Source organism: Gouania willdenowi, chromosome 19 (assembly GCF_900634775.1).
Source record: "Gouania willdenowi chromosome 19, fGouWil2.1, whole genome shotgun sequence".
Lineage (NCBI taxonomy): Eukaryota > Metazoa > Chordata > Actinopteri > Blenniiformes > Gobiesocidae > Gouania > Gouania willdenowi.
This window is the reverse complement of record NC_041062.1, coordinates 15057125-15298021: the sequence shown is the minus strand read 5'-3', so window position 1 is coordinate 15298021 and position 240897 is coordinate 15057125. Positions and strand designations below refer to the sequence as shown.

At 38.2% G+C, this 240897-nt stretch overlaps 16 protein-coding genes across 31 annotated transcripts in view; 9 read left to right on the top strand and 7 right to left on the bottom strand.

The window, feature by feature from the left end:
• The first annotated feature begins 19410 nt into the window (after positions 1-19410).
• On the top strand, positions 19411-56759 carry shisa8b (shisa family member 8b). The gene is made up of 4 exons (XM_028476806.1): positions 19411-20039; positions 35514-35638; positions 54347-54460; positions 56221-56759. The coding sequence occupies exons 1-4, from the start codon at positions 19411-19413 to the stop codon at positions 56757-56759; spliced, it is 1407 nt and encodes a 468-aa protein (XP_028332607.1).
• A 7398-nt stretch (positions 56760-64157) lies between these two features.
• Positions 64158-73455, top strand: xrcc6 (X-ray repair complementing defective repair in Chinese hamster cells 6). Of its 3 annotated transcripts, none has more exons than XM_028476141.1 (13): positions 64158-64221; positions 64524-64596; positions 66893-67005; positions 67352-67493; positions 68451-68702; positions 68835-68985; positions 69098-69284; positions 69371-69539; positions 70712-70873; positions 71011-71140; positions 71230-71330; positions 71416-71532; positions 72914-73455. In XM_028476141.1, exons 2-13 carry the CDS (start codon positions 64524-64526, stop codon positions 73111-73113), a joined length of 1797 nt encoding a protein of 598 aa, XP_028331942.1. In that variant the 5' UTR covers positions 64158-64221; the 3' UTR covers positions 73114-73455. The 3 variants fall into 3 exon arrangements, with proteins under 3 accessions (XP_028331942.1, XP_028331941.1, XP_028331940.1); XM_028476140.1 differs by having other exon boundaries at positions 68799-68985; XM_028476139.1 differs by having other exon boundaries at positions 64159-64221; positions 64508-64596; positions 68799-68985; positions 72914-73113.
• A 95-nt stretch (positions 73456-73550) lies between these two features.
• On the top strand, positions 73551-80623 carry LOC114481540 (immune-associated nucleotide-binding protein 7-like). The gene is made up of 8 exons (XM_028476465.1): positions 73551-73691; positions 73888-73971; positions 75538-75615; positions 77065-77115; positions 78297-78347; positions 78461-78511; positions 78632-78682; positions 79738-80623. The coding sequence occupies exons 2-8, from the start codon at positions 73926-73928 to the stop codon at positions 80424-80426; spliced, it is 1017 nt and encodes a 338-aa protein (XP_028332266.1). The 5' UTR covers positions 73551-73691; positions 73888-73925; the 3' UTR covers positions 80427-80623.
• A 2704-nt stretch (positions 80624-83327) lies between these two features.
• On the top strand, positions 83328-95543 carry josd1 (Josephin domain containing 1). Its single transcript, XM_028477186.1, has 5 exons — positions 83328-83516; positions 85996-86786; positions 88745-88873; positions 92432-92626; positions 93764-95543. The coding sequence occupies exons 2-5, from the start codon at positions 86419-86421 to the stop codon at positions 93906-93908; spliced, it is 837 nt and encodes a 278-aa protein (XP_028332987.1). The 5' UTR covers positions 83328-83516; positions 85996-86418; the 3' UTR covers positions 93909-95543.
• An 811-nt stretch (positions 95544-96354) lies between these two features.
• On the top strand, positions 96355-103727 carry cbx7b (chromobox homolog 7b). Of its 2 annotated transcripts, XM_028476587.1 has the most exons (7): positions 96355-96834; positions 99466-99509; positions 99639-99704; positions 100742-100808; positions 102552-102804; positions 102838-102945; positions 103057-103727. In XM_028476587.1, exons 1-7 carry the CDS (start codon positions 96766-96768, stop codon positions 103248-103250), a joined length of 801 nt encoding a protein of 266 aa, XP_028332388.1. In that variant the 5' UTR covers positions 96355-96765; the 3' UTR covers positions 103251-103727. The 2 variants fall into 2 exon arrangements, with proteins under 2 accessions (XP_028332388.1, XP_028332387.1); XM_028476586.1 differs by having other exon boundaries at positions 96357-96834; positions 102552-102945.
• A 339-nt stretch (positions 103728-104066) lies between these two features.
• Positions 104067-110855, bottom strand: LOC114481651 (histone acetyltransferase p300-like). 3 transcript variants are annotated; one of them, XR_003676260.1, is made up of 3 exons: positions 110567-110855; positions 105954-106268; positions 104067-104772 (listed from the first exon to the last, which is right to left on the bottom strand). XR_003676260.1 is itself a non-coding variant. In XM_028476629.1 (2 exons), the coding sequence occupies exons 1-2, from the start codon at positions 105756-105758 to the stop codon at positions 104371-104373; spliced, it is 513 nt and encodes a 170-aa protein (XP_028332430.1). In that variant the 5' UTR covers positions 105759-105792; the 3' UTR covers positions 104067-104370. The 3 variants fall into 3 exon arrangements, 2 of the variants coding, with proteins under 2 accessions (XP_028332430.1, XP_028332431.1); XM_028476629.1 differs by lacking the exons at positions 105954-106268; positions 110567-110855 and adding an exon at positions 105648-105792; XM_028476630.1 differs by lacking the exons at positions 105954-106268; positions 110567-110855 and adding an exon at positions 105648-105792 and having other exon boundaries at positions 104067-104769.
• LOC114481652 (histone acetyltransferase p300-like) lies at positions 108875-110567 on the bottom strand. Of its 2 annotated transcripts, none has more exons than XM_028476631.1 (2): positions 110253-110567; positions 108875-109584 (listed from the first exon to the last, which is right to left on the bottom strand). In XM_028476631.1, the coding sequence occupies exon 2, from the start codon at positions 109576-109578 to the stop codon at positions 109183-109185; it is 396 nt and encodes a 131-aa protein (XP_028332432.1). In that variant the 5' UTR covers positions 109579-109584; positions 110253-110567; the 3' UTR covers positions 108875-109182. The 2 variants fall into 2 exon arrangements, with proteins under 2 accessions (XP_028332432.1, XP_028332433.1); XM_028476632.1 differs by having other exon boundaries at positions 108875-109581.
• A 5166-nt stretch (positions 110856-116021) lies between the features above and the next one.
• On the bottom strand, positions 116022-120359 carry LOC114481551 (histone acetyltransferase p300-like). 3 transcript variants are annotated; one of them, XR_003676251.1, is made up of 3 exons: positions 119021-119614; positions 117337-117804; positions 116022-116341 (listed from the first exon to the last, which is right to left on the bottom strand). XR_003676251.1 is itself a non-coding variant. In XM_028476481.1 (2 exons), the coding sequence occupies exon 2, from the start codon at positions 117778-117780 to the stop codon at positions 117382-117384; it is 399 nt and encodes a 132-aa protein (XP_028332282.1). In that variant the 5' UTR covers positions 117781-117804; positions 120031-120359; the 3' UTR covers positions 116463-117381. The 3 variants fall into 3 exon arrangements, 2 of the variants coding, with proteins under 2 accessions (XP_028332282.1, XP_028332281.1); XM_028476481.1 differs by lacking the exons at positions 116022-116341; positions 119021-119614 and adding an exon at positions 120031-120359 and having other exon boundaries at positions 116463-117804; XM_028476480.1 differs by lacking the exon at positions 116022-116341 and having other exon boundaries at positions 116463-117804.
• Positions 120360-121785: 1426 nt separating this feature from the next.
• On the bottom strand, positions 121786-156570 carry ep300a (EP300 lysine acetyltransferase a). Of its 2 annotated transcripts, none has more exons than XM_028476201.1 (31): positions 155901-155994; positions 149701-150374; positions 148420-148599; positions 147899-148229; positions 147515-147634; positions 146153-146383; positions 145525-145630; positions 143740-143868; positions 143538-143655; positions 143240-143381; positions 141629-141703; positions 141030-141115; positions 140652-140804; positions 139207-139683; positions 136836-137238; positions 136616-136734; positions 136450-136513; positions 136078-136253; positions 132904-132992; positions 131899-131979; positions 131481-131537; positions 131328-131405; positions 131155-131222; positions 130147-130297; positions 129892-130038; positions 129695-129808; positions 129446-129611; positions 127736-127903; positions 127459-127620; positions 127087-127368; positions 121786-126407 (listed from the first exon to the last, which is right to left on the bottom strand). In XM_028476201.1, exons 1-31 carry the CDS (start codon positions 155992-155994, stop codon positions 123351-123353), a joined length of 8298 nt encoding a protein of 2765 aa, XP_028332002.1. In that variant the 3' UTR covers positions 121786-123350. The 2 variants fall into 2 exon arrangements, with proteins under 2 accessions (XP_028332002.1, XP_028332003.1); XM_028476202.1 differs by having other exon boundaries at positions 123351-126407; positions 147521-147634; positions 155901-156570.
• On the top strand, positions 154877-177595 carry l3mbtl2 (L3MBTL histone methyl-lysine binding protein 2). 3 transcript variants are annotated; one of them, XM_028476204.1, is made up of 18 exons: positions 155061-155195; positions 166088-166484; positions 166594-166693; positions 166807-166940; positions 168779-168854; positions 169304-169377; positions 169496-169613; positions 170482-170616; positions 170724-170812; positions 170897-171125; positions 173014-173081; positions 173722-173826; positions 173970-174117; positions 174198-174280; positions 175445-175679; positions 176610-176675; positions 176755-176904; positions 177000-177595. In XM_028476204.1, exons 2-18 carry the CDS (start codon positions 166134-166136, stop codon positions 177242-177244), a joined length of 2406 nt encoding a protein of 801 aa, XP_028332005.1. In that variant the 5' UTR covers positions 155061-155195; positions 166088-166133; the 3' UTR covers positions 177245-177595. The 3 variants fall into 3 exon arrangements, with proteins under 3 accessions (XP_028332006.1, XP_028332005.1, XP_028332004.1); XM_028476203.1 differs by lacking the exon at positions 155061-155195 and adding an exon at positions 164500-165614; XM_028476205.1 differs by lacking the exon at positions 166088-166484 and having other exon boundaries at positions 154877-155195.
• Positions 176149-184688, bottom strand: chadlb (chondroadherin-like b). Its single transcript, XM_028476206.1, has 11 exons — positions 184557-184688; positions 182230-182394; positions 181948-182142; positions 181696-181851; positions 181479-181624; positions 180490-180771; positions 180193-180412; positions 179446-179719; positions 178944-179356; positions 178244-178410; positions 176149-178123 (listed from the first exon to the last, which is right to left on the bottom strand). The coding sequence occupies exons 2-11, from the start codon at positions 182392-182394 to the stop codon at positions 177820-177822; spliced, it is 2322 nt and encodes a 773-aa protein (XP_028332007.1). The 5' UTR covers positions 184557-184688; the 3' UTR covers positions 176149-177819.
• On the bottom strand, positions 184586-198859 carry rangap1b (Ran GTPase activating protein 1b). 2 transcript variants are annotated; one of them, XM_028476209.1, is made up of 17 exons: positions 198781-198859; positions 196370-196487; positions 196173-196300; positions 194525-194584; positions 193802-193981; positions 193596-193730; positions 192277-192435; positions 191417-191530; positions 191226-191325; positions 190065-190149; positions 189847-189985; positions 189659-189742; positions 188070-188172; positions 187888-187976; positions 186800-186924; positions 186669-186726; positions 184586-184784 (listed from the first exon to the last, which is right to left on the bottom strand). In XM_028476209.1, exons 2-17 carry the CDS (start codon positions 196479-196481, stop codon positions 184746-184748), a joined length of 1710 nt encoding a protein of 569 aa, XP_028332010.1. In that variant the 5' UTR covers positions 196482-196487; positions 198781-198859; the 3' UTR covers positions 184586-184745. The 2 variants fall into 2 exon arrangements, with proteins under 2 accessions (XP_028332010.1, XP_028332011.1); XM_028476210.1 differs by lacking the exon at positions 184586-184784 and having other exon boundaries at positions 186018-186726.
• Positions 198860-199907: 1048 nt separating this feature from the next.
• On the top strand, positions 199908-215017 carry zc3h7bb (zinc finger CCCH-type containing 7Bb). Of its 2 annotated transcripts, none has more exons than XR_003676213.1 (21): positions 199908-200141; positions 201627-201687; positions 202933-202969; positions 203209-203406; positions 203577-203735; positions 204847-204987; positions 205076-205118; positions 205200-205441; positions 205742-206021; positions 206747-206805; positions 206933-207032; positions 207719-207880; positions 207948-208153; positions 208238-208338; positions 208424-208605; positions 208692-208771; positions 209281-209543; positions 209788-209893; positions 210058-210166; positions 210873-211043; positions 212136-215017. XR_003676213.1 is itself a non-coding variant. In XM_028475550.1 (21 exons), the coding sequence occupies exons 2-21, from the start codon at positions 201629-201631 to the stop codon at positions 212169-212171; spliced, it is 2697 nt and encodes an 898-aa protein (XP_028331351.1). In that variant the 5' UTR covers positions 199908-200141; positions 201627-201628; the 3' UTR covers positions 212172-215017. The 2 variants fall into 2 exon arrangements, 1 of the variants encoding a protein (XP_028331351.1); XM_028475550.1 differs by having other exon boundaries at positions 210910-211043.
• Positions 215018-216019: 1002 nt separating this feature from the next.
• tefa (TEF transcription factor, PAR bZIP family member a) lies at positions 216020-229717 on the top strand. Of its 3 annotated transcripts, none has more exons than XM_028475552.1 (5): positions 216020-216285; positions 222244-222633; positions 226396-226616; positions 227817-228028; positions 228297-229717. In XM_028475552.1, the coding sequence occupies exons 1-5, from the start codon at positions 216210-216212 to the stop codon at positions 228316-228318; spliced, it is 921 nt and encodes a 306-aa protein (XP_028331353.1). In that variant the 5' UTR covers positions 216020-216209; the 3' UTR covers positions 228319-229717. The 3 variants fall into 3 exon arrangements, with proteins under 3 accessions (XP_028331353.1, XP_028331354.1, XP_028331352.1); XM_028475551.1 differs by lacking the exon at positions 216020-216285 and adding an exon at positions 220466-220796; XM_028475553.1 differs by lacking the exon at positions 228297-229717 and having other exon boundaries at positions 227817-228274.
• A 963-nt stretch (positions 229718-230680) lies between these two features.
• Positions 230681-235049, bottom strand: phf5a (PHD finger protein 5A). The gene is made up of 4 exons (XM_028475554.1): positions 234918-235049; positions 234577-234600; positions 231723-231889; positions 230681-230874 (listed from the first exon to the last, which is right to left on the bottom strand). Exons 1-4 carry the CDS (start codon positions 234967-234969, stop codon positions 230785-230787), a joined length of 333 nt encoding a protein of 110 aa, XP_028331355.1. The 5' UTR covers positions 234970-235049; the 3' UTR covers positions 230681-230784.
• A 2471-nt stretch (positions 235050-237520) lies between these two features.
• Positions 237521-240897, top strand: part of aco2 (aconitase 2, mitochondrial) — a 9707-nt gene continuing 6330 nt past the window's right edge. The window contains exons 1-3 of the mRNA XM_028476645.1: positions 237521-237657; positions 239877-240019; positions 240571-240829. Of these exons, the coding sequence (XP_028332446.1) occupies positions 237622-237657; positions 239877-240019; positions 240571-240829 (438 nt within the window). The 5' untranslated portion in view covers positions 237521-237621. The remainder of the gene's footprint in view (positions 237658-239876; positions 240020-240570; positions 240830-240897) is intronic.

Sequence of the window (240897 nt, the reverse complement as noted above, 5' to 3'; positions counted from 1 at the left end):
ACCTAATATATATTTAGTAGTATTCCACTGTTTTGTTTGGTTTTGAAATTAAACCTTTTAGATGAATCCAAATGAAAAAAAAATGGACTAATATTATTTGACTCACATTGAGGATTTTTTTTTCTTTTAATTCCTTGAGGAATTTTCTAGAATAATGCGTAATTCTTCAGCTTTCTCCCTTATTGTTTATTTTCAGTCATACTGCTGCAACCCCTCTAGAGGGCGCTGTTCACACTTGCTTTCTCCAACTTAGTTGTGGAAGGTGAACCTGTGGCTCACGAGCCACATATGGCTCTTTATCCAGTTCTGTCAGGCTCCCACTGACTGGTAGCCAAAAAGTTTGAATATACTTTTTAATATTCTGATTCAGAGAGACATTTATTCACCTGATATAGAATAACTGTGGTTCGCCCCTAGTTGGGACGTGAGGCACAAGTTGAAAATAGAGCGCGTTGAGCACATTTAGGGGAGGGGCTTCTCTGTTGCTGGTGGTGTTCATACAATGGATGATATTGTGGCGATCAGTTACATTTATGTGTTTTTTTTTCTTCATTATTCTGAATTCGTCACGGTTGGCGAACGCTCCTGATTGGTCGACGCGCCGCGATATCCCCCAAAAGTTCAACAATCCCAATTCCAGCGTCGGACGCACGTCAAAAGCTTGAAATCTACCTACGGGTACTAATAAAGTCACCTACCTACCTACCGCTGTGCGTAAAGATTCAAAACGTGCGAGACCTCTCGACGCCCTTAGAATCACAGGTTAACGTAATTTAGGAATCATAAACATAAGAAATTATGAAAATAGATATTTTTGTCACACTTTATCCATAAGGCTGACGTGCTGTCATTATCTGTCACTAGCATGAATAAGGTGTCATGAAGGCTGTCATTAAGTGTCATTTGCTAAATTCTGACACCTTTGGAGCTATGTTGGCATTTTTTGGGTTTGGTGGAGGGAACTAGTAGGGTTAGGGCAACAAACGTCACTTAATGACAGCCTTCATGACACCGTATTCAAGCTAATGACTGGCGTCATGTCATAATAATGACAGCGTAATGTCAACCTTATGTATACAACTTGACGAAAAGTGTTACCAATATTTTATTATAATTAATATTGATATGTTATTTATATTTTGCCAAAGGGGAACGTTTTTATGCGTCAGATAACTCAGGAGGCAGGAATATGAGGAGAGACAAGTGAAAAAAATGTTTTTTAAGCAGCAAGTAAAAGTAATGTCTTCTCTTTTTAAGTATGGAGGTTGACTCAGACTGGAGTCAATCACAAGTTTATTATATATTATAGGTTCTCACACATTTTCTGTTTCGCTACCCTACCATCACAACGAATTTGGTAGAATATGCCACCTTTTTAGAAAAAGACAAATATTGTGACTTCTTCTTCAAAACTCTTAAAAACAACGTAAAACGTGCGACCGCATATTTTAGAACAATAATAATAATAAAGTGTTTTGTGCCTTTACCCACTTTAATGGGACACATAGTTCAAGTCTGTTAGAATTTCTGGCAGCATTTCTGCAGAGTCATGAAATACAGTATGTGTTCTCACTAAACACACATGCAGCTGTGAACCAAACCCATGTCTCATCCTTCTGTTGTGTCGATCCTGCTGTGGCTCTGGAGCCTTTGATGGCAGAAGATGTGAAGGATGACATTTTGCATGGTCAGGGGGAGATGGGGGACGAGAGAACAGCTCAGTGTTTGTTCCACACCTGCTTGTTTGGAAGAAACAACACGAAAGAAGACTTGTTGTGAATGTGCAGCAGCCGCCAGTGTTTAAAGCCTGTAAAGTTAGTGGTTATGACACGCTGCAGGGTTAAAAACAGATTTAAAGTAGGATTTGATAGTGGGAACATCTGGATACAACACAGAGGTTTAGATATTACTAGGTAGTGTTACCACATCTGTGAGGTCAGGAACTTCTTCCACAGGATATAATTGTCTTTTCCAAAGACAAAATATTAAAATATTTCCTTTTTTAAAGTAAATTCATTACATCACAGTAGGCAACTTTTATTATTACAGTGAGGACTGCAAAAATGTGATTGTGCAACTCGAGGGCCACAGAAAAAAAAAAGATCAATGTATTAATATTCGAAGCATTAATACAAGACTAAAGTTTTTTTATTTTTTTTTATATGTGTGTTTCCAATTTTTTGTATTGTCATTTTGTACATTTTTCACGTTATGTCGTTTATTGTGGTCTTTTTGTGCAATGTTGTTGTCATTTTTGTGTTTTTGGGCTTATTTTTGTGTTTTTCTTTCATTTTGTGTCTTATTGTCGTCAATATGTGTATTTTCTTATTTTGTTTATTTTCATTATTTTGTGTATTTTTTATTATTTTGTGTCATTTTGTGTATTTTTTTAATAAATATTTAATTTTGTGTATTTTAAATAATTTTCATATTTTTTGTCATTTGGTGTATTTTTCTGTAATATATGTATTTTTGGAGTCATTTTGTGTGTTTTTGGAGCCTTTTTGTATTTTTTTGTGCATTTCTGTTTTCATTTGTGTACTTTTTGTATAAATATGTTCAGTTTTTTTTTTGTTTTATGTCATTATATGTGTTTTTCTATCTTTCTATTGTCTTTTTGTATAATTATTGTGTTTTGTTGCCATTGTAGTGTGATTCTGGAGTCATTTTGTGTATTTTTGTATGTTTTTTAGTGTGTATTTTTTGTATAAACATTTAGTTTTGTGTATTTTGAGTCATTTTAATATTTTTGTTGTCGTTTGGAGTGTGTGTGTGGCTCACACACGCACATGCTTCAGCCGCGCACATGCACACACATCAGTGACTCACATCAGGCCCAATAAGTGAATCTTGAGAGCTTTGCTAGTTTATCAGTGTGAGCACAGCTGCTCCCTGATGCACAAACTCAGGGTTTATGGAAGCCGTGACAAAGTTTCGAGCAGGCACATCACACACAATAAATATCAAAATACTATAACTAAACTTTATCGGAGGTGGTGCACTAATCCTGTCTACTGTAACACACTTTTATTAAACATGATCAAAAACGAATTCTCGAAAGAAAAAAAAAACACATCAGACACGTGATATCAAAATGGGGTCACGACCCAAAAAAGGTTCGTAACCACTGGTTTACAAAGTCTTTCCGCTGAAGCAGATTTAAACACATCAGGTGGTAGATGATGATGAGTGATTGGGTGCAACTGGGAGTGGGAGGAGCCTCTACAGGGGCGCAAGATAAGGTAGGAAGAAAAACACAGTTCGGACAAAAATTTACTCTAACCCGCACTGTTTCATGACTACTTCAGTAGTTGTTTTGGACTTTCGAGAAAACTGAAGAAATCTGCATTTCTACTCTATCCAAGTCCAAGATCATAATTCTTTGCTCTAAAAAAGCTCAAAATCCATTGAAGCAGCTTAACAAAATCATCAAATAAATGTCATTTTTCTGTTGGGTTACTACTTTATGTGTACATCACAAAACAGCTGCAGGAAATTTAGTGATGATCAACTTTTTGGTTAAATGCTCTCCAACATCTACTAATTTGTATAAATCTGTTAAAAATAAGTAACTCAGACATGTGGGTGAGTGAGATATGCTGACATCAGGTCTGAGGTTGTTGTTCTGTCGTTTTACCTTTTGAACCTGATCATTGTGATGAACTCTGATCGACTTTTCATGCGAGGACCTTTTAATGAATCCCTATTACTGAAGATAAACCACACCGAGCTGGATCTGTGTGTGCGTGTGTGCGCGCGTGTGTGTGTGATGCTGAAGAGTGCAAAAAAAATAAAATAGAAAGAAACAAAGGTTTATTTTTGTATAATTCATGAAAATTAAACGTTGCAGAACGCTCTTGTGTGACTGGAAAATTCTTGGAAAAATGGAGCTTAAAATGGCTGTTGGTTTGTGTCTAATAGTGTAAATGTGTGAGCCCTGTGTGTTTGTGTTTTTAAGACAAAATGAGACAATTCTCACAATAACAAAATATTTAAATACAAACAGTCGTAGGAAACTATTTTAAAAGCGGTATTGTTGTTCTTTTACGGTATTTAGGTTACTGTGCATGTGAGCCAGCATTTTCCATGCATTTATTGTATCTTCTCCATTTTCAGTGAAGTGTGAATTCAACTGTAATTGACTTGAATGAGCAGTTTAATGGCGTGAACATTTGTGTTTTACGAACGATGACACTGAGTTATCAGAGGCCATTAGATGGATGATTAATGATGTTCCTCTGACTCTTCCAATGCACTCAGTCGCCCAATTAAAGCAAAGACAAAGAGGGCGATGGAGCCCTGGGGCCACAGATACATAGATACGACCCACAGCATTCCCACATCTGAGGTGTGAAGAGTACTGATATATTCTATTCAAAGTACTTTTATTTGATTGTACTTGAAATTGTACAAGTACAAGCGAGTCATACATAAAATACTCAAGTACAAGTAAAAAGTAGTTCAATTAACTAGTACTTAAAGTAAAAGTTGCTAGTTCATTTCACCCACCCTTATTTATTTTTGGTAATAAATCTTGCAACGGTTGCCATGCATACAGTAAACATCTCATGTATAAACTTAAAAAGGAAGAGACCAAATCTTGCACAACAATTGGAACTTAATTTAAGGATAAGAAAGTGTCTATTCATACGGTTGCCGTACGGACAACCCCCAATGCTATTTGTATGTTTACCGCAGTACGTAGCGTCTTAGGGCTAGGTTTAGGTTATAACCCTATATGGCAACAATTTTTAGGGTTAGGTTTGCGGTTAGGTTTAGTCTTAGTCACGTGACCTAAACTGGCCAACGAGAGTCGCTGCGTACGGATAGAATGTCGGTATATTGATACGGCAACAGTACGGATAGCCACTGCCTTTAAAATAAAAGGTTTGTCAAAATGTACAATTCTTTTTTTAAACAAAACAACGCCAATGAATTCAATTCAAAATAAATAATTTCTCGGGCTCTAAGTATAGCTACATTTATAAACTCTAAAACTGAGAAAATACCCAGGATTCAATGTTGTTTTGGTATGGTACGTTATACGTTTAATCTGATTGGTCGGCTATTTGATTGTTGTCTGGTCATTTCATTTTTTTTGGTAGTTTCACAATGTCTGTTGATTATTTTAAAACTAAAAAAATAATAATTTACTCAGTAACGGTTGGGTGTAGAAATGTAACTAATTACTTTAGGTCTTGTAAAACATACTTAAGTACAAGTAAAATTAGTGATTTAGAAATTTACTCAAAAAAGTACCCATAAAAGTAACTCAACTACAGTACTGTGAGTACTTGTAATCCACTACTTTCACCTCTGCTAAAGACTATTGTTGATTGCCAAGTTGCAACTGAAACTAAATACATTTTACATCTAAAGATTTAAGTTAAGACAAATTAAGATTTACAGTCATATTTAAAACACGTACTGGATCATTTCCCCCTTTTATTTGAGGACACCTGATTTTCTCTCTCTACGAGCTGAGAAATGAGATTTCGAAGTATTTTCTCCAGGAATGGTGGCGGTAATGGACGCAGCAGTGTCAAGGCTGATTATTATCTAGTGGGAAGAGCCCGAGGCCGGGGGCCGGGACCCTTCAGATTGCTAATCAAAGTTGGCCCTTCTAACTGACAACTATTCTCCCTGGGTGTCTGCACACCGAGCTCATTCACCTCTGTGAGACGCTGCTGCATGTGGAGTTCCAATAAACCCAAATTGAACGGGATATTTGCGTCTCCTGTGATCCTGTAAAGGTCACCACCGACACCGACAGTGATTCACACTGAGTCCCAAAGGGGAAAAGCAAAAAATACAGTTAGTTAATGCATCATCTTATTTTATCATCAGGCAACTTTCTATGCTGCCCCCATGTGGGGTCGCCAATAGTAGTTCTTCTGTTTCTTCAAGTTTTCATTTTTTTTTTTTTTTTTTCGCATTCTTTCTCAGTGTTTATTCGATTTAGTTCACAGCAACCATGAAATAAGGAACTGCCAGTAAACTAAATGAGTACGTCTCCGAAGACAAACACTTAATTCTTTAATCCTGTCTTAAAGGGCCCATGTTACGCTAAATCAACTTTTCTGTGCTTTAAACATCATAAAGTGCTATCAGGGCTTCATACACATGCCCAAAGTGTTTTTTTCATTGATTCCCTCAATCATTAGTTATAGGGTTAGAGGGGTTCCCACTTTGATGATGAATTTGACGCGGCACTGAGCTGGAGAAGCCGCGCCTCCAGGAAGCTCTCTGCCATGATTGACATTTAAACAGACACGCCCACAAAGGTGAGCATTTCAGCGTCCTTCACGCAGTGCTATGTATGTATTTTCTACAGTCTATGTATGTACCAGTGAATGCCCCGCCCCCACGCTCTGTCTCGTGTTTATAAAGCAGCATGAGCTCGGCTACGGAGTGGGTGGAAAGAGGGCGGGCCAGCCTCTGGCCCTACGTCACCGTGCGGGAAGGAGGAAGTCAGTGTCCCGTCTATAGACACGCCCACTCATGAATATGCATACGTAGGCCACAAATCAGCCCCTTATTGTAGAGTTACTCAGAAAGTGACTTATCAGAGGCAAAAACTCTGGAAAACAGGCGAGTTTGGGAAAATAAACCACTATGTTTTTAGAGTTCTTAGAACAAATGGAGATGGGTAAAAAGTAGGGATGTAACAATTCACTCAACTCCCGATACGATTCGATTCACAATACTGGGTTCACGATACAATTCTCTCATGATTTATTTTACAAAATGGGACTGTAGAAAAATGATGACTGAAAAATATTCCTTTTTTTTTGGAGTAAAAAACTATAGAAAAATAACTATACTGTTTTCCTTTTATTTTTCATTGTCAGAAGAATCCCTTGATAAACTATTCAAAATAATGCAATTTAACAAAAAAATAAATCTTGAATTAAATAAATAAAGGAATAATACAAATGAAGAGGAAGCCTATTAATTGAAATTCTGGTTCTATAGTAAACAATGCAAAACTGCATAATAGTTGTTTTTAAAAGTGCAACTGAAAATTTGCGCCTTCTGCTGGTTAAAAAATTACTGCGATTCAATTTTCACAGCATCGACGTGAACCTTGATACCTATGAATCGATTTTTAACTGCCTTTCGATTAATCGTTACGTCCCTAGTGAAAAGGATGAAAAATACCATAATATGGGACCTTTAACTATTAAGATGGTAAAGTTATTTATTATTGATAATGACAGGTTATATTTTCAGTTTTTCCTTCAGTGTCTTCTTCAGATTTTCCTTGAGATTTACGTGAAGTTCAGTTCTGTATTGGAGTTGACACAAGAGACACAAAATCAATTGATGAAGTGAAAGTAATTGATTTCTATTCAAGTCCAGACTCTACTGACATACAGCTGTTAAAGGTCAGAAATCAAGTTCACATTTACAATCAGCCAATACAAAAACAGCTCCAGCCCAGTGTGTGCGGCTTCTTTTCTTGTTGCGACGCAACTGGAGCTGCTGCATAAAGTTTAACATGTGAGGATGGTTTCTAACGCGTATTTCAAAATCCTGAACAAAATGTAATTCGCAGATGTTAAACGTAATCTTATCTCAGTCTTAAAGAGACATTTGGTCTGCTTGATTTTATCAAGTTGATACGAGCCTAATGGAAATGGAAATGTAAATAGATCTAATATAGACGTCAACTGGTGTGGTGCCAAAAACAAACACACACAATAAATTGCAGTGATGTAGTGTCATCCATTTTCTAAAGTCAGCGTTCTATCCATCACTGGTTATAAATTTAACATTTTCCCAAACGGTGAAACATTTTTTTTACCTTGAAATGCAAGCGTCACTTACAGTATTATTCAGAGTTTTCACTCTCAGAGCAGAGCGACAAGCGTTCACCGTTTGCTGGTGAGTGGCAGTCGCTGTAGTTGATTTTAATGGCGAGAGAGCAGCTATTTCACCAAGTCTTCTAGCAGATTCTTTTTCTGGAGTCAATCACAGTGAACGACAGGAAACAACGGCGCAGCCTCACTTCCTCTATTGGCTGAGCTTTTCTTTTTCTTCTGCTTTCGTTTCGATACAAAGATACAATACACTGTACATTTCTCTCTGCAGTCTGACTGTGACGTGGAATCTTCGCTCAAAATCTGACATGTTGTCACGTCAGTGTGTAGAGCAATCAATTTAAAAACAAACCAAAACACTTATGATATAATCAAGATGTGCTGGAATTCACGTTAGTTCTCATTGATGGGTGATCCAACGCTAAGTCTGCTTTTCTACAACATTTTCACAGAGCTCAGTTAGAACATTTGATTTTGGGTTAGCGTTATGGTTAAGTTGATAAATCCCATAGATTTCTATCGGTTTGCAATTTTGTGCCGGGCAACACAAAAAAAGTCCTTCCCTGCGGCACGATAAATATGAGGAAATCGTGTTGGCACTCGTGAAAGATTCCATCAAGTGTTTTTCGTGACATTTTCACAATCCTGGTGAGACTTGGTTGGAATAGAGCAGTTTTTCTCAAATGGGGGTACATGTATCCCTCGGGGTACGCAATGGCACTACAGGGGGTACTTGAGAGCGAGAGACAGTGGAAAATTAGCAAATGAAAGCATTACAAGTATGTGCTTTTATAATATTTATTTTTAGTTAAAAATTATATTCATATTAATGATGATGGGAATGATCTTGATTAGAACGTGAACTGAAAATACAAGGGGTGTGGTGGGAGATGACTGGAAATGCCAAAAACTATAGAAAGAAATCTGTTCAAGAGGCACTAAATGCTGTTTCATTCCACTTATTTACAAAATTAGTTTCTTTAAAATGTGTATTAACACTCATTCATTCCATCATTATGCTTTAAAGTTGTTTTTTTCACTATTTTGAGGCAAAAAAGTTTGAGAACCACTCAATGATTAATCCTCTTTGTTTATCCTACAGTTAAAGGTCCCATATTATGCTATTTTTCACCCATCTCCACTTGTTCTAAGAACCCCAAAAACATAATATTTGAGGTTTATTTTCCCAAACTCGCCTGTTTTCCAGAGTTTTAGCCTCTGAAAAGTCACTTTATGAACAACTCTACACAAACAGGCTGATTTGCGTCCTACTTATGCATATTCATGAGTGGGCGTGTCTATAGACGGGACACTGACTTCCTCCTCCCCGGACGGTGATGTAAGGCCAGAGGACGGCCCGCCCTCCTCCCACCCACTCCATAGCCGAGCTCATGCTGCTTTATAAACACGAGACAGAGCGTGGGGGCGGGGCGTTCACTGATACATACATAGACTGTAGAAAATACATACATAGCACTGCACGAAGGACGCTGAAATGCTCACCTTTGTGGGCGTGTCTGTTTACATGTCAATCACGGCAGAGAGCTTCCTGGAGGTGCAGCTTCTCCAGCTAAGTGCTGCATCAAATTTGTCATCAAAGTGGAAACGCGTCATCAAATTGGAGCGAGGTGTTTGGGCTCACCCTGTAGTAAGAAAGGAGCAAATCACCCTCTAACGAACGATTGAGGGAATCAATGAAAAAAACACTTTTATGATGTTTAAAGCACAGAAAAGTCTTTTTAGCTTAACATGGGCCCTTTAAATAAAAGCTTCTAATCAGTGCTGCGTACAGATTATGTTTCAGATCCTATACACTCACAGAGCGGTAGTAAATTATCATTCTTGTAGGAAACTGAACGTTGTTGCCATCATGATCAAATCCCACAGCAGGAAAACGAGATCGAAGAGTCTGACACCCCCTCAATGCTAATGAGGATCCATTGATTGGGAAATTGACACGTTGTCGGCCAACGTTGCACGACTTGACATTTGTAGTTCACTGTCAGGTCATTATTTTTGCTTTCCGTCTGAGGTTTTTCCTGCTACACCATTTATTTTACCATTTACACCATGACAGGGAAGTGATGGTTCATTGCATAACTCTATGGTTCAAGGTCACATAAAAAAAAAAAAAAAAAAAAAAAAAAACTGACCGAGATTGTGTAACAGTTTGTCAACAGTGGGTGGAGTCCCCACTTCTAAACAGTAGACTGATCAAACATAGTTTCACCTTCCTGAGGAATAATCTGAAGATCTATGTGAAATAAGGTTTGGATTTGATCAAAAAGGACAATTTCAATCAAAATGTTTGTGATCACAACTATGTTATAAAAACCACCAACAAGGAGAGAGTTAAAGGAAATGTCAAAGTTTTGACTTTGTGGTTGTGTTTTGGTTGAATTGTATGTTTTCGGTTGTGTTCAGGGTTTGGATGTTGAGGCGGAGGATTTTCAGCCCTTTTGTTTTCTCTGTCTCTGCAAGTTCAGGTTCCTTTCCTGGTCTATAGTATAGGTTTTACTCTTATCTCCACACTGGTGTGCCAAATTCCCTGATTACCTCCGTCCACTATTTAAGGCAGGGGGGTCAAACTCATTTTAGTTCAGGGGCCAAATAAGGAGCAGCTTGATCCCAAGTGGGTCACAGATTTTATGCAGAAAAATGAGTAATTTCAACTTTATTGTGCCCTACAGTTTGCATTTTTTACCTATACATGAAATACTAAATATGCACAGTAAGAATCTGACAATATCCAAGCAATAAGTGATAGATATCAGACCCAACAGGATCTTCACTGTAAATTTCCTAGATTCTGTGACTAGTTTCTATTTCATTAAGGGAAATATTATGTAATAATTTGAGGAAAATTGAAGGATTTAGTTTATTTCAACAGTATGAATAAAAATTGACTGCAGTCATGTGATATAAGCACAGGGAAAACTGTGAGACCATGCACATTTTGAGTTTAATTTACACAATGATGATTTACTTTCTCCTGCGGGCCAAATTGAAGCCTCTAAAGGGCCAGATTTGGCCCCCGGACCATGAAGTTGACACATGTGACTTAAGGAGTGTTGGCGTATTGTTTTCTAATGCATTTCTCTTTCAGTCGGTCCATCAAAGTGTGACACTGTAACATTAGAGAGAGATCACAAATTCATCTGCATTAATGTATTTCTGCATAACGTTCATAAAGTCCCATCACATTTCGTAGAAGCAGTTTTCTTTCCCTGTGGCACGTCTTCATTAGCATACACTTTATTACATCATTCAATGCATACGACATCTTTTAGTCAGGGGAGTCCCACAGGGTGCGCTACTGGTAACTGATTCAATTCTGCAGACACATGGACTCACTAATGCACTTCTGCTGCCATGATGCAATTGTCACGTCACTACACTACAAGTAAAGATCAATGGGCTGATGTGTGTGATCGATGTGCTTCCTGTTTCAGTGTTCGTTTCCCTTTATCCCATTAGGGATGATTTTAAACATGCCTTAAGTGCAAGTATGCTGGTAACTATTTGGAACTGAATGAACCCCAAAGAGACAACACAATGTGTAGGTAAAGGAATCATAACAATGAACAATGAAGAGAAAAATTAAATCAATGAGATCACTCACTTTCCTTCTTCACTTTAATAGCAAGAATGTATTCACTTACCATACCTTACCACCTTGATTTGGCTCGGCTTGTTCTCACAGTGCACATTTTGAATCACTCCAAAACGACAGGAAAACCCATTGGTTACAGAGCTGCTTGTGTTTGAGATACTCTAAACTCCCATCATACTATTGATTTGATTTTGACCAGTAAATATCATTATCTTCATAAACAAAAAAAAAAAAACATAAAGTGTGCTGTAGATTGTGTGTATTTTCTTTTCATCTTGATGTTCTCCCCTCGCGATACTGCTCGTACCCTCAACGATACCGCTGGTACCCTCGACAATATTGCTCGTACCCTCTACGATCTCGCTCGTACCCTCAAAGATACCGCTCGTACCCTTGACGATACCGCTTGTACCCTCGACGATACCGCTCATACCATCAAAGATACCGCTTGTACCCTTGACGATACCGTTTGTACCCTCAAAGATACCGCTTGTACCCTCGGTGATACCGCTCGTAGTCTCAAAGATACTGCTTGTACCCTTGACGATACCATTTGTGCAATCAAAGATACCGCTTGTACCCTTGACGATACCATTTGTGCAATCAAAGATACCGCTTGTACCCTTGATGATACCGTTTGTACCCTCAAAGATACTGCTTGTACCCTCGACGATACCGTTTGTGCAATCAAAGATACCGCTTGTACCCTTGATGATACCGTTTGTACCCTCAAAGATACCGCTTGTACCCTCCACGATACCGCTCATAGTCTCAAAGATACCGCTTGTACCCTTGACGATACCATTTGTGCAATCAAAGATACCGCTTGTACCCTTGACGATACCATTTGTGCAATCAAAGATACCGCTTGTACCCTTGACGATACCGTTTGTACCCTCAAAGATACCGCTTGTACCCTCGACGATACCGCTCATAGTCCCAAAGATACAGCTTGTACCCTTGGCGATCCCGCTCGTACCCTCAAAGATACCGCTTGTACCCTTGACGATACCATTTGTGCAATCAAAGATACCGCTTGTACCCTTGACGATACCATTTGTGCAATCAAAGATACCGCTTGTACCCTCGACGATACCGCTCGTAGTCTCAAAGATACCGCTTTTACCCTCGACGATACCGCTCGTAGTCTCAAAGATACCGCTCGTAGTCTCAAAGATACCGCTTGTACCCTTGACAATACCGCTCGTACCCTCAAAGATACCGCTTGTACCCTTGACGATACCATTTGTGCACTCAAAGATACCGCTTGTACCCTCGACGATACCGCTCGTAGTCTCAAAGATACCGCTTGTACTGCATGCAATCGGCAAGGCTTTAGTAAAAAAAAAATTCATTGACTCTGACCTATATATTCTCAAAGATGCAATGCTGGTATAACTCAAAATAAGCTTGTTGCTGGTTTATCTTTCTGCTTATTTAGGAATAGCCATGCAGTCTCTTTATGCTGAGCTGCTAAAAAACACTCAACAAAATGCTTGCAAGAATGAAATTACAAACCTCAAACAATAAAAATCCATTACACACACACACACACACACACACACACACACACACACACACACACACACACACACACACACACACACACACACACACACACACACACACAGTTCAACATCATTAGAGGAGAAGCATTTTAAGTCAGGCGATGTTTTAGGAATGGTGCTTAATGCACTTTTAGGATGATATACAAATAGAATAACATTTGTAACATTTTAATACAATGAACAGCATGAAATAAAACAAATTATGAAATCAAAACATTATTAAAATCAGATGTATGAATTAGAAAAAAACAGCTTTTTTGTGAAAGTTTTTCCTTTCTAACAGAGAAATGCATTAGAATTTTTCTCCTATATAAACCATGCACATGTTTTCTTAGATAATTGCCCAAAGAATGCGAGAGCTCATTCCAAATAAATCACAATGCTAAAGAATTTAAATTTAAATTTTCATTGATTTTCAAATGGAATTAGGTCAATGGTTCCCAACCTTTTTTGGATCGTGACCCCAATTGTAATATCACAAATTTCTGGCGACCCCAAAGACATTATTTTTACTTCTAGAATTAGTTATTGATCATGTTTGTTTGTGTTATACTGTGTTACAAACAAAGAGTTTCCAGGATTAGTTATTTTAAATTTTTAAAATATCTATAGATATTTTAAAAATTTGAAATAAATAAATAATAAATAAATAATATTAATATTATAAATATAATATAATATATATATATATTATATTATATTTATAATATTAATATTATTTATTTATTTATCAATTTGTGTGTTATTTATTTAGTATTTATTTGTTACATTATATTCATATTTGAGAAAGTGAAAATATAGAATACAGTTGTTTAAGATTGGGAGTCGTGTTTTAATTTAAAAAGAAAAATGAATCTGGGGCGGTGTTTAGCTCAGTGGGTAGAGCGCCCGCCCCATGTACAGAGGCCATAGTTCCTCACCTGCAGCGGGTCCAGGTTCGATTCCCGGCCTGGGACCCTTTCCTGCGTGTCATTCCCTGCTCTCTCTGACCCCCTTTCCTGTCAAGCAACTGTCATATAAAGGCCACTAGAGCCAAAAAAAAAAAAAAAAAAAAAAAGAAAAATGAATCTGTAACTTTATCAATTACTAGACATTTCAGACAACTCCATTTCATTTCCAGGCAACCTAACATGGGGTCACGACCCCAAGGTTGAATAACCCTGGATTAGGTTTTTCTTTAGCAGCTACTCACAGAGTGCAATCATGAATATCACTTTGTTTTTTTAATGTAATATAATCTCACTGAAAGTTGACACTTTTTTAAATTTTACATTGAGAATCACCTTTAATAGTTTATTGAATGCCTTTAAAATGAGTTTAAAACAGTTTTCAGGAGTCAAAAGTAGATGGTTCCTAAAAATCTGACCTTAACTCTCATGTATTGATATGTGTTTATTGGCTGTGGTGCAATGAGATCACACTCATCCTGTTTGTCGTTTTGTTCGCTATTGGCTTGGCGACCTTCTGCACATCATGGCCCAATCAATGCTCTCTACTCTCTCTTACGTAACGCACATCTGTGTGGAAGTATTCATTTAGCACCGCTGACAGTCAGCATTAATAAACCACGAGGAAGAAAACAAACGTTACTTTTTCACGTTCACCAACGTTCTCTCATCCCTCAGGTGGACTGTTCCTCATCTTCTCTCTCATCTTACCGACCTGTGATCCTCAACCTATTAACCCCTCCCTCCGCTCTCCTCTGCCAGAGGCTACACCTCACCTCCCCCTCTTCTCCTCTTCCTTCCTCCCTCTCTTTATTTCCTTCTACCATCAGCCTCCTCCTCCTCCTCCTCTCTGCCCTACATTAACTCTCTCATCTTTTCAATCTCCATCACACTTTCTCCCTTCTTTATCTTTCATCTTCCAATCCCCATACACCCACCCATACCCCCACCACCACCACCACACACACACACACACACACACACACTCGCTGTCATCGCCAACACACAATAGCACAACATATCAGAGAAAACGATGAAAGGGAGTTTTCTCTTCAATGACTAAACACAAAACTCTAGATTTTAAGGAGAAACCAAAAGGAACTTGTCACGATGACTAACTAATAAATCCTTTAACACGCACACATTTGGTCGTTTACTTCCATATAAGCTTTTATAATTACAGCTTCACATGAGTGTGTGTGTTTGTGTGTTTGCGTTTGGGAACGAGGGATTGTGTTCACTGAACGCTGCTGGATTTGGATTCTTCCCAGCAGGCTTAGGCTTGAACAAAACAATAGATGGAGCCTGTCTCTGTGGGTACCTGAATCCTTCTCAGAGGATTACCTGTAAACACACACACACACACACACACACACACACACACACACACACACACACACACAGACACCGAATGCACAAATGCTTCAAATTTGTTATAGAATGTTGTTATCAATGCCAAATCAAAATGAAAGACGCTTTAAAAGAAAAGTGAAGTGACTGATGGGAAGTTGCACTTGTATTTGTGTGTGTACATCCGTGTGTGTGTGTGTGTGTGTGTGTGTGTTGATGAGCCAGACGGAGCAGGGGTGAGTGATAAGTGAATGATGAGCAGGAGTGACCTCATCAGATGTTGACTGTCCTCTATGAACAGATTTGACTCGTAGCATCACAGAATGACTGAGTCTAGACTTTCAGAGACTTTTAAGGACACTAATCAGACTTATACTGGGTTTCACATGTGCCTAAACAACTGGTTTCACTGTGTGGTTTTTTTCACTGTGGCTACGTGCTCGGAGCATGTGGCAGCTAGTACTGTCCGAGTGTCTGTGCTAGCTGCAGCATGTTTAGCATTAAGGTGATAGCGTAGGCTGCAAAGCGCCAGTGATTGATAAACTCTTTCTTGCTCGATTTGCAGACAACTGGGCTTCTGTTTTCCATGATTTTTTAAAGGACCCATGTTACGCTAAATTCATTGCTTTAAACATCATAAAAATGCTATTTGGGCTTCAAACACATGCCCAGTGTTTAATTCCACTTTGATGACAAAATTGACACTGCACTGAGCTGGAGAAGCCACGCCTCCAGGAAGCTCTCTGCTGTGATTGACATGTAAACAGACACGCCCACTAAGGTGAGCATGTCAGCGTCCTTCGCTCAGTGCTATGTATGTACTTTCTACAGTCTATATATGTATCAGTGAACGCCCCGCCCCCACGCTCTGTCTCGTGTTTATAAAGCAGCATGAGCTCGGCTACGGAGTGGGTGGGAGGAGGGCGGGCCGTCCTCTGGCCCTACGGGGAGGAGGAAGTCAGTGTCCCGTCTATAGACACGCCCACTCATGAATATGCATAAGTAGGCCACAAATCAGCCTGTTTGTGTAGAGTTGCTCAGAAAGTGACTTTTCTGAGGCTAAAACTCTGGAAAACAGGCGAGTTTGGGAAAAACAACCTCAAATACTATGTTTTGGGGGTTCTTAGAACAAACGGTGAAAAATAGCATAATATATGACCTTTAAAAAAAGTGTCTATTTGTACAGTTGCTGTACGGACAACCCCCGGTGCTATTGGTATGGTTACCGAAGTACGTAGCATCTTAGGGTTAAGTTTAGGGTTAGGTTATAACCCAATATCGCAACAATTTTTAGGGTTAGGGTTAGGGTAAAGTTTAGTCTCAGTCATGCAACCCAAACTGGACAATGACCCACCTATCACATGATCTAAACTGGCCAAATAGGGGCGTTGCGTATGGATAGAATGTCGGTGTATTGATACTGCAACCGTACGGATAGCCACTGCTTTTTTTAAACAGTAAAATAAACGCCAACGAAGCACAGCAACGACTTCTCCTCTGAGTCTCCCGTCTTGTATTGTGGTCTGTGCATCAGTATTATGGGTATACCGGGAACTCTTGCAATGAGAAAGGTTCCGTACTGTTTGGAGAGCAAAGACAAAAAAAAAAAAAAAAAAAAAAAAATGAATGCGTTAAGTGCGTTATTTTTCTGTAATTAATTATTCAAAATCAAGGTGTTAAAGTCCCAGCCCTGCTCATAACATTCGCTCAGGGTTCGAGTTATGTTTTGGCGATAAACGCAATTGGCATTCATCGGTTTGCAGTTTTCTTCCCACCAGGCCAACATAAATGTGCAGCACGAAAGACCCAATTATTTGTGGTCACGTAGCAGAAGAACACTTTATGCCACGAAGTACGAAAAAAGTTGCTCCCAGAAGCACGAGAAATGAGGAAATCATGCTGCCGCGCACAAAAAAACACATAAAGTTCTTTTCGTGTCAGTTTCACAAACTCTGAGACGAGGCTGATTCAAAACACTGGTACTGTATCTCTTGGAGAAGAGATATTTAGACTGAACGGTAACAACACGTGCTAGAGAGAACATGCAAATAAAGACCTAGCTATAGCATTTATTATTTCACTATCATATTGTCTACAATTTCTAAAATATTAGGACGATTAAGGCAAGTTTGTGGGTTGATTTCTCCTTGTGATGTTATTCAGGACTTTATGAAGACTTCTAAGGATTCTCGATGCTAATAAACCAAAATTATTAACCTGTAACAACATTACACACATGTAGAAATGAAAAATACAGAAAACAAGTAAAAGGAAAATTATTGTAAAAAGTGAAAACTGCAAACGTTCCCTCCTCTTTTTAGTTTTCCACAACTCCCTCCTCCCACAGTTTTTCCCTCGGGGGACGATGGGAGATGCAGCTGGATAACCCCCCCCCCCACACACACACACACACACTCCCATGAACACACACAAACACACTCTCTCTCCATCACTCCCTCCCTCTCTCCTCTCTCTCTCCTATCCATCCCACACTAAAGAACAAATCTCATTTGGTTCCTGAACAGTTGTGCTGCACAGTGAATTCATCGCCACACTCACACACACACACACACACACACTTTCCTTTGCATCATGCAGTTTTTAAACGCTCACACACACATGCTGAGCACAGAATCATCTTGGCAGCAGTAGATCCTGACCATCCTGGATCGGACCCACTGCTGCCAGCTGTGAGCAGTGTGAGGAAAGCGAGGAGGAGAGGAAGAGGAAGAGGAAGAAAAGAGGAGAGGAAGTGCAGAGAGTCAGAGGAGTGTTGATCGAGACGCTTGGAGCTCGCAGCCGACGATGGAGAAAACATGAAGGAGAGGTAAGACTCAACAGGAACCATGTGCACGTGCAAAGTTAGTCAAACTTTTGTCCTTTTTGTCTGAGGGAAAGTTGTTGAGGATAAAGGTGAAGTTGGGAATGATCCACTGATTGGAATGGCATCAGAGTGGATGGAATATATACTACGACAAAAAAGTTACAATAATCTAACTTAAGTACATGGACAGTTTTATGCAGTGTTACAATTACATTTCATTACATCTTTAATTATTCATCTTCAGCTACAACTCAATTACAAATATGTTGACCTGTGTTTAATTATTATTATTAATTACAAATAAATTACACTGATTGTATTTCCCCCTGAGAGTAAATTAAAATTACATTCTCAATTACTAAATTTCAATCACAATTAATCACAGTTACTGAGCCTTTAATCAATTAGCTCATGAAAGTTAGCGTTAGCTTTCTGTTAGCTTCTCTTATGATAACAGGTCAGTTTTGACCCATGTCTTAAATCAGCTGTAAAATGCACACACAAAATATCATCTAATTTGTTTCTCATCTCTTTATTACCTTGTTAGGCTTCTTAATCAATGGAAATATTGGAAATAATACTTATGGTGTGGGCGTTAGATTTAATTACATTGTAAATGACAGGTTTTATAGAATTTCCATGCCAATTACAATTACAAGTCAAGTATATGAACTCAATTACAATTCAGTTACAATTACAACAGCAACTTGTTTTTTTTTTTTTTTCATATTTCTGTCATAATTGTAATTAATTACCAATTACTCAACTACAATTATAATTGACCCAAACCCTGGTTTTAAGCCTTATTCTCATTTAGATGACTTATAATTGAATGTACATGAGATGAACTTAAACACATTGGCATGTTTTTTCTGATTATACAGCCCTGATGGAATAAAGGCTTTTTAACAACGGTCCCTCTGAGTGCCTCACATCCTTTCAAAACTCTAGGTTGGATCCCCAAACTGAAGAGTTTTTCATGCAACTTTCAACTACAAGAAACCCATGCAGCACTCCATGCAACTGTGTTTTTTTTACATTCATAAACAGTTGAATGTCTGTGTGAAAAAGTCGAGCTGGCCTATTTAACGTCTCCTCTGACCTCTTTTCAATATTGACTTCATGAGCTTCCATGGTCAATATCCACATCGTGTGTTTGAACATGAGTGTGGTGTGAATCTGCTTCCATGAAGGCACTTAACATGAACGTATCTAATGCTTGTCCGTTTATCTTAAATGTGTTGTTTTGTGTTCTTAGCGTGCAGGTGGGACGTTGACAATAAGCATGGCGGCCACCAACTCTTCCTGCCACTATTGCCTCCTCTTCCTTCTGTTCCTTGTGACCCGGCTGGTCCTCACCCAGGACCCTTCAGCCAACACGCCCAGTGATGGTGACCCCTTGATAGTCCCCACCGCTCAGGCCAATCAGACAGCAACAGACTCTTTGGAGACCACTCAGAATCCTCCACCAGAGACAGGACTGTCCACCCCCATCAGCGGCGGGGACGCAGACGATGAGGATGGGCCTCCTGTTGGCGGGACCCGTTGTCAGGGTTACTACGATGTAATGGGCCAATGGGATCCTCCGTTCAACTGTAACGCTGGTGTCTTCCTTTACTGCTGTGGAACATGCTTCTACCGCTTCTGCTGCCAGTTCCGCCAGCAGCGACTGGACCAAAACATCTGCTCCAACTACGACACGCCCATATGGGCCAACACGGGCAAGCCCGTGGCCACCCTCACCGAGGACCAGGAAGACCAAGACCGGGACCGCACTCACCTCATCGTCTACATCATCTGCGGCGTGGTGGCCATCATGGTTCTGGTGGGCATCTTCACCAAGCTAGGCCTGGAGAAGAGCCGAGGAGGCAGCGGAGGAGGGGTGGGGACGGCTCAGGCTGACATCAACTCAAGGTGAGGATGTGTGTGTGTGTGTGTGCGTGTGTGTGTGTTTATGGAGAGAGTTCCCTTTCAAAATAGAATGTTAGAGCAAATGCACAGGAGTCTATTTAACTCTCTTTGTGAGGATTTTAATCACCAAACTCAGATTTTATCTTCAAGTAATCTTTGTCTCTACAGTCCTCACAAAGATCGTTTGAGAAAAACTTGTGCGTCTGTGAACATGTCCCCCTTAGTGTCGTTGTGAGACGTTGTGTGACGTGTCTAGAAGTGAATAAGCATGCACATCTGTAGGTGTTTGTGTGTGTTCTCATGCATTTCTGTAATGTTGGAAAGTTGGAAATTCTGACCTCCGCCAAGACGAAAAGGTCTCACAAAGTGTCCCTCACAAACACAGAAACACTTTCACGGTGCACATCTTCACACACAACCTGCCAGCGTGGAGTTTACAACTTCCAACTCTGTGTGTAGATCTTCTAACACGTGTGCATGTGTGTATGTTTGCTTGCAAATGTTCGGATGAATTTCAAATTAACCCAACGTAAAACTAAATGGCAGTGGTAAGCCAATGATCATAGATTAATCATAGATTTAAATACAATAAATGCTGAGTTAAGTCCATTTAAAAGGGAAAGAAGGATATATATAGAGAAAATATCAATAGTTATAGCGATTACATTAGGAAAGGTGATTAAAACACTGCAGTTTCATGCCATTGCTGTCTTTGCATGCAAACATAAATCTCTGGAAAACTCATTTGTCTACAATTCTATTCACTAGCCTTTATTTTTCTTCTGCTCATCATTTCAAAATATGTTTCTAATGTGACATTTTTTTCTGTTTTGGTTTGTGTCATTTTTTTTGTTTCTCCTTTTTTCTTGTTCTTAATCATATGTATTTAACCCTCTGTGTACCATCTGCTTTGCTTTGTAAGCATTACGTATATATGAAATAAAATGTGTAAACAAAACAACAAGCGATCTTTGCTGTAGTAAAGAGGGACATTATTGATCTTCTGTGTGAGAATTCTTTCTTTGTGCTTTTTTTAGACGATAGTTGATCTGTGACAGTCAGCACAGTGAGGTCTCTTTTTTTTAGTATATATATATATATATATATATATATATATATATAATTGGAATTCTGGGAGTTTTCTGATACACATGCAAGCATATGTACACACATGTAACACACACGTCTCCTACTTCAGGACAAATCAATGGTTCAGGGTGTGCATCAGGCAGCACACACATATTATTACCACATTTTACAGCTTTTACATCCGACGGCTAACCCCGGGACAGCCGACACTCCTGCTTCTGTTTGGATTCTACACTCACCTGCCAGAGCGCTTCTGCCCTTTATTCTTTGTATCAATTGTTCTGCTTTGAGTGTACCTCACACACTTTTTTTTTTTTTGTGTTCTTTGCTTTCTGTTTCCTCTTGTTTCGTTCCTCTAGAGCAGGGGTCTGCAACCTTTACTCTGAAAGGAGCCATTTTGTCTAATCTCACCTGGATTAAAATCCTTCTGGAGCCGAAAAAATACCTTCTCAATGAAGAAAATATAGTGTTTAAAATTCTAAACACTTAAAATAGTATAGAATAATGTTGTGAGTTAATGGATTGAAAGGGTTACAAAAAATAACTTGAATTTGATAACACATGATCATGTGATGTCACATGCCAATTGCTCATTTCTTGCAACATATCAAGCATGCATATTGGCAATTAAATAAATCTTTCCCCAAACAAATAAAATCTCTATTTTCTTCCAGAATAGTGTTTTTGTTAGTTTAGTTATCTTAAAATGTATGGTTAGCCACAGGTGCAGGAAAGTTGTTGGTTTGATGAAGTAGGAAGATGGCAGAGTTATTGCACAATGTGATTTATTTTTTAGCTAAACAAATTGTTTTATCATAATTGTATTTGAAGTTAATGTCATCAATCATCTATACCCTCTGTAAGAAAAATAACAATTAATTATTTTTTATTCTTTTAAAGCTATAGGGAGCCATTGCAAAAGAGTCAAAGAGCCACATGAGGCTCCAGAGCCGCAGTTTGCAGACCCCTGCTCTAGAGCAGTGTGTGTGTGTGTGTGTGTGTGTGTGTGTGTGTGTGTGTGTGTGTGTGTGTGTGTGTGTGTGTGTGTGTGTGTGTGTGTGTGTGTGTGTGTGTGTGTGTGTGTGTGTGTGTGTGTGTGTGTGTGTGTGTGTGTGTGCATGGACGCATTTGTCAAAAATTTTTCGAACATCCTGGGAAATCAATTAATAACCTATTTATCAATGCAAAATGATGTCATAACTCTTTGAAAACACATCAAAAGTTCAATATCAGAACAGCAGTCGTTTTTCTTTATTGAACTAGTTCAATAAAGAACCCCCAACCGCCACCTCAACAACATTTTTAACAAAATTGGTTCAAAATTCATTAAAAAGGTCAAAATTGCGATTCTTCTTCAAAACTCAAAACAATAACATAAATTGAGCAATCACATATTATTAAACAGTAATAATAAAGTTCTTTGACTGCAAATGTATTCATTTATGAATTAATTTATTTATGCCATGTCATCCCAAACAATGGGGCGCGCCCCCCAGTTTGGGAACCAATGGAACTGTCCTTTTACAACATATTCATATTCTGACAACCTAATTTTTTCATTTAAAAGTAACTACAATTTCTACAAGATGGGTAAACTTTTAAAATATCAATATGCAGCCTGCTCATCTGAACGTTAACTTTTAGTTTGGGGAAATACCAAGACAAGCAGCCTCAAAGTATCAGGACTTTTTACTAAGCAGCCAGTTAAGACCAACATTTCCATCAAACCCACACGCAAACACGCAGCCTTAAGGACGTTGACTATATAGAAATCTGCTGACTCATCACACAAAATAATGGGTAGAAACTCCTCTCGAGCGTGAAATTGCTGCCCAATAATGGAAGCACTCATTTTGTATGGATTTCAATACAAAATCCCAAATTAGGGTTCGATTTATTGTCAAAAATACAGACTGTGCTCCAGCAACAAGACAAATCATATCAGAAATATGGATCCCTCATGCTTGACTGCTTCGCGTCTCTTTTGCTTTGGGGAAAAAAAATTAAAATGGAAGTTTCCCCACAATTTCATCACCCCCAAATAAGATTTTGAGTTCTTTATCTAGTCAATCATTTAACAGGCAAGGCACTGACTTCCATCTGAAGTGTAGGGTTTTGGGAAGCAGACCGGTCTGGGATCTTAGAAGCCAAAAAGCTTTCGGCGTGTGTGCCTCAGTGAATCTCCTGATGTTCAGGGTTATGTACATTGCTGATAGCGATAGTCACAACATAGCAGAGTCTCCTCCTTTCTTACTACAGGGTGAGCCCAAACACCTCGCTCCAATTTGATGACGCGTTCCCACTTTGATGACGAATTTGACGCGGCACTGAGCTGGAGAAGCCGCGCCTCCATGAAGCTCTCTGCCATGATTGACATGTAAACAGACACGCCCACAAAGGTGAGCATTTCAGCGTCCTTCGCGCAGTGCTATGTATATATTTTCTACAGTCTATATATCAGTGAACGCCCCGCCCCCACGCTCTGTCTCGTGTTTATAAAGCAGCATGAGCTCGGCTATGGAGTGGGTGGGAGGAGGGTGGGCCGTCCCCTAGCCCTACGTCACCGTGCGGGGCGGAGGAAGTCAGTGTCCCGTCTATAGACACGCCCACTCATGAATATGCATGAGTAGGCCACAAATCAGCCTGTTTGTGTAGAGTTGTTCATAAAGTGACTTTTCAGAGGCTAAAACTCTGGAAAACAGCCGAGTTTGGGAAAATAAACCTCAAATACTATGTTTTTGGGGTTCTTAGAACAAGTGGAGATGGGTGAAAAACAACATGATATGAGACCTTTAATGCATCTACCCTCAGTTTGACCATTTCTCCTTCTTGCAATCAGTGGATTTTACGTCTCTCCCTTTAATCCTTTTTTATCTCCACGTGTTTCTTTGATGTTTTTCCTATGTCTTCCCTTCAAGCTTGTATTGAAATCCCACTAACCAGTCTGGATCTCCCATTAACCTAAGTTAGCAAAATAAAAACAACAACCCTCATGTCATACACACATGTCGTGCACACGCACACACACATAGCCAGGATTAATGCTCCCTTCAGGGTAACACCTCACTGAAATAGAAACTCTCTGGATGCATAAACATCTTCCCTCCGTGAGCTCATCTCAACAGATTACCACTCCCTCCTGGAGATTAAACAAATTTCACAGATGATTACAGCTTTAACGGTTCTGGTTGCTGTTAGCCTGCTGACATTAATCTCAGGTCCAATTGTGTATATGCATCTGGGACCTGCTATGAAGCACTAAAACATGCACCCAGATATCAAAACACCAATACCAGTTACCAATTATTTACTTTTTTTTTTTTTTTTTTATAACTTTTTCTCTCTTACTCTTTAGAAAGTGGTTTTACCTGTCAGGAATATCACCAGTTTTCTCAAATTGGTTCAAGTTCAAATCCCAAGTACTGTAATTCCCTTCTTACATACCATTTAACTCATCAGCCATAAATCCCAGTGCTCAGTAGCTCCAACCATGCCATGTCCGTGCCATGATCCCCAGCCAACAATAGGGAACACAGAGCACCGCCTCAGGTCACACACGTAGCCAGACAGGAGCTGGATCATCACTGAGAGAGTAAATAAACATCAGTGACCTTCAGGATTCAACACACATGCACACACTGGTTGTGATTTATAGCTCAATCATCATTAAGATGATGATGATGATGATGATGATATTTAGGTTCCATGAGAACGTTGATAGAACACAGCACTCACCTGACACAAAGTGTGAGAGACCAACAGGGTGGTAGCACAGGTCACAGGGTTTGAATTGTGAGTGAGTGACTAAGAAGTCTGTAAGTTATTAGCCATTAGCCAAAAAAATGTGTTACATCAATTACCCAAAATTATTTTGCAACATAGGAGCATCACTCGAGAAAATGTGTGGGTCGTGTAGGTGTAGTCTTCCACGTCACAAGGGGGCAGTAAAGTGAAATCAGTATATTTTCAATTATTTAAGGGCCCATGTTAAGCTAAATCAACTTTTCTGTGCTTTAAACATCATAAAGTGCTATTAGGGCTTCATACACATGCCCAAAGTGTTTTTTTCATTGATTCTCTCAATCATTAGTTAGAGGGTGATTTGCTCCTTTCTTACTACAGGGTGAGCCCAAACACCTCGCTCCAATTTGATGATGCGTTTCCACTTTGATGACAAATTTGATGCGGCACTGAGCTGGAGGAGCTGCGCCTCCAGGAAGCTCTCTGCCGTGACATGTAAACAGACACGCCCACGAAAGTGAGCATTTCAGCATTGTTCGCACAGCGCTATGTATGTATTTTCTAGTCTATATATGTATCAGTGAACGCCCCGCCCCCACGCTCTGTCTCGTGTTTATAAAGCAGCATGAGCTCGGCTATGGAGTGGGTGGGAGGAGGGCGGGCCGTACTCTTGCCCTACGTCACCGTGCGGGGAGGAGGAAGTCAGTGTCCTGTCTATAGACACGCCCACTCATGAATATGCATAAGTAGGCCACAAATCAGCCCGTTTGTGTAGAGTTGCTCAGAAAGTGACTTTTCTGAGGCTAAAACTCTGGAAAACAGGCGAGTTTGGGAAAAACAACCTCAAATACTCTGTTTTGGGGGTTCTTAGAACAAACGGTGAAAAATACCGTAATATATGACCTTTAAAAAAAGTGTCTATTTGTACAGTTGCTGTACGGACAACCCCCGGTGCTATTGGTATGGTTACCGAAGTACGTAGCATCTTAGGGTTAAGTTTAGGGTTAGGTTATAACCCAATATCGTGACAATTTTTAGGGTTAGGGTTAGGGTAAAGTTTAGTCTCAGTCATGCAACCCAAACTGGACAATGACATGAGTAAGTAGGCCACAAATCAGCCTGTTTGTGTAGAGTTGCTCAGAAAGTGACTTTTCAGAGGCTAAAACTCTGGAAAACAGGCGAGTTTGGGAAAATAAACCTCAAATATTCTGTTTTTGGGGTTCTTAGAATAAATGGAGATGGGTGAAAAATAACATGATATGAGACTTTTAAACATAGATTTAGTGCACAAATTTCTTCCAATTCACTGAATATCCTTTTTTAGATTGAATGAAAGTCAGAATCATATCAGATTGTATAGATGACATGCAGAGAGTTATGGGTTGTCCTACTTGGGTAAATTGATTTACAAAAAGAACCAATCAGCATCAACTGTCTGGACCTACAGGTATTAGCAGAAACATTGGGAAAATGTAGAAATCTGAGCAAATCCGTCATTAAAAAGCTTAATTTTAGCATTTTCATTGGTGGAAATACATCCATGAAATAAAGAAAAAAGTGTATGTGTTAAACTGGAATTAGCATCTGATCACACAGTGCATATATATCTATATATGAGTCCAGAACCTTCATGTTGTTTTCTTTCTTAATCCTATGTTAAGGTTTTTCTTTTATTCAGACAACTTTTTTTCAGGAAATTGACTTTGATGTTTCGACTGTCAGGAGATCATAAAACAACTTCAAAAAAAAGTTGTCTGAATAAAAGAAAGACCTCAACACAGACATATGAGACTACTAAAGTCAGACTGTGCACTGTCTATGGCTGATATATTTGTCTTTCCAATCAACACATACTGTATGGTTTTAGTCCTTATCCTGACCCGGACAGCACAGTGATCACGTCAATACTAATATGCCTCAATCAGCTGTGCATGCACTGTACATCACATGCTGACTACCTCAGCGTAGGATCCATATCTTTAATGTGTGTGTACGCTGCTCGAGCTCTTTCCACGCCTCATGTTATGTAATCAAGGACATTGTAACTTAAATGATTTGGCTTCTCGGGCCGGATTCAGAGCAGACAGATAGGCAATACTCAATAGAGCCTGAGCTAACATATGGACTGTCACCACACGCAACAAATGGGATCGCTCCATTTTACCTCCCTCTTCATTTTGTGCACGCAAAGAACCCAAACGGGTTGGGATTTTGGTCACGTTAGGATTTCAAAGGAATTTGTTGCATTCGTTTTAACTGGAGGCCATCACCGTTTAGAGAAGATGAAGAACAAAACACATGACTACTTCCGTGTAGACACTTAATACACCTAATATTGAGCATGTAACAACAAAGTAGAGAGAGACTGAATTAACCTGATTTTGTTCTCTTGCCACGTTGCGTGACATTTTAACACAAACTTTTCTTCTTCCTCTTGTTAAACTGCTAAAAACAAATGCTGTATTTGCATTGCAGATCTTTAGTTGACACACGATGCCTGTGACTCAATGACGTCATTTTGTGCACGCACAAAACCTTTGGCAGTAACCTTACCTTATATCATGTCTGCTGGAAACACTTGTGAAAAACTACTTCTTAACCAAAAAGTGGAAAATGTTAAAAAAAAAAATACAAAAAGTTGGATCCAGTTTTTATTCTCCCACTTCACTAGCTTTCAATCACTCACTAGCAGGGTTTCCATTACAGTTCTTTGTAAAATGAAAGCGATATTTCTAAATGTCAACAAATCATATTTGCGCTTTGAATGTGTTTCCGTTGAAGGTTGTTTTGGAGCGTCGTAACTCCAGTGAAATCTCATCCTGCGAGACTTCGCTGCAGGAAGATGGACTCCAAACCTCCTTATGACACTCCACATTCCTTTGTTGTTTGCTGTCTAATGTGGCAGTAATCATTTTTAGGTACAATACAAAGAAATGTCTCGGTTTCCTCTTCTGTCCACACGTACTGCGCCATGTGACCAGCTACGTCATGTCATGTGACGTGTAATTGCGGAAAAAGTGTTTCCATTGCGCTTTTGCGATAAATTTCAATATCAAAATGCATGAAAAACCTCATGAAAGAGTAAAAACTTTTTAGCAGTATTTCAGTGTTTTTTAAAAAAATCACTTTCTGGGCAGTTGCCTGGATGCGCGACCATGTTGGAGGTAAGCAGGTGTTGACACTACATGTTGGAGGCTCACAGAGGTGTACTCTGCGATCTTAGATTCCAGCGAATCAAATAGTTATAGTTCGTTAGATGCGACTACTCTGGACCTCGAGCCTTGGATTGCTACGTCGGCTACATCCAGCGGCCTAGGAAGCAGCGGAGCCTCGTACCAGTGGTGTCCGCCAGCGTAGGAGACGTAAGAGGTGTGATCGGGAACAGGAGCGGGGCTACCGACCAAGTTAAAAGCTAATCGTCAGAGAACGCTGCTTCCCATTCTGCGTTCTAATATCCGTTCCCTGGAGAAGAAACTGGACGACCTGAAGCTGGATTTAAATGCAAGACGGGAGATGAGGGGGGCGGTGTTTGCTTAAACGCCAATAACAACGGTGAGCTAGTCTCATAGTCACTGCTCTCCTGATGTAGAACTACTGACTATAAAATGCAGACATTGTTCTTCCTGATCTGTTATAACTTTTGGCCGTCTATAAAACTCCACGTTTTTCACGGTCTGACCAATTAGTACAGCCAAAAACACGGCAGTAGTTCACCATTTCCTCTCAAAATTTGGGATTTGCTCGTTTGTGTGCAGTTTGTAAACCTGCTGCTTATCTCCAAAATGGCGACTTCCGGGTTGGTGAGGCGGTTGATGACGAGCCGTGGAAACCCTCTATAGCGCTATTTAGATTTTGAGCGTTTCCAAGGGTAACGGAAACCCAGCAGCTTCTGTCACCTTCCACCAACGTGTACATGTAAGCTTGTGCATGTGTGTTGTGAACAAAGGTGTCAAGGTGACCGTGAGTGTGTGCGCTCGGTAATCCATCCCAAAGTCACAGTGCAGGGAAGCAAACAGAGCTGGCAACTTCCACCCTGCAGCCCCTTTTACCTGCCTGTGTGCAGACATGCACACACACGTACAATGTGGGTCATTGCCCACTGACTCCAGGCTTTGGCTGTTTAAAGCCCACTCTGTGCAGCGATGGCTGATCAGCTTTTGCAGCTTTTCAGCAACGACGTAGCGTGACAAAGACTCACAGCCCTCTGTCCGTCACAGTCATAATCATATCAGTCAGAAATAAAGTTCACAGGGCCAGCAGTCGCTCAGCTTTTTGTTCATCCTTCTTTCACAAACGTCTGTGGCTTCAAACTGCAGCGCAGCAATCGTCAAAACATACTGTAACTATACGCTTTGAAAAGTTTTCACTCAGCAGAGAACAGCTTTTCCTCCATTTCAAGGTGATTGAATAAATAAATATTGTTTGGCTGATTAGAGGGAGAGGAACGCTAGCGTGTTTATGAAAAAGAGCTACGAAAATACTGAGTCACCCAAGAGATAAAAAGTAACACCAGACTGTGTTTGCTACTCAAGAAGAAAAAAAAACTTTTTTTATCTTTAGAGGAAATTGAAAATTAGCACATGGAGTTTCCTGGACTGATGGGAAAACTGTAGAACACTTGTGTCAAACTCAAGAACTGGGGGCCAAATCCAACCCTTTAGACCATGAATTTGGCCCCTCAGGAGACAGTAAAAATGACAGAAAACATAAATTATTATGTAAAATACCAAATAATCCAGTTGTAGATATCTGAAATTCTACAATATGTTTTGTGGGCTTGCAGTTTTCCTTTGTTTACATCACATGAATGCAGTCATTTTTCATTGCAAATTGTAAAAATAACTCCCCAAATCTTGCAATTCCACAAAATATCTTTAAATTACACAAAAATTGGTTATAAAATCAATAATCTTTGAAGTGAAGATCAGGCAGGGACTGATTTTAAAAACTAGGGCACAATGACTTTTAAAATGTTTTTTTCCCCAACCAATAATTAAAACTGGTCCGTATTTGGCCCCTGAACTACAGTGAGTTTGACACCCCTGATATAAAAGGTAACAGAAGAAAAATAAATAAATAATAACTCTTTATTTAACAACCTTTAACACAAAACTGCATAATTTGTCATTCGTGACCAGTGAAGGGCAGTAGCGCATTACTGTAATCTGATTACTTTTCCCAATTAACGAGTAAAGTACGGGATTATAATTATTATTATATTATATTATTATTATTATTATTATTAAGTTATTTTCCCGCAAGCAGGCTGCATTACTGCGTTACTAAATGAAACAGTTTGATGGGATTAGATTCTTGATGGATGTTTTGTAGATAACTCTGACTTGAGGACTGTTTACTACGTTTCAGGTTGTCTAAAACCACCAAGTTGTTGTGTTCATGGATTGCAGTGAAAACACAAAAGTGCTACAAGTTTATCCTTTTGCCTTCAACAAACTATAAACCCTCAAAGTTGACCAAATATTTTTAATTTCTGCTGCATTTTCCAATGCTTGTAGTCCTCAATAGTTTGTGTTTCTCTCGTGTCGGCCGTTTTTCATGCAGGTCGTTTGGTTTCTATGAACCTTCGACCGGATCTAACAATGCACTTCATGGACGAGATGTCAAAATGTATCTATTCTGATGAAACAACAACTCACAAACTGGACTGTGAGTGATTGGAAACTGATTGGACGACCAATTAATGCAAAATGACAGGTTCACTCCCCACAAAACATTAATTTATAGATGGATTAGAAAAACAACTGACAACAGCAAACAGTCACTTTCAGTTAACCCTGCGATTTCATAAAAAGTTGAAAAAAATAAAATAAAATTTTACAAAACAATGGCATCAATGTTATCAGCCTTAAAATGTTAAACAGAAAACACACAAACATAGAACTAGTAACAAGCACATTATTAGCTCAATGACTTGTGTCCATACACATTAAAATCTATATTATAAATTAATTGTGTTCTTATGGGGTGCCAATTGTAAAGTTGTGTATGCTAAAATAAACAGTAACTTTTTGCAACAGATAGCTTTTAATGTTACTTTTGGCCAGATTTACAGCAATATTTGTGAAATGTGTGATATTTCTTTTCTCATAAATATATAATGTCAATGTTGAATCTAAATGTAAATGTTGAATCTAAATGTAAATGTTAAATCTAAATGTCAAATGTTAAATTTAAATGTCATGGGTGAAACTAAATATTTAGCTAATATGCTAAGTCACCGAAAGTACCAAAATAAAAGCTAATTTTAGTGTATTTGCATATTAGCTAAATATTTAGTTTCACCCGTGAAATTTAGATTTAAACTTTAGATTTAATATTTAAGATTTACATTTAACATTTAGATTTAAATTTAACATTTAGATTTAGATTTAACATTTATGATGTACATTTAACATTTAAATTTAACATTTAGGTATAGATTTAACATGTAGAATTTACGTTTGAAATTTAGATTTAACGTTTAGATTTAGATTTAACGTTTAGATTTAGATTTAACACTTACATTTAACATTGACTCTATATTTTTACGAGTAAAATAATATTATAAATTTCAGAAGTATTGCTGTAAATCTGGTCAAAAGAAACATTAAAAAATTTACATTTTTGTTGCAAAAAGTTGCAATAAGTTGCTGTTTATTTTAGCATGCGCAACTTTACAATCGGCGCCCCATACGTTCTTAAAAAAACCAAAGAATATATTAATCAATAGTTTTCATTGTTGTAGGACATTGAAGCAGGAGAATAACTACAATATGTTGGATTGAATTTTAGTCCAAATGTAGCCTTGGGCAACGGCAGGATCGATGACGTATCCATTTCTGGGAGGATGTACAGTGCACATGCTGCACTCTTCTTCCTGGGTTCACATTAAAGCGATTAGTGCAGTGCTGCTGTACGCGGCCAGCGTAGATCTCTGCGTAGGTATCGTCAGAGTTTGCTTTTTCTGTCCACTGCATGACGTATGAAGGTGATCAGTGCATAGTAATTGTTAGAGATCATTTGCAAAGTCTCATCTCAATGTAGCTCTAATGTGATGAGAAAGAAGAGAAGAACCAATGATGACAGTTACATAAGTATTTACTGTACTATTCATGGATTGGATTGTCTTTGGATCACTAATGAAATACAGTATATTATATGTTTGTACATTTAATTCAGGGAATATATGAGAAATGCCCCCCGAGAACTTTGTTCAGTTGAGCCTGATCCGACTTGAGATCAATGCATGAATTTTGGGTATGTATCTGTTATAATTACTATATATTTAGCAAGATGTTGTCGTCCAGTTTGATGACCAGTGGAGTTGTCTACTTAGGCAATAAATGCTGGATTCCAGCATCAGTAGACCTGGTGTGTTATTTATGCGCAAATGAACATTGGCAAGAAATGATAGAAGTGCATTTATTTATTGTTGTCCTTCTTACTTCACCTGCCTCTGGTGGTGTAAATTGGTACTGCATTGTGCAGAATCTAATGTTCTTTCGACAATGTGTTTTGCAGTTTACTTAATATTGTAAATAAGAGAGAACTAGACATACTGTTTTGTATTTATTGGTTAGTGGAAATGTATATAAAATAAAACTTTATTTAACGTTTATGTATTACCAGTTAAAAAATTTACTTTTTTTGCACGATTGTATGTCTTATTTATTGTTATACTCCTTTAAGGACATTTCTTTAAATAAAACTCTTTAAATTGACCACATGAATGTCTGTGATTAACTAACGATAAATATTGAATTTAACTTAAGACTTATTATATAGTAGTTTGACCAAAATGACATGTTACTCATTTGTGGTCTTGACTGATTTGGACTGCTACCCTTTTTGTTGTCTCATCATTCATAAAATTAAAAAAAGAAATATATATATATATATATATATATATATATATATGTATACTTTTTTATTACCAGTTTTAATAAACATTATGCTTTGTCTGTTTTTTTAACACGTCACAGAAAATGTGATCATGCACAAAGTATTTGTGGTCAAACTAACACAGAAAGTCATCCACAAGGTCACCAACGCAAAGAAACAGTAGCAGTACACATGGAAAACTAAGCACTTTGGACAGGAAGTGGGATTACGCAGTTGACGTCAAACCAGCCTCATGCTAGCCACATTATATGTGCAGGAGATGCTTTTTGTCATGTTGGACACACACGCACACACACACACACTGACACCTATGATATGTTATCAGAGAACCAGCCGGAGGGACTCGCCTTTTCTACAAGGTCTGTTGGGTGTGAACATGTTGCTCTTAGCTGGAGTTGTCAGGTGGTGGGTGTGTGTGTGCGACTAACTTTACCTAGAGTCAAAGTCCCCACATTGCAAAGCTACTAATAATCATTGATTCAAACACAAAGCGTACAACCACTGACAACTATTGTGTCCTCCCACATGAGGACAGGACGTACCACATGACCTTGTGTTTAAACCATATGCGGAGCTTGAGGTTCTGGCCAGGGGTGGGGGCAAAAGAAAAAATATAATTAAATATACAGATCGTCTCAAGAATTCAGCAACAGAAGAAGAACCAACCTAAAATCAGAAAAGTTTGGGACCATACTACTCACCTGAGGTAGAACTAACATCTGTGATATGAAACTAATAGCAATGGCGCTTGAAATATTTGTACATTATGTACGTTATATTAAACTCCGCATATGGTTTTAACGATAATTATCTATCTATAATGCAAGAAAGGTCTGTGTGTGTCTGTGGAGCGAATATCTCCCAGACGCAGTGTCTGATCGACCTGAAACTTTGTCGACGGCTTCCAAATGCCCCAAGTGTGTGCATCCGTAATTTTGGAGTCATTTGGTCATTCCAAAACCAATTTAAAACCAATTTGAAATGACTAATCCACACTGTGGAACTCCTGACAAACATTGTTTTAGATCACTGACGATGTCATCAACAGAGATGTCATCAGAGTTCCTCTCAGAATGTTCAAACCGATGATGTCATCATCAGTGACTTCATCATCAGTGTCATGCTAATGCTAAGCTAATGCAATGTGACTCAGTTTGTCTGTACACGATAACTTGCAAAGTTATGAACGGATTTTGATTACATTTTCAGGAAATGTTGATAATGGGTCAAGGAACAGCTGGTTATATTTTGGTAATGTTCTGGCTACCACAAAAAAAATATAGATATATGTATTTTATTTATTTTCCCATCCACACTGTGGAACTCCTGTTAATGTCAATATGAATACATACCGCTGACAAGCACTGTACTCATTTCTTTAATTTAAACATCCCTATGACTGATGTTTTGTGTGAATATTTCTGCCTTGTTCTTTGTGTTAATCCTAAATGAAAATAAAAAAAACACTGCTTCTGTTGCCCTGTGGAGTTCCATCAATAAGTGTACCCATAAAGAGAAATTGCATTGCAGAATCCGATGCGTCCATGTAGTTCATGGGGTGAAATTCAGGAAATAGAACCAAGAGCTCATGAATGAAACATACAGTCAGTCGATGGGGCTAAAAATTGTGAAAAAGCCAGAACAAACTTTACTGTAACATCAAGTCCTTTGCTGTCCCTGCTCTGCCTGAATGTAGTCAATAGCAATGCAAATAAGTGTTAAGTGTGTATCACTTATTTTGTCGTCATAATTCTGAGTCCCAGGAGAATCCTACACTGGACGCCTCCATATTTACTTCCGTAAAGACCGTACGTGCCTATGGGGTCATGTGTCACCTTAGGACCTCTTCTGCTCATATGGGTTTACGGCTACTTCAGGTTCGCATCCCGTTCATACTCCAAACTGATTGAAGACGCATTTAATGTGTAATAAGAACGACCACATGAAAAAATCTGATTTTTTGTATAAATCCGAATTGTGCATTAAGACCTGCAGTGTGTACTAGGGATGCACGATTATGGCCAAAATGATAATCACAATTATTTTGATCAATGTTGTAATCACTATTATAATCACAATTTATCATGTAAACGATGAAAAATCTGTATCTCTTTTGCACTACTTAAAAAAACAAAACAATATAAGAACAGTTTACAGTGCAAAATGAAGCACTGTAAACCAAAAAAGAGAAATTAACCCCAGAATTTCAAATATACCAAGGGTTAACTGAATAAATACACTATTACAGAGTGCTTTCATGAAATGCAACTCATTGGAAACAATTGCAGCTCACAGCTCCCATCATTCCACCAAATTACTCAAAGCTGCTGCTGACTAATGGTTGCAAAAGTGCCTGATTTGATATGCAGCAAAACCCACATTTTAAAGGTAAATATTGTCGCGATCAGGTTAATTTAATCGTGGCATCCAAATTCGTGATCGCGATTAAAATTTAATGAAGTGTTCAGCCCTAGTGAGAACGTAGTGACTGTGTTGTTTCATACAATCATGAAGTGTGAATGTAAATACGCTCAGCTTCAGTTTGCATGACATGCATGTGTAGATTAATATTTTCAGCCCAGCAATACTTATATGCATGCAATCCATCCCGTGCACACTTTTGGAGAACCTGCAAGCCTGAATTAGGATGTTTGACCCAGCACTAATCAGAATGCCAAATATATATTATGTGTGTGTGTGTGTGTATGAAGCCTATGGTATAATAGTGATTATTGTGGTCTGTAGGACACTGACGGAGCTGCTGAAGCAGCAGGGAGCCGAGGTGAGCTCAATGGAAACTGCTACGGCCAATTCTCCCAGTGGAGGAAGAGCTAACGGAGTCTCAGCCAGGATGCTGCGAAGCAAAAGTGGTGAGAGCACACACACACACACACACAGACACACACAAAGAGAGATAATCCAGTCTCTATTTAACTGACCTTTTCATTACTTGTTAATTTCTTAATTCCAAATTCCCTAAAACTTTTTTTGCAACCCTCCACCTTTTCCCCCTCAATTTACATTTTTGCTCTTTGTACCGATTTACTTTCTCTCCTAATAAATGAGACAATGTAGATTCTTCTAATGTGGCTGACTAAATTATTCAGAGTGGCCACACTAAAGAGCAATACATGAACCACATCAAATGCACTGATTTCCTCTAATACTGGATCATCAAAGAGGTTTTATTCCAGAAATCTGTTTGATGTGTATTTGAGACTAAATGTGCTGACTTTGATGTATTAAAACTTGATTCTAATTCTATTAAACAGTGATAATCCATACAACTTGGTGATTACTTGTACAGGACATGCAAAAACTGACAACAAATCAAACAGAGAGTGAATTTCCTTTTTGCAAAATAACAAATATATTGGCAAATACATAATTCAGCAACATAATTATGGAAGTTGACCCTCTGATCTTCATACGGGAGTAGACGAAAGAATCCCACAGAAATCCCACTAAATCGAGACAAAATGCTCCCTAATAAAACTCACAAAGCAAAAATATTTCAACTGGTATATTATTATTCTATTTTAATTAACTTATGGGAGTGCATAGATTTTTTTTATGAGTAAACAAACTGTAGAATAGATTTTATTGTGCAACATCATTGCTTTATGTTTGAAACTAAAATATAGCTCAGAGATAGGCAGCTTTTATCACAGTGGCTGCAAAAATCTAATCGTTTTGATCCCAGGGAATGTTATCAACAACATTCATGTTTGCATTTCGAATAATTACCAATTTAAGAATCATTACAGGAGAGAACAAAGAGTTTGTGTAAGTTTATGTTGTGTTTTTGGAGTCATTTTGTGTAATTCTGTTGTCATTTTGTACATTTATCTTTCATCACTCATTTTATGAGTCATTTTGTGTGTTATTGTTGTCTTTTTTTTATGTTTTTAGAGTCATTTTTGTGTAGTGTGGTAACTGTGGTTGTCATTTTGTATATTTTTCTGTTAATTCTATGTATATTTGTAGTCGTCTTGTTTGCGTTTTGAAATAGTTTTGTGTATTTTGTCGTCCCTTGTGTATTCTCATTCTAGGACTTTTTCTGTCATTTTTTTGTGTTTTGGGAATTCATTTAAGCATTTAATTTGGGCTCAACATTAAACCGAGGGCTGTACGTGGCTTATGTCTGACGTGAGATGTTTTTTAACGACTAAAGTATTTCACAGAGTGTTGAGTTAAAGATCAGATAAGGCAGATGTTGTCCCCTGCTTGTGTTTCTGTTCAAATCTCTCAAATTCTCCTGTTCAGTCACGGTGACATCACACAGTGCATCAGTGCTACAATAAGTTGTGTGTGTTTATTTGGGGGAAATGGATGCACAATAGAACATCTATGTCTGTGAGCAGAACACGTGCACTGTGCACAACTTTAGCGCGTGTTTGCAGCACGTACAGTACTTGTATAATGAGTATGTTAATGTAAGCAGGCTGGGCCCCTACAGGCAGCATGTGCCCCTTCCCTACATTGTCTTCCTACGTGCAGCCGGCCTGCATCAGATCCTGATTTAGAGCAGGTATGCCGCTCTCCGAGCCCAGTGGCTGTGTAGAAGCCCATCGTTTCTGGTAGAACACAACAGCAGCTGACCTTATACGTGTTTGTCCCTGCATGCATATGGATTAGTATGCGTTGGTGTGCGCCTGCATGTGATTAGGGCTGGAAGAGAGTTTGATGTGAACACCCCCCTGGAGCTTCTATCCCTCATCTTTCACCAACTAGAAATTCACACCCTGCTAATTACATGTTACTACATACAATATGAGCCATGCAGATCCATTGATCATGTACACTTGAAAAGGGCAACAAATGTACTAGCTGGAGTTAACCTTAAACAAGTGGATGGTGTTTGCTGGGCAGCAGAGCGCCTGCAGGGAAGTAGAAAAGTGCAACATGCAAATAGCAAGAAAGCAATGATAACACAAAGAACATGTCAAGCAGCATCCTTGGTGAGTTAAGCACAAGGTCAGATGTAATGAATGTGACTTTAGTTTCTTATATTTAGTCTTTGTTATATGCAGGGATAGGACGCACTGTGGTGCAGTGGTTAGCAGGGGTGGAAAGGGACGAATTACATTTACTCTCTTACTTTACTGTAATTGAGTAGCTTTTTTGTGTACTTCTACTTTTTAGAGTACTTTTTAAAATCTGTAAATTTACTTTTACTTACCGTATTTTTTGGACTATAAGGCACACCGGTTTGTTATTATTATTATTATTATTATTATTATTATTATTATTATTATTAAGGCTCATTAAGCGAAACAAAATAGTCAGATAAGTCAAACTTTTTTTCAACTCATTAACTATAATTCTCAACATTGTTCAGGTTTAATACATAAAATATAGAACGATACACTCACTTTTTCAGTTCAGTAAGGAGTCTGACTACGGTAGCCCTGAAGAGCCAAAAATCCATCAAGCAGTGCAGCTTCATAGTTTACCAAAGTTGTACTAAAACATGTTGACATATTAATTTCATACATAAGGCGCACCTGATTATAAGACGCACTGTCGATTTTTGAGAAAATTAAAGGATTTTAAGTGCGCCTTATAGTCCGAAAAATACGGTAAGTACATTTTGTTTCAAGTAACAGTACTTTGCTACATTTTAAATAGATTCTGTTACAGAGTAAAATAAATCCCGCACGCGGACCGGAGTCTGCTACATTTGAGCTATCGAACGTACCCTAGAGCTGTTGTTAGGATCAGTGTGTATATGTCTATGGCCTACTCTGTTCATTCACGTGTCGTCACTCACATTGCGACAAAGCGAGAGCGCAAAGTTCTGATGGAGAGCAGGAAACTTGAGAATCTGCCGTCTGAAATCATCAAAATGCCCATGTTTTGTGTAGTTTTACGGCTGCTCCAATCGTTCTAACCGAGAATAGGAAAAGAGATTTTATAGAGTACATAAGATTGTCGTTCACAAAGGTGAGAAATCTAAAAAGCTCACAGAACAACGCCGTAAAGAGTGGATTTTATACTTACGTCTGCGGTCGGGAGGAGCAGAGTCTGCTGCACTGTATATATATATATATATTTATATTTATCCTATTTATCCTTTATTCTCTATCTATCCTTTATTTATCCCTCATCCTTTATATTTATCATTATTATTATTATTATTATTGTTGCTGGGTTGTTCTTTGTTTTTTTTTATTTATTTATTTATTTATTTATTTATTTATTTTTTTTGTTGTTGTTTGTTTTGTGCACCAACTACCAAGATAAATTCCTTGTACTGTCCTTAAAACTGTACATGGCCATTAAAATCATTTCTGATTCTGATTCTGATTCTGATTGTGCGCCTCGTCTTCCAACCCTAACCCTAACGCTCGCCGCCCCAAAAAAAAAAACAAAAAGTAATTAAGTAACGTTTACTCTGAGTACATTTTAAGTGAGCTACTTTTTACTTTTACTGGAGTAGATTTTTACACCAGTAACTTTACTTTTACTTAAAGTAAAATGTATTCAAAGGAACAGTACTTTTACTTCAGTAGATTTTTTTCTGTACTCTTTCCACCCCTGGTGGTTAGCACATCAGCCTCACAGTAAGAAGGTTCTAGGTTTAAGCCCTGGGGTGGACACTCGGGTCCTTTCTGTGTGGAGTTTGCATGTTCTCCCTGTGCTTGTGTTTGTCGCTTCCTCCCACAATCCAAAAACATCACTGTTGGGTTGATCAGAGTTTCTAAATTGCTTGTAGGAGTGAATGGGATTGATTGTCTGTCTGTGTGTTGACCTGTGATGGACCGGCGCCCTTTTCAGGGTGTACCCCAACCTAACGCCTGATGAAAGCTGGAGATAATCAGAAAATGTGTGGATAAGCATGATTTTCCCTTCAATAGTACACCTCAAACACCATCCGACCCAACTCAATTTAGATCAAGACAAAAGTTCAAATCTTAAAATGATTTGAATCTAACAATGAAACAGTTTAATCTTGAACTAGAATCTTTCAGATATTAAGTGTTTAAAGATGAAGAAAAACTAAAATATCTACAGCTGATGGTGATGCTGAAGACATTGTCTCTCATTCTCAGTTGTATGTTTTTAAAGGGACCCACTGTTGTTGATAGTTTGACCAAAAAGCTTCTAAATGTGTTCATTAGAAGCCATAATATAATTATTTTATTCCCTTTTTAAAGATGAACCTTTTTTAAAATTAAAAAGCATCTCTCAAAGTTTTGACCACGTGTTCAGGCCCTGACTTAACGTATAAAATCTTGCCGATTGTTTTTCCATCTTTTTTCATCTCTGAGGAAATTATACTGTAATTTAGCTTTATTTGGGTTATTTAGCAGTAATCACTCTCTTTTTCCTCCTCTGATCAGAGCTCCTTTTAACTTCATCCACGATTTAGTTGAACATTTCGAATATATCACTGACTTTATCTACATTTCTAGCGTGATTATGAGCGTGTATGATCATAATCTGCCTTTTTCCAAAGCAATGCACGACTTTAACCCGTCGTCTCTGCTGTTTTATACACACATTACAGACTGATTTATTCTCCTTTTAAACATCTTTCTAACATCTCCTTTTATTGGGATTTTTACCTAGACTCACAGCCTTAAATGGTGTATTCATAACAACGGTTGTTCTCATGGGTCTAAGGCTGCTTGAAAGTAAACTACGGATATTTTTTTATAAATTATATATATTTAACTAAGACACCATAAGGACTTATTCCAGAGCCGTTGTTGGAGTGTTGAAGTACATTATTCCTCTGCATTTGGGGCCTTGACTACTATACACCCCTGATGTAATCACAGTCTAGTCTATCTATACCAATGAACTGTCGTTCAACTGCTTTTTACCTGCTTTTTATTTTTAGATAAAAATTTAATAACCTGTCCTTTCCAGTCCAATAAAAATCCAAAACTCGGATTTGCAAAAACATTCCCAAGCCCCGAGTTTCTCCCGATTGGATTTTCCCTAAATGAGAGTAACTCCAGGATGTATTGACCCTGCAGCTGTCAAATCATGAATATTAATTGGGATATATCAGCTGCTAATGTGAGATCAGCTTTCTGACAGTTGGATATCACAGAATTCTGAGCCATAATGAGCAGCTTGTTATCTGCTGAGAATTGTGATGAGCTGCACAGTGGGTTTGCGCCGCAGCTCACCTAAATAGAGGACGGCCAGTGCAAAAATGTGTTCGTACCGCAAATAGAATGCGTTAATTAGGGATGATTTTTTTTTTTTTTTCTCCAGATTTTTTGGATGTCAGAGAGATTTATAATGATATATAAATCCAAAAAGAAGGATGTGTGAGGGCGTCTGGATCCCAGCCAGCAGGGCTACAAACACATCTGTCATATAGGTTGTCTCTACAGATTCGTTATACATTTTTGATTGGCTTAGAAGATGCCCCAAATCCTACCAAAACTACAAAAACTAGGGATGTAACGATTAATCGTAAGGCAGTTAAAAATCCATTCAAAGGTATCACGGTTCATATCGATACTGTGAAAATTGAATCGCAATACTTTTTTAAAACAGCAGAGGGCGCTATATATATCCTTCTCTTGTCCAGAAGCGGACGCGGCGGGCGGAATCAGCTACTACTTTTCTGGCCGCCTTCTACTCTTAAACATGTTCATAAATGATTCCATACCCCTTTAGCACCGAAAGAATATCTGTAATATTACATGAATATCTGTAAAAGTCACGTTTTTCTATTAGCTCTGTCTGCTAGCATAGCATCTCTTCTTCACTGCAATATATCTGCATGCCAACAGACCACTGGGTTACCAGCGCCCTCTGCTGGTCCAAACAAATATCTGATGTAAATACAATACAATACATGACTGTTTTTTTTTAAAGTCCAATTGTTAAGGCACAAAATACATTTTAAGTTGCACTTTTAAAAAGAAAAAGAACTATTATGCAGTTTTGCATTGTTTACTATAGAACCAGAATTTAAATTAATAGGCTTCTTCTTCATTTGTATTATTCCTTTATTTATTTCATTCAAGATTTATTTTTAGTTAAATTGCATTGTTTTGATTAGTTTATCAAGGGATTCTTTTGACCATGAAAAATAAAAAGAAAATAGTACAGTACTTTCTAGATTTTTCCCCAAAAAATAAAGGAATATTTTATATTATATTGTTTGTCTACAGTTGTGAGAGAATCGTATCGGGAACCCAGTATCGTGAATCGAATCGTATCGGGAGTTAAGTGAATCGTTACATCCCTAACAAAAACCATAGTTAACAATACAGTGCACAGCTTTGTTATACATTATCGGAATCTTCCTTAATTTCCATCATATTTTTATGAAATATTTGTTTTGTTGTAAAGAACTAACCCAAAGTAATTCAATTTTTTTAATGATCCCATTCGATGCTAATTTTTCCTGAAGGTCTCTTCAGCCGTGTGTTATGTGAACATGTGACAAAAACCGAGAGGGAAACTCAGGACAGAGGAGATACTAAATGTAAATGACTGAAAACGTAAAATAGTTCACAGTCAGGTTTAAATTATAACCCAGGTACGTATCCATTAACAAGCAAACATCAAAATGTGAGCGGTCACGCAGACTCATGAAAACATCATCTAATTACAGTGAAGCGATATTGTTTATTTTCTTACAGAAGTCACTGTTTAAACTGCCGAAAGTCTCTAACGAGAAACACAAAAGGTGGCTTTTTAACTTTAGACCAAGTTTGCTTGTTTGGAGAGATGATTTGAATAATTGACATCAATACACAGTCGCCATCTGAAAATAATATTTATTCAAGATTGTAGAAACAAGTCAGAAGTTCGGTGCATTACAGACAAACACAGCGCAGATGCAAATCAAAATCTATTCATTTATTAGGAAATGAGCATGCTTCTGCACTGACTCTCAACACAGATACCATATTGATGCATTGTAATTAGGGGTGTCCTAATACAACTTTTTCACTTCAAATATTTAAAAACTGACCCATTTATTATTAACCAATGGGTTACATACATTTTAACCTTAATCATAAGAATATATATAGAAAACATTGAAAAATAACCTCAATTAAGCCAATAAAACAAAAACAAATCATTTTTCAGAGTGTAAAATAACCACCAGTTTAAGTTAAACATGTGCGTATTCTACAATATAATAGTACATTTAATAATGAAAGGTAAATTTTATGATAAAAAGTAAAAAAAAGATAATTACCTGCTAAAAAAAAATAAAGTGAATAAATCTGATAAAAAAACAAATCATATATGGGAGCGCCGAATTTATCAGAGATTTTAAATGCAGGACGATATAATCCGAGACGTTTTTCTTTTTTCTTCTTTTTTTTGCTGTAATAGGAAGCTATCTGATGTCAATATTCGATCGGGACACCCTCAAATGTAATCGGCTAAATGATAATCATAATTGAATCATAATGACAAACAACAGTGAGTCAGGTATACATTTTAGGACATCCTCGAGTCTCAGAGTGAGGTATCAGGTATCAGGAAAACCATTCTAAGACCAAATGGAGCAAAACCTCCGCCAAACAAAATGCCGTCCAATGACATGACCTCAGGCTTCAAAATAAAAGTCGTCAGACTCATAGGCCTCAGTCCGTTGTCATGTACTGAGTGCGCATCTTACTGGGATTGTATATGCTCATATATGCGCATGCACACACATGAATTAATAATAAATAAACAAAAAAGATTTTTTTGCTAAAAAAAAAAAAAAATTCATTTTTGTTTATTTTTGTTTTCAAAGTGAACGGACATGTGTTTTATTTGTTTATTGGATTATGTTAGGGTTAGTATGTGACACGGTAAAACACGACATGGCGTTTTATTTTGAAGGAACCGGAAGTTCACATGAAGAAGTACGTCAAAAATGTGGAAATGTATGTTTTTGGAGAATGCATGTTGTTAGAAAGGTGAAAAATCTAAGTGACAAGCGGGTCTTTGAGTTATTTGAAAAGAGTTTTATAAATCTGACGTGTTATATTAATATTTAGTTAAAAGTAACAAAGTTGATCTATTTAAGAAGCACGCCACAGCCTGACGTGCTGAGAACTAACCCAGTGTCTTTTGCATGACGAAAACAACAGCAGTTAATTTTGATGGATCTAGTTATTACTCTAATTCACTGTCTTTGGATGATATCTAAACATTTCCATTTGGTTCAGTGAATCCACCTCTTTCCCTCTGTCTCTTGTTTATTCCCCGATGTCGCCTCTAATGAAGAGTTTTCAGTCAATCCTACGGTTTATCGTTTCATCTTATCCACCGTCTCTGGCATATCTCGCCGTGGCTTTTGTCGTCGCCTTCAAAAACAAAAGATCAATCTCCATCAGTTTGTCAGTATGGAGGTGTTTTCAACATCCCATTGCTCATTAGCATCGGCTGCTGCTGGCAGTGAGCACCACCCCCTGCTAGAGATTCAAATAATATTGCAGCTGTTCCTGTTGAGCTCAACAAGCAGCACAACACTGAATAAACTTCAAGCTTGAAACTGAGATCATGTGAAAAGGTCTGTGGATGAGAGGAAATCCTGGCCTAAGATTATTCTGAGAAACTGCGGAATGTGAAGTGACAGCAGTGAAAGCAAAGCATTCTGGGAGGGGATGGTTTATTCAAGCACTTTTTCTTTCTTCACATTAAAAACCATCAAAAGGGTCATTTCTGGAGCATTTTAGGACAACGTTTACATTTCATTATCAATTTTCCACTTCTTATCAGTGTTTTCAATGCTGTGACATTTGGCCAATGCCTTGGTTTTGCTATTATACAACATATACCAGTCGCCTTGCACTGGTTTTGACTTCACATTAGTTGGTAAACTCCCTCCCCTTCTGCCCTCTACCTTTCAGGGGTGGGAACTATTGCATTAAAATGTAAAGTCATAATCAGGAGCCTCTCTGGCTCCTCCACCGCTGCTGATTATGAGCCCTGCTTTGGGATGACACAGCTGTCACTCTGCAGCCATGGCTGGGCGGGCGCCGTTCGAATTCTAGCGTAGCGCATTTATTTTTCATGGTTGTCACGTTGACGACATGCAGCAGTGAGAGTTTGCTGAGTGTTGTGTTGAAGCCCAGAAGGGGCATGTATAAATGCATATCAATAAGACCCCAAAGAGAACCACAGAGCAACTAAAGTCCAAGCTGTGGAATGAGGTGAGCGTAGAGAAATCCTCTGTCTCCTCTGGTGAGGATCAGACATTTGAAACAGATGAAAAGATGTAGATACAAGTTGTTGGAAGGTCCTATGTTCAAAAAAGAAATTGAAAGTGAAATTAGGTCAAAATCCAGGGAAACCAAGGAACCATGTTACACTTCTATGGCTTACACACATTTAGTTAACAATTATTCAAATGTGTTTCATCTGAAGTTTTTCTACTACCTGTGAGTGATTCTTCACATTCATACAGGTGGTAAGGGTTAGAAGGGTTAGGCGTTAGAATTAGGATATAATATAATTTATTTATATAGGGACGATGATATAAAGAGTAACAATACTGTACTGATGTTTTATTAAAAAAAAAAAAAAAGAAAGTATAGTTATTGCTAAATTCCATCTCTTGTCCCTATTTGAGCTTTTACATCATAATCAATGCACTAAAATGTAAATGAAAAGATGCTAAAACAATAACATACAAACACTACGCTACACCAAAATACATACTACATGAGATCATTAGTAAAGCACTTGTGGGCTGTTTTTGAGTGCTATATAAATAAAAGTTAGTACAATTGTAATTGAACTTTAGTAACTGAGAAAATACTTGTAATTGACATTCAGGAGGAAAATAATAAATCAAGTCAGAAAAAGTTATGGCCACAATCAAACTGTAATTGAATACGGATAATTGAAAACGTAATTGTAACTGAAAAATGTAATTTACTAAAACCCTGGTGTTAATTAACCAATTTCTGTTAAACCGTGCTATTCCAGCAAATTCATTTTGTATTCTTTTTTTAAATATATGTTACAGTTTTATTTATTCATGCAACTTCTTTTCAGGTAATTTGATCTCCTGACAACTGTCAACTGCCAGTCTTCCTCAGAGGTGATCGCTTTGATGTATCCCTACGAGTTCTTACACAAGGAAAACATCAAAGCATATTCTGATGGCTTTCATGTGTCCTTATGAGCTCTTTTTGGATACGCCCCTTGTCACCCGAGAAAATAGTTGTGAAATGTATGAACTTATGAAAGAACTCATAGGGATACAGCACATCAAAGCGATCACCTCTGAGGAAGACTGGGAGTTGACAGTCGAAACGTGTCAGGAGATCAAATTTCCTGAAAAAAAAGTTGTCTGAATAAACATAACCCTAACATATAACTCTAAAGATGCAATGACTCTATGTGTACGCCCACGCAATGCAAACTGATGTCTAACTGAACCATAGGACAAAGTGGAAAACTATGCATGGCCTGAGGAGAAAAACAGATGAACTCTATTGGTTTTTCCACTGTTGAAAAGATGGCAGACCGGCCTTTGGAAAAAGTAGTGCTCATTACATGCAGCGTGGTTAAACACATTTAAACTGATCAGTGTTTAAAAACACAAGTGCTGTTCTTTGTGGAGGAAGCCACTGGAATATGAGACATAACCACAAAAAGTCACCATGAATACTGAAAAACAATGGTTAACACATAACACAATATGAGTATGAGAAAATAAAATAAAAAATATATGAACAGTATATGAACAGTATATATTTGAATAGTAGGCCTATATATGTCCTTTAATGATTTTTGATCCCCAAAATATATTCTCCTTGTTTTAGTATTCAATACTTTTCTCATACAAATACAGTTATTTTTCTGCCCTAAATTACTGTAAAATCAACAGATGTTTTCAGGCAGACATCTTAACAGATCAGCTTGTCTGCATTACATTAATAACATATTTTTTTTACTAAGGTTTACTGACGTTAGCTTGGTCATGTAGCCTGTGCTGCTAAAACTATCAAAACACAGGGTGAATAAAACATTTCCCCCTAAAATCTGTCTACACTGCATTGTCAGACAAACTCTGAACCCAATCTGGCAACACAGCTAATGTTGACTTTAATTCCTGCACTTTGATGATTTTTTGTTTTTTTTTACATTTCCCACAGAGTCACGTCTTTTTTTACTCGAGATCTGTTTATTTATTCTTTACAGATTTATTTTATTCAGGCTCATTTATTTAATCATTATTTACAGTGTACATGTTAGCACTTTCAGCGCTAACACCCACATGGATGGAAGGAGCCAATATTTTCTATCAATTATTTTCTCTGGTTGGAGCATGATTTCATTCCAAAGCATGGATGCCCATGGCTGGCTGTTGTCATTTATATGATTTAAAGGTCCCATATCATGCTATTTTTCACCCATTTCCATTTGTTTTAATAACCTCAACATATTTGAGGTTTATGTCCCCAAACTCACCTGTTTTTCAGAGTCACTTTCTTCTCCTCCTTTCCTGTTCTAACTACAGGAATAGTGCATTTAGGGTGATAATCATTTGTTATTGTCCAACCGCTGCGTCGCATTGTGTCACAAACACATCAGATCAAGTCAAAGGCGATATAACGGATACCAAAAATGTGTCTGCTACCTGGCGCTACACCGTTTCTGCGGAGAGGACAAAATGAAATCCAGCCACTTCCTTCTTGTGTCTTCAGCAGCTGGAGATCGAAGCAAAGCCACATGCTGGTCTTTGCAACCTACAACAGAGCAAGTTCTGTATCCAGCGGAGGGGAGGGGATTTTCTTTCCCGAATCAACTTGTGACATCACAAACTGAGAAACATTGAAACGAAGCACTTTTCTCACTCAAGTTACCTCATATATGTTCAAAAACACTGCAAAAGTGGATTTTTTTCATAATATGTCCCCTTTAAGTTAAGCTTTTACTGGTTGGGCCCATTTGAGTTTAAAATAAGGTTCATTTGAAAATGCGTGGCTGATTTTTTTTTTTTTTTTACCTTTAAGGCTAGCTGAAAAAGAAAAGAAAAAAAGAGTTAACAGCACATTTTTATAAGCTTTCATTTTAAAATTATTTCATGACACTGTGTCCTCTATTTCATCCGAAAACTCTCAAGCAAACATTCGAGCGGTATTGCAGAGAGAAGACTCGAAGCTAAACGTGTTGACCTATTTATCAAAGATGAGTGCAGGAGTCATATCTGACGCAGCAACAAATCACTCTTCGACACAAATTTCACCTTTTCTTCCCCTCTTTGTGCTCCCAGATGTCAGAGGAGCTGCTTTGTGCGCCTCCTTATTGTTGCTTTTTAAATCTTAAAATTCTCTTATTGTTCAGACCTATAAATAAAAAGATGAGCCCAACTGCTGACTAAACACAAAACATGAAACAACAGCGCACGTTGTTGCTAATTTATTGATAACCGCATTATATGCCTGATTTCAGGAAAACATATCATTAATAAACCTCTTAAAAATTCACGTTAGACTCGATACTTTAAATAATTTAAAGCACGATGTAAAGCTGTGGCTAATTACACAAAATTAAAATTGTTGGGGCTTTTTTTACGGGCTTTTTGTGTCCAGAGTTTTCAGTTTTGGATCAAGGAATTTCTTAAAAACATCTAAAAATCACAAAATTAACACTATCTATTAAGTAAAATGATCAAGTTATTTGACTTTTTTGTTCCTTTGTGGTCTAAGTTTAAAGCTGCTGGGGACAATAACTAACTTTTTCTTAAATAAAAGATAAAGAAATAGTGTAGGCCTCATTGATAATTAATCAAAGGTGTTTTTTTCTTAAAAATCAACACAAAAAGGTTAACATTGCAGCTCGAAAGTTTGTTATTGACTCCACCATCAACAATGGTGTTGTCTAATGATTGTGTAACTTAAACCTTGGAAATGTTTTGCACAGATGGCGCAGAAGTGGAAAGGTTTCATTAAGAAGTTGTTCTACGTACTTCATTTTTATTGTTATTTCTTGTGTTTCTTTGCCAGAAACGACAGTAAATCTCTTGACATCATTTTTGTCCTGCTTTCTTTATCGTGTTCCCTGGGATGTGACGTCACCCCGATTTCAGACGAACTCAGGTGTGTCCGTGGAAACCACAAGATAAACATCCGCCATTGTTTCACTTTGGTTTTTAAGCCGCGAAAACATCGGAAATGTTATTTTGGCAAACACTGGCACCAGCAATGGATGGGAACAAATTTTGATCTTTAACTCTCTAACTCCTCTCTGTTTACGCTAAAGACTCTCATGTATAAACGTAAAAAGGAAGAGACAAAATATTGCACAATTGGAACTTCATTTAGTTTCCACAAAGGCATCTGCGACAAATAAAATGAGTTTTTTTTAGAATAAAATAACGCAAATTAATTTAATTAAAAATAAAACAATTCTCAGGCTCTAAATATAGCTACCTTTATGAACTAAGAAAATAACCTCCATTCAATGCTGTTTTGGCGCCGTGCATTACGTTTAATCTGATTGGTCGGCTTTGATGTGATGCATTTGATTGTTGTCTGGTGGACACTTCATTTTTTGCAGTTTCACACTGTCCGTTGATCATTTTACAACAAAAACAAAAAAACATTTACTCACTAACGGTTGGGTGTAGCAATGTAAAGAATTACTTCTTTTAAAACGTACTAAGTACAAGTAAAATTACTGATTTAGAAGTATACTCAAAAAAGTACAAGAAGTAGTAGTACAAGTACCCATAAAAGCAACTCAATTGCAGTAACGTGACGTACTCTATAATTCACTCTGTACCTACTTTTGCTTATGTTACTCTCGTACATCATTTTCAACATAATTTTTTAAAACCAAATGAACCAATTTTCCTCAGGTTAGATGTAGGTTTTCTTTGTCTTGTGTATATTTACCTGTGATCACACCCTCCTCCTTTGCCCAGCTGTCCCTTGTTGCTCATTAGCTCATTAGCTTGTTGCTCATTAGCCCATTAGCTTGTTGCTCAATAGACCATTAGCTTGTTGCTCATTAGCCCATTAGCTTGTTGCTCAATAGCCCATTAGCTTGTTGCTCATTAGCCCATTAGCTTGTTGCTCATTAGCCCATTAGCTTGTTGCTCATTAGCCTATTAGCTTGTTGCTCAATAGCCCATTAGCTTGTTGCTCATTAGCCTATTAGCTTGTTGCTCAATAGCCCATTAGCTTGTTGCTCATTAGCCTATTAGCTTGTTGCTCAATAGCCCATTAGCTTGTTGCTCATTAGCCTATTAGCTTGTTGCTCAATAGCCCATTAGCTTGTTGCTCATTAGCCCATTAGCTTGTTGCTCATTAACCCATTAGCTTGTTGGTCATTAGCCCATTAGCTTGTTGCTCATTTGCCCATTAGCTAATGTACTGTTGTGTGAGAGTGATTATTGGTCTGTTATATTGTAGTCAAGACACAAATGTTATTACAAGCAAACAGCAATGGATGCTGAGCCTCTAATGAATAGTTTGCAAATGGATGCAGTACTATGTGATTGTCACCCATCATCTACCATCATATTGACGGAGGGGCATTTTTTATACAAGGAATAAAATTACATTAACATAAATAAAACAGCTTATTTTCCTTCCTAAATTTTGTTTCTAATAATCAACACCTGCAATCAGAGATAAAGCAGCTGGGATTATTTTAGTAAACTTGAATATCACACCCTGGATCTTGCTTCTTGTTTACCACTGATGTGATCAAACTCTTGGGGACAAGATGTTAATCTACATATAAAGTTTGATTTTTTTTTTTATAACTTTATCTACTATTTCCTATTCCTGATATGTCAACGAAAGGCCACCTTTGCAGCATTTGTGTCTCAGCTCTAACAACCTGAATGTGTGTAGTATTTATAAGGATTTAACTGCCTTTATTTGTTCTCTGCTTGCAATTCTCAATGAGTGAGAACATTGTGGGGTTTGAAAAAAATCTATTCGGCGATATAAGGCGCGATTCTCGGATCAATTCAAAATGCATCCATATCAATTTTATATTTATTTATTTATTTTTACCTTTATTTAACCAGGAAAGTCTTTTCCACTGCAGGAGACATTGTAACTGCACAAAGAAGTGCTCTGAAACCTGGGCATGTTGACCAGCTTGTGTTTTTTTTCAATAAAATCTAAAAAGAAAGTACTAACTTTCTGCATTTTTTTGTTGTTCTTGGCATATACTTCCGTTAAGTTGCACTAAAGTTGGTCAAAGTTGGTTTAAAAGCCACAGACAGATTGTGTGTTTTTTTTTTATTTTAAGTTGTTGGCACATGGCATGTTAAAGCCAATGTTTTGAGTGTAAAATATGACAATAAAATATATTTCATACATAATGTGTACAAAATTACAGATTAGTTGTTTCTCGCAATAATCGCCTCGTACTTTAATACCGGGATATATCGTATCGTATTGTGACCTATGTATCGGGGTACGAATCGTATCGCCAGATGCCAGGCAATACACACCCCTAGAGAACATATTACATAAGTTATTAAGGAATGCGCTCCTTCCCGCTTGTTCTGCTCTTAAAAGATCCTGAGGCTAAACATTCTCTAAAGGAATTAATTCATGGAGCTCTGATAGCTTTGACGTCCTCACCTTCTCTAAACACCCAAATCTGGCTTTTATGTCTCCGGGTACCCACACACTCTTACACACTTTATTACACAAGCATCAAATCTGTGTTCCATCAGAATCAAACTCATTTTCAACCACACTGAAAAAGTTTGAGCATACATGGAGAGTTAGCTTTTTTTTTGGTGCATGTACTGTAGAATGTATTGCACTGTACAGTGTAACAGTCTTTTTGATCCTCAACACATTGCACACTCGCACAACAAAAGCAGGAAATCATCAGATATTTATTTCAACAAGTTTTGCAGTTAATGAAAGAAAAAAAAAAAAAAATGAGTGATGGAGTTCATAATTTGCAATAGATTTAAATTTGTAAGGGTTTCTTTTGTATTGGAAACACATTTTGGTGAAAGTTACAAATCTGTAGCACATAGGGTTGATTTGTAGTGAATTTTCAAAATGTTGAACTTTAGAGACTTTATTACACTGTATATATACAAACATGTTGATCTTTTGGTCATTGGCTACACTAAATGATAAATACAATAAGGGGGAAATTATGTGATATATTACATAATAAAAATAACTAACCCCATACTGTCACAGGTTCTCCAACCAAAGATGGCAACGGGTAAACAAGCAACGAGCAAGAGTTCTTGTAGCTTACAGGACAGTTCTTGTAATGTCCAAAAGCAGCCTCATCTATTGTTCCACTGCCTTCCTGTTAACAGTGAAGCTAGACGAAAATGGGTTCAGGCTATTCGGCGGGATGAAGGACCAACGTTTACGATTAAAAAGAGGAGTACAATGTCGGCAGCAGACACTTCACACCAGAATACTACGTCTTGGGGTTCATCGTTTGCCACTTGAAACCAGAGTTTGTTCCGAGCCTTTTACCAAAGCTATTTTTTGGCAAATCCGTGAGGGAAGTTGTGTAGACTCTCTGATCTCGGCTTTCTGCTGTGTTGACATTCTCCCGGAAGTCTGCATACACTACGATTGCGTATTTGCGGTTATTGTGAGGAAGGTCTATAGGAAACACCAGTGTCATTAAATACAGTACGCACTAAAGTGATCTTCAAAATGAAAGCTTTCCACTTCACACATCAAAAGGAATGCTTTGTTTTCCTTTATGACTATGCTGGTTATCTTTTTTAAAAACTGGAATGATCCATAGCTGGTATCTCACATGTATAGTAGTCTCTCCTTATTTTATGGTGCCCAGCTTGTAAGATGTTCCTCAACTGGGAACATCTTACACGCTAATCAGCTTACTCTGCAGCCCACAGCACGCTGATCATCTGTGTAAGCGTGTGTGTCCACGTGTGTGTATGTGTGTGCGTGCAGTGGTTATTAAGGTAGGGACTTTAAGCAGTAAGTGTAGATGTTGTTAACATAAAGACTAGCGCTTGACATTTCTCCACCCCTCTGGCTACAGCATAATTCCATAATTCCATAATTCATCTCACCAGAACATCCTGTGATCCTCAGTAGTGCTTTTCCCTGCCGCTCTCACTTTGTGGGTCTTTTTAATGTGCGTAATTAGTATTCAAAAGTTGTGCAATGTTCACTCACACTTTCCATACTATTGAAGTCACTGATTCTAGTGTCTTTGATTCATGCTAGTTTGTTTATGAAGTGTTACATGTTTTATTTTTCATGGACAGACACAAAAAAAGGCTGAAAACTTGTGAAAACAACCAACCTGAAAAGGAAAAACCTGAAAGTACTTTTGTGTTTCTCTTCCAAATGACCTCGCAGTCCTATGTTTGGATGTGTGTGTGTGTTCATGTGGACATTCGTGAGTAATGAATGTGTGTCCATCCAACCCTGCGGCTCACATCCAGTGCACTGGCTGCATCAGTGGACATTAATGCTAATAGCCGCGGCTCTTAGTGTGTTCCATTGTGCTCATTAACTGCACTTTAATTGGCTCAGGACTGGCTCTTTCACCCAAAACCCTCAGCCTAAAGGTCGAGGGACTGTTGAATCAGCTTCAACATTATATTAAAACCTGGGCTCATTTTATTATATTTTGGTGTGGTTCACTCCAGAGCTAGTCATTGATTACATGCAGTCTGAATCAAGTTACCAGGCACCCGACGTTTACTTTCGCACAGGTGTCCCACAGGGATGGTTTCAGGCACCATTACTTTTCTGACTATAAACATTATCTCCCTATTATATGTCACAAAAATAACATTTTGTTGTTTTTCACATTCCAAAAGCTGCAACTTAAAATAATATTCCAGGATAATACTTTGCCGTCATGTAGGACAAGTTTCAGATGTTCAGATGTTTACATTCCCCTCTCAGTTGTACAAAGTCGAGACTTGATCTGATCACAATCATCTTCTAATGGTTTTGCTGTTCTGACAAATCATTTGTCAATTCCCAACAATAACACTGATTTACCTGACCAAAACATGACCACAAAACATACAACAAAAGTAATGTACAGTAGTTCTTCTGTTCCCTAAACAAATAAATCAGATGAATATCAGATAAAGAAGAGCAACAACAAGCACTGTTGTATTTTCTTACGACTCATCTTTGTTATTTTGCAGATAGAGGATGATTTTAAAGTTCAATCTATACACCTCAGAGGATGGGAAACTTATCACAGCAAGGGCCTCCAAAAAATGTGATCATCTGATCTGAGAGCCACATTATCAACATTCATGTTAGCATTTAGAAAAATGACTAGTCTGAGCATTAATACAGAAAAGAACAAGAACTCATTTTGTTTTTTTTAAGTCATTGTAGTTGTTATTACAGGTTATTTTCGTCATCATTGTATTTGCAATTCCTTTATGTTATTGTTTTGTGAAGATTTATCATCCTATTGTATATTTTTGGAGTAATATTATGTATTTGTTTTGGGGCAACACCAAGTTAGACTAAGAGCCAACAGGCCATTTAACTTAAATTAAACTTTTTGGCTTTTTAGTAAATGGCTTGTATTGATTGTGTTGTGATGCCGTTTGACCATTTGTGAAAATCCTTTTGAAAAGATGGTATATTCTTCAATGGTCTTTTCTGTCTGTCTCTTACCAGAAATGTACCATCTGAATAACTCTGCGTATGGACCACTTCGACAAGGAATTCCACACCCGCAAAGCAACCCCAGCACAGTGGGACTGAACAAATACACTTCCCTTAAAGCTGTGGGTAAGTCACACACAAAATGATACCATCTCTGGCCGTGACATGCAGTAATATAGGTTAATATGTATACACGTAATTATTAAAGATAACAAAAATCGATGTTTACTATAATAATGTGACGTATTGGGGCAATACCCTTAATGTTTAGTAATCCCTAGTGACAGCAAGCATTCCCTCTACAGACACAACTTAAGTAGTGAGGGAGGATAATCAGCGTGATAGGCTTCACCTATGAGTTACAGGAAAGGGGAGGGGTCAGTTTATTCACATACAAAACTATATATAAAAAAAAAAATAATAATTAATTAATAAAATTAATTAATTAATTAATAAAATTAATTAAATAATTAATGATAATAAAACTAAGCAATAACCCACACCTACCACCTGACCGTGGCTCAGGTGGTAGTGGGTCATCTTCTGATCGAGAGGTTGGGGATTCGATCCCAGTACCTGACTATGTGTCGAAGTGTCCTTGGGCAAGACACTGAACCCTAAGTTGCTCCCAGTGGTCGACTAGCGCCTTGCATGGCAGTCCTGTCCCACTGGTGTGTGAATGTGAGAGTGATTGGGTGAATGCGCTGATATGTAAAGCGCTTTGAGACTGCTTCAGTGTGGTGATAAAGCGCTATATAAAATCAAGACCATTTACCATTTACCTTGACACCCTCAGCGTTTCCTTAAAGAGTTGGGCTGATCGTGGAATTTTTTTATGCAGTTTTTTTCACCTTTTACCAAGAAATTATGAACATTTTGTGACATTTTTTAAAAAAAAATGTAGATTTAATTTGATGCATGTTACAGTGTTCATATCCTGATTGAGATAGACAGAGATTGTACCAGAAATAAGAGGGAAAGATTGAAACAGACTTTTCTCCTGCTTTCTTGAGAATGGCTGAATGATCACACACACACACATATACAAGCTAATTATCAGTCCTCAATTGGTTGCTTTTTCCAAGGTTCTGGTCTATTACATTACATATAAAATGATGTTGCCAAATTATAAATACTTTGAATTGAGCTCCTCTCCACATGTTTGTTTGATTGTAAAGATTAGCTTTACAAAGGCAGCTTTTATTCCGATAATACCTGTTGTCGTATTATCAACATGAATTCCAGAGCAACATAATGAAAGAACACTCCTTCTATCTATCCATCCATTTATTTTCTGACCCATTTGCTCCTTTTTTAAGGGTTTCTTCTATCTACACTTTAAATAATTTTAAAAAATCTACCTTACGGTGCACTCTGTGCATGTTGCCCATAACAGAAGCCTATAACTTCATGATTGAAGTAGATCTAAAAACACTTTAATATAGTAATTAAATGTACCTTTTTGTGCTAAAATCATATATATCTCACACCAAGCAAAGCAATGTTTTGTTTCTTCAAAATGTGTTTTGCTTTAAAAGTGTTGAGAATTACTTGAGAGGTAAAAAAAAAAAGACTAATTCTATACATGGATTAAGTGTGAATCATGCATCAGCCTTCGTTTAGTGACTGAATGTGCGTGGACACTTCAGGGCTTCAGCCCAAACTTTCATCATGACATCAAACCTAAAAAAATGCAAATAGAGTCTGTTTTTACCTGATGTGTTGCCACAAAAGCCAATACTTAAATATTTTAAATTTGATGATTTGTTTATTTTGTTCATGTCCAATATACTTAATTTATAAAAAATTTTGATTTTTTATGGATTTAAAAGTTTGTTTCATGGTTAATCACAGACTGATTTTGACTGCCTTTCTTCTTCTTGCAGCTGACAGTGCATCTCGAAGCTACTACAAGAGTTTCCCTCTCATGGACTTCTCTCAGTACCAGCCCGTAGCCCCCCTTGCTGCCCCGCCAATGCCACCGAAAGAGAAATCCTACATACACCATCACCACACTCCACATCACGACATACATTCCCCCCTGTCCATCTCTATTCCCTCTGGCCACTTTGAACACTCACGAATCCCCAAGACGACCACAGATCCCTTTCTGGCCAGCTCGGCCTTCAAAGCGTGGGAACCAAATAACCGGCACGTTCAGAGGCAAACCTCCGCCCCGGGACAGACCTCGTCTTCAGTGCACGGCTCAAACCGGAGACACGGCTACTCCACCCGCAGGCAGCAGAGTATTGAGAATATTCCCGATCTCTTTCACCAACCCTATGGAGGGATGCATGGGGGAGCTGGAGGGGGCGTGGGGCAGGGCCACCACACCCAGGGGCATCTGAGGCCTCAACCCTCCTATTACCACCAGAGCAGGCAGAAGAGCTACACAACCCACAGTACAACAGAGGTGACGGTGTGAGTGCCATTATCACAGAGGGTCCAGTCACAGCTTTACCACACACTAACCAAAAACCTTTGATGTCCACCTAATGCCAGAGTTTTTGGACAGTTCCTTCATCGTCAGTAGCGCTTGATGGTATACTTTTCATTCAGAAAAGATGCAGTGTTTTCATAAAAACTGAGACATCCATGAGGTTTTACACTCAAGCCAAACTCATACATCGACACAATAGAATCTTCATGAAGGAATTGTTTTGAGAACATCAGTTCTCAGTCACATTATCTCCATATACTGTACGTTAAGGCTGCTACAGAAATGAGCAGATAGGTAAAGACACAGGTGGGCTTCAGCTATGGAACTATGGAGACCAGGGGTGGACTGGGACAAAAATTCACCCCTGGCATTTTCTGTCCAGACCAGCCCACTACATCATTAGCGGACATAGAAGCCGTTATTAAGTCAGTGATGCTCAACATGTGGCTTTTTATTTCTTAATTTGAATTATTATTCCCCCAGAAAACCTTAAACAGAGGATTTTTTTAACCCCTATTTCCTTTGGCCATTTTGCAACTTCCTGTGACCCATGTTTGCTACTTTCCAAAAAGTTCTGACGTGCACTTTTTTTCGGACTTTAGCTACCTTTTGCCAATAAATATCACTTTTTTTTTTTTTTCCCATTTTTTTGTCCAATTTTGCAAGTTATTTTTGACACTTGCATCCAATTAAAGTCCTTTCTTTAATTTTTTTTGGGGCACTTTTCTTCCAAATAAGCTCAATAAATACCATTTGTTTCCATTTGCCCCTACATTTTGCCTAATTTTGTTTCACATTTTTGCCCTTTTACACTATTTTTTTTCCACATTTTGCTCATTAAAACTACCCCTTGCCATTACATACCACCAAGTTCCTCTTTGTTTGCCCATTTTTTTGGCCACTCTTGACTGCTTTTGGCCTATTTTATTCACTTTACACTCTTTTCTTGCCACTCTCGGACCATTTTTGGCTACCTGTTACCATGTCTGCCTCCACTCGTTTGCCAAAAAAAAAAAATAGAACGTAGCGAAGCGGCCCACAGAGACGATGCCAGATGGTCAGTCCACCCTTGATGGAGACAGACAGAGATGGAGAAAATACACAATTTATTTAGGCTAAACTAGATATCTAACAAAGAAATACAGCTCAAAGAACGAACCTGTTAACCAAAACCAAAACAGACAGTGACTCAGCAAAAACAAACTGCGTCACCCACTGACACACCAAAGAAAAGACTCAAGTAAAACCCAACTAAACTTCACAACAATTCCAAAATATGTTTATTCTTTAAGAGCAACTGACCAAATGTTGTATCTTATAGTCCTTAGTATTAGTATTAAATAAGATGAGAATGATTATGATAGTTTAAAAGTTGCAAAAAACGAGCAAACCTCGCTGATGTCTTGGCAAAAATTGTATTGTAAGAATTCTTAACCCAATCAGGGCAAACGAAACAACAAAAGCAAAAAATAAATCTGTTTTAGAATTTTGGAAAAATATTTTTTTCATTTTATTTCATTTTATTTTTTATTTGGCACAGTTTATAATACGATAAAACATAACAATATCAACAGTGGACAGATATTAACAGAAATCAATACACTTTAGAGGCATACTAGGGAAACCCCCCCAATAAAACCTCAAGGGGCTTGAAGAAGAGGGCTCTCAATATAACATTCAAAATTTAACTAAAGAGAAAAAAATAAATAATAGCATAAAGACAATACGAAATAAAAGAACGTCAAGACAGGAAAACATTAAAATGGAGCAGCAGGAAAAAGAAAAATATTAACATCAAAATCAAAAGTCAAGCAAAAAAAACAACAAATAACAGAACAAAAACAACCATTGTTTGGTTATTCATCGAGAAGTAGTTTTGGTTGATCTTTGTGGTTTGACTCATTGACTTATGGGAGATCTTCATCCAACCCTTACATGATGATGGTGAAGTTCTGCTATCTGAGAGGACTTCAAAGTGGAGACACGCCTCCTGTGCCTAACAAAGAGTCAGATACCCAACTAATGTTTGATCTACGTGATGGTTTTACCAAAAGGTGCTCAGTCAGCTGTGTTCACATTACAAACATGCGAGAAATAAACCAACACCCTTTATTATCCTAAGATGAAGGACGTCTGTTTACATCTGACATGGGTTGGTTTGTGTTAGTAATAGAATTAAAGGTGTTGATGGAAAAAGGTTGATTTTCTTTAGCTGATATTAGGATAATCTGAAGTTTTCTAACCGTGGAAACAGGTTGTTTCTCATTGTGATCCTCGCAGCATTACGGACCAACTGCCAGTTGTTGTGACGAGTCCCAGTCTACCTCAGTGCACAGACATTTTCTCCTCACGCCTGCCATTCCCACCAATTTTGCACAATGTTGTACTTTGCACTCATTCGCCATCGGGCCGAGCATGCAGGGACAGCATCCCCCGGGGTTGCATTAAGTCTTTGGTGGGGACAATGCCACCGTCATGTCAGCTCCCATCAGCCTCCATCTAAACTAAGGAGGGAGAGAGAGAAAGCAGCAAATGAGCCGGAGGGTGAGGTTCTTTCGAAAAGGAGAGAGATGGAGAAAAAAGGAGAGAGGGAGAGAAACTTACGTTACTGTGTCTAAAAGGGGAGAACGGGGGGAAAAGCGCCACTGAAGATCTGAGATTTTCACTGTTCTAAGTGTTTTGGTCATTGAACATATAGTGTGCATGGTGCTTCCCTTGGGCTACATAGTGGGGGAATTCACTAAGGCGTTTCAGGCCTGGAGGCAGCAGGCGATTCTCATTTAATCTGCAGCTCGTGGACACAGTGCAGAGTCTGGGGACAGTTGTTCTGTACACGCAACAGTTTAATGTGGCACTTTCCCCTGACTTGTGCAGTGAAGGTTTATGCTTAATAAAAAAAATTAAAAAAAACACCCCTGAGGACCTGTGATGCAACAGGGAGGACTGTTAGGGGATGATTTGGACTCAATGATTGGTGATTATGCCGAGTTAGCTCAGGCAAATGCGCGAAGTTGAACTAAGAGTTGAGCAAAAAAAAGCCGGAAAAGCGGGTGAAGCTGACGCAAAGAAGCTTTTTTTTTTTTAAGGACAACACACAAAACAAAGTGACAGGAGTGCATTGATTAAGCATTTAAATAGTTAGTGAAAGTGAAAGAGAAAAGCTTTTTTCAAATCATTTTTTTTTTTTAGGTAGTCTTTTCTTCAAAATGAATATAAGAAATCACTATTATTAGTTATGTGACGTATGTAGAAGAGCCCGCTCAATACAGAATATACTTTGGGCCAATGATGATATTAGGGGTTCTAGAAATATATTGTCTGATATATGAAATTTAAAAAAAAAAAGATATACATAGTATATATACTGTACATGAAGATGAATTCTCATAATACTCAAAATTATTCAAAAAAAAGAAACAATCAGTCCGAACACAGCAACATAAATCTATTGCGATATTTCACCTTTAGTGGAATAAAAAAATATATACAGTTACTGAAAGATTAATGATTGAGAAGATTGGTAGAAATGTATATGAGCTGGTATTGAGTTGCAGTTCTTTGACACTCCCATAATAAGCTGATTATGGGCACTCTTCCCTGGAGAAATCTGACTTTTATCCTCTGGTGTATATTAAAACTCTGATTTACAGTAAAGCTTTAGAGTCTACATCAGCTTTTAAAGGGTTTGTTTGCCTGTTCTATTCTTGTAATAACCATAATATAAATCCCATTTGTTTCAGTTGGACAATTTATTAATAAGTTCTAAAATACACAAATAAAGTCTAACACTGAGATGCTTTTGACATGTGACTGTGTCGTATAAAACCAACATGGTCGTCAAGGAAACAAACTGGAATATATTTAAGGTTGAAATTACTGACAAAGTAGAAAAACAACGTCATAAAGTTTCTATAATCTCCTGTTCACGCATCGACTGAAGGTTATTCAGAGTATTTTAAACATCAATAAAGATGCTTTTAGTATTTGTGCATCCCAGACTCGTACCATATGTCAACATATTATTTCACTCCAAGAATATTACACATTAATCTTTAAGTTATCCTCTGACCCAAGCTGTTTAATGATTCTGACAATCAATAACCTTTGCACAAAATTTAAGGAAACTTTGTTTTATTTGGAGCTTTTCTTTAATATTATTTATTAATTATTTAATTGATTTTCGGGAGTTTCTGTGTTGGAAATCGGAGTGAAAGTGTGTGTGTTCATAACGTTTATCTCAGCCGTGAGATGGACTGGTGACCTGGCCAGGGTGTACCCACTGGTTATGTGGGATATAGTTTTTTTTTTTTTTTTTATTTATTTATTTTTTTATCACGAGTCATTAATTTCATTAATGTCTAATAGATTTTAAACCTATTTAACAACAGTAGAAAGCTTTGCTGCACTGATACGAGCTTTCTTCAGACAGCGATGACGCACTTTGATGTTATCATACATCTAAAAAATATTCAATAAAAGATTTAAAATTTTGTAAAAGACATTTAACTTTGTAAGGCAACGTGTATGAAGTACGAACGGTCAATCAAATATTTTTAAAATCATTTTTTTTTTTTGTAATTTCAAAAGCATTACTCTCCATTATATGTCCACATACACAGATGACTAACACATATACATACGTCTTTGACTTGTTTTAAAGCAGACTCTGTGTCTGCTGTGGGAGTAATGTTGATTAAATGTGACATAGCCCAGCTTTTTAAAGCAATAACTGTTTATTAATCTGCAGGTAAAGTTGTTATATTTAAAGAATTTCAATAAAACTGCCAGTTTGTCTATTAAACACGACACAAACCGCTCTGTTTATGAGAAATAACCGCAGAGTTTTATTCTGTCCTACAGTTTTCACGCTAACTGATACATGACCAAGCATTCCAGTTTATGAATAACACTGTATATATGTATGTAACATGTTTATTTATGTTTCCTATATGATGTATTCACAAAGGGCTGAATGAACTGCGACGTTTACTGACAGATTATGACAGTGCATTATATTTCATGTAGCAAAGCCTGTGTTCAATTGACTTTTACATTTTCCTCAGACTTCATCCAACCCTCCGGCACTCACTCAGGAGGGGGTTGGATTTCTATAGTGTAATTACACAATACCAAAAGATGTGCACACACCAGTAGAGATGAGAATGAACCTGTTATTCAGAGAGCACGTGTGTGAGCCTGAAGACGCTAATATGTCCATGATTTGTTTTTTTCTTTTTCTTTGCACTATAAGAATTCAGTGTTAGTCACGTTAAAAGCGCAGAACAGAGATATTATTGAAAACTGTGGAAAATATATAAAAATAAATATGATACCGGAGAAAAACATGATGTCTTTATGCGTGAAATTAAAGTATGTAGCAAATTATTTATATACAAAACCCTTCTCGAGTTGTTTCTTTGTAAATTGTTGTTTACGGTAGTAACTGGTGCCAATTTTGAACAAACAATATTAAAAGTTGTGATAAATAATCATCGAGTGGTTTGATTCATTACCTAAACTCAGGCTACATTTACTGTTTCTGGAGGTAAATCAGCTTTTTTTTTTTTTGGCAATTAGCTTTCATTTGATGAAAATATGTAACCTAGCATGAGAAAAGAGCATTGTGGGAATGGAAAGTTGTTATAACACCAACTTCTATGTCAAAAGCAGAAACGTGAAATGTAACTGTTGCTTCTTAAAAGCCAAGTTCCCACTGGAGAAAACCAAGTGCAGGGACTGGGTTGGTACCAGTGTACGGTGTACTTAGCTCTTAGCTACTCCTTAATCTGTGAAAATCCTATTTTCTAAAGGTGAAAGAGAATATTCATAGGTGATAATTAAGGAGGTCAAACCATTCAAATGGTCTATATATGCTGATACATGTTGGTAAGTGTTCCTTACAGATCTCAATCCAAACATGGAAGTTGCTTCAGCAGGCCAACCTCACCATGCACTTTCTTCTCCTGGATGAACCTGCATTTCAACATAAAAGACAGTAAGTAGTTTATGGTCAAGATATCTCACAAGCTTCATGGCAGTCAAGACTTAATGAGGACAATGACTATATTTGCGTCACTAAATGAAAGTGTGGTCCAGCAGGCCAGTCAGCCGAGAAAAAAATGATCAATTATTGATATTTCTGCCAGGGACTTTGTTTAAAGGAAATATCTCATTCATTATGAATAGAATTTTCCAAAGAAATGATGTAGAATGTTTAATCAGAAATCTATGTCATGCATGTTCTGAGAGTGATTAAACTTAAAAACTTACTTTTTTATATATTGACAAAAAATATGTATAGTAATAAATAGAAAATTTTAATTAAAAACTTACACTGGCCAGATCATCCAAAGAAGAGAACTCAAGGAAACAATGTTGCTCAACACATCAAACAAAACTTTTAAAAAAAAATAGTTTGGGTTTTTTAATGGTGCTGTACAGCCATCTAGTGGGAATTCTTGGTGATTTTCTTTTAACCACACTTAAAGTGCCAAGTCTACCATAATCTAAATGTATGGTAGATTGATTTTTATATGAATCAATCGACCATACATTTTGTACAGTAGAAGCAGGAGCACCAGAACAAACTACAGCAAGCACAAAGAAAACATTCAAGCCCTACACAGAAGATATCCAGTACTCATTAAAGAACACATTAATAGCAGAAATAATTTAATTTGGGGGTTTGCGTTCCCCTGTCTCATACGCCTGTCCAATAGGTGCCGGAGAAAGATATTATTAGATGATATTAGATTATATTTTTGACCCAAAAAATAGATTTGGAAAAAATAACCATGTTCTAGACATACTCACAATAGGCATGACCTTTTCACCTCAATGGCAATTTAAAATAATAATAATAATAATAATAATTATTATTATTATTATTATTATTATTATTATTATTATTATTATTATTATTTTTATGTGTTAGTGTTATATTTGCTCATGAGGGATTAAAAGGAAACAATCTACAAATGAGTTATTAATGCTTTTAAACAACAACCTTAAGTCTTGGTTGAGCGAAGAGGGAGACAAAGCCATACAAAGGAATGAAAATTAAGCAGAAGTGATGGGAGCAAGTTAAAGAAGCAAAAGCTAAATGCGAAATTCAAAAATATATCAATTAGACCACCAAAGAAAAAATTAGGAGTGATTAACTCATCATTAAAAGCCATAAAATAGATAGCACGGGGCTAAACTATAATTCATTTTAAAAAAAAAAAATGTCAAAAATACAGAACATTGAGATGAGTTATTTTCCATTGTAAGAAGTTTTCAAACGAATGGAAAGTGGCGCTATACATGTGAAGGTTGCGTGTAGCTACCAAAAATCAAGAGAAGAAGAAGTTTTTTCTTTTGTTTTGTTTTGTTTTAAGTAGAAGAAGAAGAATCCTACTTCCTGGTCGCGTGCGCTCGTCTGGACTTGTTTGAGAAACAACCAACGGTGAGTGAACATAAACACACAATTAATCTGAAATAATAGGTTTTAATGCAGTTCATAACATTTTTTTTTTTTTAATCAGGATTGTTATTATATCTCAGAACTGTGGCTGCACGGTAAGCTAATGATACAGCTTGGCTAAAGTTAAAACTGACAGACAGTAGTAATCAATCGTAGCATATTCGCCGTTTCATTCTCAAATGTTATCGGTATGAAATGATGAGCAGACATCTACAAATAGATAATATAATGGCTAGTGATTGAATGAATACATGGGCGGAAACTAAAGCAGACAAACGCTTCAGATGGCTGACTGGACCAGTTACTACAGGAATGAAGATGAGGAGGAAGAGCAAGAGGATGGAGAGCAATCTGCAGGTAGGAAGATGACGTTATTGTCAACTTTATTGTTTAGAATAGACATTAGAATAGTCTCGTTTTGTTAATGAGTGAATGAAACTAGGGATGTCCCGATACAACTTTTTTTTTTTTTTTTTAAATTTCCGATATGCTACCGATATTGCAGCCTTGACTATCGGCCGATACGATATTGATCCGATATCAGCATGAATCATGCATACTTTATTTTTTTATTTATTTTTATTTTAATATTTTCATTTTTTCTCTCTCTCTCTTTTCATAATAAAATAAATACTTACTGTATTTTGTTAGAAAAGGCTTGATCAAGTAATGTTACGCAAACAAAGAGCAATATTCAGCGACAATTATTTATTATATATTTAACCAATTGGTTACATCATTTTTAACCTTCAACATAATATCTACAGTATTCTACAATTAAATAAAATAAATAAAAAACGAATTAAAAGAAGAAAAAAAAAATCAGAAAACACGGAAATTTGAATCCGATATCCGATTTTTGTTTTTAGGCTAATATCAGACCGATATCTGATATCTATAACAGATCGGGACACCCCTAAATGAAAAAGTATGGAGAGCCTCCTGAATAGATTTATTTCTATAGTTTTTATCACTTATGGTCGTCTCCCTCCTGATGTGGAACCAACACTGACCTTTTTATTTTCAGTTCATGTTTTAATCAAATCATTTTTATCATTGTTTTGTGTCATTTTGTTGTTGTTTGTCTGTTCTTTTATTTCTCAATGTACACTTCCAGTCAAAAGTTTTAGAACACCCTAATTTTTCCAGTTCTTTATTGCAATTCAAGTTGTACAAGTCCAATTAATATCTTGAAATGGTATAAAGGTAAGTACTGAACAGACCCTCATGAGCATCAGGTGTTATTCATGGATTCCATCATTTCTTTTTCCACTCAAATTGCTTATTTGTTCTATGCTTTCATTTCAGAGTGCAATGACACAGTAAACTCAAAAATTTTCAGTAAAAAAAAAATGGAAAAGTGTGGTGTTCTAAACCTTTTGACCGGTAGTGTGCTTATGTTGTTGTGTGTTGTTGGTATTATTTAAATTAATGTCTCTCAGGGCCTATACTACGAAGATAGAAAATTATATCCTGGCTTTATCTCCATTAGCGGGCTTCACCTAACCAAACATTCCCTGTCAGAGAGAAGCCGTCCTACGAAGGTTGATAACAACACGCTGATTTAAGCCAAGTAATTTCAGCCTGCTACGTGCGCTCTCCCATAAAAGGGGTGGAGATTGCAGCATCTGACCAATCACTACAATGGGAAACCTGGCAGAGCCATTTTTTTTATAATGGAGGAACAGCTTATGATATTTCCTCCTTGTCACGCTGCCGTACGGTCACACCGGGATAAAGGATGAGGGTTACGGGGAACAGCTACCTTTGAAACTCGGAGGAGCCACTTGCGTTAGTTATTCTCTGGCGCCCCCATCTTTGTTTTGGTCGGACGACGCATCGGCGTGCATATTTTGCGTCGATATATTTTTTGCGTCAACGTCATTGATTACGTTGATGCGTCGTCTTGGCCCTAGAACCAAGAGATGATTAATCTGTAATAACGAGACTAAGTACTGCAAGACACAAGGTATTCACATTGCATTAGCAAGATCAAAGCATTCAGTCGAGTCCAAGGTACACAGAATTACAGTAATTACAACATGAAAGCTTCTAAACTTTAATTGACTTATTTCTACAAATAAATTAAACTTATTTGCACTTTATGTGCCAGATTATAATGTATTGGTGTGATAAAGCAGCCACCAACGTTACCTAAAGTTGTGAAATGATTTAAAGATTTGCAAGTAAATTCATGAGTCAAAAGGAGAAATAGTTAAACTTTTCATTTGGTCTCCTCTGGTTTAAACATTCTGGGTTTTTAGAACATAATAGGCTTTGACTTTTAATGTGTCTTTAGTCTCATTCTTAAATTAATTTGCAAAAAATACTCGTAAAAAATTGGTGCAAATGTACCTTTTTTCATATATATATATATATATATATATAATATATTTCATCATATGGCCTAAAATGTTATCATTTATGTTTATGTTCAACCTGATTTGTAATGGAATGGAAGGGTCATCACACATGACACCTTATTCATGCCATAACAATGACGTAAGCGTAATGGCAGCCTTATTTATACTCCTTAAAATAAAGTGTTAGCAAAAATTCTAAGTTTTAATTAATGCGTCTGGTTACAAAACACACACACACAAACATACATGAATCACCTGAAGTACACACTGTGTGTCTCTGTCATTAACAGGAGAAGAAAGACTCACAGGGAGGGATAGTTTGGTGTTTTTGGTGGACGCTTCAAAGGAAATGTTCATCAAAGGAGAAGACGGTGCACCCTCCAACTTTGACATGACAATGCAGGTAAGAGACGACAGTCGTTAAAATTTTTAATTTGTACTGACTAATTAATGACTGGTGTCATTGCTTGCCCAATGTACTTTGATTGTAACTCAGTTTAATGAAAATTTTTTTAGTTTTTTTGTTGTTGAATATAAATAATAATACATTGTTTTTGTTTTTTTGTTTTTTGATACCAAACCTCAAAGTGCTACAGGATTAAAACAATACAACACAACGTATATTAAAAGATTAAAAAGACTAAAAAGATGATATTTAAGTCTTTTCTTAAAAGTGTCCACCGTTTGCGGGTGATGCGAATATGATTCTACCATCATGATTATGATTATGATGATGTGTGTGCTCGTAGGTTGTGCGCACTGTGTACACGAGCAAGATCATCAGCAGCCACCGAGACCTGATAGCTCTGGTATTCTATGGCACTGAGCATAGCAAAAATCCAAACGACACATTCAAACACGTCTATGTCTACCACGACCTGGATGAACCTGGTGAGTACGCACACACACACACACAGACACACACACACGGAAATCAAGCTTCAAAAGAAAAATTTTAAAGCAGCACAAAATACAAACAGGCTAGGGTTGGGCATTGCCATGAATTTTTCAATACGATTCGTGTGTCACAATACGATATATCCCTATATATCGATATAGCACACTATCAATAATTACAAATTTCACCTTTACCAAGTACAAAATGGTATGAAATACAATTTATTTGTTTTTTTTAAACTTGCGAGAACAAATAGTATCTAACTGTAATTCAAATACAAATATCAAAAATAAGTGGTATGTTTATCAAACTGTCAAATTATATTTTATAACTTTTGCTTCTACAACAGATTCTGATTCTGTTAAGTTCTTAAATAAAAAAAAAGTCACCACATACAACTATCAAAGTGTCCAGTATGTTTTATGAAAATAAAGTGCTATTAACTTCCAGCTAAAATGCATCAAGGTTGATGTGTTTCACTTCATTTAAATTAAAAAAATATAGTTAGTAAGTCAAGTCAAGTTGTCAACATATCGACTGTAAACACACTGATCAATAAGAAGAAAAATTAACTGGTGTACTGCGTTTCTCTCAGTGTCCCCACAGTAAATAAATGATTATTATTTTAATAATAAAGACATTAGCTTTGTGAGCCTGGTATACCATGCGTGCGTGCATCAGCACTTGGAGAGAATGCTGCTGCATCTCAGAATCGCGGGAAAATCTTAGCGCTGCAACAGCAGCAGGTTACTTTTTTTTACCAGATGTTGATTAATCTGTGACATGCCACATCTCGCTCTAGTTTTTTTGTTGAAAAATGTGATGGAAAAAAAAAATCGATTTGGACATTTTTTTGTATCGATACATAATCGAGCGGTGAAATGTTGCGATACATCGCCGAATCATTTTTTCCTACACCCTTAATCCAGGCACTGTTTCTCCCTCCTCAGGTGCAAAGCGAGTCCAGGATGTGGATGCTCTGCGTGGGGAGAAAGGAGCCAAACTGGCTGCAGAGACTCTGGGGTGCGGGCCGTCGTCTCTGGGTGACGCTTTGTGGTGCTGCGCCAACCTCTACAGTGACATCAAACTACGCCTGTCGCACAAGCGGCTGATGATTTTCACATGCAGGGAGCAACCACACGGGGGAGACAACGTGAAAGACCGACAGGCTCGCACTAAGGCCAGTGACCTGAAAGAGACTGGTGAGCCTGACCTGCCAAACAAGAAAAAAAAAGAAGCATTTGTCATCATTTATTTAATAGTTTAATACGTCTTTGTGGATTGATTCTTCTTTATAGGGGTTGTCATTGATTTAATACACCTGATGAAACCAGGTGGCTTTGATGTATCGCTCTTTTTTCGTGATATTGTAAGTCCTCCAGAGGATGAGAGTGAGTTGGGGCTGCAGCTCGAGCCTTGTGAAAAACTGGATGACCTCCAAAAACGAGTGAGAGCTAAAGAGCAGAAGAAGAGAGCCACGGCCAGGTAGTTAAAGTTCACAAATGCTGTTGGTTTTTCATCATTTTCTCTTTTAATAAGTATTCTGTTTGATTTCCTTTTGTTGTTAAGTTCTGTGCCCGTGTTGTTTTGTCTTTAGGATAAACTTGTGTCTAGGCGATGGCCTGAACGTGGCTGTGGGACTGTATGCGACCGCCGTGACGGCTCGAAAACCACCGCCTGTCAAACTTTACAGAGAAAGCAACGAGGCCGTGCGCAGCAAAACACGCACCTTCCACACACAGACGGGCAGTCTGCTGCTGCCCAGTGAGATAAAGAAAGCTCAGGTAGGAGCAGTCGGCATGTATCAGCATTTTCTCTAACCAAAAACTAGATTTGACCCTTTGTATAATTGTTCTTATATGTGTTATAGACGTATGGGAAGAAACAGATTGAGATGGAGAAGGACGAGGTTGATTTTATAAAGAAGTTTGACGATCCAGGACTGGTTCTTATGGGATTCAAACCAATGGAGAAGCTCAAGCTGCATCACCACATCAAGCCTTCAGTGTTCCTTTACCCTGAGGAGGGGGAGATCAAAGGTGAGACCATGGGGGGAGATGCTGCATCAGATGATTGTTAGGACTGGGGCTTTATCGTGTTTATCACGAATAATTAATTACTGAAAAATAAGGCATTAAAAGGAAAAAAAGCAGTTATTCGATTTATTTTTTGCAATTCAAACAGCGCAGAACCTTTCTCATTTCATGAGTTCCTGGTACACCCATAATACTCATGCACAGACTACAATATAAGAGACTGGAGAACCTGAGAAGTCATTGCTGTGCTTCGTGGGTGTTGACTTAAGTTTTTAGCTTAAAAACAACAACGGATGGGAAACAGAAGCCCAGTTGTGTGCAAGGCTCCATTAGCACCTTAATGCTGAACATGTAGCAGCTAGCACGGACAGCGTTATGCTTCTGAGCAGGCAGTGTTGCCAGTCCACACTCAAGATGACATTGAATAAATCTATGACTGACAAATTAACCAAGTCACTGAATAAATGATCGTAGTTTACTATTGACCACCCTGTGGTAGAGGATGTGGGCGGGGCTAGAAGCGGTGCTACAAATAGCATTGTCTGACCCAATTTATAAACTTATGAAATGCTATGGAGAAAGAGTATTTCAAACTAAATTCCTCAGCGTTGCTCTGTATATTTTATGCCACAGATATTCTAATTATTTATCAATGTTCATTTTCCACTTCTCTGGAATGTTCTGTACAAACTGCTGTTTTTTATTTTGAATACACAAAAGCACATTTGATTTAGAAAGTTTACAAAAAATCCGGAAAAGCATGACTATAGCATACTTAAATTTAAGTTTGTGCACTCAGTGATGGAAATAATAAACAATTTTGTTGTTGACGCTCATTTATCATTTTCATTGATTCAGTCATATACCATAACCCTTTTAAATTGGGAAAATGTTGCTTCTCTTGTCAAATATTATAATAAAATAATAATAATGTTGTTCATCTACACACAGTAATTAAGGTTATTCTGTCTTTATAAATTAATGGCACATATGATCATTAAGGCCATGAAAACCATAAACAACTTTGTTGCTTGTAAGTAAGCTGTAAATATAATTTGTGGTAGTGCAACATCTTTCAAAGCTTCTGTAGTCATGGAGACCACAATATTGCCCTTGTTGCTCTGAGTTGCACGTAACCTGTGAGGAATCCATCATCTTCTGTTCTCTCTCCTCAGGCAGTGCTTGTCTGTTCTCTGCCCTGTTGAAGAAGTGCAGTGAGAAGAACGTGTACGCTCTGTGCCGCTGCATCGCCCGACGAAACAACCCGCCTCGGTTTGTCGCCCTGGTCCCTCAGAATGAGGAAGTGGACGACGCCAAGGTGCAGATTAACCCGCCAGGTAAATGAAAACTTGGCCTTTAAAATAGTTTTTTGGAGATGTCACAGTGTAAATGTGTGATAATAAGGGATTTGAAGCCTTGATTTCAGAATAAAAGTGTCTAAAAAGTGCTTAAAATGGTTCTCCTGCTGTATCAGGCTTCAACGTCATCTATCTGCCATACGCTGACGACGTGAGGACTCTTGATCTTCCTCGCTGCACGTCAGCTTCACAAGAACAAGTGGACAAGATGAAGGACATTGTTACCAAGCTTCGCTTCAAATACAAGTGTGGCTAGTAAAAACATTTCCTCTGAAGTTTTAAAACTCATTTTCAATTCAAACGTGGCAATTTCTTCTTCTGTCGTTTGAATCTAGGAGCGACGCTTTTGAAAACCCGGTCATCCAGAAGCATTACAGAAACCTGGAAGCCCTGGCTCTGGATATGATGGCTCCAGAAGAAGTAGAAGATCTTATCAGTAAGATTCAAACTGAAGCAGAGGTTGAGGTTCTATTTAGTGCTAATAGCATCCATTCCTCAGCGTCTCTCTCTTGTTGTCTCAGTGCCAAAGGTGGAGCAGATCGACCGCCGTCTCGGCTCTTTAGTAGATGAATTCAAAAACCTTGTGTATCCTGCTAACTACAATCCAGAGAGCAAACCTGCAGCAAAACGCAAAACAGGTCAGCACTCCATCCAAACACAGCCCCCATCTACTCTGTTTTATTTCTAAATATCTCCAAATAGCGTCATTTTCAGTCGACACAACTTAATCCCCCAAGGAAACATGAAAAAAGGTCAAATGTCTGCACTTCCACCAAAGTTTTAGTTGACCTTTCAGAGCATAGCCACTGGATCAACACAGGTTTTACATCACTATGCTCACTTAGCGTGTTTGTGTTTTTGTTGGACGACATTAACCAAAGGCTGACTGACTATGTTCAAAATGTCAAACTAACGTACTACTCATAGTCTGATGTAAAAATTAGTATGTGATGCGTTCACACCTTCCTGACAGGCAACACAGGCGGCCGCCTAGGATGCCATCTGTTGGAGGAGTGCCAAATTGCCCCCCCCCCCAGTTTATTTATTTATTTATTTATTTTTTAAAAATAGGAAAGTAGAAATGTCCTTGTACTGAAACTTTTGCTTTTTATTTTTACTTTTGATTGCTGTTTTTTTGCACCATTTTTGTTATTGTTCCCTGGAGACATTTGCACTATTCCAGTAGATGTTATATGGTATTATAGTGCATTATTTTAAAATATTTTTTTTTCAATGGTTTGTTGTTTCTTGATTTTTAAAATAAATAATAATGTGTACACACTGTGTATGTACTTGAATAAAAAACATATCTATTTTTATTCATTCATGGGGGAGGGGTCAAAGTCCACTCTTGCCTAAGGCACCGGATGACCTAAAGCCGGCCCTGCGTTCACATTAGATAGTATGGAAAAATTGTGTGCACGTTGGGCACACTAGTCATACTCAACCGCCCCATGATGCATCACGAGCAGAACATAAAATCGTTCTGTGACAGGCTTCAAGCTAAAAATCAAACACCTTTTCAAAACAAAAGCATCTTTTCTTGTCTTTCATTAGTTTTTGAATGCTTTTGTAGGTAGGACTCTTGTTTTGAAGTTAACCAGAACTTTTGTCAGTAGCACCATGGCAAGTCTCGGGAAATTTATTTTTCAGTGAGTTTTATGGATCAAATGACCACGTGTTGATATTCTTCATGACAGTATATACTCATTGAGTTTGTTGTGTGGCCACTTTTAAAACTATTTTTCTTCATTGTGATCCAGCCCAACAGCTCTGCCCGAACAGAGGAGATGATCTCCAGTTTAACTTTGCTCAGTAAATGATCTGCTGATGGACTTTTAGTTGTTGTGTTGTATCCCTCCAGTGTATGAACAAAAGGTTTTACAGTTTTGTACCTCTCTTGTCTTGTCACCTGCTCATTTTAATAGAGACCCGTCTAATTTTATGGTGGTGGGAATGTTTTCGGTTGTTCTGTGTCATTGCACCATTATAATAAGATATCTTTTGACTTACTTCCAGCTGATTCTGGAGGAGGAGCTGAGAAGAAGCCCAAAGTTGAGGTGTCTATGGATCAGATAAAGGTCCACGTGCAGAACGGCACTCTGGGAAAGCTGACTGTTCCAGTCCTGAAAGAAGCCTGCAAACAGTTCGGAGTTCGGACCACTGGGACTAAAAAACAGGAGCTGATCGATGCTCTGATGGACCAACTCAGTTCATGAAGAGACGGAATCGAGCATAGAGTCATCAGTAAGAGGCCGAAAGCCTCAATGTAGCTGTAGTTGTGCTTGTAAAAGAAATATCTGGCTTTTTTTTCTGATTATTCAATCAAAACAAATAAATACTTCATTCTAATCACTCAAACTTTAAAAAATGTATCATATTTACTGTAGAATTGTATAGTAGCATCTACACACTGGGCTTTATATGTAGGGTTAACAGTGTTGGAATGGTAAGAAACCAGTTTATTCTGTCTGAATTGACTGCTTCCTGTACGTTTGGCTGTATTTTGTTGCATTTTCTTTAATAAAACGTGCTGGATGCATTCACCCATCACACCTGAAGCTACATTTCCAGTTCTTCCTGTTGCCAACTTAAGAACAAGGCGTGTCCCTTCAAAGTAAGAGCTCAGGATTTACTGCATACTTGGACTTTCTCACTGCACTAAAGCCCCAGTGACGCTCCTGCTTAGGGCGAGCCAATCCTGAACAGATCACATGCAGCGCGGAGCTCATGAGTAATAATGTCACATTTTGACAGTGGTTACATTGTGTTGGAGGTTGATATCGGCGCTCGTCAGGTAAGGATTTAATGCATCATGCTACATTCTACCTACAGTGATGGTTTGAATTTCTATTCCTACTGCAGTAAAGTTTGATTTAATGCTGATAACACTGTTATTGAACTCTTTCCTTTCTTCTAAAGAACAGTTGCTTGATATAACACAAATGATTCCCAAAACAAACTAATTTATACCATTTTGTTTTAAATGTTAGTGAGCAGAACTGTCCTCGTACCCTCGACCTGCTGAAAGATGGAGTGTCAGTGTGACAGAGAGGCCTCCCAGGATGCTGCCTCAGGTGAGCGAGAACGCCGACTGTTTGAGTCGACTGGAATTATTTTTGATTCATTTTGAGATTTTCAGGATTAAAAATTAACCATCCTATACTGTATATGTCAGGGGTGCCCAATCCTGGTCCTCAAGGGCCTCTATCCAGCATCTTTTAGATGTTTCCCTCTTCCGACACACCTGATTCAAATGATTAACTCACTATCAAGCTCTGCAGAAGCCTGATAATGATCCTGGTCCTTTCAATCAGGTGTGTTGGAAGAGGGAAACAACTAAAACATGCTGGATAGGGATACGTTAAAAGTAATAAACAGATTTTGACTATTTTTCAACCCAAGAAAGACATTAGGCCTTGGAAGATTCCATTAGATTTTGGAGAGGATCCTCATCAATATACTGATTCTGGCTCAGTTTGAATCCCCATTTTTGGCTCGTTCTGGTTGGTTCTTCTGACGCCCTGCTGGTGACCTTTAAAACACGTGTCAAACTCAAGGCCCAGGGGCCAAATCTGGCCTTTTAAAACAAAGGTAGCAATGGGGTGTAAAAATATCTGGCCAATTTCCACGGGAACTTAAGCTCTGGTATTTTGGTAATATTAAAAAATATTGAAACTTTTCATGGGAATTATTTATTGAAATTAAACAAAGATTGGGAGCAATTTTTAATTACTGTGTCATATTCCAACATAAATATGGGCATTCATGCAAAATATTACACTTAAAAAAACATAACATTATAGCAGATTTATTTGGAAGTAGAACTTTACAATTACAGTATTCAAGTGGAGTTTCATTGAATTTGAATATTACAGTATTTGCAGGGGTTCACGGTTTTCCCACGCTTGTATAACACAATGGAAGTCATTTCTACTCTCAAATTGTTGATTAAAACCAATTTTTTTCCAAAATTCTGCTCAATCCTCAAATTATTTGACAAAATTTTCTGAAATTAAATAATTATTGTCACTACATATCACCTATTGCTTGGATATTTTCAGTGCTTGACATTCTCTACATACATACTTTTAGTTTATTTATACATGGAAATGCAAAGTGGCATTAATGTTGAAATTGTTCCCAACCTTTGCGGCCCACTTGAGATCAAATTTGTCCGTATTTGGCCCCCGACCAAAATGTGTTGTGCACCCTTGCTTTAAAGTGTCAATGATCATGGTCTGATTAGGATCATTGATCCAGATAAATGTGAATATCAGAGGAGGAGATTTGGTTCTCTTTTAGGATGTGTTGTGCTTTTGATAGGAATTCAATTTTAAACAGATTTAGCTAATTCTGACAGTTTACAGGTTATGTTTAGTCATGCGTTGATGTCCATGTTTCTATCTTATAAAACAGTGTAAAGTCCACCTTTTTTGTTAAAGAATTCTAAGTTTTAATTAATGTGTCTGGTTACTTAACACACACACACACACAGAGGCAGAGTTAGCTTTGGATTCCAGTTGTTTCACGCTGCATTACAAATTTGGGTGAAAGGTAAAACCCATGATTTACAAATCTGTAAACAACCTTAGCATTACTGACCAATGTCCCTCTTTCTCTCTCTCTCCATCTCCCTTCAGGCTGGTGGATGGGCACCAATAGCGTCCAGATGGGAGCCTTTACTGTGGTGGGCTACCTCCTCTACAGGTTCTCACAGAGTCAGTCCCTCAGCAACACTCTCACCCACTCGTCACAAACACAGAGTCACATGATCACTAGTGTCACTGTTACAGCACGTGTGAACAGCCGAGCTCAACCTTTTACGCTCGGTTGAAACCAAACCGCAACAATTAAAGTATAAAGTGTCTATTTATACGGGTGCCGTAGGGACAACCCCCGGTGCTAATGGTACGGTTACCGAAGTAAAAGTACGTAGCATCTTAGGGTTAGGGTTAGGTTTAAGTTATGAACCAATATTGCAACAATTTTTAGGGTTAGGTGAAGGATTATAATTAACTATCACATGACCTAAACTGGCCAATAACTGACTTATCACTTGACCTAAACTGGCCAATAACTGACCGATCACATGACCTAAACTGGCCAATGACTGACCTTTCACATGATCTAAACGGGCCAATAACTGACCCATCACGTGACCTCAACTGGCCAATGACTGACCTATCACATGACCTCAACTGGGCAATGACTGACCTATCACGTGACTTAAACTGACCAATAACTGACCTATCACATGACCTAAACTGGCCAATGACTGACCTATCACATGACCTAAACTGGCCAATAACTGACCTATCACGTGACCTCAATTGGCCAATAACTGACCTATCACGTGACTTAAACTGGCCAATGACTGACCTATCACATGACCTCAACTGGCCAATGACTGACCTATCACATGACCTAAACTGGCAAATAACTGACCTATCACGCGACCTCACCTGGCCAATAACTGACCTATCACGTGACCTCAACTGGCCAATGACTGACCTATCACATGACCTAAACTGGCCAATGACTGACCTATCACATGACCTAAACTGGCCAATGACTGACCTATCACATGACCTAAACTGGCCAATAACTGACCTATCACATGACCTAAACTGGCCAATGACTGACCTATCACGTGACTTAAACTGGCCAATAACTGACCTATCACGTGACCTCAACTGGCCAATAACTGACCTATCACGTGACTTAAACTGGCCAATGACTGACCTATCACATGACCTCAACTGGCCAATGACTGACCTATCACGTGACCTCAACTGGCCAATGACTGACCTATCACATGACCTAAACTGGCCAATGACTGACCTATCACGCGGCCTAAACTGGCCAATGACTGACCTATCACATGACCTAAACTGGCCAATAACTGACCTATCAAGTGACCTAAACTGGCCAAATAGGGGCACTGCGTACGGATAGAATGTCGGTATATTTTTACGGCAACTGTACGGATAGCCACTGCCTTTAAAGTTCACACTTTATTATTTTGATTCACCAAATTTTGCAACGCTGCAATATTATGGATTCAAGTCCACACAGGCCAGGATGTTTCTGAGTGGAGTTTACCTGTTCTTCCATGTCAGTTGATTTTATCATTCTCACACACTGACAGTAGTCTGTTCTCCCTTTAGCTCTCCCTGCTCTGATCCGCTGGCCCATTAGGATATTCTGCTCTTTAACTGGTGAGTTTATTCAAACTGTGGGCGTCTGAGGTAGAAGAAATCAAACTAATAGTCAGTGGTTTTCATCAGGGTTAGGGTAAATTATAATTGTAATTGGTAATTAATTATGGCGTAATTATAACTGAAATCGTATTTGAAAAAAAAGTTGCTATTGTAATCGTAATTGAATTGTAATTGTGTTTAGATAATTGATTTTGTAATTGTAATTGGCATGAACCAAAAGGAAACTGTCATTTGTAATGTCATTAAATGCAAAACATGGGGAACCATGTTGTAGTTTTATGGTTTACACATAGGCCTATTTAGTAAACCATTATTAAAATATGTTTCATTTCAAGTTTACCTGTTAGTTCTCTTTATGATCATTTTACCATTTAAAAAAAAAAGTAAAAAGTGTAAATATAGGGGTACTTTATACTGACAGAAGAAATGCTCAGACACCCACATCAAAAATATTAATATCAATATTTTCATCGATAAGGATGGATTTTTTTTTTTTGTATTTTACAGCTGATTTAAGACATGGGTCAAAACTGACGCCTTATCGTAAGAGATGCTAACAGAAAGCTAACACAAGAGGATGGTTACGTTTTATGGGCTCTGTTATGAAAGGCTCAGTAATTGTAATTAATAGTTTTTTAGACTTTAGTAATTGAGAATATAATTGTAATTGATTTCAGGGGGAAAATAATTTTTGTAATTTGAAAAAATGCTGGTCACCGTAAACTTGATTGAACATAAATAATTGAAGACTTAATTGTAATTTAAAAACTCATGTTATTGTTATTAAGTTGCTTTTTTCTCAGTTTTAGAGTTCAGAAATGTAGCTATACTTAGTCTGCCGAGTTTTCTTATCTTATTTTGAATTGACTTCATTGGTGTTAATTTATTTTTTAAAAAGGACTGTACATTTTGAAAAAAAACCTTATTTTTAATATTTTTAGTTTATACTCAAGATGTTTACTGTATGCAAGGGAACTGTGACAAGATTTATTACCAAATATAAACGTACTTTGAGTACTCTTTAATTAATCTACTTTTTACTTGTACTTGTAGTGTTTTATGTACGATTTACTTGTATTTGAGTAACAGTACTTCTACCTGAGTAGGATATATCAGTGCTCTTTACATCTTTTGCTAATATTTCTGCCTGGATGTGTCCATTACTCCGTCTGTTTCAGGTCTGACGGCTCTTTGGGGCTGGGTGAGCCGCCTCGTAGGAACCCTGCGTGGTACCAAACACATACTTCATGTCTGAGTGGACTTCTGTTCACTGTCTCGTGCTTTACCAGCAGAACAAACACTGACTGTTCGCTTTTTTTGTGTGTGTGTGTGTGTGTCAAAGGTATTCAGAGCTTGTGTAAATGGCTGTCTCGAGTTTGGCGGTTCATCGTAGGTGAGTCTCCTGTTAGCTGTTCACTGTGTTGCAAATAGACTTTTTAATGGGAGGTAAGATAATAGCGTAAAGATTGTAATTCAGTTTATCACACGACTTCATTCATTTGTGCTTTATTAGGATTTTGCTCCAAGTTCAAGTGGCTGTCTGCTGCCGTCAGAGCCATTACAGGTCAGTCTCCTTCAGTCTTACTTCACCTTTTTAACTCTTCTGAACCACCTCATCAATAATCAATAAAGGAGGTGTGTCCATAAGGCAGCTGTGATTCAGAGGATTAAGTTGTCTTGAGTTGTCCTTTCACAAGGTTAGCGTTTTGATTTCTCACCTGTCGGCGTGAGTCATTGGGTGTGACACGTTTACCTACATTGGTGTGTGAATGTCTAATTATCTTTTGATAAATAAGCGTGATTGATTTTGCTATTTGATGAGGCTACACTATTGCACTATGTAGTTGCATCAGAATCTTATTTTAAAATGTTAAAAGATGGATCACAATCAAATATTTACACGTTTTTTTGTCCGGATCATGTGAATGAAAAAGAAACCTGGAAGAAAAACCAAACAAATGTCTAAAAACAAGAACATTTAGAGAGTTTAAACCTCCAACAAGCTCCAAATATCCTCTGTGGCAGATATTTACAGTTATCTGGATCAGTGGTCCTGGTTTCATACAGTAATCATTCACACTTTAAAGGCTTTGAAGAAATATACAGTACAGTATATCCCCGTTAATGATGATACAGTAGGTCCAAATGTATGGGCTCCACCATTTTTTCCGAAATATCGTATATTGAATGCTCAATCTGGGGCTCAAATTTAGCCAATGATGAGACATGTAGGGATTTTTTAAACTGATCAAGAATCAGTAAATGTAATGGAATCTTCCATGGCGTAAGATCAATCTTTGGTTAAAATTTTGCTAAAAATCCATTATACAACAGTTAGTTTAGACCAAGTTATTTCACTGGACAACAGACATTCCAAGAGTGCTGATATAGAGTGCTTATGACATAATCCTGCTAACAGACAAACAAGTAAAAAAAAAAGAGCCAGATGAATATAAACTAAATCATTAGGTCATTTGCACTGATAATGAATGAGGAAATTATATTTGTTTTGCTAAATTGAGGCCAGTAACCAGAGTGAATGTGTTTTTCTATAAAATAATAATTTCATGGATGATCTCTTCGAAATTATTTTGAAAGAGCTTCTCTTGAACTCTTTAGGGTCCTCTGATGATGAGTCTTCAAAGTTGTCCACAGATCCCAGCAGCAGTGTGAGGCTGATCCTGCTGGGACCTTCAGATGGGGGGCGGACGTCCCTAGCACACGCTTTATTTGGCATCCATGAGATAAGGCCGCCCAAAGGTGGTCTGGTGGAGAGCACCGTTAGAAGGGCGGTGGTAGATGGTCGAGATCTAACTGTGGTCGACACCCCTGATCTTTTGGGGCCCTCGATGGGAAATGGCAAAAGAGCCAGAGAAGCCCTGAGGAGTCTCCAGCTCACTAGTCCAGGTCCACATGCCTTCATGTTGGTGATGCCAACTTCCAGCACTTTGACGGCTCAGCTAATGCAAGCTATAGTGGAGCTGTATGGAGATGGAGTCTTAGAGTACATCATCCCAGTGCTCACGCACGCTGAGCCTGCGGAGGGAGGGGGGCCCGATGTGGATGCAGGACCTGTCAAACAGGGCCTGTCTCTGTGCGGACAAAGGCCTGAGCTCGTAGAAAACCAGCCCGACCGTTCTCCAGAAACCCTACGAGTGTTACGCCAACGCCTGCTGGGGCGAGTGGTGGAGTTGAGGGAGACGAAGGATCTTTTCATCCACGAGATTCACAGAGAGGAGGAGCGGCTCAGGGAGGACCTGCTGAATGACATGGCTTCTTCACTGACCAAAAAACTAAAACACACATAGAAAACGTTCAGGGTCAACACTGTTTTTTAACCATGGAACATCTTTTCATTGAAAAAAATCCCAAGGCACACCACCAGCTGAAAATGTACCAAAATGGAAGTTTGTAGCCTTAACAATAAAAAAAATAAAAAGTGCAATTTATCAATATACAGTCATTCTTATCCAAGTGTCTTGAATAGGAGTCAAATCAAAACAAAGAAAAAAAATTTTATGATCTTTTACATTTATTCTTTCAAACAATAAAAAATCTGCAGTCATTCTTATAAGTATTTTAATAGGAATCAAATTAACAACAAAATCTATTTATTATATTTATTTTTTCGAATAAAAATTATAATTAACAATATCTAAGTGTCTTGAATACAAATATAAAACAAAACTTAAAATATGATTAGAACCACAGTTGACCTTTATTCTGTTAAATATTGTTTTTTTTTTTATAATGTATTTTTTATATTATATATTTTTTTTATTATATTCATATCACATATATTGAAACATTTCCTGCAGCACCATGGTTGAAAAACCCTGGTTTAACACACTTATCTCTGGGCTTTCTTAGTCAGATGAATGCATAATAAACCATTGCTCAGATGTACACACATTTAGTGTTTGTATGACTTGAAGTCATAATGTTTGTTATTATACTCTCCATTATCAGCCTTCCCTACTTTACATGTGCCACCATGTTTTGAATTTATTGAGGAGAAATCAAGGAAGTGAAAGATGGATCAGCAGTGCTGTTCATCTACCTTATATTATGCATACGCTGGTAAATGGTCATTAATAGTCTGCATTCACTATGGAGAGCACAAACCTCCGCCAAGCACCAAAATGTGCTGTTTGCTAGATATTTAGATTTTTTAATTTTTTTTTTTCCCAAATTAAGGAACCAATTCAACATTACTGAGTCAAATTCCATAAAGATTGGTCAATTAGGAACAAAGATATGATTTTTTTTTTTTAATTTTGTATCATGACAGATAGAGATTTTTCAGTTATTTAAACTGATCCTGAATCAGTTCATTGATCGGGAACCCCTCTAAAATTTAGTGGGATCTTCCACGGCGTAAAGTATATGGAGGTAGATTTGTGTCTTTATTGAATTAAAAAATAATAATAAATCACTTTAATTTAAAAAAAAAAATATTCAAGATCCAAAAAATTGCATTTTTCTTTAAATTTTTTTTCTTTTTCTGATTGAATAATAAAGACACAAATCTACCTACATAAAAGTTTATCTTTGGTTAGAATTTTGTCAAAATCTGTTCAGTACTTTTGACGTAATCCTGCTAACAGACAAATAAACTCCAGTCAAAAATTAATCATTTGGATTCTGGAACTGATTTTGAAATGATTAAAAACTAAAATAAATTTTTTTTTAAAAAGTTGATATTAAAAATTAGGAAGTCCTCAATTGTCAGATGTGTGAAAATACCAAACTTCTGCCAACATTTAATCAGAAAATTAAAAACTATTTGGTCAGTTGTTTAACAGGAATTTTACTATGCATGTATTTTGCAAGAGACACATTTTGTCCTTTTACAGTAAACAAAGACTAACAAATGCATGGAGACAAAAACAATGATAGGATTGACAAAAAAAAAAAAAAAATGCAAAAGACTGACACAAATCTGAACTAACCCTCTATAAAAGGGTGGTGTATGAGAAAATCAATATCAATACATAAACTCTGCACTCCATGTGTATTTAGTTAAAGGGGGGGAGACAATCACTAAAACATGTTGAAATAGTCCTTTTTATCTCTATGGAAATATATTATAAAATATATTATAAAAGTTACAGAGTCATGCTTTAATAATATAAAACAACATAATACTATAAATAAATAAAATAACTCAGGAAACATCTAGGTGTTTTATATTTAAAAGTGTTTTTTTTTTTTTTTACTTATTTCGTCACATATTTAGTAAACTGATATATTTAGTTTACTAGACTAAAAAGAAGGGAAAAAAAATCTTAAAATTGGTCTCAAGCTGAATTTATATTATTCAATGTACAAAGGTCTTAGTTGTTGCCAGAAAATGCATGTCCATATTTTAAATGTGGGCTGTGTAGACTGTTCTAGTTTGATGTGCTAAAAAAAAAAAAAGTGTTTGTTGTGCAAAGTTCATGCATAGATTTTTTTTTTTTTTTTTTTTTTCAAGAATTTCATGATGACATCGCTTTGTTGTTAGACTAGCATGAATTGGCAGTCTTGGGTTTGGGTTCTATTTGCAGTGTGTCACTTTTTAGACTTTAGATTAAAAAAAATTAAAAAATACTTATTTTATCATTATCATTATTATTATTATTGTTATTATTATTATTATTAGTAGTAGTAGTAGTATTAATAAAGGTTATACCAAGAGTAAACCTCGAGTTACCACCAAAAACTTGTTTTTCAAAACATTTTTGGGGGTTATATTATTATTATTATTATTATTATTATTCTTTTATTTATTTTTATTAGTAGTACAGTAGTAGTTTTTGTAGTAGTAGTAGTAGTAGTAGTAAACTTACTAAAAAGAATTAAAAAAAAACACTTATTTTATCATCATTATTATTATTATTAGTAGTAGTAGTATTAATAAAGGTTATACCAAGAGTAAACATACATGTAAGTATGCCCAGAGTTTATCTAATAAAAACTTGTTTTTCAAATTGCATTTTTTTGAGTGTGTTCTTTTCCCCTTTCCAAAAATATCGTCTCGTATCGTGAACTTTCTAGGCTATATCGTCACATCTCTAATTATGTGAAACAACTTTAAAATACTATGTGTATTTTATTTATATATTTTTTCCCCTTGGTTTATTTTTTGAGCGAGAAAGCGAGTATGAACGCGCGTGCGTGCGTGCGCGTGACGAAGGGCTTTTTTTTCTCTCTTCATTGACGCAACATGGATCCTGACGCTACTGCGCATGTCCGCGTCTGCACGGACGGACCAGAGATCCACAACAGGAAAAAGTGTCAGAGACAAAAGGAGCAGCTGTAGCGGCTGTATGCGGACAGGGAGCAGACGGCCCTAGCGAGGCTCTAACCCGGGTTACCGTCATCCAGCTGTGGCCCCACCGAGCTGCACCGAGCGGGTAAGAAGCTGCGGAGGAAGTTAGAAAGAAAACGGCTGTGCGTCGCTGTGTTGAACAGGCAGCTGCTGTCTATCAGTCACCAACGTGTTCATTACGTGTGTGTGTGTGTGTGTGTGTGTGTGTGTGTGTGTGTGTGTGTGTGTGTGTGTGTGTGTGTGTGTGTGTGTGTGTGTGTGTGTGTGTGTGTGTGTGTGTGTGTGTGTGTGTGTGTGTGTGTGTGTGTGTGTGTGTGTTATGCTAAAGCTCGCTTCCTACTGGTGTGTTTACCTTCCTCCCAGTTTGAGGCTCTGCTCACTGGGACTGGACTGGATGTGAATAACAGCCTCATGGACACAACTGTTTCTAATCTCCTGTAATGCAAACACACCTAACAGAGCATCCAAGCTAGTGGTTCTCAAACTGGGGTTTGGTTTCCATAGTAGGGCCCCCCCACTATGTGTTATTACTTTAAAGGAATCAATGTTTATCCTGCAAGCATGCGTTAATGATCAATGTAAGTGTGAGGTTGGCTTTGTGTTTGCATCTAAAATCTCTGATAAAAGCAGTTCATGGGTACTACGGCGTATTAGGGCCACATTAAAATTAAAATAATTTCCGTACGGACAACCCCCGGTGCTATCGGTATGGTTACCGAAGTACAAGTACGTAGCGTTTTAGGGTTAGGATTCGCAACAATTTTTAGGTTTAGGGTAAGGTTTAGTCTGAGTCACGTGACCTAAACTGGCCAAATAGGGGCGCTGGGTACGGATAGAATGTCGGTATATTGATACGGCAACCGTACGGATAGCAACTGCAAATAAAAACAAATCTGAGCACTATGAGATTAAAGTCGTAATTTTCTGAGCATAAAGCCGTATCCTAAAAAACTCGTAATGGTATAACGCTCAAAATTCCCTGTTGAAGTGAACGCAACCTACAGCAATAGCCCCTAAATCGACCACTTCCTGCCAGTTCCTCCTCCTCTAAAGTAGCTATTTTGCTCCAAATTAAACTGTTTTATTTATTTTTTTTAATTGCACTGTACTTTTGATGACAGTTGTCTGTGAAAATGACATTTTGTCTGTTAATTAATGCAATAAAGTGTTTATATATATATATATATATATATATATATATATATATATATATATATATAAATTGGATTAGGACTAGGGATGTCCCGATACAACTTTCTCACTTCCGATACGATACCAATAATGCAACCTTGCATATTGGCCGATACCGATCCGATACGTTTTCAGCACAAATCATACATACTTTAATTACTTATTTTGTAGTGTGGAATGCTAGAACAACTGAGGGCGGGGACAAAAACAACAAACTTATCGGAGCGCTTATATCACAGATTTTAGATGCAGTCTGATAAAATCCGATATTCGTTTTTTGGGTGATATTGGACAAATATCATTATTGGATTAGGACACCTGTAATTAGGACACCTCTAGTTATGTGTGAACATGTGGTTCCTTATAGGGATCCTCCACTGTTTTTACAAATGTGGCCTAAAACCTTTAAAATGTCCTTTATTAGAAGATCTATGCCAAACAAAACGTATTATTTTGCACCATATTCGTTTTATTAACTTTTAAAACTGGGACTACTTTACCCTGTGCGCCGCCATGTTGAAATGACATCATTGATGATGTAAATTGCCCCTTTTAGTTCATTGACTTCTTTAGCAGTGAAACATTCAGGATGATTTAGCAGCTTTTTCAGTCAAAATGACAATTTTTGTTGCTTTGGGTTGCTCTAAAAATCAGTAAAAGTTAAAAAAAAAAGTCGATGTAAACCTCTTTTGTTTACTGAAATTTGCTAAACAAAACTGTTTTTTAGACACCATGAAGATGAGAAAAAGAGCTCCGTGCATGTAAATACAGGCAACCAGGATCCATTGCTGCTCATTAATGCTGACCCAAGTAGATTCTGTCTGCTGCAAAGAACCAGTGTTCTGGTCAGAAATGGTTGAAGGTATGGTTTAATGGTTTATGTCTGCATTTTATGCTCTTCTTCTCTTCTTCATGCTGTCTACGAAACAGCAGAGTTGGAGCTGTCGCCCCCTGTGGTCACAGATTTTTTTCAGGTCGCAGATTTTGTTTATCAAATTTGGGTAAACAAAAGAGGTTTACATTGACTGTTTTTAACTTTTACTGATGGTTAGAGCAACCCAAAGCAGCACAAGTTGTCACTTTGACAGAAAAAGCTGCTAAATGATCCTGAATGCTTCACTGCTATAGAACTCAATGGACTAAAAGGGATGATTTACATCATCAGTGAAGTAATTTCAACATGGCGGCGCACAAGGTAAAATAGTCCCAGTTTTAAAAGTTAATGAAACAAATATGGTGCAAAATAATGTGTTTTGCTATGCGTAGAGCTTCTAATAAGGACATTTTAAAGGTTTTAGGCCACATTTATAAAAACAGTGGAGGATCCCTTTAAAAGTTCTTAAGAAACGTTCATCTCCAGTTCTCCATCTCAGTCCTTTCAGTGTTGAGGCGTCCCAGCTGAGTGGAAGTGACGGTGATGATGGAGAGACATGCAGTGCAGATGGAAGGAACCGTTGAGGATGAAGGAAGTGGAGTCGCGCAGAGAGTAATGGCTGCTTGATAGTGGTCAGCGCTGCAGCCTTTCGTTGGACCAGGGATCTGATATATTTGGAGTCACATTGTTCGTCTTTATATTTCCATCTCAGTGAGCCTTCATCACACAGAGCAGGTTGTCCTGTGGAGCAGCTACAGGTTTTGTTTACCTCTCAGACTCTACCTTCCCTCTAGACCAGCCACGCACACACATAAAAGCTCCTCTCCTCCAAGCGGCTGAGAGGTTGCCATGGCAATGGTTGTCATGATGCCCATGTAGTAATTGTGGAGGTTGTGGTGGACCAGGAGGTGGAGGAGGAGGGATGGGAAGCACACAGTATCCAGCCGGCGAGTGGAAGGGCAAGGGGCGTGGCCTGCAGGAGCTGGGCTGCATGCCCTGGAAGGTCAGCAAGCAGAAAGCGGGAGCGGGGGGAGGCGGAGGAGGAGAGGTGGTGTCGGGAGGCGAGGAGAGGAGGCGGAGCCGGGATCCTCTCAGAGACGCTCAGCAGCAGGATCTGTCATCGTCTTCTTCCTCCGTCGCCCCCCCAGCCCCACCCCAACCCTCTCTGACACCCCCGGCCATTTATCACGAGAAGCAGAGGAGGGAACTGTGTGCCCTGCACGCGCTCAACAACGTCTTCCAGGATGGGACGGCCTTCAGCCGGGACACGCTGCAGGAGATCTATCAGAGGTGAGAGCGCTGCTTACACTAAGAGGGGTGGAGCGAAATAAGACAGGGCGGAGCTAAATAAGACAGGGCCCTGATAATAAAACCCAACTGTACCATCTTTACATCTCTATCCTACCGAAGTGGATTAGGGCGAATTTTGATGGAGAAAATAGTTTTGGGCAAATCAAGAATAAAGTCAAAATGTCAAGAATGAAGTTGAAATATAATATTGAGATTAAAGTGAAAAAGACGAGGTTTAAGTTGCGTCCGCTGGTGCCATATTTTCCATGAAATGAACACTTTTATACACTGAAATTTTGTTTTTCACCTCGAGCGGGTGCAGCTTTGACTCCACCCCGGGGGGTGCACATATTCGGACTCTGGCGGAGGAGACCATTTCGCTGACACCTCATTTGGCCCAATCCGAGCACTTTTGGAAGCACTATCGACACTGGAGCCGCTTTCACACTGCTCTCTCCCATAGACACAGTACACGCCCCCAGCGTTTCAGAGCAGAGAGAAGTGCTTGTTTTAACATGATTTTGAGACCTAATTTTATATACTTGGTGATTTTTTTTTTTCCATCTTTCAAATTTGGCTCAGTGGTCAATGACACGTTTCTGTGGTGTGACAAACTTTTTGGATTATTTAGCTGTAGTCCTTGGACAGAATGTTTAATTGTCACCCTAAAAGAATACAAATTACAGGAAATATACCATAAATGACACAGTGAAAAATGCAGCGACATTAAAACATATCACACTTATCTGTTCAGAAGGAAAAAACTGTCAATTATGGAAGAGGTGGAGCATTCAGTCCGTCGGTGGCTATTAAAGAGCTATGCAAACAGAATACGAGACTGTTGTTGTATATGGATACTTGGCCCTAGTCAGCTTCTGTATTGTGTTTTGAGTTTATATTCCAAATTTTGACTTTAATCTCATGTTTTCAACTTTAATCTCAACTTTATTCTCAAAATTTCAACTTTAATCTTGACAGTTCGACTTCATAAATGATTTTCTCCATCATAATTAGCCCTAATCCACTTTCGTACTATCCGCAACTAGTATATCTCAAACAAATAGAGGTATCTTTTTTAAAGATGACTTTTTTTTTTCATTTTATTTGAAAGTTTTAAATTGAGCGATGATTGTTTGCACCCTAATGTGGGGTATCCCATGGTTTACCAAGAGCACAAACCTCCACCAAGCGCCAAATATCCTCTCAGAATCTGTAATCCTGATCATTCACACTTTAAAGGCTTTGAAGAAATTTATATCGTCATTTTTAATGATACAGTAGGTCCAAATTTATGCTCACCCTCATTTTTTTTTTTTTTTTGTAAAAATCTAATGAAATATGCAGTCTGGGTCCCATTTGGATAAAACTCTGAGGGGTGAATGAGGAACTAACCAGACAAAACTCAGTCAAATTTCATAAATATTGATCTGTTATGATCCAAAATGTGATTTTTATTTTTTTTAAATTTATTTTTTATTTTTCAAACTGTTCCAGAATCAGTGAGTTTTTCAACCTTGGGGTCGTGACCCCATGTGGGGTCGCCTGAATTGTCTAGTGATTGATTATAATTAATAAAAAAAAACAAGAAAAATACTGATTAAACATTTATTTTAAAATGTTTTAACACCCACCAAACACAATCTTAAACAACAGTATTCTATACTTTCACTTCCTCAAATATAAACCTCGTAAAATAAAATGCAGTATAAAAATATCTGAGCTGGTGCATATTGTCACTAATCCTGGCAACAACAAACATGATCAAAAGCTAATTCTAGAAGAAGAAAAAAATGTCTCTGAGCCCAAAACTTTGTGATATGAAAATGGGGTCACGACCCAAAAAATGTTGGGATCTCCTGGCGTACGGTTTATTTTTGGTGCTTTTGATCAGTTATTCAGATCTGAGCTATTTATGCAATAAGTGTTGTGAGTACTTTGTTTCCATCACTCTGCCGCAGGCTTTCTCCCAGCACTATGGTGACGCCCCACAAAAAGAGCATGCTGGGAAATGGGAATTACGACGTGAACGTCATCATGGCTGCTCTGCAGACGCGAGGGTTCGAGGCCGTGTGGTGGGATAAACGAAGGTACTGGAAACCAGTGCCGTAGCTCTCCTTTTGTTGTCTTGTGCCAAAATAACAGTTTTCTGTTGCAAATGTCTGCGTCTGCACTGAGAGACCCCAATAAATATGCTGCTGCATGTCTTCAAAGTTAGAAGTAGGATGTGGATGGACTGACCACTACAGACTGGTGACAGACTGGGAATATTATCAGTCAGTGAGACTCTAGAATCAGAACCTCTGATCACTTTTTGGGCCATTTTACAGAAAATGTGTTACTTTTTACAATTATTAGTAGGGATGTAACGATTAATCTTAAGGCAGTTAAAAATCGATTCATAGGTATAACGATTCACATCGATGCTGTGAAAATTGAATCGCAGTACTTTTTTAACCAGCAGAGGGCGCTACCCAGAAGTGTTGGCGGCGAGCGAAATCTGCTAATACTTTCTTTCTGGCCGCCTTCTACTCTTAAACATATTCATAAATGATTCATTACCCCTTTAGCACCAAAAGAATATCTGTAATATTACGTGAATATCTGTAAAAGTCACGTTTTTCTATTAGCTCTGTCTGCTAGCATAGCATCTCTTCTTCACTGCAAAATATCTGCATGCCAACCGACCACTGGGTTACCAGCGCCCTCTGCTGGTTCAAACAAATATCTGATGTAAATACAGTAAAATGACTGTTTTTTTTTTTTTGTTTTTTTTTTTAGTTCAATTGTTAAGGCACAAAATACATTTTCAGTTGCACTTTTAAAAAGAAAAATAACTATTATGCAGTTTTGTATTGTTTACTATAGAACCAGAATTTAAATAATAAGCTTCTTCTTCATTTGTATTATTCCTTTATTTATTTCGTTTAAGTTAAATTGCATTGTTTTGAATAGTTTATCAAGAGATTCTTTTGACAATGAAAAATAGTATAGTATTTTCCCCAAAAAAATAAAGGAATATTTTTCAGTCATTTATATACAGTCCCATTTTGTAAAATAAATCGCGAGAGAATCGTATCGTGAACTCAGTATCGTGAATCGAATCGTATCGGGAGTTGAATGAATCGTTACATCCCTAATTATTAGTGTATCTGCCAACTCGGGTTAACAGCTTGAAGCAGTTTTTTTTTTTCAACCTTGGGGTCGGGACCCCATGTGTGGTCGGCTGGAGTTTAAATGGGGTCGCCTGAAATGTCTAGTAATTGAGAAAAAAAATAATTAGAAACACATTTTAGTATTTTTAAAACGATTACACACCATCTTAAACAACTGTATTCTATACTTTCAGTTTGTAAAATATACATCTAGTTATTAATAATTGTTAATAGATATCTGAGCTGGCACAACTTGTTACTAATCCTGGCTACTCTGTGTTTCATCAATGACGTATAAGGATTTTACCGCATGATATTTCATAAAATAGGCATCATCGGGTCAGGTTTGCATTAATATTATGATGGAAATAAAAATAGAAATACTTTGAAATCTTATACAGGACTATAATAAAATAAGACATACAATACATTTGAATTGATTTAGACTCAGTTTTTTCAAGGCCAGACATTTGCACCACACGATATTTTGACACTTTGAATAACAGAATAAATTACAGACGTAATTTAGTAACTAACATGGTATGTTTTTATGCGTTTAAATCTTTTTTAACTAAATGAAATGCAGTTGGTCAGAATGTGTACAGTAGGTGTCTCACATACAGTATAACAAACATGATCAAGAAGTAATTCTGGAAAAAAAAAATGTCTTTAGGGTCACTAGAAATTCTCAAATGAATCAAAATGGGGTCACGATCCAAAATAGGATGGGAACCACTGCGTGCGTGCGTGCGTGCGTGTGTGTGCGTGCATGGAGAGGAAAATACAGTTCCATGGTTCCTATGATATGGTTCCTATGCTTCTGAATCAGAGTGGATGAAAAGCCAAAACAATAAACAAGTTATGCTGTGAGAAAAACTCCTTCCTGTCTCCACTGGGTTAGTGTTCGCTTCTTGTGGAGCAGCATTTTTTTTTTATTTTTCTGACTTTTCTCTCAGTTACTTCCTGAACCAACTTGAGGGCAGGGCTGGGTGATTTTGCCTTAAAAAATCTCAGTTTTTTTTAATGAAAAATTTGAATTTCGATTCGGTTTTGGATTTTTTTTTTTTTTTCCTCAATGCACTGCAGACGTCAGATATATTGTCAAAAGTGAAACTTTATTGTTGTGATTGTCCTCAAGAGTTAAAATGCATACAACAATCCCAAAATAAAAAGTAAATGAGTCTCTGTCATTCAGCTATTTCAAGCTTTAACCCAGGTTTAAGCAAAAGTGCAACAGCAACTTCATAGTAGCTTAAAATTTCTGATTAAGAAAAAAGATAACTACATATTTCATAACATTACACTTAAAAAAATAATAAACTCTTCCCTTAGCATCTCAGCATAGTGCGAATAAAAAAATTTAACATGCCTGTAGCACATATATAAGCTACTCAAAGAGGGGCTGGATCACATCGCGCTACGGTGACCCACAAGGACGGAACGCGAAAATGTCCAAAAAAACTGTGGTGGATTTTTATTCTTTGTTTTTTAATGAAAACAAAACTCGAAATTGCAAAAAAAAAATTTATCTACAGATTCATTAAATCAAATTTTTTGGCCAGCCCTACTTGATGGTTAGACAAGGTGAGTCTGAAATGATTCTTTCACTCGTCTTATCTCACTGAGTTCACTAAAGGACAGTGAATTTGTCCAGCCCTAGTTTTAGATTGTTAAACCCAATCAGCACGTCATCAGTGAAGCCTTAGGCTCATCAGCAGCTCCGTGTGTTGTTGACGTCAGTTTTATCAACTTTTCAGCTTCTTTTATCATTAGACTTGTTGACAGCACAAGTCAAAGGTCACACTTGTGGGGAAAAAAAATAGATTTCTGTTTCTCTAATTAGTAAACAAACAGTTTGGATTATAACATCTATTTATGTTGGTCTACCAACAACATTTTAAGATATTTCTCTGCACTAGGGCTGGGCAGTATATATCAAGTTTTTTATTTTGGCGATTTAGAAAAATATATTGAGATATGTCTCTTTTTTTTTTTTTTTTTTTTACTTGTTTCTATCATACAAGTAAAAGTTCATTATACAAGTATTTAATATTTTCATAGATTACAGTCAAACAGTGTCCTTTACCATTTTTTGACATTTCTGAGATATATATTTTATAGCTTATTTTGTATTAAAATACTTATTTTAAGGAGTCGCTGCTATTTAATTGACTATTTAAATGGATTACTGAGTGTGTTCTAACCCAGATCTTCCGCTAAACAAGCCACACTACAGAACTCACTCACACGTGCTGTCCCTTAGAGAAAAAAAAAAAACATCTAAAAGTGTCTCATTGTACAGCTGTTTGTTAATAAATGTGTCTGTGGTATTTTTCATTAGCAAATTTAACCCAGACTTGATGTGTCGGCATTTTGAGAAAAAATATCAAGATATGAGTTTTGGTCCATATCGTCCAGCCCTACTCTGCACATTAACAAAGTTTAAACTCGTACATCCAACAACACTAAACCACGCTGGCTTTCCTCCTGCAGGGACGTAGGCAGCATCGAGCTCTCTAACGTGGAAGGTTTCATCCTCAACGTACCGTCCAACCTGCGCTGGGGTCCTCTCCGGCTGCCGCTCAAACGCCAGCACTGGATTGGTGTCAGAGAGGTGGGCGGAGTCTACTACAACCTGGACTCGAAGCTACGCAGTCCTCAACCCATCGGCAACCCGGATGAGCTCAGGTGAGTGCGTCCTTGACAATGAGGATTATTAGCTGTACTAATTACTCATGTCTTGTGATGGGAGTTTTTGTTTGTGAGAATGTTGGGAAAGAATTCCTGATGCTATGATACGAATATAAATAGATGGTAAATAGACCAATGAAAAACAGTGTTAGCTCTTTCTATGCGTGTGTCCTGGGTCTGTAATATCAACAGTGTGTGACCTCAATGTAAACATAGAAATCAAGTATAATTAAATATATTTTGACAGGTTTCTTAAAGCTGCTACCCATATAAATGTTTTTATTCAATAAAATCTTAGTCTAGGCCTCATAAATCAATAAATCAAATCATTTACTCCAAAAAGAAAGAAAAAAGGGTAAAAAAAAATGTCGCTCGAAAGTTTGTTTCGGTCTCTACTGTAAACTCTCTCTTAAAGACATTGTCAAAGAAAAAGTGTTGCTCATTGCTTTGTCCCGTAGACAGATGCATAGAAGTGTTTTCATGTCATTCTCACTGTGATTTCTTGTGTTCGCCCCCTGGTGGTTGGCTGACTGCTAAGGTTGAGAAAGTGCCTGGTTTGATTAGCAGCAGAGTTCATTTTATAAGTAAAAATCACAGACGATCAGGTTCATTTAATCATTGAGGCCAAAATCATGATCACGATTAAAATTGGATTAATTGTGTAGCCTTACTATAATAACTATAATACTATAGCTATATTTGATCAAAAATAGGTTTTATTATGAACTGAGAACTAAAGTTTTGAAATTTCTTCAATGATGAAAAATAGGAATTTTTTCGATTTTAGAAACTGATCCAGAATCAGTGAATTGATCCAGATCCCCCTTCAATATTTCATGGTGTATGGTTCATCTTTGGTTAAAATTTATTCAGAATCTGTAAAGTACTTTTGACGTAATTCTGCTTATAGACAAACGAATAAACTAGAAAACACTCCACCACGCCATAGTCGTCCTAAATCACTTGTTCCTCATCCCATTTCAGATATTTCCCAAAAAAATCATCAAAATCTATCCTTTAGTGTTTGAGTTAGCGTGTTCACAGACTCATAACTGGACGCCGGTAGAACCATAACCTCCTTGACGGCGGTAATAACCATGGACATCATTTCTTATCTTTTCTCCTCAAATCCAGGAAGTTTCTCCGTCAGCAGCTGCGAGGGAAGAACTGTGAACTCCTGTTAGTCGTGTCCGAAGAAGTGGAAGCACACCAAACATGGCGGTCTGATGAGGGTAAAGTAGCCAATCAGTTCTCTGACCAAGCTGGACGGGCCAATTAAAGCACAGAGCAGGAAGTGGAAATAGCTTTGAACACAGCCAATCGGACCTGACGCACACTTTGTCATGTTTTTTTTTTTTTTTTAATCTTCTTTCTTGGGTTTTGTTTACACGGCCATTGCTGGACAATTGCAAAAAAAAAAAAAAAAAAAAGTGATGATGGAGACGATATTTGAATATTTTACAAAAAAAGAAAAAGCATCAAAGAATCACAATCGAATTTATTTGGAGCTACACCTGTGTTCTTTTCCTAACCGATAGAAACTGATACTAATCTCTTACTTGATTCTTTTCTTTCGTTCTCCAAAGTGTTGAAAGTGACGTTGATGTGCCTGCCTCGCACTGTGATGGTCCTTCATGTTTCACTCACCACTTTGTCGCGTCTCCGTCCGTCTTTTTCACCAAAGTTTTTCCACGTCACAGGCGAACGCCAGCGGTTTGTCACATTTGCCAAATTCTCTTTCACAGGTTAAACATTTCAGAGGCGATTGCAGAGCCTCTGCTGACTCCACACTTTTCTACGGCAACAAAGCAATGCAACGCCCGGGACAAACACTCCCTCTGCTGGATGTTTGCATTAGTATTCTCACTCGTTCTGTTGTTTTTCTTTCGAATCAATCACTTTGCCATGGTTATAAAGAAGAGAAAGAACGTATATACTGTATATATATATTTTGTACCACACATATAAGTAAAGAGAAGCTTTCAAATATTCTCTCTGATGAATTGGAAACATATCCATGGTGTACTGGAAGGTCAGATAGATGGATATTTGAGTAAAAGTACTAGCGTATGCTGAAACCTGTCATTAGTGGTCATTGTGGAGCTTTCAAAGATGGTCACACCATCATCTTCATCAAACTGGCAGAGAGAATTCACATACTGAAGTCCGTGCCAAATAATTTAGAGGTTAACAAAAAAAAACTATACAAAGATAATCTGATTATTACATGGTTAAATGTGATGCTGGACCCAAATGTTCTTCAGTTTGCTGGACCAAACACAAAAATGGATAAACTTGCACTTTTCTTCGGCAGTATCATATTATGTAATGTACATTGTGTTAAAAACACTCATTTGTGGTTGTTCAAAATTGTGTTTATTGCAGTTGTGTGTTCGACCCTGAATCGACCTAAGATGTTTGTACGTGTGAAATTGAACGCTGTACATCCATAACCATGAAGAAATATGACAACCATAAATTCTTATTTCCTAAAGGTCGATCTAAAAGTCGACCTGTGACCTAATGAGGAAAGAAGGACCTAAATCTGAAAAGCAAGAGCTCAAAATTCAACTGGATTTTCTCCCTTTAATGCCTTTCTTAAATAAATATGCCAATATATGTTTTTTTTTTTTTTTTTTTTTTAATTTACTTAACTTCCAAGGAAGAGTTCAACAATTATCATTTTAGTGCTGTTTTAATTTCATTTTCTCTAATTATAGCCCATGAAGCCTGAGTGGAAACCTCGTGGATTATTTGTTGGAAATGTGAAGGTTGCATCATGGGAAATGTCACACTTTTGCTTTTACGCCATGACAATCCACACATCATTAACACTTAAGCAATTCAGATTGTCGCTATTTTTATTTTTTATTTTTTTTTTGCATAGAAATAAAATGCTTATTATGGGACCTTATGTATATTGTTGGTGTGACTTTTATTTATTTTTATTCTATTCTAAATGCAATAATTCTATAGTTACTAAAAAAAAAAAAAGAAAAAAACCTGTTGATCACGTTGAAATACACCTGACTTAAAGCACTAAATAATTTCAGATTTAATTACCATGAAACACATGGTTTTGTTAATAAGTTTATGCATTTCTGAAGAACGCTGTAAACAAATTAAAGAATAAATAAATGATGGTTGTGCCTTTACTTAGGAAGAATTTAAAAAAAAGCCAAATTAAGAAAAGTCTGAATTAAATCAGTAGTTATGGTTGCTTTATTTGCCAATGTTAAAACAGCAAGCCATTAACATTTAATCTGATATGTGATTTTAACTAGGAAAGTCTCTTTTTGATATGTCATTCAATTCTGACTAGATATAAAAATAATTGCAAAAATCTAAAACAAAATTGTTACTTGTAAGAATTACATTTTAGATATCTAAAATTCAATTCCAGATATCTAAAATTACATTCTCACGAATTACAATCCCAAACTGGCATATCAGTAATTTAATCCCCACTAGTCAGAATTTAATTTCAGATATCTAGAATTTAATTTATATCTGAAATGTAGGAACAATTGTACATTTCTACAGTTAACATTATGATTAGTGAGAATTGAATGGTTGATATTTAAAATTAACATTGATACTAGTGGGAATATTAATTGTAGTTATCAACAATTAGTATCGGAGCTAGTCAAAATTATATTCTGGATATGTAGCCTTGGAATTGTAACGTGTCAAAATTGAAAAGTAGATATTTCAAGTAAATGGGACATTTCTACTGGTTGTAATGAATTTTCAGATATTTAAATACAATTAATAGTGTAACTAGTGAGAATATAATTATAGATAATATCAATAGATATGCAACTAGTCAGAATGACATTGTGGACATGGAATTAAAACAATTAGAAATTGAAGTATATATAAATATGTGTATATCTACTCATTAATTGTTAAAGCTGCTGTGCTACATGAGCCCAGCTAACGGAAGTGAGTCCTGTTATTGTTTCTGATCCAGAGGATGACAGGCACGCGGGGCCGCGCGCATCACCGGGAGCGCGCGCCTCGCGGAGCAGCGGAGCAGATGTGGCGCAGATTCCCGTCCGGCACGAGGGAGGAGAGGGAGCGGCTGCTGTGGATGGACGGACCGGGCCGGGCTCCGGTAGAACCGTGAGACGGTCATGGAGCTGTCCGCGATCGGGGAGCAGGTGTTTGCCGTGGAGTCTGTGGTGAGGAAAAGAGTTAGGAAGGTGAGTCGTGTGCACGTGTTTACCTGCGCAGCGTCCAGGTGGACCACGATGATGATGATGATGATGATGATCTACTGACAGGACTGTGATGTGAAGCTGCAGGTCAGGGGGGGATGTATTGACAACATGTGCATAAATAAGACTGTTAATTCTCAACAAACATGTGTGCAAACTAGTGTAAACAAACAAACAACAGCCCACCCTCAGCCTGCAAAGCATCATGGGGATGCCAAGTTATTGAAATCATCTACGCACACGTTTACTGAACACACTGTGTGACGTCATCCTTAAATCCATCTTCTTCCTGTGGAGCTTGAGTCTGAGTGAGTCTCTAACCTGACCTGAGTGCTTGGATGTTATCATCATGTGAGGATCCATATGTGGAGAAAACAGAAGCACTTTATCTATAGAAGATGGATGTCCCACTGTCAGTGTCAGGGCTTTGAATCACTTTCATTTAACCTGCACTAATCGGAGGTGCTGGACTCTGATTTCAGCCAATCAGAACGCAGAGCCCAAACTCTTTAGTTTCATCATTATAGAAGTCCAGCAGCAGTGTTAATTTTCACTGCAAACTTTGTTTCACTTCATCTTTTCACTAAAATGCAACTTGGATTTAGTCCAAATTTAGACATCAGGACTATTTCAGTTATATTCTAGTTTTAGTCAGAGGTTGTAAAGCTCAATCAAATATTATAGTTACTTTCACCCAGAACTAGGGCTGGGCAAAAAAAAATCAATTTAATCGATTAATCAAGTTTGTAGATAAAAACGATTTTTATTTTAAAAATTCGAGTTAAAAAAAAAATTAAATTAAAAAATTAAAAAAAAAAATATATATATATATATATATATATATATATATTTTTTTTTTTTTTTTTTTTCCCATCAGTTTTTTCGGACTTTTTCGCATTCCATCCCTGTTGGTTTCCGTTAAAAAATTTTATTCACGCTATGCTGAGATGCTAAGGGAAGAGTTTATTATTTTTTTAATTGTAATGTTATATGTTATACAATATGTAGTTTTCTGATTTCTTAATCAGAAAATTGAAGCTACTGTGAAGTCGCTGTTGCACTTTTGCTTAAACCTGGGTTAAAGCTTGAAATAGTTGAATGACAGAGACTCATTTACTTTTTATTTTGGGATTGTTCTATGCATTTTAACTCTTGGGGACAAACACAGCAATAAATTTGCACTTTTGACAATATTTTGATAATTTTTCTTTAAAAAATTGGAGATTTTTTTTAGAGAAAATCACCCAGCCCTACTGCAAACGTTTATTTTTGCCACGGTTCCCTTGCATACAGTAAACATCTCATATAACATAATAAACTTATTTTCCACAAAGACATCTGTATAAAATAAAAAGGTTTGTGAAAATGTACGATTCTTTTTTTAAACAGAATAACACCAATATATTGGTGAGTATTGGCAAGGATGTTGCAATACAATATGTATCGCGATGCTTGGGTCACGATGCAATATTATCGCGATATTCTACCCAGTTAATATCACAATTAAACGTAGAGATGAAAAATGAAGTTGCTGTATAAGTTCATCAGAAGATATTGATCATTCAGAGGACAAACTGAGTCAAAACTATTTACTTCCAAACATCCTATTTATTATTTATTATTAGTGTTTTTGCACATTTTCACTGAAAAAAAGAAAATGCAGTGCCATCATAAAATAAAGTGCAACAAGTTTCTTTTCGCTGAAACTACTGTGTAGAAGTCTCAAAGTAACCATGACAACATAATGACGGCATTGTAACAACTCTAAGTGAGAACATTAAGGATAAATCACCCTGAGTTACTGACAAAGCACAAAAATAAGAAAAAATTATAATTTATCCTATTTTGTCAGTTTAAACACTTATCTGAACAGATTATATAAAAATAAAACATGTGTGCACACAAATATTGCAGGCATTACACACTGCCATCATAAAATCAAGTGCATCAAATAACCATTGCAACACATTGAAAGCATTGTAACCACCACTGAAAAATTGCGCAAATACACAAAAATATTGATAAAATATAAAAAAAAAAAATTGGCACCCAAAATATTGCGATATATTGTGAATTTGATTTTTTTCACACCCCTAAACACCAATGAATTTAATTCAAAATTGAAAAAATCACCAGCATTCAATGCTGTTTTGGTGCCGTACATTACGTTTAGTCTGATTGGTCGGCTATGATGAGCTGCATTTATGATTGTTATCTGGTCATTTCATTTTTTGTAGTTTTACACTGTTCGTTGATCCTTTTATAATTTACTCAGTAACGTTTGGGTGTAGAAATCTAACATATTACTTTTTTTTAAACTTTTTTGAAACATTTAGCAACAAACCATGTTTAAAAGAAACGTATGACTTACTTTTGACCAGGTTAGTTTTTTTTTCTAGTAAAAATCAAAATGTTAAAGATTAAATCTAAATCTAAATATATATTGAAATGTTAAATCTAAAGATACATTTAAATGTTAATAAAAACTCAATAAAATGTCTGTTCCAATCCGTAGAAAACCTGGATGTATAAATATGTTAAATCTGTCTCTATGACTCTGGTGTATAATTACAAGGCTGCACAATATACAGCCTGATGGTGTTTCCATGTCGACAGGGAAACGTGGAGTACCTGTTAAAGTGGAAAGGATGGCCTCCAAAGTGAGTTTGTGGACTGGGAGACGTCATTACCAACACTTTATACAAAATTAGAACCATTTACAATACATAACACATATTTTGTGGCAATTGTCAGCTGATTAATGAGTAAATATGTTCCCTTTCTGTCAGGTACAGCACCTGGGAACCCGAGGAGCACATCCTGGACAAACGTTTGGTGCAGGCCTACGAGGAAAAGTAAATCCATGGCTGAATATTTGTGTCTGTTGTTGTGGAATGTTACAGGTCAGGTCAGGTTTGGTCAAAAGTCCACAAGTATCAAAATAACCGCTCCTCGGGAAGGCGTGATCTCATGTGCTGCTAGTGACGCAACAATCCACTGTGGCGCACACCTCTAGTGGAATTTTCCTCCTGGGAATCAGTATAATATCAACCAAATGTCCGTGTTACGCACAGCGACCAGCAGGGGGTGATATGAGAGAAAAGGTGGGAGGTAATGCTTCTAGTCACATTCAGCCTCCTGATGCCCATTGTTTGTATCTCAAGTAATAAAGTTGTTCAGAAAATTACTTTTATTGCTTTTTTTCAACAAAAAAGGAGACAGAGAGAAATATTTATTGGTAATAAATAAAACATGACTGATCTTATAAACTTGACTAGTACAGATTTCAGCACGATTATTTTTTTCTTCTTTTGGAATAGTATGTTAAGGTTTCATTTTCTCAAACAACGATTACTTAGGAAATCCATTTGATCTCCACATGTTTCTGGGGCATCTGTTAATCGCTTTGATGTTTCCTTTGAAGTTCATTTGACTTCTGCGTAGTAATTCCAGCAAAATTATTTTTTTCCTAACTCACAGTTGTCTGAATAAATGTGACCTTGACATAATATTCAAAAAGAATCTTGCTGGAATTACTACGCAGAAGTCAAGCTAACTTCAGAGGGAAACATCAAAGCGATCAACAGACGCCTCTGACGAAGACTACCAGTTGACAGTCAACATGTCAGGAGATCAAAGTGGATTACCTAAGTGAGAGCTGTCTGAATAAATGAAACATCAACATACTAGAACAGGTTTCATTTAATGAGATTATCATTAGATCCAGTTAGCACAGTTTACGTTAGAACTATAAATGAATACAGTTCATAGGTATGACTCAAAATATCTTTTTCTATTCCAAATATTTTAGATGATAGAGAGTTAGAGTTTTGGAATGTCATGTATACTAGATGTTTCAGTGGCAGGGTGCTAATATAGCTGTTTTCTCTAGGAAACAAAGAGAACAAGCTGTGGGTCACAAGAGGAAAAGATCCAGATCAAAAAGATTCTCTCTGCAGGTAACGACCAATCACAGTGTTGTATTCAAAGATACTGTGTGAGTAAGAGAGGGTGGTAAGAATATACATCTTCATTATTGACAGCATGTTTACATGAATATTCATGCAACTGAAACTATGATATTACGGACTTTCTGTGTAGTTGGAGGATCAAAGGCGTTGAAAGGAGGATAATCTCCCTTAATAAAGCTACATCTGCTTTTAAAATACTCGATGCCAGAGCAGAGCCAACGTTAACAAAAAAGATGTTAAAGCCATGAGCTATTTCTGTAGTATTTGTAAGAACTCACCATCACCACAGGTACTGGTGCTGCTGATTTTTTTTACGATTGAGCAAATGATTAATGAGGATCCAGGTAGACTTAATATCATTTCAAGCTTGGGTGAATTTGTCTGCATAGAACTTTTTTTGTTTGTTTTTCTTAGATCAGCTATAAATTAGTTTTTAAATTTTATATAAGTTTATATATTTAAAGGGGTGGGGTTTGCAGTAGTTCTATCGATTTTTTTTTTTTCTTTCAAATCTTCAATAATCCCATACCTTTAAAAGACTTATTCTTGTATTTAGAGCTGATTAAGGGAAAAAATGACTCTAAAGCGGAACTAATGTGGGCCAGAAAAAGGTGATAAGCTGCATCGACATGGTTTAGCCTAAGAATCTCATCCCAAGAGACATGACTAATAGCCGTCTTAAAAAATACCAAGTTGTTACTAGTGAAATTTCAAAATTTTGAGTTGTCCTTTTAGGTTTTGGAGGATTGAAGATGATCTGAGATATTGCATATGAGTAGCCCTGAAGTGGTTTCAAAGTCCAGAGAATTGAAAAGTATAGTATCAATTAATGAGGCACATGCATGATCTTGTAATCCGAGGTAGCTTTGTGATTAAGGGGTAGAAATGTATGGAATAGAGTATCTTCCAAAAGTCATTTATGGTCAAATTAATGTTGAAGTCTCTCAATAATATACATCATTTATGCTCCTTATTTATAGTTTGTGTAGTTGAGTACAAAGTGTCGTTAAATGTATTTATATCAGAGTCGGGTGGTCTATAAATACACCCGACTATAATGTTCTTTCTCTCTAATGTAATATCAATAAATATCTACACGTCATATTTATTTGGCACTCAAATCCTTTGTTTTTGTAAAATTATACAGGTTTGGAATGTATAATAAGACCTCCTCTTGCTCTGTTGTTTTTGCAGCAATGAATAGAATTATAATCAAATAACAGAAAAGGTCTGAGAGTATCATCATTTAACCACGTTTCAGAAAATGCTAAAACACAGATATAAAGATGGGTCCATAAATGGATATACACAAAAATGGTAGGATGGTCAAATGGATGGATGAATAAGTGAATGGATAGATGGATGAATTAATAAATAAATGGATGGATAGATGGATGGATATAAAGATGGCTCCATGGATGAATAGATGAATGGATGGATGGGTAAAAAAATGGAAGGATGGTCAAATGGATGGATGAATGAATAAATTAATGGATGGATGAATAAATAAATGGATGGATGGAAATAAAGATGGCTCCATGGATGGATAGATGAATGGATGGATAAATACATGAATGGATGGATGGATATAAAGATGGATGGATGGACAAATGGATAGATGGATGAATGAATAAATGAATGGATAGATGGATGGATGGATGAATAAATGGATGGATGCTCCTTGTGTATGTTGCAGTAGCACCATCAGTCTAACGCTGTGACTCTGTCCAGAACCCGGAGTACTCCATGGCGCTGCGTAGTGCTCACAGACCTCCAGAGAAAGCTGCTCCTCGCCTGCGTCTGTCCTTGATGCGTTCACTGTCCTCAGACCAACAGGAGGAGCCCTTTGATGTCTGTGGGCGGAGCCAGCAAGCAGTGGCGGATCAAAGGAGCAAAGACAGGAGCTCACTTTTCAGATGTTTTGACTCAAACCCTTCGAGTCCTGCACTGAAGGACTGGGACGGTAGCAGAGAAGAAGAAGAAGGAGAAGATGAAGAAGAAGAAGAAGAAGAAGAAGAAGGAGAAGATGAAGAAGAAGATGAGGACAGCATACTAGAGGATATAAACGAGGAAGAAGTACGTCTGAAGGCGACTCGCGCTAAGAAAAGCAAAAGCACTTTGAAAGGTATGTTTGTGCCTTCATTTAAAAGAAATTTGTATTTGACTCGTGAATAATCTGAACTATGCACAAATTGTAACAAAAACCACAACAAAGCAGTTCTTCACTCATTCCCAGGACAAACCAGGAAGGCGTTGTGGAGCAGCCATGATGGACCAGACCAGGACTCCTCAGCAGAGAGAGTCTGGACTCCTGTGGACCGGCCTGGAGAGGTGACGGTCACAGACGTCACACTCAACTCCTTCACTGCCACATTCCGGGAGTCACCAGTAGCAAAAGGCTTCTTCAGAAATGGAGGCCTGGATGTGTGAGGATAAGTGAATTTGTAAATGGCAGAAAAATTCTATAAAAATTTTTATTTACAATTGAATTAAAATGTAAAACTTGGAAACCATGTTACAGTTCTTTGGCTTACACTTATGTAGTTAACAACTGGATTTGAGAGAGTCTGAGTCTTTAATCATTTGTTTTCTGTATTTTGTTTTCATGTTTATCAAAGCTGAAAATGCTCTTACCTAAGTGGGATGCTCTTGTCACATTTGCACTTTTCCTTTCTTAATTAGATTGTTTCACTGTCACCACTAGAAGGTTGTCTTACAGAGGCCAATGTGTCATTTGGGGCAATGCATGGAGCCTCCTGATAATCTAGTTTCCAATGTTCTCATGCTGTTTTTATTTCTATTCATGTACAATTTGCGTACCCCTGGGGTTACCTGTACCCCACTTTGGTAACCTACGACCTAGATACATTGTGATGTCTAAATGCAAATAAAAAATTTAATAACAAAGTGTGGTGTTCAGTATTAGTGACTGCAAATAAAGTGATGTAATGATGAAACATATATGAAACACAGTAAAACATAAATAGAGTTAAGTGAATATATTATATATATATTTTTTTTTTTGGATAAAAAATTATCATCCTGAGCAACTTTAATATTTATTCATTCTCACTATATTTAATTCACCATTGTCCCTCTCGGTGAGCTGCTTCATTCCCATACAAGAGTTAATCATCATGACATCGCTCACCTGAAATATGGTCGGTTGGTTCTGGGACGTGAGACCCAGGCACCTGTAATATAGTTTAAAAAAAAAAAAAAAAAAACAGACCAGAACCATACGTCTTCTGTTATCCAATAAAATGTTTTATTTATTTTTTTCTGATATTTTTTAAATAACAATTACAGAAGTATTGCTAACTCTAATCATGTAACCATTTTAGGGAAGAGTCTCATTGTAGTCAGGGTTCTCAAGGGGTGCTAAACAAAGAACTCCAACTGGTTCTTGTTCAGTTCTTATATTCAGAAATAGGTGGAAACGTTACAAGTTTCCTGTTATATTATGGGATGTGTAACCACACATCAAGCAATGCTTGGTTGCTAATATGAACTGTGCAGTTGGAGGACCTGTGGAGGAGACTGATGAAGTCTACCCACGTTTGGCACGATGGTGCCTCTGTCGGGGCATCAGGGCCTGCTGCAGTTGCTGCAGTCGCTGCAGTCGCTGCTGGCGGAGCTTGTGCTTGATTTTCAGACAGAAAAATACAGGACAGACCCTCTCCTGACAGTGCTTGGCGTGATAACAGCACAACGCAATCAGCTCCTTGCACACCGGACAGCCGCCGTTCGTCTTTCTTTGGCATCCTTTCGTGTGCTGGACCACACGTTTCATCGTCTGACAGGACGGCAGAGAGCAGCTCGTATTGCGACACTGACAGGCGTGGACGAGGGACTGGATGCAGCGCTGCATGCTGAGTCGACGAGAGCTCTGATTGGTCGCTGCGTCTTGGTTGTTATTCAAACCAGGGGGTGCAGGATTCTCCATCTTCTGCTGTAAGAGAAGATGACACAACTACTGTTATTGTCCATTATTCATATATTATAAACAGCTATTAGACACTGTAACAAAAGCCACAATAACATTTAAGATGTTACTTCAGACTGAAAGCTGCACCCATAACCAAGAAGTCGCTTCCCCAGGAATGTGGCTTAAGAAAACTCAAGTAAGTGATCGTCCATCCATTTATCATCTTTCACATCTACTTTATCTATATAGGTTTATGAAAAAAACACTTTATTCAGATACAGGAATAATCCTTTGAACATCCCATAATAAGGACATTTACAGTGGCAAACTTACTGTCTGTACTTCAATAAATATGAATCTAACCATACAAGTATGAAATGTGTACTGATAACATAACAGGTAAAAAAAAAAAACATTTTAAAAATAAATACTCAATATTTATTGAAATTCAAAGATAATAATAATAATAATAATAAAACATATATACAACTTACTTACAAGTTACCTTCACTTTTGTATATTGTAGTCATCAATAAACTTTGGGTTACAATAATAATACATATATAGGATGGATATGAACATATACAGAAGTTACTTTCACTGTTGAAGCACAACACCAGACATCAGATTAGTTTGAACAAGTACAGACATTGTAGCATAGCCCCCCGAATGAAGGTTGAGACTTTACTGATGAAACAGGTTTATTGACAGGAAACCTCAAATTCACCGTAAGAGCTGAAATATATAAAAACAAAGTATAAGCTAAATGCTAAGCTCTTACATCTCTGCATAAAATCCTACACGTGCATAAGTTCAAACAAACATCACAGAACCCAACAAAAGTACAACTCTGGACACACCAAACATTGATGCAACATTATCAAACATTTTAAACGTACCTTGTGCCTCTTCAAGGGGGTAACTAAACATAAAAACACTTTTAAAACCGCTCCGTTTGTGTGGGAAAATCCGTCGTTTTCCCACACTTCTCTGTGTGTTTCCATCACCATCAAGCTACCTCAAGCATAAAACGGCAAACAGGAAGTGATGATTTCAAAATAAAAGCAATACATTTATAAGCCAGAAGTGAACTAAAACTAACTGCAAAAAAATGATGATAAGCACCAAAATAAAACACTTTAAACCTTGTTTATAAACAGAAATATACCTGTGGTTATTTACAGACATGATCCACTACTGCTCACCTTTGATACTCGTTTTGTTTCAGGTTCTTTATTTGCAGTCTCACCGTCGTTGTTTGTTCCTCAGATCATAGAAAAACAACTTCATATCAATGTTTGTTTCTCAGAGGAAGAAATGTGATCCTCAAGTTACGTCTTCTGCTGAATTCAACAGAGATTTCCATAAGTCTTGAAAAAATAAACACTTCCTGTTCCTCGAGGAGAGAAAGAGTGGGCGTGGCACGGTAGGAGGAGCCAGTATTATGGCAACAGGAAGAAAATGATGTCAAATGAGTTGAACTATGATTGACAGGCTATCAGTCTTTTATAGACCTTCACCTTGAGCACGTTTAGATAAAAATAAAACTAACTAACTAACTGCCTGAGAAAGCGGGCAGGCATGACTAATCGCTCTCTGCACACATGTCGATCAACCAATGGGAGAACAGTTCAACCAAAGCCACACTTAGGACCGCCCCTCATTTGCATTATATTTTAGCTGCATGTCTGCAGCAGAAACTAAATAATTGTGGGAGGAGATCACTTTCATTACATTTATTATGAAAGTCATAATTTTGAGAAACTATGTCATAATTATGACTTAAAGGTGCAGTCTGCAACTCTTATAAAAGTGACTTTTTGTCATATTTGCTAAAACTGTCACTATGTAAAGACAGCTTTACATGAAACTAATAGTTTGTGTGGAAATAAACAGGCTCATTGAGTCCCCTTGCTGCTCCTGCATCCTTTGGCAGATTGCCAGAATGCACCACGACCGAGCAGAACTATAATCTTACCTCTAATTTTGGGTGTTTGTCAGTTTTTTTTCAATTTCCAAATATTCTCATTTTTCACGCCTTTTTGCATATTCACCCCAGTTTAAGTATGCTCATCATATTTGCACTAGTTTTTATTGTCTTGTGATAGCCTTTAAAAAAAAATAAAAATTAAAAAAATTAAAAAATTCCAAAGATTTTCCATTTTTATGCCTTACAATAGCCTTACCTTTGATTTTGGGTTTGTCACTTTTTTTCTCATTTTTCATGACTTATTGCTTTGCACTAGTTTTTACGGTCTTGTGATTATTTCAGAAAAAAAGTTCCAAAATGTTTCCATTTTCATGCTTCACTATAGCCTTACCTCTGATTTTGGGAGTTTTGCAGTTTTTTCTTATTAACCAATTTTTCTCATTTTTCATGCCTTATTGCATATTCACCCCAATGTAAGTATGCTAATCATATTTGCACTAGTTTTTAGGGTCTTTGGATAGCCTTATCTCAGAAAAAACAAATTCAAAGATTTTCCACTTTTATGCCTTACTATAGCCTTACCTCTGATTTTGGGTGTTTGTCAGTTTTTTCTCATTTTTCATGCCTTATTGCTTTGCACTAGTTTATAGGGTCTTGTGATTATTTCAGAAAAAAATTCCAAATTTTTCTAATTTTTATTCGTTACTATAGCCTTACCTCTGATTTTGGGTGTTTGACAGTTTTTTCTCATTAACCAATGTTTCTCATTTTTCATGCCTTATTGCATATTCACCCCAGTTTAAGTATGCTCATCGTATTTGCACTAGTTTTAAGGGTCTTGTGATAGCCTTTAAAAAAATAAATAAATAAAAAAAATAAAAAAAATTCAAAGATTTTCCATTTTTATGCCTTACTATAGCCTTACCTCTGATTTTGGGTTTGTCACTTTTTTTCTCATTTTTCATGACTTATTGCTTTGCACTAGTTTTTACGGTCTTGTGATTATTTCAGAAAAAAAAATTCCAAAATGTTTCCATTTTCATGCTTCACTATAGCCTTACCTCTGATTTTGGGAGTTTTGCAGTTTTTTCTCGTTAACCAATGTTTCTCATTTTTCATGTCCTATTACATATTCACTCCTGTTTAAGTATGCTCATGATCATTGCACTTGTTTTTAGGGTCTTTGGATAGCCTTATCTCAGAAAAAAAATTCAATGATTTTCCACTTTTATGCCTTACTATAGCTTTACCTCTGATTGTGGTCGTTTGTACGTTTTTTCTCATTTTTCATGCCTTATTGCATATTCACCCCAGTTTAAGTATGCTCATCGTAATTGCACTAGTTTTTAGGGTCTTGTGATAGCCTTTTCTAAAAAAAAAAAAAAAAAGATTACTAAGTTTTTCCATTTTTATGCCTTACTACAGCCTTACCTCTGATTTTGGGTGTTTGACACTTTTTTTTCTCATTTTTCATGCTTTATTGCATATTCACCCCAGTTTAAGTATGCTCATCGTATTTGCACTAGTTTTAAGGGTCTTGTGATAGCCTTTCTCAAAATTTCAGTATGCTCATCAAATTGCACTAGTTTTTTGGGTCTTTGGACAGCCTTATCTCAGAAAAAAAAAATTCCAAGATTTTCCACTTTTATTCCTTAGTATAGACTTATCTCTGATTTTGGGTGTTTGTCAGTTTTTTCTCATTATCCAATTTTTCTCATTTTCATGCCTTATTGCATATTCACCCCAATTTAAGTATGCTCATCATATTTGCATTAGTTTTTAGGGTCTTGTGATAGCCTTTCTAAAAAAAAAATTACTAATTATCTCAGAAAAAACAAATTCAAAGATTTTCCATTATTATGCCTTACTATAGCCTTACCTCTGATTTACGATGGAGCACTGTAGTCAGTAAAAAAAAAAAAATCAATTTTCCAAATTAATATTTAATATTGTCAGACTGTATATTTGATGGTCTATTTCAATAACCTACCGCGACTACTTGAATGGACCCTTGGCATTTTCACTATATTTAATTCAGCACTCTCCCTCTCGGTGAGCTGCTTCATTCCCATACGAGAGTTAATCATCATGACATTCACTCACCTGAAATATGGTCGGTTGGTTCTGGGACGTGAGACCCAGGAACCTGTAATATATATTTAAAAAAAAAAAACAAATACAGACCAGAACCATACATCTTTTGCTATCCAATAAGTTTTTTTTTATTTTTTATTTTCTGATAGTTTTTGAATAACAATTACAGAAGTATTGCCAACTCTCATCTTATAACCATTTTAGGGAAGAGTCCTATTGTAGTCAGGGTTCTCAAGGGGTGCTCAACAAAGAACTCCAACTGGTTCTTGTTCAGTTCTTATATTCAGAAATAGGTGGAAATGTTACAAGTTTCCTGTTATATTATGGGATGTGTAACCACACATCAAGCAATGCTTGATTGCTAATATGAACTGTGCAGTTGGAGGACCTGTGGAGGAGACTGATGAAGTCTACCCACGTTTGGCACGATGGTGCCTCTGTCTGAGCATCAGGGCCTGCCGCAGTTGCTGCAGTCGCTGCAGTCGCAGCTGGAGGAGCTTCTGCTTGATGTTCAGACAGAAAGGTACAGGACAGACCCTCTCCTGACAGTGCTTGGCGTGATAACAGCACAACGCAATCAGCTGCTTGCACACCGGACAGCCGCCGTTCGTCTTTCTTTGGCATCCTTTCGTGTGCTGGACCACACGTTTCATCTTCTGACAGGACGGCAGAGAGCAGCTCATGTTGCGACACTGACAGGCGTGGACGAGGGCCTGGATGCAGCGCTGGATGCTGAGTCGACGAGAGCTCTGATTGGTCGCTGCGTCTTGGTTGTTATTCAAACCAGGGGGTGCAGGATTCTCCATCTTCTGCTGTAAGAGAAGATGACACAACTAGTTATTGTCCATTATTCATATATTATAAACAGCTATTAGACACTGTAACAAAAGCCACAATAACATTTAAGATGTTACTTCAGACTGAAAGCTGCACCCATAACCAGGAAGTCGCTTCCCCAGGAATGTGGCTTAAGAAAACTCAAGCAAGTGATTGTCCATCCATTTATCATCTTTCACATCTACTTTATCTATATAGGTTTATGAAAAAAACACTTTATTCAGATACAGGAATAATCCTTTGAACATCCCATAATAAGGACATTTACAGTGGCAAACTTACTGTCTGTACTTCAATAAATATGAATCTAACCATACAAGTATGAAATGTGTACTGATAACATAACAGGTTAAAAAAAAAACATTTTAAAAATAAATACTCAATATTTATTGAAATTCAAAGATAATAATAATAATAATAATAATAATAATAATAATAATAATAAAACATATATACAACTTACTTACAAGTTACCTTCACTTTTGTATATTGTAGTCATCAATAAACTTTGGGTTACAATAATAATACATATATAGGATGGATATGAACATATACAGAAGTTACTTTCACTTTGTATGTTGAAGCACACCACCAGACATCAGATTAGTTTGAACAAGTACAGACATGATCCACTACTGCTCACCTTTGATACTCGTTTTGTTTCAGGTTCTTTATTTGCAGTCTCACCGTCGTTGTTTGTTCCTCAGATCATAGAAAAACAACTTCATATCAATGTTTGTTTCTCAGAGGAAGAAATGTGATCCTCAAGTTACGTCTTCTGCTGAATTCAACAGAGATTTCCATAAGTCTTGAAAAAAAAACACTTCCTGTTCCTCGAGGAGAGAAAGAGTGGGCGTGGCACGGTAGGAGGAGCCAGTATTATGGCAACAGGAAGAAAATGATGTCAAATGAGTTGAACTATGATTGACAGGCTATCAGTCTTTTATAGACCTTCACCTTGAGCACGTTTAGCTAAAAATAAAACTAATAAAAAGATAAAAGGAAAAACTTTTTTAAAATGCTGTTAAAAGGGCCTTTTCTTCTGTCCTGATAAATTTTAGTTTCTCTTCTTCTACCTGAGAAAGCGGGCAGGCATGACTAATCGCTCTCTGCACACATGTCGATCATATTCACCCCAATTTCAGTATGCTCATCATATATGTACTAGTTTTTTTGGGTCTTTGGATAGCCTTATCTCAGAAAAAAAATTCAAAGATTTTCCATTTTTATGCCTTACTATAGCCTTACCTCTGATTTTGGGTGTTTGTCAGTTTTGTTTTTTTCATTTTCCAAATTTTCTTATTTTTCATGTCTTTTTGCATATTCACCCCAGTTTAATTATGCTCATCATATTTGTCTAGTTTTTAGGGTCTTGTGATAGCCTTTCTCAAAACAAAAAAAAAAAAATTCAAAGATTTTCCATTTTTATGCCTTACTATAGCCTTACCTCTGATTTTGGGTGTTTGACACTTTTTTTATGACTTATTGCACATTCACCCCCAATTTAAGTATGCTCATCATATTTGCACTAGTTTTTAGGGTCTCTGTATAGCCTTATCTCGAAAAAAAAAAAAATTCTGAGATTTTCCACTTTTATTCCCTACTATAGCCTTACCTCTGATTTTGGGTGTTTTTCAGTTGTTGTTTTTTTTTTTCATTTTCCAAGTTTTCTCATTTTTCATGTCTTTTTGCTTATTCACCCCAGTTTAAGTATGCTCATCATATTTGTACGAGTTTTTAGGGTCTTGTGATAGCCTTTCTCCAAAAAAAATTCAAAGATTTTCCATTTTTATGCCTTACTATAGCCTTACCTTTGACTTATTACATATTCAATCCCAATTTCAGTATGCTCATCATATTTTCACTAGTTTTTTGGGTCTTTGGATAACCTTATCTCAGAAAAAAAAGTCAAAGATTGTCCACTTTAATGCCTTACTATAGCCTTACCTCTGATTTTGAGTGTTTGACAGTTTTTTCTCATAAACCAATTTTTCTCATTTTTCATGTCTTATTGCATATTCACCCCAATTTCAGTATGCTCATGATATTTGCACTAGTTTTTAAGTTTTTAGTTAGCCTTATCTCAGAAAAAAAAATTCCAAGATTTTCCACTTTTATTCCTTACTATAGCCTTACCTCTGATTTTGGGTGTTTGGAAGTTTGGTTTTTTTCATTTTCCAAATTTTCTAATTTTGCACATCTTTTTGCATATTCACCCCAGTTCAAGTATGCTCATCATATTTGTACTAGTTTTTATTGTCTTGTGATAGCCTTTTTTTAAAAAAAAATAAAAATACCAAAGATTTTCCATTTTTATGCCTTACTATAGCCTTACCTTTGACTTATTACATATTCAATCCCAATTTCAGTATGCTCATCATATTTTCACTAGTTTTTTGGGTCTTTGGATAACCTTATCTCAGAAAAAAAAAGTCAAAGATTGTCCACTTTAATGCCTTACTATAGCCTTACCTCTGATTTTCGGTGTTTGACACTTTTTTTCTAAATTTCCAATTGTTCTCATTTTTCATGCCTTATTGCATATTCACCCCAGTTAAAGTATGCTCATCATATTTGCAGTAGTTTTTAGGGTCTTTGGATAGCCTTATATCAGAAAAAAAAATTCAAAGATTTTCCATTTTTATGCCTTACTATAGCTTTACCTCTGATTTTGGGTGTTTGTCAGTTTTGTTTTTTTTCATTTTCCAAGTTTTCTAATTTTTCATGTCTTTTTGCATATTCACCCCAGTTTAAGTATGCTTATCACATTTGTACTAGTTTTTAGGGTCTTGTGATAGCCTTCCTCCAAAAAAAAAAAAAAAAATTCAAAGATTTTCCATTTTTATGCCTTACTATAGCCTTACCTCTGATTTTGGGTGTTTGACAGTTTTTTCTCATAAACCAAATTTTCTAATTTTTCATGCCTTATTGCATATTCACCCCAATTTTAGTATGCTCATGATATTTGCACTAGTTTTTAAGTCTTTGGTTAGCCTTATCTCAGAAAAAAAAATTCCAAGATTTTCCACTTTTATTCCTTACTGTAGCCTTACCTCTGATTTTGGGTGTTTGGAAGATTTGTTTTTTTCATTTTCCAAATTTTCTAATTTTTCATATCTTTGTGCATATTCACCCCAGTTTAAGTATGCCCATCATATTTGTACTCGTTTTTAGGGTCTTGTGAAAGCCTTTCTCAAAAAAAAAAAAAAAAAAAACGTTTTTATGCCTTACTACAGCCTTACCTCTGATTTTGGGTGTCACTTTTTTTTCTCATTTTTCATGACTTATTGCATATTCACCCCCAATTTCAGTATGCTCATCATATATGTACTAGTTTTTTGGGTCTTTGGATAGCCTTATCTCAGAAAAAAAATTCAAAGATTTTCCATTTTTATGCCTTACTATAGCCTTACCTCTGATTTTGGGTGTTTGACAGTTTTGTTTTTTTCATTTTCCAAATTTTCTTATTTTTCATGTCTTTTTGCATATTCACCCCAGTTGAAGTATGCTCATCATATTTGTCTAGTTTTAAGGGTCTTGTGATAGCCTTTCTCAAAAAAAAAAAAAAAAAAAAAAAATTCAAAGATTTTCTGTTTTTATGCCTTACTATAGCCTTACCTCTGATTTTGGGTGTTTGACACTTTTCTCATTTTTTATGACTTATTGCATATTCACCCCCAATTTAAGTATGCTCATCATATTTGCACTAGTTTTTTGGGTCTATGTATAGCCTTATCTCGAAAAAAAAAAATTCTGAGATTTTCCACTTTTATTCCCTACTATAGCCTTACCTCTGATTTTGGGTGTTTTTCAGTTGTTGTTTTTTTTTTAATTTTCCAAGTTTTCTAATTTTTCATGTCTTTTTGCATATTCACCCCAGTTTAAGTATGCTCATCACATTTGTACTAGTTTTTAGGGTCTTGTGATAGCCTTTCTCAAAAACAAAAACAAAAAAAAAAAATTTCCAAAGATTTTCCATTTTTATGCTTCTGATTTTGGGTGTTTGTCACTTTTTTCTAATTTTTCATGCCTTATTGCATATTCACCCCAATTTAACTATGCTCATCATATTTGCACTAGTTTTTAGGGTCTTTTGATAGCCTTATTTCAGAAAAAACAAATTCAAAGATTTTCCACTTTTATGCTTTACCTCTGATTTACGATGGAGCATTGTAGTCAGTAAAAAACAAAATCAGATTTCCAAATTAATATTTAATATTGTCAGACTGTATATTTGATGGTCTATTTCAATAACCTACCGCGACTACTTGTATGGACCCTTGGCATTTTCACTATATTTAATTCAGCACTCTCCCTCTCGGTGAGCTGCTTCATTCCCATACGAGAGTTAATCATCATGACATTCACTCACCTGAAATATGGTCAGTTGGTTCTGGGACGTGAGACCCAGGAAACTGTAATATATATATTTTTAATTAAAAAAGAACAAATACAGACCAGAACCATACATCTTCTGTTATCCAATGAGGTTCTTTTTTTAAAATAACAATTACAGAAGTATTGCCAACTCTTATCATATAACCATTTTAGGGAAGAGTCTCATTGTAGTCAGGGTTCTCAAAGGGTGCTCAACAAAGAACTCCAACTGGTTCTTGTTCAGTTTTCATATTCACAAAATAAGTGGAAATGTTACAAGTTTCCTGTTATATTATGGGATGTGTGGTTTTGTGTTGCAATGTTTGATTGCTAATATGAACTGTGCAGTTGGAGGACCTGTGGAGGAGACTGATGAAGTCTACCCACGTTTGGCACGATGGTGCCTCTGTCGGGGATCAGGGCCTGCTGCAGTCGCTGCTTAATTAAAAAAAATGATCAGGCTCTTACTTTACTTCTTTTAAAATGTAATTTAGTATAACTAAAATGACTGATTTAGTAATGTACTTAAAAAAGTACAAGTACATATAAAAGCAACTCAACCGGTCACTTTTTGGCACCACACCAGTGTCATGTACTGAGCTTGTATATGCGCATGCGCACTTTTTTAAAAATCTTTTTTTTATTTTTGTTTTCAAAGTGAACGAAAACGTGTTTTATTTGTTTATTGGATTGGGTTAGGGGTTATAATCTCAGTACGGAGGTGAACTCAGTACGTGACACCGGGAGTCACCAGTAGCATAATGGAATATAAAAATTGTAATTCTATAATTAAAAAAAAAAAAAAGAAAAAAAAAAAGTCATATACAATTGAATTAAATGAAAAACAGGGGAACCATGTTACAGTTCTTTGGCTTACATTTATGCAGTTAAAAAATATTAAAATATGTTTCATATCAAGTTTTCCACTAACTGTTAATTCTCTTGAAAAACACCAAGAAAGACTGAACACAAAATATCCCCAAAAAGAAAATCCTATTTTGCAGATTACAGACTGCAGGTAATAAAATATGAAGCCTTTTCAGATTAAATATCTATTCTTGGTCTTGGGTTTTCTGTAATAAATAAGTGTCTAAATAAATACGACTTAGTTTTTTTTGTTTTACTGTTGCTACTTATTGTCTCTAAAATACACTGATAGTTTAGTGTGTAAGAGATTGTACGAGCCGCACAGTTGTGGTCATGATCATGAATTGAAAAAATATCCGTCTTTGTAAAGCAGATAAAAGCAAAGTGTAAAGTTTTAACAAACGTGATGAGCTATTAATGCACATATCCATGCTCTAGAAACAGGAAATACATGAACAGAGTTGTTTCACTATCCTCTTTGTTATACAGTGAAATAAAACTAAAATCCAAGGGGAAAGCCTTCGTGATTTTTTTTTTTTTCATTTTCTCTTTGTCCCCAGTTCTCCACATTAGCTTAAATGTGTATTTAAGTCAAAAGAGCTTTTATTTGGGAGTATTTTATCTGATGTCAATGACAAATGTTTTATCAGGAGTTTGTGTCAAATGATGTGATCACGTTTTATGTCTATGCATAAAGAAGACTGACACTTTGTTTTTTTCCTGCCGCACACAATACCTTAACGTGTAAAAAAAAAACGATTGGTACGTTCTTGGCAAATGCATGATTCCCTTTAAGTTTTACATCAAATGTAAAGTATCGGAGAACCTTTTGCATCTTAAATCAATGGTTAAGTAACGTGTCCTGTAGCACACCCTCTGCAGAATGAAACATTTTCAGGGCATTTCATTGAAAAAGGTGAAAAAATGACTCGCTCTTCAAAACATGTAGAAAAATAACATAAAATGTGCAACCACATATTTCAGAAGAGAAATAAAGGTTTTTAAGTGCAAAGAACTTCATTCTTATCGTGATTTCTTGTGTGTTTCCCCCCAAAAACTCAACCAAAGGGTCTTCCCCAAACATTTCTAGTGTTTTCAGACTGAACATTGTGGCCAAACCATGGACGATCATGGACGTCATCCAAGCAGCGAAGGAACAAAAAACAGGTTTAAAGTTTAAAAATAAGGTTTTTATTTTCCATAACAAGAAACTTGAACAAAGTTCAAAGCCGACAAAAACACAACCAAATTATTAAGTTCTAACATAACTCTATTACAAAGAGTAACAAACTATTGTGTTAACACAACTAACACACAAAGGGATACTATTGACACACCAGGAACACGCTGCCCAGGTAACTCAGGGACAAAGACAATCAGGTTTAACATAATGTAAATGTGTGTGTGCGCTTCACCTAGAGTAAAGGCACACGTGTCAAACTCAGGACCCAAGGACCAAATCCGGCCCTTTGGGGGATCCAATTCGGCCTGCAGGAGAAAGTGAAAATGACAGAGAAAACATGAATTGTGATGTAAACCACAGTTTTCCTGGTGATCATATCGCATGATGGCAGTCATTTTTAATGTTAAACAGTTGAAAAACTCAAAATTCTTACAAAATGTTTTATTTTTCTTTAGATTACATAACATTTTCTTTAATTAAATAGAATCTGGTTACAAATGTAGGACATTTAAAGTGAAGACCGTGTTGGGGCTGATAGCTGTCATTATTGCTTCAATATTGTCAGTTTCTTCCATATTTTGCATACGTAAAAGTGAAAACTAGGGCACAATATTGTTGAAACTATTAGTTTTCCCGCATAAAATCTGTGGCCCTCTTGAGATCAAACTGCTTCGTATTTGGCCCCTGAACTAAAATGTGTTCGACACCCCTGCTCTAAGGGATGCGTTTCAGTCTTTGAGCCTTGTCTATTTGGGATTCTAAGGGGCACTAGACAAGGAACTCCAACTGGTTCTTGTTCAGCTCTTATATTGAGAAATAGTCGTAAATGTTACATGTTTCCTGTTATTTTATGGAATGCGATGAATTGCGCAGATGGAGGAACTCTTAACACAAGGGTTCAATGGGTAAAAAGATATTTTACGTTTATGGTGTGGGTTTCTGAGCCTTTTTTGAGCGAGTACACCCCTCGATTTATTTATTTATTTATTTTTTTAAATCGTAAATAAAGAGAAAGCTTGATATGAAACATATTTTAACTACAATTCAAAAGTTGATTGATCCAAAAATCAATTACAATTACGACAGTTTTAAAATTAAAATTGTAAAATCTCATAAAAGACAAATTCGTACAAATAAAACTATTTAGCATTACTTAATGCAGGGGTGCTTATCATCCAAGGTTAGTAATTAATATACAAACAGATGTAACTTAGCAAGCAGACTGAGAATAACTTCATCTATAAATCACACGTGTGGCTCACACTTCCAGAGGAAACATGGTGTGTGTGTGTGTCGCTACCTGTAAATCTCTCCTCCGTGGGCTCACACACAATCACTCTTAAATCTACCCATGTTTGGCACGATGGTGCCTCCGTCTGCGCATCAAGGCTTGTCGCAGTCGCTGCTCCAGTTGCTGCACGCGAATCTTCTGCTTGATGTTCACACAGAAAGGTACCAGACAGACCCTCTCCTGACAGTCCTTGGCGTGGTAGCAGCACAACGCGATCAGCCGTTTGCACACCGGACAGTCGCCGTTCGTCTTTCTTTGGCATCCTTTCGTGTGCTGGACCACACGTTTCATCTTCTGACAGGACGGCAGAGAGCAGCTTTCGTTGTGACACTGACAGGCGTGGACGAGGGACTGGTTGCAGCGCTGGATGCTGAGTCGACGAGCCTCTTCAGAGCTCTGATTGGCCGCAGCGTCTTGGTTGTTATTCAAACCAGGAGGTGCAGGATTCTCCATCTTATGCTGTGAGAGGATACAGTCCTGTGACAGATGACAAAACTACTGTTATTGTCCATTATTCATATATTAACAGCTATTAGAGTAGAGCTATAAAGTTCTAATTATATAATAAGTGTAACTAGAAAATGATTATGTACATAACCATACAAGTATGACATGTTATGTACTGATAACATTTGAAAATAAATGTGTTTTTTTTTTTTTTTAAATAATAATATTTACTGATATTCAAAAAAATAAACTGAAAACAATATGGCTCAGATAAATATATTATATTTTTTGTGTGCTTACTATGAAAGAAGCACTGAATGATTACTTAGAATCACAATCAGAATAGTTTTTTATTTGCCAAGTACAGTTTAAAACAATACATGGAATGTGACTTAATGGATGGTGCGAAAAAATAAAACAATGAATGATCAAATCACTGTCACAAACACACATATTTAGCAACAAAAACTAGGGATGTGAATCTTTGGGTGTCTCACGATTCGATTCTTAGGGTCACGATTCGATTCAAAATCAATTCTCGTTTTAACCAATTCTCGATTCAAAAATTGAGACAATGCATAGTGCGTCAAGGCAAATGACGGCATCAAAAACAATAGTTTGTATAAGATAATTCTAAATAAACTGATTCCAATGATGTAATCACACAAAGTCAAACTTAAGTTAAGACACTAGGAAACATTTATTCAGCTAAACAAATACTTACTGTAAAGAAAATAACTTGCATAAAATTGTTTTGCCTAATTAAAATCTTAGGCCAGCTGCTTCTTTCTTCCAGAAGTAAGTCTCAACTCTCAATGACTACAAGAATTAAAAATAGGGCATAAGAAAAGGGGTACCATGGCCCCCTCGTGTCTGCTGGGTTGGGCTCCTCAGCCTCTTAGGGCGCTGGGGCTTTTGGCTGATTCAATTTAGATTTTTTTGTTATTATTTTATCTTATTTCATTATTAATATATTTTTTCCTCTTCATCCCATTGTTCTCTGGGTGCATGCTGTCAGGTTAGTTATCACATTGTTGTTTGTCCCTGTTTTTTTTTTTTTTTTTTTTATCTTGTATGTTGCAAAAAAAAAAAAAAAAAAAAAAAAAAAATCAATTTTTTAAGTTCATGAATTGATTCAGAATCGTGGATGATTAGAATCGCGATTCTTATGTGAATCGATTTCCCCCGCCCACCCTAATAAAAAACCTTGTAGTTGCAGGCAAAACAAAAACAAATAAAAATGTACCTGTTTTAGTAGCTCAGTGCGTAGTTCGCATGCACGTTTTTCCTGTGTGTTGGGTTCTGTTGTCTTTTTATTGAGCCGTAATGTCAGTAAATTTCCCCACTGGAGGATGAAAAAAGAATTCTTTATTCTAGATGAGAAGGCAAACGCTGTCCTAAGATGGCGTCGTCATCAACCGTCTGGTGGTCCAGGCCTAGTCTCCCGTGAGAGAGAAAAGATATATTCAAAGACACTCCTCAGCCAGTCTCTTAGCACTTCAGAGTTATGACCAATCTTCACATCCAGGCCGGAATGATGAAAAGTTGTTCCCGTCGCAAGCTAAGTTAGCTAAACCACTCCTCGCGTGCAGCACTTAGCCACTGAATGCTAAACGTCCGTGAGCTAAACCACTTCAAATGGTCACAAATACCTCACTGCAGGACAAAACCTCGAGCTGAAAATGTCCAGAGGTAATCCTCCAAGAAGCATTAAACGAGTGTTCATCACCGACCATTAAGTAAACGGTCAAGAAACTCATTTATTCCTTCAAACGCCGGCGCAAATCACAACTTTTGCACTGCGTCACTTGCAGTCAAGCTAGCGCATATCATTTCCGGTTTTCACTCGCAGAATTTGAAATCTAATAGAAAAAATGACAGCGGTTGTATACACAGCACTTCCTTTGAGCTTTTCTCAATAAAACAAAAATAAAATACACTAAAAGCATCTTATACTTTACATGTTTTAACGTATACTTGGGTACTTAAAACATAATTTTTTTTCCACCCATATTTGTATAAGATATTTAACTTATTTATTATTTTTGAACTTTGAAAACTTTATCAATGCATTAACATATTTTTCTGGGTTACAATGATAATGAATATATAAGGATGGACATGAACATATATAGAAGTTACTTACAAGTTATTTTCACTTTGCCGAGCAACATACCTAATGTTAAAGTGTGTGAAAGCACAGCTGCAGGCACATCAAATTAGTTTGAACAAGTACAGACAAGATCCACTGCTCACCTTATATACTCGTTTTGCTTCACGTTCTTTATTTGCAGTCTCACAGTCGTTGTAGTTTCAGTTTGTTCCACAGAAAAACAACTCAAATCAATGTTTGATTCTCAGAACAAGAAATGTGATCCTCAAGTTATGTCTTCTGCTGTATTAAACAGGGATTTCCAAGAAAAAAACACTTCCTGTTCCTCGAGGAGAGGAAGAACGGGCGTGGCACAGTAGGAGGAGCCAGTACTATGGAAACATAAAAATAAAATTGATAAGAAAACTTTTTAAAAATGCAGTTTAAAATGCCTTTTTTCTGTCCTGATAAACTTTAGTTTCTCTTCCTCTACCCGAGGCTGCGGGCAGGAATGACTAATCGATCTCTGCACTCACATGTCAATCAACCAATAGGATAACAGTTCAACCCAGGACACACTTAGGACCGCCCCCTCATTTGTATTATATTTTAGCGGCATATCTGGCTATAAGTGTCTGCAGCAATTTTATTCATTTATTATGGAAACCCATTCCTGCCAGGAAAAAAAAAAACAAACTGCAAAAAGTAAAATTAAAATAAAATAAAAAAAATCAAAGTCATAATTATGACTTAATATTTTTATTATTATTATTTTACTTTATCTAGCTTCTTTTTTTTTTTTTTTACTGGTGGGATGTGTTTTTTTCTTTCTTTCTCTCCTTTACTGGCGGGAATGGGCTTCCATAATTTATTGATATCAAATTAATTTTATGTATTAATTTTTTCACTTATTTCCACTTTCATTTAATTTTCTAATTTCAGTTTTACATTATTTATTGATGCATTTATAATTATGTACCGGTATTCAATTTTACATTTATTTATTGATGTATTTTATTTATTGATGTTTTTGTATTTCAACTTGTGTTGATTTGTATTTAATTTTCGCATTTTTATATTAATTTTTGTTTTTACTTTTATTTTAAAATGTATTTATTGATGTATTCATTTTTACATGCATTTATTTATTTCAACTTATATTTATTTTTATTTAATTTTCACACTTTTTATATTCATTTTTGTTTGTACTTTTATTTATTTTCAATTTAGGCAGGCATCTCATAACAGCTGACTGGGAGGTAAATACCTTCCAACTGGAGTGATATTATAGTGATATAAAACCCAACAAGCTGATGTTGTTGCTGCAGAAGCTCAATCAACTCCACATGAATAAAGTCGTCTATCTAGATGTAAGGTGTGATCCAGCTCAGAATAAGCAGGTATGGAAAATTAACCAAAGCAACTTATTTAAATAGAAGAATCAACAAACATGGTCCCAATGGTACAAACATATTTATTGTACAATTAACTTATTGGCAAAAAAAAAACAATCAGACCACTAAAATAACTTAAAAAGAAACCATTGAAAATGGAGCAACAATTATTTTTGCTTTCTCTTAGCAAGCACCGAAATTGTTAACAAGAGGAAGAAAAGAAGAGTGGTCAAAGATTAAAGTTTGAATACTAAACAAATATTTAAATAGTTTCATTTCCAGTCTCTTTTTAAGAAGTGATAAAAACAAAACTATTTGTTCAGTTGCCATCAGTTTGTACAGTGATTCAGTATTTTTTTACAACTATATTCATGTACAAGGAACATTTCTTCAAAACAAATGGTTCGACATACTCCACGGCCTCCTCTGGGCGCAAACTGACTGTCTGCAGTGTCTTTTTGCATTATCATAACATCTTTAATACAAAACAAAACATGTTTTTTTTAATCTAATAATTCCTGTTGCTTCAAGTTTTATTTCCAAAAAATAAAATTAAATAATATATCTATATATAAAAGACAGTATTCCTGGTTTTCTTTTTTTCTTTTCTTTTTTTTTTTTTTATAAAATAAGTCTCGAGATATATTGCCACCTGGTTCTTAGGCCACGCCCCCTCCCTTCCCCTAAACCCCGAACGCTCAACCTTTGGAGGAAAAATAGTGAGCGTAATTATTGTCTTCAGTCCTCTGTTAAAAAGCTCATCTAAACTCTCAGATTTCACCTTATGAGATCATTCAGATGCGAGGTGTTGCATTGACCCTTGACCCCTCCCCCTCCCCTAGTCACACTTAAACAGGAAAAAGGCGCATTGGTGCTTGTGACCTACGACACCCTACACTGTACATATTTAAAAAAAAAAAATCTCAACACTGTACAGTAGCTCAGGAAACTTATTTTTCTACACATACAGCAAATATGTCATTAAGGGAAAACAAGCAGCAGAAAATAAAGGTCTCTGCTGATGTCTTTTTGGAGATATTTACAATTTGTTTTTACAGCATAAACATTACAAAAACAGGAAAAAACTGTAAAGGTCTGACGTTTCTTTATTTGTACAGTGCTAGCAGTAAATTTAATCTGATGAAATTGCGACAGTGGTAAAGATGAATTAGAAAAATGGGGGGGATCCAATGGAAGTCCAATAAAGAGGCAGGATTTTTCTGTGGAAAAACATGACAAGAATTTTGTCATTTTTTTCTCTTTTTTTTTCTCGTTCACAGTTTATAAAGCGGGTTGTGATCATCATATGTACACTTAAAACCTTTAGACAGATAACGCCAAACGGGTTTAAAACCCACAGCAGGCGGATCAGCGTTGGCAGTTTCCTTCCCTTGTACTGCAGGTGATGAGGTGTGCACTGTGCTGTAGAGATAAAGGCTTCTCTTTGATTGAAGCAACACTGGAGTCAGTACCACAGAAAACACTGTTACACCTGCCACTAAAACCAACAGGATATGCATCAAATTCAAACTGCATTCAAACACTTTCTCAGAGTAATAGGCGTCTATATAGTCACTGTAAAATGTACAACTCTCGACGGTTCTGTTATGAAAGAACAGACTCCGTTAAGAGAAGATATGCTGTGTGACGACGATAAGCAACATAAAATAGGAATAAAATAAAATTACTCTCTGCAAAGTAGATACAATCATGGCTGGGTGTTAAGGGCAAATCATAATAAAAAACAAAAAAAAGAAACGTCACTTAATATTTTAGCCTTTTCAAAAATCCTAAAAATATTCATAAAAAGGCAAAACTCCCCAAAATATTGTCTTTTATGAAGGAAGAAATATCTTCAACCGGAAACTCTGCCCTTCCACCTGTTTGTACACAATTGGCAAAAATATATAGATATATATATATATTAACAGCAATAACTTATCATTGTTTAATTTATCTATTCACGTCTAAGATTGATGTTGCATCTCCCACAGGAAGGAAGCCTCAGTTCAAATTTGTACATAAAAATATTTAAATAAAAATAAAAATTTCTTAGAAGCCCCAAACCAAAGTCCAGCCTGGAGCCGAGGCTACATCAGGTTATGGTTCATGTTCGTCCCCAGCTCCTGGTTGTTGTTGTTGCTGCTGCCATTATTATTCCCACCCAGTAAGTCCGACTGAGCCCCCGGACCCCCGTGCATCCCACTCAGCTGGGACATGATGGAGTTCTGGTCTGAGCCGAACTGGGAAGGATCCACAGAACTGCCCGCTTGCTGCTGGGATTGCGGGGGCTGCGGCGGTGCCATACTGGGGTGATGCTGACTAAGGTGACCCGGGTGAGGTGAGCCTGTCTGAGTCTGTGGGGAGATGCGATGGGGGGAGGGTTGAGGCTGGGAGGAGGGCTGCATGCGGGGGGACGGACTGGAGTGCGGAGGCTGGGATTGTGGTCGTGGTGAGGGCTGAGGAGACCTGACCTGACTGCTGAGAGATCCTGCTTGACTCAGTCCTCCCTGTCCCTGGAGGTGGGGGGACTGGGCCATCTGCTGCTGGGGGCTCATGGGGCTGCTGTGCTGGGCTGGAGAGGCCCCGCCAAGATGTTGCTGCTGCTGCTGCCGCAGCCTCTGGTGGATGTTTTGATGCAGCATGCTTTGAGTTGTTTGTGAGATGGGCGGCCCACCTCCTCCTCCTCCTTGAGGTTGTTGTCCTGTTCCACCTTGACCAGGTTGAAGTGAAGGCCCCCCCACACTGGAACCTACATCTTGTCCTTGAAGACCTGCCATTGGATTCTGTTGCTGTTGCTGCATTTGCATCTGATGCTGAAGCCTCTGCTGAAGCGCTGCAGCTACTTGTGACATGGAGTTGGAGTAGCCCTGCTGCTGGCCCAGTGGTCCGGGTCCACCTGTGGAGCCTTGCTGTTGTTGTGGAGACACCCCAACACCTCCAGACCCCGGCTGGGCCTGAGAGGAGGGGGCCATCCCAGCCTGTCCCTGCTGCATGAAGGTTTGCTGCTGGAACTGTCCATGATTGCTCAACTGTTGTTGTTGCTGTTGTTGCTGTAGGTGTCTTCTCATCAACAGCTCTTTGAATTGTGGACTCATGTTGGCCATGTTGTTTTGTTGCCCTGCTTGCATTGCCCCCTGTTGTTGTTGTTGTTGTTGCTGTTGTAATGCAGCCATTTGCTGTTGCTGTAGATTGCCAGGCATCATGGGACGTTGCTGTTGTTGCTGTTGTTGCTGTTGTAACTGCTGAAGCTGAGCCATGTTGGCCATGTTGCCTCCACCTGCTCGACTCTGAGCTAAAGTCATCCCAGGCTGAGCTGATGGGTTAATATTAACCTGCTGTTGTCCCTCCATGCTTGTTAGTTGGTTTGCTCCAGTGACTCCAACACCAGGAAGCCCTCCAGCAGCTCCAGGAAACCTCACACCTCCAGGGCCTCCTTGTGGGGGACCCCCTGGAGCTCCAGGCCCCCCCTGCCCACCCTGATATCTTGCTGCTCTTTGCCGTATAAAAGCAGCCATGAGGGTGGGGTTGGAGCGGAGGATCTTGAGGACTTGCTGTTGCTGTAAAGGTGAGCTCGGGGACCGAAGCGTCCGCAGCAGCTCCTGCAGAGCAGCCTGAGGTAAGTTTGCAGATCCTGCTGCAGCTGCTAATGCTGCAGGGGTCCCAGCAGCTCCACCTGCCATGCCTGCAACCTGCATCAGCCCTCTGCTACCAGGCCTAGGCTGCTGCTGGGGATTCATCATCTGTTGCTGCTGCTGTTGGGGGACCCCTGGCTGTTGCTGTGGAGCCATGTGACCCATCATGCCTTGCCTCTGTTGTGGGTTTAGGGCTGGTCCTCCTGCCCCCCACTGAGGGTTGGGTGCCTGTAGCTGAGCACCACCTGCCTGCTGGACCTGCTGCAGCTGCTGTTGAACCTGAGGCGGTAACTGCGACTGGGGTCCACCCTGCTGCATACCACCAAGCATTCCCTGTTGTTGAGGGTCCAACATAGTTCTTCCAACGACTCCCTGAGCCTGGGGGGGCATGGCTTGTGCTCCAATGTGAGGCATTCCCATCTGGGCCTGGTTGTTCTGATGGTGAGGGTGTGGGGGCATCATGCCCCTGATCTGTGCTTGAGCCTGAGCCATTTGCCGTTGGGTCTCTGCCAGACGCTGGATTTTCAAAGCCGTCTCCACAGCAGCCAGAGGGGGGCCCTGCTGCTGGCCTTGCACGGGCATGGCCCCCTGGCCCTGGTTGGGCTGTTGTTGCTGTTGGGGTGGAGTGGCCGGGCCCAGTCCAGGTTTTCCCAGGGACTGGTGGAGAGGAGAAGCTCCGGGTGGTCTGGGATTATAAGGGGGCAACCCACCAGGATGTTGCTGCTGCTGCTGGACGTTTGGAGGCTGTTGTTGAAGCTGAGACACCATCTGGTGCTGAGGAGAACTCATCATCCCGCCTCCACCCACTGACTGGAACTGGTGCATATGGTGCTGAGGAGGAAGAGTCCCTCCAGGTGGCTGGCCTTGCTGTTGCTGGCCTGGATTCCCCATTCCCACCATTCCACCCATTCCGACACCTTGCTGCTGAGAGAGTGCAGACATGTTCCCCTGTGTGGGCGTCTGGGGGGTAGAGGGCTGTGTGCCAGCTGACGTCAGCGAACCAGGACCAGCTCCGTTGTTGGCTACTGGCGAAGGTAGACCAGCACCTCCAGGTTGGCCTTCTCTCTGCATGCTGGCCATTCTCCGTCTGAGCATCTGGGCCTGCTGCAGTCGGTGCTGCAGCTGCTGCTGGCGGAGCTTGTGCTTGATGTTCAGACAGAAAGGTACAGGACATTTGTTCTCCTGACAGTGCTTGGCGTGGTAGCAGCACAACGCAATCAGCTGCTTGCAGATCGGACAGCCGCCGTTCGTCTTTCTTTTGCATCCTTTTGTGTGCTGGACCACACGTTTCATCTTCTGACAGGACGGCAATGAGCAGTTAGCGTTGCGACACTGACAGGCGTGGACGAGGGACTGGATGCAGCGCTGGATGCTGAGTCGACGGGAGTCTCCAGGGCTTTGAGTGGTGGCTGCGGCCTGGTTGCTGCTTTCATCATCCAAGCCCAGGCCTAACTTCTCCATCTTGTGCTCGTGGCCCTTAGTGTTGTAACAAGTGATGCACAGATCATAATCCTGGAAGAAAAACATCAAAATCATTAATGGCAATGATTTCCACCATCATTCTAAATCGAGATGTAGGGCTGGGCGATATGGCCTAAAAAAAAAAATCCCAGGTTTTCTCACAAAACTTTTTTACCCAATTATTTAAAGAAAACAAAAATAACAAATGACAAAGATGTTTCAAAACAAGTTTTGATTGTATTTTATCAAACTTAACCCCTATTTACCTCCTGGAATTAAAGTGCCAGCTGTTATTTTGTTAAAAATATTATAATAATTTGTAGTTTGAAAGGAGACGATTGTTAACGTTCACATTTACAGCTACACCATTTCAAACACATTAACAAATCATTCATTCATTAATTTCATAAAATACTCCTGTAAACAAAAGTAATTGCACATTGTATGCAAATAAATATGAAATAAACTCTCAACACAGAGATTGATAAAGAGAAAACTTAAGACTTTTGTTAAACTTTGTTTTGAAAGATAAATAGTGCCACTTGCATTCCTGAATAAATGAACAAGCATCACATTTTAGTTGATGTGCAGAATATGAGGTAAAATTTTTAAAATCGTTTGTAACAAAAAAAACTTTAATTAATCTAAAAAAAATTGATAAATCGCCCAGGCCTATCGAGATTATTAAAAACAAAAGCTCAAAGGGAATGGGCTCTAATTTCCAACCCACCTCACAAACAGTGCAGTGGAAGCGAGTCTCCACATGGTGCTTGCACTCATTGCAAGTGTAAACAAAGCGATCTTGGCTTTGGTTATGCAGCTCCACCAACATGCACATAGAACTCCACATGGATCTCCTCAGTGAGCTGAACTCAAGGTGTTTGTCCCGAGCGATCGTCAGAAAGGCGTCACGGCCGTCCATGAGATCGCAGGCCATCAGGGAATCTCCATCTGAAATGGGGGGCAGGGCGTTTGCCATGGGGGCTGCTATGAGCCTGATCACAAAGAAAACCTTGGGAGAAAAACAGAATTAATGATTAATTTTTCTAATGGAAACACATGGTATGGCTATTAACAGGCAATAATTGAAGATGATTCAAACCTCTTTGTGCTTTTCCATTGTGGCGTAAAGTTTCTGGGAGAGGTCATTGGAGACGTTGGGCATCCCAGGCTTCTTCTTATTGGCTCGACTCAGGCTGCTCTTGTTCTTACTCGTCTTCTTGTTGTTCTTCTTCTTTGCATTTTTGCTGTCGCCTTTTGAATCCTAAAAACCAACGACAAGACTTCATCACCAAATGTAGAGGAACATCCCTGTGCTATATTAGGGGTAACTTTACTCTGCAGACCCATTGCTCTATTAAAAAAAGTGTTGTTCTTACATCAATGCTCTCATTGGAAGTGCTATTCTCCTCCCTTTTTCTCTCCTCCTCCTCCTGCTCCAACTCTTTGATGCTCTCCTCCAGAACATTGGGCCAGAAGTCACCTTCAAAGTAAGGCAGCTCCTTGGCGCTGGTTAGCCGATCCTCTGTGGCCTGCTTGAAGATGTCCTTTAGGAAAACAAGTCATTAAATGAAAATAAATTCCTTGGACTGATAATCACTGACAAAATTTGCTGGAAACCTCACATTCAACATATCAAATTGTCTCGCAGCAGCTCAGTCCTGGCTAAAGCAAAACCATGTTCTCAATCAGAAATTACTCAACATTCTGTATAATTCACTCATTCTGCCTTATTTAAATTACTGCACAGAGGCATGGAGAAGCACCTACAAAACCTCACTTAAACCGCTTTTTATTTTGTAGAAAGCAATCAGAATGGTTCATAATGTACACTTTTTCTTTATTAAATCCAAAATGTTTTAACTTGGTAGAGCATAAAACAGCACAAGTGTTACATAAAGCATGGAATTATCTGTTGTCAAAAAATATTCAGGAAATTCTACATGAAAGAGAGGGAGGATATAATTTCAGCGGGAAATTCAATCTAAAGCCGGATTTAAGGTTCTGCGTAAAATCCCCCCAACGTAGACGCACGTAGGCGTAGACCCCCTCCCCAGTAACCTTCTGTGTGCCTCCCAAAAATCCTGACAGTGCTGCCAGAGGAGCAGACATGACGTTATGTTTAAAGCGATCTTTACAGTGCTGTCCCGCTCCAACTCCCCGCTTCCTGGGGCTGTGGACACGGTTACTCGCTGCTCTCTCTCCGCTCTACGGCAGGGTCGGGGTCCCCTCACCCCCGGTGTGACTGTTGACCACATCAGTCGACAGCCCGCTCGATAAACTTTTATACTTTGTTTACAAGTTACCTATGTTTATATTGAAAAATAAAGTGTGTCCAACAAAACACACATGGTTAGGTACAGCAGGTCAGTAATAACCCAGAAATAAATTAAATTTTAAGATGCTTAAAAAACATAAAACATATTTTTCTGTGACCAGAAGATAAACAAGGACAAACAGCCACAACCCCCTAGCGGCAGGGCGTCCAATTGCATAGCGAGGCGTTCCCTCCACGCAAAAAAAAAAAAAAGGGGCCAACCTCTGCGTCACGTTGACGGCATGCCCCTGGCGTAAGTCCTGACGCTGAACCTTAAACCAGGCTTAGGGAATCACAGTGTTCGTACAACAATGAAAAGTTTCTGTATTACCATCTGTGGAGTTAAACTACGGAACAGTCTGAGTACTGAATTTAAAATAATCTCGAGCATAATTCTGTTTAAAAAGAAGCATAAAGAAATAATTCTTCAGAGGTATGCTGATAATTAATTACTACAAGGGACTCACTTTAAAGTAAAAAGTTGCAGGGTATGGTACATTATTTATAAAGGAGGTATGGATAGTGTAGAAAAAACTGAACAATTATTGCATCATGTATTATATTGCATTGATTGAAAACTATAATGTGACTAAACAAAGTGTAATTAAATTGAGATTTTGTTGACGTTTAACTTAAAAAATCTAGAAAAATTTAGAGGGGTAGCATTTGAAAAGTTTATAAGTAAATTAATCTAAATCAAATATTTATTGAATTCCTGTTTACTGGCACTGTTCGTACACTGACATTGTTGTAACGTATAACGCATGTCTACCTTGTAGTCATGCACGATCCGCTCAGCCACAGCTTTGTCCAGCATCTTCTTGTACCATTCTTGAAGACGTTTGGGCTTTGGGATCTTCTGATCAGCTGGGTGACAGTGGAAGATATAGTCGTCCCCCTCACTGGGTGGGCAGGCCCAGATGTGGCCAGTGGTGTACCTACGAAAATCACACAAATGACCAAAAGCAATGAAAATCTATGCTTTTAGAGCAAAAATGGAAATATTGCAAAAGTTGCTCACCCCAACTTCTTGACGTACTCCAAGTAGCCAATAAGGATTTCATGGTAAACTGCTGTTCGGAGAGCACGTGGGCGAAAGAAGTGAACGCTGTCCAGGTAGGAGATGTAAACTCGTCTAAATGAATGAAAAAGAAAGTGTTAATACTTCGATGCTTTAAAAAGTTGACTTTAAAGTTTTTTTTTAGGTGATGTGTTTACCTCTGGTTGGGCTGTGGACAGTCAGAGCCGTACTCCTGAACATGCATTCCAAAGAAACACACATCAACGCCATCAATGTCCTCAAACGCAAAAAGGGCTTTGGTTCTGTATGGGAAAGACTCCGACATCTCGCCACTGTCCACGAATCTAAAGACAAAAAATAGAGGACACTTTAACATTGGTAACTTGTTTTCATAAGTCAATCTATAAATCAGAGTCAAAATGTTCGAAACAAATGTAGGATTCCCATTTTACCTGGATTTCATTCCCGGTTTCACCTCCACCACTTTGTCAGAGACGTGAACAACCCGAATGCAGACTTCACCAGCCTCCTGGTTGCCCTGACGCTTCAAGAAGTCGTTCACTCTCGTCTCCAGAAAGTAACCGAGCTTCGTCTGTGGCAACCCTGTGTGTAAGAAATACAACAACTGTAAGAAAATGAGTCACTTACAGCTCCAAACAGGGTTGGGGTCAATTACATTTTTCAGTGACAAATATGTTTTCAATCACAATTAAATTATGACTACAGTTACCAGCATATTTTCCAATTACAATAATTTTATATCCTTAGAAAGTCAATAACAATTAGTCACAATTACTGAGCCTGAATAAAAGAACTTAATAAAAGTTAACCTTCCTTTGTGTTAGCATCTCTTATAATAACGGGTCCTAAATCAGATGTAAAATACACTAAAAACAAATATTCATCATCTAATTTATTGACTATCTATTGGTTACCTTGTTAGGCTTCATAATCAATGAAAATATAGGTTTTAATATTTTAAGTGTGGACATCTCAGCCTTTTTTGTGTCAGTATAACCCTCGATTTAATTTTTATTTATTTTCTTAAATGGTAAAATGGGGGAAAACTTGATATGAGACACATTTTAATAATTGTTAATTTCATATGTGCACAGAACTGTAACATGGTTCACCAGTTTTGCATTTAATTATGACTGACAATTTTTATAAAATTTTCATGGCAATTACAATTGCAAAGTCAATTATCTGAACTCAATTACAATTGAATAGCGATTACGACAGCAATTACGTGATTACAACTATAAGTGACCCCAACTCTGGCTCCAAAGCACTGTCAGTGGGAGAGCGTTGGATACAGGAAGCAAACATGTGTGAGCTGCATCTGTGGTGAAAGCTTTGGCAAACAAAACTTGACTTATGAAAACATAAAAGCGTAAAAGTCAGTGTGACTTTAATGAAAGACATTAAGTCTTGGTGAAGCTCAGTGTTAGGATACTCACTTTTGGCACAATACTTGTTCTCTTTCCTCGTCTTATTCGACTTCTTCAAGCAGCCATCGCATACAAACCTGACGTAAACAAGAGGGAAAATCTCTGTAACTTTGATGACCTTTGAAAGCTGTAACAATTACCAACAGAAACGTTAACAACTGAAACATCTAAACTCTACTCACCCTGAAGGCCAGATCGTATCATGATGTAAGACACATATCTGATGCATCCTGCGCCCACAGTCCAAACATTCAACAAGCCTTCAATAAAGAAAAGAAGACCCACGTTTAACAAAATAAATCAAATAAATTAAAATTTATGATTGGAGGACTTACAGTTCAGGGTCCAACATGTCGTTCTTTTTCTTCTCAAACTGTTCCTTGTTGATTGAGCTAAAATCAAAACAGTACGTTACCACAAACCAAAGCTGTACCCATTGAGTCTGTGTGAATGTATATGTATGTGTGATTGAAAAACTTTTATACGAATGTTGTATTAATGTATTTTAGTATTGTAAATTGTGTAGAAAGGCCCATGTGGAGGTATGTATGTGATACCAAGAAAAAAATGTCAAATACAAAAAACATGTACAAAGAAAGGCACCGTAAGACTTGTAAACAATGCAGTAAGAATTAATTTGTGAATATCTTATCTTTGCTAAACAATAACATTGTCTCTAATGCATAAGAAAAAAAGTCAATGAAATAAATAATAGTGTTAGTTTTGAAGAAAATAAGAATTCATCCAACGTACGTTTGAGGCTGGGTGGGATCATCTCCCAGGGAAACCGTCTCCCCCTGGATCTCATTGAAGCACTTCTCGCAGAAGTGGTACCTGTCAGCAATAAGCCCAAATTTTGGTGAACTACACCGTTCCCCACAGCAGTCAATCACAGACAGCACAGGGAGGGCAGTCACCAAACGATACAGGACATGGGCAAGGCAGGGGGGCCACAAGCAGTAGTGCAGGAAGGAGCACAGGACACAGCAGGAAGTCATCGTCACGACAGCCGACCATGATTTGAGGGAATTAGGAGGAGGTGGGTGGGAATGGGGGGGGGGGCATGGTGTCAAGGCAAAAAGCAAGCCGATGTGGAAGTCAGAGGTATTGGGAGGGGAGGACAGACAAAGACGATCCACAGGGGAACAGGAATACATACGAGACAACACACAGCAGAGAGCCGAGGCAAAGCACAGATTAGCATTTTGGATGTGAGGATGAGCATTAGCAACAAACACTGGCGCAGCTAAGAGAGCTGCATTGTGGAGCAGAAAGAATGTAAACACTCAACAAACATGAACAAGTGAGCACGGGTGATGGCTCAGATGTTCATTTAAGCAGATCATTTTAAAGTCAGTCCAGGGAGCCTCAAATAAGTGATATATTTATTTATGTATTTATTTTTATAAAGGCAAAACCTTTTATTGCGAAAAAGACGAAGCATTGTAGCATTTTCAGTGATTCAGAATCAGCTGCGGTTTCCCTGATTGTGAGAATGTGGAAAGAGGATTGACTGTTAAAATGTCTGTTAGGCATCACATGTACATATAAAAAAGAAGCGATACAAAGCAATGGTAAGTACCTAAACACATCATCTCGTACAACATTTATACAAATATATTTGTGAGGTCATTTTAAAGCCAGTAATTAATCTACAGTATATGCTCAGATTAGATTTATTATCATTCTAGCCATGTGAACATGAAACAAATGGTCCAGAGAGTTAATGAACACAGAGCTGTGTAAATAACACTATACCTGTTCTGGTAGCTGAAGTAGGCGGCGTCTCGGGGAATCGTGCACAGCTGTTTCCCATAGCAGCACAGTGTCTGAGGAGAAAACTCCAGCTGGTGCACAGAGAAGCAAAGAGAAGAAAAAATGTCATGAATCTGTTCAAATTTAAAGGGGCACTATTATGAAAAAAATCTCTTTATAAAGGTTTTGCTACAGTGATATACATTCCTTTAGCCTCATTCAGAGGGTCAAAGTTAAAAAAGTTCTGTTTCCTCCTTCCCTTGTTATTCCACATTTTGTAAAAAGTCAGCTCCAAATGGGCGAGTTGGATTTTTCTGGGGTTGTGACGTCACAACGCGGAAACTCCTCCTCCTGACAACCCTATATAAGAATGTTAGTTCCTCCCTCTCAAACTACCGTACAGGTGAAACAAACACTGCGTTGTAATATAGAATACACATTATAATTAATTGGCATATATGTAAAGCTACATACATGAAATGTGTTCTAAGCATTTAGCCCCTACCTGAGGAGCAGTGGGCAGCCACGGTGTAGTGCCAGGGAGCAGTTCCATTTTTAGTATCCGTTATAGTGCCTTGTATTGCCCTTCACTTCATCTGACGCATTTGTGACACAATGCAATGCAGCGGTTGAACAAAACAAATGACTATCATCTTAAATGCACTATTCATGTAGTTAATAGAGATGAGGAGAAGAAAGTGACATAGCAGCTCAACACTCCGGTAAGTGTTTGAAACAGATGACAGACTCCACTGCTGATGTGATAAACACACCCTGAAGCAGTGCTGAGACGGACTCACAATCACAATAGCCGCTTAAATAGCCATGTGTTTTACTGTAATGTGCAGTTTTTTTTTTTTTTACAATAGTATGTGGATAGCAAAAGAAAATCGCTGTGGTGATCATTGATCACCCTCTCTGAGTGAAGCATGAAGTCTGCATCTATAGACACGCCCATTCATTCATATGCATGAAGGCTCTAACACCGCCTGTTTTTAGAAGAGTCATTAGTTAAAGTAACTATTCAGAGGACTAAAACTCCAGAAAACAGGCGAGTTTGGGAAAATAAACCTCGAACAAATGGAGATGGGTGAAAAATAGCATAAAGCAAAAAGTTTAAAAACTGACTGGTCTGAGTAAACAACACAAACAATTCTTTCTAAATAAACTCTTCATTTTCAAATCAGAGAGTAAAGCATTAACATTTATCAAAATTATGGTTAACACCAGGAAGGTGCAATTTTAAAAAGATAGATGAGTGAGTTAAATCAAAAGTGAAATTCACTGCTCAATAATTAGCCAGTCTCACACCTGTGAACACACTCATTTATATTAATTTAAACAAAGACAAAACAAAAAAGCTATTTGTGGAGTGAGTGGGAGGCAAAGGAAATAGACACATCTCAAGTTTGTGAACTGTAGTTTTAAGGTGGATTAAATGCACTGAAGGTGCTGTTGAAAACATGTAGCAGGAGATTATATATTTATATAAAAAGAACCATGTATGCCATAAAAGTTGTGAACCCAAAGTAGAAAGTCAGTCTTGTCAAGTTATGACAACTAAAATATTTCCATACATTTAAAAGTCGACTCCTCAGCCTGATGTTTTAGTAACGGCTAAATAGTTAAGTCATTTTTAAAAAGCAAAACAAAAATAGCTGCATCTGAAAAAAGCTGGAACATGAGATGATGGTGGTATGCCTAAGGTCAAATATAGCTCTGCTCTAGGCTTTACACGATCAGGATTTTTGGGCCGATCATAGATCAGTGAGTTTTAAAAAAAACGATCACGATCACCTATCCGATCATATGAATTCAGATTTTTTTTTTAGGTACCGACCAAATTCCTTTGGCACTACCTGATACAGGTTCACGGAAAATCAAACAGTACCATGTTTCTGGACCTAAACGCAGCCTTGTGACTGTGACGGAGTGGAAGAATGCCCTAGTCGCTCGACCACATGCGGAGTGAGGGAGCGCATGTGAACGAAGCAGTTTGATTGTATGCCATTTTTGGTGATTGGGAAAATAAACGTTGCAGCTGTTGAATTAAACCAGAGTCCCATGATTGCTGTGAAGCAGCGACAAGAGAGTTGGAGATGAAGCTGCAGAGGCAGACCACTCTGGAACTAGTGAAGCCTCCATTAGCATTAGGAGCAAAGACATATTTACTGACTGTGGCATCGCAAAACCTGCTGTTGCTTATAGTTCATACTCATAGGTGCACATCGGAGGTGGCTCGCACACACACGCACACGCTTCTGTGTCCACCAGCTGAAATGAACAGAAGTCTCTGGTATGAAAGCAAAAGTAAACGGGAGAATAAACAAAACAAGCGTGCACACACAGAAGAAGTCATGCGCTCAGCCGCTCCGCTCCAACTGAGACATTTTCGCCGTTCGCTCCTAGGTTTTCACCTTTGTGCACAAATGCGAGTGAAAAAAAGCCGTGTCACGTAAAGCAAACATTGCATTAACAGCGGGCTGACTATTTACCCTCACTCAAATTAGGTTCATATCGATAAGGCTAATCAATCCTTTGAGCAGAATCACTGTGTGCAACTCACGCAAAGACTCATTCACATCCAAGCATTAAAGGTAACCATATTAAAGTAAACTTCTCCAAAAATCAAATGTTTGTGAGCTTCTGTCATATAGCTTATGTGCTGAGTTCCTTCTGTGACATCACTAGGATTTCATTTCAGCAAAACGTTTACCAAAGACAGGCAGAAGTAGATATGATTTTTTTTTTTTTAGAATATAGATGGTTGTAAAATATAAGATGTCAAAAATTTAGTCAAGTACACTTTAATATTCATGTAATTTCGTTTGGCAGATACTGCAATGTGACGTTAACTAGTAAATTACAACCACACCTTTCATTACAGCTATAGACATTGGGCTTTTTCTTTCTTTTTACACTGCAATTTTATTTGAATCTATCTCCATAAGTCATCATTTTACAAAGTATCTGTTTTTGATGATATCCATCTTCTTAAAGCTAAAATAATTTAGTTTTCCAAAAGTAGGAGTTGCTTCTCCTTGAGTTCCACACAACATCCCTTCACAATGCACTCAGTGAGGCCCTTTTTTTAATCAAAAATGTAATTGCAATTTGTAAATGTTCCTTAGTTGTCATTTTTAATTAAATTGTGTCATTTTAGGAGCTTTGTCTTACCTTCCTCCCACAGCAGTAGCCGAGGCTATGCATCACAGGGTCAATCTCCTGCTCAAACACCTCAGCCAGCTTGGAGCAGTACTTATAGACTCGAGATGTTTTGCGATTGTACAGCCAGGCGTTGTTGAACATTAGCCATATGTCGTCCACATACTGCCAAGGATCCTGATATTGACCTATTGTGAGAAAATACACTCCATAAGGATGTGATGATGACACTGTAGCAAAAACACAAAAACAACTAAAAGTGTCAGGCTTTATGGAAGCCTGACACTTTTAAAAATCTGTTGGTATTCAAACAAATGCTAAAAAAAAATATTAAACCAAGGCCAGGAATATTAATTACACAATAAATGAGTTGTAAGCAAGTACCTGTGTCGAGTTTTCGCTTGATTGTTGACAAATCCATGGGATTCTTCACAATGTCAAAATAATCCTGCAAAAATCACAAAGTGTCAAAACTTGATGATTTTCATATAGTTATTAATTATGGTAAAAAGGAGTAAATGCAGGTTTAAGACTTGCGCAGAATACGTACAGGTATGCCGAGCAGTTGAGGGTCAACAGGCATTCTGAAAGGCAGAGACTCGGGGTCTTGTCTGTAAAGAGACTCCAGTGTTGGCATCAGGGCCTGACGAAGCTCCTCTGGTTTGAAGACTGAGAGGATAAAAATAACAAAGTTTAATATGAATCATTAAATGTAGCTATGAAAAAAATGAATAAAGCAGGACAGCTGTAAACATTCATGTGGGACTTACTCTTCTTTTTTGCTTGTGCCTGCTGCGCCGCCGTCTCTGAACTCTCCTCTTCCTCTTTCACCTCCTTCTTCACTTCCGGTTTCCTGTCTTCTGACTTTACACTCACTGTCGGCGCTGATGTGTCCATAGGAACTCCTTTCCCTCCATCTCCTGAGCATTCTTCTTTGATCATTTCTGATTTCACAGGCTTCTCTTCTGCTTTGAGGTTACTGAGCTTCCCTCCTTTGGAGCCGCTGCCTGAGTCACTCTCCTCTTCCTCTTCCTGCTGCTTGACCTCCACTTTAATGTCAGCATTGGCGGTGGAGGCGTTTGACTGTGGCTGATGAGATGAAGTGTCCAGGCTGCTCACAGAGGCCGGTGTCAGGGCCTGGCTGTCTGCTGGGAACGAACCCTTTTGGGACAACTGTAAAAAATAAATAAACAAGCAGACAACGACAATGCTGAGTGGCTCATTAGGTTAATTATCGGACAAACAAAAAACAATCAACATCAGCAGCTAAGTGGCAAGGAGCAACAGGATTTGCATGTTTCCAAATTTGTTTGAAATTGATGTCAAAATATTAAACTAATTTACTTAAATTGAAAATGTGCAGCTGCAAAATAGGTAAACATTAATCCATACACAGATTCTCTGAAAAGCAAAACTGTTCTGCAACAAAGTTTCAAAGCAGTCAGAAAAAAATCTCTGAACAATAAAACAGTATGTTTCAAGACGACTTTCTCTTATGCTACGTTCACACTGAATGCTTCTTCTGCGTTCCGCAGGTTTTGTTGGATCAAAAAAATTTCCCCATTCGCTTCATATGTGCGTTTGAAGCGAGGCACCGCCCACCAGAGACACATCCAACTTGGTGAGTTTCACGGCCTGCTGAAGCGAGAAGCTGTGCTCCTTTTTCTAAACTACCAGTGAAAAAAGCCGGTGTGATTAGCGGCTAATGCTATCCTAGCTCAGTGCTACAGAGAGAACTTTTACCTGCTACTACCACCTCCTCGCTGATTTTCCTCCACGCCAAATCCTTCCTAGTCCGGTCCCGGTTATAAAGGCCATGTCATACAGCTCCAGGTGGTCACACACAGCTTCTACTCCATGGTTGAATGGGTGAACAGACCAGTGTCCGTGTTGACAGCCTAACGTCATCGTTAAGACTCTGATTGGCTTTCGTCATGCGCAACAGTTGCAAGAGTGCAATATTTTCAACTCTTGCGAATGTGTAGATATGCGTAAAATCAGGAGCGCGCTCGCACGGCCAACGCTCTTGATGTGCGGATCGGACCACACAGCCGCCCAGGAAAGATTTTGCATCTGTACCGAGTCTATCCATTGACTTTGTATGTAATCTGGACGTACGGACATTTTGTGATGCATTCGATGTGAACACAGCATTAAAGGTTAAAGACTAAAACTATGAGGCTTCTCACATTAAAAGTGGCTATGTTTCAAACACTGATGGCTCAAATTGTAAAAGTAACAATCATCAGCAATCTGTGGAGAAAAAAGTCCTAAATCCGGATCCTAAAATTAATCAGTTAATGGCTTTTTTCAACTTGGTCAAGCACTCTTTATGAATCAAACTGCAGCTGAACACTAGCATTGTGTCTGCATTCTACAGAAGACCCTGCCTGCAATGTAAAACACCTTCTTCCAATGAGCCAAGTCTGTGGACGATAACTCATGGGAAATTTATGTCACACAAACAAGGGACAAAAATCCACCTTGTAATATTCAGTCAGACCCTGAGAGAAAGCGTCCTGCAAATGTCCTGCAAATGTCCTGCAAAGGAGGTTAATCGCCTAACACGATGCTAATTCCGGCATTATGGAGTCCAAATAACCTTCCCCAAAAAAGAAAATGAATTCACAGGAGATATACGCCGCTTCTAAAAGGACATCCACAGCAACAAGTCAAAGTCTTACTAGGTCAGAACCAGTTGCTGGATTTGGATTAGTGCTGACTTGTAATCAAGCTCTGGAATTATAATAAAGGAGTTTCTTTCTGTCCACACAAGGATAGTTTTTTGCCAAAATCTTGTATGACAGGAGAGGCGAACCACTGCGCTCATGTCTTTCCACATACAGTAGTTGTTTACCAAATAATAAGCTACTCACTTATTGCAGCTGAAAACACAATCACCCATGCAGTAATTATCCAATGGGAGGCTCTTTATTATTTGCTTAGTTGTTTTTTTGTGGAAATCCAGTGAATATGAGTTAGATTAAAATATTTCTTTTTAAAGTTTCAAACATTTTCAATAAAAAAAAAAATCATTTTAATCTGTTAAGTGACAATACTCGTGATTTTGTTATGTCAGACAGGAAATAATCACTTTCCTGATGTTGGTGTAAATGTAAAAAAAAAAAGAATCCCACTAACCGGAGTGCGTGGCAGCTGACCACCATGTGGTGTCGAGCTGGCTGTTAGTCCAGGGTGGGATGGAGTAGTCGAACCAGCTTGTCCAATGCTTTGATGTTGGAGGGACTTGTTCGATCCCGGGCCCTGACCAAGCTGATTATGCTGTGGTGCTGGAGGCGGTGCCAGCTGTGGTGCACTGGGGGTGTGTGGCTGTGGCGTCTGGGATCCAGGTATTCTGGGGGGTGTTTGGTGAGGTGTTGGAGATCGACTGTGAGCGGGAGAGGGAGAGTTGCCACGCATTGCTCCCAGATGAGGGAGAGAGTTTGGTTGCTGATTGGTGTTGGATGGGGTCACTGATCGAGTTGGAGCTCCAACTGAGTTAGGACCTCCACTGCCTACACTCTGGGGACCCATTGGTCCAACTGTAACTCCACTAGTAGGTCCCTGCTGCGCTAGAGGACTAGCAGCAGATAGCGAGGGAGGAGTGGCCATCTGTGTCTATGGATAGGAGACAAGTAGAAAGGAATTATTTTAAAGGGATCGATACACAGGAGCAATATAAAGACTAAGCAATTTTGGCATGTGGGTAAACCTATTATTTTATATTCCTTTGGAGTTTGAATTATAAATAGATACTTTTGTTTATTTGTTTTTGATGCAGTGTTGATATCCCACCTGATTTTTGAGTTTCATTTAATTTATGTTTTTGTAGTGCTTCTCTTGACATTATCGTTCTATTCATTAGTACGGACAACACAAGGATTTGTGTTGGAGCCTCTACTACTGATGTGTCTGAAGTTCTTATTGTGATCTTCTGCTGCGCATCAGAACAGCCACAGCCAGCTACGGTATCTACATAAGAGATGCAGCGAAGATCGTCCTCCACGACACCAGTGAGTAAGAGAGAGTATAGAAAACAAAGCTCAATATATTTTCTGCAAATGGTAATATACAGCATAAATCTCAATATTTGGCTACAAGGTGTGTTTCAGGGCAGGTCTTGTGTTTTAAAGTACACCCAAAAACCACTTTTTTTTCTGCTGAATACTAATATGATTAGGTATGAAGTGATAATAGTTTATTGAGTCAAGCATTTAATTTAGCGTTTTAGGTTTTAAAATGTTAGAGTGGCATTCGTGTGAAAAACAGACAGGGAAGAAACCAAAAAAAAATCAGATATTTTAACACTAAATTTTAGCTTTAAAATAAAGCTTTATTGATGTAAACAGCACTGTCTTTTTCTATGTAATACACAAATTTCAATACTTCTTAAATCTTGATTAGTATCACTCAGCTCTAGGTGGTTATATAATGTTTATTTTATTTATTTTACACTGTGAATAAACCTCCAATATTATTACATTGTATAATCTCGAGGAAGCATTTTTTTTAGCAAACATTATTGATTCCAATAAAAAACATTTTTGTTAGCAAGAAGCAGACCATCTCCAGTGAGTCTTCCTCACCTGTCCCATGCCTCCCTGTGGCCCAGGCTGCTGCACCATCCCAGGCTGACCTCCTACAGCTGGTCCTGAACCAGGAAATGCTCCCTGGGACAGGTATTGGTTCTGCATCTGATTGGTGTTGGGTTGCCCCACTCTAGGCCCCACCATTCCCATCTAATGACAAAAAAAAAAAAAACACATTTAACATTTTAAGTTGACCTGTACAATAACATCTCTTGAAGCAATTATAAAGCGAGCTACAATCGTGATGGGCTATCGCTCAACTGACACTGAATCTCCAAAGGTTGTTTTTTCTTAACCCTTTACTATGGGCTGTTTTGACATTATTCATCATTAGTAGCAACCTTGACTGTTGAGAGTCAGGCAATGTGTACTGACCTGATTGCTAGATGGTCCCATAGGAAGAGGAGGAGTCGATCTCTGACCCATTGGCTGCATACTGATCTGATTGAACTGATTAATTCCTGAAGAAAAAAGTACTCAGTTACAAAAGTATACTATGACACATATGCACATAATCTTTCCTCTGCTTTTAAAATGTTTGAAGCACAGTGGGCAGTATCTGCGAGACATTTAGGGGTTAAGGGCCTTGCTCAAGAGCCCACAACTTTGACGTAGGTGTGGTGAAAGTGAAGTCTGTCAAATTTTATAAGGTTTCATTCACTTCAATAAAAGTTTGCCAATAAAACTTCAAGCAATACTTTAAAATGACTCCTTACATTTGATGATTAAAGAAATACAATACATTTGTAAAACGTCCCAAAGTGAAATGTATAGATTTAAATCAATACTCATATCGATTACAAAGCTGTTATGTATTCAAGGTTCACAGGTCTATAGTAATTTGAATAATTTGTTTAGTCTTAATGGGCTAATATTTAGGCTAAGACATTAAACACTATGTTCAGCTTGAGTTTAACCAAAAATGTTTTTATAAAGTTTGTGGTGCCGTGTTTTTTTTTTTTTTTTAATTTTACCTGGACCTTGCATCCTGTTGACTATCTGGTTTGGCCCAGGCGGTCGCACCATTGATGGGTCAGGAAGAGGACCATCTGTAAAAACAATCATATTTTAACTGTCATCTTTGCAGAGGGAGAAGTCATCATAGTAAAACAAGAAGCCATAGAACTGAAAGCTGCAGAGGCTAAACTGCAGTTTATGATTGGAATAAATCCACAAGATGATACAACCCTTGAGTTAATCGCAAAGTTAGCATCACCTTCAAACAATTGCCCCAAACCTAGACGGAGGGCCACATGCGGCCCTCTGTCCAGGTTTGTGCGGACCCCAAAGTAGGTGCACAAAATGACACCAAAAAAAAAACACAAAATTACAGAAAAATACACAAAAGGATAACAGAAATACACAAAATGACCCCAAAAGTGAAGGGGCAGGGGAAAAAAAAAAAAAAACACACACACAATGACTCATAATGCACAAATTAACGAAATACAGTAGTCCCTCGTTTATCGCGGGGTTACGTTATAAAAAAAACCCGCAATAGGCAAAATACGCAAAGTAGTCAGTTTTATTTTTTACAATTATTATACATGTTTTAAGGCTGTAATATCCCTCACCACACACTCGATACACTTTCCTCAGACAGGAATTAACATTTCTCTCTTGTTTAAACACTCTCAAAGTACAAACCTTCATAGATTTTAAAACATAAACCTGTTTTCAAACATACAGCCCTTCAGAGTCACACTGCTAGCGATCAGACATTGATGCTGAATGCATTCAGAGTCAGGCCGTAAACACGGACACCAGCCTGTTCACCCATTCAACTATGGAGTAGAAGCTGTGTGTGACCACCTGGAGCTGTATGACATGGCCTTTATAACCAGGACCGGACTAGGAAGGATTTGGTGAGGAGGAGAATCAGCGAGGAGGTGGTAGTATCAGGTAAAAGTTTTCTCTGTAGCGCTGAGCTAGGATAGCATTAGGTGCTAATCACACCGACTTTTTTCGCCTGTGGTTTATGTTTGTGAGAGGAGAAAAAGGAGCGCAGCTCCTCGCTTCAGCAGGCAGTGAAACTCACAGAGTTGGATGTGTCGCTGGTGGGTGAACGCAGCATTAGTCAATCAGGACGCAGAACACAATGCGCGTTCATACGCTGTAAAAAAAAATTCATCCATAATTGCACTGTAAAAAAAATCCGCCAAACACAGAGGCCGCGAAAGGTGAACCGCGTTATATAGCGAAGGACTACTGTATACAGAATATACAAAACATGAGAAATAAAAAAAAAAAATTTAAAAAAACACAAAAACAAAAATACTAAGCAGGTTATAGTAATCCATGTGGAATGTTTAACAAGTTTATGGACATAGATGACATAGATAGTATTTATATCATTAGTCGATATTTGTCCAATAACTTGGATGTTTTAAAAGTAGATTCCAAGTCAAAAAGGTGTGTTATACAGGTCTTCTAAATGTCTATAAGGATCTTATTGTTAAATTAATGGAGTTTTTGAAGCATCTTAAATAACCTACACATTTAGTGTCTTTCTAAAGACATTTTTTGCACGGGTTTATGATTGAAATCGTACACTCGTAATGTGCCGTGTAGACATTTCTACTCACTTGGTGGCAGACCAGTAGGGGGCTGAACCATGCTACCAGGCCCAATACCTAAACCCTGCTTTTGAAGCCTGGTTCTCCTTTTCTCTTCCAGTTCTTTCTGAATCTTATAGATCTTCTCCGCTAAAAGGTGATAATACTCCGCCTGTCAAACAGAAGGTATGAGAATGTCAAATATACCAGAGAACAGACATACAAAAAAAAGTAGAGAAAATCTATGAATTAACAGCTCACAATTTCCGACAAACATTTCACTACTTCTCCTAATAACTGCACTGAGCTGAAGGTGAAAGTGACTTACTCGACTGTTGGCCGATTCGTACATGTCACCCTCAACTTTTCGCGCATAGGCCACCAGGTTTTCCATCCGCCGGTCTTTGAGAGCAGCAGGATCAGGGGTAGGAAAGATAGCCTGAACACTGTGGGTAAAATAACAGTCGGTCATCTTTACCAGCAGGAAAGCATGTGGATACCCCTTCATGTTAAAGGTTTTGTTTACGTACAGCTTGTGAACCAAGTGGTTCCGTAGGTCCTGTGTGATGTCCTCATGCCAACTTTTCCTCATGCCTGCGCTGGAGGGAGGGGCTGCAGTAGGCATGGACCCAACAACCCCGGCAGCATCACTCATCAGCCTGAGTGACAAAGATGACATCGATTTAGGTGAAAACTATTAATAAAAGATGCTTCTCTCCTAAAGGCTTAAGCTTAAACCACAATACACAATTTTGGCTGTATCACTCTAAAGACACTGGAAAGGACAGTTCATTAATGCTAATTCATGTAAGGCTAATGACTGTGTGTGGCGAGAAAAACCTACAACAGTAATGTAGTTTTTAAATTTATTATGAAATATGATGTTGTTTCCTGTTAGTTCAATACATTTTCAAATGTGTTAATTGTCAGGACTATTTGGGGGGCAATGAGCGCAGGTGGGGCTGGAAAGTTCCCCTTCGTTCAAAGTGGGGAATATCAAAAATGTTTGAGAACCACTGCACTAAGGAGACAGCAAAGGTTTTCCAAGTGCCACCTGTTGGTCCACACCATCATCATCCCAGCGGTCAGATTAACTCATTGACTGCCAAAGTCCTAAGACGTCTTTTGGTTTAGTAACGTTGACTGCCAAAGACGTCTATAGACGTAAATTGTGTTTTTCGGCTGGGGTTGCTAGGAGACAGTGTGACGAAGCTCTCCTGTGAATATCTAACTTGTACCATGATGTAGTGACCACTGGTGCCATGTAGGTGGCAGCAGCGCACCTTTGGATGAGAGATCACTCATGTTGGGCAGAGCTCAGAGGAAGAAGAAAAGAGGTTACAAGACAGAAAATGGAGCTACAAGAGTTGATGCTGAAGTTCCCACCAGCTCACAGCAGCGCACACTCGATCAGAGCATGTGTGGAACTAAGTGGACTATTCAGAGTGTTGCGATAGTGAGAAAAAACCATCAACAAAATGGGGCAAGCGGTGACACTCGTTATGCCCGGGATGAGGAGGAAGTTGTGTGTGAGGAGAATGACGGGGGAAAGACTTGGAGGAAGGCCAAAATACAGTAAGCAAACCATTAAATTCTGACGTAGATAGTAAAATAATAATAATTTTGCCATCAAAAGCCTGGTCTCAGTGTTGTTTTTGTAGTTTTATAGTAGGAAACCAATGTTGAGGTGTCACTAAAGCAACAAAAAAAAAATTCCTTCAAAGTCACTAATAGGTTTTTTTAGAAAACGCCTTTTTTCTCAGCTTTTTGTCACAAACTGGCGATTTGTGTGAAACTTGCCTCTATTCAACTGCTAATTACAGAACAAAATAAAAAAAAAAATTCTGATGAGACTAGATACTTTAATTTTTCAGAATTCAGATTGTCATAGTACAAAATATTCTGTGGGTCTTAAAAATCAGTAAAAAATCATCAAAAACACCTGGCAATATGGGATTGGCTGCTCTGAAATGGGCTGGCAGTGAATGAGTTAAGGAATGGGGGTTTTTCTAACAGCTGTAGACCAGAACGCTGATCTTACATCTGGTTGAATGACAAGACTCAGCGTTAATAATAATAATCTTGTCAAATGAATAATCAGGCCAATCCATCTGTCTCCCTCTAAATTTTTACAACATGCTTTAAATACTGTGACTGTAGTCCTGCCAAGTCTGTTACCATCACACAGTTTTGCTAACTTGAATATTTACCCAATCAAACTTTGGTGGCCACTGGCCATTACAACTGGCCATTACCAAGCTCAACTAAGAAGCTGCATTCAGTGTGATTTTAGCTTTGCTACAACCACTTCTTACCCTTGACTGCTCACGTTGAGATGCATCATTGTGTCCTGCAGCAAACTACTTTGTTGATTCTGTGGGGGGGCACTGACACCTCCATTGACTCCCATCGAATTCACACCTGATTAAAAAGAAAAGGATTCAGTAAAAAAACAAAAAAAATACCTCAGATAAATCGTCCATTAGATCATTGTTGGGTCACACGTGCAGGGTTTGACATTTTTGCCGTACAGTTGCATACATATATTATCTCGATTCACTGTTTTCCATGTGATCGGTGCTAGAGACACCAAGAGCTGGCGTACTTGCTATGGTATCACTTACCGGCTTGTCCCGCCTTCACTGCAACAACATTAGTTTTGATTGAATACCTTCTTAACTAGCCTGTAGTTTCCAAAAAACTAACTTAGTTCTGATGAAATTTGGTCCCAGGTGAACATGATCATTTCCTTTTTTATCGTTAAATTATCAATACATTTCTAAAGTTTTCGATCACATACAATTGTTTCTTAATCCAGTTGTCGTCTTGTTTTGTCATCTATGAAAACTATAAGGTAAGCTTTTCGTCAACAAAATTAAAACTGGCTTCATCAGTCAATCAATCAGTCTGTAGTTTAGCAGCAGGTAAAGAAACAAAACTCACCCATTGGATTTAGGGGCCTCATACTGGCTTGGTTGGGTATGTTGGGCTGGGGAGTCTGGGCCTGAATTTGGTTCCCTTGGTAGGTAAGTCCTAGCGCTGCATAAGCCCTCTCTATGGAGCTTGGGTCGATCTGGCTCGGTGGGTTCAGATTGGGTGTGCTCGGCTGGCCTCCAGACACAGCCCCGAGAGAACTGCCCAGTCCGGCCCCGGCCCCGGCCCCGCCCAGTAAAGCTGTGTGGAGATAGGAAAGTGAAATTCACCAATACGGAACATATTTCTATGGTGGCTGGGAAGTGTCAAGTGAATGCATTTACAGAAACAAACACAAATGCAAAAAGGTCACAACACGAATGCAAAATGGCCACAATGGAAGTGTTTCGGACGGACCGTTTCTGGCGGATGTTTTTAACCCGCCAGAACAGAGAAGAACAAGAAAAAGACATCGAAACACATATGAAAGTAAGTGAAAGTTGTTTAGGATACTCTTATATTTTTCATATCAGGCTATCATATCATAATACCGGTCTGTCGGAAACACTTCCGTTGTGGATACACTCCCGTTGTGGCCATTTTGCATTCGTGTTGTGACCTTTTTGCATTTGTGTTCGTTTCTGTAAATGCATTCACTTGACACTTCCCAGTCACCGTATATTTCCTTTACACATCAGTCTCATCAAAGTCCTACAAACTAATATAAACTAGTCACAATTACATATTGTGTTTTATCATGATATTGGACGAAAGAATAATACACATACACTCCTAATTAATGTAATACAAATAGTGTGATGAGCATTAAGCACTTGGTGTTTTTTTTCTATTTCTTTCATTTATTTATCAGGTAAAATTATCATTAATGAACAGAAATAGACTTTAAATGAGCCAGAGTCACCCGGGCCACTTGTTAAGTTGGCAGCCTAAAATAAATAGAATATGAAATACAGGGTTCCCACACTATTTCCACAATGATTTTTCAAAACTTTTATAAAAAAATATTTTACCAATTTCAATGACTTATCTCTGAACCGCTAAGATCTATTCAAGACCATTAAAGCGCATAAATGAATGGGCTTTTCCAGTGTACTAGTGTAACAGAGGTCTGCGAGTGTGAAAATAGGCTATATTTCCAAAACAGTTAAATGATTCCATGACTTTTCAAGACTGGAAAACGTTTTTTCAAATTCCATAACTTTTCCAGAAATTTCATGACCGTGGGGACCCTGTATATAACAAGTTATAGTCTGTCCAAACCTGGCTTTACATTTACTTAATCTCTGAAAATAACACACACACACATTGGGAATGTCTATGGATTAGACTGTGTAAAAATAATGAATATATTGTTTTTGGTCGGATACAGACACTCACACTGCGGGTTCCTCTTGTCCCCGGCATTCTTCAATGGCAGGCAAACAGGACAGTCGTGCCGTGTGCAGTTCTTCCAGTGGGAAATGATCTGCCTCGATGATGCACAGTGAGCCACTGGGGACAAAAAAGGTTGTAAAACATTGTTACGATATAATCTGGCAAATGAAAGAACTCAAACTCTAGTTTTAACTTCAGGAAAAAAAGTTTGGTGGTGTTAAAGAGTCCAGTTATCTGTACTTGTCAGCAAAATGCAAGTTAGTCTGTCCAGAGTTTTCACTTAAATGAACAATTCCATGTCGTAGCCTCGTAACAAATGTGTAGGTACAAACGTTACCCACACTATACCTTTATTTCAGGTGGAGCTTCTGTTTTACTCACCCTGACAGGACTTGCCGGCCTGGCAGTGAGTCATGTGATTAAGGACATTCTTCATAGTGCGACAGTGGGGCAGGTTGCATTGGCGAACTTCACCATTAGCTTGTTCCCGCCGCTGGCACTTGTGGGCGTGCAACAGAAGAACCAGTTGCTGTTGTATTAACTTGCGCTTCTCGGGGTCGGCTGTGGGCGGTGCCCCCGCTGCTGCTGACGTCGATGAAACCTGTGAACCAGGTCCCACCAGGCCTGCCTGAGCACCGGGCACCATCCCTGGAGCTCCTCCTACTGATGCACCAGAAGGAACGCCCACACCAGTCTGTGTCTGCTGCGTGCCCTGTAAGACAAGTAGAGAAGCATGAATGAAACACGAGAGAAAAAAAAAAAAGGAATATGATTCACTCAAAAGTAAAGAGAAGGACAGCTTAAGTGGATCAAGAAAAAAAGTTGATATACCCATAAATCAGTTTATTACAAGGAGCACAATGTTTTCCTTTGTGTTGCGTCAGTGACTTCACACTCCTTACCATTGCAGCCATTCCCTGCATGGGTTGGTTTTTTTTGTCCACACTGAAAGGAGTCAGGTTGTTGGCCATGGGGCCTTTGTTTTGAAGCTGAGGGCCCAGCCCTGCACCACCTAAACTTTGATTCCCCTGACTTCCATAGGCACCTCCAAATGGGCCCACAGGGCTCCCCATCATCCCCATCTAAACAAAAAAAAAAAAAGAGAACAAAGTGTCAAAAATATAGTGGGAATAGAATAAAAACAGTCTGTGATACAGTCCTGTCTGTTCCCCGTTGAAAAAACAGATACAATAAAACTAGACATTTAAACACAACCACCTTTAAGATTAAATCAAATAGTTAACAAAGCAAAATCTAGTTTAAACCGTCTTTATGCAGTAAAAGCATCCAACAGAAAAAAATGTTTCAGCAATCTGACAAAGAATTATCCTCTTTTTTACCCTTAAATCTAAAATCTAAAAAGACCAATTGATCTTCATCACTTGGTTCTTTTCTTTTCTTTATTTTACTTGTTGTGCATTCACCAGCACCCCTGCCATATTTTGTACTTTTCTTTTCACTAGTGTCAAACACAGGAATCCTGTCGCATTTGATCACCGGCTTAATCAAACATCAGTGATTCCAAACCAAGTCTAAGCTTCTGCAACGTTTACAATTCATTCCTACAGGGTTGTCAATCAGTCAACAGTGGATTTCTGATGCTTACTCTAATAATCAGGGTATGTGTTAATCAATGCTGGTAAAAGCATAAGGAAGATTACAGCTAGTTTTTCCAATTAAAAAAACAAAAACTGGCACACAACTGTCGTCAACAGTGTCTTTTAAATGATAAGACTATACTTCTACAACATTATGGGGGAACACCTTCCCTGTCCTAATTATTGGTCCATACCTCATCTTTTAAATAGCATGGCCATCTAACACAAATTGCTGCTAAAGGAACAGCCAACAATGTCAATGATGTTTTGAGACCTCCCAAAAATGGAAGGTTTTGGGAGAACGTTTCTCAAATGGAAAACAAGGGAATGTGCTGCAAACAGATGCTACTGTTTACATGCAGCAATGAGCTGATACATCTTCAATTCTATTCAGATTACCGCTCAATATTAAATTAATACAATGTATTCCAGATTCAAGGTCCATACATGAGAAACGCAGATAAAAATAAAAAAAATGAAATACACTTAGAATAGACTTTTGAAACATAATTATTATGCATTCAAAGTTTTAACCAATAAATATATCAACAATTGTTAAAAACACATAAAATGACAGGTTTTTACCTTGTTCATTGCTCCTGGCTGCTGACCTCTCATCCCCGCCTGGCCTCCAACTCCCTGCTGCTGCTGGAGAGTCTCTGCCAACAGGTTGCTGTTGCCGGCCATCCCCTGATTAGCGAAGCCCATCCTGGGGGAGCCATTCATCACCTGATTCCCAATCATTGCTGCCTGCTGCTGTCCATTATTGCCTTTCTGCTGTGCACCCATCATGGCTCTGTTCATGCTCCCCATCATTCCAGCTGCAGCATTCTGATGCTGCATCATGCTTGCCTGCTGCTGAGGAGAAAGGTGGTGCGGTGGCTGGCCCTGGCCAATCATCTGCTGAGGCCCCTGTCCAGGTGACGCCTTCATGTTTGCCATGTGTCCCATTGCAGCAGCCCCGCCCGAGCCGCCCATGGCCCCTTGGTGCCCTTGCTGAGCGGAGGTGGTGGCCCCTGAACGCAAAAGCTCAGACAGCTGCTTGTGCTTGGCTACGGCATCCTGGCCTCCTCCAGGGCCAAGTCCAAGGCCAATTCCTGCAGCCCCTCCATTGCCCCCTCCAAGACCCAACCCAGCAGATCCTACCCCAAGGGTGGTGTGCAACTGGTTGAGGTCCCCTCCATTGACCAAACCCGGTTCACTGGAGCTGATGAGTTCATCTGGGAGGTCATGCTCCAAGTCAAACAGCGAGCCAAAATCTGGGGAAAGAAGTTGAATTTTGAGTTAATGCAAGTGATCATAAATACATGTAAAACAGAAAGAAATGTTTAACAGCTACTGATGTGTAAACAGTAAATAATGCTTGTCACATTAAACCATTAGTGAGAGATGAAAAAATATAGGTGGGAGGAGTTTTACTGATTTACACCTAACGAATGTTATCATGACTCTGAGAAAAACAAAGATTGAACAATGATCCTCTTCAAACCTTGATGCAAACACAATTAACGGCACAAATTTGTACACCAGTTTAATCAAAAAGCTGAAAAAACGATTCAATATATATTGCAATTTTCTTTGGTGACGATATATAGTCACACTTGTAGAGAAATGAAACATTTAGCTTCACACCACACTGTGGTGTGGGAGGCGCTACTTAAACGATCTGTTGATTTACAATTTCCAATAAAAAGTAGAAGACGACGATGCTCCTGGACAGTAACTCAGTGGGCGGCAACTTTGGACCAAACATCCCACAAGAGTAGGGAAACCAGTGGAGTTCTTCTAAAGAACAAAGTGAGCTACAAACACTGAAAAGATCTGTGTGGCACTGACTGGCACCACACACTCACCTGCTCTATTATAGCCCCATAATAAGCCACACAGTAAGACTGCTACCACAATTCTGTGTCACCTCCTCTATCAACTGGATGGTTTGATTCCTGAGTGTTTTCGTTTGTTAAATTCTGCATTTGATGAACTTTCCTGACTTTACTTCTCTGATGTAGTAACAGCAGCCTCTCAGAAAACTCATAGGATTTGTGTTAATGCAGACGAGGCATTGGTGGTTCATGATTCAGTGGGTCTTTGATGAACTGAGCTGCTGTGGATTTCAACTGTGAGATGATTGGAGATGCTGCTGGAAACAAACAGCTGACATCACACACTCTCACAGAGGTTTGGTTCTGCAGCTGAAATGGAAATGCTACATTTTCACTCTTTATATTTTATATAGTTTATTTTCAAAATATCCTTGTTGATGGTATTTACTGTTTTGAAATATATTAACCACCCAACTTTTGTTTTTGAATAAGAAAAATAAGCTATTTAAAATCGGGACAATCTTAATTATCAAATTGCAATACTTAACGAATCTGAATAGCAATATAAATCGAATCAGCAACCAAGTAGCGTGATTAAAATCAAATTGAGACAAAAGCATATCGTTCCAGCCTCAATGACATCAAGACAATCAAGCATTTTCAAAGTTTCCTGATTCTACAAAATCGAATCCAGACCAGATGTCTAGAGCGTTAACTGGATTTATGAACACATTCCATAACCACAAACTAAAAACAACTGTAATAAATGCATTTGCGGATAATTAATTGATGTGTATGAAAATCTGGGAATATTATTTTCAGATGACTAGGTGACTTGTGCCAACACCAACATTAACTGCAGGGTTCTATAGCTCAAAGTCAAACAACATAAGAAGCTTTTATTCTACGTTTCGGTGAGAAATACTGCCTCTAAGGACAAGGGGTGGGAGAAATAATCGATGCACCGTCATTCAGACAGTAATCAATAATATTAGATTCATACATTTCCAATAACTGTTTATAATGATATATATCATATATGATATTTTAATGAATGAAGTGATGTAAAAGCACTGGAAGGACCAGCGTTCAGATCCTAGGACTGGGTTTCTCCTGAAGCATGTATTTTATTCTCTATCGTATCAACTACATCCAAATATTTCAATTCCATGTCTGTTAGTGTGATTAGTTATCAAATGACTACAATAATAATTATTCAAGACTAAGACATTCTGTCAGTTATTTTAAGCATCACTGCCCTATAACCCTGGTAAGGTAATAAGCAAGTGCACACTACCCAGAATGCACCTGATCTCATCAGATGTCAGAAGGAAAGAAAGGCAAATATTGTGTACTTAGTACTTCAAATTTCCCCCAAAAAATGATGGGAAGATGGATACTTGAAAATAATATACTTCATACTACAGCCCGACCAAAAATATCACTGATTAATCGACAAAAATCAATAGACCGGCCGATTAATTGGTCAGGCATTAATATGTAAGGGATGCATTTAGTTTTTTTGCCACCTGGAGATTCTGTAGCTCTGTGCGTTAACTTTTGAATGAGTAGTAAAGATTAGAAAATGACAACACTGGAAGAAGTGCACTAGTTCATTGTTTACAGTTAAATTTCGGCTTTTTTTTATCTATGTTTACTGTTTGGGATTTGAGCAACTTTATTATTGAATTTTATTTTTACAAAGTTTTCGATAAATACAGTTTGAACAAGTTAGCCTTTTCTTATTTATCAGTAGCTTTACCGTCCTTATGTTGACAATGTTACTACCGGTAATCGATATTCCTCATTTTCATTTTGTAGTGTTTTGTTTCTTGGTCTTGAATCATAATTTGTAGGGATGCACTGAAATCAAAATTTGTGGCCAAAGTCGAAGCCGAATAAAATATAAACGCTTGGCCCAGTTTTTCACTATTTTTTTTAATAGTGCATAAATAGCCTAGAATACAATTTTAGACATGTTTTTTAAAGAAAGTAAATGTTTATTGAATATTCTGACATTTTTTTAAATATTCCAGTAGCCTTTGCTTCTTAAAAAAAAGCACAACAAAGTTTTTCATTTATATTAGCCCTTCAAATAAAACAAAACATGCATTCCAAAAAAAATTTAAGTGCATTAAAGGGGAAGTATGATGAAAAAAATCACTTTCTAATGGTTTTGCTACAGTGATATACATCCCTTTAGCCTCATTCAGAGGGCCAAAGTTGAAAAAGTTCTGTTTCCTCCCTCCCTTGTTATTCCACATTTTGTAAAAGTCAGCTTTATACAGGCGAGTTGGATTTTGCCCACGTTGGCAGGTGACGTCACCTAACACGCCTCCTAGAATGTGAGCTCCTCCCTCTCCAACTATCTAACAGCTAAAACAAACACTGCAGTTTAATATAGAATATATATTATACTTTATTGCCATATATGTAAATGCAAACTCCACTAGATTTTCTGCTGTCGCTTGTGTTGGGAGTCACTGCTTGGAGCCACGGCCATTGTTTACACACATCAGCTGTTAGCACTCCGTGCTAATGCTACACCAGTCTATGCAGCGAGACCCAACATCGCTTGTGAACTGAGGAGGAAACGATGGGGATGTTTACGGATTCGTGGCTCTCAGTGCTAACAACGGACTCAGTTGTGGAATTGGACAGCTTCCAACTTTTGGAGAGCGGTAAGCGGAAAGGAGAGTGTCTGGCTGCGTTTGCGTGGAAAGGAGGAGCTGCTGCTGCTGTGCTCCAGCAGCAACGCACACGTACTTTTCCGACTCAAAATCACTGCACGTTGTTCGATTGCATCACACGCTACTATTAGGCTTTGCTTTTAACTCACTAAACCGAAGGCCGAATGTGGCTTTTTTTGCAATATTCGGTTGAATACATTCGGCCACCGAATATTCAGTGCATCCCTAATATTTTGGTATTATAAAAATTTGGGTTCAAGTAAGTATATATCTTGTGTAGTGATAGACCGATACATCGGCCGGCTGATATTATCGGACGATTTTTTTGTTTTTTTTTTACATGCATCAGAATCGGCTGATGCGGGCTGCTGCTACTTATTCTTGTTCTACGTCACCTGTTTTTAATATTTGTTAAATATGTTTTACTTGTCGTTCTACCGCACCTTTGTTAATTTCAATAAATGTTCCTTTTTTATAAAAAATTGAGACTCGTACCATTTGTTATTATCATTGTGTAATTTTTATGATGTAAATTGAGGAAACAAAAGTAGTATCGGCTCAAGAAAATTGGCAATCCGTATCGGTCATTGGCTAAGGCTGATGGAAAAAAAAAAATAAAAAATCGGCATCGGCCCTAAAAAAAAAAAAAATACCATATCGGCCTATCCCTAATCTTGTGTTTATTACTGTTATTTTGGCCATCGACCGATATATTGTTATCTGCGGTTAAAAAAAGCAACAATATAGGTATCAACCCTACAAATTCCATATCGGCCAGGCTCTACTACATGAAAACGCCGAACATTAAATAGCATTTTCTCATCCCATATCCCATAAATTAAAATAACCTAATTGCCAAACAACCCAACATCAGATGCTTTCACTGTTGACATCTGAAATAATTCTAGTTTAGTCCTGCTGAAGCTAGTGAGATTGAGGTTTGACAAGCTTGAGCTAGAACGGCCTCATTGCTTGACAAATTATTGAATATATACAATCATCACACTGAAATGACCAGAAAAGCAGTGTCACATAGCAATAAATCTAAGGGCATCCTGTGTAACATCTGTGGCATCAGCAGTGCATCTCTGCCATAAGGTGAACTAGTGTTTAACACAGAAGCTGACAGTCAGTGATTGTCATAAAACTGTTGAGGGGTGATAAAGAAGTGATGAAATCAAGGGTTGAATTTCGTGCTCCGTCGCTTTGACAAGTAGATGGTGGTTGTAAAGTATAGTCATGGCGCTGAGCAGCATGCTTGGACCGCACTGGTCCAGCTACTACACACACACACACCAGCCACAAACTAACATCAACAACGACCAGTTGAACCTAACAATCGGTGGGACCCCTGGACCTTCAAGGCTAGCAGCAGCAAACCTCTGCTTTGGTTAGGAAATCGGTGACAGCAGCTAATGTACGTGAGGAAAGAGTTTCATGATGGAGCAACACGGGGATGTTGCAAGCGTTCAGAAGCCTTCAAAACTTAGCACTGACACGAGATGTCTGGAAACGACCGTCTGTGTCTCAAAGGTGTTTGACAACACCACCACCACCGAGCTGTATCGTGAGTTAGCATGGCATGGAGGTTGTGGATCGTTGTTATGGATCGGGGGCTCCGGTTCAACTGGTGACCCTTTTAACTGGTGATGTGCTAACACAGCGTCGCTGGTTGCTGTTAGAAACGCGAAAAGGATAACATGCTTGTCTTTAAAGCACTGTTGCATTAGAATTACGTTTATAAAGTGCATGTCTGGTTGTGGCATTAGGACAAAGTCACTAGAAAAGCTACATTAATTGACCAGGAGACACATTTTCTGCAGAAATGAAGCGTCACTGCTGTCATCCGCAGTGGCCACAAGTCAAACTTCACTATTTATCTGAATATCACCACATTTCTGAATACAGATAATCATTGTTTTCTGTGATTTGACATTTGTCCTTTCAGTCAGTGCCGCAGAAGGAATTCGGTCTCCAGCTAATATGGTCACCAGATGAAGTGTAACGCTGGTATTCTGTTGAGTTACTGAGCATTAGCCGAATGGGTAACGGCAACCTTCGGCTAAAATGGCTGTTAGCATGCGAGCTAACCGCGGAGCTCATCTTAACGTCCGACACACACACACTGCGAGCGGGCTAACGTTAGCGAGCTACGGCAAAAACAAGAGTAATCCCGCGTTTTTGTCCCTTAAAAGTGAACACAAGCAACAAAAGAACAGAGAATATATTTCAAATAACCGCGTAACACGCGGGATCCCGACACATTACTCACCGTTTCCATCGCTGGCGGAGGCAGAAAGTGCCGGAGAGGAGAGTTTAGGCCTCTTGGCTGAAGGCGGGCCAGAGTCCAGAACGTTCTCGGCCATATTTTATCGAAATAAAAATATATAAAGTATCCACAACTGCAGACGTTTTCACGCCCTCATTAGCTCATTCCTTTCCGTTTCCAATATTGCGACTTTTCCCCCTCCTTTTGGGGGACTCAGAGGGGGAAAGTCCCGTGTAGAGAAGCCTCCGTCCCTGGTTCGCCTCTCGGTCTCAGCCTCGGCGCAGATCAGCCCCCCTCCCTCCTTCCCTCCCTCCGTGGATTTTTTGTTCTTTATAAATTTCTGCCAGCGGAGGAAGAGGGGGTCGGTGAAAGTATAGGAGGCAGACACACGCATCGGCTTCCCCACTCAATTTACTGCGCCTGTTCGCCCGTAAAAAGCCCGTCCCAGGCTCTCTCTCCCATGGCTGCATCCGTCATTTCAACCTCCTTTCCAGCGGCGTCTGGAGGAACATAATGTCGGGCAGAGGCGGCTGGTTCGCCTCCGAAGTGACGCCGCTGTTGCTGCCGCTGCTGGTGGCAATGGGTGAGAACCAGGGGATGCAAATAATTGATATAAAAAAGTATAATGTCCACAACAAATGGTACTTTGGGTGCTAATAGATGAAGTGAGCTGCTGAGTTGGCCCTGGACAAGAACTTTCAAAGCTACGCAGAAGACACAAACCTGGAACAAATCACAAGAATTAAAACATTGAAGACAGAAACGAGCTCCAAGGCTGTTTGCTGAACCAACTTGGCTCCCAATGTCATGCAAAAAGAACATTTCTGTCATGGTTTTTAGCAGAAAATGAAAGTGGATACATGTTGTGTCTACACTGGTCAAAACTTTAAAACGTCGCTGGGATGGAACTAAATTGAAACAAGCAATTGATCAGAAACCATGAAAAAACTTTTTTTTCCTAAACCAGAAGTTATCACAAATTTGGAAATTGAGCGCTTTCACTCTTCTTTTAGAGATACTAGTGCAGTTCTTGTATGAAGCATGTTTTGCTATAGAAAAGTGGAAGGTTAAGTGGCTTTTTCATGGATGGTTTACATGGAAGCTTTAATTCCTCTTTAATTCAGAATAAAAGTTAGGCAAGGCAAGGCCAATTTATTTGTGTATTGCATTTCATACACAATGTGCTTTACATGATTAAAAAGTGCAACATAAAACATTCAACAGCTTAAAATCTATAATAATGTAGGCAAAATCATTTCAAATGCAGGCTTACACACGATATGGACAACTGGCGGCTCGGGGGCCACATGTGGCCCTCGGTCTAATTTTGTGCGGTCACCACAAAAATATAGAAAAAGGCACAAAAGTTAAAGTTTCCACAGTTGCCTTCAAAAAGTTAGCTGACTACTTATTACCGATTAGTGTTTTAAAATGTAACTTGGTTACTTTACTCATTACTTAATTCAAAAAGTAGCTATAAGTTAGATTGCAAGTTACTTTATTAGTTACATTCAACAACTGCCGACAACATTTTCTACCACCTCAAAAAAACACCCAGCTTGGCCAATACTCATTTTATTGGAAGTGCATTTTTAACGTCAACAATAAATCTTTTGACAAAGTATTACCTGAAAAAAATACATGTTTTAAAATGAATAAATAAGATAAAATCAATCTTTCTTGACTTCCAACATAAATAATTGTTGTTTTTTTTGGGGTTTTTTTAATAAAAGATAAAATAATGAAAGTCTGTTGACCTGATATTTTTTGTGTATGTATCTGTACCTGTCATATTTTGTCTAGTAGCTCACATGCATTTGGATGAGTAACTGTAATCTGATTACTGATTTGGAAATAGTAATACGTTAGATTAATTGTTACTGAAAAAAGTGGTCATAATATAGTAACGTGTTACTGGCATCTATGGCAAGAGGACAAGAAAAACTCACAAAATTACACCTAAAACATACAACGCGATAACAAAAAATATAAAAACAACCCAAAAAAAACTCAAAATGACAACAAAAATACACAAAATGACTCAAAAAAACACACAAAACAAAATTAAAATTGCGCAAAAGCCTTTGTTCTTTCCTGTAGCAATGATCAGATTGGTTATTTTTCAAAATGCTAACATGAATGTTGTTAATGCAGTCCTCGAAACAGACAATCGCAGTTTTTTGGCCCCCGCTGAAATAAAAGTTGCCCACCTCTCGCTTACACTTTTCTGCTTGACTGATGCTTACTAATGTTGTTTCTAAAATCTCAGACACTTTTGATAATGTAGCAAAAAAAAGTTATGATATTTTAACTTTAGTGTAAATGCTCTTCAGGATGGATAATGTGCTATTTAGTCTGGAATGACAATGAATCTAGTTTCAGTTCTGATGAAACCAGCAATTATTTCAGTTTATCTTATTTAATTTGAAGTTATCTTAATGTGGCGTTTTTGATAGTCCATCAAATACTTTTTGTAGAGAAGCTTTATGCCTGGAGTTAACTTTTTTCCCCCAATTAGCATCCATTTGCTCTATTTTTACGCACCATCATTTCATGCATGTTAGGAACCAACACGGTCTCGCGGAGAATCCTGACCCTGTCACAAAAAAAATGATAGCTTCACTTGTCGTGCGCGCCGCCACGACTTCCGAATACTTTTCGTGCTGCTGACACAACTTTCCAACTCAATGTGTTTCAATTGGAAGTTATTTCCCGCGATTGCGTGTTATTACAACACGTCATTCAAGGTTTGAGTTATATGGTAGTTAAAGCGATAACTCGCATTAAAATGCGTCGCTTTGCAGTCACCACCAGGAAGCACCACAACATTATGTGACGCCATGGCGCGCACTAAACTCCTGTCACACAGCACATTAACATTACTTGTGCATGAACAGCACGCAAAATATGCGGAAATCGTGTTGCCAGGCACGCATAATCAATCAAAGTCCATGAGCCTGGGCGGTACTAGGAACTTGTTAATTGTCCAAGTGTGGCAGCAAACTCAGTCACAGCAAGCTCCAGTCAGTTCACACCAGGGGTGTCAAACTTATTTTAGTTCAGGGTCAAATACGGAACTGTTTCATCTCAAGTGGGCCACAGATTTTATGTGGGAAAACGAAGCGTTTTGACATTATTGTGACCTAGTTTGCACTTGCACTACGTAAACATAAAATACTGAATATCGACGACATCCAAGCAATAAGTGATAGATATCAGTCACATCAGGATCTCTACTTAAAATTTCTTAGATTCTTTGACTCATTTCTATGAAATTAAGGGAAATATTACATAACAACTTGAAGAAAATTGAAAGATTTGGTGAGAATTTTGAGTTTTTTCAACTGTTTAACATTAAAAATTAATACCACCATGCGATATAAACACTGTTAGCCCCTGCAAATATAGTTGAGTTTTATTCATACAGTGATTCTTGTTTTCTCTGTCATTTTTACTTCCTCCTACGGGCCGAATTGGTTGCTCCAAAGGGCCGGATTTGGCCCCCGGGCCATGAGTTTGACACTGGTGGTCCACACTATATACTGATCAGTTTTTACATTGTTGATATTTGTTGTGCAGTGACAAAATAGAGCCTGTATCTTTTAAGTGCATGTTAGTAATGCACATTATGTAAAGATAAGGCCCATAATGAGCAAGATTTCATTCTCAGGGTTCACTGTAAATCTGGATACAGTAAGTTCAGATTGAACACTCAAAACGTTTGTGGAAACCAATTACCTCAAAGTTATTGAATAGGTAATTTGATATTTTTGAGTTTTCATCAACTTAAAAACTTGTTAAAAGGTAAAAGACTTTAATTAAAAAAAAGTTTATACTTAATTTTATTTTTTAATTTCTCAGAACTTATTCATTTTAATGTTATAGTACTTAATTTAGTAAAATATATAGAATAAACATATGTCTAATTATAACCAAAAATATATATCTTTAAGTTACTCATTAGCTACTATTTTATTAGGTTTAAAATACTTTAACACAGTGTAGACAATTTCAGTATTTTTGCTTTTTTCTTTTTTTTCTTTCTCCAAACCACTTAAACATACAAATATTTTTCAAAGGGTGTGAATACATATTTGAATTTTACAAAAGATAAAAACAGAAGCACATGTAACTCAATTTAAGTGCTCATAAGGAAAGATATAAGCCAGTTTAAAAAAAATAATAAAAAAAAACTATGATTATTGCTTGGCCTTTTAACCTCAAATATCAAAAATATTAATGAAATACAGAACAAACAATAAATAAGATAAAGTCTTTAAAGGGATCCTCCACTGTTTTTGCAAAGCAGCTGGGATCTTGCTCTGTGGATCTTATATACGTTCTCCGTTTACTATGTTAATCAAAGTATTCACTCTTCTGCTTTCGCGCGCACACTTTTTTGCCTCCCTTTTGTAATTTTTGTTTTTTTTTGGATGGAGCGTTTATGGGAATAGTTAAACCATCCTCCAGAAACTCTTATGTATGGTCAGACACTGATGTTGGACACAAAGATCTGGCTTCCAGTCTCTGCTCTACAACATCAAAGTGTTTTCTTCAATAAAAGTATAGCATTAAGAGGCCACTAAGATTTCTGTGTTGCTGATAGTTCAATCAATCAATCAATCAATCTTTATTTGTATAGCGCCAAATCATAACCAATGGTATCTCAAGGCACTTTACAGTAGAGCAGTCTTAAGGACGGACTCTTCATTTTATGGATACACACATATGCATATATACGTATATACACATACATATGTATCCCACACCCAACATGAATTCATCATGGCGGCAAGGAAAACCTTCTGTTAAGCAGCAGGAACCTTGTGTGGATCCCATTCCTATGATGAACAGCCATCCACGTTATGCTGTGTTGGGTGTGTGCAGAGAAAAGGGTGGAGACAGAGCCGCTGAGTCTCTGTAACTCCACACTGAGGATCCCACGGACCTGCAAGACAAAAGCCAGAAGGAGTACAGGAGCAAACACACAAGGGAGTAAGCAGACATAGAGGGAGTGTTTGAAAGAGGAATGGGACCCTCTCCGGTCCCTCTCTAACCTAAATGACCTCTCTCTTAACGCCCTCTCCAACCTCTCTCCAACCGAGCATGCCAGACCCCCCCCCCCCGGCAGTCTATGCCTATTGCATCTTAATTATGAGCTATGAGCTGGTTCCTAACTAAAAGCTTTATCAAAGAGGAATGTTTTGAGCCTAACCTTAAAGGTAGAGAGGGTGTCTGCCCCCCGAACCGTGGTTGGTAGATGGTTCCAGAGAAGTGGGGCCTGATAACTGAAAGCTCTTCCTCCTATACTACTTTTAGAGATGAATGGAACAACGAGTAGTCCAGCATTTTGAGAGCGTAGTGTTCTGGGGGGATTGTATGGCACTACAAGCTCCTTGAGATAGACTGGTGCCTGTCCATTTAGGGCTTTATAAGTGAGAAGAAGAATCTTGAATTCTATTCTATATTTTATGGGAAGCCAATGCAGAGAGGCTAATACAGGAGTAATGTGATCTCTTCTCCTAGTTTTAGTCAGTACACGTGCTGCAGCATTTTGAACCAGCTGAAGTGTCTTAAGCGACTTGCTCGGGCAGCCTGCTAAAAGAGAATTACAATAATCCAGTCTAGAGGTAACAAAAGCATGGACTAGTTTTTCGGCGTCGCCCTGAGACAGGATAGATCTGATTTTAGCAATGTTACGGAGATGAAAGAAGGCAGTTCTTGAAGTTTGTTTTATGTGAGAGTTGAAGGATAAATCCTGATCAAATAGAACCCCAAGGTTTCTAACAGTTGTGCTTTGTGCCAGAGTAATGCCATCTAGGGCAGTTAGGCTAGCATAGGTTTCTCTAAGGTGTCGCGGGCCCAGTACAATGACCTCAGTCTTGTCTGAGTTGAGAAGAAGAAAATTTTGGTCCATCCAGGCCCTAATGTCCTTTAGACAGGCCTCAAGTTTAGATAGCTGATTTGTCTCACCTGACTTCATTGATACATACAGTTGGGTATCATCAGCATAGCAGTGAAAGTTAACAGAGTATTTTCTCATAACATTACCAAGGGGGATCATATAGATACAGAAGAGGATTGGACCTAGCACAGAGCCCTGAGGAACCCCGTAGCTTACTTTAGTGTACACAGAAGACTTATTATTCACGTGTACAAACTGGTACCTATCAGATAGGTAGGACTTAAACCAGTTTAGGGCAGTCCCTGTGATTCCAAGTAATTTCTCTAATCTCTCTAGTAGAATATAGTGATCTATAGTGTCAAAAGCTGCACTAAGATCTAATAAAACCAGCACTGAGAGTCGTCCTTCATCTGAAGCCCAGAGTAGATCATTAGTTACTTTAACTAAAGCAGTCTCTGTGCTGTGTTGAGCTCTAAAGCCTGACTGGAAGTCCTCGAACAGGCTGTTGTTTTGAAGAAATTCACAGAGCTGAGCTGCCACAACTTTCTCAAGAATCTTTGAAATAAAAGGAAGATTAGATATAGGCCTGTAGTTTGCTAAAGTGCTGGAATCAAGAGTAGGTTTTTTGAGAAGGGGTTTGATTACAGCTACTTTAAAGGACTGTGGCACGTAGCCTATTGATAGGGATATATTTATTGTCTCCAACAAAGATGGGCAGACTAGGGGAACAACTTCTTTAAACAGCTTAGTTGGGATCGGATCTGAAAGGCAGGTCGATGGTTTGGAGGATGAAATAATAGAGTTAAGTTCCTGAAGTCCTATATGTGTGAAACAGTTTAGGTTAGGCCTATTTACATTTAATGGTACAGCAGGCCCAGGTGAAGGCAGGGAGTGGCTAATTTTATCTCTAATCTTGTGAATTTTATCGTTAAAAAATGTCATAAAGTCCTCACAGCTGAGGGCTAGAGGAATCATGGGCTCAATAGAGCTCTGACTTTGTGTTAGCCTGGCTACAGTGCTGAAAAGGTACCTCGGATTATTTTTATTTTCTTCAATTAGTGAGGAGTAGTATGTAGATCGACTATGTCGTAAGGCTGTCATGTATTTACTATGGCTTTCTTGCCAAAGTATTCGTGACTCCTCTGTTTTATTGGAGCGCCACATTCTCTCTAATTTACGGGTTGTTTGTTTGAGTGTGTGAGTTTCAGAGCTAAACCACGGAGCTTTCCTCTGACGTTTAATAGTTTTTTCCCTCAATGGGGCAATTGAGTCCAAGGTGGATTTTAGTAGGCTAGCAGAGCTATCGACAAGCAGATCCAGTTGAGAGGGGTTATAATTAATATCATAGTTATTTATTGGATGGTGCACTGAGTTTAAGGCAGCAGGAATGGCCTCTTTAAATTTAGCCACAGCACTGTTGGATAGATTTCTACTTGTAACTATTTTATTGCACAGTGCGAGATCCTCTAGGATAATGTTAAAAGATATTAAAAAGTGATCTGATAGCAGAGGATTTTCAGGGTAGACTTTTAGTTCATTAATATCAAGGCCATATGTTAGAACAAGATCAAGAGTATGATTTAAACGATGAGTAGCTTCATTAATAGTTTGAAAAAAGCCAACTGAGTCTATTAGGGACATAAAGGCTGAGCTCAGGCTATCACTATCTTTGTCCACATGGATATTAAAATCTCCTACTATCAGTATTTTATCAGAACTGAGGACTAAGTTTGATATAAACTCAGAGAATTCTGATAGAAATTCAGAATAAGGGCCTGGAGGACGGTAAATTATCGCAAATAAGACTGGCTGGTAGGTTTTTGATTCGATATGAGATAAATTTAGAACCAGGCTTTCAAAGGAAGTGAAACTGGCCTTTGGTTTAGGATAGATTAGGAGAGAGGAATGATAAATAGCTGCTACACCACCTCCACGGCCTATGTCTCGTGGCATATGAGTATTTAAATGACTGGGAGGAGTGGCTTCATTTAAACTAACATATTCATCTTGATACAGCCATGTTTCAGTTAAACAGAATAAATCAAAGTTATTTTCTGAGATAAGGTCATTTACTAGTAGAGATTTGGATCTCAGTGATCTAATATTTAATAGAGCACATCTAATGGTTTTATGTTTTGGTGTTTCTAGATTTGAGATTTTAATTTTTTTCAGATTTTTATAATTGATAGCTCTTTTATTTGATTTTATGTTAAAATCATTGTGAAATATGGGTCGGGGGACTGACACCGTCTCCATAAAATAATATTCATCACCATCACAACAGTTGTCATGGCGATGAACACAGCTATCCTGATAGCAATGGGAGGGAAACTGTCCTAAGGCAAGCGCAGAGGGGCGTGGAGGACTCCCCCTCTGTAACATGGTCTCATTCATGAGATGTCATAAATGTGCCATGTTTTCTGATAGTAGAGATGCTCCCTCCAAAGTAGGATGGATTCCATCTCTTCCTATCAGGTTCGGTTTTCCCCAGAAGGATCTCCAATTATCAATGAAGCCCACCTCGTTTTCTGGACACCACCTCGATAGCCAGCGGTTAAATGATGACATGCGGCTATACATGTCATCACTGGTCAGATTTGGTAAGGGACCAGAGAAAATTACGGAGTCCGACATTGTTTTAGCATAAGCACAAACTGATTCAATGTTAGTTTAGTTTCCATCTCTGCTATAAAAGGCTTCTTGGTTATCCATTCTTACATGAGGTGTTTATCTGTTTACACATTCCATATCCATGCTTGTGAATACTTTGAATTTTAAATCCAATGTGTATAAAGTCTAGAAGAGATAATCCTTTTATGGGAATTTCATCAGAAAATAATACCCTAAAAAAGGACATAGTTGATTAACTTATTTGAATTGTTTAAAGAAAGTAATCCGACGAAAGTATTATATACATTTTTTTGATAGAGCTTGCAATTAAAGATCACTTCAGGTACCTTTGATCGAATACATTTGAGAAATAAACATTTTCTTCCCTTAAAGTGTGGTTGGAATAAACTTTACCTGTATTTTTATTTTTATTTTATTTTTTGAGAGAGCGAGAGAGAGAGAGATAGAGAGGGACCAGGATGGATCGATGTATAATATGGATAGATGGAAGGACCATTCCTAAATAAAAGTTGTTTTTTTACTTTTTTTTTTTTAACTTTTATGAAACATTTTCAAAAATCAAACTCTCAATGAGGATAATAAACTCAACTTCCAACTTCTTCAAAAGCAAAGAAGAAAACACAACAACAGAAGGGGGAACATTGAAGAAAAATAAAAAATTAAATATTGCAAATCAACAAATAAGGCGCATCAGGGCTCCCATATGAGTTTGGGCACACAAATATACATATAAAGAGGCACATGGAGATCAGGGTTAAATATAGCAGCAAATGGTCAGTCTGGAGAATCTGGGGTGTTGGGACTTTAAATGTAAAGTGTCTTTGTGAGTTTTGGCTGAGGAAGAAAAAAAAAGACATATGCGCATAAATCCCCAATAAAAGATGCTGCATCTCATATCACCGATTAATGTTCTCAAATTTTGAGAGAAAAAACCCTAACATTAAAAAATAATAATAATAGTTCAACAGTTGCTAGGTGTTTTTTTTCTTTTTCTTTTAAAGAACAAGAGTATCACTTACATACTTCATTTCCCAAAGTTCTTCGCTGTATTGCGAGGAGGGGGCGGTGCGTTTTGCGTGACGCACAACAAAAGCGACGACAGTACGGGTGCCGGGAAGCTCGAAGCCACATTTTTGTGAAAACGACGCTATGAGAGTCTGGGAGATCAAAAATAACCCATTGTAAGTAAATATTTGAAAAAATAACATGAACCATACAACAATAACCCATGAAAAATCTACATTTAAAATCTATGGCCTGCATATACTAGTGTTAGCATGTACTAAGGCTACTCATATTATTTGTTTACGTCTTAAAGTTACAAAGCGGTAGAAGTTAGCTTAGCGTACGTGCTAAATTGGTGTGAATGTGTTTTATATTCATACTTTAATTCACCTACGTAGTGCGTTCCTCGTGTTTTTTTTTCTTCTTCTTCTCAACAGTGTGTGCGTGCGTGCGTGCGTGCGTGTGTGTGTGTGTGAGAGAGAGAGAGAGAGAGAGAATATATTTACTGAATTACTATACAGCATTTACATTAGAATAATAGAAAATAATTTCAAAATAAAGTAATTTAAATTATTAGTAATAATTATGATGATCTGTTGTTGGTTCATTTAAATAGTTCTCCGGGATTAATGATCTCTTTCTGTTACAGAGAGGAATATTTACCCTAAATGCTCCTCTGGTGAGAAAAGCTCAGGATGCCCTATCACTGTGTTGCCTACGGCTGTGGCAAAACTTCAGAGGATCGTGTGACGCTCTTTAAATTCCCCAAGTCATATGTCGATTTTCAGAGATGGGAAAAGCAGGTCCAGCAAAGTCGCAGTGGGTGGAAGGCTACACCCAACTCCCACATTTGCAGCATTCACTTTAATGCCGAGTACATGAAGACTCAAACCCCACAGAAGGTTCTACGGCTGAAGGCGGGAGCATTTCCCACGCTATTCCTGCATCTGCACTGCTCCTCCTGCAGCGGAGCGGGCTGCAGCAGCTGCCTGCCAGCTATTCAACTTCGCAGCATCACAGCTGAACCAGAAAAGCAAAGCAACACTGTAAGATTGTGAATGCAGTGACGCCTTGGCTTTGCTTCTGCAATTTACGTATCAAACAAACTTCTTGAATGTTTGATGCGGTGTTGTTTAACGGTTGTCTTTTTTTTAGGCAGGAAATAATGAAAATGGGTCGTTGCTGTCTGAGAATCCAGACAAAAAAAGCAACAAAAAACCTCCCACAAGAAAACAAATCGTTAATGATGAGCAAGGTGAAATCAGAAAAGGGAGATCAGTATTTAAATTTTTACAAAATCAGTTAAAGATTAAACCAATCTCTCAGTTTCCTGTATGAGGTATTAACGTTTTCTCATATTGTGGACAGTGATGTGTGAGATGTGTGGAGCCTCCGGCTTCAGCGTGGATTTCTTCTCCAAATCTAAACGGTTCTGCCAGTTATCCTGTGCGCGAGCCTTTTCTGCAAACTCCAAGAAGTCTTCCATACTAGCACGGCTAAAGGTAGGATCATCAAAGTCATTCACATAAAAGCATAATAATGTTCTTTGTACTGTATTTATATCTGCAGTTTATCCATCTAACGCGACTTCACCGGGAAAATAATAGCTTTACTTTTCGTGCTTGCCACCACGACTACCACTTTATTTTCGTGTTGCAGACACGACCTTAAAGGTGCAGTCCGCAACTCTCAGATCCCTCTCTCCCCCTCCCTCCCCGCTGCTCTCTTGCCCTGCCTCCAAACTTTCCAAAGTCCCTCCCTCAGAGGAGCTAACAAGCTAACGTTAGTCCGACAGCAACATCACAGTTATATAACATGCACTGTTAAAAGAATATTACTGCAGCGCTTCTCTCTCTCAATATGCACACACCTCAGCAGCAGCAGCAGCAACAACACAGTGTCACATACACTGTAAAAAAGACGGCGCTCTAGCTCCGGGAAAGGGGTGGGGAGTCGGGGACTGTGAGCAACAGCTGTCAGACAGCTCATCAAACACAATCCTGGCTCTGATTGGTTCTTTTTGCTCAGTCGTGATGCATTCTGGCAATCTGCCAAAGGCTGCAGGAGCAGCAAGGGGGACTCAATGAGTTTGTTTTTTTCACACAAACTACTAGTTTCATTTAAAGCTGTCCTTGCATAGTGACAGCTTTAGCAAATATGATAAAATGTTACTTTTATAAGAGTTGCAGACTGCACCTTTAAAAACTAAAGATGTTTTGATTGGCAATTAACAATTACATCTTAGTGAAACAAGTCATTCAGCGTTTGGGTTGTGGTTAGAGTAAAACTTATAACACCCATTAAAATGCATTGCTTGCAATCACCACCAGGAAGCGCCACAACATTATGTGACGCACATCACAAAATTACCCAATCAGCTGCGATGGGATACTTCTAAATGTGTTTCTCTGATCCAAAGCTCTCATTATCAATATTCATGTCCGCGTTAATACAGGAGATTACAACAGTTTTATGTGTGTGGGTTTTGTTGTTCATATTTTTGTTTTTATTTTGCATATTTTTCTCTCATTTTATGTTTGATTGATTCATTCATGTTGTCATTTTGTAAATTTTTCTCTTTATTGTGTGTATGTTTGTAGTTGTCTTGTGTGTTTTGGGGTAAATGTCTGTATTTTGTTTGCCTTGATTGATTGATCATTGAGTGTAAATTGCAATTGTTTTGTGTATTTTTCTGACATTTTGTGTGTTTACCTTAGGGGCCACACAAAATTGGACCATGAGTCGCACGTGGCCCCCGGGCTGCCAGTTGTCCTATCACATATTTTGAACTTTCTGTGCAAAGTTTGCATGTTCTTAATATGTTTGCCTGGGTTTTGTCATACAGTTTTTGGGGATTTTTAAAGTGACAGTAGGGGTTAATAACTTTTGCTTGGTTTTTGATCATTTGATATAATTTAAGATCTCTTGGCTAAAAGTTGAACATCCCAAAAGTTACTTCATTTGACATTTATGATTTTCACACAGGCAACAAGGACATTACTCCTCAGTGAACGTAGCACTCACGAGCATCTTTTCAAAGAGTGTAAAATAAGCATATCATCAAATTAACAGAACAGTTTCTAATTAAGTATAGACTGAAAGCTGATTTCTGTTCTACAAAAAAGAATCTGCTTATTACTCTGAATGTAATCAGAGATTCAGAAATATCCAAACTTTAAAAGTGTGCTTGTTTTGTGAATATTTGTGGGTCAAAAAGGGAGAAATTTAACCCCAAATGAATATTTTGTTGTCCTTAAATATTTTATGTATTTTCCTTTTGCTTTTAGAACTGAAATTGATCTCATGGAATAGTTTTCATCTTCTGTATTTGTCTTTTTAGGGCAAGTCCACTTCAAAACATGTTACATCTTTTTATAAGAGGAAGCAGGTGCCTTCAGCCTCAACAAGAGCAAAAAGTAAAGACGCTCACACTCGCACACAAGCTTTTTTAATCTGTGATTTTCCTGCACAGCATTCAGTTTATGTCAGCAACGCTAGATTCTGTATATCAGGGATTTACATTACAAATGTTGTGGGCTTTTTATAGACTGTTGGTAGCTAATTGGGGGTTATTTTCTCACCTGTATCCACAGTAGTATGTTTATTATTTGACATGCTTGCTGCTGCACTATTCATTTTATTTGGTTTATTCTTGTATTGATGTAAATGTTACTGCAATTTCTCTGTTGTAGAGTTCAGCAAAACCTTTAGAGATTATTGACAAAGTCATTTAAATACTTGTCCAAGCCAATAGGTGACATCAAGGTTATTTATGGAACAGTTCAATGGTGTAAAGAATAAGCTTCTCCTTTAAAAACATGATTTAAATTCTACTTTTTTTGGTGATTTTTCTGCTCTGTCACAGCTTCTGGGTTTGACTGGGGCTCCTACTTGGAGAAGGAAACATCTGTGGCTGCGTCCGTCACCTGTTTCAGACACGTGAGTCCTGTTGGAAAAGTGTCTTTTTCATCCAAAATGACTAATTACATAATGCATACACATCAAATTCAAGCATTAAACCATATATGGTTGAAAAGCTGACACGTTCCCGCTATAGGCTCCGCTCTGGGCTCACTGGGATGACATTGCTGTGGGGATGAAGGTTGAGACCCTAAACACGATTGCAGTCCTTCCCAGCAAAGTCTACTGGATTGCTACGGTCATCCAGGTTGCAGGTGTGTTTAATTTAATGATTTTTTTGAAAAGCGCATAAAGAATAGATGTGTTTTAGTTAAAGTTAAATTACTTGATGTAAGCCATTAATGCACATTTGACACAGCTGTTTAAAAATGATGGGGATAACATTTTTTTTCAACTTTATCTGTATTTCATCCAAAAGTTGTTCTCATCCACTACTGATGCTAGTGTGACCTTAAAAATGTGTGTGTTTCTGATCCCTATTTTTTAACAGTCTTTTACGTAATTATACACTTATTTATTGTTTATTCTTTCTTTTGTCTTTAACGTTTTTATTCTTTTATTTGTGATGTGTTCTGTGGCTGTAACAAAAGCAATTTCCCCCTGGGATTAATAAAAGAATTCTGATTCTGATTCTGATACAGGATTCCTAATCGCACAATGCAATGCCTAAAAACCTTTCTAAAGTTCCAGCCACATGAACATTTGTCAACAAACCCATTGTTTGTGATGGAGTCAAAAACAAGCTTGCGAGTGGCAATTCTAATCTTCAACATTTGCTTTATTTTGTAAATTCTTCTGCTTTTTTGGGGGGAAATAGTAAAAACCATCAATTTATTGATTTAAGAGGCCTACACTATGATTTTATCTGTGTTATAAACAGGATAGTTATCGTTCCCGGCAGCTCTAACTGAAAAGATGAGGAGTGGAATGAATAGTGATGCTAAAGCTAAAAAGCATCTCCTCCACGTCCTTTGTTGCTGCCTTTTTCATGGTGGAGAATAAGAAAACTTGGAAGATATTTGTTCTTATTGATTTGTGTTGTGCTGTTTTTCTCTGACACTGTGAATGAAGGAACTGCATACTGGTTCATGAACTGTGACTGACGCTTTTCCTCATCTCCAGGATATAAAGCCCTGCTGAGGTACGAAGGGTTTGAACATGACAGCAGCCATGATTTCTGGTGCAGCCTCGTTTCAGGGGAGCTGAACCCGATCGGGTGGTGCGCCATGACGAGCAAGCTGCTGGTACCCCCAGAAGGTGACCCTGAGCCTCACTCCCATATGACACAATACTGAAGTATAAAGTTGGACAGGAAAATGTATCATCTGACATTAATAATGTGTACGCTCTCTCTTTTTCTGCAGATGGGAATCATAACATCCCAGACTGGAAGGAATATCTGATGAAAAAGCTGATTGGAGCCAACACTCTCCCCGTCGACTTCTACGCTAAGGCAAATAAAACTCCATCAGCGATCATCATTCAGCTCCTTCAACAGATTATAACATCTTTCCATCACCGTTCTCTGTGCACATAGTTGGCGGTGGACATGAAGACCTGTTTGAAATCTGGTATGTGTGTAGAAGTGTTGGACCCTGAACAAGTGAACCAGACACGCGTCGCAGCAATAGACTCCATCACCGGTGGGCGCCTTCATCTGGTGTTCCAGGAGCGATGCAGCAAAGATGTATGGTGCCACATGGGGAGTCCCCTCCTGCACCCGATTGGCTGGTCCCTCAAAGTGGGCCATGTTATCAAAGCACCAGGTGAGTAGGGGGCGGGAATCTTTAGGCACCTCACGATTTGATTACGACTACGACTACAGGGACTGTGATTTGATTATGAAATATATATTTTTTAGTTTCTCACCGTGACCACTGATGAATTGCTGTTTTGAAAAAAAAAAAGAGAGATGAATTTACCTTTTTACCTGTTATTAAACCAGCAGAGGACATCTGTAAACTGTTCAGTTAGAACTGCATGGTAAAGTGCCAACGTAGCAGCATCCTTACTGTAACATATACAATAATAAACACAAAAGGCTGTTCTAATTAATAGATTATATACAGCTTATTATATATACCGGTAGGCAGCTCAAGCACTATAGTGCTTTTAAAACATCAGTTAATCCATTAAAATATCATTCCCTTAGCTTTGACTGAAGAAAATAACTATTTAAACTACTTTAATTAAGGAAATAAGGAAAGCGTTATTAGTAGGTCTGCTCTGTTACTCTTTTTTCCTGTAGTAATAGAGAAACAATCAGTTCTACTGTATACACCAGTGGTTCCCAACCTTATTTGGATAGTAACCCCATTTTGATATCATACTGGTAAATTTCTGGCAACCCACATGGTTTATTTTTAAGAAAGTAAAAGTGTAGAATATAGTTGTTTGAGACTGTGTTGTTTTATTTTGAAAAAGAAAAATAATTTAAAAATAATTCAGTTAGAAAATTATACATTATTTTTTATATAATATGTTATATATTGGTCTGCTGTGTTTTGATTAAAGGGGAGGTATGATGAAAAAATCACTTTATAAAGGTTTTGCTACAGTGATATACATTCCTTTAGCCTCATTCAGAGGGTCAAAGTTGAAAAAGTTCTGTTTCCTCCCTCCCTTGTTATTCCACATTTTGTAAAAAGTTAGCTCCAAACGGAGGAGTTGGATTTTTCCCGCTACTTGACATCACCTAGCGGAAACTCCTCCTCCTGACAATCCTGGCTCCTCCTACCCTATATATAGGAATGTGAGCTCCTCCCTCTTAAACTACCTCACAGCAAAAGCTTAAACACTACGGTTTAATAAAGAATATACATTATACTTTATTGTCATCTATGTAAAGCTACATACCCAAAATGTGTTATCTGCATTTAACCCCTCCCTGAGGAGCAGTAGTCAGCAACAGTGTAGCACCCAGGGAGCAGTTCCATTTTTAGTATCCATTATATCGCCTCGTATCTCCTTTGACTTGATCTGACGTGTTTGCGACGCAGCGGTTGGACAAAACAAATGATTATCACCTTAAATGCACTTTTCCTGTAGTTAATAAAGATGAGGAGGAGAAGAAAGTAACTTAGCAGCTTAACACTCCAGTGAGTGTTCGAAGCAGCTGAATTACTTCGCTGCTGCTCCTGTGATAAACACGCAGCCTGAAGCGCTGACTCACAATCACAATAGCCGCTTAAATATCCATGTGTTTTACTGTAATGTGCAGTTTTTTGGCTGAAAACAATAACAACATTGTGTGAATAGCAAAAAAAAAAAACACTTTGGTGATCACTGATCTCCCTCGCAAGAGCGAGGCATGAAGTCAGCGTCTATAGACACACCCACTCATGAATTTGCATAAGTAGGCCCCAAAACAGCCAGTTTTTAGAACTGCTCAGAAAGTGACTTTTCAGAGGCTAAAACTCTGGAAAACAGGCAAGTTTGGGAAAATAAAACTAAAATACTATGTTGTTGGGGTTCTTAGAACAACTGGAAATGGGTGAAATATTGCATAAGACCGCCCCTTTAAGTTTTCCTAAGCAGAACTATTTATATATTTGACAACATGTTCTTTCAAGGAGGACAAATGTGAGGTTTAGTCTCTAACTTGTGCTTTTGTTGCTGAGTGTAAAAAAAACAATATGTGATCTTGTTTTGTAGCATTTCGTTGGGCTGTTGCCAATATGATGACGTCAACTTCTGATGGTGCAGACGTGCTCTTTAAACCAGTAAGAAAAAAACTTCATAGAAAACCCCTGTTAATGCTACAGACGCCAGATACCAGATTTTTTTTTATCTATGGGGCCTGCAATGTTTAAACTGACCTTCATGTATGAGGAGTTCAAAACAAATGTGGAAAAAGGTTTTTTTCTGCTGCAGTTTTTTTTTTATTTTGTTGTTTTAAAAACATACATTTGCTTAGACTTTGCACCTTTGCTTTGACGTTGTTTTTGCGGTCATGCTTAGAGACGAGTGCTGTCGACAGCAAATGGACAGTATTTGAGTGTGAGACTCTCCTGTTGTGTGTAGATCAGTGATTCTCAACGTTTTTTGGATCATGACCCCATTTTTATATGACAAATTTATGGTGAACCCCAAATGTTTTTTTTTTCCATCTTTTTCCTTTTTTTATAATGCATTTTATTTGAACTACATTCATATTTGAGAAAGTGAAAGCATAAAATCCAGTTTTTTAAGATTGTGTTGTGTTTAACACATTGCAGGTGACCCCATTTAAATGTCATGGTTGAAAAACACTGGTGTAGTTTTTCAGTTGTGCTCTGTGTTCTTGTTATGTCATGGTATTAGTGATCATGTTTAATAATTATAGTAATAATAATAATTGAAGAGATCCTGTTTAATCCACAGCAGAGGATCGTCTACATGGAAAACTCTTTCTTTGAAGAAGGAATGAAGTTGGAGGCCATCAACCCGCTCCACCCAGGGAACATCTGTGTAGCCACTGTAATGAAGGTACAGATGTGTTTTCTGTCTATTTGTCTCATTTTTTTCTCATCTGCCACATTAAGAGTAAGAGGACCACCTTGTTTTTTGTTTTTTTTTTTACTGGTCCAGTATCTGTTTCCTCATGCTGGTCTTGAACTCTGGTTCATCAGGTGTTATCATATGGATACCTGATGTTGAGTATTGACCCCCCAAAGTCTAACAGCAAACTGGACTGGTTTTGCTACCATGCTTCCTCTCATGCTGTACTTCCCATCAACTTCTGTCAAAAGAACAACATCCCTCTCTCGGTGCCTCCAGGTAAAACCCAGTCACTACGCTCAGATCAGAACTCGTCTACTTGACGATCACAGATTGATGCTGATTTCTGTTTGTGGCAGGCTATGATCCAGAGACTTTCTGCTGGGAAAACTACCTGATGGAGACCAAATCCAAAGCTGCACCAGCACGACTGATGAATGCTGTAAGAAAGCTCATTGTTTTGCTTTGTTTACTCGGACGGTGTATTAGGGCCACATTAAAGTAAAAAGGAAATCTGAGCACTTTTTGAGATTAAAGTCATAATATTTTGAGATTAAAATTGTATTATTTTTAGTTTAAAGATGTAATATTTCAAGAATAGAGACATCATTTTGTAAGAATAAAGCTGTGTATGAAAAAATTCCCTGTTGAAGTGAACGCAACTAACCATAAGCATGAGTGACCACAACACAGACTATTTCAATTTTGCTCTCATAAATTTATGTCTTGACTTGATCTCAAAGTTATAATTTGATTGGGATACGACTTCATTCTCATGAATTTACAATTTTATTCTTGAAACATTACAAATTTAAACTGATAAAATGACAATTTTATTGAGATATGACTATTCTCAAAATATTCTGAATTCTCGAAATATTAGGACTTTAATCTCATAATATTATGATTTTATTAATATACGATTTTAATCTCATAAAATTATGATTTTATTAATATAAGGACTATTCTCAAAATATTATGACTTTAAACTCATAAAATTATGATTTTATTGAGATATGACTTTATTCTCATAGAATTAAAACTTTATTCTCTATCCATTCATCCATTTACAGACCCACTTGTTCCTGTTTTTCAACTTTATTCTCAAAATATTACGAGTTCAATCTCATAATATTACGATTTTATTAATATACAACTTTATTCTCGAAATGTTTTTACTTTAATCTCATAAAATTATGATTTTATTGAGATGACTTTATTCTCATAAAATAATATCTTTATTCTCGAAATGTTATGACTTTAATCTTTAAATATTAGGACTTTAATCTCATAATATTAAGATTTTATTAAGATATGACTTAATTCTCATAAATTACAACTTCATTCTTGTAATATTATGACTTTAATCTCATATTATGATTTTATTAATATACGACTGTATTCTCAAAATATTACGACTTTGAACTCATAAAATTACGATTTTATTAAGACACGACTTTATTCTCATAAAATTTCAACATTATTTTTGAAACTTTATTCTCGTAGTCCCCAGATTTTTTTTATTTTATTGTGGCCCTAACTCACTGTCGGTAGTTTACAACATCAACATGTTTTCTTCTCCAAACCACTGTGTTTTTTTCCCCAGGACTACCCTGGTCATCGCTTCTACCCCAACATGAAGCTCGAGGCCACTGATCTGTTGGAGCCGCGTCTCGTGTGCGTGGCCTCCGTCAAGCGCTGCGCGGGCCGCCTGCTGCTCATTCACTTCGATGGCTGGGACAATGAGTTTGACCAGTGGGTGGATTATGAGTCCCCAGACATCTACCCTGTGGGCTGGTGTGAGCTCACGGGTTATCAGCTGCAGCTGCCGCCTGGACTCGGTAATCACTTGGAACAGAGACGTGCATGTGTGTTTACAGACTGAGACGGGAACATACATTTAGTTAAAATGGACCAACTTTTCACACACAAGAACATTTTCAAGAAGCTCCTGAAAAATTATTGTGTGACGTGTAGTTACACACTAGGGCTGGGTATCGCCAGGTCCCTCGCGGTACGGTATATCATGATATTTTTTTTTATTTAAAAAAACAAAAAACAAAGATCCATTGATAACGATATTATCACGATACGGCGATGATCGGTATAACACAGGAAATTTCATCCACAATAAATCACAATATCTGTGTCATTGAAGAAATTCAGAATTAATCTACTGCACTAAATGCATTTTACAGGAATTACAAAACATTGTCAATCAATTTTACATGAATAACAGCCGAGTAAAACAAAGTGTATATTGCACAGTGGCTCTTCTTGACACACACACACACACACACACACTGTAAATTGGTAAATGTCCACTTTTCACCTATTGTCTCATTGTGCTGTGTATGTACTGCATTATCTCTGTGTATCATATATATATATAAAAATCGATATTTGCTGCCTGTGTATCGATAACGTATCGCGAGACCTTGTGATATATCGTCGTATCGATATGGTTGGGGTCAATTAAATTTTTTGTGTCAGTATACCCCTCGATTGTAGTTGGTAAACTTATGACATATGATATGAAACATATTTTAATAATCGTTAACTACGTATGTGTAAGCCATAGAACTTTAACACGGTTCTCCAGGTTTGTGTTTACTTAAATTGTACCAATAAATGACAGTTTTTATATATTTTTTATCCCAATTACAAAGTCATTTATCTGAACTCAATTACATATGTTTTTCATTTACAATTGCAATTATAATTACATAATAATTATAATTACACACGTGTTTTGGTTCTCTGTTTTACAGGTGAACTAAACCACATGGAGTCGTCACAGGGCAAGAAAACCAAGGCCTTTGTTTTTGGCAAAAGAAGTAAGTTTTATTTGATTGTTGTTTTATCTCTTTCCCAAATGTCTGATCAATTAAGCTCTTGTTTTTTAACTTCCTGTAGAAAGGAAGTATGTCAGAAAAATGCTGCCTGGGAACCAAACAGAAGATAATGCTGGGCATCGTCTCAGAGGAAAACGCAAAAAGGTTTTCCAAGACCATTTGCCTGATATGTCGCCAAACTGGCTAAAATCTGAGCCCGAAGTGCAGGACAGTAAGTGGATCGTTTCAGAATCCACACATTTCCTCTTTCTTTCAGTACGCGACGTGTTTCCTTTGGTGGTTTACTGAGTCACTGTCTCTCTGTAGTCATTCCTGTGCAGGTTAAAGTGGAAGAAGTGGAGATGGAGACCCCTATTGAACCCCCAAATCAGTTTGGAATGAAAGAGATCAAGCAGGAGATGATGGTGGGAGCGTGGGCGAGGGAGTACACACAGAGTGGGAGCGAAGGAGAGACACAACAACACGAAGAGACTGTAGAGAATGATGCAGAGGACAATCAGATAACGTTGGAGCTGGAAACAAGCAGAGAAGATGAAGAGTTGATCAACTGAGGAGAAGCTGAAAAACTCCAATGAAACGGCTCCATTAACCATACATGATGGTTTGAACTCTTTGTTGATGTTTTCCAGGTTACATTCCCTTTTTTGGGCCAGCCAATATAAAGTGGATATTAAGAATGTCTGAGTCTGTAAGTTTAGTTTCCCATGTTAGATAGTGTTGAGCTGCCTGTGACCTTAAGCTCACACCAGTAAGAAAACCCCTAAAAGGCCCAGGAACCATTACTGAGCTCATATGTAAGGAAGAGAAACTTAAAAACATTATTTCTCTGATTCTCTATCCTGTTTGATATCCAAATACTTTTTTTGTATGAATACATGTGGAAATAAAAAGAAATTGTTGAAGTTTAGGATTCCATCCATTTTGATTTGTTGAGAGCAGTGCAGGATATGTAGCATAGCATAAAACTCTTGTTTGTGCCTGCTAATTAACATGTCAATGTTTTTCTTCTTCTTTAGTTTCTTTAAAATGTTCCTTTAAACAAATAAGGAAATGTAAACATGCAGCTCTAGATCCTAATGCTGGAAAGACAAAACAGTCTGATTAACGGGAAGAACTCCAAACTTCTTCAAGCAGATTCACGCCGTGCAGTGTGTCTTTGTGGCTTCGCTGTTTTCTTTGTAGAGCCATGTTTTGTGTTTGGACTCCCGCGAGCTTGAGATTTGGCTTTGAGCATTTTGATCTTCCGCATCCCATTGAGGTGCGTCGGTTTGGGCTTGGTTGCCTTTGGAAGTTTTGCTGTGGGCAAAGAGAGAATAGTCTCTCCTCCAGGACAGGCCTTAAAAATGTGGACATCTTTGACTCTAAGACCTCTCAGTTCAGGGGGGTTTGCACAGGTGGCTCGAACTTTGAGGTTAACTTTCTCAATCCACCTGAAAGGGGAAATTTTTGGTTACTTTTCGTTCTTTGAAAAGTTATTAAATTTGTATTAAACCTGCTTGCTGTGAGGAGAGAAGTGTGCACACTGCTAAACAGGACTGTGAGTGTCTTACATGCGTAAGGGCAGTAGAGGACAATCGCACATCAGAGGATTGTCTGCCAGGTTGATCACCTCCAGAGACGTCAGTGGATGGAGGTCAGGAACCTCCTCCAGTCTGTTACCCTCCAGGTATAGGCTCCTCAGCCCTGGGCCCAAACCTTCCAGTGAGTGCTGTGACATCTGGAGCATGGAAGGTAAGGAATGGAGATCAACGCTTTAATGCATGTGTTAAACTCAAGGCCTGGGGGCCAAATCCAAAAGGAAAAAGAAAACAAATCATTGTGCCGTTACCAACTAATACAGTTGTAAATATCTCAGATCTTCCAAATACACTAATATAATGAAACTCTCAAATTGTTGAAAGGTTTCTCAACTGATTTTTGTTGCTTATTGGTTGGATATTGTTGGTGCCTTCCATACTTTATCAGTTATATGTGAGAGCGCAAACTAGGTCACAATATTGAAATCACTGCTCGTTTTCCTGTCTACAATCTGCATAACACTTGAGATTAAACTGGTCCATATTTGGTCCCTGAAGTAAAGTAAGTTTGACAGCCTCGGTTCATAAGAGGAACTGATTACTGATAGTAGCTAGAGTTACATACAATCAGAATGTATATTGATGTAATTAGAAAACCATTTTCAGAACCAACTCTTTAAGGCCAATATGAAAAGAATGCTCTGATGCTTTGAGAAAGATAAAGCTGACTAACTTTCTCCAGTCCATTGTTATCCAGATACAGCTCCTTCAGCGTCCTCTCCAATGGTTGAAAAACATTCGGCCCCACCCAGTGAATAGAATTCCCCGACAGCCTCAGGTCTCTGAGGTTTCCCACTTTGCTCAGAGCTTCAGTGGGAACCTCCCTCAGCTTGTTTCCTCCAAGATGGAGCGTATCAAGGTCCTTGGCGTGTTCCAAAGCACTGGGTGACATTTGTCTAATGTTATTTCCTGTCAGGTAGAGGGCTCTGAGGCCCTCAGCCCCGGCCATGCTTCCCCCCTCCAGTTTAGTTATGTTGTTGTTTTCTAAATGAAGAGACAGAAGGCTGGGAACCAGCTTAAAGGCTCCTTTTGGAATGTTAGTGAAGCGGTTCTTCTCCAGGTGGAGGTAGGTGAGCTGAGGCACACCTGTGGATTTAAGCAACAAAATGAACATTGGGATCATTATTTTTTGTGCAGAAACTACCAATACTACTATTCCTCTAACATAACTCTACCTTTAAAGGCGTTTGGACTGAGAGAGGAGAGGTCGTTCTCTGACAGATATAAATATATGAGACCCTTCATCCCACTGAAGGCCCCATCCTCCACCTCCACGATCTTACTACGCTGCAAGTGCAGGGACACAACCTGAGCGACACCGGGGAAGCTGTTACTGGGGATGTAGTGGAAGCGGTTGCCACGCAGGTCTAGAAGACGTGTGTTTGGAGCGAAGCCTCGAGGTATTTTGGTGTGGCCCCGATTCTCACACGAGGAATGATGCGTCTCTGCCTGAGCACAGGAAGATATTATCAAGTAAAAACCATGATATTTACATGTTTTTCCCAATATTACGACTCATTTGTACTGATCTTGTAAAGATTCTGACCACTTACTTGAAGTTATCTGTCATTAGCATGAATAAGGTGTCATTAAGTGTTGTTTGCTAATTGATGACACCTTTGGAGCTATGTTGGCAGTTTTTGGGTTAGGTGGAGGGTTCTAGCGGGTTTTATTGAAATTTTTGTCTTCATTTAACACTTGTCATAATTATGATTTGTATAAACAAGAATAAAAAAAAACACTTCAATGCTCCAAGACCCAAACTCAAAGTGACTAAATATCACAACTGGTCAGCTGTTATCCGAGCTGTCAAAATATAGATTTGAAAAAGCCCTTTCAAATTAAATGAGATATAGGAACGTTGGCAAACTTGATATGTTTTTAAAAAAAAAAGAAGGAAGTGTTATTACTCATGCCCTCACCTCACAGGCACAGTTAGTGGGACATTTGATGGTGTTCTCTGGCTGCACTGTGGGCCGTGGTGTGACCCTGGATGCTTCCTCAAACTCTGCCTTCAGCATGGCCTCCTGGCTCTGGCAGCGTAGGTCTATAGGTTTGACTTCTTCCAGGTTCTCCCCAGAAAGATGAGCCGGTCCACCACACGTTCCCATCAGCTTCAACTTCCTCCGGATCGCCCATTCTCTACCGAACAATGGCGAAGAAGAACACCCTGACTATGGCTGACAGAAGGTGGTTTGCACCAAGAAGACGTGCCATACCTGAGTGGACGTAGGTAGCAATTGCAGTAAATGGGGTTCCCGGTGAGAACGAGGCGAGCCAGGTTAGGCGAGCCTTCAGAGAAGGGCTGGATGACGCGCAGCTGGTTGTGGCTTATGTCAAAGTGTTTGATGTTAGGGCACTTAGAAATAGCCGTGTTGGCTAGGTCCTGTAGTGACATATGGTCTAAGAAGAGGTGTGTCAGCTTGGCCATGGACACCACCTCCTCTCCCAGGTACGTCATGGGATTGTAGCCCATATCAAGACGAGTCAATTGGGGAAGTCTGAATATGGGAAAAAGGATAATGAGTTAGAGACGACTGTTGTGGCAGTTTGGATGAATGAAACGGAGTCAAGCTTTAGGGTTGCTGGTCAGATGTGGATATAAGGTTTATAATGTCAAAGGATTTTAAGGAAAAGACCGGTCTGCGATTCTGTGTTCCTCAGTGAATGTGCAGCTGTGCAATGCTCTCAGTTTTATGTATGTTGCTGATAGCGGTAGTCGTAACGTAGCGGAGCCTCGTTAGGCAGAGGCCTTGGTAAATGCTATCAGTGTATGATGGTATCTGGCCTGCTTGAGGCAGTCTAACCAGAACTGACCAGGAGAGAGTTCTGTAATTTAATATCAACAATAAATGCAAACAAACCCAAACAAACCAAGACATTCTGGAAAGCTCAGCATTTCTTCCAGCACAACAGGAAGGCTCTAGTTTTGAGTTTGTATGTTCTTGATGCTCCAGCTTTCTTTTACTGGCCATTAACATGGAAAAGTATGCTAAATTGCCAGTCAACAGGAAATGTGTTTATAATTGTATTTTTCTTAAAAAGTTGGACTGCCTTAATATTTGGAATCTTAGTGATCAAATACAACAGCTGATCAGCTGCTCCCAGTGTAGGTTGTGTTACGAATTTAAATCCTAATTATTTGAAAGGAAAATAAATAAGTAATTGGCACATCTAAAAATAGTGCAGGATAAAGAAAAACAATTACCGAGTCATTGTCTCAGTGGGAAAAAACTGCAGTTCGTTGTGGTCCAGACTGAGCCGGGTAAGTGTGAACAAACCAGCAAAGGCCTCGATGTCCAGATAGTTGAGAGAGTTGTGGCTGAGGCGGAGCCACTTGATGTTCTGCAGACCCTGCAATTAATTTGTGTGTTTGATGATTCAGGCCGCATGGAATAGATTTTGTTTGCACTCTGATTGTGTACCTGGAAGGCCAGATTGGGAATGTAGACCAGCTGGTTGTGTGTGATGGAGAGCAGGTTGAGGAAGCCAAGCTGAGAGAAAGCTCCAGGTTGGATCTCTTCTACTCGATTACGATCAATCATGAGCTGCTTAAGTGAGGAGAGACCGTCGAATGACTCCTGAGGAAGAAAGAGAATGTTCACTGAGAGTTTACAGGCATATTGTTTCCTAGTTATTAACATCTATTATTAGAGGAAGTTGCTCTTCTCAGTGACCTGGTAGAGGATGTCAATGTTGTTGTTGGCCAGGTTAAGGAAGACTAGGCGCCCGAGGCCACGAAAAGCTCCTTCCTTCACCCTGCGGATGCTACAGCGCTGCAGGGACAGGTGAGTCAGGTAGAGGGTGTGTTTGAAAGCCCCAGTGGGAAGCTCCTGGATGTTATTTCCACGAAGGTCTAATTTCACTGTAATCTATTTAAATAAACACATTGGACGCCCTTCATCACATGAAGAATGCAGAACACGAATCATTTTCAGATGGTTGTGTGAACGTCCAACCTCGTCCACAGTTGGAGGCACTTCGGTCAGGTTCTTGTTGACGCAAGTCACAGTGAGCTGGATCGGGTCGCACACACACTGCTGTGGGCATTTAGCTGCGAGTGCTGCAGGGATCCAGAGAAGCAGCAGGAGCCAGAGGGTGGAGGGAGAGAGCTGGCAGAACATCTGAGAGGAGAGAACAAGAGACTCGAACAACCACAACGGGACAGACTTTCCTTCATTCTGCTCCTTTTCATTCATAAACGGAAGGTCTTATGTTGTCTTGTCTAATCAAATGAAACAAATTAATAAATGTCACATCAAGCTGAAAATGGCTGCTGCCATTGGTTCTACTCCAAGGAAGAAAACTGTTCAGGAAAGTGCTTTTAAGGTAACGTTCTTATATTCTACATTGCTTTGTGTAGCATGTTATTAGATTTTTACTGCAACACTAATGACAAGCGACTCTTTCCAGTTGCACTAAATATTTTCTAATGTCTAATAATAATTAGAACTGATGTTTAACAGCTGTATCTGACATGACCATGGTTAGAAAATCTAGCTTTACCTAAGCCACGATTGACGAAAGTCTCTTGTCACGTTATCAAACCAAGACTAGTCCATCATTTGTGCCTGAATGAAAAGTTGTGATTTGTTATTATAGAAGTCATGTGACTCTGGACTCTAGTGGCAGCATGTCTTACACAAACAGGATGTCCAAACTCAGTCCTATGCAACAAACCTGTACGTCACAGGTCCCCACTTTACCATCTGCAGTGTGTTCAGTGCCTCTATAGCTGGGTTTTCAACCTTGGGGTCGTCTGTTATTTAAATGGCGTCACCTGAAATGTCTAGACATAATTGATAGGAATTTCTCAAATAAAATAGACTAAAAAATATCTGAGCTGGCACAACTTGTCGCTAATCCTAGCTGCTCTGTATTTGTAACTAACCACAGTAAAACAAACAAGATCGCAAATTGATTCTAGAAGAAAAAAAAGTGTCTTTTGGGGTCGCATGAAATGGTTTATATCAAAATGGGGTCACGATCCAAAAACGTGAGGGAACCACTGCTCTATCACACACTTGGTTGGAAATGCTGGGCATTTTAGTAGATTACTCCCTGCTCTGAATGAGGCCATCGTGATAGGTGTCAGGTACAGTATGTTAGAATAGAGAAACACTGTCTATTCACTGTTTTTGAGTTAATCTGATAGTTTTGTCACACATGAAACCTCAAGAGACCTTATTTAAAAAAAACAAACAACTGAATGAAAGTTGGTGATCATTCTCTGAAGGTTAAGTGTCCCCTCAATATAATTAGATTTCACCAATGAATGGGTTTGTCAGACTATTGGTTTAATTAAACTTTTTTTTTTTTTTTTTTTTTATTTTGGCAACTTGAGTGTAACCCCACCCCCACCCCTTCAATCTGTACTTTTGTGAGATTAGTAGGATTTAATCCAGTTGGACTTCGCAGGAATGCCTTAAAACCACAATCCCTGGTCGGATCAGCACTTTTTTTTTTTTTTTTTTTTTTTTTTTTCAAAGGAATGGCCATGAAAAGCTTCACAGGTCCACAGTCATGAATTTGCTTCATCAGCTCTTTTGCATTCTCAAACTCACAGTGTTTACTAATCTGTGTATTCTAGCAGATAATCTAGTCTAGTGACCTGACATCTGGTTCAAGAAAATCAAGAAGCTTTGATGTGGATCAGCATGCCATGCTTTATCCACACGACCTTGGATCTTATGTACGAGAAGAAAAAAAAAAAAAGTGGGCCCAAGAAACTGGAGACTGAGGAATTTCCTCCATCCGAACTGTTTGTGCGGCTTTCCCTCTGGGACCAACACGCCAAACCGCAGAGGAGCCGCCGCGCACAAAGACGCACAGTGTCTGTCCATGTCGGTGGTGCCAAAGTGCTATCCTCATAAAAACAGTGCGTGTCCTCTGAGCAGGCAACTTCTCAGTCCCTCTCTTTATACATTTACACGTTATGTGAGTGTAGCCCTGTTTCCAACGTTTCATGCGTAAACAGCAGGGAAAGTAAAACACCTGCAACATGCAAATTCATATACTTATGTTGAGTTTTGGGGGATTCTTTAAATGCCCATGAGTGACTAATAACTGTCATTAAATCATTAGGTTGTTAAATAATTACGGCTACTATTATGCGTAAAATGCGCAAAAAGGCACAATCCATCTGACTGTTGAAACATTGGGTATTAGTTTGATCTCAAAGTAAAAAATACACAAATAAATAAACACTTAAATGAAAACTATTGACCAGAATCAGCAAAACAAATATGTTTTGATCCTTATTTTCATCCATTACGCATGGACTCACCTTGGCTTGGTCACGGTCCGGTTCTGTGCGTTTGTTCCCAGGTCTGAGCTGCCTCTCCTCTCCGTTGCTGTCCCCCTGCTCGCCCCCCTCATCCAAAACAAACTGCAGCGATCCCTCTCCATCCACACCTCCATCTCCGGACCAGCGCACAGTTAAAGGAATACTTCACCCCAGTGGTGCCATGTGCTTTTACCTCCCCTTCAGTCCACAGAGGGCTGCATGACCAAACTGGATGGAAATAAGACTTTGATTTTATAACAAAAAAATTCATTGAAGCTACTTAATATTTGCCAGGGCTGATTCCCCATGCTTATATCACATGATGGATGTTATTTTTCATCTCAAAATACCACATATTTCAAAATCTAGGAAATTGAAAGTGTACATCCTGCAGCCTCATTAGGCTTCGATATTGTCAGTGTACACACTTTACATATCATTTATAGTGCAAACTAGGACACATTCATGTTACAATTTATCATTTTCCCACCAAAAATCTGCGACCATAGACTATAGTTGAGATCAAACTGCTGCATATTTGGCCCCTGAATTAATGTGTGACACCCCTAAACACGAAGGAAAGTAGACTTTCTTGTTGTCAGAACATTCTCTGAACCTCATAAGAGGTTTTATACCTCTTTCTATCTTAAAATGAGAAATTAAATACACTCCATGGAATATTTCTTGTCTCACATTTTAGCCATAGTTTGAGTTAGCATGTCTTTGTTTTCATTTAGTTTGAATCAAGTTTATTCAGGGGAAAAACAATGGACAAGAACTAGATTAGCAATGAAATTAACATTGTTACACAGTCAAGATGAGCTGTTGTCTTCTTTTTTTTTTTTTTTGGAACTTATGAAGTTGATATTTGTTGCAATATGCAAAAAGCCTACATGTGAAAAAGCCTCAGAAATGGCATTCTAAGTGCACTAAATCTTACATGGGTTTTTGGAGCATTTGACTAAATGACTAGTTTGTCATTAATGACTAATGTCTACATTTGACCAGGCCACGTATGATGGTTAAGTAACTGTTATGGATCCTTTTAGCTCTGAAGTCACAATCATATAAACAAAGAATGGTAAATTGACAACACATTAACCATTTCGAGCTAAATTTCAACAGCAATATTGAACAACAATTAAACATGGGCGATATTATCGGCCCACCGATATTAGTTGACATCGCTATCGGTTTTTTCCACTGATACTAACAAGTTGAATACTGTAGCTAGTTTCATTTTGCACACATGTTTATTTGTGGAATACATCCAGTGGGGCATCACATTAAAAGTAGCCATAACCTGTTATTTCCATGTTGATTTATATAATGTGACCTAAATTTAGGTTGGTGAGGAAGGGATTTATTTATATATCAGTTAATATTGGAATTAGAAAATGTAGTGTTGGCCAATATCTTCATATTGAACATCCCTGTTAATAATCACTCCAACAGACAGAGTCAGGTTTGTTAAATCAGTTATATTTAGAACAGTGAACATCTTTTAAGTTTAATCCTCTCATCAGTGTCGTTTAAAGTCTCCAAAACATCATGAAGACACAAATTAAGACGAGGCTACGCACAGTCGGAGAAGAAGTGCAACATAATAACCCAAGAGGAAAACAGCTGCCACAAAGAGATGCTATACACAGTGATTCTGGTCACACACACACACACAACGAATGCACATGGAATGAAAGCAGAAGATTACAACCTTTATCACCTGCATCAAACAATAAGATCATCTCTGTTGTTTTTTTTTTACTTTGCCAGCGTAATCACGTTGATGAGTTTTTTCAGGTTTCCACGTCAACCATCATCAGTGTGTGTAAACAGCAGCAAGTCTGGAATGGCACTTACAGGCCGATTTATTTTATTAACTAAACCCAACATTACTTGGTATGAAGCTCATTTTTTCCCTGTTTGTATCCATTTTCTATTAAAAAAATAATATATATATATATATATATATATACTGTATATTACATATAAAACTCACATGTAAACATTATGATCTAAATACTAGAACAGGCAGCAGTGATGTTTGTTGGTCATTATGAAGGAAAAGTGACAGTACAGGTGGAGTCAGTGCTGATTACTGCACAGTCTCACCAAAGTGGAACTTAGCTTCTCTCTGGCACTGCTGCAGGATGTGGGAGCTCCAGCGTTCCTGAGAATCCACACGCAGTGTTATTGATTGAACTATCACGCGTACAGAACATCTGAATTAAAGCTCGTCCCACCTGCTGATGAAGGTGTGAAGCAGTGAGGCGTGATGCTGGGGGAACCACTCCTGCTGGACGGCGTGCTCTAAACACAGCAGCTGACCTGGGACCAGCAGCGCTTTCCTCACTTTCCCTTCTTCACCCTGGGAAAAACACACAAAGGCAGACAATGACATATACACAGTTTGTTAAAAATAATCATCAATCCCAGTCTGACATGTCATCTCATCGGGGCAATGTCAAGGATGTGCAGTTGACCTTTTTTGGTGCCAAAATGTCAAGGTCAAGGTCGCGTCAAGTGTCAAGTTTGATGCTTACTTTTATGAAAAGCTCATCTCAAATGGAGTATTTTATTTAATTGGATTGAAGCTGTACGGCCCACCAGTAGAAAGATCGGGGGTCAAAGTTCATGACGTCGTTAAAAAAAAAAAAAAAAAAAAACTTTTTTCCCTATAACTTGGCCACAAAATGATATACAGTGCTCAGACTGGTACCATTGAACAACATTTCCTTTCAATGTGTGACCTACCAGTAAAAAGATGGGTAGGGGTCCAAGTTCATGTCGTCAACAAAAAAAAGCCAAACATAAATAAACATTTTTTTTCCCCTATAACTTGGCCACAAATTGAAATACAGTACTCAGACTGGTACCATTGAACAACATTTCCTTTCAATAGGTGACCTTGACCTTCGCTCAAGGTCATATATAAGGTCAAGGTCAGTCTTCATTTTTTTTTTTCTGCATTATATAATTTGTCAACAAATCCAGATACAGGTTGTAATTTTTGCCAATTTTCAATTGCCAAATACGTATTCGACTTGGGAATACAGGTCTTGCCTAGTTTTTATTGTCGGTGTTTCAGGAAGACATGTGACTCAAAAGGGACATTAAGAGGGCTTGAAATTATTATCAATGAAAGAAAAGTAAAACGTAATTTATTAAAAAATTATGCATCTAGTTTTAATTTTTGATTGTTTTATTCCGAGTTGTGGGTGCTGGAGTTTATCCCAGTATACTGGGAGGAGTTTAGGACTATAAGGTTTAAAAAGTGGTGCTATGTGTGTGTTGTTTCAGTCGTTTGCTTGGATGGCTGTCTCTCGTGTACCTTCAGGAGTCCCATCCTAACCAGCAGTGAGGAGATGAAACAGGACGAGTGGAGGGCCGACCCTGAAAGGAGCTTCTTCATTAGAGCATCTGTGAGGCAACAGGAATGAGACAGAGCGGGGATTACATGAGGAACGAGACCGATACAGAAACCTGTGGTAACGTTCTGGTCCTAATCGTCACCTGTGGTCTCTAAAACAACAGCTTTGGCCTCTGGATCTTCCCTGTACAATGAGGCGATGTTCAAAAAGACATCAACAGCTTGGTTTGGCTCGGCTTCACTGACCTGGTGAGAGAAGGAAACGAACAGCAACTGTCCTTTAGAATTCAATTCAACTTCATTTATATAGCGCAAATTACTACAATAGTCATCTCGGAGTGCTATCAAAATATAAAATTCTTAAGAAAAAAAAAATCCACATCCAATCCACTTTATTTATATAGCACATTTAAACAACAAAACGTCTCCAAAGTGATGAACATGCGACCACAACAATAAAACCAAAACAATACAAATGAGCTCTGCCACTAAATGAGTATAAAACAATAAATAAAAATAAAACAGTTTAAAAGAATAAATATAAATAAAAACACATTAAAAACTATAAATAAGAATAAACCTCAAAAACATAAAATAAAAGACACAGAGGACCACACAACTTACGCGGTGCTAAAAGCCAGAGAATAAAAGTGAGTTTTGAGACGAGATTTAAAACACTCCACGGTGGGGGCCGTACGGATGTGGAGGGGCAGAGCGTTCCACAGCTTAGGGCCGACAACGGAAAACGCTCTGTCCCCTTTAGTTTTACGGTTCGCCTTCGGAACCACGAGCTGGAGCTGGCCCTCAGACCTCATGAACATTTTGTTTGTTTGTTATAGTGCGTTACAAATACAGAGTAGCCAGGATTAGTGCATCTTCAAATTCTTACACATCTCAGTTTACATAAACACAAAGTTATATAAAGAAGATTTTTTTTTAGTTAATGTATTTGAAAGGCTACAAAAAGTAACTTCACACATGATCATGTGATCAACACATGCTAATTGCTCGATTCTTGCCACACATAAAACATGCATATTTAACCGGCTCATTAGTGGTTAAATGAATTTGTTCCCACACAATTAAAATCTCTATTTTCTTCCGGAATAGTCTTTTTGCTGGTTTAGTTTTCTTACCAGGGATTTAAAACCTAAGGTTAGCCACAGGTGCAGGAAAGTTGATGGTCTGTAGATGTTGCAGGAGGTTAAGTAGGAAGGTGCTGAGTCATTGTACAACGTAATTTATTTTAGGTTAACAAACTGTTAATCATTAATAGCCTCTGTAAAAAAATAACTACCTCAATAGTTTTTTTTAAGCTATAGGGAGCCATTGCATAATAGTCAAAGAGCCACATTAAGCTCCAGACCCCTGGGTTAGGGTAAGGTTATAACCAAATATCGCAACAATTTTTAGGGTTAGGTTTAGGATAAGGTTTAGTCTTAGTCACGTGACCTAAACTGGCCAAAGAGGGGTGCTAGAATGTCGGTATATTGATACGGCAAACGTACAGATAGCCACTGCCTTTAATAAACCATTCACCCACGTGTCAGAATGTTTGGAAACTTTCCACTTTTACTCAAAGTTTGAAGCTTTCCAAGTTAATACAGTGGACACTAATCTGTTTATACATTTACAGTTCATCAGTAGACTTAGAGAAAACTATTGATGCTTCCAAGTGACCCAATAAACAGCTGATTTATTGATTTTAGGGCACATGTTCAATACGTCTCACCTGATGCTGCAGGCGTGTCCTCATCTCTCCCAGCTGGAGAAGCTTCTCCACTGTGGGACAGCGGACGAACGACATGATCTCTGGCTGTAGGAGGACACAAATACACATTTATATAAAAACAAAACAAAAAAAGGTTCCGTATGAAACAGAAACATGGTTTAGGAAAAGAGGAGGTGGTGTGTATTTACGGGGCTCTGAGCGGGACAGGCTTTTATTTGTGTGATTCCGATCTCATCCTCGCAGCATCCGCCGCCTTCATCGACATCAGCCCTCTCCTCATCTTCCTCCTGATCAACATCATCGTCATCAGGTTCTCCCTCATCGTCACTGCGGACAGAATTCCACATCAAAAGGAAGTTTTCACATCTTTGTGAGGGTTAAAAAAAAGGTAAAACATTAGTTTTACCTGAGTGATCCCAGCAGGTCTCCTTTGTCCATGTTCTCCATGGCTTCCCTCAAAGCCTCACAGCCCTCCTCTCCTAAGCAGTTACCTGTTACAATCACATGGAACAAGTTTGAATCTAAAACCTGAACAAATCAGTGAGATCGAGACTAAATCCCACTGAAAGAAATGACAACAAATATCACATACACACAATATTTTTTTTGCCAGAAAAAATCTTGCGTTACGTATTACGGTTCGTCTTGCGATCGTGTTATCCTGTGACTGAAAATAAATGCAGGAGCTTCATCTGAAATCTGTATTAATCAATAAAAGTGTTGTAATAAATAAGATTATTAGGACTGCATTCAAATCTGACAAGGCGCTGGTAGAAAGACGGGTTTAGCTGATGGTGTATTAGTTCAATTGGTGATAATTTTACCTGATGACACGTCAGGGCCAATCACACGGCTGCGTAGGATTTTGTGCAAAACATGAGGGTGATTCGCCAGTTTGCTGTTATAAAGGGTTTCACAACTATCATGCATTTCTATGGTGTTTTTCCAGTTAAACCAGTGGCTGAGGGTCAAAAGGGCAGCGAGCGAACATATTAAAGGCCTTACGGTATCACCTTCCAGCTTACATAAGTCACCTGAAGCATGTAAATGTAAAATTACTAACACCAATGAACCCTATTTAGCATGTTTTGTATGATTTAATTAGCCAGCCAAGTCATCTAAACTGGAAATTTCTAATCATATTATTGTTGATTTAATGTTTTTACTGCTGATTTTAATGTTCTTATTGATTTTTAAACTATAAATGTTTTCTGCTGCACTTTTTATTCACGTAAAGCAATATGAAAAGCTCTTTACAAATACATTTGCCTAAAAAGGAATTGAGGAATATTTGAAATGGAAAATTGGAGTCCCTCGACAGTGATTCGTTGATTGGTCAAGTCATAAAAAATAACGTAAAAACAAAGACTACACTTTAATCAGAAATAAATTATTCATTATTGACACAGTGTAACTGCTATAACGCTTCTCAATGACTAGAATTGTCCATAAAACCACAGAAAAATAAACAGCTTTTTAATCCTTGTATTTCAGTTGAGTAAAACCATTCCTCATCCAATCACATTCCTTAGGCTCTCTGTGTGTGTGTGTGTGTGTGTGTGTGTACCGTTTAGATCCAAACGCTCCATATGAGGTTTGTCCATGACAGCCTGAGCTACTACGAGCGCTGCAGCCTCAGTGATTTCTCCAAATGACAGATTAAGCTCCTGAGGACAGCGAGCAGCAGAGCAGGAGGGTTAAACAGTTCTATATGGTGTGAGTCTATGATCTAGGTTATGTTATGTTATTTTTACTGACCTTAAGGATGGGCAGTCCCTCTCTCAGCACTGCTGTCAGGGCTATCGCTCCTTCAGAGCGGACCAGGCAGTCGCCAAAGTTAATCACCTGGATGTTCCTGAGGTGCCTCAGAGCCTGGTTATACAAAAGAATGTTTATAATAAATTAAATTATAAATTATATATTTAGCCTAAAGCAATAACAAATGCCTTATAATCCAACATTTTTGTCCAACTTTTTCTTAAACACAGATGAGCAGAAGACACGCAGGGGCTCAGATGAAAAAACTGAATTTATTTCCTGAAAAGGAAATGCTATATTGTTAATAATCTTTCTTTAGTATTATCGTTTTTAAACAAAATCAAGCAAACTTGACAGGGAATTTAACCTCACATGCATGTTTTAGGATAAATATCACGCATTTCTGTGCAATTTTCAACGTAAACAGGTGGAAAAACAGAGCGAAATGTCAATTCTGGTACAAAATACGATATGATCAAGTTCACTTCTTGAAATGGAAATACTGTAGCTGAATGACACAGACTAAACCTCACTGACATATTTTTTGGACAATATCTATTTTCTACCGTAAAACGGAACTCCTGTTGTGACAGACGTCCAATCTTGTGAAAAATATTAAATTAATAACAATAGTTAACTCAATTACCCATATTAAGCATGCTTGTTACAGTTTGGGGAAATTTTAAAGCCAATAACGACGTCTGATTAGGAAGAGCTGATGAAATAGAAATAAAAGAGAAGAAGGGAGAACTCTGAAACGGATTTAAGGAAATTTTGAAGCAGAAACTCAGAGCCTCTCACAATGATGCAGATAGATTTACAGAGTTAAACAAACTGTGCTAAATAAACGTAGCACTCACCTCTGCCATGGCCAGCGTTCCCTTTTTGGTGAAGGTGTTGTCGTTTAAGTTGAGCACTCGAATGTCAGGATTTTGTTGAATTGCTGACGCTAACGCTGTTACACCAGCATAGTTTATTCCATTCTGGGGCATGTGGACCTCCTCCAGGCTGCCCATCAGCTTAGACAGGGAACAGACAATACATCATTGGAGATTTAGGCTTTACTTTGAAATAAATAACTTCAACTCTGACTAAAGAAAAACTCAAAATAAATCAATTCATTGAAGCGTTTCAAGGGATTTTGCATGGATTCAGTGTCAGACCATTAATAAATAAAGTCAGAACAGGAATAGCTTGTTAGTTGTAAAATTAACAAAAAACCACTGTTGTAAAAAAAAAAAAAAACACCAACATTGTGTCAGAAAACAGGCTAACAAGAATGGACATGACATAATTTAAAGACAGAAGAAATGAGGAGTTTAAATTCTAAATATTTAAAGCTGCAGGTCGCATGCTAGGTTGAACCTGAATCCTGAGAAATGCTCCTTCGCACTCTCGACAGAAACTTCCAGAGCTTAACTTATTAACCTCAGGGCTTTTAAAGCCAAAATAAGATTGCTTGAAACCAAATGTCAGCGTTTTGGAAAAACTCATTTTCAGCTTTTACATATAAACACTGGGCTTACATTTGTGTCTTGAAAAATACAGTGTCTGTGTTAATTTGTTTTTTGTGATATTGTGAATTAGTTTTGTGATTGCTGCTGCCCATCTTGGTCAGATCCTCCTTGAAAAACACATTATTAAACTAAATAATAATAATAATAATAATAAAGTTGTAAAAAAAAACAGTGCAACTCAACATATAGAAGCTGCATTGATTCAGGACACTTTCCATTAAGTCAGAGACGTTAAAGCAGTGGTTCCCAACCTTTTTTGGATCATGACCCCATTTTGATGTCAAGAATTTATGGCAACCCCAAAGACATTTTTTTTTTCAAGAATATGTTTTTGATCATGTTTGTTATAGTCAATTACAAATACAGAGAGTAACCAGGATGGGTGACATGCCAGCTCAGATTTATTTTTTTTTTTACTGCATTTTAGTTTAACTACATTTATACAGTATCTGACAAAGTGAAAGTATAGAATACTGTCTTTTCACGAAGTATAATAATCACAAAAATTCTAAATTGTATTTCATTTTTCAGAAAATTCAGGCGACACCATCTAAAAACACTGCGTTAGACACAGGATTTAACTCTTTCTGGACTAAAGGTAAACCATGATCTGACTGCACACTAATATCAATAAATAGTACAGTACTTTTTCTTTTAATCACCTGAAAGGCCTTAGCCAGAGCACTCGCTCCTTCGTTTTCCAGACGATTCCTTCCTGCGACAAACACTCTGAGTTTGAAAGGAGCTCCGAGGGCCGAGGACTGTCTGTGGCACTCCATCAGAGCTCCAGCCAGGATCTAAACCACACCAGAACTGTCACTTTTTTTACAGGATGGAGGGAACATCTGTGCATCGTTGAGAGCATCACCTTTCCTCCACCAATTCCAATGCCACAGTTGTTGAGGCGCAGTTCTCGCAGGGTGTGACAGGAAGGGCTTTTCAGCAGCTGCTCAATCCCTTTGACTCCATCAGGACCAAAGGCATTGTCGCTCAGGTAGAGCTCTGTGAGACGGGCGCCAGCGCCCATTAATGCGTTACCGAGTGACCTCTGATGAAGGAAGATGGGTTTTAGATTGGTGATTTTTTTATTTAAACGCATGGCAACTAGAGGCCCTCAGTCTAATTTTGTGTGGCCCCCAAGGTAAATGCAAAAAATGACTTCAAAACACACACAAAGATAACAAAAACAATTACTGACCATGGAAAAAACACAAAACAACAACATAAATACACAAAATGACAAAAAAAAAAATTTTACAAAACAACAATAAATATACGCAAAAACCAAAAACGAGAGAAAAACATACAAAATGATAACTAAAATACATAAATGACCCCGAAAAAGGAGAGAAAATACACAAAATGACAACAAAAACATACAGAAATTATTTGTTATTTCCTGTATTAATGCTCAAATTCTGAATGCTAACATGAATGCTAATAATTTGACGTTTTTGATGCATTTTTTTTAAAGAACACTCTTTCTGACAGACAACAACTTGTGTAGAAAAATCCTTGGGGCTGATCATAAATCTCTGGATGAGTTTCAATCTTTCACCAGTCAGCACGCGGCTGCAGACCTGACACTTACCAGAGCTGTTGGAATTTCAGAGCGCAGCCTCCCAGTAAACATGTCACTCCAATAGCATCTCTGAAATGCACAAGGGAGTGGTTCAGCATTTGAAAACTACTCTGACAACATAGTGTCTATTATCAGGTTAAAATACTTCACTGCAGCAGTCAGTTGTACTCCAAACCATACCAACAGCTTGGTTGCTTGTCTCACTTAATTGTGTCTCAAAACATAAACTAGACTGACAGAAAATAAATAGGAAACAATATACAACAAAAATACACAAAATACCAAAAGAGAAGAAAAAAAAGGATTCCAAAAGCACACAAAATGACAGACAAAAACACGCTTTAACTTTAAAAACACACGATTAGAAAAAAACACATAAAATGACAACAAATACATACACAAAATCACATCAAAAATACATAAAACGAGTGAAATATATAAAGAAAGACTCCAGAAATATACAAAATAAATACAGAAACACAAAATAATCTTAACAACACACAAAATGACTCCAAAAACACACAAAATGATTAAAAAATATGCAAAATGACAAACAAAAAAACACACTTGACTTTAAAATGAGGGTAGAATACATAGACTTCAAAAATACACAAAATAAAAACAACTTCAAAAACATATAAAATAACAAAAATCACGCTAAAAATATATTAAATGAGGGAAACGGACAAAGAATGACTCCAGAAATATACAAAATAAATACACAAACACAAAATAATGTTAAAAACACACAAAATGACTCAAAAAAATTCACAAAAGGACTCCAAAAATATGCAAAAAGACAAACAAACCCACTATGACTATAAAATGACAACATGAAGGGAGAATACATAAAGACTTAAAAAAATATACAAAATAAAAACCAGACTTAAAAAACACACATGTATACCAAAACCCTATCAAACAAGGGAAATACACAAAGGAAGACTCCAGAAATACAAAAAATAAATACACAAACACAAAATAATCTTAAAAACACACTAAAGAAAATTTACAAAAGCACTCCAAAAATATGCACAATGACAAACAAAAAAAAAAAAAACACACTACGACTTTAAAAAGGCACAACATCAGGGGATAATACATAAAAGACTTCAAAAATACACAAAATGAAAACACATCACTTAAAAAACACACGTAAAATAACAAAATCAAGTCAAAAATACATCAAAGGAGGGAAATATACAAAGGAGGTCCAAAAACACACAAAGGGGCTCCAAAAATAAACAAACAAAAACAAAAATACACTGAATAAAACCATGACTTAAAAAACACACAAACGAAGGAAATACAAAGAAAGACTCGGGAAACATACAAAATAAAAATAAAAACACACAAAACTAGTTTAGAAACACAAGAAACCACCAAAAAAACCTACAAATGCCGTAATTTCTATAACTTAAATGCAAACATGAACGTTGATAATGTGGCCTTCAGATGACACGATCCCTTATTTGTGGCCCCTGCTGTTGTCAAGAGTTTTGCAATCTCTGCTACACATCAGCCCTTGAATCTGAACAATCATCATGAAATCCAAGGATTTGTTTATCAGTAGATTTCACTGTATATGGTGTACAATATGTAATTGGGAACAAACTGAGAGTCAGGTGTGTCAATGCAAAAATGAACTGGTGTGAACCTGCAGCAGGGCTTTGCTCTCCAGGGCCTTGGCGATGGCTTGAGCCGCCTCCACTCCCAGGGTGTTTCCTTCCAGATGCAGAGCCCTGAGGCCTGGGTACTGTTGGATTTCATGGACCATCTCCTCCACTAGAAGCAGAGAGCAGCAGAAGTGATGAGCACCACCATCTGTCAAATCAACACTCCATTATACTCCACCTGACTCTGCAGTGTCCAGCTTAAGGCCCAAGCCTTTGTAGCTCAGCTCTCCATCTCCAACATGGGTGTTGGAAAGAGCCTCAGCCAGCTGGGAAATGTCATCAGAGGCCATGTTTGACTGGAAGGAGACCACAAGTCAAACTGGGAAATATGATCAATCTGGTGCTTGCTACCTGATTGATTATATGTTAGTTCAGGTTTAAGTTAAAATAGGTGTGACTGGTACATCTTAAAGATTTTGATTCATTCTGCCAAATTCTAACAACTTTGATAATATTTACAACATAAACTTACAATAATAAATATAGTAAATAAATAAATACAATAATAATAATAATAATAGTTTAATCTGTCATGGTTTTCTATACATTTGGTGGCACTGAGGTAAACATATACTCTAGTTCAGCAATTCTCAACTGGTGGGTCGGGACCCAAAAGTGGGTCGCGGACCTATTCTGGGTGGGTCGCAGACAGCTGGTCAAAAATAACTACTTAATGTCTTCCATGTTGGACTTGTCTTTTATTTTGAAAGAAGCATTTCTTTTGACATTAATGTTGCACAGGAAAATATATAGATGTATGTTTCAAAAAACACTATATGTGTGTTTTTGAAAAACTAAATATTGGTTGGTTGTATTCTTAAAAAAAAAAGTGGGTCGCGATTTAATGAACGTGTGCAAAATGTGGGTCCCAGGGTGAGACCAGTTGAGAACCCCCGCTCTAGTTCATTCCAGCAAGATTATTTTTGTCTTCTTTTTGAATAATATGTTAGTTCAGGGGCCAAATATGGACCAGTTTGACTTCAAGTGGGCTGTAGATTTGAGGTGGGTAAAAAAAAGAACAACTTTAACTCTATTGACTTGTGCCCTAGTTTTCAAGATTCAGTTAAAAAATTCTTGATTTTGTTACCAAATTTTGTGTAATTTAAAGAAATTGTTTGTGAGATATTGCACGATTTGTGGAAAAAAAATTAAAGGTCTTTCCACAGTTTACAATTAAAAATGACACTGCATTCATGTGATATAAGCAAAGGAAAAATGCAAGTCCCTAAAAATATTGTGGATTTGGGGAATTTGAGATATCAACAACTGGATTTTTTGGTAATTTACACAATAATTACTCTTTCATTTTTTACTTTCTCCTGCGAGCCAAAATGGATGCCCTAAAGGGCCGGATTTGGCCCCCGGGCCTTAAGTTTGACACGTGTGTTATGACTGACTGACAACTGCCAGTCTTCCTCAGAGCATCTGCAGATCGCGTTGATACATGTCAGGAAGACTATATATATATATATATATATATATATATATATATATATATATATATAAGTCTTATTGGAACCTACACTATGGCTTGTGATGCCGTTAAATAAATAAATAAACCCATAGTATAGGCCTCATTGATCAATAAATCGAAGATCATTGGCGTGAAAAAAAAAAAAAGTAAAAGGTATAAATTGGTGCTTGAAAGTTTGTTTTTATCTCCACCGCAAACACTCAAGTTTATTGACATTTTAGTGCATTGCATTATGGGATGTGGAGTCGCGGAGACGGGTGCATAGGAGTGTTTTTACTCCATTCTGACATCACAGGGAATACCAGGAACAAACTAAAACAAAAATAGTGTCAAGAGAATTACTGTCCTCCCTGTACGGCGAAGAAACATAAGAAAACACGGTAAGAATGAAGTAAAAAAACAGTTCTACGCATTCGTCTTCAGGACTCAACATCCCACAATGCAATGCAAAACACTTCTCCGGAAATGTCAATAAGAATGTTGCGATGTAAACAAACTTTCAAGCGGCAACTTCGACCTTTTTCCTTTCCTTTATGAAGTAAATTATGTTTGATTCATCGATCTATGAGGCCTACAGTAAAAACATTATCATGGATAGCAGCTTTAAACTGTTGTTCAATGACAAAAAAATAATAATTATCTACAAATGTGAATGCACACGTTCGGAAATAAATGTTGAGACCATCGGTGCAAATTCGTTAATTAGCCACACTTAGCTGTTTGGTGTCCACCTAGGCCTTAAAAGTCTGATATAAATATATGCATTATGATTATTATTTGATTATGTTTCACTTACAGACAAGTCTAAATGTTAGGTGATTACCGTTACATTAAGTAAGCTGTGGTGTTTACCTGTAATGTAAACAACAATAAAAAAGGGCAATAATATGTAGCTATAATGACATTATTTATAAGAAGAGTCGCGCCTCAGAATTCATTATTTGCTTGAGAACGAGCATCAAACCAACCAGTGCTAACTTCACTACTTTCTCTACGTCACAGAAGAAAAACCGGCCTCACACTAATGTGAAGTAAAGTTCTCTGAGCGGAAAACTAATATATCTTAGTCATACACACGTCACAGAACAGAATATAGATGGTAATAATAGAATTACCGGAAAAAGAAAAGTTGACTGAGTTTCGCAGCTCCTTCCGAGCAACGTGCCGGTTGAACGCTACTTCTTCTTCTTTAAGACATTTATTAGCAGTTTGTACTCAGTTATAGGCGCATTACCGCCATCTACCGGTTACAAACCTGACGAGAGTCTGATATTTACTTAAGTATTTGTATTTTTCCAACTTAAATGTATATAGTAAACACACACACACACACACACGCACACACATTTTCTTTTTTCTTTTTTTTCCCACACACAACCAATTATCTATGGAGGACCAAACCTGCCAAAAGTTTAATTAAATAAATAAATAAATAAATAAATAAATAAATTTAAGACATTTAATTATTTATGTCCCATTTATTTACCAGTGTTTATTAATTTATTCACGCATTTATTTATTTATTTATTTATTCATACTTGTATTTATTTATTCCAGTATTTATTTATACATTTATTTATTTATTTGTTTATACTTTTGGCAGGTTTGGTCCTCCATAGTATGCTATCAAATTCAGTGGGTGAAATATGTTTTACGACTTTTTTTTTTTTAATTGAACATTTTCAAAAATACAAACTCTCGATCAGAATAATAAACTCAATTTCTAACTTCTTCAGAAGCAAAGAACAAAAGTGGAAATACATAAATATTGGAATAAATAAATGTGGAAATCATTTTTTTTTTCAGAAATAAATAAATGTAGAAATAAATTTAAGACATTTAATTATTTATGTCCTATTTATTTACCCGTTTATTCTCGCATTTAATTATTTATTCATTCCTTTATTTATTTATTCCAATATTTATTTATACATTTATTTATACTTTTGACAGGTTTGGTCCTCCATAGTATGCTAACAAGTTCAGTGGGGGAAATATGTTTTACAACTCTTTTTTTTTCCCTTTTTTTAAATTTTTTTATTCAACATTTTCAAAAATACAAACTCTCGATGATGATAATAAACTCAATTTCTACATTCTTCAGAGGCAAAAAAATAAAAAAATAAATAAAGGTAAACAATTGACAAAATATTACAAACAAGGTGCATCAGGGCATGACATGGTGAGGAAATACTGTAAATACTAACTCAGATGGTTTTGCTGCCCCCTTGTGGACAGAACAGTCTGTAAACTTGTTGCCGTGTAGCCACAGCCATGACCATAGCAGCTAGCTGTTAGCCAGTCAGTGGAGTGCTACAGCAGCGAGGGAAACTTGTGCTGCACAAATAAATGACAGGGACACTAACCTCACTATTATGCACACCAAAGCTCACTGATACGTCGCTGTGCGGCTTTTTCTGTGGTTTTCTTCGGCACTTTTTGGAGCTAAGTGGGATTTAAACGTCGTCCACTGCTGGTGAGTTGCTAAGCTAATTGTTAGAATGGGTCAGCACTCACACAACATGTCCGTTTAATTGCCGACAGCCAGCAAACCTACATGTTCAGCTTACATGTCAACTGAAGCAGCTCAACGCAACAGCATATATATTGCATTATATAATTGACAGAGCCTTCATATCCGCTCCATTATACAAGTTTTAGCTATTAGCATTCAGGGCGAATTAGCTAGTGTAGCTAGCTAGCTAATCCCGACTATGCGTTTCATACGGTTTTGTAGGTTTTTAAATCAACTTCATTACAGTATTTAACCTCAGTTGGAAGTGTGTGTAGGAAAATAAATACTACTGGCTACATGGAAAGCCGATATCTGATAATATTTTGCTTGATTGTGTAACTACTTACCATTAAATACACATTCAGTGCTTGTTATATCTGGTTTGTAACAAATGTGCAAAGAAGCGAAAAACTGCCTTTTTTTTGTAATTTCCTGGAGCTTTACATATTTGACACCAAAGATCACCAAATGACAAAGAAACCAGGAATTTGTCAACACCTGAATAGTCACTTCTACGCTCACTCTTGGTGATTTGTCTGATGAAAAATGTCTTCTTATATATTTATGTGGATTTTTCTACCAGTGTTTATTTTCTCATTTTATATTACATGATATTGATAGCTAAGGATAATACAGTGCTGGGTGTTTGGCCAATATCGTTAAACATTGGCCGTGGCTATTGACTGCAACTCTATGCATATGCAGTGCACCTCATTGGTTAATTTAGGTCACGTGATAGGTGCACCACGTGACTTAAAGTTCCGTCAGTTGTATTTTAGCTCATATTTATTTTTAGCTACCCTGCTAACCCTTTTATTTTAGCCCTAACCATTCACCTAACCCAGGAAATACCCTAAATTATTTATTTTGTGTCGGATATGTATTTTTAAAGGTGGGATTTGCCATGTTAAATGTTACAATGAAAAAATGTACATATCAAAAGTGGGATTTGAGCCCACGTTAGCGGAAGGAAGAATCCTTCAGGGCAGAAGGTCCTCTCGGCCAACCTGACACGGTGTTAACACAGTTACCCATGGGGCAATGGCTATGCCTACATTTAACATATCTCTAGACACTTTCTTAAACATTTGCATAGGTCATTTAAATACTACATTCCCAACACATTTTAATGATGAGTCAAATTAGCTAATTTTTCCATTAAAATCTGGTCTTTATTAAATCACTTACAGTGACGTGGTTCACTATAAATGGGTTCCGCTCCATTGTTTGTCCTGACTGCTAATTCATGCAAGATCTTAGATTACTTTGCTAGCTTTATGTAGCAGACCTTGGCTCTGATGCAAGTTTCTTATCAGGTTCTTTAGTTGTGCAGGCAATATATAAAAGTGAATGGCGTTAATGCTTAGCATATAGATGTGAGTTTCAGTGTCCAGGCTGTATGATGAGTTATAGATTGTAAATTGTGTCTTCTTCTTCTTCTTCAAGTCATGGATCCTGAACGACAGAAGCGAAGAGAGGAAATCCAGAGAGCAATGAGCTTTATCCAGTAAGTGGATGCATATGATCAACTTAGCCCCATGTTACCCCACTCTTTGTATAAGAACTAGGGCTGGGTGATATGAACCATGAACTCTTATCTCAATTTTGTTTCTCAAAGTGGTGATATAAGATATTAATTTCAATATTTTTAACACAAAGTCTTACCAGAAAGACATTTCTGGGTTAAATTTGCTGATGAAAAATGCCACACAAACACATTTATTAACAAACAGCTGCGCAGACTTTTTCTCTTCTAAGGGAAAGCACATGTTAGGGATGTAAAGATTAATCCTGAGACAGTTCAAAATCGATTCAAAATTGTTACGGTTCACGTCGATACTCTGAAAATTGAATTGCAAACAGCAAAGGGCGCTATTATGCTTCCCTGGTTTGAACTGAAATGATCGGTTGTTACGCTGGCCCAACATTTACAGTCTGTGGCTCAAGCGTTATCATGGCAGCTGCTGAGCAAGAATTGGAAATTCAGGACGTACCACCGTGTTTTTTTTTTTTTTCAGAGGTGTGGAAGCATTTTGGCTTCCCCAAGACAGAAAATGAAAGAGGTGAGAAAATAACGGACAGGACAAAAACTGTGTGCAAATATTGCAGGAAAACGGGGAACTACACAAATAACGCAACTAACATGATGCAGCATTTATCCCGACACCACAGTGAGAAGCTCCAGTCACCTTCCCTTGTTAAAAAAAACATTAAAAGGACAAACCACACTGACAGGCCCATTTGCAGCCCCGCTCGCTCAAACGAGTGCAAGAGCCAAAGAGATTACAAGGTGCATTGGTGTTTTCATGGCAAGAGATATGAGGCCATTTTTCGTTGTTGAGAATGATGGATTTTGGCTTTTGGTAAACACGCTTGAGCCCAAATACCACATCCTATAAATCAATTTAGTAGAGTTTTTTTTTTTTTGCATAACCCTGCTAACAGATAAACAAATGGATAAACGCCAGTAACAATATTACCTCCTTGGCGGAGTTAAAAACAACACTTAAGACCTAACACACCAGGAATCAAAAAAATCTTCCTGTCACTTTTTGATTGCTCCAAAGTGACAGGAGGCGGAAAAACTGCTTCAGATACTTGTTTTAGATCGTAAAGTGTGAGTTGAAGCTGGTATAGTGTTTGATGGGTGTGTCAGCCTCATATTTATGTGTGCACTAAGCTTTTGTTGTGTGTTACAGCTCAGGGAAATGAATAAAACCCTGTATTAAGCTGAACATTTCTCTGTCCACAGATCATCATTGCCCTTTCCGGAGCCTGAGAGTTATGAGGTTTGAGATGAAGCATTATTCTTTCCCTGCTGCTTTATATCAACTCACTGCTCCAAATTTTATAACAACTTGATACATTTTTTTTTAATAGCAAATTTCACATCTTGATCCAAATGTATTTTTTTAAAATCTAAATTACACTCCGACACTGGCATAGTTTTTCCACCTGCTCATCTTGTATCTCAGTATTTCCTTCATATCTTTTTTTTTTAAACCTTACATTTATGTGCTTGTTTTAGGCGTTTCTTACCCAGTTGGTGTGTAATTTGCTGGATGAGGGGAACTCATGTTTCCGAGACTTGGATTGGCATCAGGCCACCCAACAGTACAGTGAGGGGATCAGCGTGGCCCGCTACGCCCAGACTGAAGCTCTGGTTATCCCCCATGAGCTGCTGGAAAGCCTCTACGTAAACCGGGCTGCTGCTCTCTTCCACACGGTGAGGAAATGACATCTGCATTTATTGATTGCTTGTTTACCAATTAAAATTTTTTTGGTTAAAAATAAATGCGCGTGCTGCTTTTATTTTCAACTGAAAGTAAAGTTTTGCCAAGTTTAGATTCCACTGTTACAGTTCCTCCACTGTGGGTTTGTGTTTTTCTGCCTCAGAGGGAGTACGAGCGTGGCATCCAGGACTGTGACAGTGCACTGTGCGTGTCAGAGGGCAGTCGCAGGGCTTTGTACCGCAAAGCACTCTGTCTAAGGGAGCTCGGGCGCCTTCGAGAGGCCTACGAATGTGGGACTAAATGTCTCCTAACAGCACCTCTAGTAAGTCAACAGCCAAAGCAAACTATTATTTCCTTCTCTGACGGCTGATTGAATCAATTCATTTAAAAACCTGAATTAAAGTTGAGAAGTTTATTCTACGTCCAAATGAACTGGTGCTACTGTTATGGCAGAACAAACATCTTCAAATCCACACATGGCATCATTTTTCATGTTGATGCAAAATTTTAGAACACACCCTTAATCAGTGATTGCCAAATGTTTTCTGCTCTGCCCCCCTTGAAGAATTAAATATTTTCAGGGCCTCCCCATTGCAATAAAATGTGCACAAAATGGGTAAAAAATGTAACTTATATTGAAAAAGGTAAAAATGGTGTTGTGTGCACTTTAAAGCTTCACCAAATTATGAATCATTGACGCCACAATTTGAAACGGTCACTTGTGCCAATTGGATGATTTAAATCCTAGGTTCCCAAAGTGGGGTATGGATACCCCTAGGAGTACGAGAATTGTCATAGGGGGTACGTGAACGTCAAAACAATGACTACATTGGAAACTAGAATATAAATAGAGCAGTTAATGTTAATGCTTGGTCAATGTTAATGCTATGCTAATGCTAGGCTAATTCTATTGCTATGTTTATGTTATTGCTATTGCTAGGTTAATGCGAATGCGGGGCTAATGATAATGCTATGTTAAAGCTAATACTAGGTCAATATTAATGCTAGGCTAATGTTAATATTAGACTAATGCTATTGCTATGTTAATGTTGATGCTAGGTTACAGCTATTGCTAGGCTAATGCCAATGATAAGCTAATGCAATGCGGGCCAGCACCTGCATCCTCATTTGCATTTTCTTCAGGAAATGCAAATATTCTAGTAATTATTATATATCATTCCGTTTTTTGTGTATTTAATTTCACTTTGACCAATGTGTTTACAGTGTAGAAAAGTGCCTTTTGTATTTGTACAAAACTCTCTCTATTGATTATTTATTCCATTTAAAATAATAAGTATATTTTCATGCACTGACATTATAATTATTAGAAGAACCAGTAGTGTAAATGATTCCCTATGTGGAATGAATGAAAATGAGTGAGTGAATGAATGAATGGGAAAGTGATGTTTTGTTCGTATGTTTGTATCCTCCAGGACAGGCAGGTGGGTGATCTCGCTCAGGACCTGGCGAACAAACTAGGTTTGAAGGGCCGTAAAGCCTACGTTAGTCCACAGACTGAGTCCACTGCCACAGACGGAGAGAGTCACGGGGAAACTTCTCCCTCTGCTGGAGAGGTAACGGCCTCTTTTACACTATAGGATGATAAAATGATAATAAAAATGATAAAAGTGGCTAACAATATGTTTTTATTGTATTCTTCAGATGTCCTCCAATGGGCTCGAATCTCTGGGTGATATTGGTCCAGGTATATTTAAAGTCTTGTAAATTTTCTTGGAGTTTATCCCATAATCATCCCTTCATTTCACGTACTTATTTTTATTTCCAGAGGACCTCTCCAGCGCCCAATGCATCCCCGCTCCTTTGGCCACACCGATCCCAGTCAGCGACGACCCGGCAGCCCCTGTGGTGACATCGTGTTCTGACCTGTCAGAAAGCCCCAGCAGCCAGACTCTGCCCCCTATGCCCTATTCAGTCCCTGTGTCGGAGCAGATGGACGAGTGCAACAGTAGCAGCATCAAGGAGGAGCTGGACAGCCTGCTGGAGTGCACCCCCAAGAAAGTCTGTGAGGCAAGTTAGGGAGAGGACAGATGGAAAAGAACGGATCACATTGGATCAGTTTTTACCTTGTTTTTTTTATTTTTTTAGAAGTGATTTTTTGATTAAAATGTAGTCAAATTGTTTTAATGAGTTCCCCTCCAAATTAAAGTTAGTGTTTATATTTTTACGTTTTCTAGTTGGGTTAAAGTATCAATTATTTCTATTGCTATTTCAATGGTAAAGCCCTTGTACAAAAGTGTAACCTCTGTAATATGTTGTGAACAATATTTTTTTAGTTGTTCTATCTTCCTGTTTGCTGTCTGTCCTCAGAATCCAGTTCAAGGTGCGATCCCCACCAACCTCCCCAACACGGCTGTCGGTCTGCGGTCTCCATATTCTCCCAGCCTTCCAGGACCCTCCCCACAACTTTCCTCCACCTTCTTCAGTTCCCCTGTCAGCGACCTGAACCCACTGGAGAGTTACTCCTCTATGCGGGATCAGGGCTCCACCCAGGCGCAGGACGCCCTTGGTGGCTTCTCCACAGAAGGAGAGGCAAAGTCCGCCACAGTCACTGGTGGTCTCGACTCGTTGTCCGAGTACACTCTCCCTGGTGAGCACCAGAAAAGAGTTTGTCATTTATTTTCCTCGAAAAGATAAGTTAATGATACTCAGAATATTTTTCTAATTAGATGGAATTCTGTATGTATACCTAAGATTATTGAATCAGAACATAATTTACCCCAAAAAGAAAAGAAAACGCTTGAATTTGCTGCTCGAAAGTTTGTTATATCTCCAGCGTGAACACTTTGTTGGCATTTTAGCCCAAGTTTTTAGTTTTTTTGCTAGACAAGGACGACAAAGATTCTCTTGTTACCATTTTTGTTTTAGTTTGTTCCTGATATTTCCTGTGATATCAGAATGAAGTAAAAACGTTTTTGTGCACCCGTCTTTGTGACTACACCTCCCACAATGCAATGCGTGAAAATGGCAAAAAAGGGAATGTTACATAGTGATGACACATATTTCAGCCTTTTTCCTTTCTTTTTGGAGTTTGATTTGTTGATCTACAGGCCTAAATTATTATTTTAACTAATAAAAAATTCTGGTGGAAATTTAAGTTCGCAAAAGTTAAAGCTTCTGACTTGCATCACGTAAATATTACAAAAGTAGAGATGTTTGAACAAAAAACGAACAATATAACATCAGCATTTATTCTTTGTAATACATGAAGTAGTTTCCCCTCGTTTTTTGTATTTTAACCTCAGATGTGAGTCGGCTTTATGACAACCTGCTGACTCACTCCAGGTTACTTGAGTGTGTGTGTGTGTGTTTCAGGGGGACGAGTGTGTCACAGCTTCATCCCTGGAATACGTAACCACGGTGCTGCCCATGGGGTGAGCCTCACGCACACTGTGTATTCATCAGTTGTTGTGTTTTTGTGTTTGGAAAGCTGCCCCTGTTGTGCGTCATGCTTACTGTGTTTATTCTGACATTAAAGTCTTTGACGTCCCTCTCCTGCAGAATGGCCCGGTAGGGTCCAACCTCTCTCTGCTCTCCAGAAACCCTCTGGCACCAACACATGAGTTCCGACAGGCTTGTCATGCCTGTTACAGCAGAATAGGTTTGCTTCAATTCCTCCACATACAACAGGGAGTTGTTTTATGTTCTTTAATTCAACATACCTTATATTGTTATAGGTTTGTCTTTATTCAGGGTTTGATAGTGGGTCTTTTTGGTTCCTGATGAATTGAATTAGGGGGGAAATAATGCGAATCAAATCCATAATCTGTCAGATTGTGGGTTTAAGCCACGAGTTTTCTGGAAGTAGTTTACATGTTGGCAAAGATTAGGTGCGTTTTCCTTCACGCAGTATGGCTGTGAGGCAGGACTACTGCTCTACTGTGAGAGCCGACATCAACACAAGGTGATGCTTTTCATCACTGATGGAAAAATCAGATAAACGAGTGCACAGAGCTGCAGTTGTTCCATTGCCAGCTTTAAAATGAAATCTGATCTCATTTGAAATCAAGCCCTTCTCAAGTCTTCTTTACAAAAATGAACTAGTACTGTATGTTTATTTATTTATTTATTTATAAGCCCCTTGAGATGGAACATCTCGTTTTCGAGGGTGTCTGTATATAGTCAATGAATAATTTGTCATCTGTAAAGTCACCTGATGCAGCTTTTTAGTTTGCCATACAATGTTTTGATCTTTATCAGCCTCGTGCTGATGAGGGATAATTCATTGTTGTTTTTCTTAGATTACTGTAAACTGCCAATGTAATTTATTTATTTTTATTCCGGTAGGTCCGCGAGTGATGGACTACAAGTATCAGCCAGAGGCCGCGCATCGCTGCAAGAGAGACATGTTGCTGTGTCGTCTCAAGAACACAGATGACCCCACCTGGAAGAGGATTCGACCCCGACCGGCACGCAACAACTTTCTGGGGGCTTTTGTACTGTGTAAAGGTAAGCGTTCTCATTTTGACAGTGATGCCTCATATTAGTGATAACATCTCACTCTGGGTGTCCACAGAGGTGCAGGAGCGTCAGGAGTGCCAGTACGGGGAGAACTGTACCTTTGCTTACTGTCAGGAGGAGATTGATGTCTGGACACAGGAGAGGAAGGGTGCGCTGAGCCGAGAGCTGCTGTTTGATCCACTGGGCAGCACAGAACGACGGGCGCTCAGCGTCACCCGACTGCTACAGCTCCATATGGGCATGTTCATGTTCCTCTGTGAGGTGAGGCACCAACAGCCACACATCCACGCTCATGCTTTATCACTTCCTTTCATTCCTTATCTTTGATTTCCCTCTTTACCACAGGAATGTTTTGACAGTAAGCCTCGAATCATCAGCAAGCGCAGCAAAGAAAACCTGGGAGTTTGCTCCAACCTCACGGCCCGACACCCGTTTGATGACAACAAGTGAGAGAGACACCTTTAAACTGGCTTTTTCGAACCAGTACTGAAGTCTACCTTTACTTACCCTACCATAAACTCTACTGTGCAGATGTCTGGTGCACGTGGTGAGGTCAGCCAATGTTCGCTACAGTAAGGTGCGCCCCCTGCATCCTCTCTGTCAGTTCGATGTTTGCCGCCACGAGGTTCGGTACGGCTGCCAGCGTGAGGACAGCTGCTCCTTCGCACACTCAGTTATAGAGCTCAAATGTTGGGTTCTTCAGCAGGACACAGGTGGGTGTGTTGTCCAGTTAAAAAATGATATTTGTGCTAATGTTTTAGTAAGTAAATATTTCACTGTTGTCTGACCTTCCCCTCAGGTATCACCCATGAAGAGATGGTGCAGGAGTCAAAGAGACACTGGCAGAGGTTGGAGCAAAATGCACAGAAGCATCAAAAGGTAAGGACAAACAAGTAATGCTAATGGGGATTAAACAAATAGGAATTCATCTATCTGTGATAACCACATTTATGTATTTATCTGAATAATATCCACTGTTATCTAGGAAGTTTATTATTATTTGTGCCATAGTATATAGTCAACTTAAAGAAGAAATCATGGTTGTATTCAGAAATAAAATGGGTTAAAAGTGGGGGAAAAAAATGGTGGAAAAGGTGGTGAAATGGGATTTTAAAAACCACAGAAATTGGTTAAAAGTTGCAAATTAGAGTAGCCAAAAACATACAGAAAAAGTTGTAAAAATGGTGTAAAGTGTCAATATTGGAACAATTAGTAGTAACAATTCATTTAAACTGTCAAATAATGGGCATGACAAATCGTAAATGTGGTTAAATTGGAAAAAAAAAAAAGCAATTCATAACTGATAATTTATTGTAGTTTTTAATGTTATTTTTCCTAATATGAAATGCAGTGACTGTGCTGATCAGTTTTCTCTCTCTCTCTTTCAGCCCATCCACATGCCACATCCAAGTCACAGCCTATCAGCTGGAGGCTTAGGGGGCGGGGCAGGGGGTGTCGGTGCAGACGGCTTCGGAGGGGGTGGCATGAGTTCCCACGGAGGGGTCGGTGTGGGGGGTTTTGGTGGTGGATCGGGAAGGGGGCGCCCCCTAAACCTGAAAATGAAATTTGTATGCGGTCAGTGCTGGAGGGAGGGTCAGGTCAACGAGCCGGATAAGAACCTCAAATACTGCACGGCAAAGGCTCGGCACAGGTGAGGATTAGCACTTAATGCCAAGCTGTATCTACGTTATCAGATTTCAACTTGTTGAAACATATAATTCACAACATTCTAATGTAGAATGCTAATACTTATATCCTCTGTAATCATTCATTCTTTTTGTTCAACAAATCCTAATCCTACTCTCAATTTACTTTCATCAGTTCAGCTCACAGCAAAGATTCGGTGCATTTTTCCACATTTTCGTTAATGTGACAATGTTTTTGTGTTCCCACAGCTGGACAAAGGAACGCCGAGTCTTACTGGTGAAATCATTTGAAAAGAAGAAGTGGGTTGTTGTCCGGCCTCTTCCCTTCTCACGCACATATCCACAGCAATATGACGTGAGTTTCTTTTGTCTTCGGTCACAAGCTAAATGCAGCTGAAGGCTTTTATCTGTTGTATATAAAGCCTGCTGCCTAATAGCTTAAAACTACACTGGCAGCCATATTTGTTTGTCATCATGCTGTAGACTTTAAGTCAAATTTCTCCTTTGTTTGTTTCCTAGATGTGTGTGCATGTGATGAAACAGAAGAAGTGCCACTACATTGGAAACTGTTCTTTCGCTCACAGTTTGGAGGAACGAGACGTGTGGACGTACATGAAGAACAACAGCTGTGAGCCACTAAGGATCTTTTTTTTTTTTTACACGAATAAAACATATTTTATTCAAGTTTATACAATCCATAGTTTGATACTGTAATTGTTTACCTTTTTAGGCCTCTTTAGCCAAAAAGTCAAGACTAAAAATACAATATTTATAAATTAATTTTATATTTTACAGGTTATATTAAAAGTAAACAATTAAATACAGGTTAGATAGTATACCTCATTATAGTAAAAATGTTAGAAATCGAGGATGAGTGGTTAAGCTGGATTAAGGAAAGAATTGAAATGCTTGGCTCTTTCTTTTTTCTGATATTCACTTTATTCCTTGTGCTGCTTCATCTTGATTAGGGGTACAACTTCTTCTGATATAAATGGGAAAAAAAATGGAAATAAAGGAAAAAGAGATCCCTTTATGGATGTACACATAAGTACACACTTTAGCTATTTTCTTTCTCACATAGAGTCCTGGATACATCTCTTCTGTCACACAATAAGTCGCATACATTATCATGTCTACAGCAGCACCTCTAGATAATATTTATTCATTTTTTTCAAGTATTTATTTTAAAACGACTGTAAAGGCAGAAAGTACCAGTAGCTCGCATTTTATTTTAAGTTCCTAATCTTAGAAGTCCTCAGTCATAAAACACATTTTTGGAGAATTTTTATTGTCATGACGTTTATCTTTTAATTCCTGATTTTTTTTTTTTAAAGCCTTTAGAGTTCTACCTGTCTTCTTGCTCCTCCGCAGTGCGAGACATGCAACAGATGTACGACCTGTGGCTGCAGCTCACTAACCAGAGCAGACGCTCAGACAACGCTACTGTTACGCCACCTCCTGAGGACAAGCAGGTCACCATTACAGCGGATTACACAGACGCCATGGTAGGAGTTCATGATGTTGACCTCATGATGCAAATTGTTTTTTTTAAATAGAGGTGAGAACGATGCCATGACTGAATGAGTTGGTTTTAAAGCTGCTGAAGCAGGTTGGGTTGCTGTTTGATTATATTATTGATATTTATAGAAATGTTCAGTCAGTTCTGATGTATCCCCTATCAGGATGTTTACTCTTTTATTAAATGGAGAACTAGAGTCCACTAGTGTGCTGTTACTAATTTTCTAAGGACTATTCTGAAGTAAAACCATTATAAAGTAATTATTTGCTTGTTAGTAGGTGAACATATGCTGACGCAGACGTCAGCATGATCAGATCACAATGTTGGGAAAATTCACTGTCCTACAGTAATACTATATTATTAATTAGGGGTTCTGTTTGTTAGACTCGAAATTTAGAGCTTTGAGAAAAGATTTCTACTACGATATTTCTTTATTCTTTAATTTAATTTTTATCAGATAAATCCATAGTGTAACTTTCGAGTGGCAATTTCAAACTTTTGCTATTGTTTTCCAGTCAATAATGTTAGATTGTAGGCCTACAATATGTATATATATATATTTTTTTTTTTTTAAATGATCATCTCTTGCATATTTATATTTAATCTCAGTCATCTCTAAGTGATATGTTAAGGTTTTCTTATATTCAGTCAACTTTTTTCAGGAAATTTGCATAGATCTCCTGACATATTTTGACTTGTCAACTGCCAGTCTTCCTCAGAGGTGTCTGCCGAACGCTTTGCTGTGTCTTGATGAGCGTGGCCAACTTGACAGTTCTGTCAGGCTGGCCACGCCCCCTGTCGCCCGATGGGTCTCAGGAGAAGAGAGTCCCAGTTGTGGGAGAGTGAAAATGTTCTCTCATCCTTGATCTCAATTGATTCTTAATCCAGCGTTTGTGTTTGATCAAATTTTCTGCAGACGCCTATGAGGAAGACTGACAGTTGACAGTTGAAGCATGTCAGTAGATGAAAGTAAATTTCCTGAAAAAAAGTTGTCTGAATAACAGAAAACCTTAACATATTATTCAAAATGAACTTGCTAGAATTATGTGAGTGATGTGCTATGTTTGTGTCCTTTCAGGGAGGTCAAAGAATATCAGGAGGTGACGACCTCTGATTGGCTGGTTGAATGTTGCTGAGTTGCAGAAAAACCAGCCACAATACAACCACTGGCCATGGAGCAAGTGTTCAGCCAACTGTGAGAGAGCATATGGATGCAATATGGCCAACACTTCTCTATATATGCATACAGAAACACACACACACACACACACACACACACACACACACACACACACACACACACACACACACACACACACACACACACACACACACACACACACAGTACAAGCCACAGGCACCAGTCAACACAAAGACTGCTGTTTTCTATCACTGCTGCTGTTGCACATGTGGCACCTTTTGGTTTCTCTTTCAACAGCTATCAACACAGAAATGCCACAGACAGCTAATCATGTTCCTTTGACCGAGCACCTGTGTCCACCAGGCATATTTCTTCCTTTTTAAAACCCTTATAGCACTAGAATCAATCCTCGTACGGGCGCGCTGGTCGCAGCTCTCACTCAGAACTTAGCGATAGTTTAAAACCCCTTTAACGATAGTGGCACTCTCACTGAAGAAAAGTTTGAATTTGAACATAAGAGTAGAAAAACAGCCAAGCCCTCAGTGCTATATGTGGTCATTAAACTGAAAAGTGAAAGAAGGATCATTAGAAAAACAGGTTCCTCATGGACACACCTCAGTCATAATCAAATCCTACGCTCTCTCCTCTAGGGTTAAAACATTGAATTTTTTTAAGCTTTTTTTCTTTTCTTATTGTTTTCAAGGGAAGTTCCACTTCCTTGTTATATTGCCTGCCATATTGGTAGAAAGCTATGAATGTATCGCCTAAGTAGGCTTTCAAAAAATGAGAAAATCTGCCTTTTAATGGGTTCTTGTGGCAGCATGTGTGTGTACGAGTGCGTACATGCCAGAAAATATTGGGATTCCTGCCCCCCTCCCTTCCCTCCTTTGGAGAAAAGGCATTAAGAGGTGTTAAATGTGCTGTTATGCAGCTCACACATGCTCCCAGTAACTGGAGTTCACCTTGTAATTGATGACCTTGCTCTGGCTGCAGGATAAGGCAGAATACCTGAGTTCTAGAAAATAAGATGGATAAATTATGATTAATTTCAAAGCAGATAGAAAGACTAAAGATGGTTAAAGTGATATTTTTCTGATGAATTGTTGGCATCTTTAGGATATGATTTGAATGTAAAGCCGAGTTGAGCATTGGTTATTCAACCAATCATTGATGCTCCTCCTCCTGTTCCAAACAGCTAGCGGACACACTCATTTTGTTTGGAAACCTGTTGGCCTGAGACTGGGCGACTACACAATGTGCCTATATACTATATACAACACACACACACACACACACACAGACACAGGCAGACAGTATATCTGCTGCCACCTTATTCTAGCCTTTAAAGCGGATGGAGACACAATGAAGGTATGTTTATATTCAAATACACACACAATATTATACATATATACAGATAATGGTATACAACTACTAATAATAATGATTGATGACGTAGCAGTTAAGTATAATAACTATATAACCAGAAATCTGTAATGATTATATAGAAGAACATCTTGTATGAGGTATTGTTCTATTGCTATATGATATGTATTGCTGACATAGTGTGTTTTCTTTTCAACAAAAAACAAAAAAAAATCCTTTTATTTTTAAAGTGTTTCTTCAGTGTGGGTTGTTTCAGACAGGGAATGCTGCTCCGCACAATGCCAAAATGTGCAGAATTTGTCACAACTTTAGGAGAAAAAAAGAAAATGTAATATCCTTAAAAAGGCTTAATATCCAAATTCAAAACATCAGATGATGATACGATGGTCACTGGGCTCTAACGAGGCCTCTGTCTGAAACAGCCTTATTATATTAGCCTCCATTGGAGAACCTATTGCTACTACTCCTAGTAATATGAATATAATGACTATAATGATTGCTATCTATTGACTATTTCTATTTCTCTTCTATACGCTATTGATATATGTACTTTTTTTTGCGATGTATAACTCTTTATATATGTATCCATGTATAAATATGAAAAATTAACAGTGAATAGGATTATGTGTATGTGGCAGTGTGCAGCTCTGTTTGGGAAACTTTATACCCGTTTGCTGGTAGAGGGTTAAAGATATAAATGAGCTGCTCACTTCCTGTGCTGTATGAAAACACATCAGCACACATGCATACACGGATGCTTATATACTCTGTGTAGCACCTTATTCAATATATTACACTTATAAGATGATACATACCCCGGTCATATAATCCTACCTACTGTATACAGTATATGATATCTAATACATATTATAATACTTAGACACCCTATAAGGTAATTTAGATAAGAGATGGTGTGCTGTCCTTTTTTTTTTTTTTCCTTCAAGTTGGCTGAAAGAATTTTGTGCCGAGGATGAAAATATGCCGTCATGTTTCACCTGGTTGAAAAGGGAAAGAAACCCTCGCTGAAATGATGTTTGTCCTAAATCATGTCATAATGTAACAATATGTTTTAATGGAGTCTCTGACTTGGATTCATTTTCTGTTGAAACAAAAGGGGAAGAAGTTTACACCCACGTCCTCCCTGCTACCAACACAGGTCACAGCCACATGGGTCGGAATGTTTTGGTTTACTTTAGGTTGGATGAGAAATATTTGATGATTTCATTTGTTTTGTTTTCAACAGCTTGAATGATGAAACCCGGTTTGTAAGAAATGAAACGACAAAACCTATTTTTGTACTTTGCTTTCCCCTCTTTTTCTTGATCTTGTTTTCTCCATTTCCCCCTCCACCCCTCCTCCTTTGGTTCTATGATCATAATCATGTAAGTGGACCAAATCTCTTGAAAGCATTTAATAAACAATATATGAAATTAAAACTGTCATCTTTATTCAAAAGCTACTCACTTTAAGAAAGTAGAGAGTAATTGAGCTCCACAGTCATTACATAATGTACCCACTGGTTTGACTGGGGAGCAGGGCAAGGTGTTTCACACGTGTCTATAATGGTCTTGCAAAATAGCGGAGCATTTGTAAGTGCAGTGAATACTGAGAAAAAATACTTTGTACTCAAGTTAATTACCTAAACTTCATCTTTAAAATCATTTTATGTTCTTTTTTTTCTATTTGGTCACCCTTCCAAATGATTTTTTTTCGTCCTGGTATTACAATCACTTGTAAGGCTACAGGAGCATAAATATGGATAATTAACTTTATTTATGAAACACTTATCTAATCAGTTAAAATTATTATGCTGTACATAAGTAAAATGCACAATTGATGAAAGAGAAAAATGCAAGTTTGAAATAAAATAAATGGCAATCAGAACAGAAGATGCAGATAATTCACAAAAGTAAAATGATCACAAAATAAGGCAACAAACTAATTTCCATGAGTAAAACACTTTGTTTCTGCAACCTCAGTATTTTTACACAATGTCGTTTCACAATAAAAATGCAAAGTCATTCAGACTCCTCGTGCTTTTAGCAAAGCTTTCAATGTAGCTAAGCTAATGCTAAAAGCTGGTTAAATGTCAGACTCAGTCTTAATTGTCGTTTTTTTTTTTTTTTTTTTTTTTTTTTTTTTTTAATACTTTTAGAAAGAAGGCAATTTTAACAACAAGTAAACCACGGCTCTAAAAGTTTTGGTGTATTTAGTAAAACTACATATTAAGTATTTCTATGTAGTTTTCATCCTGAACTCCGCTACCTTAGACTTTCACTTTTTTTTTTTTTTTTTTTTTTTAACATCTTGAGTAATCTATCTGCTCATTGGCTGCCACCTTTCAGATGAACATGGAAATAACCAATCGCTGCTCTTTCCGTCGATCTCGCCTACCCTGCAGGCTGCTGATTGGCTAAAAATCCAGGAGCTGGGCGGGTCCTGTTAAGTAACTAGTTATGTTGCGCAGTAGGCGACTCAAACTTTAAATATTCTAGTTTTCTGGACTCTGCAAACATCCACGGCAGCCTTTTGGATTATTTTGAAGTTTTGCTATTACACATTTTGATTTGATTTATTCACTTGAGTCGCAGACTTTCTCAAAAATATTTAAAATTGAAAGGGAAAAAAATGAGTGCTGAAATCCCCGAGATTTTCAGGGCTCTCCTTGAACACCCGTTTACTCTGCCCAACTTTAATGAGAATGGTAAGTGCAAAACGCATGTGTCTCTCAGTCCTGTTGTCATTTGTCCAAATGCTTGTGATTGTTCTTTTTTAAACTTGTTCTGACACTTCTTTAAACTACTGCGTGCTCGTTGCATAATGCCTAATGTCAGCTGAGTGCTGCACTGCACTGATCTATAATAACCTAAGCACCAGCTTTGAGTTAAAGTCCATAGGTTAGTCATGGTATGCAGAGATAATCCGAGGAAAATAGCATTTCAACACAAACCAGTAAAAAGAACGATCAATCAGTCACTAGTGCATTAAGTTTATTATTATATTGTGGTTTAGTTTTCAGTTAAACTCTACTAGTAGTCATATTAGGAGTACATTTACTCAGCTTTGGTTTACTACTAGTAGTAAAATAAGCTTTACTAATAAGGTCTACACATGCATTAGTCCACTAAAAACCTTTAAGTAAAACTACATTTTAGTTTTCTGGTACTACTATCTCACTACTAGACTATTTATTTTACTAGTAAAGCACAAAAAAAGGAAAGTATTAAAGCCAGTGTATATTATTATGTAACCAAATCCAGCACCCTGATTGGTTTAAATATTCTTGAAAGCCAATGGGAGGCCAGCACTTGCTTTTCCCGCCACCCTTAATACTAGTAATACAGTATCAGGCTCAGTCACTACTAGTAATAGTGAACATTTTTCAGTCTACTTATACTTATAGTGACACTTTTGCTTTAGTTGTACAGTATACTCATGCACATGTAAACCATAGTTGAGTACATTTATCCCAGATTTGACTACTAGTAGAGCTTAACTATGGTTGATCAAATTTTTATTTTATTTTGTTTTAATTCAATTCAATTTAATTTAATTTTGACAGGGACGATGTACAGGAGCATCAATCAGCATATGAAAATATGCTTTGTACCAAACTTTAAACTTACAAAAACAACAAATCACTAGACACGCCTAAACATAATTGAATTCCACTTTATTTATATAGTGTCAAAAGTCATGACAGGGAACTCATCAAATATACAGTTATAATGAAAAAACTCCAGTCATCCACACGAGCAAGCATCAACAAAACCCCCTTTGAACAGGATTACAGTATAATTGGTTTTCAAGCACTATTATTCATTTTCAAATTCAAAATTAAAACATCTGGAAGGTGAAAAAGGTTTATGAATAAAAAGTTGCAACCCAAATTGAAAAAAAAATCAAAATAAAATTAATTTATACATTTATTGGAATTAATAGGATTCAGTTTTACCTCAAGGGGGCAGCAAATATAAACTTTGATTAAACCAAACTGACAGATGGTGAATGAAAGAGAAAAATCTTCCGCTTCTATATAAAAAAAAGAAGAAGAAAAACAGAAATTTAGAGGAAAGAAATACTGACATAATACATTAGAACTCCGATTAGCGAAAACACGGCGTTTACTTCCTGAAAGGAAATGGGGAATATTGTTATTATTATTATTTAGTATTTTATTTTTGATATCAAGAATTTCTGGCCCTAAATATTTTCTGTTTTTCTCTAGAATTAGTATTTGATCATGTTTGCTCTACTGTATTATAAATACAGACTAGCCAGGATTAGTGACAAATTGTTTTTTTTTTAAACTGCATTTATTTATGATCATTAACTAGATTTATTACAGTTATTTAAGATTGTGTTTTTTAATTTGAAAAAAAAAAAAAAGATTAATTGAAACATTTCAAAAATGTATTTTTATCAGCAATTTAAAAAAGAAAAACAATTACCAGACATTTCAGGTGACCCCACATGGGGTCCCAACCCCAGGGTTGAAAAGCGTTGCTTTAGTCCTTTTAATGCCACAGTATCCATGGGTACAGATTGTATTCATAAAGAGTAAATAATCTAACAAACATGTTCTCAGGTTATTAGGGGGTGGGACTGATGACTTCAGACGATGCTTGATCTATAATCTATAAATCAGGAGGACCAATCGATCAAGTCAGATCACATGCATGTGTCTGCTGTGGTAGGTGACCTTAAAGGTTTTATAGCTAACGTTGAGCTAAAAACAAATCCCAGGGACACGTGGAAATGACACGAGCAGTCCTCTTAAAAAGCTGTGCATGTGTCAACTGATTCTTTCTGTGACTCACCCGTCGTGTTGATGACAAAGATGTGCACATAGAAGAGAAGGATGATATTTCCTCTATGCAAATGGAATAATGCAGTACATTATAATTCTATTTAGCAAAAAATCTACCATGCTCGCTTTTACTATCTCTAGTCTCTGGCTGCTGTAGTATTTCAGTTTGGATATAGAAGTGCTGGAGCGGAACATTTAATCGGAGAGCTTATATCGGTGATTTTAGATGCAGTCCGATAAAATCCGATATCTGTTTTCTGATATTGACGGATCGGGACACTTCTATTTTACATTTTAGTAAAATTCAGATTGAATTCACCCTTTCTGCACTTCGTTAAGACAGAAATATATTACATTTAAGTGTCTTTTCTATGGTGTGACCCTGACCCTTTTAACAGGAGAGGAGCTTAAAGTAGAATGATGGCTCCAGATCCAGGGGATGTCCCTGGAGATCCATTCTTCCTGGTTGCTTTTTGTTAAAAGTGACCATGCGTGAGAAATTAGGACAATATAATGACTAATATGTAAGGTTTCATTCTGCACATAATTAAACTGTACAGTTGACATTTTATATATATATAATTATATTTATATTGTTTTTTTAATAGGTGTGGCTTGTATAATATATATTGTTGGTATTGTTTGTATATCTGGAGCTGTAACGAAAATAATTTCCCCCTGGGATTATTAAAGTATTTTTGATTCTGATTCTGATTCAGACAACTTTGTTTTTGGGAAATTGACTTTGATCTCCTGACATGTTTCAACTGCCAACAGCGTAATTAACTCCAAAAAAAAAAAAAAAAAAGACAAAGAAAAACTTTCTGGAATTATTATGGGGAAGTTAAGGACACATCAAAGCAAGCAGCAGAGGCCTCTGATGAAGACTGGCAGTTGACAGTCGAAACATGTCAGGAGATCAAAGTAATTTTTCTAAGAATGAAACCTGAATATATTACTCAAAAAGAAGACAAAAGTAACCTATTGGAATTATTACAAAAATAATGAATATATCTGTTTTCAAGCTGCAGCAGAGTCATTAAGGTTAAGATGAATTAATTATTATTATTATTATTATTATTATTATTATTATTATTTACATCTATCTGCTTGTCCTGATCAAGGTCATTGGTCATGCTAATGATGGTTCAGTCCACTCTTAGTGGAATTAAAATACATTGGATGTCAGTGACATGTGCGATTTCATTAGTTTTTGATAATGTGATATTGTGATCTTTGGTCAATGTTGCTTTTCATGAAATATAGAAGTGTAATTAACCTTCCTTGTAATACATCCGGTGCATACATGGTCTTCTATAGTGTTTCACAGGCTCTGTTGTGACATTTCAACAATTCGACATACACACTTTGCCCTTGAGATCCAGTGAAACCCTCAGGGTGTTGTTCTGGTTTATGTCCAATGAAAACGGAGCTGCTGCAGCGCCGCCCTTTAGGAAAACATGCATGTGACATTGGACATACATAAATAAGGGCCCCCAGTGCACGTGCACACGCATGTGAGCGGTGCAGTCCCTCATAAATAATTACACACATGGAGCGTGTGTTCCCTGTATTATTCCAGGGCGTTGCTTTTACTAGAAGTTTGGGTTCCACTTTGTATCAGGAACTATTTATTATGTAGTGCACAAATAAAATCTCAGTCTGGCAAAATGTGTACATAAACTTGACTATTATGTCCAATGTTAACATGTTTACACCTAAGTTAAAGTACATCTCATCTTTTTTTGTTTTTTTGTTTTTTTTTACTGTTGATTTTAAATATTTTTCAGTTCTTATTTTAATGTTCTTATTGCTTTTTAAACTGTTCAATGTTTCCTGTTGCACTTTTTAATCACGTAAAGCACAATGCATTGCCTTGTGTATGAAATACGCTGTACAGATACATTTGACTTACCTATTATTGATTATTAGTTAATAGTTTGAAAGTGTATTTTATTCTGAAAAAGTTACTACAACCTGTGTTAGGTTTCCGCCCCCTAGCATGATGTAATTAATATTAATGAGACATGCTAAGGCCCGCCAATCAGCGCACAGCGGGGCGGGGTTTATGTGACCAGGACCAGAGATCAGATAGCGGTGGTCGGGGGAAGTGGGCCACTAAAGTCCACTGTTTTCTAGCTTTTAAACCACTTTAGTTATACATTTGCGGCTTTATTTTGATGTCCTAAACAACGCTGAAGTTATACCAACAAACCGGAGTCACTGAAATTGCCTTTGCGGTAATAATTGCGTGTCTAAGCGTTAACAACAGAACAGGAAAAAAATGTCGGGGGAACCTGTGGTCGTCAGGCTGGAGACGGGAACCGGGGCTCCGAGCAATTTCCCGGTGGTTTTAAAGAAGATAATGGAAATGCCTCCACCGAATATTCTGGAAGGAGACGACGGTAAGAACCGTGAGGCGGAACAGATACGACATTTACTTGCTTAGAAGTGTTAAATAAACACAAGAAAAAGGTGTTTACAACGATATTGTGTGAGTGGGTGACGTAATATCATGTGTGCATACTGAACAGAGTGCGACATACACGGACGCCATATGTAGCACATAATGTACAGACTATCTGTACATGCAGACCTCTTAAAGGAAACGCCTCTGCTTCAGTTTTATCTCATCTAAGTGATTACTTTGACCACGTGGAGGAAAAATAGAACGTAAAACTGTCCAAAAGATAAACTTTAATGACACCTCATTGTTATTGAGCGGAGATGAGTTCATATCAAGTGGATCAGTCATTGTTTAATAATTATTAAGTACAAATCACAGCAATAAAGTTGCACTTTTGACAATATTTCGGATGTCTGCAGTCCATATCAATTAGTTTTTTTAAAAAATTTTTTTATCTTTATTTAACCAAGAAAGTCTTTTCCACTGCAGGAGACATTGTAACTGCACAAAGAAGTGCGCTGAAACCTGGGCATTTTGACCAGATTGTGTTTTTTCAATAAAATCTAAAAAGAAAGTACTAACTTTCTGCATTTCTTTGTTGTTCTAGGAATATACTCCAGTTAAGGTGAACTAAAGTCAAAGTTGGTTTAAAAGCCACAGGCAGATTGTATGTTATTTTTTTTTATTTTAAGTTGTTGGCACATGGCATGTTAAAGCCAATGTTTTGAGTGTAAAATATGCCAATAAAATATATTTCATACAAAATGTTCTCATGAAGGTGTACACATTTACAGATTAGTTGTTTCTTAAGTCATATATATATATAAATTGCCTTATACTTTAATATCGGGACATATCGTATCGTGATACGAATCGTATCGCCAGATGCCAGTTAACACACACCCCTACCAGTCACAGTATGTTCCACACTTTAATTAGTGTGAGAGGAGCTCTACTGTTACAAGAAACCCGAAACCTTTTGTCAGCCCAGGCCCATGGGAATGTGTTGATGATCTTCAGGCGTACAGCTCGTAAAGCTCACCAAATAATAGCCTTGGTGCAAAAAAGAAAGGAATGTTTCCTAACAGATTGCAGTGTTACGTGAAGAGGACATTTTTTAACCGTGACTTAAATGCTGATTATTTTCATTGCTTAACTGAAATGAGTTGTGATTAAGAAGACATGTTAATGCTCACTTTTAATTCAAGAAGTGTTTGAGGGGCTCATTTTGACTATGAGGAGTTGAATCCATCAGATGTAATTACAATTAACAGAACAGCAATTCAACACCCATTTTTTTCGTCTTTTATTAATCAAAGAGGTATCCACGGTTTTCTTTGATACTAACATTGTATCATAATTTATCGTCACAGAAATCCTAAAAAACGGTCTGGTCTGTTGTCTCTAGATAACTAATCCTTATTTTTCTGCCTCGTATCTTTCAGAGAATGACAAAGACAAGCTGTTTCTGGGAGATGATTCAGAAGCTGGTGGTGACATGGGCCCGTCGGCCGCCCTTTTACCCACCATCTGGGAGAAAACCATTCCCTACGATGGGGAGAACTTCCATCTGGAATACATGGACCTGGAGGAGTTTCTCATGGAGAATGGAATTGCCACCGCAGTAGACGAGGTCTCTGTAAAAAGCAGCATTGGAGGCAATGCCACAAAGACGGGAAAAGACAAAGCCACGCCCACCACACAGAAGAACATCACCAAGCCAGTCACTGTCGCTCCTGTGGGACTGCTGCCCACTCAGGACCTGGAACAATGTGGGGAGGAGGTGGTGATTATCACCAAGACTGAGTCTGATATCTCCTGTGACGTTATAGCAGGTGAGTTCAGAATCAGAAGTATAATGATACGCTTCTATTTGTTCTTGTTTAACTCGTCCCTCCAGACAGTGTGACGATTGGGCGTGCAAATAGATGAAATGTGGTCCCCAAACATCAGGTCACAGCCCAGTCCGGGGTCGTTAGACAGCTGATACTGGACCACAGGGATAACACGAATGACATCAGCCCATCCAAGTTGAAGCTTCTGAATTTCCTCAAAATAAATCTACTATTATATTAAATCTCATTTAAAAATATATATTTTACAGTTTTTCAACATTAGAGAACTTTGAATTCTAGTTAAAATTAAAGGTTTTCTTAATTATTTCATTTTTTTTTTTTTTTTTTTTTTTTTTTTTTTTTTTTTTTTTTTTTTACCTTGTCTGCACATGCTGTCGAAGGTTAACACTACAAGAAGTGCAATCTTTTAACAGCAATGCATATTTTATTATTGCAATTAAATAAATTTATTTATTTCATTGCATAATTGTGACCATCACCAGCCCTCCCTAGGGAAGGGTAAGAAATACTTTATTAAAGGGAGGATGTAAAAAAAGAGAGGGCAGTGTTTACACCAAGGTGAGGGGTTGGAGGGGGGTGGGGAAGTTAACAGGGAAGAGGGATACAAGATAGGATATGGAATGAGTGGGGAATAGTTGTTAGGTTCCAAGTGATGCGATGTGAAATTGTGGTTGTGTATATTGTGCAGTTTGGTGACCAGTGTGCGGTTTAGGAATAATAGTGGTGGCTGTGAACAGAGGAAGAGGTGAGTGGAAATTCCATAAAACAGGTATTTGGGAACAAGGTGTCTAAGGTTGAGCCCAGTATGAGTGTTATCCCACAGCCCAAGGCCAGTGCATACATGACAAATGTATTTCCAAGAACCGCCACTGCAAAACCCACGAGCCGCCCCCGGGCCCGAAGAAGCAGTCAGGCCAGCAGCGAGAGCGGGCAGCCTAAGGGCCCCCGGCGACCACCCCACGGCCAAGCAGCCCCCCGCACGCCCCCAAGGTCCCAAGCCGAGAGGCAGCCATCGCCCCCCCCATACACACCCGAGAAAGCCCCAAGGAGCCAAGGACCCAGCGCACCACGCCACCGATCCCACCCCCAACCCCCAGACCCCCCACCCCCCCCCCCCCCCCCCCCCCCCCCCCCCCACACACACACCCCCGCGCCCAACCCCCCGAGGGGAGGGCCCAGAGAACTCCCTGCCCGAGGCCCCAGCGGAGGAACCGAAGCCCACGCCCAGCAGACGACCAGAGCCGCGCCGAACGGGCAGCCGGCGGGCACCCGCCGGCGAGCCCAGAGCCAGCAGGGGCCCGACCCCAGGCCAGAAGGACCCAGAATGGATGCAGCACCAGGAGCAGCCCGCCCAGGGAGGACGACCACACCCCAAGCCGCATAAGGCACCAGGGGGCCGCTGGGAGTCCCCCCGCCGGCCCCCAGGCACCCCAACCTAGCCCCCCACGGCGCCCCAGATCACCCCCCGCTGATGCCGCCCGCGCCACGAGCTTCAGTTTTTTTTAAAGCCAGGGCCCCCCCCAAGGGCCAGGCCAGACCGCCCCGCCGGGATGTGGCCCCCTGTTCGGGCCCCGACACCCTGCCTCACGGGGCACTGCCCAAGCAGGGGCCGTACCAGTAGGTACGCAAGGGCGCGGCACGCGCCACCCGCCCCGAAAGACCCCCGCCACGACCGGCCCGGCCAGCAGGCCAAGCACCCCGGGCCCCAGGAGCACCCCCCGGGACCAGGACCCCCCAAGGGCAAGCCCCCGGGCCAAGCCCCCCGGGACGCGCCCCCCACCCCGGCCCAGGACCCGGCCACAGCCCAGCAGAACCGCACAGCCCCAGACGGCACAAGGCCAGCAGCCCAGGGCCCGCCGCCCCCCGGACGGCGCAAGCCACGGGGCAGCGCCCCCCGCCGGCCCGCGAGCAACCGGCGACCCCCACCGCGGGGACGGAGGCACCCCAACGGCACACATCAAGTAAGGGACAGCAGCCCCCAGCCAAAGATGCCCCGGACCCACCCACCAGTCCGCAGATGGCAGGACGTACCCACCAGGCGGCCGAAAGCAACCTCAACCACCGGAACAGCTAGCGCCGCCCCCCAGTAAACAGCATCATCCCGAGGCGTCAAACAACCCCGCCCCAACCCCGGTGAGGACACCAGCACCCCCCCAGCACACCCACCCCCCAAACCGGCGAGGCAGGCCGCCCCGGGCCCGCACACCGCGGGGCCCGCCCCCAAGGCCACCAGGAGACGAAACAAGCACCAAGCCACACCCAAGGGGGAGAGGCACCCCCGCGCCCCACCAGGCCGACACCGCCCGGAAAGACCCCGCAAGGAGAGACCCCGGCAAAGCCCCTCCGAGACCCACCGCCACGCCCGACCGCACCATCGTGATGTATTTTTACTCTATGCAGTGGCCCAGCCACCAACAGAGGGGCCAGGCCCCCACCGGAGAGGCCCAAATGTGTGTACCAACCCACCACCCTGTTATGGTGCCTCTCCATTCCCCAATGGAGAGGCACTTCCCGACCCCCTGTGTGAATGTGTGTGTTTGGTGAATGTATGGGGTGTGATTAAAAGAAGGGGGATGGAGGGGAGCGGTGCTCCCCATCCAGCCTCTGTGGATTTATGTGTATGTGGTGTAATAGGCCGGAGGGTGTAAGTGATAATACACCCTCCGGGGGGTGGCATGTTGAGATGTGATTAAAATTGGAGGGATTAGTAGGGCAACTAGGGTGGGAGTGCCGCCCCCACGCCACTACATAGTAACACAGGTGGCGGCCCCCTCCACCCCCAGCCCCACCATCCAGCCCCCCAAGGGTTGGGTATTGGTGTGTGGTGCATTTTGTGAGTGAGCCAGACCAGCTGGGAGTGTGGTGAAGTGAACATGTAGGAGGCCTGTCCGGTGTGAGCCGGGCCCGTCCGCATGGCGGGCCACGCGAGAGGGTAGATGGCGCAGACGGGCAAGTGGCACTGTGGGCCCCGGAGCAGCACAGCCAGAGACCCCCCCCCACGGCACCCCCCAGACCGCGCCGGCCCCGCGGAGCACGGCGACAACCCCCACCCCCGGGCACAGCCAGGCACCAACCCCATCCCCCGGCGCCCCAGGGGGCGACCCCCGCCGCACGCCGGCCCGGAGCAACGCCACCCCGCCGCCAAGGGGAGCGGCCGAGCAGGGGGGAGGCCCGCGCCCGCACCAGGGCCAGCACAGGCCCACCCGGCGCCACGATACAACACTCTCCACCGGGAGGCGGCCCCGGCCCCCCCGACTAGAGAGGACGCCATCCACCGCCAAGCAGGGCCATCCCGCCAGCCTAGGACCGGCAAGCCGGAGTACCGAAGCACCCCCAGCCCGGAACCGCCCCCCCACACCAACGGCGCCAATGGAGCCCCCCCCCCCCCACGGAGGCGATTTCATTTTTTAAATTAATTTAAAAAAAAAAAGCATAATTTCTCTAGGTTTCACCTTAAAACAGTGGATACAAAAATTGTAATATACAATATTTGTAATGTTTATAGTGAGCTAGAGATTACTGTGCTTGCAAAGGGGAGCTTTCTCATTATTATATGATGCAACCATCTTTTTATTGGAATATTTTTTTCTTAAATTTAAAATCCAATAGATTTCTGCCTTTTTTTTTTTTTTTTTACAAATTATTTTAAGTAGTGGTAACATAAATGTTGTAGTGCTGTTTTAGTTTAGTTAGTCATGAAGCACTAATAATCCTCTGTTTGTGTCTGTTATGTCGATTCAGAGGTGACTACTGATGCAGACAGTGTGACTTCTGAACCCGTCTGCCCAGATGAAATAGAGGTGGATATAAACTACGAGCCAGACCCCACAGACCTGGTCCTGTCCAGCGTGCCTGGGGGGGAACTGTTCAACCCACGTAAGCACAAGTTCTCTGAGGATGACCTCAAGCCACAGCCCATGATTAAAAAGGCCAAGAAAGTGTTTGTGCCTGAAGAACAGAAGGTAAGCAGCACAGAGGGGAATCATCTCTGCATTACTCTGCCTTTATGGTTATAGTGATTAGCTTAAAAAAAAAAAGCTGTGTATTTAAAGATACATTTACATGCAATTTCTCACCATGAATGAGTGCGCAAAGAGACAGTAATATCAATTCTCACACAAAATGTGACAAAATAGACCAAAGGAAAAAGCTATATAACACCGACTAAATACCCTCACCTACATATTTTGGAACAATATCACACATTTAGATTCAATTTTCCAATTTTGAAGCAGGTGGTTTAATGTGTAGCATATTTAGCAAACTGTATTATCTTGTGTGATTTCAGCACATGCATTCTTATTTAACCATATTAAGCACATTTGGCACGTAATGAGGAAGTTTAAAAGCCAATAATCATATCTGAAAGCTGATGAAATGAAAACAAAACCCCAAATCCAGCCAGACCTTCAGATCCTCTGGTACTAGTCTATTGACTGTTCTAAAGAGCAAAACTAAAACGTTTGGAGACTCCTCCTTTAGTTTTATGCTCCAAGATGGTGGAATAGCCTCCTGGGGGATCTGAGAGGAGCTGAGGGTATCACCATTTTTAAACGCAAGCTAAAAACCTATTTATTCAGTCTGGCTTTTATGTAGTGCTTTATGATTTTCATAATTTTGAGGGTTCTTAATTTTTTTTAATGCTAATTTTAATGTTTTATATTTAAAAATGACCTCTGCTTAGTTTTTTTTTTTAAATTTCTGACTCTTATTTTATTAAATTACTTCTGTGTGCATTAGTCTCTAAACCTTTTTATCATTTTTAACTTTTGTCAATCACATAAGCACATTTCTGTGAAGCACTTAGAAAGGTGCTATATAAATAACATTTGACTGATTGGTTAAAAAGGGAAATGCATAAACTCTGAAACGAGATTTGGGAAATTTTGAAATGGAAAATCCGTTGCCTCAATATAAATGCAACAATAACTACTTTAAACTACTCATTATTGCCACCAAGTGGTGAGAAGTTTATAAAGAGTATTCCATTAAAGTGTGTCTTCTAATTGATCTTCTATGACTTCCTGTTGGCCCACGTGTGAGTTTTGTGTGGCGCTTGGAGCCGAGGGGTGTGTCGTGGCCTCATATTTAGGAGTAAGAGTTTTGTTAGCAGACCACTCAGACATGTTCTAGTGGAGTTAATACTTTTGTGTTTTTTGCAGGATGATAAATACTGGCAGAGGAGGAAGAAGAACAACGTGGCAGCAAAGCGCTCACGTGACGCCCGCCGGTTAAAGGAGAACCAGATCACGGTCCGAGCCGCATTCCTGGAGCGCGAGAACGCTGCGCTGAGGTCGGAGGTGGCCGAGCTGCGCAAAGATTGCAGCCGCTACAAGAACACGGCCGGCCGCTATGAATCCAAATACGGACCATTGTAAGGGAACCGACAAGTGTTTCAGTGACAATAATCCAAGAGCGAAAAAAACCTGTGGGTTGAATGTTCAGAAGTTAATCAGGTCTGTTTGTTATTTTTCAAAAAGACAACATCACACAAAGCAAAACATGAAAGCAACAGACACACGGGGCACATGTAATGAAATCAGCCTGTCAAAGACGTCATGTCCACTTGTGTAAAAAGCACATGTTAAAGGCTGATTAACCCGTGAGCCTCCATCGCTCACTCCTGTTCTCTTCTTTTCAAGTGCGGAGCCAGACGACCAATAGGCAGCAGATGATTTATTCATTTATTTACTGCACAATGAATAAATAAATCACAGAAGTGCGATTGGCGAGCAGGAAGGCTAAATCGATCAGATGACTTCAAGGAGAAAAAGAAGAATCTGACAGATGTTGCCATGGCGATGTAATAGCATATTCAGATATCATGATCTGTCTTTTATTCTTTTCTATATGGAATAGATAATTATCGTTTATTCGAGTGCTTCTATGACTCGCCTCGTCTATGAGGTGTTTATTTTGGGATTTTATGGATAATATTTTAAGATTTGAGATGAAACAGCTCGTGTTTTAGGTAGCAGATGCAATAGTTTAGACTCAGAAAAGTCGTCGTCAAGGATTGCAGGTCACTTCCAGTTTTCGGTGAAATCTGAAAACCACTGGTTTGATTTTTCTTATTGTCCATTTATTTGATGGCGTTTCGTGTGAAGAGCTGGGCTTTTTCTTTGCCCACACAACAAAATTTTTGACTGTGACATTTCCAATATTTACTTCAGGGGATTAAAGCGAAGAGGCTAAGCTCTCGTCTGCTTTTTTTTTTTTGGTGTGCAAACATTTATAACTAGCATCACGGAGCTCCTGCTCATGGCTCCGCCTTCTTTTTCTGTCTGGATTTGTCTGTCGTAGGCTTGTGTCTGCGTATCTTACTGATGAATGTGCTGTAAATAGTCAGCTGAACATTTTTTTTTGTTCACTTATTTAGTATCTTAGAATGTGTACTAGTCCAGATGTAGTATTTTAGGTGTAATATTCATTAGATTTTGAGCAAAAGTTAAGCAATGAAATCATGTGATCACGTCGAGCCTTCATCGTGTCTGTGTTTGCTGATAATTCTACGTTCATATCTGATGAAAGCCTTCATGCACAGCAACAGCTGGGCGTGTTTCCCTCTCAAGCCATTTCAATGCAACATGCAGTCGGTCAGTTTACGGGGCGAGGGTTAGCGTTATAAAACAGGGTCGTTCACCATAGGAGAAAACATGCTTTTCTTTTGACATCGGTGCTTCCTCTAGATCTGTAGAAAAGGGCGTTCTTTGTGTGGTTTTCTAATGAAAGGAATGTTCTGTAAATCAGTGCTTTAGTTCAACTCAATAAACCTGCAGTTTAAAGATTTGAGATAATTTCCTTTACAATAAGCATCACATTTTGGTTTTAGTCCTAAAATAATCACATTTTGTTAAATAAGCCAGACAAATAGATTTTAATGATTTCTAAATGTGTCTGGTGCAGTGAAGGGTTTCATCTGCTCTTTCTCAACAGGTGAATTTGTTAACTTTAAAGGGTTGTTTTTAACGGTCTTTGTATTTCGTTGTAAAGAACATTATAAGGGCGTTATTGTGTATATAAGTATATAGTCTGTATGAATAAAGTCTTGCTGACAGATGTTTTTTTGTTTCGTTGAAAGAGCTTAAATTACCCTTTTAAAAATAAATGAATGTGCAATATACGGTATGTTTATGTAGTACTATGAAAGCATTTACATTAACACAGTTTTCCTTAAATTGTTCAATTTCACTGCTAAGATCATTGTGATGTTGCTGAGATTTGATCAACCCATTTTATTGTTAAGTTTTGTAGCGATAATTTTACCCAATAACAGAAGCTAAATTGTTACTTTATCTAAACTCAGCCATATAAGACCTAGTCTGACCTCAACTGGGCTGGACCAGAAAAATCCATGTTTTTGCAAAGGAAAAAGCACAAACTCAAACAAACTCTTAAATGTTAAACAATTGTTGAAAATTGCTCAACCTTCCAACAAATTCTCTCGAAATTTGGCATGTAATTTGCCAGAATTCTGTTGGACAATTAGCAAGAATTTTTCAGATATTTTAAAAATATTTACAATTTAATATTAATGTAAATGTAGTACAGCAACCCTCATTGTAATGTATCTACAATTTATATGATAATTTACAAAAAATACCTGTTATTTGCTGTAATTTTTACTTTGAACAAATCATATATGTACTAAGTTTATAAACTTTATAAAAGCTAATTAATACAACTATTTCCTCAAGCAGAAACTAACAACGTGCAGACTAATACAATACTATTATTGGAGGTGGTAAGCTACATCTGTAACAAAGGCTAAGGCCAGTAATTAAGTAGGATGGTTGAGAACTGATTGCCCTTCAGTTAATAGAGGATTTGCAGCCTTTTAATATCATTCTAATAAATTATTTGTTATTCTACTTTGGATCCTTCCAAATATATTCCGATGCCTGTTAAATGATTATGAACATTTTCTTCATCAGCTGTTGTGTCCAGGGTAAAATATGTTTAGAAATGATATGAAGATTTCAACTGTTCCTCTAAAACCACCAACATTCACAGAGCCATTAAGACAGAAGTTACAAAAAGATTTTTATTGACTCGTCAAAAATGCTTCATGAAGGTTGTTAAAAACAAATCAGAGAAACGAACTAACGCACACAGTGAGCCGAGCTCTCTTCACCTCTTCTTGAAGCCATACTTCTTCCTTTCATAAAACAGATCTGTTTTGGAGCTTCCAAGGTTTACGATCTTTGGACATCCATCTCGCTGCAGAGAAAACAGAACGATGAATAGAGGAGCGTTTAGGAAACATTAGCATTGCATCAACAGGATAAATGAAGCAAGTCGTTATCTTAAAGACCGTGTAAAGCAAATTCTGACATTTTATTCTAAACACATGAAATAGGTGATAAATGTATTCCTCAAAACATGTACAAAAACATTCAACCAGTAAGAATGTAATTGTGGAGCTTGGATTCACAAACTGTGTTTCAAATGTCTGTGTTCAGGATTTAATGGGCGGGTCAGAAATCAGGGTCATGTTACGCAACGGCGCCATCATTAGCATAAACCCAACCCTGCTGCTGAAGCACACCAAACTTCTGTGGCCTCCAGCGGGCGCAATTCGCCCCTTAACCAAAAACAAACCACATATTCAGACTCTGGGAATAAAACACGTCCACTGGCGCCACATTTTCCATGAAATGAGCACTTTTATACACTGCAATTTTGGTTATCGCCTCTAGCGGGCGCAGTTCTGACTCATTTGGCCTGATCCGAGCATTTTTTGGAAGCACTATCGACATTGGAGCTGCTTTCACATTGTCCTCTCCCATAGGTTAATACACGGAGGTGGCGCCCTTTCCGCGCGTGTGCGTGGTTTCAGTGCCTCTAACTGACACGCCCCCAACATTTAAGAGCAGAGAGAAGTGCTTGTTTTAATATGATTTTGAGACCTAATTTTATATACTTAGCGATTTTCTTTAATGTTTCAAATTTGGCTCAGTGGTCAATGACACACGTTTCTGTGGTGTGACAAACTTATAACAAATTTATTTCTGCTTTACACAGAATTTAATAAAACAAAAGATCTCATTTCTCTGATCTGAACTCACGTCTTTCTCCTGGATGGTGCACTCTTTGCAGTAGTAGGCGTCAGAGACACCGGGTCCTCCACAGATCACACAGCGACCCTGATAGGATCCATAATTGCACTCGTCACAAATGCGCACTAACGTGCACGGTCTCACATACGAGTCACAGATGACACATTTTCCATCACCTAGGAGGATCAAAGGACGCAGGACACAAAGAAAACCATCAGAAACGCACAATAATCCTCAACTTGGACATAAAATTCTAACTTTTATCACTCATTTAAATAAATAACTTTATCTAACAAAACATTGAAAAAAAATATGTTATTGTAATTATATGATATTCAAAACATGTAATGTAGGAACGCAAAAGATAAAAATCCAAATCACTCTTAGACAACACTGTCATTTGCAAGAGGTTCTGGTATTACCCAAAAATACAAAATGTGCTTGAAAAGATTGAAAGGACAGGTGGCTTCAAACATGACAAACTCTGGTTCTATAAAAAGAAAAATGATTGGGTTACTTTAAATTCAATTACATACAACTACAAGTAAATGTTCTTTAAAGACTCATAGAAATGACTTAACACTAAATATACAAATATCTAAAAACTAAATGAAATGACAGCTTTTAAGCACTTAAAACAGTTTCTATTTTAAACAATTTCTACATCTTAAATCAAGTTAAATTCAAGACCTTTCCAATAGGGCTGGGCGATATGGCCTTTTATAAATACCGCGATATTTTTAGGCCATGTCACGATACACGATATATATCTCGATATTTTGCATTACCCTTGAATTAACACTTTGATGCACAAAATCTATGTAAGTATGATGATTCTATATGTCTACATTAAAACATTCTTGATCATACTGCATTAATATATGCCAATTTTAAACTTTCATGCAAAAAAGGGGACATCACAACTAAGTCAAAGTTGACATAACTGTATTTATTAAACAGTGAGTGGCTCAAACATAAAATTGTCAGAAAGTGCACGTTCTGTGCAAAATTGTCACAGAGACATTTCAAAACAAGACATTAGTGCAGGATGCAACTCACATGGTATTTCAAAACACAAAATTAAAGTGCACTTTTTGTACATAATGCCACTACAATATTTTAAAACAAATAGTGCCCTTTTGTGCATGTTGTCATTAAGATGATGTAGCCAATTGTACATTTACTGTTGGTTAATACATTTTTTCTCTGAGATTAGTTTCTAGGTTCAAGTGTGAGTTGGGAATGATTACTAAGATGTGCAGAGAATAGACAGACAATTTGTTGTTTATAGAAAATAAGTACCATGGATTTATTATATTACAGAAAATAATAATAAACAAAAGTGGTCTCAAAACAGACTCCAGTTCACCCGCTGGGATTTAGCTCAGTTCATAAGGCGTCACAGCCTGGGGAAAAAAAATAGTTCCACTCAAACGAAAAATGAAGTCAGTCCTACCACCCTGGTAGGACTGAAGTTCGTTGGGTTGGTCCACTGGAAGAGAACCTAATTAAATAAAGTTGATCCTACCACCCTGGTAGGATTGAAGTTCATGCGTTCCTGGTAAGAGGATCGGTGCGGTTGTCCTACCGCTCTGGTAGACCTGCAGTTCACCGTCCACTACGTCATCTCCGTGGGTAGTTCACCATCTTTAGATCCATGGGGGGTTTAAAAAACCTGGCCGATGCAATCTGAGTCGCCTATACAAAGTCCTCCGTTCTGCTGCCGATCGCTCCTTTTGTCAGGTGCAAGGCACAACCGCTGGTCTGCACAGTTAGTAAAGTGCTGTCTGCTGAGCACCGGGTGTGCGTGCTACCGTTCATATGCTGCGTTTTCAGCTGCTGCTTGATCGTTTCCCGTATTCAAGCCTTCTCCTCCCGTATCTCATGCTTCCTGTTTATACTAGGATACTGGTCTGTGATTGGCTGGCGTGTGTGCGTGTGGATGAGTGACGTCAGTGCAGTCTATTAGTGCGGTGAAATAATATTGTATATAAATAACTGAAGAGTAGATGTTATAATAAATTTACTTCTGCTAAATATAATATAATTAAATAATATAAATATAATACATTTCTTTATGACGTGGGTTACAATGACATTTCAAAAAAAAAAAAAAAAAGTCCGCGAGTTTAACGGTATGGTCATTTTCAACACCGCACAGACTACAAGCTGCGATATATCGAGTATATTCGATATATCGCCCAGCCCTACTTTCCAATGATATTTGGGATTATATAGATGTAATACCAACTTTAATACACATATGAAGCCCCAACACATCAATCTCAGAGTGCGGACCAACTTTACTGCATATTCTGCGCTTGTCTTATATTTTGTACTACAGCGTTAGAACCTATCCCTAAATTTTAGAAACACAAACAAGCATTACTACATTTGATCTGATAAAAACTATTTTGGGAGTGCGATGCGTGCACTCCTGGATATATTGTATCAGCAAAGATGATTTATAAATCTAATTTTCAATGTGTCATGTTCCAGCTCATCTAACAAAACAAACAAACATTAAGTGAAGTAACTTTTAAATAACTTGCTGATCATTTACAATATGATAACATGTATTTTCCAAACAATATTAAACGACCATGTTAAGAGCTAACCTTGGATTTTAAGTGGAAAGTTTGAACACTCCAATATATAATTTGATTTATTGGACTTTTCCTTTCACTCCCTCCATTATATTATCAAAGGAAAATTAGCTCGATGAAGGAATGATTCACAGCAGCATAACCTATCAGACTTTGAGATGTATAATTAAATGTTTTGGGAAATGAATGTTCAAGCCAAAATAAATTGTACATTACAATAACTTGTTTGGGAATTCCAAATAAAGTTATGTACTTACATTTTTCACAGAGTCTGCCGATAGCTGAATGAAGAAAACAATGAGTGACACGTCAGTTCATTCATTATTTGGGTTTTAAGTAAACAACTATTCACAATCAAACATTTAATGTTTACAAAATGAATGACAGTGAAGTGCAAACACAGTAAAACTATGACATTTCCAAAGCAAACATGAAAACAACGCTAGCTAGGCTGGATCGCTCAGTGTCAAAGGAAACCCACGATGTGATAGTTAGCATGTAAGCTAACTCTACCTCCACAATGAAACAAAGAACATTCATTTCTGGAGAGAAATAGTTAATTTAATGAACTCGATCCACTCAAAAGAGTAAACCTTACCGACTCCAGCTTGTTTTCGGCAGAAAATCAAATCAGGGTGATGTTTAGCCATTCTTGGCTAACGTTAAATAGCGCTAGGAGCGCGTCTTCTTCTTCTTCTTCTTCGACGTTTTTCTCTTTCTTCTTCTTCTGTGAAGTTTTCTGGCAAACCTTAAAGTCACACTACCGCCACCCTCTGGAATTCACCGCTCACAATACACAGTGTTCATATTTTCATTTTCTTCTTCTTCTTCTTCTTCTTCTTCTTCTTCTTCTTCTTCTTCTTCTTCTTCTTCTTCTTCTTCTTCTTCTTCTTCTTCTTCTTCTTCTTCTTCTTCTTCTTCTTCTTCTTCTAATGGTTTCCGGCAGGCTGTACACTATTCATATTTTCCATGTTAGCCTCAATCATAAACATAAAACAAAGCGTTTTTAATTTTTATGTATCTATTTCATTATTTTTAAAGTATAGCAATCTATTTTTTCCCCATCAAATTCAAATCAACTGTAGCTCATTGAGTAAATTCAGTCTCTATGTCTGATTTAGTACTTTTTTCATTTTTATTTAACACAAATTCTTCAACGCAGTTTTTTTTCATATTTATATTTAATTTTATTTTATTCTAGCTGAACTTTTAACCTAATGTTGCCTCACTTATAGTTTATAAATATTTTATCTTTATTTTTATTTTTATCAAAAAAATAAATAAAAATCCATTTTGGTGGATGGATTTTATTTTATTGATGATGGACTGTCTGTTCAAGTCCTTTTTTTCTCTTTTTTTATAGTCTCGGTCGATTATCGTTAATATCTCAGCCGTATTTGGTGTAATTCCAAATTTTAGAGCTAAGAACCAAACCAAGTAGGAACTCTAAATGGGTGAATTAAAAAAAAAGAAAGATACATATCCTTTATTAACTCAAAAATGTAAGCACTTAAAATAGATGTAAGTCTTTCATCAGGGAAACATAAATACATTTTTATCATTGTACTTGATTCAAAATAAGGCTCAAATTATAAGAATGCAAATGGTTATATAGAGCTTTAAGGTAAAGACTGACGTGGAGTGTGGCATGCAATGTTTACTCATGATCAGACTTTAAAAGCAGACATTTAGGGGGATTACATTCACATTCCAAAGAAATGAACCAAGCTCCTATAATCCATCATCTAATCATTTGGGGATAACAAATAAATCCATTATTTATAGGTTATCATGAGAATAATAATATACAAATCAGCAGCAGCTACAGTGAAAGTGATGAGGGACAGTATCTTTATGGCCTAATCTATACTGTTTGAATCTAGAAACTTTCAGTACAATATTTGTTTTAAAGGACTATATAACAACAATTATAACTGCTGCGCAGCAATAACAGGGGGTTGGTATTTTTAGGCAAAACAAGACAGCAGCTGTTAGCTTTTAAAGGCAATTAAAATTCAGTTATTAGGACAAAATCACAGAATATGTATATTGCATAAAGACAGCATGAAGATGTTGGTTATTTGTTCTCAACAATGATTTATTGGCTCCATAAGCAAAAAACTGATGTTCAAAAATTCTGATGTTTTCAAAACATTATCTACCATGACTCCAATGTTTTGTCTTTTTTTAATAAATATTGAAAATGAATTTAGCGAGAACCTGTGTGATGTATATATTTACAGTACCTTTTACATTAAGAAGAAGAAGAAGAAGAAGAAGAAGAAGAAGAAGAAGAAGAAGAAGAAGAAGAAGAAGAAGACACAAAGTTGAAACCCTTCTAAAATAATTAGAAATGTATGTTTTGAGTGAATTCCGATTTATTTTATTTTGTTCTTATTTTCTGTTTGGTTTTTGATTGACAATGTTCTGTATTGTGTGTTTTTTTTTTTTTACTTTTTATTATTAACAATTAAAAACACCACAAAACAGTCACATATTTAAATGTTTACTATTAGAATATTTAACAAATGTCGTATGGTCAGTTTACATTCAAATATCACGTCCCACTAGCAGCCATATATATATATGTGTGTGTGTGTGTGTGTGTGTGTGTGTATAAAGGCCTTTATATATATTTAGGGCTGGGCGATTTTGCCTAAAAAATTAAAGAAAAATTTGAGTTTCGATTCAATTTTTGATTTTTTTTCCAAGTGCACTTAGGATTGACTGCAGACATCAGATATATTGTCAAAAGTGCCACTTTATTGCTGTGATTGTCCTCAAGAGTTAAAATGCATAGAACAATCTCAAAATAACGAGTAAATGAGGCTGTGTCATTCAACTATTTCAAGCTTTAACTCAGGTTTAAGCAAAACAGCAACTTCACAGTAGCTTAAATGATCTGATTAAGAAATCAGATTACATATTCTATAACACATAACATTACAATTAAAAATAAAATAAAAATAAACTCTTCCCTTAGCATCTCAAAATAGTGTGAATAAAATATTAAACATGCCTGTGGCACACATATAGTCTACTCAAAGGGTAAACAAATGTAAACAAAAAAGTCAGATAAAATTAAAAACTCGAATTTTCAAAATAAAAATCATTCGATTTTTTTAAATGCTTGAATGATGGCAGCATGAGTTGAATGGATGGGCGGTAAGCAGTGAATGTGTAGTAGCGTCTAAGCTCCAGCAGGTGGTGGTAATAACAACCTCTGAGCAGTAGAAGAAGTCTGGAAACCTTTACAATCGCGTGTCGTCACTACGACCCTCACATCTTTGTCAGTGAACAAAATGGCAACCTACTGTCTCACTGTCGCCCGGCTCCAGGTAAGAGCCTAAAAGAGACTATTTCTACGGGTTCTTGTGTCGTGGAGACTGTCATGTGTTTGGCTAGCTTCACCACATTATGGGTGAGGCACTTGAGCTGTAGAAAGAGAGGAATAAGTGGGTTAAACAGGCTGGGAAAGCGCGGGCTGCTAGCGGGCCAGGTCACCGTGTCCCGGGCTGCTGTGAGCGCAGCGGGCGTTGATAACAAACGGAGTTATTATCACAGACTGAGTCTGCACTACATCAGCTGCTGTTTCCTTCATGTCATGACTTTAGTCGGACTGGACTGAACGGGTCGGCAGTGCTGGACCTATCAAGGTTACCCACAAGGTTAGAGGCTCCAGTGGGCCAGTGAGGACTGGAGAGCGACACCCGGGGGGGGACGGTTCAGTCCGGGACACATGAGGAGTATCAGATCACTGTCATAATAACAGCAATATAAACAGCTAGTGAGCACGGTTATCTCCCTGTGTTTATCATGTGATAGTAAATATAACATACAGTGCAGTCAGGCTTATGTTGGAATTACTTTGGCTGATTGTGCATTTTTACATTTGTGTCGAGAACTGACCTCCTGATCACATTGTGCAGATGCAAAGGTCATGTTTCATTCTTGGATTAATTAGTGACTGGGGAAAAATGGCAATGTTTCACATTCCTGTAACCATTAAATGAAAATATCCTAAGTTGTGATGAACCCTGCCAGGAAGGTGTATGTTTGAAATGTCCACTAATACAAGCATAAAATACTGTGACTGTTGTTCTTGGTGTAGTTAATGGGTATAAATGAATCTTTTAAGTGTAGCTGTGCCACATTAACCTGAACTGTGAAGAGTTTTTACTGTAGATCTGCTAAACACAGACCATTAAGTCATGAATAAAAATTTAACTGTACCCAGTTTAAACTCACACTGACCTCAAATAGAGGTCGCTCACAGCATTTTAGTGGATTTATTGATTATAATTTAATTGTTCTTTTGACTTCTTTATTTTATTTATTTTTTACTCCTGATCAGAATCAGAATCAGAAATAATTTATTGATCCCAGAGGGAGATTACTTTAGTTTAAATTTAGGTTTTGGTCTTAAAAATAAAACCTGAAAACCAATTCAGTTATAATTATTGCTTTTAAAACATCTAAAGTCATAGGATTATAACATTTTTCACAATTGCACAATTGTTTCGTTGCCTGTGTTTGAGACAAAATATCCTAAATGACCTCATTTTAGTTTTATAAAGTGGAATTTGTGACTTAAAAATTCCAATTGCAGCTTCTTAGACAAGCTGCCTGTCTACTGCGGTCTTTGTTGTCTAATGCAGTGATTCTCAACTGGTGGGTCGGGACCCAAAAGTGGTTCGCGGACCAGTAATAGGTGGGTCGCGGATAGCTGGTCAAAAATAAATAAATAAAAAATAATGTCTCTCATGTTGGACTTGTCTTTTATTTTGAAAGAAACTTTTTTTTGACATGCATGCTGTTAAATGCATGTTGCACATGAAAATATATAGATTTATGGTTTTAAAAAGATTATGTATGTGTGTGTTTTCAACAGCTATTGTTGAAAAACAAAACTTGGTTTGAAGAATTCTAAAAAAAAAAAAAAAAAAGTGGGTCACGAATTAATGGCCTTGGCAACATGTGGGTCTCAGGGTGAAACCAGTTGAGAAACCCTGGTCTAATGAATGTTTTCCCTGCTGCAAGTATTCAATCATTGGAGGAAACAGAAAACGACAACTTTGCTCTTTATACTGTCCAAAATCCAGTGTTCAATTTAACTTCACCCCATTGTATAAGAGTTAATGATTAAAAGCATTTAACTACATTTTTTCATCAAAGCTACATTGTATCTTGGCACAAGTGCTGTAGGTCTGCAGACTGTCACTAGCTGCAGGTTGTAAACACTCTCTGAATACATTTAAAGTAATCCAACTGTATTGAGCAAGGCCACACTAGTTCCACCAGTGTGTATTTGTCAGGTCACGCTGGACGCTCTGACATTTGATACTCCAGAGTTGTTTACAAAACTTGGCCGAGCGGTCTGGGAACTGGTTTTACAGCAGCGTGAAGTCACAATCTAGTTTTTTTTCTTCTTCTTATTACTTAATCTGCAGCTTACTTTACGTTTCCAGAACAATCCAAACAAATGAGGCACGTTTCTTTGTGTTTACACTACGCTGTGATTAAGCTCACACTGTGTCAATGTGTTTCCTGTCTTCAGGTGGCTCTGGGCCACGGTGCCAGACGCCTCCATGTGTCTGCGGCGTACAGAGCGAAGGCCAACGTGGCCATGAGCCGCTACGAGCCTGCTTCCTTCGTCAACTACAAGAAGTTGCAGACCAATGTTGACATCGTGCAACAAAGGTCAGTCTGTTTGTGTCCTGGCTGACGGGATTATTTACCCCAAACACCCTCTTATCTTTGTAAATGTTTGATGTTTGTCAGAGGTCACAGTGTTGCCTTTTATTCAGTTTTCAGTTTATTTGTTTCAGTCTAACAAGAAAATATTCAAACACGAATCACAATTTAAAAATATATAATAAGACTGACTCAAAAATGCTTATACGCCCAACATAAATGATAACATTCAAGTTACCTTTCATATAATACACATAAAAAAATGCAAACATTCAACAAAGTACATTTGAGTTGCCTTTTTCAAATAATGTAAAAGAAAAAACACTTTATACGATTACAAACTGTTATTATTATTTAGATATAATATTTCTACTGCTTCACATAATTCGAATCTATAGTTTGACATTTTATTTTTGAAAATAAATAGTTTCTCACTCATATCTGATTTTATCTGATTTTCTTCTGATTTTTGTTTATTATAAAATAAAAATTAAACCGTAAACTTCTTTTGCAACAAAGAAAACATAGTTTAATGTTTGTGTTTTTCAACCTTTCAGACTCAACCGACCCCTCACCCTCTCAGAAAAGATCGTCTACGGCCACCTAGATGACCCCCACAACCAGGAGATCGACCGCGGCCGCACATACCTGCGCCTGCGGCCTGACCGCGTGGCCATGCAGGACGCCACCGCACAGATGGCCATGCTCCAGTTCATCAGCAGCGGCCTGCCCAAGGTGGCCGTCCCCTCCACCATCCATTGTGATCACCTGATCGAGGCCCAGACGGGGGGAGTGAAGGACCTGGCCAGAGCCAAGGTGCAGCACGCTTTCGGTTCTATACTCAAATTACATTTAATTAAATTAACATGGTAATTAATTTAAGA

Bases quoted from the DNA above. Each gene is read 5' to 3' on its own strand.
- shisa8b (XM_028476806.1), top strand. From the start codon at position 19,411: ATGGCGGCCACCAACTCTTCCTGCCACTATTGCCTCCTCTTCCTTCTG. The intron at 20,040-35,513 runs GTGAGGATGTGT...TGTGGTCTGTAG, and splicing joins CAGGCTGACATCAACTCAAG to GACACTGACGGAGCTGCTGA. The intron at 35,639-54,346 runs GTGAGAGCACAC...GTCTCTTACCAG, and splicing joins GATGCTGCGAAGCAAAAGTG to AAATGTACCATCTGAATAAC.
- xrcc6 (XM_028476140.1), top strand. From the start codon at position 64,524: ATGGCTGACTGGACCAGTTACTACAGGAATGAAGATGAGGAGGAAGAG. The intron at 68,703-68,798 runs GTGAGCCTGACC...TCTTCTTTATAG, and splicing joins CAGTGACCTGAAAGAGACTG to GGGTTGTCATTGATTTAATA. The intron at 69,540-70,711 runs GTGAGACCATGG...CTCTCTCCTCAG, and splicing joins TGAGGAGGGGGAGATCAAAG to GCAGTGCTTGTCTGTTCTCT.
- LOC114481540 (XM_028476465.1), top strand. From the start codon at position 73,926: ATGGAGTGTCAGTGTGACAGAGAGGCCTCCCAGGATGCTGCCTCAG. The intron at 73,972-75,537 runs GTGAGCGAGAAC...ATCTCCCTTCAG, and splicing joins CTCCCAGGATGCTGCCTCAG to GCTGGTGGATGGGCACCAAT. The intron at 75,616-77,064 runs GTCAGTCCCTCA...TTCTCCCTTTAG, and splicing joins CCTCTACAGGTTCTCACAGA to CTCTCCCTGCTCTGATCCGC.
- josd1 (XM_028477186.1), top strand. From the start codon at position 86,419: ATGGGAAGCACACAGTATCCAGCCGGCGAGTGGAAGGGCAAGGGGCGT. The intron at 86,787-88,744 runs GTGAGAGCGCTG...ACTCTGCCGCAG, and splicing joins CTGCAGGAGATCTATCAGAG to GCTTTCTCCCAGCACTATGG. The intron at 88,874-92,431 runs GTACTGGAAACC...TTCCTCCTGCAG, and splicing joins GTGTGGTGGGATAAACGAAG to GGACGTAGGCAGCATCGAGC.
- cbx7b (XM_028476586.1), top strand. From the start codon at position 96,766: ATGGAGCTGTCCGCGATCGGGGAGCAGGTGTTTGCCGTGGAGTCTGTG. The intron at 99,510-99,638 runs GTGAGTTTGTGG...CCTTTCTGTCAG, and splicing joins TGGAAAGGATGGCCTCCAAA to GTACAGCACCTGGGAACCCG. The intron at 99,705-100,741 runs GTAAATCCATGG...TGTTTTCTCTAG, and splicing joins GTGCAGGCCTACGAGGAAAA to GAAACAAAGAGAACAAGCTG.
- LOC114481651 (XM_028476629.1), bottom strand. From the start codon at position 105,758: ATGGTGATGGAAACACACAGAGAAGTGTGGGAAAACGACGGATTTTCC. The intron at 104,773-105,647 runs GTACGTTTAAAA...CTTCTCTTACAG, and splicing joins CCCCCTTGAAGAGGCACAAG to CAGAAGATGGAGAATCCTGC.
- LOC114481652 (XM_028476631.1), bottom strand. From the start codon at position 109,578: ATGGAGAATCCTGCACCCCCTGGTTTGAATAACAACCAAGACGCAGCG.
- LOC114481551 (XM_028476481.1), bottom strand. From the start codon at position 117,780: ATGGAGAATCCTGCACCTCCTGGTTTGAATAACAACCAAGACGCTGCG.
- ep300a (XM_028476201.1), bottom strand. From the start codon at position 155,994: ATGGCCGAGAACGTTCTGGACTCTGGCCCGCCTTCAGCCAAGAGGCCT. The intron at 137,239-139,206 runs GTTAGTGGGATT...TATTTTTTACAG, and splicing joins GTCAGCTGCCACGCACTCCG to TTGTCCCAAAAGGGTTCGTT. The intron at 127,904-129,445 runs GTAGACATGCGT...GTTTTCCTAAAG, and splicing joins GGATCGTGCATGACTACAAG to GACATCTTCAAGCAGGCCAC.
- l3mbtl2 (XM_028476204.1), top strand. From the start codon at position 166,134: ATGCCCTATCACTGTGTTGCCTACGGCTGTGGCAAAACTTCAGAGGAT. The intron at 166,941-168,778 runs GTAGGATCATCA...TTGTCTTTTTAG, and splicing joins CCATACTAGCACGGCTAAAG to GGCAAGTCCACTTCAAAACA. The intron at 174,281-175,444 runs GTAAGAAAGCTC...TTTTTTCCCCAG, and splicing joins CAGCACGACTGATGAATGCT to GACTACCCTGGTCATCGCTT.
- chadlb (XM_028476206.1), bottom strand. From the start codon at position 182,394: ATGTTCTGCCAGCTCTCTCCCTCCACCCTCTGGCTCCTGCTGCTTCTC. The intron at 180,772-181,478 runs GTAATTGTTTTT...TCCCATATTCAG, and splicing joins CCCACTGAGACAATGACTCG to ACTTCCCCAATTGACTCGTC. The intron at 179,357-179,445 runs GTAGAGTTATGT...TTAAATCCACAG, and splicing joins CAGTCCAAACGCCTTTAAAG to GTGTGCCTCAGCTCACCTAC.
- rangap1b (XM_028476209.1), bottom strand. From the start codon at position 196,481: ATGGCCTCTGATGACATTTCCCAGCTGGCTGAGGCTCTTTCCAACACC. The intron at 191,326-191,416 runs GTCAGTAAAAAT...CGCTGTCCTCAG, and splicing joins AGGGACTGCCCATCCTTAAG to GAGCTTAATCTGTCATTTGG. The intron at 188,173-189,658 runs GTGAGACGTATT...TTCTCTCACCAG, and splicing joins GGACACGCCTGCAGCATCAG to GTCAGTGAAGCCGAGCCAAA.
- zc3h7bb (XM_028475550.1), top strand. From the start codon at position 201,629: ATGGATCCTGAACGACAGAAGCGAAGAGAGGAAATCCAGAGAGCAATG. The intron at 203,407-203,576 runs GTGAGGAAATGA...TTTCTGCCTCAG, and splicing joins CTGCTGCTCTCTTCCACACG to AGGGAGTACGAGCGTGGCAT. The intron at 206,806-206,932 runs GTGAGCCTCACG...CCTCTCCTGCAG, and splicing joins ACCACGGTGCTGCCCATGGG to AATGGCCCGGTAGGGTCCAA.
- tefa (XM_028475551.1), top strand. From the start codon at position 220,676: ATGTCGGGGGAACCTGTGGTCGTCAGGCTGGAGACGGGAACCGGGGCT. The intron at 222,634-226,395 runs GTGAGTTCAGAA...ATGTCGATTCAG, and splicing joins CTCCTGTGACGTTATAGCAG to AGGTGACTACTGATGCAGAC. The intron at 228,029-228,296 runs GTAAGGGAACCG...CTTCTTTTCAAG, and splicing joins GAATCCAAATACGGACCATT to TGCGGAGCCAGACGACCAAT.
- phf5a (XM_028475554.1), bottom strand. From the start codon at position 234,969: ATGGCTAAACATCACCCTGATTTGATTTTCTGCCGAAAACAAGCTGGA. The intron at 231,890-234,576 runs GTAAGTACATAA...TGATCCTCCTAG, and splicing joins CGGCAGACTCTGTGAAAAAT to GTGATGGAAAATGTGTCATC. The intron at 230,875-231,722 runs GTGAGTTCAGAT...TTTTCTCTGCAG, and splicing joins GCACCATCCAGGAGAAAGAC to CGAGATGGATGTCCAAAGAT.